Source organism: Marmota monax, unplaced genomic scaffold (genome assembly GCF_021218885.2).
Source record: "Marmota monax isolate L192 unplaced genomic scaffold, Marmota_monax_Labrador192_F-V1.1 WCK01_AAM20220418_F8-fsc00027, whole genome shotgun sequence".
NCBI lineage: Eukaryota > Metazoa > Chordata > Mammalia > Rodentia > Sciuridae > Marmota > Marmota monax.
Window position 1 is genome coordinate 11,807,936 of NW_026694617.1, and position 288,358 is coordinate 12,096,293.

The 288,358-nt window shown below is 36.7% G+C and overlaps 1 protein-coding gene and 1 long non-coding RNA gene across 2 annotated transcripts; both read right to left on the reverse strand.

Moving 5' to 3' along the window:
* Nucleotides 1-13,538: 13,538 nt before the first annotated feature.
* Slc13a1 (solute carrier family 13 member 1) lies at nucleotides 13,539-107,342 on the reverse strand. The gene is made up of 15 exons (XM_046422547.2): nucleotides 107,211-107,342; nucleotides 88,018-88,146; nucleotides 64,587-64,723; nucleotides 62,284-62,471; nucleotides 61,616-61,667; nucleotides 61,486-61,534; nucleotides 43,411-43,562; nucleotides 32,140-32,259; nucleotides 28,418-28,516; nucleotides 27,946-28,047; nucleotides 24,785-24,891; nucleotides 22,653-22,762; nucleotides 17,484-17,645; nucleotides 16,478-16,615; nucleotides 13,539-15,027 (listed from the first exon to the last, which is right to left on the reverse strand). Exons 1-15 carry the CDS (start codon nucleotides 107,307-107,309, stop codon nucleotides 14,890-14,892), a joined length of 1,782 nt encoding a protein of 593 aa, XP_046278503.1. The 5' UTR covers nucleotides 107,310-107,342; the 3' UTR covers nucleotides 13,539-14,889.
* Nucleotides 107,343-126,720: 19,378 nt separating this feature from the next.
* LOC124077938 (uncharacterized) lies at nucleotides 126,721-138,692 on the reverse strand. Its single transcript, XR_006846767.2, has 3 exons — nucleotides 138,540-138,692; nucleotides 135,748-135,832; nucleotides 126,721-127,273 (listed from the first exon to the last, which is right to left on the reverse strand). It is a non-coding gene; the product is annotated as an uncharacterized LOC124077938 (long non-coding RNA).
* Between the last annotated feature and the right edge of the window lie 149,666 nt (nucleotides 138,693-288,358).

Below are 288,358 nucleotides of genomic sequence, written 5' to 3' on the forward strand. Positions count from 1 at the left end.
CTAACATTATCTCACAAGGTAAAAAAGAAACATTTGACAAACTCTCACATCCATTTCTGATGAGAACCCTCAGCAAGCTAACAATTGAATACATTCTTCAATCTGATAAACAGCCTATATGAAAGTTCTGCTGCTAACATTCATAATTAATAGTAAAAATGCTTTGCCACTGAAAGAAAAAAAAAACATAGCTATTGTAATGTTAGAATAAAAAATAAAAGTATCCAGATTGGAAAGAAATAATCACTAACTTATTCATAGCAACCTCATTACTTATATAGAGGATCATATGAAACTTAGATAAAAATCAACTAGATCTAATAAGTAATCTAGATCTAATAAGTAAATTTATTGAGGGTGTAGGACTCAAAGTGAATTAATATAAATGTATTTCTAAATTCTAGAAATAATCAAGCATACATTGAAGCTCAAATAGCATTTATAATAGATTGAACAATAAAATGTAATAGCATCAAAAATGAAATACATAGGGATAAATATGTTTAGATGCAGAAAACTATATAACCGTTCTCAGAGAAATGGAATATCTAAACATATAGCAAGATGTGGTATGGTTTGTGGATCAGGAGACTCAGTTTTTTATATGATGTCAATAATCCCCAACTTGATTTTTATTGATTATGACTAGAGTTCATTAGGTTTCTATTCTGGTCTCAAATATTTTTACATCTGCAATATAGTTTACTTTAGATTTTCTATAATAGTAAAAATCTATAAATTCTCTCAAGAAGTGTGAAGTAAGAAGGAACCCGGGAAATCTGTCTCAAGACCCAACATCTAATATATAAAATTTGTTAGCAGAACTGAAGTCTTTCTTCAGAGTAAAAGCAGATTTCAAGGCAGTCATGTTAAAGTTGATCAAAAAGCCTTTCTTAGGGGCAGCTTTACCTTCTCTCCAAGCTGCTTCCAACAAAATTCTCTCCACCCTCTTTCAGGATGACTTGAAAGAACATTGCATGGACAATAATTTGAAAAGCATTGCATGGATAATAAGACTTGAACTTCATATTCAAACTTTATTTTAAAATGTATTCCTAGGAGAGGTAGAAAAACAGCTATTTGTAATTTCTTTATGTAGGAGGGTTATAAGAAGCCATTATCCTTAGACACAGATTCTGAAACAGACATCTAATTCTTCTGAAGAGTACAACACAAAAGACAATGTGTCAAGAAAGAAGATGAGCTAAATAAAAAAATAGTAGAATAAGGCAATTAGAGTAAATAAGAAAAATAATGGAGCGTAGAGCAAAATGGCAGCCCAGTAAGATCTTCTGGCAACAGTCTCCCCATAGACACTACAAGTCAAACAGTTATTCATGCATCCAGCTGTCAGTTCCAGAGCTAAGGAAATCAGGTGAGAGATGGGAGTATCTGTTTTTAGTAGAGCAAAACCATAAGACACATTACATTATCCCTCTCTGAACTCTAAGTAGCTGGAATGAAAAGAAATGCCTTCTACTCACGGGAAGAGAAAGAATGAAATCCTGGCCTTAGACTTGAAACTCAATATCAGACTTGCTTTGGTTGAAACCTAGTGCTGGGCAAAGCCCAAGACTCCCTATAGCCAGGCTAATACTTGTGGATTGAGCTATTAGAATTGTGTTAGGTAGGCCAGGTGACAAATAGACTGTTTTTATCACCCCTGATCCCACTGGGCAGTAGAACTAGAAGGAGGACTCCACCCACTGAGGAGCAGGGCACAAAAACTAGCAGAGAGCTTTTCTTAGAGCCCTGTGCCGAGTGTGCCATGGCAAAACCAAGTACCTCTAGAAATTAACGGTCCTGTACACAAGTCAGAGCTCAGAGGAAGAGCCTCTAGACCAGATCCAGCATCAGTCAGAGACTTGAATTTTAGATTTATCAGTCCTAGTTTGAAGTGGGCCTGGGAAATATCCACCATTCTCCTGAGGTCCCCAAGGCTGGGACTCAGATACAACCCAGTTTAGTACTGTTATGGTTTGGATGTGAGGTGTCCTGCAAAAGCTCACATGTGAGACAATGCAAGAAGATTCAGAGGAGAAATGATTGTGTTGTGAGAGTCTTAATCCTGTCAGTGAATTAATCCCATGATAGGGGTTACCTGAGTGGTAACTGAAGTGGTAGGGTGTGGCTGGAGGAGGTGGGAATTAGGGGCGTGGCTTTGGAGTGTAGATTTGTATTTGGCAGGTAGAGTCTCTCTCCTTCTCCATTTGATTACCATGCGAGCTGCTTCTCTCTGCCTACTCTTCCACCATGATATTCAGCCTCACCTTGAGCCGTGAGGAATGTACTTGACTGTCTATGGACTAAGACCTCTGAAACCATGAGCCCTCAAATAAACCTTTCCTCCTTCATGGTTGTTCTGGTCAGGTCCTTTAGTCACAGCAGCAGAAAAGCTGACTAAAACAAGTACCAACTTTGTCACCCAAGGGAGTATCTGCACCACCCTAACCCCAACTTTAGGCAGCACAGCTATGAAGGCCAATGCTCACAGCTGGAGCTATAGAACTACCCTGGCAGAGAACTACACCACAGGGGAATAAACTCGTGTGTTTAGCCTACTTCACTGCTAGCTGTGGCATGGACCTTTCTGCATCCCTGAGTCCATACAGGTCCTTGCAGCTATGAGAATCTGACACAGCCCAGCTTAGCATCAGTCCGGGTGGACAACAGGGTGTCTTCACCAATACTACCTTAATTTGGGGAAGCATAGTATGGTGCAAGGCCCCACTCACTGAATGCAAAAAGCAGAAATTTTACCCTTGGTTTTATATTGGGCTAGTAAAACCCAATATTGGGTAGATCCTAACAACTCCAGGTCAGCAAGTGGATGGAAATTCTGGAACAGTTCCAGTGCCAGGGGAAGACATCTAGCTCCAGTCTATCAGATTTCTATTCTAGTTAGCATCACATATGGCTAGATGCAGCTGTTTTAAGTTGTGAGTCCACTTTAGCAATTGTCTGTCCACAGATGTGTGAGCCTTGGTCCCAACACAACCTTATGCTATTTTAGTGTGCTATGAGTTCAGGGTGTAAAAACAGGTTGGTGGCTTGGTAGTCACACATATATCATAGGCATCTGGTGCTAGCCCATCCATGGTGACTGTCCAGAGCTGGGAAAAATCCTGCAGTGTCTGTTCTTAGCCAATAACTGTGGATAGGCATCTGGTCTTGTGTGGCATTCAGGCAGAGGTCTGTAGGGACAGGCTATTTTCCCTAAGTACTCCCTGTTTCTTTCTGCATAGAGCACCAACAAAGTATTTGGGATAAACTTGGTCTTGGATTACTCTCTAGTACTGAAACAGAAGCAATATATTAACAGCAGACTCCTAGAAAATCTGAACCTAGGAAACATCTAGTATTGAAACAGTAGAAATGACTATAGGCTCAGAGAAAATGAGCATCCTGCTTAGAATTTCTGGGAAGACAGGCACAGACAAAAGCAGATTAGGAAGACTAGAATAAATACATTCAATGCTCAGATTACAATGCACAACAAAATCAAGAGCTTTAGGAAATTACGTAATCACCTAGTACTCAAAATAAGGTGCCAGAAACTAAGCAGGCAGTAATCAATATGGGACAATTCTCAGGCAGAGAATTTAAGGTAGTTGTTTTAAGGAAACTCAATGAAGAGAGAGATATTTCAATATTCTAATAGAAAATCTTATCAATGACATATAAACAATTAAAAAAAAACAAGCAGAAATTCTTGAGCTGAAAAACACATTTAGAGAAATTAAACATGAACTTGGAGGTATTACTAACAGGCTAGATGGAACAAGAAATAATGAACTCAAAGACAGCTTATTTGAAAATGCATAGTTGGAGGGGAAAATAGTGAAGAATGAAGAAAGCTTATAGAAACTTTGGGACAGGATTAAAAGAGCAAATATTTGGTTTATTCATTTGAAGAGAAACTGGAAAATGCCAGAGGGGCAAAATACCTTATTTTGTCAGTTTTTCCATCACTGTAATCAAAATACCAGAAAAGAACATGTTAGAGGATAATTTATTTGGTGCTCATGGTTCCAGAGGTCTCTGTCTGTAGATTGCTGGTTCCATTGCCCAAGGTGAGTTGGCTCATCATCTGGGAAGTGTCCAGCAGAGGAAAGCTGCCTAGTTTGTGGAGAGGTCAGAAGAGAGAGAGAGAGAGAGCTTGCAAAAGAGCAAGGGAGCTCCTGGGTAGGGAGAGGAGGACTGCTGGGTGTGCCTCCAGTGACCCACCTCCCCAGCCTGCTCTGCCTGCCTTACAACCCACGCAGTCCATTTAAACTAGGATTAACTGATTACAGCTCTCACAATCCAATTATTTCACTAGTGAATATCTCTGTATTAACAGGAGATTTGGGGGGACACCTCATATCCAAACCATAGCACAAAGATATGATAGAAAACTTCCTAAACCTAGAGAAAAATGAATAAATCCAGCTGCAGGAAAGGCAAAGTTACCAGTCACATGAAAAACAGAAAGAAGACTCTCAAGGGTCTGAGAGAAAAGAATCAACACATAGGGGTGTCCCAATTTGACTGACAGCTGACTTCTCAATGAAAACCTTACAGGTCAGTATAGAGTGGCATGAGATTTTCATAGCACTGAGGAAAACAAAATAATAAAAAAACTATTGTCAACCAAGGATTCTGTACTTGTAAAGTTATCCTTTAGAAATGAAAGAGGGATAAATTTTCCTAAACAAAGGCTGAGATAATACATCTCCATCAAACCTGTTCTACAATAAATGCTAAAAAAAAAAAAAAAACTTCCTCAAACTGAAAAAAAGAGATGTTAGTGAATAAGAAGAAGACATATGAAGGTATAAAACTTACTCAGAGTATTTATATAACAAATTTAGAATGTTCTAAATGCATGGATGATTCAACATATGCAAATTAATAAATACAATACACCATCTCAACAGAATGAAGGATAAAAACCATATGATCATCCCAATTGATGCAGAATAGTCTTTCAGTAAAATTTAACATCTTTTTAAGATAAAAATACTGAACAACTTAGGCTTACAAGAAATGTACCTCATCTTAATAAAAGGATTTATAATAAGCCGACAGCTAACATTATATTGAATAAGAAAAAGCAGAAAACTTTCTTTCTAAGATCTGGAATATAACAGAGATGTTCACTTTCATCACTTTTATTCAGTACAATGCTGGGAGTCCTAATCAGAACAATTTGGAAAGATAGAGAAATAAAGGGTATCCAAGTTAGAAAGGAAGAAGTCAAATTGTCACTATTTGTAGCTGACACGATATTATACAAAGGAAACTCCCAAAACTTCACCAAAAGTTATTAGAACTAATAAACAGATTCAGCAAAGGCACAAAAATGCAAAATTAGGATGTTGTTATATGTTGATAGTGAATTATACAAGTACAAAATGAAAGCAATTCCATTTACAATAGCTGCAAAAAAATCTAGGACTTTAACCAAAGATGTGGAAAAATCTGTACAATGAAAATTATAAAATGTTGGTAAAAGATATTGAAAAGGCCACAACAAATGATAAGACATTCCCCATTTGTGGGTAGGAAGAATCAATATTCTTAAAATGTTCATTCTACCCAGGGTGATTTACAGATTCAATGCAATTTCTATCAAAATGTCAATGGTATTCTTCACAGAACTAGAAAAAAACAATCCTAAAATTTATAACGAAGTACTAATTGCCCTGAATAGGCAAAATCATTTTGAGCAAAAAAGAACAAAGCAAGAGGCATTATGCGATCTGGCTTCAAAACATGCTATAAACTATAGTAAGAAGAGTAGAACAGTATTGGCATAAACACAGACCTAAAGACCAAAGGAATAGAACAGGGAGCCTAGAAGTTAACCCATGCATCTATAGCCAACTCAGTTTCCACAGAGGTGCTGAAAACATTATTAGAGAAAGGAGTCTGTTTGATAAATGAGGTTGAGAAAATTGGATGTCTACATGCAAAAGAATGAAGCTAGTTACAAAAATCAGCTTGAAATGGATTAAAGATTTAAATGAAAAACCTGACACTATGAAACTACTAGAAGAAAACATAGGGGAAATGCTTCAGGACATTGGAATAGTAGAAAAATGTTTTGGAAAAGATCCCCAAGGTCCAGCAAATTAAAGCAAATAGACAAATGGTATTACATAAAACTAAAAAGTTTCTGCATAGAAAAGGAAATACTCAACAGAGTGCAGAGACAAACTACAGAACAGTAGAATATATTTGCAATGTATACATCTGACAAGGAGTTGCAATCAGAATACATAAGACACTCCAAAAACTCAATAGCAAAAACCAAGTACCCTGGTTAAAAAAATGGGTACTAGATCTAAATAGACATTTCTCAAAAGAAGACATACAAATGGCCAACAGCTACATTAAAAAATGTTCAACATCACTAATCATCAGGGAAATGCAAATCAAGAACACAATGATATATTATTTCATCCCAGAGGGAAAGGGAGACAAAAGGGAAATTGCATGGAAATGGAAGGAGGCCCTCATTGTTATACAAAATTACATATAAGAGGTTGTGAGGGGAATGGGAAAAAAACAAGGAGAGAAATGAATTACAGTAGATGGGGTAGAGAGAGAAGATGGGAGGGGAGGGGAGGGGGGATAGTAGAGGATAGGAAAGGTAGCAGAATACAACAGTTACTAGTATGGCATTATGTAAAAATGTGGATGTGTAACCAATGTGATTCTGCAATCTGTATTTGGGGTAAAAATGGGAGTTCATAACCCACTTGAATCTAATGTATGAAATATGATATGTCAAGAGCTTTGTAATGTTTTGAACAACCAATAAAAACAAAGAAATACAGGCTGTAGTGTTTTAAGGGTAGAGCCATATTACATGTAACCTACCTCAAATGGTTCAGAGGAAAATTGTGTACATGTGTGTAAAAGTGGGGGGGTGGGGTGGGAAAGAGAATAAATTATAAATGAAATGAAAAAAAAATGGCTAACATCAGAAAGACTAAAGAGAAAAGAATAATGTTTACAAGGATGTGGCAGAAACCCTTGCACACTATTGTGGGGAGTGTAAATTAGTAGAGCTATTGTGGAAAGCAGGTTCCTGAAAAAATTAAAAATTGAACTGCCACATGTTCCAGCAATATTATTATTGGGTATATATCCAAAGGAAATGAGATGGGTATGTTGAAGAGAAATCAGAAATCCCATGTTCATTGTAACAATATCCACAATACCCAAGAAGTGGAGACAATTTAAATGTCTATTATCTAATCAATAAATCAAGAAAATGTGGTATACACAATGAAATACTATTCTGTGATAAAAATGAAATGAAATTCTAAATTTGTGACAACACAGTTAGAACAGAGATCATTATTTTAAATGAAGGAAGTCAGGCAAAGAAAGACACATACCACATAATCTCATATATGGAATATGAAAAAGTTGATCTCATAAAAGTTGAGAAAAGAATGGTTTTACCAGATGCTGGGCATAGCATGTGGGGGCATAGGGACATATTGATAAATGGGTACTAAATTTCAGTTAGGTAGTAGCAAGCAGCTCTGAGGTAGTGTTGCACAATATGGTAATTACATATTATGGTTTGAATCTGGAATGTCCCCCAAGAGTTCATGTAGTAGGAAATGCACCTGTGTTCAGGAATACAATGATTGGATTGTGAGGAATCCAACCTCATCAATGGATTAATCCACTTGGTAAAGTAATAATTTGAATGGACTACTAGGTGGTAACCATAGGCAAACAGGTGGTATATGGCTGGAAGAAGTAGGTCACTGGAGACATGGCCTTGGGTTCTCTATCTGTCCTTACCCACTTGCTCACCTGCTTTCTTTCTGTTTCCTGACTGCCATGAGCTGAGGTGCTTTTCTCTACCATGCCTATGGTGTTTCTGCAGTGGAGTTGGCCAACCATAGATTAAATCCTCTGAAACTGTAGTCCAGAATAAATCCTTGGTCCTTAAGTTGTTTTTGTCAGGTATTTTGGTCACAGTGACAAAAGCACTACAGATAACGATTTTATACTGCACTCTTCAAAAAGCTAGAAGAAAGGATTTTGAGTTTTTAAATGGTAAACATTGGAGAAGTTATGTTTAATATGCTTAACCTGATTTAAGTCTTATTCAATGTATACATGTATCAAACATTCCATGGTATTCCATCAGTATTTATAATGTTTATTTTTGTGTTTTAGTTAAACATAAAAAAATGAAAAAATAGAAATATTGGCTAGCACATCAATTTTCTTTGAATAAAGGAAAGGATGTGAAACATTTCTGATATTTTGATAATCTTCGAGACATATTTGTTATACAACAATAACTACAAAGGCACAGAATTGACTCAGTGGCCCTGTCAGGCTTGCTGCTGAGGAGAGGTGAGGTCCAAGGGCTAGTTCAGCACAGTGGGTGTAAGGAACTACAGCTGCCTAGATTCATCTATGACCCTACAGGTAACACTCCAGGGACCTCTAACAACATGGGGGATTTTGAACTATCTAAAAATCCCTGAAGTGAAAACTAATGATGAAGATCATTTAATGGAGAGGCTCATTCTAAATCAACATGTTGCGTTGTTTCAATAAGACAGTGAGCTTTTTCTTCAGCATTATACCCAGAGTCTAAATTTTCCTCCATTTTTTGTATGTTGAATCCTGTAAATGGAAATTTACTTTGTAAATACACACTGTTTGCTCTTTTACTTCCAATGTTCTCTCAACCAAGGATTGGTTGTGTAAAAATTGAATAATCCTCTGAAAATTTCTGCTTGGGGGTTATAAACTATGAATAACCTTTCTGACTTAACAAGATTTTCTTTTTGTGCTTTCAGTTAGATTCTGGCTAACAGTCTTCTGAAGAAGGAGTTTAACCAAGCCCTATTGATTATGTGTGAACATTTACTTCTGCGTGTTGTGCTGAGGAATAATACTAGTTTCTAGTATTTAGTTTTACTATGATTAGTCACTGCTCAAAGTGCTGTATGTTTATAAATTCATTTAATCCTCATGATAGTAGGGAAATAGTCTTATACTATTAGTAGCTCATTTAAGAAAATTTCAGTGGAAATGTGTGTCTCAGAGGAGGCTACATTGAGTGAGTGCTAATCGCAAAGACTAGACCCAGTGAGAGCTATGTTGGACCCACAGAACCTAGATTAAAACTGCAAGAAAAAGGAAATTAAAGAGAAGCAAAAAACTAAGTTGACTAAGTTAAACTCTGAAATCATGATTAAAACACTGAAATGACTAAATTGACTTTGATTTGGTTAGATTAATTGTTCTACAATAAGAAAACTTAAAGCTTGAGAATTAAATTATACCAAGCACATGCAAGCAGAAGGCTGTAAAATTATACCATATGCACTTAAATTTTAATACACAGTAACGATGACTGTGTATGGTATTTACTTTTTGTGGTGGGCAAGATAGGGTGGAATACTGGGTAGGGAAGATATTATTATAGTCTTCAATATAACCAATGTGATAAATGAGGCTGGGAAAAGTTATTAACTCAATGTTTTACTGCTAATAAATGATGGAGTTTGAACTTGAGTCCATGTCTTCCAGATCCAATTCTGCATACTTTCATTTGGACCACATTTATTTCTATTATGTGATGGTGAGCCCTACCGAAAAAAATTAAAGGAGGGCAGCTTCTACTCTAAGTAAGAAAGAGGAACTATTAATTTGTTAACATTTTAACATTCATTTCATGGTTATTACTTTGGATTTTATCTCCTTTGTATATTTTCTTAAAAAGTATTTCTCAGTGATGATGCATAGATTCTCAAAAGCTTCTTCTTCTTTTTTTTTTTTTTGTCACTAGGGATTGAACCCCAGGGCACTTAAGCACTGAGCCACATCCCCAGACCTTTTTATGTTTTATTTTGAGACAGGGTCTTGCTAAGTTGTTTAGGGCCTCACTAAATTGCTGAGGCTGGCTTTGAACTCATGATTCTTCTGTCTCAGCGTCCTGAGTTGCTGGGATTATAGGTGCATACCACCATATCTGTCTAAAAGCTTTTTAAAAAAAATTTGGAGACATAAAAGACAAATTGGGAAACAACTATATATATATATGTATGTATGTATATATATATATATATATATATATATATAAAATTCTATTTTTATTTCCACCTTCTAGCAAAATGTGGAGGAAGGACTTGAGCTAAAAGTCTAGAGACAGAAGCAGAGAATATGTTATCTGAAAGGATATTAGATTACTTATTGTCTACTGGAAGGGTTATCATGACAAAAATTTTACCAGAACTTCTGGTGTTATGCCTTCAGATCAGGGAAAAGGGGGAAAATATTTGAAGTTGTTCTTTAGTACTGTTTGGGCTATTCTGGGTCCTTTCTTTTTAAAAATATTTCAAACAACTTGTCACATTCAAATCTACCTTCCAAATCAGGAGGGGTTTTGATTGCAATTACTTTGAATTGACAGATAATTGGAGGGAATTAATACTTGTACAATTAGAGTCTCCTTATCTCTAAATATATCAATTTTTGCTGACATTGTTAGATTTAATCCTAGGCATGACAGTACCTTTTCCTTTTAAATTCTTAATTTTCTACTAATTTGTTACTATGGTATGGGAATATAATTAATTTTTGTATAGTGATTTTGTATACAGATACTTCATCAAAACAGTAATTTTGGCTTTCTCTGTAGAAAACCATATCACATGTAAGAAATAATTGTTTCCTAATTTACACTCTAATTATTTTGCCTCTTCTTTTGCTTTACTTCATTTCTGAGAGTTTCTGGTTCAGTGGAAGAGGTGTTAGCAGGCACTTTTTAAAATTCTTCATGATAAAGGAAAAGCTTTAATCCTAACCCCAATTTTAAATGTTAATCTGACTTTATTCTGGATTTGAAAATTAACTTTGAACTGGTGGATACACTATTAAGTTTGATGTTTATTACAGGTTATGTGTTATACTCTTTCTGTTATTGTTGTTAGTCTTTGGTAGTTTCCTTTCAAATGATTTTTAAATTGTAAATTGATTTTTAGATCCACTGAACATTTTTTTCTTCCTGTATTGAAATAATTGTCAGATTTTCTTAACACTATGTTAATGTGAAGAATCCCATTAAATTACTTTTCAATATAAAACTTGCAATTGACTGATAATATGCATAACATTTATGGAATTTCAACATTAAACTCAAATTGAATTAGCACACACATAAGATATTATGTTTTCACATTCAGTTTCCTAATTCCTATTTTTAAAGATTCTTCAAAAATATATTTTGGGGCTGGGATATAACTCAGTGGTAGAACACTTGCATAGCATGCACAAGGTTGCATCCCTAGCACCGCTATCATCACCATCACCACCACCAACAACAAAATCAAACAGGAGAAAAAATTAGTCCATAATTTCCCCATCTTTTACCATTATTGTCTGGCTTTGATAGCAAGGTTATACTAGTCTCATCAAATTAATTGGGGAGTTTTTTATCTTTTCTGGTCTCTGAAACAGTTTACACAGAATTAAAATTCTGTTCTAAAAGATTCACAAAATTGGCTGATAAATTTGTCTAGTTTGATTATTTTATGAGTCTTACTTAAAATATCACATGAAACTTAAACTTAGCAATTTTTGAGTGCCCAGTTGATAGCATATTCCTTTTGCTAGATATTTGAGAATAGTTTTAGAATAAAGTTTCAGGTTATGTTTTTCTCACTTATGGGTATTTACACTTATGACTTTAGACCTATGAATCTCCAAGAGAGATTTTGCCCACATTGGCCAAAACATAGAAATCCCCTCCAGAAGGTGAGTTTTTTTTCCCGCCCCTATCTCATACTTTGACTGAGAATACAGTCCTTGGGATCTTAACTCTCCCCTCTACTCCTATGTTTGTGAATCTTTGGATTCTTGCTTATGCTTTCTTTGATGATGTCCATTGTTTTCTTACAGACACAGAGATATATATTATACAATGATTTCTATTATTTGGCCTCAAGATTTCCCAGACAGACAAAGACTCTCGTCTTTGGAAAAAAAACCTTTGAATTTCTGTCTTGGTTACAAGCTATTTTTATTGTTTACTCCAGATTACTCAGGTTTGTCTCTGCAGTGGGGGCCTATGTTTGATATTTGCATTTCCAGAACTTACTAGGAAATTTTTACTGAATTAAAGTACTTCACTTGGGAATGACATGGCTAATGCTGCCCTAGAGTAACAATTTTAACTATTTCCCTTTTTAGATTATGTTTGAATAATAAAACTGAAACCATGTGTTCACTTTTACTCTTTCATTCCTTGGAACAACACACTCCCTACTAAAAATAAGAGAAAAAAAATCTAATTTGGTAAAATCTACATACTCGAGTAAAAGCAACTCATTAAAGAAACCAATATAATTTTGGAACAAAGCTGTTACACAAAGCTTCTTATGGAATATTTGCCTGTGGCTGACATATAAAAATGTATTTAATAATAATCTTTTCCACATAATAAGACACGGTGCCCATATCAGGACTGAAAAGGTGCCATGATATGGTTTTGTCAATTGTTGCCAATAGTGCTATTTGGTAGTATTGGTTAAAAGTGTGCTTCACTACCTCCCAGACTAAAAAGGAGAGAACAAAGACAGGGATACTAAGGAAGGTGAAAGTACTGCACACATTTGAGTGAGAGGAGCTGTGAACCTAGAGAAGTCAACAGGAATGGCAGCTGCTGGGGTAAGTGAAAGGTACACATGCCAGAGGAGGCTTCCAGGAGTCTGCACAAATAGACAGAGAATAGGCAGTTAGTGAAATTGCTACTATTATCTAGACAAGATCCAATCCTAAGTAAGACACTGGAATTTAAAGTGACAAAGATTTCTAGTTAACCTTTAAGTGATGTTCAAGATAATAACAAAAACACTATCTACTGTGGAGTGGGAGGACAGAGATGTGTTTGATCATCTGTTTTGGACTGCCTTTTAGAAACTTTCAGAGACAGTATGTAACCCTCAAACTAAAAGAGCTTGAGAACTTTGATGTAAATGAGACAAATGTGGAATGCAGAAGTCATTTTCGAAATATCAGCCAAACACGAAGATGTGACAGGAGAATGTAGTCCTCAATTAGACAATTTTGACTTAAGTATTACCTTTCTTGTATTTAGCTGACAGCTGTTGGAAATAATTCATTAAAATTATTCAAGCTGAAATGTTTGTATTATTTTCTTGAGACCCAAACTTACTATAATTTGAAAAGTCATTTTATTTTTTGCACAGTGAAAATGTATCCATCAAAGAATATAATTCAGCTATAATAAATTGAATGACTAGAAAAGACCAGAAAAATGATCAGTACTATGGAATATAAATATATGTGTAGCATATAATAGGAAAGAAACAAGCAAACAGAAAGAACAAATAATTTTCACAAAATACCAATATTATATTTTAAGATTTAGAAGCACAAATTTTTTTTGAAAAAAAAATTTATTTTGTATTGACTAATAAAGAGAAATAATTAAACATGGAAAATGTATCATATGTTATTTAAAAAGAAATATTTTAAAAACTATGTTGAATTTCAAAAATAATTTTATTTCAAACAGTCCACACTAGTTCTTTAACATCTATAAAGATGCCTATGAATATGAAAAATAGAAAAGGTGTGCTTTTGACCTTGTCTTCTATTTTATTTTTAGCATGAGAATTGTGTGATCTAACATCTCCATATTTTCCTAATTGTGCACATTGTTTTGTTTTGATTGCTATATCATTTGCTGTAGTCCAATTTTTTAATGCCAATAGACCTTACGTTTTTTATGTCTTCTTTATTTTTTTGTCTGAGTATTCAGGGTTTTTCCCTTTATTTTCCTTTTGGTGTATTCATAAATATTTTATTTTTCTCTTTTAAATATTTCATTTTAATTTTCCATTTTCCCTCTGATATCTCCTTTCAATTTTGATATAATGAATTACATGACATTTTTCTCATTTCATATACACAGTGATAATTCATTTAGATTTCTATATTTCCTATTTTAACACAACATTTCTAAAATAAGATAAAAACTTATGCATGTTGTATACATGCATAAATGTATTAATAGTTTTATAATGTTTAGGTTTCCTTTCTTACTATGCTGTGCTAGTTAGTGAAAATCTTAAAAGTTTTATACATAGCTATCCAAAATGCTTTCTAAGTGCAAAGATCATAATAAAGTATGAAATATTAATTTATAAAGAGGGTCAAATAGAAATTAATCTTTATGAGTTTTCTGTTATTTAGTGGATTCAGCTTATAATTTTGGAATTATGTACTACTTCAAATTTCTATTTTCATATGATATATATATATATATATATATATATATATATATATTAAAATTTATCCAATTGGATTTTTTTAAGTGAGGAATTTCATTTTGATTAAACTTTTCTCTACACACCAGATGGCCCTGGCTTTTTGTTTTTCAGCAAATTTCCTTGAAAAATGGTACAGAAATGATTTATCTAAGTACCTAATTAACTGTTATGCTTTATTTGCTGTTTTTAGTTTGATGGGAAATTTCTGAAATAATACATTGATGTTTGAAATGTTATACTGAACTTTAACTGTAAGATGAAGCAAATGACCTACGCTCTTAAAGGTCAAGCTATAAATTATTCTTATGATGAAGCAAGATCAGATAGCCTACGAGCAAAATCTCAACCCCAGGGTTCTTGATGAAGCACGCAGACACTCTGGTTGCATCTCAAAAGCAACATGAACTTCAAGTTATGACAGCAGGCTTTGAGTATTCATTGAAATAGTAGTGGCTACACTATGAATGATTTAAATGAGTCCTTAGTTATACAACCACATCTTATAGTGGATTCTTAATGGTTCTTCAAAGTTGCCAAGAAATGGTAAGAAATTTTGTGCTTGTCATGGCATGGTGTCATTAACAATTGCAGGAGCCCAAGAAGGGTAAGTGTTGAGGTCAAACATGGGTTCAATCCAGGTGAACATGCCGAGCATCACCACTGCAACACCCAAAATATTAACGCCAAGTCCAGCTTTAACCTTGAACAGAAAAGAGCACAAGTCATTCGGAATAGAGAAACAAAACAAAACAAAAAAACCCTTGAAAAAATCTGACCGGGCATATTAAATCAGAATTCAAGTTTTGTGGTTTTATATTTCAGTGGATGAGTTTCAGGACACCACATGATAACTATCTTTCATGTTCACTTAATTATTTTTATTAATTTACTCAGAAACATTCCGTAATTGGAATTTTAGAATGTATCTGTATCTGTACTCATTTTTCTTAGTGTTCCCATTTTTCTCTCTTACATCATAATTATTGTGTCCATTAAACAATTTCACTTATCTTCATTAAAATAGAGATTGCCCAACTCCTGCTCTTGATCTGTCTTTGTTAGTACAGTGTTACCAGACCATAACTATGCACATTTGCTTGCATATTGTCTCTGGCTGCTTTCATGATCTAATGGCAGAATTGAATATTTGTAAGAACAGACAGTATGGCCCACAAAGCCTCACATATTACAGAGAATGTTTGTTCACTCCTGAATTTTCTGCATAAAACATGGATCCCCAAAGTAAAAGAGGGACACTTATCAATGACTATTATTGAGGTCTCCTTCTCTCTCCATCTAAGCCACTAATTTATTTCAGAATCTTATTTTTATTAATCTTGGCACACAAACACACACACACAGCATCACATATATTGTATGAAGCACCTTTTTTTACTAGAAAGATATTATGTGACTTCTGCATAGAAATATTTCCAGAAGTTTTACATTGCAGGGATTTAGAGACAGCAATCTGGGTCGAAGGAAGGGATCAGGGACTTACCTTGGAAATGGATTTGAATAACAAGCTCACCAACGGACATTGGTTATACTCTTGTTTATATAGATTTGGAAGTTGGTGATGAAAATTGGATATTCTAGAATATTCTCAAATAAGTTCTTAACTGACACTAGTTTTGCATTTGGCAGAAATGTGCATATTTTATCACTTAAATTTACGATTTTACTTGCTCATGAATAGAACAAGAAAGATGCCTTTTTATCTGTCAGTCACTAAACCCAATGTCTTATTTAGGAAAAATGTTGTTGCATCAATATTCGTGATAGAAACCCAGTTAGTGGATGGTGTTAACCCTATTTTTTCCTTTTGCCTTGGTCGAGGTGGATTCTGATTTTGACACGTGAAGTTTAAGTTGTGTTAAGCAATTCTGTTTTTCTCCTTTCCCCCCAACCACTCCTGATGTGTTCCTTATATCTTTATTTGCAAGTACCAATTCTAATGCCATGTTCACTATTGATGATCACTATTAAAAACAAGTTCCTAATCAGTCTTGTGTACACCTTCGGAAGCAGAACTTAGACCACGCTTTTCCTGATGGTTGATTAGTGTTTAAAAGTAGAGCTTATTCAAGATATTACATGCACATAATAATGTGTATTGGATATGGTAGCATTTTTTTTAGCTAACTCACCATGTCTATGACTTTCAGATGGCCATATGAGAAAACAATGGCATTGGGTGGATTTGCTACTGGTAGAAGGAATGCAAATGAAGTACACAGAGTAGAAGGCAGCAAAATATGAAGAGGGTTCACATGAATGGCTTCAGACTATTTTGAAAGATAAAAAGGTAAAAAGAGTTAAAGGAAAATTTTGAGAGTGGGAACCATGCATCAAAACAAGCACATTTATTATAATCAGCTTTCCCAGAAGGAAGTTGAAACCTGAAGGCATAAAATTATACACATAAATGATTATTTAAATATTATAGTCCAGTTAATTTAGAAAATAAGATATCATTTATTCCAGACACTAAATAAAAATATCAACCTTATATTATTATATAGTGCTAGCTACTGTGTTAATTGTTTTCATATACAATATACTTATACATAATATATAATATAATAAATGAATGCACTTGCATATATATTTAAAATTTTTATGAGATGGCAACTATATCCCCAAATAACACATGAATACACTGAAGTCCAGAGAGGCTACAGCAACTTCTCTAAACATGCATCTAGTGAGCAGAAGAGGTTTGGTAAGGTCTCAGGTTCCTCTGACTCCAAAGCTTCTAATTATACCACAAACTTTATTGCTTCTGTGAACAATATTCTGGAAGGAGAACTGTCAACATGAGATGTTTAAATCCTAAAGTTGCCAGGAAACACTGAGTCCCCCTTATAGCTGGAAAGGATTGAGAATGGCTCTCTCATTTATGTGTAAATGAAAACAAATCCTGGTCAGAAAGAAGATAAATGGTTCACTTAAAATTATGCTATTTGAACATGGAAAATAGTTCTCTTGAGTCAAGGTCACCGAAGGAAGCATTAATACAAAGTCCCTATAAATTACTTCTAGGAGGCCTACTTAGGTCAACAAAGATTCCACACCACAATATTCAAATAAGCAGTCCAATGAACACTACTTTTTGAAAGAAGAGAACATAAATGGGATAAATAAGATACTCACCAGTGGAGCTAATATTGGGAAGAGGATGGTGATGGTAGCTGGGTTACTGGCTACCTCGGTTAAAGATGTGACCATCAAAGAAGATATAAGAATTATTAGCCATACTGGTAATGAACCTAGAGGAGATAATTTATTTCCTATCCACTTAGATAGTCCTGATACCTATAAGACAAATTTGCAATATTTATTCATTAATAATTCATTTTAATTGGACAGAATTTACACACATGTAAAGCATTATTGGCTGAGAACTTAGTTTCCAAAATATAATTTTTAATTCTGTAACATTTTTTATGGTATGGCACCTCTGGATGGCTTTGATGTGGAGGACTGATAAGTCTTATTTCAACATTATCAACATGCTTGAGAAAGTTTAAATTATCTTCCCACTTTGTTTTAATTACATTTTAATTTTATATACTAATATATGTGGGTATTTTCATAACTCACTTAGTACTATGTGATTTTAAGAAAAGAACAGTCCCTCTAGCTCATCTCTCCCTATTCCTAAATTGTGTTAGAGGCAGCAACATTCAATTCTTATTGGCTATTTATAGCTACACTTAGAGACTAGTATAGTTATCCTTCAAAGTAATATTCTAATTATGCATTTTTTCCTAATTTTCAAAAGTAGACATTATTTACTGACTTTCTAATATATTACATGAGGATTTAATTTTCTTACACCATCCACCGTACATATATTGTCTCTTCATTCCTCCACAATCATACATCAATAATTCTTGTTAAATCATGATTTAATGCTTACCAGTATGATTGTACAAATACTTTTCCTAGCTGAGCCACTTGGCATTCTAGGATAATATTTACTTTTCTTTGATTGTTTTCCCAGGAAATAATGCTTCATTCTTTTGTTTGCTTAGTTTTCCAAGTATCTGTCACCAATGCATTATATTCTCCAATAAAACTGGAAAATTCTCCCCCAAATAGTTACTTTTATGAGATAAATTTTTGTTGTTGTTGTTTTTTCTCTTCCCATGTCCTCTCATGGAGATATCATTCTGTAATATTCCCTCCTCCTACTCCATCTGGACTAGATGGTCTTTAAATCTACACAAATAATATTCTAGGACTCCCATTTGTTCCTATGAGTTCCCTTCTCTCCCCAGCTATGGGAATCTTTCCTTATTTATGTGTTATGCTGGGGGGCAAACAGCCTTCTATTACTTCTTGAGAACTGGTGCATAGAAGGTAAATTTTGGGGAGTCTTTATACACCTGAAAACCTTTTTAATTTTATTTTTATATCATTTTGATAGTTCAGCATTTGTAAAATTTGAGATTTGAAATAACTGACATGCTGTGTATTTAAATTATTGGACCTTTTCTTGCAGATTTCAGTTGGGCTCTTCAGCCTAATCACATATGTCCAAAAGACTGGCTGCACCCAGATTAGCAGATATATTATCCTGTTTGTCTTTTCTAAATGGCATGGAAAACGCACTTTGTGAGACAATTTCAATGGGCTACTACATAATATGCTTATGACAAACTAGGATTGGCATCAGAAATGCATGAAATATGAGCAGCATACTCTCAGTTCAAAAACTGGCACAATATCACAGATGTGGGTACCAGATATCCCTTGTTATTTGTGGTTTTTATTTATATTTTTGTTTGTTTTTGTCTATGACTTTTAGATGAAAAAATACTACTCTTCATGTGACAAAAATTCATCCTAGAGCACACAGACTTTAAAAATGGGTTTTATCTATGTGCAATTAGACATGGAAAAGATGACACCATCTTTATCTCCAGGGTTTCTGAAATTCTAAATGAAGCACTTTGATATTGGGCTCTTAATAGCTCTCTCAGTATAGAATCTCTATATCTTTATCTCTGAGAAATTTCTTATATTATTTTTTTTTGGGGGGGGATGTTCTTCCTCTTAATTTTTCTCTCTTTCTGACATTTCTATTGATTTACTACATTTTTTATTGGTTTACATTGGTTTATATATTTTTTAATTGATGCTCTGCTATTCGTTTTTTGTTTGTTTTTTGTGGTGCTGGGGATTGAACCCAGGGTCTTGTGCGTGTGAAGCAAGCACTCTGCCAATGGAGCTATATCCCCAGCCTGAATGATGTTCCAATATTCTTATCTCTCATTTTGAACATTTCCTTTCTTTTACTTTTTTTATTGTATTTCTGGTGTATGTTCAAATTTCATTTTTTAACACTGCTACCATTTTTTACCATTTTTTTTTTAATTTTTGCTGTTATATTTCTCATCTTTAAGGAGCTCTTTTTCGTTTTATGCCAATTCCTTAAAAAAAATAACGTTCTTTTTCAGTTTCACATCTTTAATGTTTCCAGCATCTCTTAGAGGCATCAGGAGCAAATGTGTGTGTGTGTGTGTGTGTATAGCTTCACACATTTATTTTTCTTGATTTTTTCTGTTTCTTTTTTTCTTTGTTTTTGCATTTTATCTTTTGTTTCTGGTTAATGTGTCAGTGCACATTAGTGTAGTGATTCTTGACTACCATTCATTTTAAGAGAGAGAATAAATTGGTGATTGGAAGCTCTTTGTGCCAGGCAAGAACAGCTGAAAGAAAAACTTTATCATAGGCAACTGAGCCTGAGTCATTATCTCATTGGTAGAAGAATAATTTTCAGTAAGCAGGGAGACAGAACAGCAGCCTGGCTATTCAGGACTAGGGAAAGATCCGAGAGGCTCAGAGCCCCTTTTAGACTTTAAAGTCATCCTCAGTATAATAAATAAACAAATGAACAAATAACAAATAAATCAGTAATTATTAATTAATTAATAAATAATAAAAATTTGAAAATAAAATAAAACCATCCTCAGTATTGAGCTCTGGCTTTTACCTCAGTTTTCACCTCCGCTTTCAGTGTTATCTGCAGCCAGCTCTTTCTGGCTCTTCCAGGATCTCATGGATAAAGCCCCTTGTTTCCCTTTACTCTTGTCTTTGTCGGCCTGCAAATTTCATCTTTCATTTCCTTCTACTTGGACAGTGTCAAATGTCCTCAAATGTCCTCTTTCCATCTTCTAAACTTTTCATCATCTCTTGTCTGTTACTGACCCAGTCATATAGATGGTTTTTGTCTTTTTGATTAATGCCTTTTTGTTCTGTTCTTTCCAGTTTGGAGGAGATGTGAGAAAACAGTGTTTTAATCTTCCATGTTTATTTTGGGGAAAACTTTTGAGGAACATGTGAAAAGGGAAGAGTATGAGTTATTCCTGCATAAGAATTTGAAAGTGTCTACTAGTTTGTAAGAAGTCATGTTAAAACAAATCAAGGGAGCCAGGCTTGGTGGTGCCCACCTGTAATCCCAGAGACTAGAGAATGAGGCAGGAGGATTGGAAGTTTGAGGTCAGCCTGGGCTATGTAGTGAGAACTTGTCTCAAAATAAAAACAATAAAAAATAAGACTGGGTATGTAGCTCAGACAATCCCCAGTACTAAAGAAAAAAAAATCAAGGGGCATTTAAGAGAGATATATAGCAGCAAAACCAATGTTGTAGTCATTCTGTCTCCCTGTTTTCAACTAGAAGGGTTTTTTGGCTCTGGATGATTGCCAAACTACTTAGAATTTTGAAGAAAAATTTTTAAAAATTAACTGTTCCCAAATTGTTTGTAAAACCAGTGTCTACAGGCATATGCCTATGGCCATATTTTTGGCTTAAATCTGGCCACTTAAGGATAGGGTTATTCTGGGTATTCTTGTAGGAATTTGATTCTGGATATTAGGATTTTTATAGCAAATTAGACCTCCCTCCATGCTTCCCTAAGTCTCCTGTTGAGAGAGCCTAGTGCATCAGACTAAATCCACACCTTTCTACTTCAGATTTTTTTGCTTAAGGGTCTAGTTTATACTTTCAAGGCTATTTTAATATAGGATCCAGTCTGGACATATTCTGGGGAGGAGAGGTGAGCAAAAGATGTATCAATGTCAGATTTTCCCATTCTGATTTCCTCCCAGTTCAAATGGGCAGACATAGGAATGGAAATTATTTATTCTGAGAATTCAGAGCTCATTATTGTTGAAATAGTAGAAAAGTACAATCGTCTCATATTTCTACCATTTCTTTTTGAGTCATCTATGAGAGAAGCCATGTCTAGACCTAAAACAATTTTGTGAAATGCACTCAGAATTGAGACAATTTCCAAGAATTTTATCTTTGACTAAATCCTTTCTAAAAATTCAGTATCTAAATACTATGCAGAAAATTGACAAAAAACCAAACCAAAACAAACAAACAAACAACAACAAAAAAAAACTTAGAAGCAATGAACAGACTCCCAATAGGTTACCAAGGAGAGAAGAGAGAACTATTTGTTTTGAGAAATATAAAAAGTTAACCTCTTAGAAATCCAAAGGCTTGACCTTCCTGTCACCCCATTTCCTTCAATTTGATGATTGAGAAAGGAAATGGAGCCACCATAAGCTTTGAGTATTGCACAAAAGTCTATGAAATCCAGACATAAGTAGTTTTTAAGTCGTAAAACATTTCTAAGAAATTTTTAGAGAAGAGATTTTTCTTCCAGCCACCTTACAATGACCAGGGCAATTAAAAGGGACCAGCACTGCTTTATAATGTCTGGATAGGTGAAAGCAACAGCTGAGTGTCTTCCCCATGGTGTTTTGATTTCTTTCTAAGGCTTGACATAATAGAATATTAGATACCTGCATGAAATTCTCTCTGGGCTTCAGTCAATAAACACTTATTACATAATTTGATACTAATTTTATTTCTAATTCTACTTTTTTGACAATAGGACCATGACATATTGAAATCCAAGAACTACTCAAATTTATCATGAAATAAGGTAAAAGTATAAACAAACAAAAGTATGTTTCACAAGGTATCATTTTAAATATCATTTTATGTATTTTTTCTTACCAAGCTAGTCTTCTAATATTATTGTATGGATTAAGAATTTTAGTCTCCTTTGAATGATCTTTTCTGACATAGTAGAACACCATAAAAACTGTTTTATGCTTGTAGCCTATAAAAAATATTGAACTCTGAACTCACTTCATCAGTGTGGTACACTCACTGCATGGTTACTGAAATCTGCATCATTAAAATGATATAGTAATGCTGAATATGTCAAAAGTTTGAATGTTTCTGTGTTCTTCTTTTGAACAGTCTAGTTAATTGTTAAATATCTTACAGAGTATTACCTCACAGCCATCTGCCAGGGCAAACCCTCCACCAACAAGAATGGCTATATCCCAAGGCATGAATGACTGGAATTCTTTCCAAGTAATCAGTGGAGAGTAACCAAAAGCAACTGAAAAAAAAAAAAGCTACAGTTAAATAGTGCTTAGAATGTACCACTATTCCCTGTTTTTTTCAGTATTCTACATAGTCATCTAACAGGAAGTTTGTAAAATTTCTATATTGTTTTGAAAAAGAAGATAGAACTTGTACTCGATTTTTGTTATTACTAAAATTTCTATAACTTGGAAAAAATCCTTTGGCAATATTTTGAAATACATTTAAGTAGATTATAACACTGTCACTTATAATGCTATTCATTCATTCATTCATTCATTCATTCATTCAACCATTCCACTACTCCTACTAATAACACAGTGAATTAGACTAGACATTTCTTTGTTATGTAGAATATTAACTTTTCATTGGCTCTAGTAGAATCACTGTACAATTTTAATTATTCTTCACTAAAATTTATTTGGGTACTTTATTATTTTTTAAGTCAGGAGAATCATGACGAATTCGTCAGGATTCCATTTTATAGGTAATCCAAAGCTCAGATTAAAAAATTAAAATTGTATTTGTGAAAATGAAAGCAATTATCACAAAGATATCTCCTGATATTTGGGTTCTGAGCTTTCCATTTATTTGTTGATAAGTAAGTTCATTTAGGAGCAAATTATCATTTAACATCTGTGTGTAAGAGGCAGCCTTCCGTATGATGAGATTATAAGATTGCTTTTCAACCTCCTTTTTATCTCCTTCCCCTAAATTGGAACCAAACCAACCTTCACTGATGACTGAAATTTTGCTACAGAATTTCTTAATTGGATTAAGGCCATATACTCTTTCAAAATGAAACATCTCTGAAATGACCTCTTACTTAAATTTAACAGAATATATCTTATCTGCCATTTTAAAACAAAGTGTAAAAAAATTTATCAGTGAGAAAAATGTGTTAAATGATGAGGGTGCCATGAAGGGTGGATAGGGACAGCTTTTTGAGAGAAGGATTCAGATCTAGGAACCAGGGAAGCTAGAGCTTACCACATTGGTCCCTCAGTGCTTGTCCTTGTTGGTATTTAGGGCTTTGATTGCCGTGCTTAGAGTCTTCAGGATCTCACAAGAATCAATGCTAAATATTCCACTATTCCTTAATACACATCAAGAATAATCCTAATCTCAAGTGAATAGCAAAATGCATTATTTATTTCTACATAATGCTTTTCACACATATCATGTCCTGAATATCTGATACATTAATTGTTTATGGAAAGTGATGGAAAGAGTCAGATGGGTCAATCCCATGGCACAAAACACAGTTTCTTTCCAGTAAAAACAAACAAACAATAAAAACTGTACATATCTATGACTCTATTTCCAAACTTACAAATTATGTGTTATGTGTCAACTCATTGACAATATAGGACCCTGACTACTTAAAACATGCTGTATTACTATAAAGTACAGACACGAATGAATCCTAGGTCTAAGGAGTGCACCTGTGAGAGAGTGTGTGCCCATGTAAATGCACATGCCTGTTTTTCCATGGGTTGTAAATACAGTAAATGCTCCCACTGAATACCATTCCTTTTGAATGAATACCATCCCTAGGTTATGGCTATGTGGGATTGAGTTTCTTTTCTTCCATAAGTACTGTGAGGATATAAATGCTCTTTCTCTTGAAATTCACATCACATTTTCATATCCTCAGCATTTACTATCAAGTTCTCATTAGAAAGCAATGACTTCCAAGTTTTTGTCTCTGTTTGCTGATATTAAGATTAATTCTGATTATGACAGAGAAGTTGGTTTATTATAGGTCATGTAGTATTGTTCATACATAGAAAAACCCTAACTATGGTTCATAAGAAAGCCTATTGTTAACTTCTGCATGTTAGGTGATCTCTCTTGTTGGTGTAGGACAAGTGCTGGCTAGATAGACGATACAGTGTGTAAATAGGGCATGCTAAGCCAGGAGTTGAGTCAGCACGGACATTCCTTCTGTTCTAAGTGCTAACTGAAACTGATGGAATTTGTAATTTTTTGCTCTTTTGTCAAATTCAATTAAAGTTAGTTATAAATGGTACTTAACCAGTTTCTCCTGTAGGTGTAGTTTTCGTCAGTGTTTTAGCTGGAATTACAAAAAAAAGGAGTCCTACAATTAAGGCAACAGTTGAATCTGTAACAAAACCAGGATTCCTGAAAAAAAAAATTGTTCATTAAAAAATGGCATTAAGAACTAGTGAGTTAAAACATCAATTGATTATGCCAATAGTACTTATTTAACAGGTGGCATAGCTTATTTACTCCATATAATCTGCTCTAAAGTCTATGGATTTCCAACCAGATGACACAACTCCGTAGAACCCATCATCAGAACACATTCCCATTGCTTTCATACAGTTCTTCTTATTTTCAATATCACATTTACAGATGCTGACATAATAGGTCAACTGGCCAAATTTCCCTTCTAGGTAAGCTTGCAGATTTGGGAATCAATTTCTTGTTTGATTTGTTTCTTTTAATTATATTTGCAGAAAATTGAGGTTGAAACAATTGATGTAATGGGCAAAAGCCCATAACATCCTTCTCTTGAACTGTGACAAAACATAATAATGATAGAGTCTTCTCAAATTCTTCTATAAACCATGAAAAGGAACTGATCTGTTTTCTTAGATATAACACCTGCTTCTGCAGTTTTATGTCCTAGTCATGTCAGACAAATAAAACCAACACATTTAATTCTTTGCACTCCATGAAACTCAGTCAAGAATATTAATTCCTGGGATGGTTTATGAGATGCTCATAAATTATCACTGTACAAATTAAGAGTGACTCAGGAACAGATGGGGGTCTTAGAATCACCAGGCCATTCCAGCAAATAACACAGGTTCCCCAAAGCCTCAACAGTTAAAAAGCACCTGGAAACCAGAAATAAATGAAACAGGGCATAGATAATTAGAATATAGTTTCAAAAGTCAGTAATATTAACTGAGTGCATTTTCATAGCCTGAGAAGAAATGCATATACCATAAGGATTAATTTTCTATACTGTAACTCAGTAATTTTTATATTTTAAAAGCTTTTCAACTCTCGTAATTTGCTTGAAAGATCTGAATAATTAAAGAAATGCAGCATCTTTCCCAATCTAACAACAAAAAAATTTAACAGGGTCTGTTTTCCTTAGACTTATTTTCTTTCATTTTGAATCAAAGCATATCACAGCATAATTTGTTCTATAAACTTGATCAACACTAATAATTTACTTTCTTATTTTTTATTTTAGTTATAATTTTTAGTTGAATTTTTGCCAACTTGGGCAAGGCATCATGTAACTGCAGTTTGCTTTATATGAAAAGACACATTGAATTCTGTCCAGGTTCAAACAGATGGAATGAAAACATTAGGTGGTAGCTATAAATCTTAATATATCATGCTAGGTTAGAAATTCTAAATGTCTAAAACCTCTAAGTAACAAATGTATTCAACAGAAAATATATTTCAAATAAAATCAAATCATAAATATTGAATAATTTATTTTTGAAAGATTTTTAGAACTATTATTATTTGATTATGACTTTTATTTTTAGCTCATTATGAATTAGGTTGTCTCAATATTATAAAATATTAAGCTTATACACATTTCATTTGCTTTGTGTCTGACAATTAGATTTATATTTTTCATCCTCTCTCAAACCTTTGTTCTCTTTCCTATTGTTTTTTTTTTCCTCCAAATTCTAGGTGACAGGAGCACCTGCCCATAACAAATGCACTGTTTTCCTGCTACAAACAAAGCATCTCCTGAATTACATTATCATTCCCTAAGGAGTAACACTTAGAAACTGATTAAACTGAATTTCCTATTGGGATTTTTGCCTGGTTTTTATTAGCTATTGTCTGGTTTCATTTAGTTCTTACATACTAGTATTAAGAGAAAGATTTCCCCTACCTTGGATGATAGGAGTTAGATTTTTGAAAGTTTATGTTGGTCTATATTCTATTACAAAACCACAAAGTGCTAATCAACTATTTAATAATAACTTTCTTTGAATAATTAGATGTTACTTTTTGTTGAAACCTCTCAAACTGAAAAGCATTACTCCTAAGGGAAGCCCATCTTTTATAAAATGCTATCATGTCATATTGCTTGACTTGTGGGGTCAGTAGAAATTTGGATTCAGACTTTGCACCTTTTAGATAATGGTGGCAATAGCTCTAAACCAGAAGGCTCTGAGTCAGAGATAGAAGAGTTTCTTTATTCCATGTGGCCAGCATACATCTGACTCAAAACAATTTTGGTTTCTGTCTCCAAACTATATGGATTATTGCTGGGGATTGTAAAACAAGAAGTCCAAGTCAGAAATCTCCTGAATTTAGGAATGAGAGTACTCCATTGAAAGGTACATTGGAAACACAAATCTCAAAACCAAATTATTCATATTGACATGTAGGATGGAAAAATCTTGTTATAATTTCCCCCTTCACTTCACATGACTCAGCAATGACTCTGGTATACAAGACTCCGAGAGATAAAATTAACTCTGCCAGGCTTTTAGTATTAGCTTTTAAAATCAGTCTTATTACTAATTCAGGAAATTCTTATCTTTGAAATGGAGGTTGAGCTGAATTTGTAGTGAACTAGTCCCACAATATATGTACATGGAAAGAATGACAAGCTCAATCAATAGACTTCCATAGAGGGAAGGAATATCATAATAATAGTAAGTTGGATAAATTTATGTCAGATTATTCACAGGCATTGAGTGGCATTTCTTTCATGTAATAAGCATTTGTATAGCATTTTCTACAGGAAAAGGAGCAGCACTCTTCTGAGTGATATTACTGTCTGCATTTTAAAGATGAAGATGAAGAGGCAGTTCAGTGACTTGCCTAGAGTAAGTGGAAGAGCCCAGGAGTGGAACCCAGGCAGTGTGTCTCTGACGTCCCTACTCCTGACCTCTACAGACTGCAGCTTTTCTGCAGATGATATTTCCAATTTTGTAAGGAGGATATAGCCTTGCTTAATGTTCCCTGGTGTTCTATTATAGGATAGTACGGTTATCCTTTCTTAACCTTAGGTTTTATTTCTTAAAATTATTTTTTCCTGAAAAGATTAGAAATAAAAAAAAATATCTTTTCAAAAGAAAGAAAGAAAAGAATCTCATACTATCTTTTCAAGATACAGGAATTACGTAGGAGAGAAGTTCAGTATAAGACAGGGAAGTTCTGACAAGCCTAGCATGTAATACTTACTCTGAAAAAAGTTCAGACCAACCAGAGATAAAGCCAGGATCTCGGCTAAACCATAAAAGGGCCATTATAATGAAGAGAATCAAGGTCACGATTTCTTGATACCTGTGGAAAGACTCCAGTCATTTCTTTGTTTCTCTGTCAGGATATTTGTGAAAACTCTCTGAGCTATTGTCAAGAATAATTTTAGCAGAGCACTAAACTCTGTAAGAACTGGATATGTCGATGATTTGAGAGCATCATACAGTTGGATAAAGCTCTCCCCCCTTGGTGGGCTCTCTCAGCTTCTTGTCCTTCTATACTGGAAAATTCTAGTTCAACAGTGGCATGTATTTTATCATGTTTATCATAAAATTTAGCAAATTTCATGTGTGAATCGAATATTACACCTTGTGGACAATGATGTGCTTATTTTATTTGCTTTTAAACAACTATTTGCAATCCGTGTGTGTGTGTGTGTGTGTGTGTAGCTTACCTCATTGGGCCAAGTTTTTTGTATTCTTGCTTGATCACCTCAGCGCAAGCTTTTTCTTTCACAGTTTTGGTTTTGCCACATTTGAACAACTCCTTAAAACTGAAAAAGAAGTAAAGACTCTTAAGCAAAGGGTTCTTTCACCACTGCCCTCCTTTACAGACGACATTTTTGTGATAACCTTTTATGATATGAAACTCACTGCTAAGAACAGAAATCTCTGCTTTCCAAATATTCCTCCCCTCTCTTTTTGATTGTCTTCTCTGTTTTTACTTGGTTGACTCACTTCTCAATGCTTAATTATTGTTGCATATTTTCCATGATGTCTTCCACCAATCTCATAATTTTCCAAGTCCTTTGGTGTCACTGGAATTTTTCCATGTGCCACTCATCCCTGTCTAAAACTTTTTTCTATGCTCCATCATTATATTACGTTTAAAAACATATTTATTATAAATCTTGTTTGATATACACATGTAAGTTTTATCCCAGTAGTTAGATAAATAAATAATTTGAGGACAGGGACAGTGACAGTGTCATACATGTTTTCTTTGGCCCCATATCTCTTACCACTGACATACACAGTAAATACCTGACTCATCAACTCAACAGTACCTTTGGCAAATTTATGAGACAGTGGGTGTCAGGTCCATCAATTTTCACAAAATGCTCAATTTGAGTTTTTACACTAGAACAGGAAAGGCACATAGATAGATCCTGGTCAGAATTTAAACTAGATCTATTCTCAAAAGTAAAACCAACAATATTGATTTTTCTCTAAGTTTCTGCACACTTCTGTCCTAACAGCACCTAGTAGATCTTCCAATTTATTTCCAGGAGTAACTGCTACTCTTTATTGCTTTTAGTTACTTATTTTCTTGACCATGGTTCCCTGTGACATAATTTTTCTGTCCTAAATTCCAGGGTTTTCAAAACTTTAAAGAGTTTTTGTGGAACACTGCTCTATATGGATTTCTTTTTTCTTTTGGTTAGTTTGTTTTTATAAATCCCCCCAGAGGCAGAAGAAAAATGGGGAGATGGCTAAATTCTTAGAGATTATCTCTTAGAATATTCTTGGGTAGCTTAGTTTAAGTTATGTGTAGATAGAGAAAGTGGACACATTTTCTTCTGTAGACTTTTGGGTTACACATATGTACTTATGAGAGACCAAGTAGAAAGACTAGGATTATGAGATGGTAGTTTTCTCACCAATGTACATGATGATTTAATCTATTTCCCCCCCACACACATTTGCACTATTCAGCCTTGTTTGGGGTGTGATTCCCTTTGAAGGAGCAGAATTTCCTCAATTCTTAAGCTATCCGTTCTGTACATTTATAATTATCCTCATGGGTAAACCCTAACCCATGAAAATAATTAGATGGATATTGTTGTTGTCCTATCAATGAGGGAATAATCATATTTTACAGTTTCAATTATGTTATTGAACAGTGCTAATCTCCGGACAATATTCCTTTTTCACAACGTAAGTAGCACTATTATGAGAAACGAATCCATGAGCCACCTTGAGAATACTCACTGGAAAAGTATAGCTAATGAAAAAGATAACCTCTCTTAGAAGCTGCTCTCCACCCAGTGCACTACATATATACTCGGTCCCCTTGGTTGCAGATAGTAAATAGTTAAGTCAAAGCCAATTGGCTTTGCTACAAATGAAGGTTAGTTCCTTCATGAAGGAAATGATGAAGCATGTGCCAATGCATCAACCCCAACCTCTCCATTTAAATCAGTTCCAAGGCCCTGATAGATGAGCTACACTTCCCAAGTATAATGGAACATTTATAATGGGTGAATTAACTATGTTAACAGTCAACACACTAATCAGAATGTATGGTAGCCTGCCAGGGGAGGGGCTCATAATTTCTGTTGATTTAAAACCTCTGGAGGTAAACATCCTGGCAGACCGAAAAGGACACTGAAAAATTAGCCAGAACATGAAGCTGTGCTGTGTGTAACCAGTAGTGGACAGAAAGGGGACTGTTCAAACCTGCCACTCATCATGATTTATGGGTTTTGCCTAATGTATGCACTACACAGGATTTTTTTTCTTCCTTTATCTTACTTATTTCTCTTTTCTGAGTTGTATTAAAATAATGACAGTGGTTGCACATATATTTTGTAAAGTCTTTATATGTAGCAACAGAGCAAAACAGCTGGGGGCCTGTGACCAGATCTTTTATCCGTTGGCGCTGGACTCCTGTCCCCTTGTCTGACATTGCTACCTATACAATTGGGGAGCCCCAAAGGCTTGGGTTTCCTGGGAGGGGCACAGAGTATCAGCTGGCCTCTCCCCACTGATGCCCACCTGCTGAAGTCAGTGACATCCCACACATTTGCTTCAGCGGGAGGACTGCCACATGCTGCTCCCACAATCTGGACAGAATTATTTTTGTTAAATCATTAGTAACATCTTTCCACTACTAAAACCACTGGGCAGTTCTGGAGAAAAATCAGGAAGAATTGAGAGAGGAGCATGTCAGTCCTTATGTTACTAGGCTTGGAAAACGTGGGCACAGGCAGGAAACCACACCCACCATACTATTTTGCTTTTCAAAAGAAGTACAAATAGCTGACTTCAGCCTCATTGTCTATGTGAATAATATGCTGTTTTATTTATAGGTCCTGGAAATTATTTAAATAAAACTCCACAAAAATGAATTTGAATTATTTTCTTTTTCTCTTTCTTTTCTCTTTTTGGAGTATTACTAAATGAATTGAAAACATAGGCTGCATTTTAGGTTTTCCTGAGAAGCCCTTCTTAATTTTTAGTGTCAGCTGTCATCTAAATCGTATAACTCATTGCTGCTTATGAGATTTAATCCTAGCCAAAATAATATATATATATATACATTTTATTGGCATCAGCAATTCTTTATTGATCAGTGTATCTTATCTCGGGTACTATGTATTCGACTTGTACCCTTGTGTGTTAGAATCACAGTGTTGGAATCCATCTTTGTGAAGTCTAACTTTTTACAGTTGAAGAACTGAGACTTGGGACTGGGTCAGGACTTGCAAAGATCACTCATCTGGCCTCTGAGAGGCCACAGTGTTATCCCTGTTTGCCCAATCCCTGAGATAATAGAGAATATTCTTAGATATTCAATTTACTTTATATGTTAGAGCCTGTTTCAATTTTGGTTCTAGCAAAAAGCAGGAAGCCCTGTGTGCTTTGTTTGAAAGTAACTTATAACCCAAAGCCTCTCCCAACTGATGCCTACCTGCTGAAGTCAATGACATTGAGTCAAGTAGAAGGCCAAAACTTCTAAAAACTCCACTTTGACATGTTGGATTGAGTCCTCTTCATAATGGGTTCCTTATACCCTTCTGGCTTATGCATATTGTAGTGAATTAGGACTCAAAGAACACCTGGATGGATTTGCCTTATAGACTCTTTTCCACAGCCAACATTGCTTAAATGAGATTCTAGCTTACCTTTAAAATTTATTCATGCATATCAGTTTTGTGGGTAATAAAAAGATGGAAAAGCACCAGACAACTCGGAACCTGGACACCTTTATTTATTTTATTAACATAAAAAATTGACTTATGGGGCTGGGGTTGTAGCTTAGTGGTTGAGTGTTTGTCTCGCATGTGTGAGTCACTGAGTTCAATCTTCAGCACAACATAAAATAAATAAATAAAGCAAAGATATTGTGTCCACCTACAAGTAAAAAAAAAGTTAAAAAAAAAAGTTGACTTACTTGAATCCCAGGAAAAGCCACTGAAGCCAGATCCAGGACAAGAGTAGAAGAATAATAGCAATTGGGAAGGAAAACAAAAACCATGATCCAAAGTTGAGGCAATCACAATCAGGATAGCGTCTGTATGGAAATACAGAGAAGCATTCAGAAGAGGCATGAGTGAAATCCCTTCCGATAGTCACTGGGAAGCAGTGGTCCACATTTCTTGTGCTGCTGGACAAGAAGGCAGTTCCGCCATGTATTTACCATTAAGCACAGTAGTTAGTTGTACTCCTTGTCTCCTTTCTTAATTTCGCAAATTTGTATTTATTGCTGCATCCCAGAAAAGCAAGAGTGGGTATGTTTTGATCTCTTTTCCCTTCGTTCAATCTGTAGCACTGTACTGACATTCATTAAATGCATAAGAAATGTGTGTGCACCGGGAGGGTGTGTTTTTGTTGTTGTTGTTGTTGTTGTTACTACTCAAATCAGAATAGAAGTAAAGAAAGACACATTATCAGACTTGGGAACTGGTGAAAATTAACAGAAGTATCTGTTACCATTTCACTTTGGAAGAGGGTTTCCTTTATTCTTAGGCGGGGGCTCTGATCTATCCTGTACTGCCTCTCATGGCTGTTTGCTTTTCCCTGATTCTTCTGCCCCCAACCACAGTCATCCTAGAGCCTCAGTAGCCCTTTCTTCCTAGATCCAGATGATGCTTTGGGGCTCAGTCAAATGAAATAAATCTGGGCCAGATGAGAACAGTAAAAATGTTCTTGGGAAAGCATCAACATCTTCTTTATTTCTTCTAGTTGCTATCAACTTTTTAACTCACGTAATAGCAAAACAACAGTTTCTTTGCTGACCTCACACTCATTATTTAAAAATGTGGTCTAAATACCAATAAATTCTCATCTAGTTATCTATTTTACAAATACAGAAAAACAACAGGAAATTTAAGAAATTGTCTCTTTAACATTTTTTTAAAGCAACAACACAGAGTTGGAAATCTGAACAATATGGAAAATATACATAAGTAATAAAAATATCACTAACATGCTTTAATATTTTTTAAATCACTAAGTACAGAAAACTTTATATAAATATATATTTTCAGTTTAGTTCTATTTAAGTTACACCTTTCATTTTATTACTTACAAAGACCATATAAATAAATGTAGTGTTTCATATTACATTTATGTATCAAATCTATGTACTTTAGAAAGTTCCTTATACTTTATGAGGGTTTCTAAGTGATGAACAACTTAAAAACTCATAGTAGGTATTCAAAATTAAAGATTTCTAAAGTTTTCTGCAATTTTTGTTGAGCTTATAAAAAATTACTAATCTTTCTGAGGCCCTTGAGTTATCTTTATCAACTTGAGGATAATTTTTTATCTATGTTGTAGTGATCGGATCCAAGGATTAGTTTATTTTTTGAAACTATAAAATGATAAATGATAAAAAGAAATGTTAGAAAATACATAGAATTAGATGAATGCTTTATTATGTTCAGAAGGCTCTTGAAAATTGCTCATTTTTGAAAAAACTTTTTCTTTAGTTGGAAAACAAAATATGGGGAAAAGGCTTAAACTGATTTTCCATCAATTTTATTAGACTTGGATTACAAGATGACCTTTGTGATTCTGTTCAGCCTAGAGATACTTGGAAATACTACATCGTTTCAGTTCAGAACAAGGCCTCATTTTTCACTTTCTATACATCATACCTGTATTGCTCTCCCACCTGCTGGACAGAACCGTGCAAATATGTTTAGCAAATATGGGTTCTTCAGAATTTTTGCCTGAATGAATAGTTTAAGAATAAGAAAGCTTGAAAGAGATAAACTTTTTTTTTCCTTGAGAAGTAAGGAAATATATAAACAGCCACACAGAATTGTGACCTTTTGATCATAGTCTTAACACATACTTGGAATGAATATTCTGAATTGCATTCTCTTTGCTCTGATGGCCTTTTCTCATGTTTTCTTATATTCTACAAGCGAATTGACTGCAAATACGTGCCTAAAGCAACATTGATCTTTTCTATCATAAGTTATGTTAAGAAAGTCAATTCTGATAAAGTTCTTTTCATTTACCCAACACTGTGTTGGGTGTCTACTCATGTTTGATCCAGGAGTATTTATGATAGGTACTCTTCTAACTATTGAGGATCCAATAGTAAATGAGATGGATGTGGTCCAGATTCTCAAGAACCTTATACTAAAATAATGTGTGCAGAAAATAAACAGAGAAGAAAATTCTGAAAAAGAAAATTAAACCGAATAATGTAATAAAAAGCTATTAGAAGAAAGAAGAGAATTTACATAGTACGATCAGAGAAGGTGAAACTCAAGATGAGATATAAATTGTAAGAAGGAGAAAGGAAAAACAAGGATTGGTAAGAATGTGGATAAAATGAAACCATTGCACATTGTTACCTTGTAAATTATATGTACAGCATTATGGAAAGCACTGGATGCTCCTAAAAATTAAGAAAAAAAAATACTTCCATATGATCCAGAAAACCCACTCCTCTGTGTGTGTGTGTGTGTGTGTGTATTTCCAAATGAAATGAAATGAAATGATTATGTTGAGGAGATATCTGCTCTCCTATTCTTATTCCAACAGTATTCACAATAGCCAAGAAACAGATACAACCTAATGGTCCACCAACTGATGAATGGGTCAAGAAATGTAGTGCACATACACAAAATGGAATGTTATTCAATTGTATAAAAGATGAAGTCATGTAATTTTTGTTAACATGAATGGAACTGGAAGATGTGCATTGTGTAAATTAAGCTAGGGATAGACAAATGCCACATGATGTCATTCAGGTGGAATCTAAGTAAAGTTCATGTCATTGATGTTGAGAGCAAAATGATCATAATCAGAGGCTGGGGACAACTGTCTGGGAGGCAGGATGGAAAAGGTTAATCACTGAGTACCAAGCTACAGTTGGGTAGGAGAAATAAAATCTCGTGTTCCATTGTACAGTAGGATCACTATAGATGATAATGCACTAAATGTTTCAAAAAAGCTAAAAGATAGGATTTTGAATGTTCACTATGAAGAAATGATGGTTGTTTGAAGAGATATAGATGCTTCAAGCCCTTATTTGAATATTATCCAGTGTATTTTGAAATAGCACCTGTTACCACATAAAGATGTACAAGTTTTATGTGTTAGCTTAAGAAGTTTGGTGGTGAAGATGAAGAGAAGGCAATAGTTTTTAGATACATTTGGAATAAAATTTGAGAAATGGAGGAAAAAGGTCACATATTGAAATGGTGAAATCTGGGTAAAGACAGGTGGGCAGGGGACTAGGAAAAGGAGTGACGGCTGCTCAAATTTCCTCTGGGAATGTTAACTTGAGATGGCTTTAGTTTACTAAGTGATCATTTTGGATATTCAGCTAGATAAGTGACTCTAGAATTCAGAGGAAAAAGTAGGGATAGAGATATGAAATTGGCAATCATCAGTGTATAGGTGGTATTATAAAGATATGGAAATGGGTGTGATACAGTGAGCTTTGGTGTATGTCGAGTTGTCAAGGAAAGGCAGAGGTTTAGGAATGAGCAGATGAGCTAAGCACATTTAATTCTGATGAAAATCCTGTGATCAGGGCATTATGTTTCCATTTTACACAGGAAGAAATCAAATCCCAAGGGGTTAAGTGAAGCGCTCAAGGTCACAGATCGTGCAGTTAACGTGGATTTTTCAACCTGTGAGGGAGTTTTATTTTAAAACACAACCGCCTCTTTTCATTAAAGCACTGAAAAGATTGAAATTTCCATATATATTATGGAGTACCCATAGCCAGAATGCAACTTTAAGTTTCTAAGGAAATTTAAAAACAAACTGTAGAAATGACTGCACCATAACCCAGAGGCATGCTTTGACCTAAAGCATATGTGTGCTTAAATTTTGATACCTAGGAAGATAACATTGTCATTGCAGTTCTTATGATCAATGAAATACCCAGAAATACCAATGAAACACAAAGAAATGGCTATGAAAGTATGGATGTAGTCATGGAAATTTACAACCTTGTAACAGATTTTGGCCATTAAGCCCCATAATAAGCTAGTGTCTACACTGATTATAGTTCCATTGATTAATGACTGTTTTGATTATTTCTGAGACAAAGCCACTTTTTTGTTTTGGATTTGTCTGCTTCCAGAGGGTTTTTTTTAATATTAATTGCTCATTATTCAGAAGCCAGGCTTAGATTTTTAACAGCGATAACAGAAGTAAGAGCAGCAGCAATAACAGTAGCTACCATTGCTGACAAGTTGTCCTGTGTGCCAGGCTCTCTATTACAGTTGCATGTGCACTATGTCTTTAAATCCTTACAATAAGAAGTTTTAGTTTGCCCTCATTTTACACAGGAGGAAACTGACCTTCACAAGGTACAGCTAATATACAGCAGGCTTGAAATCTGAGCCAAAGTTTAAATACAAACTCTATAATGTCCAAATGTCTTCTACAGTATTTTCCAGAGAAATTATTTCTGAAAAATTTAAGTTTATGAAGGGAAAATCCTGGTAACCTTTGAATATGGCTATTGTTAAGTAATTGGATTACCTCCTCCCTTTATTTAGCAAAGAGTAGAGAGTGGGCAGATGGGCTTTGAATTAGGGCAAGCATAATGGGTTTCCTTTAGCACTCCTACATTATGAACCTATGGTATAATCCTCAACATACCTGTGGCTCTGCTTTCCACAATTTCAATTATCCATGGTCAATAATGAACCAAAAATATTAATATTTTTTTTACTCTTTCAGGACAGAAATTACATTCATCCAATTTTTATTATAGTAGTGATAGTACTGTTACAATGGCCCTATTTTGTTATTTGTTCATGTTGTCAATCTCCTATTGTGCTAAATTTATAATTTAAATTTATCATAAGCATTTTTGAATAGAAAAAAAAAAAACATTATCTGTATGGTTTGGTACTATCTGGAGTTTGGGGCATCCACTGAGAGTTTTGGAACATACCCCTTGTGGATAAAGGGGGATTATTATTATTTAACACATAGTAATCATGACTGTGCTAATAGTTGGTAACACAACTTTCTTCTAAGCTGCATTCTATACCCATGATTTCACAAATGGCAACTATAAACTGAATAACATACTTTGATAACCTGTAAGCTATGAAATATTACTTGCTATAGTCTTCCATTCTTTATCCAATAGATCTCTTCTTGTGTGTATTAAATTATAGAAGTTGTACTTGTTGGATAATACTGGTGCATTGGAACTTCTGTACCATGAAAGTAGTTATTGTCCATAATAATATATTGTTCTTCCTAAGTTTATTCTGATAGAAAAGTGTTATTCAATTGCTTAGATAATTTCCAAGTACAATCAGTACTTTGTGTATTCCCTGTATGTCTTGATAGAGTTCATTTCAACCAGTATTTATTGATCACCTGCTGTACCCTTTGTGTGCTAACAGGAGAAGACAATGATGCATTCAGCCTTTATAAGGTTGTCATTATCAAGGAAGATGGTGGTGTTCATGAGACAAGTTTATAGAGACGTAAATATAGATTATGATAAGAGGAGAGAGGACTAGTGGCTAAAGAGTAATTGCACAAAGTTTCAAATGGTATGATAACCATACAATGAAAGAGATATGTTAACACAATTGACTGGTCTTTCAAGCATCAGAGCAGGAAGAAATGGGCTAATTACAGCATAGCACTTATTAATAACAGTGTTAGGAAAGGAGCAGATTAGGGTAGATAATTGACCAAGTAGGATTTTCCTAATGAAAGAGCCAGTAAAGGGGCTGGGGATGTGGTTCAAGTGGTAGCGTGCTCGCCTGGCATTCGTGCGGCCTGGGTTCGATCGATCCTCAGCACCACATACAAATAAGGATGTTCTGTCCTCCGAAAACTAAAAAATAAATACTAAAATTCTCTCTCTCTTAAAAAAAAAAAAGAAAGAGCCAATAAAAACCTATAATATTACAACAGGAGTGAGTAGGATAAAGAATATTTCTAAGGATTTGTCAAGGTGAATAGTGAACTAATTACAGGGGAGCTTAGGACTTTCAGAATTTAGGTGCCACAGATATTAGATTATAAGATTAAGAATGACTTTAAATAATGAAAATGTTCTGTATACTTCAAAAAAGCCAGGAAAATGAATTTTAAGGTTTTCCCCACAAATAAATGATAGACATTTGAGGACATATAGTTGCTTATCCTAATTTGAATGTTACATAAGTGTATATGGGTATCAAACATTACATGGTACTCCATAAATATGCAAATTTTGTGTCAACTTTTAAAAAAGGAATAAAAGAGGCATTTCATGTGTCTCTACCTCCCAGGCCCTTGGATGACTTGTAACCATCACTTAAAATATAAGCCTCAGCATCCTCATGTGTAGAGTGAGGGTGTCTATATAGGATTTAAAATTTCTGCTTTCTCTTGTTCTCCTCATTCTTCCTGTTATCACCAAGGAGAAAATATCCTTCTTTCCCAAGACTAATATTTCCATCTTTGTTTTTAAGTCTACTCAGTTCCCACCTGTTCCCATCTGATTCTGTATTCTGACAAATATGCTTTGTTCTGTTTTTTTGCTTTTTCCTTCAAAACTTTATGTATCTATTTTTAGTTTTCTTCCCCTAATGTAAGCCCAAACTGACCTCCCACCCTTGTTCTAAAAGAACACTTTGCCTTTGGTCATACTCTTCATGTTCTGTTCTTTGTCACACTTGAAAGAGTCACTTAACTTGTTGGCTTCTCCTCTCCACTACATACTCACTCCTTCTTCAGCTCATCTGAATTGTACACCCACTGCCTACTATTCCACTGAACCTGCTCACACTGTGGAGGACAACCGAGAGAACTGAAAGTTTTTTCAGTTCTCCTCTATCACCATAATGGCCCCAATTCTTTCTCCATTTTGAAAATGATCTCCCCTTTCTGCTTTCAAATCACTGCATGCTCCTAAGTCTCCTCCTACATGATTAACTTTTCTCACCTTCTTTCTTATCAATGTTTTTTCCTAAGAGTCTGACTGGAGTCTTTTAACTCACCCACCCCCATGTGACCATTCTAAGAATTTCATGTTTGTTTTTATAGATAAGATTTCAAGGGAAGGCCTGGGAAGCCAAGCAAAATGTAGCAGGGTTGAAATCCCCACAGGTGATTCATGAAGCTGTAAGAAGGAAGCCAAAGCTGCAGTGGAGACACCCTGGATTAAGAAATGCTAGTAACATGGTATGTCTGCTGAGGAAAGCAGTTGGCTGCAGACAGAACCAGTCTAAGAGAGAGGCTATGTTGGCTATAAGCGACAAGGCCATAAGGTCAAGGCTGTCCAATTCCTTTGGAAATTGTATCTCAAGGCCACGTGCCACACACACATACTAGACATGGAGCTATAAGACTTGTTTGACCATCTGGGTTCTAGTTTTGATTTCTATGCCCCTATTTCTCCCTTTTGGAATGGGTATGTTTATTCTGTGCCATTTTGGTTTTGGATGTATGTAACTTGTTTTATTTTTATGTAACTTTTTATTTTGACAGAGGCTTACAATGAAGAGTTTACCCAGAGTCTCAGATGAAATTTTGGAGACGGAATAAGTGCATGTTTCATCATGAGATGGACATGAGTTTTTGGGATCAGGGGTGGAATGTTATGTTTTGAATATGATATGCCCCCCCTCCCAAATTTGTGTGTGAGACAAGCAGTGAGGGTGTCTATATAGGATTTAAAATTTCTGCTTTCTCTTGTTCAGAGGTGAGATGATTAGATTATGAAAGCTGTTACCTAACTGATGGATTAATCCATTTGCTGGATTAATAATTGAGAGGAACACTGTACTCTGTGTCAACTATAAACAGTTAAGTTGTGGCTAAAGGAAGTAGGTCACTGGGGGCATGCCTTTGAGGTTTCTGTTTTGTCCCTGGTGCCTAACTTGCTCTCTCTGCTTGCTAGCTGCCTTGAGCTGAGAAGCTTTCCTTCACCACATCCTTCTGCCATGATGTTCTGCCTCATCTCAGGCCCAGAATAGGTTGGCTGACCATGAACTGAACTTTTGAAACCATGACCATAAAATAAACTTTTCTTCCTCTAAGTTGTTCTCGTCAGATACTTAAATCACAGTGGTGAAAAACTGACTACCATACCCCCAATTTATAACTAACTCAAGTAATGTGTTTACAAATGTCTGCTAAAAATCTCCTTGTGGATATGCCATGTCAGTGTGTCCAGATTAAATTTATCAATTTCTCCAGCGAGACTGACTCTCCCCATTTTTCTCTAGAAGTTTATGTGATTTCTCTAGAAGTTCTCTATCTGGCAGTCATATAAACAAACATCTAGCCCTCCCTCCCTCTAAAGGACTCACTCTTAATGACTAATGACCTTGTGATTATGCAGTGTCTTGAATCTAAATCTTCCTGTCACTTCACAACTAGCCTTTCATCATTTGTCAGTACTTTGGTAATAGACTCCTAATTGGTTTCCTATCTCCAGACTCCTGGAATACCAATCAATCTGAATACTGCTACACCAAACTGTGTAAAACATACACAGACTATTCACCCTTTACAAAAAAAACAAACAAACAAACAAAAAAAAACCAACTGTTTCAGGTGTTTGGTACTTTGATTTTATGAATTATTTGCTCTCATTTTCTTTATGAACATTCACCACTTAAAATTGTTACAAACCGTCTTAAGATTGTTACAAACTGTGTGGACAGATTTTTTTTCTAGTAATCAAAGATATTGTACATAACTGAAGTCTTCTTTTATGACACATTTTAGGTATCTTAGGGGAAAAATAACATTTTAAGGAGGCAGTTTTGGAAGTCTGACTGACCTTGGTTTGGTCCTCAAACGCTAAACTGAATTTCAATGTTCTCAACACTAGTAATAATAATAACCAGCATTTGTTGAGCACATGTACACACTCTGTGCCAGCACTGCTTGAAGTGCTATTGATTTTGAATAAAACTCAAAGCAGGGGGAGTGGTGGTGGGGCGGGGGGTGGGGGGAGATCAAACTGTTTTCCTGCTATTTCTGAAAAGATAGTGAATTCAGAAAGCTTACATAATTTGTCCAAAGTTACCTAGCTGGTGAGTGGAAGAGCTGGGATTTGAACCCAGTCATTTTAAACCCAGAGCCTAAGATTTTAATCACCCTTATACACCTCTTTCATTAAAAAAATGTGTATTTTGCACATGTGTACAAAATGATAATTGGTTTTGCTCCAAAAGATGGCAAGCAGTGTCAAAAGGAAAAGGTGACATTATCAGAGTGCATTTGTAAATAAAGGCAATTTTTCTCCAGCTCCAAACACCTGAACAAATAATATAATTTGGGGGATAGTTTTAAGCTTCTATAGCATTTCCAACAAAATTGAGTACACACTGTTCCATTGTTACTTTGGGATTCTGTTGTATTGTGTAAGGTCAGCATTTAAGAAAATGTTCATTAAATACCAAGTTTGTTTAATCATATCAATTGCATTTTTCAATATGGTTATTCTCACTTCCCATCTATACTGGTATTTTCTACCAAAAGGAGATACTTTGATTTTTCTCCTAATTCTTTGAGCTTTCTCCTAGTTATTACTGTCACATAATTCCTAAGGTAAAGATAACATTTTGAAGAAAAAACACCAAATTTCACAATATATTTTAAATATTTTCTAAATTTAAAGGATTTTTTGTCAATTTTCTATGATTAGGCGAATTGCAACAGTTAGGAAAAATAGTTAGCAAAACATTTTGTTCAAAATACTGCAATGCTCTTAATCTTTTACTGCAAATGGATTAATGCATTCAAAGAGTTAAGAGGAAAAATAAGATGAGAGAAAAAGTTGGTTGATTCATTGTGCAGAAATAGTCTAAATCCTCAGTTCTCTAACTCCAACAAGGATAAAACAATTAGAATTTGGTCTAAATGTTAGAAAATAGACTTTGCCGAGAGGGTCAAGATGTGAAATCTCTTTACTTGGGGAATTCATGATCAAGGATATCAGTTTAGATCTCAGGAAGGGATCAGGTCCACCTCCTGTCTAGGGTATATATTGAATATATCTTCTCTGATACTGTGAATTTCATGTTTTCCACTTATAAACCAAATGCTTTTGAAAGACTCCTTCCTAATGTGGTTGAATGGTCATAAAACAATTAGTATACATGGAGATATGGACAATACTGAATCTAAACTTCTTTACCTCTGTTCTTTGTACATAATCTTTCATAGAATGCAGATTGGCATTCTTTGAGTCTTGCCATTTTGGAGAAAATATGTATGCACAACATATTGCAAATAATTTCAGAGAGTTTGTAGAGTCTGTTGGCTCTGTTTCCTAGAGTACAGCTTTCTTGGTTCTGAATCTTATTTTTTCCATGAAAAGACTAAATCCTGTTTCTGGACTTCCTCAGTGCTGTTAACTTTCTTAGAACTTCGACAATTGTATGCCCTCTTGTGGTGAGCCGCTTCTGCCGTTTCTGCAGACTATGGTCGCCATTACAAGATGGTGCTGGCTCCGCTGTGGTCTGTGACAAACAACTCCTTATTTGGGAGAGTTGGCACATGGTTTTTCACCACCCTATGAGAAAGCTCCACGTGGAAGCTTCGCATTGGGGCTTGAGATGCTTTATTAAGGCTGGGAGGGGCATCCGAGAGGAGAAGAAGAAATATCAAGGGCCTGAATAAACTGCTGAAAGAAGATTCCTGAGTTGCATCTTCCTTGCGGGCAAGGGGTCGCGACACCCTCTTAGTACTTAAAATAAACCTTGGCTGTAGAATCAATCTGGGCTCCTTTATAAAAGCATGGGCTTCCAAACTATTGTTTCATTGGTTCTTACTGCCCAATCTTCTAAATATTTTATTTCAAAAGCCAGCCCTTTTGTAATCATTACCTCTGTTCACCATTCATCACTTAAGTTCAGTCCCCAGAGCCTACATATATTGTCCCATGCAAATGATTTTTTTAAACTTTTGCTAATTACCATTTGCAGAATTATTTGCCATGAAAAAATGTACCCACCAGAGCGGTCAGCCAAGAGTTATTTCTTCTCAGCTGACCTGAGGAATCTGCAGGCATAATTTAATTCCCCAGATCCTGCATATTTAACTGCCAATCCAGAGGGAGATCTCTAGACCTATGACTGTCCTGATAGGAAAAAAAGGCAAGTTAATTCAGCTTAGCATCTCTGTCCATGGATTCTCTGAACCAGGTGAGAATAGGTTTTATAGTTTGTGTGTTGTCTATTTGTTAAATTACCAATTTAACAATTTTACTCACGTGTTGAAATGCTCAGTGAAGATCAAGTTTGTGGAGGTACCAGTAGTTGTTGTCAATCCACCAATGGTAGAAGAGTAAGCAATAGACAAACACATAAGTTTACACATCATGTGATCCTTCTTTGACCGATATTTTGCTCCTGTGATTGAGTTCTGTTCAAATAGAAAATGTACTATGAGAACAGCTCCCTTTGAGGTCATAACAAGAAGTAATAACATTTTTTTAATGAAATGACTGTGTCTTGATCCTGTTTAATTAATATCTTTGATATCATTTGGACATGGGACCTGTTGAGAATAATTATAGTTAGATGAGATCAAGAGGATCGGCCCTGGCCTGGTCCTTTTAAGAGGCAGCAGAGATTTCTCTCTCTCTCTCTCTCTTTCTCCCCCCCCCCCATGTAAAGATAAAGTGAGAAGTTGTCTATCTGCAACTCCAGGAGAGAGAGCTCACCAGACACTAACCCTGCCAGATCTTTATTTTGTATTCCCAATTTCTACCAATTTCTAGTACTGTGAGAAATAATTTTTTGCTCATTAAGCCATCCAGTCTTTGATATTTTGTTATGTCAGCTTGAGCTAATAATGTATATATCTTTACATACATAGAAATGTAAAAATAAAAAGTATTTAAAGTGACACCTGAAAATATTTGACAGACATAACTGTATTCCCTAATCCTTCATTTTTATGTCTCATTCAAATGATCCTTCATCTCTTTCCTTTTAACCATGAATTTTCACCACTTTTATGCTATTGTGGGTCAGTAAATTTCTCATGGTTATCAAAATTCTCAAACTCTTTTTTGGGAGTTTCCCCACCTTGGTGCTTTAATGGCTGATCTCCAAAAGATATCACTATCACTCCAGAAACTGAATACTTTTGATGTCATGTCTTCTTTGCTTCCCATTATTTCTTTCTTTCCTATATCACACAAAAATAAAATTCCTTTTCTTTAAGGATCGTGTAATTTGGATACCTCTTTCCTCATTTATTTGACTACAATATTCTGATCTTTTAGGCACTGGGAGCTATCTTACATTACATTTTCACCTAACACATAATTATCTTCCCTACTTTATATCCCATCAGCATCTGGATGACTATCACATTCATGAATAACCCTTAAAATATCCTAGCTTCACATATTTTTCATCTCATTTTTCAAAGACCTGCAATTCTGCTTTGTCTCAGTTACCCTTTCCTATAGTTACACCTTGGATAGTGCATGTCTTCAACTGGTTCCACCAGGAGATCCCTATTCCACATTTAAGTGTGTTGTTTAGGACTCCCTCGGGTGCAAGCCATACCAACTTCATTCATGTTCTCACCCATGGCCCACTGTGTTGCTTTGATTCTTGTGGCCCTATGTTGAAATGTAGGGCAAAATCAATAACTTTTCTGGTTATTTCATGCAACAATTTTTCAGTCAATTTAGTCAAAAAAGTAGCATCATTTCAGTAGTTTAGATGAACAAAGCCCCATTTAAAAACAAAGTCCCCCCAAACTAATCTAAGATTTCATCTCATGCCAGTCAGAATGGCAGTTATCAAAAATACAAACAACAATAAGTGTTGGCAAGGATGTGGGGGGAAAGGCACACTCATACATTGCTGGTGGGACTGCAAATTGGTGCAACCAATCTGGAAAGCAGTATGGATACTCCTTAGAAAAATTGGAATGTAACCACCTTTGACCCAGCTATCCCGCTTCAGGGTCTATACCAAAGGACTTAAAATCAGCATATAATAAGTAACACAGCCACATCAATGCTTACAGCAGCTTAATTCCATTGACCCCTTTTGAGTCTAGGGGGCAGACATCAACCTGGAAGCAACCTAGATGCTTTTTAATAGATGAATGGATAGAGAAACTGTGGTACATATACACAATGAAATACTACTCAGCATTAAAAGAGAATAAAATTATGTCATTTGCACATAAGTGGATGGAGTTGGAGAATACCTTGCTAAGCAAAGTAACCCAATCCCAGAAAACCACAGGCCGAATGTTCACTCTGATAAGTGGATGCCAATCCATAATGGGGATGTCATGGGAAAAATGGAGAAACTGTGATTAGGCAAAGGGAGAGGAGGAGAGGGAGCATGGGGGCCAGAAAGATGGTGAAGTGTGATGGACATTATTACCCTATGTACCTGTATGACTGCCCATAGTGTACACATAGTGTATGATGCTACATCATATACAACCAGAGAAATGAAACATTGTGCTGCAATGTGTACAGTGAATCAAAAAGTATTATGCTGTCATGTATGCCCAATTAGAATAAACAAATTTTTAAAACATTAAAAATAAATAAATAAAAAACAAAAGCCCCAATTTAGGTAAACCTTCTCTCCTCCCCTGGGTCAACCCTAAATGAAAGCTCACAGATAAAAGAAAACTGGGGAGCTGGGTTTTTGGTGTCTTTCTTCTGACTTCCACCACTTGCTGGATTCAGTTCTAAATCTTCTGCATTTAGAGTGGCAGTGATAGGCAGGATGAGGAGAGGGCGGTACTTTAAGGTCTTATTTGAGTGGTATATGAGTTAAGATATAGCTTTAGTCTTTAGTGCTCTCCAGGCTTGGGGGATGTTCAAAATGACTCCATCTCATGAGCACTGTTACAAGTTTTTAAGAGGCTCTTATCACCAGATATAACTGGTGCCGGGGATGTGACTTGTGGGAGAGTGCTTGCCTTGCCTGCATGAAGTCCTGGGTTTTAACCCCAACACTGCCACCCCTCAACACACACCAGGAAAAAAAAAGAAAAAGAAAGAATATCAAATTGTTCCTTTTTCTTTGTGGCTAATGGATCTCTTTTTATCCTGTAACCAAACCCTTTTGGAAGACTTTGCCTTTTCAAATGACACCAAATACCATTTTTCCTCCAAGTTCCTTATAATTGGTCCAGGAGAAACTGACATATCTGTTCTGTCATCAGTGAAAATACAGCTAAAACTCTACTAGGTAAGGAGAGTCAACCATGACCTTTATTTTCAAATTTTCCAAGAGTGTATTAAACACAAATCCATTGACCCCTTCTGAGTGTAGGGGCAGACATCAAGTTCTCAAGGAGGTGTTTTCTCTGAATCTATATCACCAGGCTAAGTGTGAGATTCTTCCCTTTCCTGTTTCTTGATGATATGGAGGTCAGAGATAGGGAAGTACTCCAAAATTCTCCATCAATAGCCTTCTTCATTTTTAACTCTCAGGTTAAGAGTATAAAACTCTTTTTTTATTTTTCTTTTTGTTTTCTTGTTCTCAAGTCTTATGTATTTGGACTGTGGGAACATAATGTGCATGCTTGATATTGTAATGACTCATTTAACTACTCCATTCACTAAGAAATCAGCTGATTTACCACAGTTTCTTCTTTTTTCTTCATGTTGAATTATTACCATGCTTACAGTTCTCCAATACCACTGGCAAATTTAGTCACAGAAGCTTCTAGTTATTCCCACCCAATGGATTGGTTCGCTCCTTTTTAAACTTCCCTCCATATTCAGCTTAGATTCCATGGTAAGCCAGTTAAGTAACCTTCTTTTAAAAATTCTAAACTTTGCTTTAACTTCCTTTGAACAGAAGTTATTTATTAAAACTCCAACTTTTGTTCTCTCTACATCTTGTCTGCCACTGAAGAGCTAACCATTGTTGGTGAACATTGTTCATACAGTATAGCAGACTGCATTTCATATATTCATGATCATACATGTCTACTGCTATATCACACTGACCCTCATCTACTGTGTTTCTCTAAGTTACTTGTCTCCACCGGGAAATTTAAAAACTCCTCTGTTCTCTTATCAATTCTCTTAATGCTCTTTCTTAATCTTCCCAAGTAGCTTTGCCACCTACTTTCACGGAGTAAACAGAAACCAGCAGACAATGGTATTGCCTAGAAATGTAGAGAACTACCTGCTTCTGCCTCACCTCTCTTCCTTCTCTACAAACATACTGGTGTCAATGTCTCTCCTCCAAACCATCTCTTGGGTCATCTTAGAAACCTTCCTCTATATACTATTGGAATTTTTATCAACATTTAATAATTTTCAAGACATCTTTACAAAAGAGCATAAAAGAAGTCCTTCTTAACTTATTCTCAATTAAATACTGCCCTACCTCATCTCCATTTTCACAGCCAAATCACTAAGGTCCACATTCATTGACTTCATTTCTTTAACCTTTTCAATCTGTCTCTCTATTCCACCCAAAATATGCTTCCTATGATCATCAGTAAGCTCAACATTGCTAAACTCTGTAGATACTTTTCAGGATCATCTTTGCATATCTCTCAATAGCTTCTTCCTACTGAAATCTTTGGGTTTCTGTGAAATCTCACTCAACTGGTTTTTGTTCTGTATCTCTGATTATTACTTTGTCTCCTTTGACAATTCCTTTTTCTTTATCCTTCCTTAAAACTGTTTTCAGAAACCTGTTATAGTAATTTGTCTCTTCTCACTTTAGTATTTTTACTTTAAAAATCATATTTTCATTGATTTAGTGATATACTAGACCATCAAATCTGTCTTTAGCCCAGACTCCTTCTAGACCCGTATATCCAGTTGACTGTTCAACATAATTTGAATGTCTTTATTGAAACTCCAATTCAAAAGTGTTCAAAACCATACTCATGAATTGCTTCCTCAAACCCAGTTCTTCGAATTTAGCCAATGGTATCACCACCACCATAGTAACAAGCATTTACACTGTTCTTAGCATGCTATAAACACTGGTCTATATTAAAATCAGATAAACATTTCAATTCTTACAACACACTGAAGTGGGTAATATCAGTACACCTCGTTACAAATGACAAGAGGCACAGAGAAGTTGAATTAATTGCCCAGGGTCGCAGTGCCTAAAATGGCAGGCTTGGACCCGGAAACCATGTAGTCTTGCTTTGGAGTCCACACTTTCAGCCACTGTGACGCATTTCTTGTTCTCCTTAAAAACATTCACTTCCTCATCACACTGGTTTCTGTCAATTTTATCTGCATAAATATGCAGGGACTCTGTCTAGTTTTCTCTATTTCTACTGCTGCCAGACCTAGGTTACTCAAGTAAGGTCTTTATGAGACTTCTTGCATGAATCTTTACCTATTTCAGACCTGCTCCACATACTGCAACCTTACAAAAATCCGTAATGTCTTTAAGAAATTTATGAACACTTGTTGTTTTGTGCATGTGTGTATGTGGGTGTTAATATGTAATTTAATATGCACTTTAAATACATGTTAAGGCTGTAATGTGAAGAAAAGGTCTGAAGTGGGCAAGAATTGGGACAAGGAAACCCATAAGGAGGAGGTTATCACACTAACCCAGACCACATTCTCTCTCTTCAGCCATTTATCAGTTAAGAAGTTGTTTCTGTATCTTGGCTATGGAGAATAATACTGTAAAGAATGTGAAGTGCAGATATTTCTTTGCAATACTGCTTTAATTTCTCTTGGATATCCAGAAGTGGTATTGCTGGACCATATGGTAATACTATTTTTAATATTTTGAGGAAGATTTATAGCATTTTTCATAATGACTACACCAATTTACATGCCTGCCAAAGGAGTGAAGGGTTCTCTTTTCTGGAGGATGAACAGAATCACTGCTCTGCTCCATACAGATAAGCATGTGTCTGCAACATTTCCACAGTAAAATCTTTTGGCAAAATCATGATAAGGAAAAAATTACTACTCCCTAAAAGTCATCATGGGTGTGGGAATGGCATTTAGCATTACAGGGTATGGTACTTTGGATTGTAATTTACTTTTTAATTAACTTAAAGGTCAACCCCCAAAGGTATCTACTCTTCATCCAAAAGGAATAAATTTACTAATGTCTACATTTGCCTTATATTTTCTACATGGGAATGATTTATATTTGCCATGTGATACAAATTTCCATTAAAAACTTGCAAAGCTGATATGTAAATAGAATGGCAAAATAAGTTTAAAAATTTTTTATGAGTGATACAATACGACAAATGAAATTTAGCACTTACACATTAAATATTTAGCTATAGGAAAGACATCAATCACAAATCAGAAAGTGATACATAATTTGAACATTATTGAATTGATAAGAAAGGACATTTAAAAGGTAATGTGTATATAATTTCTCATTGACATATTATAACTTACAAAAATACAGTAAAGAAAAATTGAATTTAATATAAAAGCATAGCTGCAAATATTTGCATGCATACACACAAAAAAACATGATTAAAATGACAGATACAAAACAAATCAAAACATAAAATAATTAATTCCTTTTGAATTTACCATACTTTTTTCTATACAAACATCTTTAATACATGATTAATGCACATTAATGCTACTGCACATGAATTGATGTTTATGCAAATATGTATGATTAAGGCAGGCATTAAAATGTAGAGTAAATTCAAATTCCATAGTAAATGGAAACATTAAAAGATAATAATGCAAATTTAGGGTTAAGAGGAGGTTTTTTGAGGTGGAATCGGAGATGAACAGTTTAATATGTTGGCAATAAACACAAGCCTCTTACATTTGAATTTATTACTATATTTGCCAAGGACATGTGATTGCTGAGCTGAACTAGTTGAAGAGATGACAATGAAGCAAGGGGTAAAGATTGAGAAGAGCAGTAAAGAGCAACGAGCCAAAAAATACAGCTTTCAGGAAAGCCTGAGATGAGCCACTATTTGAGTAACTAGTGATGCAGAAATTATGAAAAAAAAAAAAAGAGAGATAAGATTTTACAGCAAATTAGTCTTTAGTCTTCTGCTAGGACAGGGGTTTTGACCTAAGACAAAGGGTTTTGCCCTATCCCAAGAACAGGTTGGAATAAATTATTTGGAGTAGAAACTTAGACCCTGACCCCTAGGACACATGTAGGCAGATACCAGGAAATAAAATAGTCACTACATCTCTTGGGAAGTAGAGAAGGAATCTGTTGTGCACCTGTGTATGTGTGTGTGTGTGTTGGTGTGTGTGTGTGTATGTATGCATTTTATCCTAGAAGGACATTGTCATAGGTATATTATGAAAGGAAAAGTGTTCATGCAATCTGTAAGGAGACTTTTGAGAAATTAAATATACAGAATATAATTTTTTAAAGATAAAAAATATATCCACATACTAGAAATAAGGCTAAAACGAAACATATATGTCAAAATATTTCCAATAGTTATTTCTTTTCTTTTCTTCTTCTTCTTCTTCTTTTTTTTTTTTTTTGGTACTGGGGATTGAACCCAGGGATTCTTACCCACTGAGCAACATCCTCAGCCCTTTTTAAATATTTTATTTAGAGACAGGGTCTCACTGAGTTGCTAAATACCTCATTAAATTGCTGAGACTGGCTTTGAACTTGCAATCTACTTGTCTCAGCTTCCTGAGCCCCTGGGATTATAGACCTACCAATAGTAGGCTCCAATAGTTATGTCTTAATAACTATTAAGTTATTAAGGCTCCAATAGTTATTTCTTAATCATGCAGTGGGTATTTGATCTTGATCTATTTTTTATCTTGTACAACCATAAAAAAGCATTTATCAACATGTAAAAGAATCATAGACTTTACAGTAGATAGGTATTTAGAGAAGACCTGGTACAAAAAACTAAGTTTTCAGGAGAATAATATGAGACTAGTTATAGCACATTTGAAGCCAAAGTTCCTGTTTATGAGTTCCCTCTCAGTGATTTTTCTCTGCTACTATTTGCCTTCTAGAAGACTCTTTACTTATGTAAGTTTTAAACTCTACTTGTAAGACTTTGCATGTAACCACATTTTATACTTATTTACCACAATTGTAACCTACTATGTTTTAATTCAATTCCAATACCGCCACTCTTTAATTTTTCCGTGTAAATATGCGACATCCAAGACTTTTCAAGTATGCTTTCCACATTTTCCAAGTAACTGAAAATATTTCGACTAGGACATGACCAAATGCAGATCCTATGACATCATCACACAGATATGTCAGAACAGAAATCCCGCAGGCCCAATTATAACTCACTTTTGCCACCTGGTGGCCATAATTACAGATTTTAGTGGCAAGTTACACATTTCCAACCTTGGTGCTAAAAATGCACATGTGAATCAGCATGGGCAAAATAAGTGGTCTCCATGGGGCTATAAAATATAATTCTCTGGGGGTGAGTGTAATATGAAAACATTAAGGCTTCTAGTTATAGTTTAAATAATTATGAAGGAATAATTGGAAAAGACATAAGTTCCTGCTAACTATTTTCTCCTTGCCAAAATTAGCTTCTTGATATTTTTGGATATTTATTTGCATTTACTTTAAAAGTATTCACATGTGACATATCTTCATTTCTCAGTTGCAGCATAACAATTAATTTTCCACTATCTTAGATGGTGAGAATTTACATTCTTTCAGAGCTTCTTTCACTGAATGAATTTTTGTAAGTCCATCTTCTGAACATTATAGCAGTATCATGATTTTTGCTTACAGCAGAGTACAGTGCTTCAGTGTGTTGTCTAGAGTGCTATTAAAATCCACAAGTAATATTGTTTGTGCTTGTTTGTGTAAATTTTCCTGTTCTCTCCCTCACTTCCTTAGTTTTTTAAGTGCATACCACTAGATCAGTCCCAGACATTCCCTTGCTGTTTAGATTTCTCTGAAAGCAATCAGGTGATAGGATACTTTAACCACCTCAAATAGTCTATTATAAATTTCATTGACTGGGCAACATTCCTTCCACAGTTTCCATGCATTGCCTAAAGTTTGTCATTTCTCCCTCTTGCCACCCCCAAGAATAACAAAAACCTACATAGATGGTAGCTACTTTAGCTGCATATTGATTATAGGCTGGAAATAAATGTAACTCAGGATTTTAAAGGCTTTTTTTTTCCTATTGTCTCTGATTTTCCAGTGTTGGGCAGACAAGTATTCAGCCATTTGTATTTTTAATCTTTTTAAAGGAATCAGTTTTTTTCCCCTCTTTAAAGTTTTTAGGATCCTCTCTCTACCCATAGTATTCTGAAAGTTCAAAGTTCAATTACACCTTCCCCTGTGTGAGTCCATTTCAGGCATGCTGCAGACACCCAGTAGGCCTTTAATGATAAAATTTGTATTCTTTATAGTGGAAAATTTCATGCATTTTCAATCTATCTTCTATTTTCTCTGTTCTTTACCTAAAACTCCTATTATTCTCTTAATCTTATTTCTCCCTATTTTGTCTACTGAATTTTCCATTTATGATTTTTACATCTTGACTTTTTTATATTTCTATATTTTGTTATTTATTTTATATTTTTGTCTTCTTGTTTCTTTTGTAGAATGCTATTTGTATTTTATGATAGCAATTTCTTTGTTTACTTCTCTGCATAGAATAATGATATTTTCTTTTCTCAAGTGTTCATCTTCTTGCATAGATTTCCTGCAAGTAGTTGTTTCCTTTTTGTTTGTTTGGGACTCTATCTTTCATGCCTGAGGCTTTTTTCAGGTATCCAAGAATTTTCACCCATATTTAAGGCAGTGAAAAGTTGCTTTGAGACACTGCACATGTGTTTTGGGATTTGTTGGCTATAAACTTCACTGTGGTATTGTCTGACTGGACTGTTTTTTGAAAAATTCTAATGTCAGTATATTGTTTTTATTATTTCTCTGGTGCTGAGTGCATTCCTCAGGGAAGACTCTTTTGGTCTGCTGCCTGCCGACACCTTGAGGGCATTGACCTGCTACCAGGAGTAGTGGAGTAGAAGATAGGGTTCATGACATTCAGCAAATGAGCCCTCACTCAGAGCCCCATGTGTTATTGTGACATCCTTCCTGGACCTAGAACGCTGTCTGGTTCTCCTTACCCTTTTTTGTCATGTCTAAAGATTAGACTTCTGTTTGGTGGAGGAGAAGTGGTATCCATGTGGAATTTAGGAAGACATGTAGGAATTTAACTACTTCATAAGCAAATTTTGAAAACTTTGAAAGAAGCTTCTATGTAAACTGGATTATTTATTGGGTTTCTTTACTACTGATCTAGTATTTATGTTCCTGGATAACTGAATATTTTTTCCACCCATATTTTTACTTTTTAATTTCCAAAATGATTTCGTTGCCATTCTCTTCTCTTGATATTTATATAATTGTGACTGTGACTTAAAACAGTCTATTGGTTCTTATATTAATGGAGACTCAGAATAAAGTGGAGGTAAATGGGCCTGTTTAATTAACCATCTTAATGGAAAATGCAACATGTATATTTTTATTTTAAAAACAAGAAGTTGACTAAATCTTTACTAATAATTAATGCACAGATTGACCTTGGTGTCTTTATGGTAGGTTCATATGTTGGTGGATGATGTAAAGAATAAAGGGAGGAATACATAGAGCTCCATAGTGCACAGATATTGAGACATTGGGGTCCTGTCTCCCTTGTTTGCAATATTGAATTTCCATGTGCTCAGTTAAGTGGATATCAGATTATGTTAATTACTTCTAATTAAATCAGTCTTCCCATAAAATGCATAAGGCTTGCAAATAATTTCTATAAGGATATACTTTCTCTGACAAAACCACAGAATGAAATTACTACATAACTGAAGTGTGAGAAAACCTAAGAGATGATTCTTCCCTTACTCTTGTGTGAGCTCTTTGTGAAGATCCAGTGGAGATATGTTCAGTAATAACCTGAACAACACAGAGGAGCTGTAATAAAATTTAAATGATCAAGGACACTCTTTGGGATAGGATTTACATCTATTTTATCTTGACTTTTGTATATTTGTATATCATGTTATTTATTTTATATTTTATATTTTTAGTTATTTTAGTTATTAAAGAACTATGTGTCATATGGTGAATTGGGATATCAGCTTATATAGTAAGAGTAGGATAAACTAAGATATTTAAAATTTAGCATTCAAGGCATAAAAACTCTTCATAAAAAGTGTTATTTCTTTCAGCAGTGATGAAAAATCATTAAATCAAGGATTGATTTACAAAATGGTATTACCCTAAATGTTAACTATTTAGAAGCTTCCTTTGCAGTTTCTTGACTAACCTCGAGTGTGTGCGCACACACACACACACACACAAACACATTCCAAAAAAACCTTTTTATTTCTATAGTGGTAAAACTGACTGAAACGGTTTAATATAGACAATATAGCAGATTTGTTGATTCGTCATATGACAAATCAAATTCCTTGTTAAACAAAATGCTATTTAAAACATTAAAATAATTTCCTAAAATGCATCACCAAACTAATACAAAAGTAAGGAATCTGTATTGACTACAAATAAAGTACAACTAGGCAATTTAAAATAAAGGAATGATAAGTCAGGTTTACATGTGAGGGCTTAAGTTTATATTGTTGCAAAAAAAAAAATTCAATGGAAGATAATGCCCAAGGTCAACTGAGTGGGGAGGAATCATATGGGAAAACATTCACAAAGCTGCCATCCCTTGTAGAAATAGAGAGCAAGAAAATGCCAGACTGAGTTAAGGGAAAATATGAAGTCCTCTGAAAATTCCTAAATATGGGCATGGCTTTTATCATAAAGTGGCATCACTTGTGTCTTCAAAGCAAAAAATAATAATATAATTCAAACTTTTATAAGCAGTTGCAATCCCAAACTTCAATAATTTCCATAGAAATTAAAAAAAAACCCTAGCATTTCAACTAGCACAAAACATTCAAGAAAATAAGACAACAAAATGAAAACGATAAGAAAATAAAAATGGCCAAAGAGAGAAACCAATGAGGACACTGGTTGCTAAAGTTACTAGATGCAGAATATAAGTAAATAAATCTATTACTAATTAATTTGGAGAAGGGATTGAAAATATTAGCATAGAGAAAGAGATTGTGAAATAATCAAGCACATCTTAAAAAGAGGCAAATGGAATTTAAACAGTTAGTGAATACTCAAAATAGAAATAGCTTCAGAGAGAATTACTGAACTGGAAGATAAATCTAAGTTATTAACCATAATTCAGTCCAGCAAGACAAGGAGAAGGAAAATAAAAAGAGATGTCAGTAATCTTAGAAGATAAAGTGAGAAAGCTTAATATGGATTTAATTGGAAACTAGAGGGAAGGAATAAGGAAAACAAGGAAATTGAATATTGAAAAATGACACTTGAGACTTCTTAAGAATTATTGGAAGAGATCAATAAACAGAGTCAGAAGGAATGTATTTTTAGGTATGTCAAAATGAAATTCTAGAGCACACACATAACTCTTTAATCAATGAGAAAAGATTGCTTACAAAGGAGTAATTCTTTAACTGATAGCTTGCTGATTTTTCACAGGAGAAAAAAAGCCAATGGAAATATATCTCAATGTAGAAAGAAAATATTAGGCAACCTAGCACTTTATAACCACACAAAAATTTTTTTGAAAATCATAAAGACCTTTCTATTAGACAAAAACTTAAGAGTTTAACACCAAAAGACACTCTCTGAAGTACATTCTGACTCTTGGACAAGACTTGTAAGATTAATAAAATAAAAATATTTTTGGAAAGATTACTTGAGTAAAATGTTTAGAAGCACAAGTAAAAATAATATACAAGTACTAAATATATAAATAAATAAGTATATATAAGAAATAACCAGGTATTTTGCATGAATTCCTAGAAAATTGCAACTAATTCAAACAGAAGTAGAAAATCTGAATATTCCTAAAACCAGATGAATAATAAAATAAATGATAACTATATATGCTCTGTACTTTCATCTTTGCTGGTTCCGTTAGCTGTAATACTAAATAGTTGGAGAGAGAGAGCACACACATCTTGGACCAAATGGTTCAATAATAAGGATTGTAGAGTACAAACAGAAAGAGCCATGGTATTCCAGATTATGGAGCCACCATAACAGCCTATTTCTAGCTATTTGACACTCTTGATCTTTTGGGTATTTGTTGTCATGGTAAAATCTACACCCTTAATAACAAACCAAAAAAAAAATCAAGCAAGAGAATAATTAATGCAAAATTTTGGACGGTGGCTATCTTTGCAAGGATGTGGAGGTGATTGTGTGTGGAAGGAAATGGAATCAGATAAAGGCTCATGGAGATTTCTAGAAATTGTTATGTTCTATTTCTTAAACTGAATTGTGGTACATAACCATTTAATTCACTATGCTTTTTAAAAATACTGTTATATTTTACAATGTGCATAGTTATGAAATATTTCATAATAAAAATACATAAAAATTTGGGAACTAAATAAATATATTCCTTTAAAAAAACACCTCTGGAAGATGCATAGGAACACACTGGTGAGGTTTTCAAGAAATGACATAAAGTATTCAAACTATGTAAGGTGGGATGTTTATAGTATAGATAAATTAAAGTATGAATGCTTCCAACATGCTCATGCTACTGGCTAGATAATATTTCAACAACATAGAATGTGAAGAACTACATTTTTGTAATTCATAAAACTAAAGATACATGAGAGAAAAAATATTATCAACAGTCAATAATTTCTTTAATAAAAATTGTTGTGGTAACACAATGAAGTATTGCCATCAATGGAATTAGGACTTTGGCTTCAGTCAAAATAGGAATTTGAAGAGAGGTCTCATCTGTGAACTGCTGCTGTGCTTCCTAAAAGTGTTGGGGAGTCTTCTTTCCTTTCTGGATTATCTCTTCTATAAATACTGTCTCTGAACAAGGAGGATTTAGATGAGTAAAAGAGGACATCTAAAGAGTGTCAAGTGAAGACTGAGTGGCACTAACACTGACTTTGTCACTGAATTTTACCCAATCTAGGAAAAAGGAAGAGTAATCAGGAACAAAAATTGCCTATAGTACCTCTGTAATCCAAGCTAAAATATTTTTTTCATATTTGTTCTAAGGGTCGGATGTTCTAGAATTGCTGTCTCCTTATTTGGTGAAACTAGTGTCTCTCATTCTTAATATTAAGAAACATGCTAACTGCTGTACTTACCAGACCCTTTGAATTCTTGCAATAAGCATTTTCACTCCCAAATAAACAACACTTAATTTAAAACAAGCTGAAATTTGTTGTAAGAATTTTTTTTCTTTGAACTTTTCCCTTTGAGGAACAGCAAATTATATTAAATGAATGAAAAATAATTATCTCAGATTTTTCATTAAAAGCATACTGATTTTCCAGGTTGTTTCATTTGAAGATGCCTGGAGGTTTAGACATTGAGCTAGAGTAAAATTCTGAGGTGTCTTTTTGAATAATACTAAGACTTATTTGTGAGGGAAAGTACTAGTAACTCGATTCCTTTTTTTGTAAATGCTAATTGATTTTTGATACCTAGAGCTCATTTCTCATGGAAACAATATGAATGATGGTTGATCTAGCTGCCTATTGGAACCTAACAAATAGATTCCCCCAGGTACAGTTAGTGTCCTTTTGAGGTCATCCTTTCCTTTCCCAGTTCCTTTTCCTCTCTAAGAACATTTCAGCTATGTTTAGAGAGTAATATAGGATTGATGGACAATGCATCTATATCTACCCACCACTTTTATTTTAGATACCAGTAGGGAGTCCTGTTAATGTTCATGCATGTCCTGCAGTGAGAGAAGTTGGTGGATCCTGGAAAATATCTCTTTTTATGTGCAGCATAGGAATGTAATTCTTAGATAAGAATGCTTCTAAATCACTTCCAGGAATCTGAGGGACTACTGAATATCTATAATCTTCAACAGTAACACATGATCATTACCACCTTTAGCAGTAAAAGTGGCAGCAAATTATCACCTCTATCATCTACATGAGAACTCTGTAGTTCTATTGACAAGAATTTTCAGGGAGACAAATTTTAGCTCCAAACCATTTTTTATCTTTCTACCTACAATGAAATTAATTGTGGCTCATGCCATAATTTTATCTTTAAACCTTTATCTATTTACTTCTTTTCTTATTATATATATATATATATGTATATGTATGTATGTATATACATATATATGTATATATACACATATATCTTGCATGGTTAATTGCAATTAGAGAAAATATCAAAAATTATTGACTTACTAAGCAATTATTTACTAAAAGTTTATTTATGTCATGTACTTTTCCAGATATTTGAGATACATAATAAATAAACAAATTCTCTATCACTATAAATCTTGAGTTTTGGTGAAGAAAACAGTAAATTAAAAAATAAATAAAAATTAAGCAAATTATACATTTTATAAGAAGGGGATAGATACATGCTTTAGAAAAAGAAGGGAGTCAGAGGATTAGGAGGAGGGGTGTCAAATATAGCAACTACAGTGAGACAGGGAAGCACTTGAGCAAATGTTAAATGTATATACTTTTCACCAATATTATTGTTATTATAGACTTAAAATTTATTTCGGAGCAATTCTTAATTTTTTTGAAATTATTAGGAACTTCCTATTTACTACATACCAAATTTCATATGGATCAGTGTGTATACTATTGTCCTTGGAAGGAAATATAGCTTTAAAAAATGAAGTAAGATTACTGGTCATCTTGGGTTTCTTTAATTGGATTTGTTCAAGGATTTGGATTAAAGAAATATTCTTAATTTTGTACTAAACAAATAGGGATTCAATGAATAATTATAGTTTTCATTAGAAATCAAATTCATCTTTTTTGGAAGGAACATGGCAAAATGGTGCAAATTATTTAAAAAAAAATAAACCTAAGCTTTACATATTGTCTAATTGTTGAAATATACTTTAAATCACTCACCCCCAACAGGAAGTAATATTTAGATCTTCTTTGGCCTATAGGTCAAGTTCAAAGTGAAACTACAGAGGTTTTATTTTGCTAACCTACCTACTCCAAGATGACAGAAGACCAAACATATAAATGTAAATGTCCCTTATATTTTATAGTTAGATAAATTGCAGTTTCTTCCATATAATCTCATAGTGTTCAATTACCTAGTAAACCTGGCAGAGAACAGGTGCAGTTCATTATCATCACAACATGACCATATATGTTTATTTCTAAAAGAGAGTTATAATTGCTAAGAAATCAAGACATATCTTAAAGTACTATATATAAAATAGTCCTTTTGTGCAAGTTCTTAAAACCAGTTTTCTAAGAGCTAAAAAAAAAGTCCTTTAATTTTCCTTTTATATAAAGCTTAATTTTTAAATACTGGGTACTAGAAAAACTGTAGGATCAGCATTTAGTTTTGGTTTCCACTCCTTAACTTGGATATCAAATCTTCATTACCTAAAATGCACCCAAATTATCTTACCATTCTCCATGGAAAAGTTAGTCTCCATTAGAACAATGGAGGCATCTCCAACACCTTTCTCTTTCTCATCCCCAGTGCCCGATTAATCAAAAAGCTCAGGAGCTCATATCCCCTTGCCATGAACAGTGTTAGCAGAGTGAGATTCCCAAAGGCAGATGTTGTATGCTGCCCACCATCTCTCAGGCTCTCTATTTCCCATCAAATGAACTGTAAAACTTCTTTGCATTGCATGAAGAGCGATCCTTAATCTAGCCAATCTAATTAACCACTGGACTCAACACAGCAGCTAATCACCTCTAGTACTCCTGTAGAAGAGGTGTCTGGAAAGCCAACTGTCTACAGAGTTGGGTCTTTGAATGAGGTATACCCTCTGATTAGAATGCCAATTCCTTTCCTCATGTTTTGCATTCACTTAATCATTCATTGGTAAATATCTATTGAGTACCTTCTCTGTGTCAGGCAATAGAATATGCTAGGGTTTACCACAGTGCAAAGGAGCCATGTGCCTGTTCTCATGAGGTTTTCATTCCTCCGCTTGCACACACTATCATCTTCTCAGACCCCGGGTCTTCACAGTGTGCTCAGATTGAACTGATTCTCCTGCTTCTGACAAGCTTGGCCTCTGTGCAAGCCTCTGTTTTGGTATTTATGTCAGACTTGTTTTGGAAGCCCATATTTGCCACTAGATCCTTAGCTGCTTACAATAGAGTGGGCCTTTTCATCAGCAAACCATCCTACAATTCTCTGGACAGAATTGAGTATGAAATCACATTTAAAGGACTTTGACTCAAAGTTTAAGTGTCCTGCCAGAAAACTAGCTTTCTAAAGGTGACCACAAGAAAGTTACAGAGTGCATAAATATTCTTTCTTGTCAGGCTTGCCAATTTTCAGGATAGTTTTTGAAGTGCACTTCCAATGCGTTATTTTGAGACATACCTGGATGACTATTGATTTTTTAATTATTTAAAAGAATTACTTCTATCCCTAATTATAACAATGTTTTAATAAGTATATTTGCAATTTGCCTCTTTAAAAATCCTTAATCTACATGTAACTAATGGCTTAAAACTAATCTGTGTGTGTATTTTCTCTTTATATAGAAATTGCTCTTTCCTTGAAGATTTCTGTAAACTAGGAGAGTGTTTGTTTGTTTTTGTTTTTGTTTTTTCCCTATTGAGCTGCATGATAATGCATGATAACCTGAGGATGAAACATATACCCCACTCTTCTATTGCTAATGCCATGGTTACCGTAGGACTATTTCTATGCAGGATTATTTTACAGTGTGGTCTCAAGATATATTGCTCCCAGTGCAACCTAGTATCCTACTTTCATATTGATTTATTCTGGGAAAGAAATTCTATGGGATAGTTTACAAAGATTGCCTTCCTTCCTTTAATATCTAGAATGAGTATAACTCTTTCACCTTTATTTGACAGAAAAAACTCATGAGTTCTGTGTTGAATTTTTTATTGGCAATGGAGACACTAAAACTATGTGATCATTTATAATTATATGAACAGAAGTGCTCAAAGTTCATAACCTGGAACAATGAGAATGCTCCTTATGAAAATCAGGTTATTGGGTCAACAATATTTTCATAAGAAAATGAAACAAATTCTGAGACTAGAATTTTATTTCTTAACTACATTGCTAACTGCCATCATTTTGATTCTAGTAGAAAGAGAAAATAATGATGCTAATTTTCAGAGCCTAAAGTGTATGATGATTTCAGTCTATCCTTGAAGCCTTACCAAACCATCAGATCACACTTAGATTTAGTCAGGCAAAGTATTTTTGGGGCAAAGAAGCAAGTACCATGTTTTAAAATACATATTTTATACAACAACAGCTCTAATGTAATTTCATATATAATTATTTAGAAAGAACCAAAATTCATATACCTTTTCCATATCCATCTTGCTTGAAACTTTCTCTGCATCATTACTGTATCTGAAAAATAAATTGGCCCTGTTTATAATCTTATTAAAATATAATTTGGAAAATCCTAATCAAAATGTCAATGTTCTTTACTTTGGTTTTGTTTTCTCTTTCTTCTTATTTGTTTCTTGTCCAATAACAGTTTCTGCAAAACATTAAGTAAAAGGAAAACAATTTAAATGAGGGTTTATCATTGGGTTTTCAAGTGCGTGTGTGCGCGCGTGTGTATGAGAAAATGGAATTATTACTAGAAATTACAAATGAAAAAATTCACTTTATATTGATATAGCATTCATCTTAAAAAAGTATTTTAGAAACACAAACATTCCCTACATTTTTCATTGCATAAAAGCAGTTCATCAGAGCCAGAAATAGCCACAGTAATATTTGCTGTTGTATACAAATAGAATGTAGGAATTAAAGACTGCCAATATTGAGCAGTAAAGTAATTTTAGGAAAGGAAAAAAATTAACCTGGAAGTCTCCTGAGAGAGACATAACAATGTTTCATTGGATTGACTGGAGAGTAGAAAAGGCATTCTTCCTCTTTTTGCCAGAAAATAGTAATTCAACAAATAGTTTAAGGTAAAATATTTGCATAATGTAATTTCTTTGTAGAGATATTAGGGACTATAGAAGGAGGAAGATTAAATTCACACTGTGCATATATGGATAGTTAATTCAAAATATAACCCATGATTCTTGAAAGTATGCCTGTTGCCCAAATGACTAGACCCCACTGAAGCCGTATCAACATGATACCATCAACTTCCAGGACACGGTTGGCAGATTCATTGTAATAAGTCATCTGAGTGGCCTCGGCCTCTGCTTCAGCCCTGATGATCTGCTGTGCCACAGCTTCCACAATGGGCATCACCATGGCAGTAGTAGAGGTGTTGCTAAGCCACATGGATAGGAGGGCAGTGCTGCTCATGAATCCCAGGGTCAGCCTGCAAGGAGAGAGTGTCACATGGATCTCAGCTCTGTCTCCAGAGGCTCTTAGTTAATTGTAAAAGAGAGTAGTTGCTTGTGAGTTAGGAGTTAAATTTTTCAAAACATGGAAAGTTAAGGTTCCTCCCAGAGGGTGAATGCTGAGTACAGTCATACATAGGTAGAAATCAAAGTAACACATGTAAGAGTGGAGTTTTCAAGGGATCTATCTCCTAGGGAACTATAAAAATTCTTTCTCTGAAAAACAGAAAAAAAATCACTAAACTTACACCAAATTGCAAGTTGGTATGTGCCTAACAGCTTGTAATTTTACACTAATACATGAATACTCTTTTCAGATGACATCTTCAGATACAAGTAAGATGGAATTGCAATCAACTTTTGAATTTAGGGCCCCTTACTTTTTATCTTTTGGGCATATATCTTTTTATTAGTATGTGTGCCAAGGGGATACAAGAACAAGGAGAGAGATATTTATACAACGTCTCTTTCCTTGTTACTCTTCTGGTTCAATAATATATGATAGAGAAAATAGTTAAGTCACTTGCTAAAATGAGGTTGCAGAATTTTCTGTAGATTCTGTTACTTAGCTTTCCTGAATTGGCATTCCTTCCTGTTGTCAGGAACAGACTTTATTATATTCTCTTTTAGAGTAGTTGATTTTTAAATATAACATACCTAAGACTTTAGGATTTTAAACCATCACACTTGGGAAAAAACATGATCTCCTTTGAGTAGGAAGCCTTAAAAATTCATTCAGAACCCGTTTATAATGTTCTCTGACTTTCTTTTAAAATAGATTTACAAGAACAATTAGGTGCTATGCCTCTGACTCAGGTATAATGAATGTTTTCTGTGTTTCTATTTATTTTACTTTATCAAAGAAAAAGTGAAAAAAACTTTTAGAAATATACTTAAATAAGAAATGATTAAAAAACAATAGAAGTACTTTTAATTCATGTATCTATTAGATGTGCAATCTTCCTATTTAAAAAAACAAAAAAGGTTGATGTGAGGAATAGCTTCTGGTGAAAACACCTTAAATTGAAAAGCCACTTAGTGACATAATGGACAGGACTTTTGTCCTATTGTGCAGTACATTTTACCCAGCTCTAGGGCAATGACCAGAAAAGATGCACTTCTATAGTACCTAAGAGGTATGGACCACCATTTCATATATATGTATATGTTATACAATTTTAAGTAACTTTTTCCAAATTGTTTGATATGAGTCATATATATATATATATATATATATACATATACATTACATATACATATACATATGTATATCCATTGTATTTAGCAAAACAATTTGTTTCATAAATAATAAACACACATGCAGCTATGCCCTTGAAGGAATTATATAACTGAAGTCAATAAAACTTTCTTATTTTCCAAAGAAAGATGAAAAGGAAAAATATCACCTAAGGCTTTCAAGCAAAATATCACTATGCAAATGATTCTGACACTGGAAATTTTCTTTAATTTATGTTCATGTGCTTAACAGGAGATGGAATAAAATCAAAATAGCTAATTCATTTAATAAAAAAAACAGTCATTTCAGTGAGGCTAAAATCAGTCAAAGGAGTGATTTTGCATTCTATAGATGGATGTTCTTAATTGATTGTTTCACTTTACAATAGTTGATTTAAAAGAAAAAATGTTCACCTTGGAATTTTTCAGCACACATTTGTATTTTGTCAGTAATGTCTTTGTCTTTGGTTTATAACATCCTCCCTGTTGATAAAAGATGCTCTTGAACAAGTTCTGAATGTGTAATCACAAATAAACAAGATAGGAATAAAATCTCCTCTGAAGTCTATCAATCTTGCCTGTTGAAGTTCAAGGCTTCTCTCATCTTTGAGTCCAATGGTGCATTAAGGTGAGAGAGTCGTGTGCATTTATCCCAAGCTCACTGTAATTAGACCTGCAGTGACAGGAGAGTTGTTGTTTTCTTCCCCTCCTACAACTCAAGCACACTTTATATCACTTTTATATTTGCAGAGGAAAAAAACCCATAAGCGAGACTGGATGTGCATTACTTATTTGGTCATCTGCATGAAATGGTCTGTTCAGAATGTTGAACTGGAAGGAGTAAACATGGTACTTACCGTGCTGGGTTCACACCCACCATCATCACCATCCTCAGAGCAATCCTCTTGTGCAAATTCCATTTTTCGATTGACGTTGCTAAACAGATGACTCCAATTAGCAGCAGGTGAAAGTCTTTGAAATAAGCAGATGCCACCTGAAATTACAATTAAATTCATGATTATTAATATTGGTGGGGGGAAAAATAACATTGCACAAGAAAGCCATTGTTGGGCTGCTCCTTTGACCTTCAAATAATAGTTTTCTATTTTGTTGAGACATGTCCATGTGTTTGAATACAAATGTAAATATCTTCTACATTCTTACCCATTAATAATTCTGTCAAGAAAAATATACAGAGACCCCCCACGATCGGCAGGAATCGGATCTCCCTCCGCTGCCTTCGCGGGTCAGTCCTGCACCCCCAGGAGAGAACCGCTCCAGGATAGGAGCTTACACCGAGCACGGAGCGGCCGAGTTCCAGCTCCCAGAACCGTCCCGGAACCGCCCTGGCTCAGGGCTGCTGAGCCTGCGGAGGCTGCTTCTTGGACCCTGCTACTATCAGAGCAAACACCAAGCACTAAGCAGCCGAATTCTGGCTCCCGGAACTGAGCCCGCGGGGGCTGCTTCTTGGAGCTTACACTTATAGGAGCTTACACCGAGCACGGAGTGGCCGAGTTCCGGCTCCCGGAACTTCCCTGGACCGGGGCTAGGAGCCCGCGGAAACTGCGTCTCGGTCCGGGTCCTGCTGAGGGCCGGTCAGGACTCACCCGTTGCCTGGGTTGCCCGGCAAGGGGAACAAAATGCTGCCATTCGCATAGGATACCAACATGGCAGAGATCTGATGTCAGCAGAAAGCGGTGGAGGACAGATCTTCATCAATACCAGCGGTGACATAAGCAGTTGGTCTCCTGGTAAGGGGGGTGAGGCTCAGTCACCCGAGTCTCCTCAATTTGTCCTCGAGCCAGAGGGGAGGAGCCGGGCCGCCGCCAGCCCCCGGAGCAGGCCCAACGGCTTGCCAGCGTGGTGACCGCGTGACCCCAATTGGAGAGGGGGCGGAGCGGAGCCGCCACCCACACCCGCCAGGTGGGCAGACCCACAACCCAGTAGTACATGGGCGTGGTAGGAGGGGGCAGGGCAGAGCCGCCCTTTGCGCTTGCAAGGTAAACAGACCTGTGACAGCCTGGCGGGTCACGCCCAGTGGCCTGCCAGTGTGGTACACACGTCACCCCAACTGGAGTAGGGGCAGAGCAGATCCTTCTCCCACGCCCGGATCAGGCCCTGCCGGTGTGGTGGTCACGTGACCCCAATTGGAGTGGGGGCGGAGCGGAACCGCCACCCGTGCCCGCAGGGTGAGCAGACCAGTGATCAACCTGCAGATCAGGCCCAGGGGTCCGCAGGCGTGGTAGGAGGGGCAGGGCAGATCCGCCGCCCGCGCCTTCAAGGTAGGCAGACCTACAACAGACCAGTGGATCAGGCCCAGGAGCCTGCCGGCGTGGTAAAAACACCACCCTAATTGGAGTAGTGACAGAGCAGAGTCGCCTCCCTTGCCAGGAACAGGCCCAGCGTCCTGCAGGCGGGGTAGTCACGACACCCCAATTGGAGTAGGGGCAGAGCAGAGCCTCCACCCGTGCCCGAAAGGTGGGCAGATCTGCGACCGACCAGCGGGACAGGCCCAGTGGCCTGCCGGTACGACAGACACGTCACCCCATTTGGAGTAGGGGCAGAGTAGAGCTGCCGCCCGCGCCTGCAGGGTAGGCAAACCTGCAACCGACCGGCGGATCAGGCCCGGTGGCCTGCCGGCGTGGTACACTCGTCACCCCAATTGGAGTAGGGGCAGAACAGAGCCGCTGCCAGCTCCCAGAACAGGCCCAGTGACCTGCTGGCGTGGTAGCCACGACACCCCAATTGGAATAAGGAGAGAGCAGAGCCGCCGCCCGCACCTGCAGGAAAGATACGCAAGCAGTATGAAAAGACAAGGAAAGAAAGGACCACAAGCAATGAAGGTCAACGCAACTTTAGAAGAGGTAACAGCTGCAGCAGATGGAATGTCAGATAAAGAATTCAGGATATACATGCTTCAGATGATCTGGAGTATCAAGGAAGACATTAAACAGCAAAATCAGACAATGAAAGATCACTTCGACAACGAATTACGCAAACAAATCCAGGAAGCAAAGGATCAACTATACAGGGAGATAGAGGTTATAAAAAACAAACAAACAGAAATCCTAGAAATGCAGGAAGCAATAAACCAACTTAAAAACTCAATGGAGAATACTACCAGCAGAGTAGAACACTTAGAAGATAGAACATCAGACAATGAAGACAAAGTATTTCAACTGGAAAAGAACATAGACAGCTCAGCAAGACTGTTAAGAAACCATGAGCAGAACATCCAAGAAATAAGGGATAACATTAAGAGACCAAACTTAAGAGTCATTGGGATACAGGAAGGTACAGAGCTCCAAACCAAAGGAATGAGCAGTCTATTCAATGAAATAATACAAGAAAACTTCCCAGACTTGAAGAATGAGACAGAATCCCAAATCCTAGAAGCCTACAGGACGCCGAATGTGCAAAATCATAAGAGATCCACACCTAGACACATTATAATGAAGATGCCCAACATACAGAATAAGGAGAGAATTTTAAAAGCTACAAGAGAAAGGAAGCAGATTACATTTAGGGGTAAGCCAATTAGGATAACAGCTGATCTTTCAACACAGACTCTGAAAGCTAGAAGATCCTGGAATAACATATTTCAAACACTGAAAGAAAATGGGTTCCAACCAAGAATTGTGTATCCAGTGAAATTAAGCTTCAGGATGGAGGATGAAATTAAAACCTTCCACGATAAACAAAAGTTTAAAGAATCCGCAGCTAGAAAACCATCTCTTCAAAACATCCTCGCCAAAGCATTACAGGAAGAGGAAATGGAAAATAACAATGAAAACCAACAGTGGGAAGTAGGACAGTAAAGGGGGGGGGATAATCAAAGAGGAAAACAAACCATGTTTAGTAACATAAATAAACAAATATGGCTGGAAGAACAACCCATATCTCAATAATAACCCTAAATGTTAATGGCTTAAACTCACCAATTAAGAGACACAGGCTAGTAGAATGGATCACAAAACAAGACCCAACAATATGCTGCCTACAGGAGACGCATTTGATAGGAAAAGACATACATAGGCTGAAGGTGAAAGGTTGAGAAAAATCATATCACTCATATGGACTTCGGAAACAAGCAGGCGTGTCCATACTCATATCAAATAAAATAGATTTCAAGCCAAAGTTAATCAAAAGAGATAAAGAGGGACACTACATACTGCTTAAGGGAACCATACACCAACAAGACATAAGAATCATAAATATTTATGCCCCAAACAATGGTGCAGCTATGTTCGTCAAACAAACTCTTCTCAAGTTCAAGAGTCTAATAGACCACCATACAATAATCATGGGAGACTTCAACACACCTCTCTCACCACTGGACAGATCTTCCAAACAAAAGTTGAATAAGGAAACTATAGAACTCAATAACACTATTAATAACCTAGACCTAATTGACATATATAGAGTATACCACCGAACATCAAGCAGTTACACTTTTTTCTCAGCAGCACATGGATCCTTCTCAAAAATAGATCATATATTATGTCACAGGGCAACTCTTAGACAATATAAAGGAGTAGAGATAATACCATGCATCTTATCTGATCATAATGGAATGAAACTGAAAATCAACGATAAAAGAAGGAAGGAAAAAGCATACATCACTTGGAGAATGAACAATAGGTTACTGAATGATCAATGGGTTATAGAAGACATCAAGGAGGAAATTAAAAAATTCTTAGAGATAAATGAAAACACAGACACAACATATCGGAATCTATGGGACACATTGAAAGCAGTTCTAAGAGGAAAATTCATTGCTTGGAGTTCATTCCTTAAAAAAAGAAAAAACAACAAATAAATGATCTCATACTTCATCTCAAAATCCTTGAAAAAGAAGAGCAAAACAACAGCAAAAGAAGTAGAAGGCAAGAAATAATTAAAATCAGAGCTGAAATTAATGAAATCGAAACAAAAGAAAGAATTGAAAAAATTGACAAAACTAAAAGTTGGTTCTTTGAAAAAATAAACAAAATCGACAGACCCTTAGCCATGCTAGCGAAGAGAAGAAGAGAGAGAACTCAAATTACTAGCATACGGGATGAAAAAGGCAATATCACAACAGACACTTCAGAAATACAGAAGATAATCAAAAACTATTTTGAATCCTTATACTCCGATAAATTAGAAGATAGTGAAGGCATAGATAAATTTCTTAAGTCATATGATCTGCCCAGATTGAGTCAGGAGGATATAGAAAACCTAAACAGACCAATATCAATTGAGGAAATAGAAGAAACCATAAAAAGACTACCAACTAAGAAAAGCCCAGGACCGGATGGGTATACAGCAGAGTTTTACAAAACCTTTAAAGAAGAACTAATACCAATACTTTTCAAGCTACTTCAGGAAATAGAAAAGGAGGGAGAACTTCCAAATTCATTCTATGAGGCCAACATCACCCTGATACCTAAACCAGACAAAGACACTTCAAAGAAAGAAAACTACAGACCAATATCTCTAATGAACCTAGATGCAAAAATCCTCAATAAAATTCTGGTGAATTGGATACAAAAACATATCAAAAAAATTGTACACCATGATCAAGTAGGATTCATCCCTGGGATGCAAGGCTGGTTCAATATACGGAAATCAATAAATGTTATTCACCACATCAATAGACTTAAAAATAAGAACCATATGATCATCTCGATAGATGCGGAAAAAGCATTCGACAAAGTACAGCATCCCTTTATGCTCAAAACTCTAGAAAAACTAGGGATAACAGGAACATACCTCAATATTGTAAAAGCAATCTATGCTAAGCCTCAGGCTAGCATCATTCTGAATGGAGAAAAACTGAAGGCATTCCCTCTAAAATCTGGAACAAGACAGGGATGCCCTCTCTCTCCACTTCTCTTCAACATAGTTCTCGAAACACTGGCCAGAGCAATTAGACAGACGAAAGAAATTAAAGGCATCAAAATAGGAAAAGAAGAACTTAAATTATCACTATTTGCAGATGGTATGATTCTATACCTAGCAGACCCAAAAGGCTCTACAAAGAAACTATTAGAGCTAATAAATGAATTCAGCAAAGTGGGCAGGATTTAAAATCAACACGCATAAATCAAAGGCATTCCTGTATATCAGCGACAAATCCTCTGAAATGGAAATGAGGACAACCACTCCATTCAATATATCTTCAAAAAAAATAAAATACTTGGGAATCAACCTAACAAAAGAGGTGAAAGACTTATACAATGAAAACTACAGAACCCTAAAGAGAGAAATAGAAGAAGATCTTAGAAGATGGAAAAATATACCCGGTTCATGGATAGGCAGAAGTAACATCATCAAAATGGCGATATTACCAAAAGTTCTCTATAGGTTTAATGCAATGCCAATCAAAATCCCAACGGCATTTCTTGTAGAAATAGAGAAAGCAATCATGAAATTCATATGGAAAAATAAAAGACCCAGAATAGCAAAAACAATGCTAAGCAAGAAGTGTGAATCAGGCGATATAGCGATACCAGACTTCAAGGTATACTACAGAGCAAAAGTAACAAAAACAGCATGGTACTGGTACCAAAACAGGTGGGTGGACCAATGGTAAAGAATAGAGGACACAGAAACCAATCCACAAAACTACAACTATCTTATATTTGATAAAGGGGCTAAAAGCATGCAATGGAGGAAGGATAGCATCTTCAACAAATGGTGCTGGGAAAACTGGAAATCCATATGCAACAAAATGAAACTGAATCCCTTTCTCTCGCCATGCACAAAAGTGAATTCAAAATGGATCAAGGAGCTTGATATCAAATCAGAGACACGCCGTCTGATAGAAGAAAGAGTTGGCTACGATCTACATACTGTGGGGTCGGGCTCCAAATTCCTAAATAGGACACCCATAGCACAAAAGTTAATAACTAGAATCAACAAATGGGACTTACTCAAACTAAAAAGTTTTTTCTCAGCAAAAGAAACAATAAGAGAGGTAAATAGGGAGCCTACACCCTGGGAACAAATCTTTACTCCTCACACTTCAGATAGAGCCCTAATATCCAGAGTATACAAAGAACTCAAAAAATTAGACAATAAGAGAACAAACAACCCAATCAACAAATGGGCCAAGGACCTGAACAGACACTTCTCAGAAGAGGACATACAGTCAATCAACAAGTACATGAAAAAATGCTCAACATCTCTAGCTGTCAGAGAAATGCAAATCAAAACCACCCTAAGATACCATCTCACTCCAGTAAGATTGGCAGCCATTAGGAAGTCAAACAACAACAAGTGCTGGCGAGGATGTGGGGAAAAGGGTACACTTGTACATTGCTGGTGGGACTGCAGATTGGTGCAGCCAATTTGGAAAGCAGTATGGAGATTTCTTGGAAAGCTGGGAATGGAGCCACCATTTGACCCAGCTATTCCCCTTCTTGGTCTATTCCCTAAAGACCTAAAAAGAGCATGCTACAGGGACACTGCTACATCGATGTTCATAGCAGCACAGTTCACAATAGCAAGACTGTGGAACCAACCTAGATGCCCTTCAATAGATGAATGGATAAAAAAAATGTGGCATTTATACACAATGGAGTATTACTCTGCATTAAAAAATGACAAAATCATAGAATTTACAGGGAAATGGATGGCATTAGAGCAGATTATGCTAAGTGAAGCTAGCCAATCCCTAAAAAACAAATGCCAAATGTCTTCTTTGACATAAGGAAAGTAACTAAGAACAGAGTAGGGAGGAAGAGCAGGAGAAGAAGATTAACATTAAATAGGGATGAGAGGTGGGAGGGAAAGGGAGAGAGAAGGGAAATTGCACAGTAATGGAAGGAGACCCTCAGGGTTATACAGTGGAGGGGGTAGAGAGAGAGGAGGGGAGGGGAGGGGAGAGGTGGGGAGGGGGGAGGGTGGAGGATGGGAAAGGCAGAGGAGCACAACAGACACTAGTATGGCAATTTGTAAATCAATGGAGGTGTAACTGATGTGATTCTGCAATCTGTGTATGGGGTGAAGGTGGGAGTTCATAACCCACTTGAATCAAAGTGTGGAATATGATATGTCAAGAAATTTGTAATGTTTTGAACAACCCACAATAAAAAATTTAAAAAAAAAAAAAAAAAGAAAAGAAAAATATACAGAAAAAAAAGCATATGCAAGTGCTTCTGTTTATTTCTCCATCTACAATCTGGAGTTACTTTTTTTATGTTTATAGTATAGTGACAATGACTAAGACTTGGGAAAGTCCTGAATCAAGCTCCCACCTACATATCCGTGAATCAGCACCAAACTGCAAATATCTTCTTATGTTTGCTTGGTACTGGGGATGCTTTACCACATCCCTAGTCAGGTTTTATTTATTTATTTATTTTTGGGAGATAGTTCCTAAGTTGCTGAGACTGGCCTCTAATTTGGGATCCTCTTGCCTCAGCCTCCCTAGGTGCTGGGATTACAGTCATGTATCCCCATGCCCAGTTCCAAATGTCCTCACCATCACCCACTAAGTCATAACTACAGAGTCCTTCCTTCATATTATGAACGATTTGAACTTCAAAATTATTCATTACAAAACAAACACCCTGAAATGAAGGCCAATATTTTAAGATACTCTCAGGTAACATCATTCAGAGTTTAGCAATATCTGCAGACTCTTTGAGAAACCATTTGTGGCAATGCCCCCAAACACGTTAGGTATATGATTTTTTTTTCAAGAATTGTGTTTTAAAAAAATATAGAATTTTAACAAACCACAGTTTTCTTTTCTGTAGACCTTTCAATGAATGGGCTATTGTATGACACATAGTTTTTTGAACTTATTTAATTATAATAAATTTATTTTAAAACTTTTAGTTGAAGAAACTCAAGGGGCTGGTGTTCAAAAGAACTGATTTCAAGAGATGCTTGGCAGCACTGAAGCACAAAGCTATGCTGAAAGAAGAGGATTGCTAGAGAAAAGAACCCTTAAAAATTTAATGATGTCTAGTAGAGGAAATGAGAGAGTTCTAATGATAGAAACCACAAAGGAAAATCAATTCTGATGTTAATTTTGCTATTTTTAATTGTATCTGTATAGCTGACTTGGTTTCAACCAAGAGCAAAAATTGCTGATTACTCTTTAGAATTTAAAATAGACAAGTGGACATATTCTTTACATTTTATGGAATGTCAATTTTGATGTTTTTCAAACTATATATATATATATATACTTTGAAAATATATGTATATATATACACACATATACATACATATACATTTACATTTTATAGTAACTGGGTAATAGAAAACACATAATTATATTTAACTTTCATATTATTTATTTATTACTTTAACATTAAAAATGTATTTGCCAGGCAACAAAAAATGTAAAAGCATAGGATACAGAAATAAATGCTAGAAAACAGGGATGGAACTGGAGGAAATTAAGTGAAATAAGTCAGGCACAGCTCAGTGCCTGTAATCCCAGTGAGTAGGGAGGCTGAGGCAGGTGGATCTTGAATTCAAAGCCAGGCTCAGCAACTTGGTGAGGCCCTGTCTCAGAATAAAGATAAAAAAATGTTGGAGATGAAGCTCAGTGTTTAAGCACTTCTGGGCTCAATCCCTGGTACAAATAAAATAAAATAAAATAAAAAATAAAATAAAAATTGTCAGGCACAGAAAGACAAAATTCACAAGTGCTCACTCAAGTGGAAATTAAGAATATTGATTTCATAGATGTAGAGAAGAACAGTGGTCACTAGAGTTAGGAAGGCAGTGGAGAGGCAAGTTAATTAACAGGTACTAAGTACAATTAGAGATGGAGAAATATGTTCTATAAGTTTTAATGCTCTATAGCACCACAGGCTACCTATAGTTCACAAGGATTTATTCCATATTTTATGAATAACTAGAAGAAAGGAATTAGAAATTTCCAAACACAAAGAAATGATAACTATTTAAGCAGATAAAAATGTGAATTATCCTGATTTGGTCATTACACATACATGTGTTGAAATATCAGGCAATTCTATAAATACATACAATATTATGTCTATTAAAAACAAGGAAATTTTCCTAAAGGGCTTTTCTCAACTTGCACTTCTTCAAGCTCAAATATGCCTTTTTAAATATAATCCATTTTCTTTCCAAGCCCTGTTTCTTTTCTCCTTAACATATTGCATTATGGAAATCTTATTTGCTGACTTGCCCACTACCTGTCTTCCCTATTTTACTATATGTTCCTTGGGAAACAAAACTCTGTTTTGCTAACCATCACATATTGGTCACCTAGCACAGTTCTAGCACAGAATAGGAATTCAGTAAATAATGCTAACAAATTAGGGAGAGAGGGCAGGAGAGAGACGAGGACTAATCTATGGTCTCAGAGAGCCTAGATCCTGATTGTCCATGTCTGTCCCAGGCTTCTATCCTCCCAGCCCTCTCTAACCTTTTCTTTCCATAAGTATTTCCATTTATTAATTTACTCTGGTTTCTAGACTTGCTGACCCTATTCTATTCCTTGCTAACCTGGTTCATTCTGTCCCTTTGAGCTTTTCTTCTTGGTCTACTTTGAATTAGCTTTCATCTGCCCTTCTCATAAATGCTGCTATTCTACAAGATTCTTTATAGTCTTCTAGTTTTATGCATTTTATTACCAAGCCTTAGATTCAATTCTGTCTCTGACTAAAATAATATCTTGCACATGTACAGTAGGCATTCAATTAATATCTTTTAAATGGATTTGAGGATACCACAATCTTTATATCCTGGCAGGTAAGTCTTCTGAGTTCCAAAATGATAAGTCCATCTAGATACTTCCAGTTGAATTTCCCCAAAATATCTAAATACTGAACATATTCAAAGTGATACTTTTTATTCCCCCCCCCATTGTTCAGACATGTTCTTTCTCTCCTGCCCCTTTTGTAGTGATAACACTTCCATTTGCTCAGTTGCCTAAATCAGAAACTTCAGGGTCACTCGTGATTCCCTTTTTACGTCCAATATGTATGTATTCATCACCAGGTTCAATTATTTCTAGGTCCTTCATATCTTTAAAAATTTGTTCAACTTTCTCTAAAAACATATTACTTCATTATTAATATCCTCATCATTTCTCACCTTGCTGTTACATGATCTGTCCTTTTCTAATCCACCCCAGACCACTGTCACCATCACTTTTCTAAAGGAAAAATCTAAACACATGATTGACCTTCCTATACTTTTTAGTAAATTCCTTGGCTTCTAAAACCAAATCCAGTATTTTTAACATGTCCTACAAAAACCACCCAAATGTGGTCCCACTTGCTCCTTCCAGCGTGTTCTCTATTTCACCTGATTTAGTTTATATAGTTCCCCAAACAGCAATGGCTTAATATTAGCTTGTAATTTAACCTGAATGAGCCTTCCCCCTGTCTTGGCTACGCCTAATCTTCCTTTATGGATGAAATCAGATGTCAGTTCTTCCAAGACTCAGCTTCTTTGAGACTCTACATTTGTCTGGATAGTATTCCCTTGGTCATAACACATTTTAATCTATATGGTGATGATTTATTAATTTAACCATTCTTTCATTGGACTACATTAGTCTGAAGGAAGAATGTATGTTTTCTTGATTATTGTATTTATGGACATAGCACATGTCTGGCACATGCTGTCATTAAATAGATGCTTAATTAATACACTTCACAACTTAAGACATATGTTATTAGACAGGAAAAGCAAGTTAATAAACAGAGCAAGGAAATATCATAGGTGCATGAGAGATATCTCTCCAGGGCATGGTTGAGCGTCAGAATAAGTGGAGTAAATAAACACTTTTTCCTAGGGAACTGAAAAGTCTTTTACCAAGGCCTGATACTCAAGATTACTTTTGAAAGACGAAGAGATATTCCTCTGCCTTTATCTCTTTTGAAATTTGTTCATGTAAATAAGCCCCACTGACTGGTTTGGTCTGAATATTGGTTAGTATCCCCCACTACCAATTCACATATTGTAACCCAATGTGAACCTAACCTTGGCTCCACTCTTATAAAAGAGGGTTGTGGGTGCTCCTTGCACCATTCACCACAAGATGATGCAGCAATAAGGCAATGCCTTTGAAGCAGAAAGTGAATTCTTACCGCACACCAAATCTACTGGGACCTTGATCTTGGACTTCCCAGCTTCAACAAATTTTTGTTGTTTAAAATACCTAGTTTAATGTAGTTCGTTTTACCAGTCTGAATGGACCAATGACACTGACTTTATTTTAGCAATAGTCAGAATTTAATGAAAGAATAAATGAAGAATCACTTTTTTATTTTTAATTTTTTTAGTTGTAGGTGGACACAATACCTTTATTTTATTTATTTTTATGAGGTGCTGAAGATCGAACTCAGCACCTCACATGTGCTAGGCAAGTGCTCCACTTGTTGAGCCTCAACCTTGTTGAAACACAAGCCAGCCCCTGAAGAATCACTTTTAAAAATACAAAGGAACACTGAGAAGCAAACCACTACCGTAGTCCCTCCTTCTCTATAGTTTCACTTACTGTAATTTCAGAAAGTATTGTCAACTGTAATATTAAATGAAAAATTTCAGATATAAATAATTCATAATTTTAAAATTGCACACTATTCTGAGTTGTTTGATGAAATCTCATACTGTCTAACTCTATTTTGCCCAGAATTTAAACCATTAATTTATCCAGTGTATCCATGCCTTATACATTACCTGAATGTTAGTCACTAGGTAGCTTTCTCAGTTACTAGATCAACTGTTATGATGTTACTGTGATTCTGTTCCAGTAATCCTTCTGTTACTTAATTATTGCCCCAAAGCATGAGTGTACTGCATGCTCCAGGGCATAAAACATGGAAGAACAGTTTAACTTTGGAACTATGTGGCAACAATATAGAGCACATAAGGAAAAAACATATATATATGTTTTATATATATATATATATATAGCATATATATATATGCTATATATATAAGGACATAAGGAAAAAATATATATATGTTATATATATATATATATATATATTTATATTTATATATATAATATAAAATTACATATTGGTTTCACTACTATCTGCAATTTCAGGCATTTATTGCAAATCTTGGATATATTCCCAGCAGATAAGGGGTAACTACTGCATCAGTAAGTGATTAAACATAGGACTAACTACTTAAGGGCCATGTGATATTCCTCTGGTGTTTTGGTCATATTGTTTTGCTGCTGTAACTAAAAGACCTGATAAGCACAATTGTAGAAAAGGAAAAGTTCATTTGAGGGCTCACAGTTTCAGAGATTTTAGTCCATAGAAGACCTGATCCACTCCTTAGGGCTAGTTGTGAGGCAGAACATCATGGCGGAAGAGTGTGGCAGAGGGAAGCCCCTCATATAATGATCAGAAAGCAGAGAGAGCAGTCTCCACTTGCCAGATACAAATATATATTCTAAAGCCCAATTCCCACTTCCTCCAGCCACACCCTACCACTTCCATTACCACTCAGTTAATCCCTATCAGGGGATTAATTCACTGATTGTGTTAAGACTCGTACAACCCAATCATTTCTCCTCTAATCTTGCATTGCCTCACAACTTGAGCTTTTGGGAGACACTTCCCATCTAAACCATAACATCTGGTAATCTATTTAGCCTATATGAGAATGATCAGACATTATAAAATGTCCAGAATTTAATGAAAGAATAAATGCAGAATCACTTTTTTATTTTTATTTTTAGTTTTAGTTGGACACAATACCTTTGTTTTATTTATTTATTTTTATGAGGTGCTGAGGATTGAACCCAGTGCATCATGTGTGCTAGGTGAGTGCTCCACCATTGAGCCACAAGCCAGACCCCAAAGATAGTAAATATTTTAGATTTTATGGTTTCTATTGCAATTAATCCATTTTGTCATATAATAGAAAAGAGCCAAAGACAATAAATAAGTGGTCTTGAATGTGTTTAATAAACTATTTTTTCTTAAATTAAAATTAGGCATCAGGCTTGATTTGGTCCTCAGGCCTATATTTTTCCAATCCCTTGATAGACCATGCAAACAAATATAACCTATAAACCAAATGAAATCAGTAGTTAAGCCTAAGGAAGAATATTCTCTTTTCCATTGTATTAACCATTCTTTTTAGTTTTCAACAGAGTCAGAATATTTGAGGAAGAACATAAACTACAGACAGATGTGTGTGTTTGTATTTTCCAAGAGTTAATAAGAAGATGCTGTTGATTCATAAATGACACTGATAAATAAAACTATTTTGGGGGCAAAATTGACATGTCAAGTAAAATACATGATATTTGAAATCTATTTGCAAGATTGACATAGTTATATTTCTATCCCCAAATGGTATTTTATAAAACAAACATGGACTTTTGCAATCATAGCACCTGGGTTCTCTTAGTCACATAATTTATCAGTTGAGCAACCTTTGTACAAATCAATAAGTTGTAAACATTAAATAGCATCTTATATCAAGTTAGTGAATTAAAAGAAATGATATTTTCTTAAAAGTGTTTTGTTATAATGCATGTGATTATAAAGTCTATTTTAAGTATTTACTTATGTTGTTTTTCTAAATCCAGTGATCAGATTTCTATTTTTCATATAAACTGACTTATCAGCACATTTTTTTTGTTTTTGTTTTTGTTTTTTCATTTAGTTGCTTTATTTCTTTTTTTTTTATTTTTTATTGTTGGTTGTTCAAAACATTACATATTTCTGATCAGCACATTTAACAAGCAGGATAATTACTTCCTCCTTAAGAATGTACTTCACTTGGATTCCAGGGCCTCACACTTCCTGGTTTTTTTCTCCTACCTCAATAACCTCTCTTCTCATTTCCTTGGCTAGTACTTTCTCTTCTTACTACTTATTAAAGTTGTATTCACCCAGAACTGTTTTTTCTCCTCTTCAGTTTTCTACCTCCACTCTATAAAAGGCCTTAAGTCTTAGGGCTTTAAATGCCATCTATATACTGATGATTGTCAGATCTAATATGTACAGATTAGTTCTCCCTCATGAACTCTGTACTATAGATGAGATATATCCACAAGTTTACTCAATAGCTTCACTTAGACATCCAACAAATATTTCAAATTTATGTGTATAGCACTTTTCCAGGAGTCAGTTCTTCTATAATAAGTCTGCTGCACTCTTTCCCATTTCAATTAAAGGTAACTTTATTTTTCCAGGTGGCAGGTCAAAAACACTAGGAGGCATTCTTGAATCTCTTCTTTCAATCTTATGCCATGTCCAATCAATCAGGAAAGTCTATTGGTTTTGCCTTCAAAATTTATCAGTAATAGAGACAATATTTCTATTACTACCCTTAGTCTGAATTACCATGGTCTCTTACATAGATCACAATAACCTACTATTGGTCTCCTTCCTTCTACCTTGTTTCTTAATACAGAAGCTTAAGGTATTTTTTTTAAATCAAAGTCAGGAGAGATTTAACCCAGTGAATTAGAGGAAGGCTGCATTTCCAGTTGTTCCAGGGCTCGGGATTCAAGAAGCAGGAGCACTGCTTCTTAGTGAAGTACTGGCAATCTACTGGGACACTATAAGTTCACAGGGCAGAGATTCTGCTGCTGAATCAAACTCAGTCAAGTGATAGTGCCCTTTGTTCCACACGAAAACTAACCATGCTCAAACTTCAATGATACTTGAATGCAAAGAATAAAACAGACAAAATTCCCCACATAATGACCAAGCCCCAGGTAGAAACAGCTATTTAGGGGTAGGTCGTCAGGACCCACTTATGGGATCTACTCCTACAGGAAAAAACAAAGAGAATTAACACCAAAAATGTTGACACCCCAAGTTGTGGTTTGGATATGACGTATCCCCCTTAAAAGCTCATGTGTGAGACAATGCAAGAAGATTTAGAGGTGAAATGATTGGGTTATGAGAGCCTTAACCTAATCAGTGCATTAATCCACTGATAGAAATTACTGGGTCTTAACTGTAGGCAGGAAGAATGTGATTGAAGGAGGTAGATCATTGGGGGAATGCCTTTAAGGAATATATTTTGTTGTGGTGAGGAGAGCGTTCTCTCTCTCCCTCTCTCTCTCTACCCACCCCATTTCCGGTGCCATGTCCTCAACTGCTTTCCTCTACCACATTCTTCCACCATGCTGTTCTGCTTCATCTTGGGCCCCAAAGAATGGAGTCAGATGTCCAAGAACTAAGACTTCTGAAATCATGAGCCCCCAAATAAATTTTTCCTTTTCTAATTATTCTTGTCAAGTCTTTTGGTCACAGAAACAAAAAAAAAAAAAAAGCAAAAGAGAAACAAGACCAAACTGACCATTAGAAATAAATTAATTCCAAATGGCAGAAATGAATACACCTCTGTCTATAATAAACAAACATTAATGGTTTCACCTCTCCAACTGAAAGACAGAGGCTGGCAGAATGGATTAAAAAACAAGATCAAACTATGCTCTTTGTAAGAGACTCACCTTATAGGCAAAGACCGCCACAGGCTGAGAGTGAAAAGATAGAAATTTATATATCATGTAAATGGAGGTTAAACACAAGGAGTAGCTATTGTTATATCCAACAAAGCAGAACTCAGGCCAAAATTAATCAGAAGAGATAAAAAAGGTCATGTCATAGTCTAAGGAAAAAATAATCCAACAAGAAGTTGTAACAATCATAATATGCCCCAAACATTGGCATACCTAACCACAAAAAAGGCGCCACTTGAACTAAAGCTTCAGATAGACTAGTACAATAATACTGGATGATTTCCTTTTTAAAATATTTATTTATTTATTTTTAGGTGTAGATGGACACAACACAATGCCTTTATTTTTATGTGGTGCTGAGGATCGAACCCAGGTCCCACCCATGCTAGGGGAGTGCTCTACCACTGAGCCACAATCCCAGCCCAATACTGGATGATTTCAACACAAATTTTTCACCATCAGATAGGTAATTCAGACATAAAATCAGTAAAGACTTTTCAGATATGAAAATATTATAAATAAAATGTATTTAACAGGCATCTATAGAATATTTTATTCACCAGCTGAATATACTTTCTTCTTTGCTAAGAAGAGTTTTACAAAAAATGGAACTTTTACCAAAATAGATTATATTTTAGTCTACAAAACAACTTTTATAAAATACAAAATAATAATATAATTCCTTGTATCTTATCAGATCATAATGAAAAGAAATTAGAGATCAGCATCAAAAAACTCCACAGAAACTATATAACTATATGGAGATTGAACAATATACTTTTAAATGATGACTGGGTAATAGAAGAAATCAGGGGAGAAATTTAAAATTTTTAGAATCAAATGGGAATAGAGATACACCAGTAACTCTTAGGTACTATGAAGGCCATTCTAAGAGGAAATTTTATATATTTGTGAGTGTCTACATAAAAAATCAGAAAGATTCCAAATACACAACCTAATGATGCAACTCAAGATAATTGAAAAAGAAACACAAAACAATTACAAAACCAGTTTGAAGGAAGAAAATAACTAAAATCAGAGTCAAAATCAATGCAATTGAGAACTTAATAACAATAATACAAAGGATCAGTGAAATGAAGGGTTGGCTCTTTGAAAAGATAAACAAGATTGATAAGCCCTTATTCAAAATAACAGGGGTGGCGGGGGTGGCAGAGAGAGAGAGATAAGCCTGAAGTTAGTATAATTAGAGATGAAGAAGAAGAAATCACCACAGACATCACAGAAATGCAGAGGATCATTAGGCACTACTTTGAAAATTTGTACTCCAATAAATTGCAAAACTTAAAAGAAATGGGTACATCGATTTCCATAGATATGACCTGTCCTGCCTAAATTGACACAAGAGGATGTAGAAAATCTAAACAGACCAATAACTAGCATTGAGATGGAAGCAATAATAAAAAGGCTTCCAACAAAGAAAAACCTAGACCAGATTGATTGTCAACTGATTTTTACAATTTCTGATGTCTACAAGAGCTTTAAAGAAGAGCTAATTTCAATGTTCCTCAAATTATTTCATGAAATAGAAAGGGGTAAAACACTTTCAAATTCATTCTATGAAGCCAGCGTCACCTAGATACAAAAACCAGTTAAGGACACATCAAGTAAAGAAAACCACAGACCAATATCCCTGATGAAATTAGATGTCAAAATTCTTAATAAAATATTAGCAAATTATATTCAACAAAATATTAAGATTGTACATCATGATAGAGTTCATATTTTTGTAGGGTTGCCAGGATGGTTTAGCATACACAAATCGATAAATCTAATTCACCACATGAAGACAATTAAAGACAATATGTGATTCTGCAATCTGTATTTGGCGTAAAAATGGGAGTTCATAACCCACTTGAATCTAATGTATGAAATATGATATGTCAAGAGTTTTGTAATGTTTTGAACAACCAATAAAAAAGTAATAATAATAAATAAAAAAATCACATAGTTATCTCAATAGATGCAGAGAATACATCAACAAAATTCAGCATTTATTAATTATAAAAACACTGAAGAAATGAGTAATAAAAGGAGCTTACATCAATGTTCTAAAGGCTATCTATTATAAAACCAAAGCTGACATCATAGTGAATGAGGGAAATCTAAAGACAAGGATGTCCACTCTCACAACTCCTATTCAATATAGTACTATAAATTATAGCCAGAGCAATTAGACACAAAAAGGAAATAAAATGATAAAAATAGGAAAGGAAGAAGTCAACTTATCACTGTTTACAGACGATATGATCCTATACTAAGACAATCCAAAAAGCTCCACCAGAAGACTGCTATAACTAATAAAAAACAGATTTATCAAAATAGAATATTACACAATAAATATCAAAAATTCAAATATCTTTTCTAAACACCAATAAATCTGCTGAGAAAAAAATTAGGAAAACAATCCTATTCATGAAAGCCTCAAAAATATAACTAAGAATAAATCTTACCAAGGAGGTGAAAAGTTTGAAGAATGAAATAGAAAAAGACACAAGAAGATGGAAAAACCTCCAACGTTCATAGATAGGCAGGATTAATATTGTTTAAATGGCTATACTGCCAAAAGCAACATGCAGATTCAATGCAGTCCCTACCAATGTACCAAACATTCCACACGGAACTAGAAAAAAAAAGTCCTAAAATTCATTGGAAAGTATAAAAGTTCCAGAATAACCAAAGCAATTCTAAGCAAAAAAAAAAAAAAAAAAAAAATCAATGCTAGAAATATTACAATACCTGACTTCAAATTTCACTATAGACCTAAAGTAACAAAAACTTCATGGTAGTGTTATAAAACAAACACACTGACCGATAGAACAGAATACAAGACACAAAAAGAAACTCTCCAGATACAGTCATCTGAACCTAGACAATAGGGCCAAAATCATACTCTACAAAAAAAGGCAGCACTTTTAACAAATGGTGCTTGGAAAACTGTTATCCATACGTAGAATGACACTAAATCCTCATCTCTCACCCTGCACAAAAATCGACTCAATATTGATCAAACACCTAGAAATTAGAACAGAAACTGTACAACTCCTGGAAGAAAATGTAAGGTCAACACTCCAATATATAGGTACAGGTAATAACTTTTTCAAGAGGACTCCTAAAGCTCAGGAAATAATATCAAGAATTGAGAAATGGGATGACATCAAATTAAAAAGCTTCTGCATAGCAAAGAAAACAATTGAAAATGTAAAGAAATGTGGGAGAAAATCTTTGCTAGTTACTCTTCTTTTGATATAGGGATTGAACCCAGGGTCACTTAATCAGTAACTCACATCCCCAGCCCTTTTTGTTTGTTTATTTTTATCTTGAGACTGGGTTTTGCTATGATGTTGCTCAGGGCATTATTAACTTGCTTAAATCTGGCTTTAAACTTGTGATCAGGATGATATAACCCTATCATATCTTCAGGACTCAGCCCCCTGAGCCTCCAAGATTACAGGTGTACCTGGCTGCTAGCTACTTTTCTAATAGAGGATTAATGTCTAGAATACATAAAGAACTCAACAACTGTAACACTAAAAACCAAAGAGCCCAATTAATCAGTGGGCAAATGAACTAACAAAAGAAAAAAATACACGTGGCCAACAAATATATGAAAAAAAAAAAGTTCAACATGGTTAGCAATTAAGGAAATGCAAATCAAAGCTACAATGAAATTAGCTCCAGTCAGAATGGCAGTCATCAAGAATACAAACAATAATAAATGCTAAAGAAGATGTAGGAAAAAAAAGGAACACTTACACATTTTGGAGGGAATATATATTAGTACAACCACTATGGAACTCAGTATTCAATTTCCTCAGAAGACTGGGAATAGGGCTATGGCTGTAGCTCAGTGGTAGAGCACCTGCCTCACATGTATGAGGCACTGGGTCGATACTCAGAACCACATAAAAATAAATAAAGATATTTTAAAAAAAGACTGGGAATAGAAACACCAATACGACCCAGATATATCACTCCTCATTATTAACTCTAAAGAATTAAGGTCGTTATACCCTAGCCATACATGCATACCCAAGTTTATAGAGGCACAACTCACACAATTGCCAAACTATGAAACCAGCCTAGGTGTCTGTCAATGGATGAATTAATTAAGAAAATGTGATGCATATACACAATGGAGTTTTATTCAACCATAAAGAAGAATGAAATTTTGCCATTTGCAGGAAACCGAATGGAACTTAAGAACATTATGTTAAGTGAAACAAACTAAACTCAGAAAGTCAAGGGTCGTATGTTTTCACTCAGAGGTGAAAGCTACTGAAGAAAAAGGAAAAAGGAAGATGGGGGATCTCATGAACACTGAAGGGAGATAAGTAGAAGAGAGAAAAGGGACCAGAGGGAAGGGTGAGAGGAGGGAAAGGGAAATACTGAGAAATGACAATGGCCAAATTATTGTGTGCATGTATGAATATTTAACAATAAATCCCACACTATGTGTAATTATTATGCAACAATAATAAATATGAGGAAAAAAATCAAAGTCTGAGTAATCATGTCATTTTTCTCTCAAACTCCCCTGAAGGTTTCACTTCATTAAGAGGTAAAACCTAACAGTGACTTCCTTTGGCCCTATTTGGTCCAGTCCCTCCTCACATTACCTCCTTGACATCTTCTCTCATTCCTACCTTTACTCATTCTGCTTCAGTCATACTGCAGACTTGGACCTGCCTGAAGGCCTTTAAAAGCCCTGGATGTTCCCCCTTCTGCAGTGGTCATTCTCCAGATACTCAAATGGCTAACCTCCTCATCTCCAGCAAATCTTTGTCCTGTATCACCATCTCCATGAGATCCACCCCAGCCAATATAAAATGGCTATTCTCTCTGTTCTTCAGTAACATTTTGCATTTTTACTTAGCATTAATTACCTTTGTAACTCAATATTTAATTCATCTATTAATCAGATATTTTGTTTTCTCTTTTTGTTCCCCTAAAAAGTTAGGGATCTTTTGTCTGTTTCTACATGTTGATGTTTTTTCCAAGTGCCTGGAAATTTCTACCACATAAATATTTACTAAGTAAACATGTAACATAACATTTATATGTATATCATTATTTATATTTACATATACAAATGTGTACATATTTCACATTTATATATACAATTTATCTATAAACATATTTTCAATAATAATAATAATAATAATATTGATACTTCTTATGGAATATCAAATTGGGCACACCACAAACGCTTTGAATTTCAGGTTTAATTCAACAGATATGAGAAGAGTTCAGTATTGGTCAATATTCTTCAACTAAAGTGATGTGCTCAATGAGATATAAGTGTTTAACATTGGCTTGCTAAATCGGTAAACTAGGGTTAGAAATATGGTGGCCAAAGAGAGAGGTATTTAGGGCTCTGAACTTAGAGGAGGACAGTAATGACACATTGTCCTACTCAATGACAGGTTTGATATTCAAAGATGCTGAAATAGGATGCAATGATAGTTCAATACTCTCAAAACTGAATATTAAAACTGTTAATAATGCTTGTGATATTGTTTGTATCATTGTTTCCCATCAATTTAAAACAACAGTTGAGAATGATACAACCATGGGGTATCATTGTTTCACCTCTGTTACAAAAATGGTGAAGTTGTGTTGTTTTATCATGTCCCACTTTTAGAATATTAAAATGGCATGTTAAGGATTGTACAAGTAATTAGAACAAATATTGAGTTTTAAGCTAAGGCCTTTAAACTGAATCTCTAGCTCTTCCCAGAATATCCTGAAGCTTTGGTCAACTATTAATGAATTAACGTCATTTACCCTGTCTTGAAAAAGGATCACAAGACTGAAGAACTGCCTTCTCCACTAAAATTCCTAACTGTTTTGACCACTGTTAAGCTTTCTAGGTACAGAAAGTCACATAAAGTTTGAAACAAACTTAGGCTGAAATATCAGAGTGGAGATGATAATTTTCTTTTGCAGCAATCTGAATGTTTCTGGAGTGATCTATTCATTTTTTTTCTCCAGTATCTAAATATTTGCTAATATATATTGAACACTTATTTTGTAAAAAAAAAAAAAAAAAAAAAACCTTCACATTTATTAACTAATTTAAGTCTGAAGTATGGTTGACAAACTAGAGTTAGTTCTGGGAAGTAAAAAAGATGGTGGTGATTTAGTTGGGGGTGTTCGATTTGAGGATGGAAGTTGTGGTCTAGAAATCTTAAAGACTAGAGGTGGAATGTATAGAGGAAATCATATTAATTTTAAAAATCTAAGCAATACTGTCATGCAAACAAAAGATAAGGTTTATTTGTAAAATCTTAGATGGCACATAATTTAACAAATGAAAATGACTAAATTTCAGACTTGAGATCAATAAAGCTACATTGCTTCAAAGTTAAAATTATTTTAAAATGATATGATTATTAAAAGTGATATGGGTTAGTTGAGGCCCATGACTCAGAAAACTTTTAAAAACTGAAGGATCTATAAGAGATATTGTGGAAGAGATCCCCGCCACAGGTTCTAGTGGATCCAGAATTCTCTCCCAAATTTAAAATTCTGGGACTGTTAAGTTAGTATGAGGCTGGCTGGCATCTTGGGCAGGTTTCCTCAGCTATAGAGATATAATTAATATTGGTACCTGTAAGTTTGAAGTCTGTGTCCTCTGCATACCACAAAGAGGCAGCACATTGGAACATTTAAGACACTTGATTTTTTTTTTTTATCTGATTCTATGGTAGCAGAATGTCAATGCGGGGATAAGAGAAACTGAAGTACAGTCCTAGCCATGCTGTCCTCCTAACCACTGTTAATTAGAAAGAAAAGAGCCATGGTTAGAAGGAGGGATAAACACAGTAAGAAAAGAAGAGCAGGAAGGATAAGAAATGCAAAATGATTTGGAGTCAAAAATGGAGAAAAATGACAAGACAATCAAGAAGGGAACAGATTGTCTCTCCAGAAAAACTGTAATCAGGGTTAGTTAAAAAGAAAATCTTCACCCACATTAAACACAAGCGAGCCTCAAGAGAGCAGTGTTGAACCCAGGAAGAAGACAGAAGTCCAAAGGTGATAAATTGCACTGACTGGCAACTTGAACTTGACCTTTTTCCTGAGAACGTTTCAGCTGTGGTTTATTTTTATTTTTTGTGGTTCTGAGATTGAACCCAGGGCCTTGTGCATGCGAGGCAAGCTCTCAACCAACTGAGCTGTATCCTCAGCCCTCATCTGTGGTTTACACAGTTGTTTGCTTGGTGTCAGAAGACTGCATGGAGATAGATATTCTGGTTTCAGTGCATTTCATGCTTTTAATGCAAAACTGAATCCATTTTCTTCAGATGGGTACCCTTAGATTGTATAAAGGTAAGAAACAGCTCTCAGCATGAGTAAACTCTTCTCAGCAAGAACAAAATACAAATAAATACACATGAAAGTTGATTTGCCTTTATCTTTTGAAATGGCAGTTTTCAGAGAAAGAAAATTAAGAAGCTTTTTCTTCATTAAAAACAAAAATTATTCTCCAACACGCTGAGACCAAATTCTGGTGAATAGAACAACTAACTTCTGCAGGATGTGAATGAATTGCCCCTTTTGTTGGGAGGGAGGCACCAACGATAGATGTCCTAAAGAGAAGATGAGACTTACAATTTTCCTACAGATACATGTGATTCCAGAATTTGAAACTTATGTTTGTTCCCTAGGGAGGGACACATAGGCAGAATTCCAGAGGAAAGGAACAACTGGAAGTTTGAAGGGACTTACAGGGAAACTTTATCAACAGAATTACTGCTCCCTTTAAAAGCAGCTTTTCTAAAAAATAAGCACAAAATAAGGAATCTAATCATGACAACATTTGCAGAAGAACTTACGTGTGTAGAACGCATGATCCCAAACATGGGGAACATTAAACCAGGCAGCAAAGCTGTGACTGACAGAGGTAGAGCTTCTGTGATCCAAAATATGGCTACAACGAAGAGTACGTAGGCACATTCTGCTTCCTGGAAAGAACAGAGGCAAAACCCAAGGTGAAATCACCAGCCTAGAGAAATCATCATTCAAATCAAAACCACATTTTCTGGATGGAGCCAAATCACAGAAAAAGTAAGACTCTCGGAAGATCTCTGCATCTTAGAGTTGTCAGAAAATAATTTTTAGGGGTTCCAAGGGACAACATTTAATATACATGAAAAACCAAAGACAGAAAAAATAACCCTCATTTCTTTCATTTTTCCATAAGAACAGAACACCATCTAGTTAATTTTCTGGGTTCATGTTTGTGCATTTGGATGTTTGTACTCACCTTCCTTTGGCCTCTAAAATGCATTCCCAATGCTGCTGAGCAATAGCCAGGTAATAGCCTTTCCCTTGGGACAGGACACTTGCCTCTTAATTGCTTGCCTGGTTCCTGCTCAGATAGGACTGATGTACCCCTACCCCTCGCCCTTTCTAACTAAAATAGGGAAAACATCCTAGGGGAATTTTTTGCTGTACTTGATCTCAAAGGAAGAACGATGATAATGAATGGTGATATGGATAAGCCTGAAACCATCTTCTAAGTGACATGAACCTGGAGGTAAAGAACTTTCTATTCTGCTTTTTGAGAAAGACACCCAAGATCCTAGAGAGACTCAACAGGAATGTGACTTAATAGAATCGGTTGCTTTGGTTGGTATATAACTGTAAGTTTCTGTTTTAGGGCACTGATAAGAAGTGGTTAAAATTCATCGTCATGTTTGACTTAAATAATTTTGATAAACAATCACTTGGAATGTACTAAGGGATCCATAAAAGCTGATATCTACTATATGGCTTTGTTTTGCTCTCACACTGCTTGCTCTCTGAAAATTCTGAGTTGCATTTGAAAAATTTACAAAAAAATGTTACATGGGTTTAATGAGGTCTTTTATTTAAAGCTTATACAATTTCTAGCTCTGATGCCCTCTGTTTCACCTACCTCAGTCTGAGTCCTTTGGGCTTGGTGTTAATTCCCCTAGCATTCCTACACTTCCAGTGGGTTTCTAAGAGATTCTTAATAAGCCAGGATTGTGTCATATCTTTATTGTGTTATCTTTTTAAAGGAAGAATAAAAGTGTTTTGATGTTGACAGTTTCTTACAGAGTCAGCGTCTATTGTCTTGACAAACAATAAAACAGCAAAGCAACACTGAGCCTTGACTGTGTCTTCCTAAGATGCTCTCAAAAGAATTTGTGAATGCTAGTTTGATTTTAAATGCCTGTGTAGAAGAAAGGCTGTGCATTTTCTTGTAATGAGAACTCATAGATAACCCAAAATTTGTTCTTACAACTTTGTTTTCTATCATACTTGCAAAGAACTTGGATTTCAAAGATAAAATGGACCCTTTTATTGTCTTGCTCCCTCATTACAATGAACCAGCCTCCTGGTACTACTTATTCCCCTGTTATTTTATTTATTAAATCTGTACCTCCACCTCCATCCAATTCCTGCACCCTGAGCAAGGCTGTTCTGAAATGGGATCATTCTGCAAGGATCCATTTTGACTTTGTCATTCCCTTACATACAGCCAGATTAAGGACTAACCACACCACTCACTCTCTGGAACACCAATCTCTACAGGGTTGCCATAATATCAGAGAAATAAACAGAATACATAAGACTAGCTAATTCTGATCCCACGTATAACCGCTACAATAGGGGTTGAAACTTCGTGTCAACCTGAGTTTCCTTCAGCAAGGCAGTCCTCAAATGCTCCCATGGGACAGCTTAATGACAGAATAAAAGCAAAATTAAAATCATTAAATTATTAGCTATCCTGGACTACTTTAGATTTTAGCTAGCACAGAGCTGACATAAAAACATAGTCTGTGACTTTCAGTTGTTTTTGAAAACAATTCAAAATCCTCATCTTGCATTCAGTCTCCTCTACTCTAACAAGACTTATATCAATACTTACCAACACCAACCCTCTATTTCTAAGGAGTCTTCTTTGTTTTCCCTATGCTTATATTTTTTTTTATTAATTTTCTTACTTATATATGATAGCAGAATGCATTATAATTCTTACTACAAATACAGAGCACAAATTTTTCATATCTCTGGTTGTATACAAAGTATATTCACACCAATTCATGTCTTCATACATGTACTTTGAATAATAATGTCCATCACATTCCACCATCATTTCTAACCCCCTGCCGTTTCTCTTCTCCTCCCACCCCTCTGCCCTATCTAGAGTTCCTCTATGCCTCCCATGGTCCCCGCTCCTACCCCACTATGAATCAGCCTCCTTATATCACAGAAGACATTCAGCATTTGGGTTCTTGGGTTTGGCTAACTTCACTTAGCATTGTCTTCTCTAACTCCATCAATTTACTGGCAAATGCCATGATTTTATTCTCTTTTATTGCTGAGTAATATTCAATTGTGTATATATGCCATATTTTTGATCCATTCATCTATTGAAGGGTATCTAAGTTAGTTCCAGAGTTTAGCTATTGTGAATTGTGCTGCTATAAACATGGATGTGGCTGTGTCCCTGTAGTATGCTGTTTTTAAGTCCTTTGGGAATATACTGAGGAGAGGGATAGTTGGGTCAAATGGTGGTTCCATTCCCAATTTTCCAAGGAATCTCCATACTGCTTTCCATATTGGCTGCACCAATTTGCAGTCCCACCAGCAGTGTGTTAATGTACCTTTCCCCCTCATCCTCGTCAACACTTATTGTTTTTTTTAAAATATAGCTTTATTTTGTTTATTTATTTTTATGTGGTGCTGAGGATGGAAACCAGGATCTCACATGTGCAATGCGAGTGCTCTACCTCTGGGCCACAACTCCAGCCCCCACTTATTGTTGTTTGTATTCCTAATAGCTGCCATTCTGACTGGAGTGAGATGAAATATTAGAGTAGTTTTGATTTGCTTTGCATTTCTCTAATTGCTAGTGATGATGAACATTTTTTTTCATATATTTGTTGATTGATTGTATATCATCTTCTGAGAAGTGTCTGTTCAGGTCCTTGGCCCATTTATTGATTGGGTTAATTTTTATTTATTTATTTTTGTGTGTGTGTGTGTTTAGCTTTTTGAGTTCTTTACACACCTTTTTTATACTTGGGTTCTGATCCCTGTTGTTTGTCATGCGCACTTTGAACTCTAATTTAAATGTTCAACTATATAGTAAGCCTCCAGATTCCCTTTTGTGCTAGTTTCTGCCAGTTTCTGCCCATATTCTAAACCCTTTCACCTTGTCTTACTATTTGGATAAAGTAGTTGTAAATATAGCAAGAAAATTATATTTGTTTGGCTCAGAATGTTTTATTTGTATATGTGTGTATGTATTTACAAACCAGTACATTTTATATTAAGAATAAAGTGAATTTATGGCTTCTTTTTAGAAATGGAGAGATTCAGTTAACACCGAGATCATCTTCTTCCATGGTGACAATTCTCCAGATCCAAGGAGAGCAGCAGTGTTCTCCAGTTTTACAGAGCAGCACCAAGCCACTTCATACATTCTCTTCCCTTCTAGGCTTTTGTCAGCACGGGAGTGAAATCTCTGCTCTTCCTGTCAAACCTTACCTCACCATCCCAGAATCAACACTTATTGCTCACTAGGTACCTTGTGTAACGCTTATGTGTTTCATGAATCAGCAACATCAGCCTGATCCAGGAGCTTGACAAATACAGGGTATCAGGCCCTTTCCTACAAGTATGGAACCAAGATCAGCATGTCAACTCCCCATGTGATTTTTATCTATGTTAAAGTTTGAGAAGCACAGGGCTACATGCTTATCTAGTCTTCCCTCTCATCTTTAATTCTGGGTCCAGAATCTTGCTTCCAGGTAGTACCCTTCTTCCCAGGCTGAATATCTAGATTTATATAACCCATTTGGAAAATGTGTCCATCTTTCAACATGCAGCTCAGATTTATGCCTGTCTGTAGAGCTTCCCCTAGGCATAGGTGCACATTTTATATCTTTACATATAAGTTCTAGGAGACTATAATGGCATCTGGCTAAAGCACTGTATTTACATCATCCTAGAATTGTGGGAATTACTCCATTTTTCCATATCTGAAGGAAACTGAATGTCTAAGAAAGGAGGAAAGCAGAGTTACCTGGGAGTACTCTATTTTTTAAAAAATTAACACATAAATTCTATGCATTCATTATGTCCATGATGTTTTGAAGTATATTTCTTTATGTAGATGTGTGTGTGTGTGTGTGTGTGTGTGTAGTGGAATGGCTAAATATAGCTAAATAACATATGCATTACCTCACATTATTATCATTTCTGTGGTGAGATCACTTTACTTATGCTGTCATAACATTTTTCAAAAATACAGCATATTATTAACAGTAGCCAATATATTGCACAATAGATCTACTGACCTTATTCCTCCTATCTTTTGAGCAACATTGTCTCAACCCCCTACAACAACCACCCCAGTCTCCGGTAGCCATTATATTCTCTACTTCTATGAGAGATCAACTTTTTTTAGATTCCATATATGAGTGAGATCATGCAGTGTTGGTCTTTTTTCATTGTTAAATCAAATACATTTAACATAATTTCCTCCAGATCCATCCAGATTTTCATAAATAAGAGGATTTAATTCCCTTTTGTAAATGGATGTATTCTATTGCATATATAAACCATATTTTCTTTTTTAAGTATATTTTTAGTTATAGTTGGGCACAATACCTTTATTTTATTCATTTATTTTTATGCGGTGCTGAGGATCTAACCCAGCTCCTCGAATGTGCTAGGCAAGCGCTCTACCACTGAGCCACAATCCCAGCCCAAGAATCATATTTTCTTTATCTTTTTATTCATTGAATATTAGGTTGATTACTAATCTTGCATATTGTGCTGTAATAAATAAGAGAATGCAAATAGCTTTTCTATAAACTAGTTCCATTTCCTTTGGATATATACCCAATGCTAAGATTACTGCATCATTTTGTAGTCCTGTTTTTAATTTGTTGAGTAACCTTCATAGTGTTTTCTCTGGTGGCTGCACTAAGTCATATTTCCACCAATAGTGTGCAAGAGTTCCCTAATCTCTACATCCTCACCAGAGCTTGTTATCTTTTGTCTTTTTGATAATAGTCTAAAAGAAGTGAAATGATGTCTCACTGTGGTTTTAACTTGCATTTCCCTAATGATTACTAGTACTGAGCATTTTTAGTATATCTTTTGGCCATATGTATGTCTTCTTTTGAGAATTGTCCATTCAGGCTCTTTGCCCTGATTTCTTTATTTTCTTACTATTGGATCTTTTGAACTCTTTAAATACTTTGGATATCAACTCCTTACAAATAATAATAAGCCCTAATTAATAATGAGCTTAGGATAATAAACCCTGGTTATTGGTTCATTTTTTTTCTTACTAATAAGTTGTTTGAGCTCATATGTATTTTGAATATTAAAGCTTTATAAGATGCGTAGTTTGCAAATATTTTTTCCCATTAATTAGGCTGTCTTTTCACTCTATGGATTGTTTCCTTTGTTGTGCAGAATCTTTTTAATTTGATACAATCCCATTTGCCTATTTTTGCTATTGTTTCCTATGCTTTTTGTCCAAAAAAAATCATTGACAATTCCAATGTCTTGAAGCATTTGTCTTATGTTTTCTTCTAGTATTTAAATAGTTTCAAGTATTTTTAAGTCTTTAATCCATTTTTAATTGACTTTTGTGCATGATGTGAGATAAAGGTCTAATTTTACTCTTCTGCATGTGGATATCCAGTTTTTCCAATACTATTTATTGAAGAGACTATCATTTCCCATGTGGGTTCGGCACCTTGGTTGAAAATAAATTTTGTTGTAAATGCAGGGATTAATTTCTGGGTCTCTTTTTCATTCCATTGCTCTATGTGTATGTTTTTATGCCAGTATCATGCTGTTTGGGTTGCTAAAGCTTTATAGTATATTTTGAAGTCAGATAGTATGATGTCTCTAGCTTTGTTCTTTTTGCTGAAGATTACATTGGCTATTCAGGGTCTTTTAGGGATACATATAAGTTTTAGAATTGTTTGAGTGCTCTTTAATAAGCAGGATGATCATCTGCCCCAGTTTTCTCAGGACAGTGCTAGTTTATACCTGTTGTACAGGTGACTCTTATTAGCATCCCCTTTCATTCTCAAAAGTTTCCCTCTTTAGCTGATAAATTATGCACACATTCTATTGATGGGTCTATCCCGGGAATTCCTCCTTTTTCCAGTTCCCTTTCTTTCTTCTTTAAAAAAAAAAATTCTTGTTATTGTTGTCATGGACCTTTATTTTATTATTTATTTATATGGGGGTGCTGAGAATCAAACCCAGTGCCTCACACATGCTAGGAAAGCACTCTACCACTGAGCTACAACCCCAGTACCCAGTTCCCTTTCTTTATTCTGTGATTTTCCTTGGAGTTGGGGGCAAGAAAGCATCTTTTCTCTTCAATAGTCCTTAAGCATTCAATAACATAAGACTAATCCAAGAATAATCCCAAACATTTTCTTAAGATAATATAAAAATAAAATTTATGGGGTTATTGGTATGCTTTGAAATAAAAAAAAGATCTCTGAATGTTTTTTCCAGGAATAAGAAAAGTACAAAATACAGAGGAGAGCAAACATTTTATCTTTTTCTGTTATGAGGGTAAACAGATTCTTCTGATGAAGAAGAAAACTCAGAAGTTATCTATGTTACAACTCAGAAAGGGTCCTGGCAATTCAATTCATAGAATCATCTTTGAGGTAGAAAATACAATGGCTCCATTTTGTCATTAGAAATTCATAGGTTTATCCATTATCTCAAGCTACATCATCCTTTTTTTCCTGTTGATCTCTTCTAGAGTTTGGAGGGTTTTTGTTTCTTTGTTTTTACTTCTCTCTCTTTCTTTACCTTTTTAAGAGGCCCCTTACTCCCAGATCAGAAACACCACACACTAATGCCAATGCCCATTACCAGCACCCCTACTACCACAAAAGAGCAATGAGAAATTACTGAAATGTGTACACTTAGAAATGGTTAAAATGCTAAATTTTATGTCACATGTATTTTCCCACAATAAAAATTAAGGGGGGGAAAAGAACAATGAGAAAATACTGAAGCAGCAATACAAGAACCAATTGTCAAATAAAAGAGAAAGTGAATCTTTTATCCCCCTGCTCAACTCAAGTCTAGTGGAAGTCACTGATACAGCTGATGTCATTATTATAATTAACTCTGCAACCTGAACGAGTACACATTTTAATCAAATTCTGTCCCAGAGATACCAAAGTACTTTAGTATTATGAATTCTTGAACTGAGTGGCAGAAACAAAAGTAATGTCTGCTTTCATCTTGTGAAGAAATACACATAAATGAAAATGATTTGGAATTCTTACCAAAAAAAAAAAACTTTTAAAATCATAATTCCTTTTCAAAATCCTATATATGAAACAAACAAGAGCAGGAATAGAAGGAAGAGGAGGAGAAAGAGGACAAAGGAAAATCTTTAGGAAACTTGTTCAAAAATAAAAATGACCATTGTCTGCTCAAAACCCTCTATAAACCTTAGCCGTTCCAAAATTTTACATCAAGAAGTTCAGCAGACAAACCACGTTCAGCCAGGCACAGGCAGCTGTGTGGAATACAGATGTCACAGATTCCATTAACTCACAGACAGGGCAATGCCACTTAACCCCTGTTGCCTGCTCTGGGTATGCTCTGGCCCTCCCTGGCCTTTTCACAGCCGTCTCCATCCTTCCTACTGCAAGGAGCTTCTGCCACAGTAAGAGTGATAATCAGTCACAGAAAGGTCCTGTTACTTTACATTAAAATATCAAAGAAGTAAAAGGTTTCTAGCTGTAAGTTTCAACAGAGTTTTAAAACTTACAAAACATTAAAAACAGATAGAAAGTGATATGTATTTGTATACCTTATCATAGTTAACAAACATTGACATTTCTCCACATTAGCTTGAATTTTTCAAAATAAACAAAACATTTCAGTGAAAGAAGACTGATGAGTGCCACCTCCTCATGACCTTCTCCTCTGGGCATGCCAATGTCAATCACTGTGTGGAAGGTAGATTTTGTATCCTTTCTGTCCATGCTTGTGTTATTTTGGTACATGTAGAGATTAATATCTTAATAAGCAACATATGGCTTTAGAATTAATGATAATATGATATACTTATTTTGATATAATCTTAAGATACATTTTATATATTTATTTTGATTTAATATTTAGATAGCATTTTGTAACTTTGTTTCTTTTTATTCATTTATTTGGCTCAAATGCATTCATGTTGATAAATGTGTAACTATTGTCAATTCATTTTAAGTGGATATAGCATACCTTTTTATGACTATATTAGGCATTTATTTGCTTGTGTTTCTGCTGGTGACTGTTTGCCACCCCTCCCCAATTTTTCAAAAAAGTTGTTCTGAGCATCTTAGTGCTTAGCTCCACATGGATATAGGAAAGAGATATTCTATGCTGGCATAGAAAGCAAATAGCAAAATTTAGTGGTGGAAGCATCCATTTGAACTTTCCTAGTCATTGCCCATTTTCTGTCCAAGAGAGTTGTACTAATTTATATCAGCACTAATGATATGAAAAGGTCCTCCCTCCTCTCCTGTTTCTACTCTTTAAAAATCATTTATTGTAATATTATCACATTTAAATTTCTGTAGCTCTTCAATAAGATTTGTAATCTGTATGACAAGTTGCTTATCTTACATTTCTATGAAACTTGCCCTGTTAGTTTTAAGCTTTTATTCTTTTTTTTTTTTTTTTAACAATTAAGATCAAACTTTTATGCTGGAAATGCCTTCTTGACCTTCAGTCCTTGGCCTACTTTTACAGTCATGCCCCAGTATATTAGTCTGTTTTACATTGCTATAACAAAATATTGAAGATGGGTAATATGCAAAGAGGTATATGTTGCCCAGAGTTTTGGAGGCTGAAAGTCCAAGATGAATTGGGCCCTTTTCTTTGGCTCCTAATGTCGGCCTCATGGTGAATGGCATCCGAATAGGGAGTACATGCGAGAGGGGTCACATGGTGAAACAGGAAGCCAGAGACCAGGAAGGGATCACTCTTGCTCTTTTTATAATAATCCACTCTCATGGGAACTAATTGGATTCTCAGAAGAATACTTTAGTCCCCTTTCGAAAGCAGCACCTGCAATGACCTAATTACATCCTACTAAGCCCCATGTCTTAAAGGTTCCATAACCTTTAAATATCATTACACTGGGGACCAAGCTTCCACCACATGAACCCTTCAGGTTATACCCAAACCATATCCAAATCATAGCACACGCTAGCCTAACTTCCTTCATCATTGGCAAGTCTGTTGCGAATCCACAGCTGAGCCTCCCTCTCATTATCTCCCCTAATTACTCAACAGGACACTTGACCCACTGTATCTTTTTCTGTGAACTACAGAGTTAAATTCCCATCATATTGTTCTGAGGACGGTATCAATTCCCATCTTACTCTCAACAGACTATTCTCTTCTACTGGTTAACTTAATGCTGATTGAAGCCTCTAGACTGGCTTGATGGGCACCTCTCACCCAACCATCCCAGAGGGATCATGGTGGTCCTTTTCCAGTAATTCCCCTTTACCCCTGTCTATGGTCTACTTATCTCCCCCCTGGATTCCCTTATATTCACCTTAGTATGGCTGGAGATCCCACTAGTATTCCAGGTTCACACCTCCTCCACCTCCCTCAACAAGTGTGGGGAAGGACAATTGAGGCAGCTATTTTGGTGCAGTAGATGTTTCTTATGTGGGAAAAAGTCAACATCAGCTACAGGAGGCCCAATTAGTCATGGCCAAGGAACTATATTACCAGCTACAATTGAGAACCAATGGTCTTGAGACTCTTGCTGCCTCCCTTGACTGTTGGGGGCCATGGTCTTAGACAATACCATTGCTCTCAACTATCTTTTGGCTTCCCAGGAAAGAGTTTGTTCCCTGGTCAATAAATTCTGTAGATGATGGGTAGATGATGTTCATTAGATAGCTCAGGTGCTCTGTGACTTTAAACATACCCAGACCAATATTACTCAGAGCATTACCCACATCCAAGAAATTCCTCTGTCCTTTGATTATTCTTCTGGTTGACTTCCACGCCTTCAGGACACTTAACTCTCCTTATTTAACTCTCCATTGTTCTTCTTTGCATTCCTTTGGATTTGACTCCTCCTCATCCTCCTTCAGAAGATCTACTTGTTAACATCTGACTGACCATGGGGTTCACTTTCAAGCCTGGCACTTTTTAAATTATTGACCACTACAGTGTCAGGGTACTGAGTGTAGTATAACACAAGAGACTCTAAAATTAATGGTAGACATAAGGCCAATTTAGGCATCTTTCAAGCTGATATTTTGTGCGACTTGCCAGTGTAGTGGAACCTAGACCAGAGCTTTTCAATCCTGACTCTGTAGTTTTCAAGAGACAAGGCCACCTCAGCACAGGTTAGAACAAACTTTTCTCTTACAAGAATAACTTAAACTTCCTTTATGAAACTGGAAACTGATCCAGGCTGAACTGATGTATGAAGAAGGGTAAAAATTGCCCAGATTAAAAATGATCCTCTTGGTCAGTGGTCATCTGTGTCTGGCCCATGCTATGGCCTGCTGCTGCCGTTCAACCCATTCATACATGAATGCTATCAGAAGAAACTGCTGGACATTCATTGATATCTCAGATTCATCTTTGTTGAGTATTGAACCAAAATAGAGAAGTTGCCCCAGGGTAAACTGGTTAACTAGAACCACATGGAACCCCAAACACAGCACATCTGTTTTTTTTTTTTTTTAATTAACTCTCACAGCTACTATTTTAATTTCTAACTCTTTTTATAGTCATCTATTCTTGCTTTATTCTTCCATTTTTAAAACATTATTTTTGTGGGTTTTTTTTTCCTTTCCTCATTTACTGATTTCCCTATTATTTACTTGGAATTTCTTAATTGTCCTATTATATCTTAAAATTTTATTTTTGGATTTATCCTGGGTGGAAGTTGTTTTATTTGGGGGCTTTCACTTTCTGTACTCATCCTTCTTTATCCAGAAGTTTTACAGTTGCCTCCAATCAGTCCTTAGTTCTCAGTCCAGACTGGGTTTCCTTTCCAGCTGGGGTTCCCTTCCTGCCAAGCAACCTAGACACAGGTCTCTGTCTGGGACAGGCTGGGGTGAGGCCCCTTCTGGCTGGGTGGCCAGTTTGTCTGCTTCTCATGAACTGCAGTAGGCTGTGCTTATCCAACTCTTTTTTTTTCTTTTACAGCTTCAAGAAAACCATTCTCTAGTTTGGCACTGAATTGATTCTGACCCCAGAATGATTTGGAGCAACTTTATACCACAGGTTCTCACTTTCTCATCTGTGTTCTACTATTTTGTTTCATCACATGTCTTGATCCCAATAGAAAACACTGTATCATCCTAGGTGCAAGATTCTGTAATATACGAACCTCTTTCTCTTTGCTTTGTTCCTCTTCTTTTTCTGTCCCCTCCTCGCCTGGCACCAGATACCTTGACCCTCACTCTAGTGGGCAGGTTGGCTTTCCATTTTTCCCAGAGCTGACATCTTTCTTTCCAATAAACAGAACTGCAGCTAAAACATTTACTCACAGATATGAATTCCCATAGCTGTCATGCTCCCACTTCCCAGGGCCCCATTTAACTAGGTCTTAGTTATGTCTTGTCTTAACTACCTCAACTAACTGGAGCCAGGGGACTTCCTGAAGACATAGGAAAGGCAAATAAAGTCCTGACTAGGAAATTGGGGTAATAACTTTATTTTTTTTTCCTCTCACAAATTTCAGACTGTAAAATTATCTTGGGAAATGAGGCTGATTGTATTTAAATATCACTTTGATTTTCTTTTAAATTATAGCCTCAGATGGAATTAAAATATAAATTCTGCTTTAAAAAATATTTTTTTTCTTCCTTTTCCCTATTTCTTAATGATGCACTTACTAATATCTGGGAGAAATTTGGCTGATGAATTAGTACTTATGTGGGTACAATCTCCTCTCAGCACAGCTTGAGAAAAGCAGGACCAATCACAAGTCTCAATCACTGCAATTGATTTTCTAAAGGGAACACAAAGCAATTAAGAAACCAGGAAAACCATGCATTCTAAGTCTCTGTGTTACAAGAAAAACACTATTATTATCTAACAGAGCCTGTGAAAGGCTTTACACAGTTCATGATATACTTACCCCTACGGTGGTAGTGATTTCTCAAGATTCAATCCATACTAATTATAAAGCTTAAAATGTTGAAATGTCCTCATCTTGGGACATGGAGAGTGTGAAGGAGCTCAACTACAAAGTCGAAGAAAAATAGCTAGTATTTTTTTGTTGTTGTTGTTTATTTTTATACAAATGGGGTAGCAGAAAAGAAGGTGGCCCCACTATGCCAATCACCTGTTTTGCACTCAACTTCTGCACCTACCCAACACCAGCTGTGGTTTTTAAACCCACACACAGTGGAGCTAGAAATAACCATAGAGATCATCTAGTTCTCCAAACTGATCGTGTGTTTGGTGGAACCAAAATGAAGTCTATTAATTAATTTTCAAATCATCTAGGAACTTTTCTAAACATGCAGTTTCCTGTGCTTCCAATCCAGAGTTTGAAATTTTATACAAATACCTCAGGTAAGTCTGGGACAGTTGATATACAGATATTTGAGATTTAAATGACAGCCTTGTTCATTAAAAGGATGAGGAAATGGGCACCAGGGGTATGTCAGAATTACCTGGAAAACTCAAGAATATGCTAATATTCTGAATATTCATAATAAGGTAAGTCAAGACAAGTGGGGCTATGGTGTGGTGAGACTCCCTCAGTCTCTTGGCCATCATGGTCAAATTTACTCTGTACTCCAGTCTGAGAGAGGCTTCATCTCAATGTGTGTTTTGTGATTGCAAATGCAGGAACAAGGTAGTAGGGCAAACTGAGCATGACTCTTAAAAATCTGAAATGAACAGATCAGATCACTGCGAAAGAGCAATGTCATTGATGGGCTTGGGAGTCAGACAGACTTGTGTTCAGATGAGACCAGGTGTTTTCAGGGTAGTATGGCCACAGACCAGACTTATGTTCAAATGTTCTTGCTGCCTTTATGGACTGTGGGGCTTTGGGTAAATTTCTCAACATAATTGTTGAACTGTAAAATAGATATAATAGTGACTATTTCTAATAGTTTTTATGAGGATAATTGTGACCATTCACATTTATTATTGTTGCCAAACAAGGTAAAAAAAAAATAAGCCCATAATGGGAGAAAAATTAAGCTTTGTGAAAGGGACACCTCCTCATTACATCTACATTCTTGTTCTGCCTCTGGGTCACTCTTCAATCTGTTAGAAGCTTTTTCCTTTCATCACCTTCTTTCTCCTACATCCTATCCTTCCCACAAGTTCGGGAGATAGTTTGGTGCTTGAAGAGACAGAAATTGTAAAATATGCTCCATGCCCTTTAGTTATTTGCCATTTGGAGGGGGAGGCAAACGTAACAGCCAAATGGAATGCATACCATATCGAAAGGTGATGTAGCCACCATGCGGTGAGACCTGGAGGAATCATTCTCAGTTCACATCACAGCCTGAAACTTCCCAAGAAGGACAGGGCAAATGGAGAGAGCATTCTAGCAGGAAGACACACATGAGCAAAAGCAGAAGGTAGAAATAGTTGTGGGCATGCTAGGAACTGCAAATGCTAACATGGAAACTTGAGCATGGGGGTTTGAGGGAAGTTGTTAGAATGAATAACAAAACCTCAAATATCCATTAGTGTATACATGCTTCTTGTAGATATTTTTTCCTCTGATGGTGAAAGAAAGTCATCAAATAAGTTTAACCAGAGATACAATAGGACCAGGTTGGCATTTTGAAAGTAATACTCTGGCAGGAGACTTTGAAGGGGAGAGTGTGCAATGTGATGCATGAAAAAAAGAGATGCAGAAATCCTCCAGGAGGGCAGGGCCAATAGGAAGGAAGAGTAGGGAGCAGATGGGGCAGAGAGGAGATTTAGGAGGATTCAGAAGCAGGAGATAAAGCATGATCTGAGTGATGGGACTAATGGATGATGGGAGTGACACATAGGTTTCAGGCCTGAGAACAGGGTGAAGGGAAGCAGCTCTCTCTGGAACACAGAAAGGAGGAGCAACTGCAGGTTAAGGGCCAGTGGGATTGTGAATGGTTGGGGGAATGGAGGAGCTGGTGAGAGATGAGTCTATTCACCTGTCAATTACACATTCACAGCACAAATTATTTTTTTAATCATTTGGCAAGTGTTTATATATCGCCTTATTTTCTCATTAATGTTTGTGATTGTATATGTCGACTTTTCAGCAATTCTACAAGGTACTTAAAGGCAGAAATATTAATTTAAATTTTTGCTTATATCACACCGCTAACTGACCCAACAGTTGGAGATCAAAGTTTATGTAAAATATTCATGATATTAAAAAATATCAAATTTGGATATCCTGGTTTTGTTCATCTGTCACATCATTATTAGCATGATGTTTTTCCTGGGTTTTTCCCCACATCATTTCCATGTTCTTTAGTGTCTAAAATGTCCACTTCCTTTAAGTTTATAGCATAATGTCCTTTGTCTTAAATCCATACATTTTAAATGAACATTTAAAACAATCTTAGTTGTTCTAGTAACATATGTAATTGTTCAATTTGGCACTTTAAAAGCTCTTTATGATTTCCTGTAATTTCCCCCCTTCCTCCCCTTTCACTTAGTCTTTTTTATAGTTCTCTCCCACTCATTTTCATTTTCTTTAACAGCCCTCCTAACCTCCCTCCTTCCCCTGCTAGTAGATCCTTTGTCCCTTTAAGGTTTATATTTCCTTATAATCATTATATTTCGCTCATCTATCAATTTTTTTTTTAATTTAGCACTAAGACTCATTATATGCCAATCGAAAGTCACAATGCCTCAAGTGACCACATCATGAAGGAGATTCAGGCAGCACAGATTCGGGGCAGAAATGGAGCTGGCCCTCTCAGCCAAGTCCACACTCCTGGCTCCTGCTGTCTCAGGCACTGATGCCCTTCCATGTCCCCTCTCTCATTCTTGAATTCTTCTCTCTTTAAGTCTTTCTAGGTTATAAAATATTTTCTACAGAAAGCCAGAAGAAGTACCTGAGAAAAAAACAGAAATCTTTCCTGAATTTCACAACCCATCAACTAGAGAATACTGCTTGTCTTTTCCTTGTAGCAAGGAGTCCTAATTAGTAGATAAACTGAATGGAGTGAGGCATAACTAGAAGACAGGCACTCTACAAATACAATATGTCATTCAATTTTCTCCTTACTTCTCATCTTTTTGTTTCAGGAATAGAAATATAGAGAAAAACCAAGCTCTGGAAAAATAAGTAATAAAATAGTACTAAAATTTACAAAATGATAGAAATAGTCATAGAAGATCACAGTTGTGTAGGGAACCTCATTATAACTATGGCATGTAACTGAGACTGGTTTTTACAACTTATTGTGAAATACTTAAGGACTTTCCTTTCCAAAATGAGAAAGTTCAGTGGAAATATTTCATTTAAATAAGCAAATAGGAGTTATATTATAAGCTTGTTTACTGATCATTAACTACTAATAGGGGAAGAACTGGGTACTTTTATCTTTAGGTGACAATTATAAAATATTTGTGGTGCATCAGTATAAATAAATAAGGGAACAAAAGTTCTTTAGGAAAGGTAAATCCATGCCGGTGCAATAGGAATGCCCTTGTTACTACCATGGAAGCTGAAAAGACACACATATTCAGTTGTAATTAAGATTGCTGGCTCTGGTCAGACAGATGTTGATTGAAAACTTCTGCATAGCCAACTTACATGATTTTGTCTCTTTTTCTAATTAGCACATTTTGGATCATAATAATAATACAGAATTCATAAAGATTAAATTTGTGCTTCTATTTGACTTATGTCCACAAGCTCCTGGGGTGAAACATGTTCTCCTTTGCCAGAAAATATCATTCCCATGAAAACACTGAAAAACACAGTCCCAAGCTCCCTGCCAGCTAGAGAAATTAGTATACTAGCCCAATAGCACAGGTATGAAGTTAAGTGGTATCATATCTTGATGCACCGACATGCCCGGCTTGTATAGCTGGGACTCTGGGACAATGAGCAGTTGTCACATTTCTGAGTAGTCCTTTGCTTTAGTTTTCAAAGATCTCTCTCCAGTGATTAGAGTCACTACAATGCTCTAGCTTAAAGACTTTGATTGGCATCATGTCAATTGAGGAAGTGGCTAAGATAGATCTCCTGCTGTTCTGCCTGTCAGGAACTCTATGATAAAGAGAACTACCTGAGTTGCTGATAAATGATTAAAAAACCACTGAGAGTAAATCTTCAAAAACAAAATATATAGAAAAGTCTAAAACAAAATCACTGTTAATCCATGACTTCTGAGTTCTGACAAAACCCAAGTTTAAAACCATTTTCTATAGCATCTTGATGGCCTTTACTGAGGCCTTCCAATGTGAAATAAGAATGATAGCACATAGGTAATCACTTGTTGGTTTTCAGTGAAGGGTAAATAAGACAATTTGGGCAACTTGGTTGTCAGAATGTCTGAACAGAAGTGTGCTCTTTTGCAAAGCCAGTCCTTTCTCCTTCCTTTTCAACATTACCTTGAAAATCTTCCCAGGGTCTCTACTAATGACACACTTTTGACAGGAGGTGGAATTAAGGTAGGAGAACCATCTATAAAAATTACTCAATGGCCAGTAAGTAGGAAAATAAAAATATCAGTCAATAATTCATTGTTCATTGGTTCTGTATTATGTAGATTTGTCATGGGTTTGAAAGACAATCTTGGCTTTTGCTTTGTTCAAATTCTTCATGTTACAATGTCTCTACAAACAGATTTCTCTAGTTAGTAACCTAAAAGTTAATAGTAAATTGATTTGCATCCAAGTCAAAGTAAACCTCTACTTAAATTTCATACGTTTAAAAGGTCCAAATACCCTGGAAAAGATGTACTGCTTTCATTGTAGGAAAGAGTTAAAATGATATTCTTTAAGTTTAAATAGCAGCTGATGGAATGATTAAATATGTATTTAAAGTGGCCAAAAAATGAAATCATATTATCATACTGGGAAAAACTCCTATTAACATCCACTGAGTTTTAACAAATGAGTTGATTAGAAGGAAAGAAAAGAGGAGCATGTTCACAAATGCATCTTAATGCTCCTGGGTTTGCACAGACCTAATGTATTTTTGCCATAGCATCTTGGAACAAAGAAATCACTGGCTGCATTTCTTAGCAATGGTGTACTTTCCAGCTAACAAATCATACACTCAAACCATTGCTTTTTATTTATTTACTTGTTCTCTGTTTCAATGAATTTACATTTATTTTTTTTTTAAAATTATGGGTGATAGAGTGTCATGTGTTCATATGTCAAAGGAGAAGCACAGTTAATGTGCCATCATGATCTAAATTTGCCTTGATTATTTAATTTCCTGTGTTCTCTGCCGAGCAAAGACCTTATGCCTGGACTAATGCAGAAATATTCAACCATAGCAGGGGGCCAGGTATGAACCAAGATGTAATCATGATAGGATTCATGATTCATTCATTTCCCCAGGTCTGGGGAAAACCATGGGACCCTGGTGGGGTGGAATAGAAAGGGAAGGCATCATGCCTATTAGATGGAATATCAAGTTCTCTGTGGAGTGAAGGGGGAATTCAGACTATAGCCCTGGGTTGGTGCCTCTGTTTTGCCATATGCTGTGGCTGCCAGTATACACTGGGACCTATTCTCAGGAAAAGGGATCTCCCCTTGGGGTGCTGCAGCTGGTAGGTTGTCTCCTTTCAGGCAACCTCCCACTGTGAAGCAGGGGCTAGTCCCTTTGCTAGCATTGCAGGTGGAATAGACCTTAGCAGAGTCTAAAAGATCTTTCTATAACTTCACAAGGATTTCCCTTAGAGATTCCCAGATAGGTGCCAAAGACTTCTGACAGAGGTAGGAGGGCCCATGGTGTTACAATTAATATGATTGTATTTTGTTAACCTTGAATAAGGCTTGCTAGAGAAGAACATCAGCAATGTTCTCTTCCACTGAGAGAAGTGGATGTGCATCGTGGCATGGTGGGAATTGCCCCAGCTGTGGAGTCAACCACTTGGAGGCCCAGGATGCTGCACTTACTGGGAGCCAGAAGCTGCTTCAAGTAAGTGCTTGATGGACATTTACCATATGATCCTCACAGTAAGCCTGCCATCATCCAACTTACATATGATAAAACAAAACAGAAGAACAGAGAAACCATGGAACTTATTCCTGTCACACAGCATGCAAGTGCTAAATCTGGGACCTGAAGCAAAGATGCTGGCTCCAAAGCCTGTTTTATTGCCACCAGGTGACACTTGTGGCTGGCATAGAGAAAGTGCTCACTCACTAAGTTTTTTTTTTTTATTCAAATCACTTCACCATGAGATTAAAATGCATTGAGTTTATTATTCTGGACTTAGTACACTGATTATTTTCTAAAGCAAACAGAAAAATGCTTCCAAGAGCAGTAATAATGAAATAAAATCCAAAATTACCATACACGATACAATGATTTATTAAAGTTTCTGATTAGACAAGGAAAATTACTTCATGCTTTCACTATCTCCTTATGCCACAAGGAAACTGAATTTCCAGGATGTTCTATGACCTGCACCAAGCTACAGAACTGAACTCTGAGATTCCCCATTATTCCTCTCGCTCTCTACTCCAGTGTCACATTGCTGGGATATTTCCTGGGGGTGGGTAACTTGAACCAGGAGATCTCAAGGGTTGAACTTCATCTGTTTTTCTTGTCATCTAGTTGACAGAGAAAAATTCCAATTGACTGGGATATTCAATGACTCTGGTTAATCATACTGAGAATCAACTAACATTAACCATTAAAAAGGAGGAAAATGACCAAACACAATGAAAAACCATCCTGACTTCAAGCATAAAGTATCACCACTCATTCCGCTCTGTGCCAAGCAAATAAGCAACAGGAATAAAGGACAATTAATATAAATCAGGAAACCCACCAGTAGTCTCCAGGTTTACCTACCTTAGCGTGGAGGACGAGAGGAAGCGGGAGTAAAACCAGCACACTGAACACCACAAGGAGAAATTGTCGATAAGCCAAAATATAACTGAGGAGTTTCATTGTCTGGAGCAGGTGGGTTGGAAAGCATCTTCCTCAAATTAAGGCAGGTGTTAAATAACCAACCTGGATTAATATTTTTCCAGCACACCACCTTCATTCACTGCCCTAGTCAGACTAACATTAGTTAAAATTAAATCTCCTTTTTTATTGTTTTACTATCACAATTAAAATAGAGAGATAAGCCCAATAGCGTTTGCAAGAAATCAAAAGGAATACTGTGTTTTCCTTTCTTTCTTCGTACAAGTTAACTCTAGAATGAGAAGCCCAGGGAAGGCAGAATGGTGAAGTTGGCTGCCTTTGCCCACACTGCATCCCGTTCCCTCTGCCCTTTTGATGTCTCAATGTCTCCTAACAGGAGTTATCACCGCACTGTGGTGGTGTATGAGCCCGTCTCCACAGGAGTCTCCAGTGTCCTTTCTAAGAAAGTCTATTATCTATTTCTGAATTGAAATGGCAACTCCAGTAGTAAGTATCTCAGTGTATGGCAGTGGAAAAAGGAGAGTTTTGGGTGTTGAGGAATTTTCCAGGTGCTTTGCAGATTGTGTACTGAGGCAGCCTTCTGCAAAAATAATGGCAGAATCATACACTACTGTGTATCTACGTGAAGATGAAGGGGACAGCCTCGGGAGGAGAGAGAAAGGAGGGTGGGTAGGATTGGGGTGCAAATGATGAAAGCCTGTTATATGCATTTACAAATATGACACAATGAAGCCTCCTCATCTATATAATTAATACAAACTAATAAACAAATTGATGGCAAATTTCCTCTCTAGGTTGAACACAAAGTTCTGTGTATCTCTTAGAGCCTATTGTCATTCTGATAGGAAACCAAAAGTAACCATAAAATCTTATACAAGCTTTCTGCTTTTAGACCTTCATAGGCTTGAATTGTTACACACTGCTGATGTTGACCTTGTAATTATCAGGAAATCTGCACAGAGAAGAGGCGCTAGGATTATCCAAGGTGTATATTGTGTGTGTGTGCAAATATACACACACTAACATTAGTTAAAATGTGAGCATGTGTGAAGATGGGAGCTGTTCCAAACTATATTTTGAAACTCCTTAGAGATAGGGACTCTAGTTAGTTTCTCACTGTGATGTGAATTAATTATGCATTAAACCTCTACTAAGTAACTACTATGCACTCAGCCTTGGGTATAAAGAAAACACACTCCAAGCCCTCCTCTAATTTATCATTAGTTTTTCTTGACACAAATAACCTTAGTCCTATGTAATCTATGACTAGCATTTAGACCTTATTTCTAATTCTACACTAATGTAACTCTGATTTCTTTTCCTGTCAAGGAAATCATTTCCTTTACCAGCACTCACCATATTAATATAAACGAAACAGCATTTTTCTTTCTTAAAAAAATATAAATTTCTAGACAAATTACATGCAATGGTTCAGGAAAATCAGACTAGTAAACAGAAAAATAACTTTCCAAATCAGAAAGGTGTATTATATCACAGATTTCTCAGATGAAAGAAAAGACATTTACTAGTAATAAATAGTGAGCAATAATAAATAAATAGTAACAATATAATGTTTAAAAAACACATTAGAAGAACTGAATTGCTAAAATGAGTCGTGATACTTATTTTTTTTTCCATTATCACCCTGTCTTGTTCATTGCATGCGTTTTTTTTGGTCTATATTTTGAAGAAACCACTTCTGTTCTCAGATTTCTTTAGGCCACCTGGTGAAACCATTTGAACCTCACTTTCTTATCTTAGATGATTTTACCTAGTGAGATGACACCAAAAAATAAAAAGGCATCTGTGTGACATTTAAGGGAAATGAAGGCCCATACATACATGCAGGGAACTGTGGCACTTAAACCAGGCAGAGGCTACAGGAAAAGCACTTGACATTTATTAGCGCCTCTGTTCTGTGCCTCTCTTCTGGTGCCCATTTCTTCAGAAGACTGAAGCTAAATTACCAGCTTGATCTTCCATGGCTATCCATGATTACAGAATGGTTCTACCTTCTGTTTAATGTCCAGCCATTCTCTTTTTCCTCAGTGATTTTCTTCTCTCTGCTGTCACAGAGAGAAAAGCACTAACACAATAATTCCATTAAATATGAGTGATCAATATGAGTTGGATGTCTGCAACACTAACCAGGGAATAAAACTCCAGGAGATCTTGGGGCTTCTTGGGCACATGTCTTCAGGCTTCCTTTAAATTGCGTCATGTGATTGGTCAGTTCCAGGCCAAATCCAGATCAATACAATTGTCGATCTTTACCTGTTCTTTCTACAGAAAACATGAATCTCTTAATATATCAAATTGTGCTATGTTTAATCCAAATTAAACCACACCATTGCACGATCACGGATTACACCATTTAAAACATGTTCTTTACAAATATATATATAAAAAAATACAAACAGGGTGTTGGCACATGTCTGTAATCCCATCTACTCAGGAGGCTGAGGCAGGAGGATTGCAAGTTCAAGGCCAGCCTCAGCAACTTAACAAGACCCTGCCTACAAAATAAAATTATATATATATATATATATATATATATATATATATACACACACACACACATATATATATATATATATATATATATATATATATATATATATATATATATGTTGCTGGGAATGTAGCTCAGTGGTGAAGCACTTGCCTAGCTTGCACAACACCTTAGGCTCAATCACCAATACTGCAAAAAGAAAATAAAGAATTATAAATACTGTTGATGTATTTATTATTATTTGCTCTGTGCCAGAAAGTTTACATTTGCCACCTCATTTAATATTCAAAACCCAATATAAGTTCTATATATCTGTATTATTACTATATATTTTGTCCATTTGGAAAAAAAATTCAAAGAGGTTGAGTAAAATATTTCAACTACTAATTAGCATATTGATTTGAATACACTTCTTTCTGGTTCCTAAAGTAATAGTTTTTGTACTATGTTATGTGTCTACAATAATGCCTACTCATTTGACATTAAACTCTAATCATCAAATCTGGAATTTGTATGTAGGCACCTCGCTGATAAATTTAGGGATGCAGATCTGAGGTTTTCCACTGAGCATTATGAATGGACATAAATTGTATGAAACTCTGGTTAAGGCACAAAGGAAAGAAGAGTTCCTTATCTTTATTAAAGAAGCTGGATCATCTTCTGTGCTTGCACAGACAACCAGCATATGGGGAATGGAATTCCCCATTCCACATTCTTTTCTCAGAACCATTTCTGGTTGTTTCTTTCTTATGTCATATTTATTCTCAAATTTGTGATTTTCTTCAAGCGTCTCCCTCTTCCAAGAATACAATTCCCTTCTCTCTCTCATCCTTGAAGTTTGATTTTCCAGGCTCATCTCAAATCTGCTGCTCTCTATAAACCATCCTGACAATTCCATTCTTTGCCCAAGTTCCTAGTCCCTGACTTTGCATGTACCCACCCAGGGTGTCCTTGGTCCAGCTGCATCTGAATATCCTAGAATGCTGGACAAAAATGTAGATACTTGCCGAATAGGATCAAAATGAGGCTTGGGAATCTTCATGTTTAGTTGGCTCCTACCTAATATCTATGTACACTTAAACTTGAGAATCATTGATTTTGTGTCTATAAGATACATTTTTGCCTGGAAGTAGAATGACTTACATTATTTACTATTTTAATAATTCATGTAAACCTTAAATCCTTAATAAGACTGGTAATTCTTTGAGTGCAGAGGCTATTCATTTACTTCTTTTGCATCCTAGTATCCTTAGAAAAGTTCTGGGTGACAGTAAATACTTAGTGGATAGTTTCTCTAAACTTACCCATGAGTATAAATACATGGAAACCAATTAGCTTCATTGCTTAAATGGTATGGTTTACAAGAAAAAAATCTATCAATAGAATGCTTAGTTTTGCAAAAAGATATAGCTTCACAGCAGGGAACATTTGCAGCATTGCAAATATCCCCATACATCCTGAGATTTAAAAAAAATTGTGTATACTCAGTATACACTTTTTTTTTGGAGTGGGGTATCAGGGATTGAACTCAGGGGCATTCAACCACTGAGCCACATTCCAGCCCTATTTTGTACTTTATTTACAAACAGGGTTTCACTGAGTTGCTTAGTGCCTCGCTTTTGCTAAGGCTATCTGTGAACTCATAATCCTCCTGTCTCAGCCTCCCCAGCCCCTGGAATTACAGGTATGAGCCACCATGCCAGGCTTACACTTTTATTAGGAGGAAAAAAAAAACAACAAAAGTCAACATGATTATCTTGTTGGTAGAAACAACTGGGTGTATTCAAGTATAAAAGGACAATGCATTTGCTTCTATCATGTATTCCCATGTTCTTTCTTAGAGCATTTGGAGTTTGAAGTACATGCCAGTTATAGTTAATTGTCATTGTTGAGACTATTGGTCAAGGAATGCAAACTAAGATTTCTCCTGACATTCACTGGTTGTTAAGTCTTAACTAACTCCTAATTCTGAAACTCACTATTGGTGAATTTCTATTTATATACTCTAGATTAATAAATTTCAAAGACTTTAGGCAATATATAGCAGAGTACCATTTCTGAGCTGAGCCCTCAGTGTTTTTCAGATACCATTCAAATCAATAAGATTTATTTTCGCCTGACTAGCATCTAGTAACCATTTGCTTGGGCTCTTTTTAATGTTCTCAATTTCTTCATGTTCATTCATCTCTCTATTCTTGAAAGAGCTGATTAACCCTCTCAAAGAAAAGAAAACATAGAGATAAATTGTATGTTGTGAAATTTTCCAGGCCCAGATCAATTAGCTATTAGTTTTTCTTTTCATTTCCTAAAATAAAACCTAGTTACCTAAGGTAGCATAATCTACCCTGGAGTCTCTAAATTCAGACACAAGTCCTCAAATACTTAAATGGGCATCATTTATTAACCATGGCTTCAATAATCATTCTTCCAGTGTCATAAAGTCAATGACTGACTGAATAGATAAAGATTGAACTGTGTCCTCAGAGGCCAGGGCTTGTTCTTCTGTGAACCGAGAAGCCAGAAGCAAAGCAAATTCCAAAAGAGGAGGAGAAGGGCCCAGCTCTTGAAAAGACAGTACTGCCAGAGTCTCTGCACTTGAACCAAAGCACGGCAGGTCACCAGGGCAGGGAGGAATGGTTTCTCTGGCCCACGTCTGGGTTCATTTTTAACTTGGGTCCTCTAGGAGATGAAAGGCAGATATTCAGGGATGGAAAAGAGTGAGGTGAAGATGTGTAGAGAAAAGGAAGAAGAGAAGGAACATTCCAGAACATTAGCACACTGTTAGAAGAGGGAATAAACAATATGCTAGTTTATAAACCCATTGCATTAGAGAGTAAGTAAAAATAAGTGTATACATAATTTATAGAGGGTCATATTTTCTCCCTGGGGTCTCCGGTTTTATGACTTGCAGATGAACACAATTAATTATTACTTACCTAAGTCTGTAGTGTTGCTATTTAATAATGCCAATGGGTCATACCTAAATCTTTGAAGAATTAAGATCATCTATAGAGCTAACTTGACATGAAACAGGAGATGTCAACCTTGCTAACGGTTTAGTATTACAAAAGGCTATTTTCTCCCGAAGAGTATGCATGGTAAAGCAAAATGACCTCTGACCTCTATTATAATAAATATCAAATTCTTTAATAAATTAGATGAGAGAGAATGGTTACTGTCTGTGGTCTGATGATGTGCTTATTTCTACTTATTATGGTCAGATTTATTTCCTGGTATAGGAAAAAAAATTGCCTATTTTGTGTTCAACCAACTTTTATTTTTTTTTTTTTTTGGTACCAAAGATTGAATCCAGGAGCACTTAACACCAAGTCACATTCCCAGTCATTTTTCAATATATATATTTTATTTTATTTTGAGACAGAGTCTTGCTAAGTTGCTTAGGGCCTGGTTAAGTTGTTGAGGCTGGTTTTGAACTTGCAGTCCTTCTGCCTCAGCCTTCTGAGCCACTGGGATTGAAGGTGTGCACCACCAGTGTGCCCGCCTTCAATTGACTTTTTAATATTGAACTTTTACAATTACCCAGTTTGCTTTTCTTTTTGTGAGGAATAACATACTGTAAACATTTTGGGGTAGGTACTTTTTCATATAGTAGGAGTTTAATAACATCTTACATATAAGTAAATGAATGAAGAGGTAAATAAATGATAAAAGAAATAAGTCTAAAGTACTGAAAGAAAAGAAATTAGAGAGAAAGAGGAAGTTAAGTAAACCCAAGCACTGGCTACTCTCTCCTTTCCTGCTAGCCACCTCTCCTGATAGTTGTGTTCCCCCATTCCTAATACATGCATGGGTATTGTAATCCTCGTGAGAGCTTTTAGGTCATTCCTAGATGTAGCCAGGATTCCTGAGTGCAGCATATATTAAATTAGCACCTGGGTGGGAATTCAGACAGAGGTCAAGGCGCTCTGAGAACATAGCTGTGATTCCAGGACTCTCAGAAATGCAGAGTCACTACCATATAATCCCACCTGATCTGATTAAACATATAGAGAAGCCTTTTGACTTTGCATTTACTCCTCCTGCAAAGTCAAAAGTCTTCTCTATAGAGTTTGGTCCCATCCCCTTTATTGATTCTTGATTTTAATTCTTGCGACAAAGGAGTCTGGGGCCTAATCCCACATGATGGAGATTAGGGCCTACTTTTTCTTCTATTAGATGCAGGGTCTCTGGTTTTATTCTAGGTCCTTGATCCATTTTGAGTTGAGTTTTGTGCATGGTGAGAGATAGGGGTTTAATTTCATTTTGTTGCATATAGATTTCCAGTTTTTCCAGCACCATTTGTTGAAGAGGTTCTTTTCTATATAGTTAAATTCAGTCAGTCAGACACGGCCTTTGAGTATATGTTATGGTTAGATACGAGGTGCCCCCCCCCAAAACTCTTGTGTTAATGCAGGAGGTAAAATGAATAGACTATGAGAGTCCAAACCTCACCAGTGGGTTAATTCACTTACTGGGTTAATCCAGATAGTGACTGTAGGAAAGTGGGTCATGTGGCTGGAGAAAGTAAGTCCCTGGGAGTGTGCCTTATAGTCTTTATATTTTGTTCCTGGCTCCTCACCCTCTCTGCTTCCTAGCCACTATAAGCTGAATATCTTTTCTCTTCCATATCCTTCTGCCATATGTTCTGCCTCTCCTGGGGAGCAGGGCAATGGAGTCGGCTGTCAGTGGACTAGACTCTGAAACTGTGAGCTAATATAAACTTTTATTCCTCTACTTGTTTTAGTTGGGTATTTTGATCACAGCAATGAATGGCAAACTAGCACAGTAGAGCTGGAGAGACTTATCTAAAGAAGTGGGTTAGGTCAACCTTTCCCTTAGTGGTCTCAGTTCTGCTATAAAGATATTGTTGCTCCAAGCTGAATGTGTCCATTTTTCTCTCTTGGGGAAAAAAATATAAAACCCTGGTATTTTTTCCACCACTATATTTTCACCAAAAATATTGTCCCTTTGAGATATCTCCTGCTCTAATGACAATAAAAAGATAAAATATTAACATAGTTCCTAACGGTGATTTTAAGTGTAGTAAATGGCAATGACCTGATCCAGTTTACTGTCAAGTTGACCTGTCTTCTTTTAGCAAATTTTACCTAAGTGTAGAATATTTCACAGTATGTTATTAACATGAATGTGGGAAGTTAGCCAGGCTGCCCTCTTTTCAATAATTTTCTGTTGGCATAGCTACAGCATTCTCTGCTCTCCACCACTTGGCTTCTTTTATTATTTGGAGTTGTTGACAAATTTCGTTTTAATGGATTCACAGAGGTACATTTTCAGAATAATACTTTCTTCTCAACTTCTATCATAGTGCAGTTAAACCACATTAATGGACAGACCATAAGTTATGCAGCTCAACATATACTTTTGGCCTGGATGAACAAATGATTGTGGTAAGGTGTAGTTTGAATTCTGGTAGGTTTTAAAAGAAATTAGGCTGCTATATGTTGGATTCAGTTTGTCCCTCTAAAGTTAAAGTGCTGAAAGCTAATTCCCCAATGTAGCAGTATTGAGGAGCAGTGGTGCTCAAAGGGAGGAGATTAAGTCATTGCGGCTCCACCTTTGTGAATGATTAATGTCTCATGAGGCTAGGTTAGTGCTCTCAAGACTGGATTAGTTCTCCTGGGATTTAGGTACTTCAGGACTGGATTAGTTACTGTGAGAATGGCTTTCTATTAAGTAGGTCAGCCTCCTATGTCTCTCTCTTGCCATGTGACCTCTCTTCTGCATGAATTCAGTATCCATCCACCAAAAGTCCCTCATCAGAATCCAAGCAGAACTTCAAAACTATGCATCAAAATAAACTTGTTCTCTTCATATAGTACCAGACCTCAGGTATTTTGTCATAACAACAGATAGCGGAGGATATAAAATGAACACAACTAAGTCTTCCTAGTAAGTGAATTGATGTGCATAAGATCTTGTGCCTACAAGAGGGAAGACAGCCTTACTTGGCAAAGCTCTCTGAGTAGTTTGGTGGAGCATAAAACGAGTATGTTGAAGAGGAATTAGTTCTACCTGGTCTGTTATTTTGCATCATAATCTCCATCTTCATAGTCTCTAAAACAATTAATTACAAATTCTCGTGACAAAAGCCTTCATCTTATACAGTTTTATGGATTTTTTTATTTTTGAGAGTCTAATACCTTTAGTTTGGAAAATTGTTCTAGGCCCCTGTAAAACATCCATGCAAAAAAAAAAAAAAAAAAAAAAAAAAGATTCTTTCCCAGGGCACCCTTGAATTCTCTAATGATGGTTGACTCATTTCTTCTTCCAGATGTAACATCACCTCTCCTCTCTATTAGACTTATTTTTCCCTGACATTGAGTCAGAATTTGTCTTCCTGTCCCTTTAGCTACTGTTTTAATTCTACTTGAGATCACTGGGGAAAGACTTGAGCTCATCTTCCATGAGACATCTTTTATATATATATGAAGTGTTACCTTCTATATTTGCTTCAACTAATCCTTATGTCTCAAATTTTAAGTCTCTTCACTATCCTGGTACTTATCTTTGAGGAAGAACATGCAAAATTTCCCCCCCACAACCCCATGTTTATAGTCGGGTTCCTGAACGGAATGTCTTATTTCAGATTGTTTGGTAGTGAGGACCAGGACTAGAATCTCACCTTCCTGGTTCATAGTTTTTATAGCCATGCAAGCTAAATTGAATCAATTTTTTGACATTGCCCCCTTACATTGAGGAAATATTTTAATATTACTATCCAATGCACATTCAAAATATTTTTCTATGTGCGATAGCTAGGTGATCTCTATTTTGTCATAGAAATAAATATAGCATTTTTTTCCTCTGTCTTGTTATATTTGTACACATGCTTTAACTTTCCATGATTTTTGTCATCCATCAGAATACTAAAGGGACATAGTCTTTGTTTTTCCCTCCTTAAGGCATAAGTTATACTCAACTTCACCAACTAATTCTTTCTTAGTACTTTTAAATATTTGGGTAAGAAGAGTTAGTGATTATTCTGATTTTATCACTGATATCTCAAAAGAAAGAAGGATTATGATCTAATAAATATTTTTAAAATATATATATTTAAAAATATTCTCTAGAAAGGAAATATTATCAGTACTAAATATACCTGAATATGTAGCTGCCATGGAAATACTGGAAATGCTAATGTATTCCTCCTGGCCAATCTTCTGTCTCTTTTCTCTTGTGGAAATGTGATATCCTGGGTGGAATCAGCAATAGCCACTCAGGGGACTCAGTAGAGGCCACTGGAGGCAGAGAGAGCAAGAACTGGGAAAGGCAAAGTCAGAGAGAGAGAGAGTAAACTGAGCTCTGATTGCTCCTCTGAGGAGAAGGAGGTATCATCTAAAATTATAGACACCCAAGGAGAGAAAATTCAAATTACTGCTATCAAGATTTTTGCATCTGTCATATCAGTGATCTCCAACAATCTCATGATTATAGATGAGGCTTGGGGTAGTTAAGCACCTTGCTTGAGTTCTTTTAAGTTCTGATTCAGATCTGCTGGACTCTAAAGCTACTAATTGTGACCTCATGTGAACTCTATCAATAGTTAGGTGCCAACAGTGAGCAGGATACAGACAGACTCCCATGCTAAGGATATTTAAAGTCAGAAGGGGCTAGAGTTACTTCTAAATCCTGTCTTATTTGGTGTTTCTAGCCAGGATGTGGAGGATAAGATGCAGCCCCTTTCGGGTGATGCATGTTACATGGCACCCTGAACATAGCACTTGTTCCTAATAAGGTGGGTAGTCTGTTCTCGGATCAGTAACAGGCTGGTATAGTAATTAAGAAAATCTAGCAGAGATGAGGCAGGTGGCAGTTAGTGACCATGGAAGTATTTGGTGGTCACCTCATGGACCAGGATATCAATGTCATGGCCAGGGTGACAGAATGAACTAGTATAATAAGCATGGAGAGATTTCTGGGACATAGAACTTTGAATTTAAAATTAGGATATTATCAGGCAAACCAGAATGTATGGTCAGCCTGGCAGAGCGTTGAAGAGGTTTCCAGCCTCTGTTAACCAAAGAGGTGGAGATAATGTTGACTCTTTCCTTTCATTCATACAGCTCACTCTATCATCCTGAAGGACTCTAGATTTTACCTTCTACAGTGCTCTCAAGTTTTCTTGCCTCCTCAACTCCTTGACCACTGTTCTCGTTCAGACTCTCACCATTGCTCATGCTTATCGGAACTATGAACTAGTCTCTGTATCCATTCCTGACACCTTGCACAAAGCCACATGTTCCCCAGTGCCACCATAAGCATCTTCCCAAATAAAACTAAACATGTTGTTTCCCTGTGCATACCTAGCAATGAATTTCCACTCGGGAAAGAATAGAGTCCAATCTCCACACATAGTTTCAAAAGTTCTATGGAATTCCAAGCCAGCTCATGTCTTCAGCCTCTTCTTCCCAAATTAGCCTGCCTCACAGGCTAATATAGATTCTTTTCTATAAAACAGCTTCCATCCCTCCAAAACACCAGATCAAGCCAAACCAATCCAAAACTTGTGCTCTTTACCTACAAGCTTCTCCATCTGATTTTCATTCTGCTTTGGACATTCTTCTAAGCCTTGCCCCTGTATAAATTTTGTTTTCATCTTTCAAAACCTTTTGTAATGAGATGATGAAATACCTACAGGAATTATCTCTACATAGTCCCTATTGTGATTGGAAAGAAATTATTGATGGGGATCAGTAGTGACTTCCAGAAGGCCACAGTGCTTTATCAATTAAATGAAATATTATGTCAGTACAATCTTATACCTGAAAAACATTAGCTACATCTGCAAGCTGCCTGCTGTGCCTCAGGACTGCCTTTCTTTTTAGCATTTGCCCTAATAATGTAAGCTAGAACTGCAGCAAATTCAAAGAACAAAAGGAAGCTCAATGTTTGTCAATCAATATTTAATCCCTTTAAGGAGGATGATTAATGATGATTTTGTAGGATCACTTGTTTTCTAGGTATGGCCCTAGGACCAGTGGAATCAGTGTCACCTGGGAACTTGTCCAAAAGGTAAATCAGAAGACCCATGAATCATATTAAATCAGAGATGGAGGAGAGAGCAGGAGAATAGGAAATTCTGATTTAACAAGGGTTTAAAAGGATTCTAATACATTTAAACCATTGCTCTAGTAAGTGGATTTTAATAGCTATCTGAATTAAAATCATGTGTGGTCCCCAATATGGCAATGTGGGAAGTGGTAGAACCTTTTAGAAGCAGGGCCTCATGGGATGTCCTTAGGCCATAGTGGATGTGCCCCCGGAAGGAATGAAGGTAACTCTACTAGGCCTCCTGAACTCTCAAAAGAGCAAGTTGTTGCCCAACCCCTGAATTGTTGTCTGGTTCCCTATTTTGCTATATGATTTCTTTCTCACACACCTTCCCACCATGATGAGCTCATCAGAGACAAAACCAATGGGGGCCTTTCCATTCTCAGATCTTTGAACCTCTGAACCTATGCATTGAATAGAACTCTCTTATTTATTAAAAATAGCCTGCCTCAGGTATTTTAATATAGTAACAAAGGGACAAATACATAAATAGAAGTGGGATTGCTGGATCACACAGTAGTTTGATATTTAATTTGCTGAGGAAACTTTGACTGTTTTCCATTTGGCTGCATCAGTTTACAGTCTTCCTCATAATTTTTAAAGTAGTATTTTGTTTTATTATATCATTTAGTTTTTAATCTCATCTATAAATCTATCATTTATCCAGCCATTTGTTCATCCCCAGAGCAGCAAAAGCCTCAGCATATTGTTTACTGATCCTACAGAAAAACTTGGAGGACTCAACAGAGGGTGTTTGGACATTTTATTACTCACATGTCCCTTGGCAGAGATAGGCGAGGCTGCAATGAGAGCCACATGGTGCCTACAAACAGGATAGAAATTCTGTATAGATGAATTTCTTGCTTTCTTTTTTTTTTCCTTTTCTTTTCTTTTTTGAAAACCAGGGATTGAACTCAGAAGCGCTTAACCACTGAGCCACATCCCCAACCCCTTTTTATATTTTATTAGAGACAGGGTATTTCTGAGTTGCTCAAGGCCTCACCAAATAGCTGAGGCTGAGTTTAAACTTGCAATCCTCCTGCATCAGCCTCCCGAGTCACCGGGATTACAGACAGGAACCATGTGCCTGGCCAGATGGATTTCTTATGAGCACATTCCTTTATTTTAAAGCCAAAATCACTCTGCTTTGATCTCCACCTAAAGATTAGAGACAGGGAAGTGGCCTGTTTCCCTTCTCCTTATCCTGTGTTTCACATTCCTTAGAGTACCTCTTATCTCACACCAGGAACAAGAAGTCTTCCTAGGCTCCAACTTGTGTTTATCCCAATAACATCCACCTCATTCCCTTTAAAAACCTGAATTTTAAATCTCATTTCCTTTGAAAATATTCCCTTTTTGGGCTGGGGATGTGGCTCAAGCGGTAGCGCGCTCGCCTGGCATGCGTGCGGCCCAGGTTTGATCCTCAGCACCACATACAAAGATGTTGTGTCCGCTGAAAACTAAAAAATAAATATTAAAAATTCTCTCCCTCTCTCTCTCTTTAAAAAAAAATATTCCCTTTTAGTAAAAGAATAGTTAGGGGAAGGGACAAGAGGAGAGGAAGGGATGGAAGACCAGGAAAAAAGCCCAAGTTACTGCTTTCACCAGAAATACATGTGATAGTTACATTCAAATAATTTATAATATTTTAAATTTAATTTATTATGTGTTGGTCTAGTGCTGAAAATATAAGAAGGATTTTAAGACATGGTCACCACCTTCAAAAAGTTTGTGGTATAGTAAAGAAAAACAATATGTGAACAAGAAAAAAGAAACTGAGAGATTGATCTAAAATCTAAACCTCTTTAGGGGAGTTTGGACACAAAAAAGGGGTGGTTAAATATACTGGTATGTGAGAAATAGAAAGGCTGTAGGGCCATTTTCAGAATATAGTATTCAGCTTTAATTGAATCTAATTGTAGCCATTTTAATGACAGCCCTTACCTTTGCTAACCCCAATTTTAAAATTAGCCAATCGCATAGATTGTACCCATGAAACCTCCAATCAGGGCAAAAGGCAGTGCTGCATTAGAGATACAAACAGGCTTATAGCCAGTCCAGGCACTCTGGCTAACCATGTTCTGTATCACTGCCCTTCTGTCAGAAGTAAAAGTTTGCTTTGCTCACCCACTTGTGAACATGTGTCTGATTTCTTGCGGCACCTTGGTATTTACAACAGGTGTAAGACCATGGAGGGCAAATGCTCAAAGCAAAGGAGATAACTGAAACAAGCTCATTATCCAAGTAGATATTTCCAGGTGAACACTGGAAGGAAGGCGTTTACAGTCAAGGGTAGACCCAGGTCAGGGGAATCATAGGGTGATTAAAGAAGCACTTGCTGAAGTAGGTGGGGGTTAGAGTGATAAACTGAAAGAAGTGAGGCTGGATGAAGTTTTAAAAAGGTAAAGGCATTTGTTCATGAGCTATACAGTTTATACCTAGCACCAGGGACTATACTAGGGACTACTAAGATGAAGAATACATAGTGCTTACCTTTGAGAAACTCATAGCTGGGTGGGGCCAGTATAAACAAATCTTATTCCCACAATGTGATAGGTATCAAAATAGTGACTTGCAGGACACATTGCGAGAATCTAGAGGAAAAATTGCATAATTCTGCCACAGGGCACGTAGAGAATAAAGGTCAGGCTTAATCTGAGACATGAAGAAGTGGGCATCTACTGGGTGGATGGGAGTAGAGTTACAGGTAATCCAAGCAAAAGATTTAAAAAAAAAAAAACCAAATACAGGGTTTCATGTGTTGTTCATCGTGCTTGGATTATAGTCTCTCTAATGATGAATGCTCTAGGGAGAGGTTGGTGAAGTCCATGGAACCTAAAGGAGGATGGCTTATAAATACCAGATTACGAAACCTTCTACAACACTCGCCAACAAGGTAGGTCCACAAGGAGTCTGCTTCCTCTATCACCTTACTTCTGAATCTAAATGCTGCATGAGTAGCATCATCGATTGAGTCCAGGTCTCATGATTGGGCCCTTACTAGGAGGGCAAATGGGCCCAAGCCAGAGCCCATAGATATCTGGTTTCTACCCTAGAAAGACAGAGTGGTTCATGTGTCAAAATCTTTCCAAGAGATAGTATGTATAGCCCAAAAGTGCTGCACTATTATGGAAGACGGCAACTCACCTGGCAAATGAGCTAATGACAGGCTAACCTGAGAAGAGTTCAAAACATTCTGCAATAATTCAGGTGAAGTGTGAACTCAGAAGCCAACAGTGGGACTGGAAAAGAGACGTCACACGGAAACATCTGAACGTTCAGGAGGTGGAGTCTATAGAACAGAAGACATATTTGATAAGAGTTCTTGAGAGAAAATGGGATTATGGGCCTATCTTGAGGGACAGGGAGAATGTTAATCTTACTGGAAGTGGGAAGAAATGAAAGTGATTATGTTAAAGGATGGAGACTTTTAAAAAAAAAATGGGAATGGAGGCTTTTAAAAGATTTGCTTTTCATGATGAAGAAATTTGCTTTTTGACTCTTTTGTCTTCCAACAACACTGACCGAGTGAAATGATCTTGAATTTATAAAGCACTTGGTTGTATTCAAGGAATTGAAATGTTCATGCAAAAAATATTAGAGTTGAGCTTTTCAGTAAGTCATGAGATGTTACTTTTCCTGACAGGTAGTTCTGTCTAGTTAATGGCTGACTCAACAGTTCAGTGGCTTACTTTTTTAAATACATAGTTTGTGTCCCCATGTAGTATCTATAGAGAACACTTCTCCCTATATTGTTGAATGGTGATAGACAGCTATTACAATCAAACCAGTGGAACTATGATCTAAAATACAGAAAGGATGAATTGCTTTTCATCCCATCCTACCATGAATCTTTTCCCCTCAATTAGGGCCTATTTAAATTTGTTGGGGATGTCAAAGGGAGGCAGTAATGGGCCTGATATATCCCCACCATAAATTTGGCAGCTGGTAAACTTGGTCCTGGGCCATGTGGAGGCATGTAGCTTTAATTGGTAGGCATAGCCTCCCCCCCGGTCAAATACACAGAAGCAGGCCCTGGAGCAGAGCGAGTCCTTTCTATATAATACCTACTTTCTCATAGCTCTCATAGGTTCCTTAAGACCTTTGTTTGACAGGACCTAACTCTTTTTCATCAGTGGATTTGGGGCAGTGACAAATCTTTCTTTATATTTAGGTCTAGGAAATGTAAGTGCTCATATTCTCTCCAAAGCAGTTATCAAATAAATAAGGTTCCTCCAGATCTGTCTTAATAGATTCTTTTTAGCTAAGCATCTCTGCCTAGTTACTGTTATATAGCCTAAAAAATCTGCTCTTCATCTTTTGATTCTGTCATTCTTATAAAAACAAACAACAAATCACAAAGTGCTTCAGACACCTTTGTACTGTCATAAAACATAGACAAGTGATTCTGGATTTTTCAGAGCAATCTTTATTTAGGTGCATATGACATAAATAATCTAATAAACAGACATATTAGCTCTGATGCAATGGAAAGAGGCTCCGGCGTGGTGTTGTCAATTATTATGGTTTGGATGTGAGGTGTCCCCCAAAAGATCATGTGTGGGAAAATGCAAGAAGCTTTGGAGGAGAAATGATTGGGTTATGACAGTCTTAACAAAATCAGTGGATTAATCTGCCGACAGGATTAACTGAGCCTCTAACTGAAGGCAGGTAGGATGTGGCTGGAGGTGAATCATTGGGGGGATGCCTTTGGGGTATATATTTTGTACCTAATGAAGTCTCTCTCTGCTTCCTGATCATCATGTGAGCCACTTCCCTCCACTGCACTCTTTTGCCATAATGTTCTGCTGCACCTGGAGCTCTGAGCAATGAAAACTGCTATCTGTGAACCAAGACCTCTGAAACCATGAGACTCACATAAACTTTTCTTCCCCTAAAATTGTTCTAGTCAGGTCTTTTAGTCACAGCAGTGAAAAAACTGACTAAAACATCAGTCTTGAGCTCTAATCTTCACTCTGCTGATTGATTTTAGACTCTAAATTAGGAGAGCCAATTAGCAATTGTGCATTATCTGAAACACAGGACTGTATTGAGGACATTGAGATGTTTGTGGAAATACTATTAACTTCTAGAGATGCACCAACAGATGCATCATAGATGCAGCATAGGAATGGAAAGAAAGTGATATACTCAGGCCCGGCTTGCCTATCAGGTCTTGGGTTTCTCTACCCTGAGGAAACACTGTTCCTTCTCCCTCCTTCACCCTCCCCTAAGTTACTGTGATTTGGCTTCCACTGGACATGCACTCCACATCAAGACTTTGCAAATCGGTTCTCTCTGGCAGCAACTCTCTATATTCTACTCCCATTCCTGCTGACCATCTCTTGTCCCTCCTTCAAATCTCAGCATGAATATTCACTCTTTGGATAAGCCTTCTAATCCATGAGTGATATAGATCCAAGTAGACCCTCATAGTTTTGGTATTTTTGCTGTATATTTTGCTGTATAGTATTTCTCAGAATTGTAATTAAGCAATCATTTCTATAATTAGTGTTATAATATCAGTATTTACCAATATAATTTCTATAAGATCAGGTGTGATTTTTGTCTGATGACTACAGTCTAGCTCACAGGTCTTTGTACAGAGCCTGGATTATGGAAGACATTCAATAAGTATTTGTGGAGTAAAGTAATTTTGTTTGCTGTATACTTTCATACTTTTGCATATGCCAATAGATTTCGTTGGAAGAGGCTTCTCGCTGCTTCAACTAGGTATTTCTTCTTTCCTGAATGAATTAATTCAGATCTCCTTTCCACCAGATATTCATTCAGGTCCTAGGTAACTCTTAAATGCCCTTATAGTGCCTTGAATTTTCCTCCATTACAGAGGCTACACAGATTTCACCTGTGTTTTGTTAATAAGTATCAGAACAACACCAGAGCAGGCAAACTAGAAATTCTTGGTTGGAGTTCTGCGTATAATCTTTTAAAAGAATCTTTCTGGTGGTGCTGCTAAAAATCCAGGGTTAAGAACCACTGAGTACATTGTACTATATCTTCAACAAATTTACATTCTATCTCTGCCAGGAGACCAACTCTTTGATTGCAAAGACTTGTTCATTGGCCTATCCTCTGGATATGGCACAGAACTTAGCATTTTGGTGAGTATTCATGAAATGTTTTGAATGAGTGGGTAGATGGGTGTTTGTTATAGGGAGAGAACATGTCAATATCAGGTGACTTTTCCCTCAGATATTGGTGATAAAGGAATGCCTTAATGAAGGCCATGATCCAACTATGACATGAAGGCATTCTCTATTGAGTGAGAAAAATATATAGTGATTGATTATTGACAAAATTCAAGATTACTTGTTGCCTCTTGGATAATAACATAGTAATTCAATCATATACAGAGTTCTCCAACAGTATTTGGTTGGAAGAGAGTAATTGGATTCAGGCCTATTATGAATGGAAACTGACATGTACAAGAGTTTCACAAAAAAGACAAACATATGTTAGTAGAATAATCATTGTGTCTTCTTTTAAATCCCCAATATAGATCTACAAAATAAGACAGGAGATAGAGGGAAAAAAGTGCAGTTCACCCAAAAATCATTTGCCAGGAACCACCCTGGTTTAATCAGTATGGACTTTGGGACAAAGTACAAATTAATTGTTTAATGCATGGGGTGTTCTGCTGGCTTGCAAAAGATTGGAACCTTCCATGTTTTAGAGTATGGTTATATAAACCTGTTGAACTCATATTTATGTGAATATATACCTTTTCCTACGGAGGACAACGTATAAATTTCATCAATCTTTCACGAATCCATTTTCCAAAAAAGAGTCACTACTACAGGGAGTTTGTGGCCCCTATTAAGCTTTGTGGTAACCTCAGCCTGGTGTGAACCAGGTACATGCTTGGTCTTCTGATCCAGACTAAGTAGACCTAGCACTCTCAGCACAGTCTCACTTCAGTCACACAGTGATCCTGAGTCATCCTGCCTCCCTCTGTCTTAATGTTACAACTTTATCCCTCATGGCCATTCAGTTTAAACCTACCTCATTTGATTTAGAATTCTCCAAATTTGTACCATCTCAACTCTCTTCTTTGACATTTATTTCCTGATCACATATTTAGAATCTTCAAACTCAGTTCTTTTGGATTATGTTTCTAATATATACAGAATGTTTCAGGTCATGATTTGTAAGAGAACCCCAGGGAACAGTAGATTTTACCAGGCAGATGGAATAAGAGCTTGTGAGTGAGAATGATATGAGTCCATCAGAGAAATGAGAGAAGATTCATCTAGAAATAACAGGCTCAAGGAAGGGGTGAATTACAAAAGTACTAGTCCTTGGATGGAGGTCATGAGTGACCTCATGTGAGAGAACTTTCCTGGGGAAGTACAGGTAGAAATTGGACTTCAGTGAGTTAAAAGGTGAATGGGAAAGAGCAATGAAGTCAGTAAAATGCCCAACTCTAAAGGGAAAAAGAGAGGGAGATGCTAGGTATTAGGCTGCTCAATTAATTTAGAGAAAAGCCTATATATGCTTTTAAAAGGATGGAATAAGGAAGAATATTTTAAAGGCAAAAGTATATAAATGGCACAGTATCCCAGTGTGAGAAAAATAAATATATTTTAAAAATCTTTATTCATTATTATTTTTTTTTTTTTTTTTTAAAGAGAGAGTGAGAGAGGAGAGAGAGAGAGAGAATTTTAATATTTTTTTTTTTTTTTTTTTTTTTTAGTTATCGGCGGATACAACATCTTTGTTTTGTATGTGGTGCTGAGGATCGAACCCGGGCCGCACGCATGCCAGGCGAGCGCGCTACCACTTGAGCCACATCCCCAGCCCTATTCATTATTATTTTAATGATACATATTTGTGGGGTACAGAATAATAATTCAATGCATGTATACAGAGTCTATAATGATCAAATCAGGGTAGTTAAATCAACTCTCCATTCAGTAAACTTTCACATTGACATTATATTGCTCTCAAACTTCTCAGAACAGTATTTTTACTCTCTTCTTTCTCAGCTTCTACTTCTTCCTTATCCCCTGACAATCTTGTCTTTTCACTATTGCTTTTTCATATCCCCCCACCTGAAAAACGCGGAAGAGAATCCCCATCTTTTGCCACTTCTGTCTCACTCTCTCTTAACTTTCGAGATGTTGAAGCCACACTTGATTTCCTGCTTGATTTACCCCATCAGTTCCTTCTTTGTTTTCCATTGTCACTCTTTTCAAGTTGTTTGGCTTCTGTACCTAGTAGGCATTCACAACTGTGTGACTCCTGGTGCACAGGTCAGAGGTACCACAAGTGTATGGTATATTGCAGCGGTGAGTGAAGGTCAGATCCTTACTTTGAATTTCTTGGGTTCACTTTCTAGTCCATCCACTTATGCTCATGTGACCTCAGACAAGTCATTCACCTTTACAGTCAAAAATAAATATAATTTGTAGTTAATTTGTAGTTCATTGCAAGAACTCGGTGACTTAATGTGCTTAGAATACTACCTGACCTATATTGTTTAATGTTATGTGACCATAAAGAACTGTATTATTTTTCATTGTGCTAATTTAAATAAATAACTGCTTTCTATATCACCTGCATGTTCATAGATGCCTTTGTTTGAAGGTTCTCTATCTGCTTTATCCTTTAATCCAGATTCAGAAACTATAAGTATCTAGTGTAGAATATAATGAAATGAAAGGACAATCACCTCATAGTGTTGAACACTCCTTTATCCACAGCCCAATTGTGCTACAGCAGTGGGATGGGTTGCTAAGAGACCAAAAGAAGACACCCCGAAATGGGCTGAGACATAGATTTATTGAAAAAAATGCTTGTGAGGAATGTCCAATGGCAGTGGACTCAACAAGCAGCACTTCCATTTCTCCTGGTGCCTTTGGTGCTTTGCCAGAATGATGAGTGGTGACCAGCTGGACGAGCAGCACCTCCATACCTCGGGATGCTTCGTCCAGTGGCAGGTGGCTGGACGGGTGCTTATCTTCCTCACAGTGCTCTGCTACACACCCGTCACTGTGCTTTAACATTTGGGACAAGGGAGAGCCAGTCAAGAGGGAGAGAGGGCAGAGATGGATCAGATTTGCAATAATGTAAAGAAAGGATGGGAAGCTAGCAAAAGTGAATCCAGAAAGCCCAAAGAGCAGGGAAAGCATAGTGCTGGTTTAAGATAGAATGGTGCTGACAGTGTTACTAGTTTAGAGATCTAAACAGATCAACAAATATTCACTAGTAAATAAAACCAGAAAGACTTGGTAGCACATTGGATATAGGAGTTAGGAAGAGGAAGATGTCAAGGAAAAAACACCTACATTTTACCTGACTGGTCTTCAGTTTTTTATAGGTACCAGCCTTTACCCCAAACACAACTTTCAGGAATTCCTTCTATTTTGCTTGCTGGGATAATTATATTCCTTTTCTTTTGCATCTGGTTAATTCCTATTTCTTCCACAATCTCAATTCATTTCCATATTAGTGTCTTTAGCCCACAACTAAGTTTTCTGAGGAATCTCCATTTTTCCTCAGCTCCTAGCAAAAACTGTGTGCAAAAGTTATTGAATCAATTCATGAAGAAATTATGACCTAAGGCTTTTAGTGCACTTGGAGCCTTAAGTCCACGTAGAAGTTCTTTCTTCAAAGAACTTCCCACTCTCCACCTTCTCCTGCTTCTCATACATTCTCACCCCAGCTCAAGTCACCTCTGACCAGGCTGCACACTGCTTGAGAGAAGGAATGCTGGGTTTTTTCTATAGTCCTCACAACTCCTAGTGTGATGTTTTGAATGTAGTAGATGCTCAAACACCATTCCGAATGAATGAAAGAGGATATGAATAAATGCATGACCTGCTGTGCTTAAACTCATTCCATTGCTCTGACTCCTGTGATCCTCATGCTCTGGGCCACCTGATTGGATGTAAGGTTTTATATATGTTATGTTCACAGTTATTTGGAGCCAGACAAACCTATGTTAAAATATGAATTCTGGTTTTGCTGACTTTGTAACTGTTGTTGAATTATATAACCACTTTAAGACTCAGTATCCTCATTTATAAAATGGGGATAATAGGAGTATGTTGTTTTCTCTTTATAAGTAGGAATAATAGGAGTGTTATTATGAGGATTAAATCAGAGGAGGCACACAAAGCGCTTTGCACAGTACCTTGGCATATGGAGAGCACTTAATACTCAATAAATGCTGGCCATTGTTGTTATAATGATAGTAATTGATAATAACAATTTATAAATGTTGGCTATTTAGCCCACACTGATTTTTCCTTTCTCTGAATTTCTATTGTCCTAGAGTCAGTTCTGCCCAGTTTGGCCCTCATTATTCTCTTACCTTTGCATATGTACAGGTTTTGCCTCCTCAATTCAAGAGCAGGCTCCTAGAGGGCTTCTAACACAAAGCCAACCTCATAGTAGGGATGCCTTATGAACTTGCTGATTGGTTGATGGGTTTTGTCTCCAAGCTGCTGAAATGAAACTTAATAATATCACCAAGGGAAACAATTCAGATCAGGAGTGGACCCTTTTCTGAATCCTTGGAAAGCTAATTAAGGGAGTGAGGTTTGTGCTGTAGCACTAGATACAATGCAAGAATAGAACAATTAATGTTCTTGTTGGAATAAGAATGGAAGCCATCCCTTGTATCAAATGTGCTGAACCTAGACTCCAGAGCTTAGACAAGCTATTCTGTCTATAAATGCAATATCTACTCTGTTTTTGCAAACATTTGTTTGCTTTCAGACTAGGACTTCCTTCTCCGAAGCTGCAGATTTGTTTGCTGCCAACACCTGTGATATGAAACTCCTTCTTCATTCTGATGATAATTAAGGATGTGGCAAAGAGAACAGAGAATGAGCATAAGCATTCAGAAAGCGATGAAGAATATGTATGAATGAAAATCACCTCCTTCTTAGACTGAATTATAAATTCTCCCACAATTTGCTTTTTAGTATATATAATTCAACACATAGAAAACTTGGCTTTAAATGAACGAATGTGAGAATAAATTGCAAGAATAGCAGAAAAGAAGGAAGGAAACTACGTAAAAGATCCCATGAGAGCTTGGGAGGGGTTTGCTCTCTTTTTCAAGCAACTACTTGTTTTAATTCTTCCTTCCTAATTGCTACTATCACACCATTTCCTCTTTCCTTCCAGCTCTGCTACTCTGTGCTGCTAGACCTACTTTTGTCTTCTATGATACTTCAAAAACATGGCCGGGAACGGTGGTTGGTGCATGTCTGTAATCCTAGCAGCTCCAGAGGCAGAGGCAGGAAAAGTTCAAAGCCATTCCCAACAAAAGCAAGGCACTAAGCAACTCAGTGAGACCCTGTCTCTAAACAAAATACAAAATAGGGCTGGGGATGTGGCTCAGTGGTTGAGTGCCCCTGAGTTCAATCCCCAGTACAAAAAAAAAACCCCTCATGTATGTTTTTCCTCTTTACCTTCCCAATTCACTATCACACCTCTAAGTTCCATGCATATTTTTTCTTTTTTTGTTGTTGTTTGTTTTGTTGTGGTTTGGAGATTGACCTCCATAGCACTAGATACAATGTAGCACTAGATACAATGCAAGAATAGAAAAATTAATGTTCTTGTTGGAATAAGAATGGAACTCTTTGGATTCTGGACAAAGTTTTAACTCTACCACTTGTGGTAAGCCATTCTTATAGACCGTGGCCGCCATTAGAAGATGGCGCCGGCTTCCACTGTGGCCTGTGATAAACAACTCCTTTTTTGGAGAGTTGGCGCGCAATCCCTTACCACCCTATGAGAGAGATCCACGTGGCAGCTTGGGATTGGTATGCAGGAGGCTTTATTAGGCTGTGCTTGGGTGCTCGGCAGGGGGGTCGCTAGAAGATGATACATGAAACAAGGCCTGAATAAACTGCTGAAAGAAGAATCCTGTGTCGTGTTTTCCCTTGCCGGCGAGGGGTCGCGACAACCACTGACCTACACTTCCAGAACCATCCCTACTTTTTTTTTAATTTTTAATTTTTGACAGGGTCTCATTAAGTTGCCCAAGTTGACCTTGAACTTGCCATCCCCCTACCCTTATACTCCCAAGTCACTGGAATTACATGCCTAGCTTCATGCTGCCTTAGTCAAGGTTATTCAGAGAAACAGAACCAGAAGATATATCTATAGATAGAGAGATAGATATTTAGATAGAGATGTTTAAGAAGCAATCTATTATGGAAATTGGCTTACTTGATTACAGAAGCCAAGAATCTCCCAGAATGTCACCTGCAAGCTGAAGAACTGTAAATGAGAAAAAGTCCAATTTTGCTGCCACTTAATAAAGCCAGAGACAAAGTAATAGGAGGGGGGAAAATGCTCTATTCAGTGGCTAAAGAATGGGAAAATGGGAGCTCTGCTCACAAATATCTTCCCAACTCTCAGGCAGCTGAGAAGTTATAGATAGAGTATAGGAATATTGAGGGAGAAAGAGACTAACAACAGGAGGTAATGTTCATGTCTTCTCTGGAGACAGCTGGAGATCTTCCAGGAACTCACGTGTGACTTCTTTTTGTTTCTATCAGGGTCTGGTATTTCTGGTCATGATTCTGATAGACTTGAAGGTGGGGAAAGTGATGAGGCAAGTCTAGGTTAAGTTAATCCCTTGTTACGATTCTGGACAAAGTTTAAATGATCAACATGTTTACATCCAAAGCTCAGTAAAGCCCGACCCAAAGGCTAAAGGCACCAAGGGAACAGACAAAATATCAAGGAGAGATGCCAAACCTTTCCATTCCATTCCAACCACCCATTAGCCATCTGCAGACCTGAGAGAAGAGTGAGTGTGTTCAACCTTCAAGTCACTTAAATGTAACCTAGCAACTGTTATCCCTAAACCCAGAGGGCAGAATGTTACCTACAGCAAAGCTAGTGGGAGACTAATAATGTATATCACTCAGCTGTGTGATCCCCCAAATTAGTGATTTTTAACTCAACAAAAAGTAAGTGAAGCTACATGGCTTATTTAGGTTTTCCCGAAGTAAGGGAACCAGAAAACCCATTGGTGCAATTTAGCCTGAGTCCGAAGGTCTGTGAGCCAGGGGTGCCAATGATGTCACTCCTTTCTGATGCCAAAGACCTGAGAACCACTGGGCTGGGAAGGAGATGCTGGTGTAAGTTTTGTAGTCCAAAGTCTCAAGAACCAGGATCTCAGACGTCCGGGGAGTAGAGAAGCTGGATGTCCCAGCTCCACAAGGAGAAGGGAGAATTTGCTCTTCCTCAGTCTTTTTGTCTCATTTGGGCCTTTAACAGAAGGAGTGATGCCTGTCCATGTTGGCCAGGGTGGATCTTCTTTACTCAGTTCACTGATTCAAAAGATAAAGTCTTCCAGAAACACCCACACAGACAGACCCAGAAATAGTTTTACCAGCTCTCCAAGAAACAACTAGCCTAGTCAATTTTACATGTAAGATTAATCATCTAATCTAACACCCTAATATTAACGAGTATAACAATCTGCAGGAACATTTGTTGAACAATCACATATTAAGCATTTACTAAGTTTCTAAGACTGTATTAAATACTTACACGTTATTAAACATTTACTATGTGTCTGATCCCATGCTAACTACTTCCAGGTATTTGATTCCCCAGTACCACTATGAAGCAATACCACTTACTGCTTCTGGATAGCATGGAATTGCTACATCCGCCATTTGCCACTCCAGCTAAGTGTTAGATCCTACCAGTTTCATTCCTGAATTTGACAGTTTCCCCACTTGGGCTGCCATTAAATCCTTATCTAGTTTTTTTTTTTTTCTTAACATATTTGTGAGTCTGCATTTTCAATCTCCTCATCTTTCATTCACTCATATTTTAACTTTACCTACTCCCTATGGATGCATTCCTCCACTGTTGGCTTCTCCGATGCTGTTCTCAGCATCATCCCACACTCACCACGCTTGGTAATTCTGGTATTCCATCGTTTAATCATGCACTGCCAGCCCTGTCTGCTTCTATCTTCTAGCCCAGAGTGCTATTGAGAAATCATCCATCAGCTGGGAAGACCTAAAGCCCTATGCAGATTATATATACATTTGCTCATCTCTTGCCAACCTCAACTGGGATCTTGCTGCTGCTTTGCAATTCATTTTCCTAGCTTTTATTGATTTCCTGGTATTTTCCTTGCCTGTGGCCACAAAATGAAACTTGAAAGTCACGGGGTTTCAAGAAAAATATCTTTGGATTGGGAAAAGAAACTGCTTTCAATTCTCTACTCCTTTGATTTAAGGTATAATTTGTTAATTACAAAACTATAGCAGAAGAAGGGATAAATATCATATCATTCAACATATAGACAATGTTTTATATTTTACATAACTATTTTTTATATTTTTTAGTTGTAGGTGGACACAATACCTTTATTATATATATTTTTTTATGTTGTGCTGAGGATGGAACCCAGTGCCTCATGTTCTACCACTGAGCCACACCCCAGACCCTTTACATAAGTTTTTGAACTCTTTATTATAACTATGTACAACAGATGGGGGGGAACACCAAGAATAAGTAATGTAATTTATTTTTTTCTTAATAATTATACTATGTTATCAACTAATGTGCTTATGTTCTACTTCATCATCTATAATGTAGGATTTTTGATCATAGAACAAAATAAGCTGGCATAAAAATGTTTCTGTTTGAACACTGATTTCAGCACATACTGTGTGTCCTTTGTCAAGTTACTTAACAACTCTGTATTCCCATTTTTTTCCTTCTTTTTAAATAAGGTTACATAATGGCAATAATGAAGGTATTTACCCTGTAAGGATGTGAAAATTAAATAAACTAATTCACGTAAAATGCTCAATATACTACATAATAGATTTGATTACTAGAACCCTAGTAATCACAAAATAAAAATTACTGGTTAAAATGACTCATTGTTATTATTATTAACAAGTTGATAGTGGTTATACAGTAAACACAACTCAGTTGGAATGCAAATAATCCACTTTTTGCAAATCAATACTGCTTCAGTATGGATGGATTTTTAATCCAAATTAGGACATTTTTGAGAGTTAAAGAAGATGCTGTAATATTTGTGCTAGGACCACCATAGTTCTGTGTTATCTCACTTAAAACCAGAGAGTAATTTCACTCTAGCATGTCATTTCCCAAAAGTCCAATTTAATAGTTCTGTTCCCTTCCTTTCCCAAATTGATTTTAAATATATAAATGCTAAACATCTGGTGAGAACATAATATTTCTTATAATTTTATTATCCAGCATCAATTATAATGCCAAATTATTAATTAATTCTACAATCAGCAATTGCTAATTGCTATTTACTCACTGGTATTCCTGTAATGGGTAGCTGTCTGTGCATGCCTATATATATATATATAAGTAAATTCTTTGCCCAAATTATTTTGGGAATGGTATGGTGAGTTCCCCAGACAGTACAGGAAGGTCCAGATATCTGTCATCATTCACATGTGCTATTGTCTAGAAGCATCCATACATGTATATCATATGTTTGTATTCCTCCTGTATTTGTTGTTGTTGTTGTTGTTTTTATTGTGAGATTAGCCCTCTCTTTGATGGTCAATGCCGGATTCTAGAAAAAAAGGTGCTGCCATGTACTCTCCAGTTAGGTAGAAACACAGATTAATCTCAGATAACAAACAGGTCTTACTAGTTCTACCCCCCCCCTACCCCCGCCATCCTTTCTTTAAGCACAAAACACAATGAGGGCTAAATAAATATTTGCTAATAAATACCACCAGGCTGGCATTGAAAAAAAATTGATATAAACATTTAAAAATAAAGTCAATTCATTCTACTTTATTTTCTGTAGATTCATTTTCATTCCTGTCACGTTGAATAAATAGAGCAATGAATTTTGTGAGACTCCATATACAATTTTCCTAAAGGGGTATTCATTTACAATGCCAAAAGCAAAAGGAAAACAAATGATTTTTTTCCTCTCTTACATTGACCTACTTCACAGTGTCAAAAGGCCACTTTATTTTAATTAGTAATTTATTAATTTTGGAATAAAAAATGCCTTCCTTCTTCCCACACCTTCATTCTTCCTTAACACCAACCCCACCACCATCAAAACAACAAAAACAAGAGAAAATGAAGAGCAGCCTTTGTCTCAGCCCCAATTCTATTTCTTGTCATCACCGCAAAACCAAGGGGAGAAATTTTCCTCCCCACAATCTGTGCTGCCCTAAGGGCTAGTAAAAGCTTTCTATGAAGCAAAAGGGTTTGCAGATCCATCATAAGGAAATAAGAGATGGCAATCTTATGTTTTCCCACTAGCTTTTTGCAGAAATATGTCCAGCTTTCTTTATTTGTCATTAAAAGCAAAATAGACCTTTTGAGGTATTTTTATTTGTAATGAAATATTTATTCTGTGTCCGTATAAATAAATCTACCGATCTGACTGATGCAAAGTCACTGCTGTGATTTAAATGTGTCCCCCAAACTCATGAAACTCAGCACTTGAACACTTTGAGTTCATAATGGTTTGTAAAGAACAGAGCATCCAGGCAGATGATATGGATACCAACTCACAAATCCAGGAGAATCAACAACCCAGAGAGCCACCCCAACTTTCTCTATTAAACAAAATACAAGAGCATCCACTGTTACACTGTTGCCCATTGAGATTTAGAAGTCCATTCTAAACCAGTTGTAATTCTCCAGCATGGAACTAACTCTTTCAGACCCCAGACTTCATCTTGTCAAGGCCCTTTTGAATTTCTCACCCATCTGATATATTTATTGTTTCTACCCCAAAGAAAATCACCAGTGAGATTCATCAGTACTCTGGCCTCCTGTCTGAACTTCTCTCCCAAGACTAAGCCAGATCCCCTGTGAACCAAGCAGTCAAAGAAGATGGCTCACCTAAGGTCTTGTTTGGTTTGATACCATTGTTCCTTTTGCATCAGTTACTGTGAGATTTTTCCTTCATGTTTCTTTTTTTCAAATCCTACAAGAAAAAATACATTTCAAATTAAAAAAAAAAAGACATCATACCTATTCTAGTGTGTGTTTTTATAGGATATATTTTGGTTTGAAGTTTCTCAAGGAAAAAAAGACTTCTGAGTTTCCCAGACAAGTTCTACTTATTATGAAGTGGCAAAGTTCACTAGATTAAACTTGGTTTGTTACACTTTCCCTCCTCCTTATCTCTACAGCCCTCCCTCATGTCCCTTCACCTCCTCAAATCCTGATTGTAATTCATGGTTCCTTTCTACAATGTCCCATAAAGGTTCACAGTTCCCCACTCACCAGCCTGTTCTTTATATCTCTGTCCTACTCACTCATTTGTCCATTCTGCAAATATTTGTTGAGCACCTACTATGTGCCTATCATTCTGCTAGATGCTTGGGGTACAACAATAAAAACATGAGCGTGTTTCTACCCTACAGTTGCATTTGGTGATGTGGAAGACAAGACAGCAAGCAAGCAAACAAATCAATTCCAAAGTATGGGAATGCGCTGAAGAAATCAATGAGGAGGTAAGAGGGAAAATAATGGAGAGAAGGCCACTTAAGGTAGTCAGGTAAACCTTTCTGAAATTCAAAGGCTAGGAAAGAGCCAGTCATGAAAACCAAAGGTAGGCAGTTCTCAACTATTAATTTTATGAGTGATTTTATTCCATAAATATTTAAGAGCTTTGACTCTGTAGTCTTAAAAAGGTTTTAGTTTGGGGGTTCACATCTTGACTCTACAACCATATATTCTTGCAAAATGAATGATAATATCTAGTTCCGAGGTGGTATAAGAATTAAAGAGATAAAACCAGGTGTGGTGGTGCATGCCTGTAATCCCAGCAGCTCAGGAGGCAGAGGCAAAATTGCAAGTTCAAAGCCAGCCTCAGTGATTTAGTAAGGCCCTAAGTGACTTTAGCAAGACCTGGTCTCAAAAAAAAAAAAAAAAAAATCAGTCTGGGGAAGTAGCTCAGTGCCCCTGGGTTCAATCCCTGGTACAAAAATAAAGCATTCATGAGATCATGAGATCATGAATAAATAACATACTTAACCAGTGAGTATCCATTGCATTACTTAGCTATTACTACATAACAAACCATCCAAAACTCCTTGGCTTAAAACCACATGTACCCACGTGTATATGGTCAGTTGGAGGTTGCTCTAGATTAGACTTTGTTCCACTTGAGGTCTAATCTTCTCCAACTTTGTCATTCTGGGACCCAGCAGGAAGGGACAACAGCTTTCTCAAGGAAGTATGGTGTGTTTCATCAGCTCTTTTTGGTTACTATTGCATATACCTGAGGTAGTCGGCTTATAAAGAGAAAAGGTTTATTTCAGCTAACATTTCCAGAGGTGCCAGTTCATGATAAGTTGGCTTTATTTATTTTAGGCCTGTAGCAAGGCAGCTGATATCCTGGTGGGAGCATGCAGCAGAGCAAAATTCCCTTCTTGGCCAGGAAGCCAAAGAAACAAAGGGACCAGGGTCTCAAAATCCCTTTCTTGGGTGTACCCTCAATGCTCTAAAGACCTCCTCCTGGGCTCACTTCCTGAAGTTTCCATCATCTCCCATTAGCATCACCATTTTAGATACCAACCTATCAACACACAGACCTTTGGGTGACTTTTTAGATCTAAACTACAGTATATGGCAATGACAGAAATATGAGATCAGAGTAAAACATGCAATTATATTTTCTTTTCTTTCCCTTCCTTCCTTCCTTCCTTCCTTCCTTCCTTCCTTCCTTCCTTTTTTATTTTCTTCTTTTGATGCCAGGGATTGAACCCAAGGGTGCTTTATCATTGAGTCAATCTCCAGTCCTTTTGATCTTTTATTTTGAAACAGGTCTCACTAAGTTGCTGAGGGTCTTGCTAAGTTTCTGAGGCTGGCCTTGAATTTGTGATCCTCTTGCCTCAGCCTCCTGATGAAATTATATTTCCAGTCTCCTAACGTTCCTCTGACCAAAGCAAGGCATATAGCTAAGCCCAAAGTCAAAAGGCAGGGAATTATATTCAGTCCACCATTTATCCCAAACAACTCACATCCTAAGCCCAGCTATAAAGATTTTTTTAAATAACAATTGAATCTACCACAATTACTGTAGTTGATAATAACCAAACATGTTAGCTTACTCAGAAGTGTTTACATTTTCTTGAAACTGTTATTCACACATAGACATGAATAAATGGGATCTACAGCAAATAATTGCTATATAGTAAGAAACAGTTTCTTCTTATTCAGTAACTGGCAGAACACACTCTCCCAATCTATTTTTTATATATTTAGAACTTAGTTTTTTTTTTATTGGGTTTCTACCAGAAGGTCACACTTTGTATTTTTCTTTTAAAATTATTATTATAGAACCACTTTGGTTGAAAATCATTACACTGATTGATCCTAATGTAAGACTAGCCGTTCTTCAGAAGAGAATTACATATGCATTGACCCACAAAAGCAGAGTATGGGAGTAACATAATTGATTTAATGTCTTTATGGAACAAACAGAGAGCTGAATGATTAGGTAGGTCATGCAAAAGCCTCATTCTAGGTAACTTCAAGCTACCAGTCAGACTCATTTTACAGAAGAGGAAGAAAAATAATGGAGAGTCAGGAACATAGGTAATAACCATTAGGAGCTGGGAGACTCCTATCTCCATGGTGGGTGAGGACACTAATTCCTGATGAAATCAATCCAGCCAAATTACCTTGTATTGGCACCATGATGGTTCAGGGAGAAAGGCATCCTGCATGCCAAATCCAAGCATGAGAGCTGCCGTCTGTGGCTCACTTCACAGGCTCGCCAGAGCTTCAGAATCACAGAGGAGTTGAAAGGTTGTCTGGAGACTGAATAATTACTCCTCACACGCTGTGTTGCTTTTATAAAAGAGCCAATAGGACCTAAGGTGAAAAAAATTGTCCAAGATCGTATTTGAGTTTTCATTTACTGGCCTTTGCAGACCTGTTTATCCCAGGGATGGAAATTAACTTGATTTTATAAGGTACTAAGCTGGAATCTTTTTATGTTTGATCTCAGTAAAGGTGCTGTTAATTTTCATTATTTCTCAACCATAAGAGTGAGGAGCAAAATCAGTATCATGCTGTTTAAATTCTAATTATGCTCCAGGAAATAACTTGCCTACTTAAAAATCTGAGTCTCCCTATCTCCCTTACATCCTCTTCCCCTCTAGCCCTGTTCCAGAGGTGTCTTAAGAATACAAAGCAACAGTTCTTTTTATGCTGAGGGAAAAAGACAAAACCCAAAAGGACATCTCTGGAATATGTGAGGCTTGTACAACTCTTTTCTGAGAGTACTAATTTATAGTTTTTTTTTTTTTTATTCATTGCCATATTTTGGTTTCTTTATCCTTACAGATCAGAAATACATGTTTGAGTTGTTATGTTAATCTGGAAACGACATCCAGTGAGGATAAGGACATTTAATGAGGACAGTCAATGTGTGTTTGTGTGTGTGTGTGTGTGTTTGGAAAAGTTATGTGGGTGTGTGGAGTTGGAGATCCCAGACATAAAGCTGCGGAAATTACCTCTCATCAAATGAAGAAGAGACTGGTGAGCCATCTCAAGGAGTTTGTCTTCTCTTCTCAGGACACTACAAAGCTCCTGTGTAAGAAGTCCGAGAAATTCCTCAGAGCCTAATGAAATGCTATGTTAAAGGAAGGGCACCGTGAATTAAACTGTTTGTTTTGACTTTAAATTGATGTTATATATGAAAGGTATTTGGAAGGACACCTTGAAGACAGGCCGGTACAGAGGGGCTGAACATAATAACACCCACATTCGAGGACTCATCCTTGCCCTGTTAAGACTTAGGCTTTGTACCCAAATAATGTCTCAAGACCACTTTTCATGCTTGTTGGTCACATTGAATGAAACAACATACTAACACAAACAAGGTTTTGCAATCAGTCACAAATCGGCCATCAGTAAATCCTGTCAGTTCTACCTCCCCAAACCACGTCTGGAATCTGACCACTACTCACTACCTCCACATCCTCAGGTGGGTCCAAGCCACCTGTGACTCTGACTGGATTCCGGCAGTTACCTAAGATCTCCCTGGTTCCCTCTTTGTCTCCACCTCCAAATCCCTTTAGTCTATTTCCTTCAGAGCAACTGGAAGAATTTTTAAACATGTCAGTCAAGTCATGTGACTGCATCAGACACTGTCACTACTTTCCCCTTTTCACTCAGACTAAAAGCTAAAATCTTTAAATTAGTCTGAGGATCCCCTGTGTTCTACCCACCCTTCAACCCCCGCCCCCCAGTTCTCTGACCTCATCTCCTTGCTGTTTACCAAGAGTCCACCTAAGTTCCTGCTTTGGGGGGACTTTGCAATTGCCATTCTCCTCCCCCAGATACCACACTGCTCTCTATCCCCCTGTTCCCTCTTCACTGGACACCTTAACAGTGAGGCTCCAAGAGCTTACTCTCTATGAGATCCAGGAATTCTTATACATAATCAACCAAGGGTCTTTTGTGATGCTAAATTAAAGCTGCCTTTCCATCCTTCTGTCTTTTCATAACTTCATAATGAGGAAGTAATTTTGTTAGGAAGTCCTGGACGACACCATTCGATTGACATTTCTAGTTTGTTTGTTTTTTTTGTTTTTTTTTTTACTTCAGTCCTTTGATACTATCTTGGTTCTCCTCCACATTACATTAGTGTAGGTCTATATCCTCAGGAAGTGCTCATGGTTTCTGTTGTCTGGCCACCTGAGGGACTCAGCCTCATCCTGGCCCCATCCCAGTGGATTACAATAAAATATCTAGTTATCTGCAAGCTAATCTGTTCTTCTTGTGGAGCTAATGATGACCAGTCAGGCAGGAGAACAGCAGTCTTCATAAAATAATAATAAATTCCACACCACTGTGCCCGCCATCCTGATTTATTTTTCTCTATAGCTCTTTCCTCCATCTGATACACTGTATACTTACTGGTTTATTTATTGCTCATCTCCTTCCTCTAAGATGTAAATCAGGAAAGGAACTTGGCTTTATTCACTGTTGTACCCCAATAGTAGTCATTCAACAAATATTTGTTCAAAAATTTAAGTAGATGAATAGATATAATACACAAATGGAAATTTTAAGGAAGTCTGGAATAATAATTATATTTCATAACTATGTATATATATATATATACATAATTCTTAGCAAGTACCTGTCTCTGCTTTTGTTTTATCTTTTCTTTGGAATTCCCTGAAGATAAACCTTGAAGGGAAAATGAAAACACACACACACACACACACACACACACACAGAGACAAAGATCATTCATTCAGATCTACCAGTCATAAGACTCTAAAAATGTGCTAAGCATGTTATATGGATGGTCTCATAGCATACTAAAAGAGTGAATAGTGGTATTAGTCAGTTTTACATTACTATAATGAAATACCTAGGGTAGGCTACTTAATAAAGAGATTTATTTTGGATCGAAATTCTGGAGGTACAAGATTGAGAATTGTCATCTGGGGACGGCCTTTCTGGCAGAGTAGTCTGGAAGCAGAGCAGAACATCACATGGTAAAAGACAGAGAGCACATGGGTTGGGTCTACATGTGTTTTTTCTGTTCTTCTGTCTGTAAAGCCACCAGTATTCAAGACCTTGTCTCTAAAGACCACATGAATTATGTTTCAATCCCCTAATTCCACTAACCTGTGTCTGAATATTGAATTCCTACAGAGTTTCAGGGGAAAGACTGTACTCAATGCACAGCTTCAGCTTTCCCAAGAGCTCCACAGAGAACAGACTGGAATGAGGAAGTCTGACCACACCCATGCTTACTGCTGTCCCACCTACCTTCATCATCCTCATTCTTGCAGCCTCACCTTGGATGCATAGCAACACCCACTGCATTTCTTTCATGCTGGTGACTTACATGTCATAGTGCTGGCTCATATGGAATTAAAGAGTCATTAGTAGCTGGACCTTCCCCATTATGTGGCTCACCCTGCTGGGTTTGGGTGAAACCAGAAGATTTCACTGTACATACTACATTTAACCAGGTAATATAAAACGAGTAAAAAAAAAAAATTGGGAATTCAGCAGGTCTGTTCTTGAAATATAGTTTAAGTCATTTTTGTGCTTGGGTTTTATTTGTTAACCATCCTGTAATGGGGGGAAAGAGAGATGTTTTATATGGACTGAAGACAAGACCAAGAGAGCAATTGTTAGGAAAGGATGAGGGCTCTTCAACAGCACCTGCAAGAGATGGCCAGGACAGGAGAGTGGGAGAAGCACAGAACCCCAAGGCAGGAGAGGCAGATGTGGCACCGTGGCAGGGAGAAGAGCATGGAGAAGAAAGCATGAGAGAGGGTTTGAAGAGATGCAAACAATGAAGTCTCCTGAGTTAATGGATGGGTGAGAAGAAGGAACAGAAAGCGTGTCAGAGGCCCAAGGGGAGCCTCCCTCGATGGTGGGTGGATGGCACCTTTAGATTCTGTATAGTGAGCTTAATTGCAGTGATGTCAGACAGTTATCTAAGGGCTAATCATTCATCTGAACTATCCCTTTCAAGTTCTGGTTTTATTCACATGAACATTATTAAAGCATTTTTCCAATATTAGCTGAAATTTAGATACCCCTAGGCTACTCTTCCTTCTAAACAACCAGTCTTAGAAATAAAGTTACTTCAGGATAATAAGACCATATAATAAAATAATAATGACAATAATCCATATTATTAATAACCAGTATTGAGCACCTACCATGTCCCAGGCACATTGCTACTTCTACCCTCCCACTGATGCATGTTGGGCAGCACTAAAGTAAGGCTCTGAACATTTGAGGAGCTTGCCAAACTCAACCACATATATATGATCTAAAGTCATGTTACCTGAATCTAGATCCTAAGCCTCTAACAATTAACACATCTTGCCTTTTCATTTGCTATCTTTATAAGTCTCCTGTAATCATTTGTTAAATTATTAAAGCCCTTACAACACCTATAACTATTTTTCTCATAATTTCCACTAATGATACTTGCTTTAATATGTGTGCAGATGAGGCATCATTTTCAAACATGTTCTTTTAATTCACTCAAAGGAGTTAGAATGATATAGATTAGCGGCTTGGTACAATAAGAATATTTCTTTTTATCCTTTCTAAATTGTGTTTACTTTTTTCTTATTTCTTCTGATTAAAATTTTCACACTTAAATATTTGCCTTGATACACATAATTAAATTCAGAATAATTCAAGCTTCAATGGCTAAATCTTGGCAATACTAAATTTAATGCATTAACTATAGAGATAGACCAAGATGGCATATAATTTTTGAATATCACTACTGAAATCTATTCTCTCCTGTTTGAGCCCAGTATGCTAATTTGATGGATTTAAAAGAAAAAGCTCTCTGAGTTGGGATGACATAGCAGAAAATTGATGGGCATGAATCTGGCATTTTTGTCACTCAAGTGAATATGATAATGATGGTATCATTAGGCAAAATAATAATGTGACAATTTCATATAATGAAAGAACACTTCATTGCCAGAGCATTTAAATGTTGAGCACCTGGATTCCCAGATGCTTATCAGTTTCAGCCACATAAAACCCTCTCCTAACCTGTAATCTCTAGATAACTTTGAAAGGTATTGGCTAGTTATGCAGCAAAGGAATAAAGACATAATCACTGCTGATAATGTGGGATTAATATTTCCTTGTCCATTCATTAAAATCAATAGGTATTTAATCAATTCGTATGTTGTAACTTGAATTACCTCAGGAGGGCAAAGAGTGGAATTCAATTGTGACCTTTATCCTCAAACACTTTTTAAGTATTCCTTTGGAAAGGAGAACTTCATCTCTTAGCCATATCATTTAGTTCAGATGAAAATAATTGAGAGAGAGAGAGAGAGAGAGAGAGAGAGAGAGAGAGAGAGAGAGAGAGAGAGAGAGAGATATGTGTGCATGTATGTGTGTTAGGGTGGGCGTGTATTTCTGTTGGAATAGATAGGTTTTTTTCCTCCATTTAGAAACAATCTCAGCTTCCTCCTATCAACCCATGATTACTGGTTTATTGAAGCCCTAGGTTTTGTATGGAAGCCAAGTTCCTGAGTGGCTAGTGTTTATTTACTCACATACTGGGATTCATAGATAACTTGGCAGTAACAGGTAAGTAATTACTATGCTTCCTCCTTCATTATATTTCTAAGGACAATGTCCTACCTTTTTTTTAAGTTAAGAAGTACAAGATAATAACTGAGAAAGCTTGTCTTATTGAGAAAATATCTTTGTTCAGTTGGTAGTGAGTAGTTTTGGTTCTGTTCTTCAAAGCAATCACATGGTAACACACCTGCTTACTGACAGGAAATAGCCAAAAGTGCCAATTTCCACATGCCCTTTAAGAATGACCTTCTTACACAGAGAGTTCCAAATTCTGGTTCTCTAAGTTGAGTGTAAGGAAAAATTCCAAGGACATCCTTGCTCATGCAGCAGTGGTTCAATTTTGTTTGCACTTTGGGATCACTTGAAGAGCCTCAAAAACAATGATTCTTGGTTCCCTCCTCCAAAGATTCTGAATTGATCTTCCATAGAGCCCAGGACTGAGCATGTTTCAGAGCTCCCTGGGTGATTCTGATGTAGAGCCAAGGTTGAACTCTTCTGGTCAAAAGGCTTATAATCCACTCAGTCAACAAGTATTCAGTGTTTGGATCATCTTCTGGCCATTGGGTTGTTATTTTCAATATGTGTACTGACTTCACTGACATAAATACTCATTTTTAATTCCAAGTGCACAGCAAAGAACTATCTGTGAATTTTGATTTGTTGGAGAGTACTGCTGTAGGACAAAATATTTGATTTTTGTTTACATTTAAAAAATCAATCTAAACTTATCTGAAAGAGATTTAGAAAGAATACCCAAGCTTTCTTTCTTGTGACTAAAGCTCTGGGCAGGGATTACCAGCCTTGAGCCATCTTCCTGGAACTTTCTGGATACCTGGATTTATGCTGAAAAATGCCTAGTATGTATGATGGAGTAAAAGGTTATTTTTAGAGGTAATAGAAAAAATATATATGTGTGTGTGTGTGTGTATATGTGTATATATATATATATATATATATATATATATATATATATTTGTCTTCAGGTAAAATACTTTTAATGTATTAAAACTGATGAATTGTGCAAAGTGGTTTATTGGTGTTTGTTTTTCTTATATAGTTATATAAGAAGTGAAAATAAGTAAGTTTTCTGCTTCAGACTCCTTATCATTCTAGAGGTGGTATTTGACTGTAATATTAAAAGGAATATAAAGACATACAGGACATGTGACTTCTAATAAGACTCAGGGAATTTCTTCCTAAATGCAAAGAGTTTCTGACATTTTTTTAAAAAGCAGGCTTCATCTGTAGGTATTGCTATAAAAAATAAAAGTTATATCTGAATAATAATTGTTAACATTTGCTAGAACATTCAGAAACCTTGGCATCTGATGTTCATAGTTGTGTAGGTCAAAGAAAATCATATCATTATCTCAATACCTAGCTCCTTTTCTGATTCAAACAAAAACTCATAGATAGAAACTGGAATCCCTATTGGCTTTCTGAGATTTTCTGGAAAAGTTTAGCAAGGAGGCACTTCAACGTGACCTGCCTCAGTGGTCAGAGTCAGAGGCCACCAATGAGAATGGCAGAAGGAAGGACATTCTGGGACACTGGGAAGCAAGGGGATTGGGCTTCTCCTTACTTTGCTGGAGCCCAGTTTTAAGCATCTAACACTAAAGTCAGGCAATCAATCAGTCTTGATTCAAATGTTGCTGAGATTAGAAAGGTCCATGTCTTTATCCGATAAAGACATGATAAATTCAACTCTGCTATAATATTTAGGACACTTAGCTCCATGTTATTGTGACTTATAGCAGTTTATAGCTCTCCTGCTACCAACATAATATCATACCATTTCCATTAATAATTGAGTGAAATGTTCTTCCTCCAGGATCTATCCTGCCCCTGTCCCCTACTCTTCAATTCCAATGCTGAAGCCTTAGTAGAAGCGTCCACCTTGCTTCCCAGTCTGCTGACAGAGCTGCCCTACTGATGTCCTGTTCCTGCTGGTTGCCTGCCCCGCCCCAGCCTATTTTCTGCACAATAGTCAAGTGCCTTTGCTCTCTGATTATACAGCTTGTATCCTTAATTGCCCTCAATCTCTTTTCTTAGAATAATACCCCAACTCTTCATTACAGTCCTACCTTCCTCACCAGTCTGACTTTTACTCTCCTTTCTCCCTTCTCATCATATAAGTCTTCTTTCAGTGACTCATTCCTGACAACCTTGCCACCATCTACAAGTCTTGGAGCTTGCCTTCCCTTACGCTTGGCATTGATTGATTGATTGATTGATTGTTCATGTATTCTTCTACCATGGTTTTAGTTATATATCACTGTGCAACTAGTCATCCCCAAACCTAGTAGCTTAAAAACAAATTTTAATAGTTCACATTTGAGCAGGGATGTGGGGTCAGAAATTTGAGAATGACCCTATTGAGTGGTTCTGGCTTGAAGCCTCCCATGAAGTTGCAGGCAAGATGTCAGCCAGGCAGCTGAAGGCTTGACTGAAACTGAAAGACCTGCTTCCAAGATAGAGCTCTCACACAGCTGCTAGCTGGAGGCTTCAGTTTCTTGCTGATTTTTGGCAGGAGGCCTATTTCTTCACTACAAGAATGTCTCAGAACTGCTTGAATGTCCACACAACATAGCAGCTAAGTTTCCCACCACCACCACCCCCGAGTGAAATCAAGGAACTGCTTTCTGCCAGAAACCTGAATGGGCTTGAAAGCTGGTTCATTTCCAGAGCTTCAGAGATGACTGTAGTTCCTGCCCACACCTTGATTTGGGTCTTGCAGGACTCAGAGCCACAGAATCAATGGAGCCATGCTGTAGCCAGACATATGACCTATGAAAACTGTGAGGTAATACATTTGTGTTGTTTTAAGATGCTGTCTATAGTTATTTGTTACAGTAGTAAAAAACGAAAATAAAAAAAAAAACAAAACAAAACAAAAAAAAACTCATACAGGACTTTGCATGAATTCACTCATTCAATATCTCAAACACAATGAGTTGTGTGTTATTTTTAGTTCTGTTTCATAGATTAGAACACTGAAGCATGAATAAATTAATTTAACCAGGCTTATCAAATTAACTAACCTAGTAAAACTACTTACAAATGATGGAACTTTGAACCTATCAGTTGGGTTCCAATATCTTGCTCTTATTATTTACCTCTTAACATATGTATGGCATGCCTCTTATGAAAGAGGTCACCTGGTCAAACGAGAAGTCTTGTCTTCTTCTCTCCTTTCCTCCTCTATCTCTTCCTCATTCCATTCTGTACTTCTAACATTAGAGCTTAAAATAAATCCAGAGAATGAAATAGTGTTCTATGCTTAGGCCTCCTCAGTTAGGGAAGGCAGACTACTCAATGTATCCTCTGTTTTTTTTTTTTTTCTTCTTGCATATGTTTTTAGATAATTCTGAAGCAGAAAGGTGTTTCTATAAACCACAACATTATCAGGTTTATCAAGATAAAAAACTAGAAGTTAGTCCAATATCCGTATTTTTGAAAGTTGGAGACTGTAAAAACTTTTGATTTTTTTTCATGCCTTAAGAAATTAACCACTAAATAGATAGAGTCATTGAAGGGGCAGTGGAGTACTGTTTCATCTAAGCCAATTCTGCATTTAATTTAGATATGACTTTTAATCCAGAGTTCTTGGAATGCAGTTTGACAATTATTTGTCTGAGCAAGGGGCCTTACTGAAAGTCTAGGTTTTATTCTCATTGCAACCTCCAAGTTATGTCGGGTAATGTTTTCAGGTTACGTTCTTCAATTTTAAAAAGACAGACCCCCCATATATGTATAAGAAGCAAAGATTAGTTGTTAGAATATTACATTCATGGTAGACAAAGTTTAAAACAGATGCAAAGGAGGATGATTCCATGACTTTTTGGGAGGACCTGTGTTTGGCAAGCCATCAACATCTGAAGTCCTCTGCCCATGCTTCCTTGACTAACTTCCCAACTCCCCAGCAACCAGCCCTCAAAGATCTGCATCTGCCACATGACAAGTCAAGGGTCAAGATGTACTTGTCTTGCCTTCAAAAGAAAGGAGCATGGCATCCTTAAACATGAATGCCAAGTGCAAGTGAGCTATGCAGATTCCTGGGATGCACAACTTCGTAAGGAAAAATTGAATTAGAATACAAAACATTTATTCTGACATGGTTTTAGTAATTTCTACCTTATAAACCTATGGAAAAAATTCTTAACATTAAACAGTTATTGAGAAGGTAGAATAATTCTAGGCACTGAAGGCCTAAAGGAGGTTACCACCTGCCAACTTGCACCTTGAAATTATTGGGCACATGCCTGTAATTCCAGAGACTCTGGAGGCTGAAGAAGGAGGATCGGATCGGATCGTCATAAGTTCAAGGCCAGTCTCAGCAACTTAGTGAGACCCTGTCTCACCCCCCCCACAAAAAAAAAGGATTTGGGATTTAACTTGGTGCTAAATTACCCCTGGTTCATTCATTCTTTCTTTCTAATTTTTTTTAAAGGTAAGTTTTAAAAAAAACTTTATTTAATTTATTTTTACATGGTGCTGAGGATCAAACCCAGAGCCTCACATATGCTAGGTGCAGGTAGGCTCTACCACTGAACCACTACCCAGCCCCTATATATTTACCTAAATATAGAACAAATAAAATAAAATATAGTATTTTCTCCATTAGGTTGGATCCAGATGAACCTACAAATATTTACCAGATATTAAATATGTGCTTAAAAATGTTGCATTTCACAATAGATTCTGTCCTCTGAAAAGTCAAGAATAATTTTTTTAAATATAGGAGATACTCAGAATGTATTTTCTGAATTCAATAAATGGAGTTTTATATCTACTTTTTTAGTATTTAATTATAAATAGTTTATAAGTAGCATAGGGAGCTGTCCTGGGGCAGACCGCTCAGAAAATGTAACAAGTCCATTTTGTCGGAATTGGAGAGTCTTTATTTAGCCAGCTGGAAACTGCTCCTTACAGGACCCATAACTATTTCTGCAAGGAACATCCCCAAGCCTGAGCATTTCCCTGTCTTTAAAGGCAAAAACCACATCCAGGTTGACTTAGCTGCAAGCAAGCAGCGGTACAGAAGCTGAACTGAGCAGTTAGCCAAACAATACAATGGGTATGTTGGTATTTCCCAAGGGACTTTCCAGGTTGGCATAGCAGCAAGCAAGCAGAAAGAAAGTGGGTCAAAATGACCCTTGTTCAGTATGAGTTAGACAATGGTTAACGTCTAGACAATCAATCTCTAACAGGGTACACTGTCTAAGAAAAAGGGAACCAAAGAGAGAACAATTTTGTGTTGTATAAGAATTGCCGCCAAGATCATTGTAATGTCATGTGTAGCTAAAAAAAAAAAAAAAGAATTGTCATTTTGTGTTGCCAAACATGCTATGCTAAGCAACTATTGATGGTACAGAGGTGAGATGTTCCCGTGGGAGAAGCATGGAGTCTCAGGGTATAATATCATCTGTTTGGTCATTGCCCATATAGCCTGGCCCATAACAGGAGTGACTAGTAGAAACTTATAAACAGCTAGCAACAAGAAGTAAAAAGGAGGAAAAGACTCAAGAACTTGAAAAACAAAATAGACAGAGCTCACTTGCTGTGTAGCCAACAGACCTTCCTACAATCAAGAGCTCATGAGTATTAGAGAAGTGCCAAACCTTGTATCCATAGCTGTGTTTTAGAATTGTCAGGAGAGTCACATTGTGATCAACATATCCTGTTTAGTGTGATAGAGAAATGCAAAACACTTTTAAAAGAGTTTCCCATCTAGGCTGGGAATGGTGGCTTATGCCTTTAATCCCACTGATTTAGGAAGCTGAGGCAGGAGAATCACAAGTTTGAGGACAGCCTCAGCAAATTAGTAACACCCTGTCTCAAAACAGAAAATAAAAAGAGCTGGGAATGTATCTCAGTGGCAGAGCACCCAAGTTTCAACTCTCAGGAAGGAGGGTTAGTTTTCATATGAAATATTAAAACTGCCAATCAAAATATCACAGTTTAATTAGGTAGCCATTTATTTGTGAAAAAAAATCTAACTCCTACTTTTCTATGGCATAGTGACTTAATTCAAGTTAATGTAGAAGTCCAACATGTGACTCAATGATCCAATATTGAGGTGGCTGCAGAACCCAGTTCCTTTCTGAAAATTAGTTGTCTATATGAGGGGCTTTGCTGCATCCTTGACATATAGGTTTTATTATCATTGCAACCTCTGAGTTAGCAGTGATTTAGAGTAATATTTTCCAAACCTGTTTCTTTGCCTTTTCTAGCTTCTGTAAGCCATCCATATTCTTTGGATTTGGTCCCATTTCTTCATCTGGAAGCTCACAGCAATCTAGTCTTTCTTATACAGCATCTCTGGGACCTTTTCTGTCTCATACTTCCACTATTAAGACCCCTTGCATTTACAGAAGACAACCTTCCTAGATAATCCAGAATAAACTGTCTAAAGGAGTAATATCTGATTAGCAATCTTAATTCCACCTACAACATTAATTTCCCTTTGCCTTGCAACTTTTATATGTTTACAGTTTACAGGGATTTAGAACAGTGACATCTTTGGGGCAGGGAAGGTAGTGCATTACTATGCTAATCACGGGTGCTATATTTTAAATTTGTGTTTTTAACCAAAGTAATCCACAAATATACAGTTGAGATATAATCAAAAAATAACAAAATAATTATCAAAGTAATAATATCTGCCTCAGGATTGTTGTGAAAACTGAATGAGAAAACATTCATAAAAAATTCTTTCAAGTAAAGTGCTTATAATACATTTAAATTTAAGGGCATGTAATAAGTGCACAAAATGGAAACAAAGCTCTGGAGTCCACATTGGAGTCTTGGCCAAGATTTTAGACTTGTGAGGATTCTTGCTCTTGTGGTTGGGCTCCAGGGTAAAACCCTGCTTCAAATATAACAATTGCTTCATTACCAATTCAAGCTGTTTTCATGCTATTATCACTCCTTTGGAAGAAGATGACAGATGCAGTTACCAGGGTAGGATCACCAGAGAAGATCTTCAGTTACCTGAATCTACACCCAGTGACTCAGCAACAAGGTGTCCTATACATTATATAAGAGCCACACCTTAAAGGTCAAGTATCACCAGTCCAAGGTTAAACTTCTAGTGGAGGGCGGAGGTTCCCATCCAGTACGTAGCAAGCAGCACACATGCAAGAAGAATGCTAAAAATATCGTTCAACCTTCAACCCTAGTATGCTCTCCATACAGGATTGATTTCTATATGGAGTAATACCTATGACAAAAAAACTAGATATATTGCAAGATAGCCATATTAGTGTTCCACCCTGAACCCCATTTCAGCAACCATAGTGATTATCCAGGGGGCCCCCTGGGACATTCCAGTTCTTTCAACTGGAAGCTCTGCTCTTACCCTGTGCCACCTCTTTTCTTTTCTAAGCTGCTATTCTCTTACAGCAGGTGTTCTAGGAAACAAAAATTGTTTTATCCCAAGACTCTCACTTTAATGCTTCATTGGATTCCATCATTCCCGAAGAAGCATTGCAACCCTTGTCTTTGGGACCCTGGAGCATAAATGATGCTGGTTATTTCATTTCTAAATGCAAACTAGGGAGGAGCTGTGCTGACATATCTGTGCTGGTCTCCTGTCATCATTTCAGGTCTACAGTGCATTTTCCGGTCCATTTTTATACCTTCAATTACATAAAGAATAGAACATAAGGGGAGGATGTTATAAATTACTTATTCAGTAGTCAGTGAGGAAAATTTTTATTACTGTTTTTGAGGTCTAGTCGTTTTGAAAATCTTGCCTTTAAGTCCATATTCTACAATCTCCATATAAAAGAATAACTCCAAATGAATCAAGCATATAGTGAGGATAGGAGATTTCTATGAGTGCTTCTGCCTCCAACACTCTGCTTCATGATTTTGTATTAAGGAAGCAGGTGTGCCTTCACCTTGCACCTTGTCTTAAGATGTAAAATGGCTAGCATCTTTACTCTAAAAGCTTCTTTCTGTATAAAGGCAACAAATTACAAACCTACCATATGATTACCTAGGGCAGATATATGTATGAACTTATGTTCATACATATGTATTATACATCTAGTGAATGTTAGGGAAATAAGAAAACACTTTTAACAGACACTTCCTACTCAGCTCCACCTCCTTTAAGGTGGCTAAATGAATGCATTGTAGTTTATATCATGAGTCCCAGGTGCACCTTAATATCCTCAGACACATTTTGGGGGCACATCCAAAAAGGTAAGGTCACATTCAGACTCATACCCTGTTTACCTCTAGCAGCAGGTAACCTACCAAACTTAAAATTGACTTTCTCCCCTAGACCCTAACTTCTTTCTACATTTTGGTTCCCGATGTAACTGTTACATAGAATTGGTTGTGAGACTCATTTTTTTTTCTTCAGCATCCTCCTGTAAAATATTGTGCTATAGCTTCTGAAGAAGCGGCCCAAATCCCTCATCACTGCTCAAATGCCAGAAATGAAATTCTATACCTAAGGGAAATTACTGTGGAGGAGCCAGCACACTTCTGTTCTACAGCTACTCTGGAGAAGTCTTGAGGTTTCAGGAGGAGAGATAGAGAAAGGAAGGAAGGCAACTTTCACATCTCAGAGATCACGGGGAATAAGTAAGGCATGGGAAGAGGTGAAAAGCCAAAGGACCCTTTATGTGTCGGTTACTCTAAGCCCCAAGGGTGGAACATAAGGGAATTATAGTGAATATTCTCCTTACAAGATTGGGGCACTCAGAGAGCTTAATTTGGTCTTTAGAGAGTAGGAAAAAGAAACTTCTATAATTATTATAAAAGGAGCAAATAGACATGCTTTCAAATTTCTGTTATAAATGACAGGACTTAAAAAATAAACATTTTTAAAAAATGATAAGGATTCACTTTGAAGATATAACTAGTTAATTTCTGTCATACAGATTTTCCACTCTTTAAGCCCATGTATTTATAAGACTAAGAACACCAAAAGTTGCAAAGGGGGAGAGGTCAGTTTCTTTCAAAGTCCTCCTTCCTTTCCCAACAGACTATTAAATCATGCAACTTAAATATTTTGGGAATTGTTTTTAAGGACCTAATATCTGTGTATGTCTCTTTTCTCTGACCTGCAAAATGCTTTAGTGCACAGAACATCAGTAAACAATTTGGAATGTAATCTTCTTCTATTTCCTTTACACTCCAGTGAATAGAATCATACCTGTCATACACTAGGCTGGATAGTGCTTTCCAGGCCACTTTTTTTCAGAGACTAAAACGAAAACCAACCAAACAAACAACCTAGAATTTTACATAAGTTAAGCCCACTTGATTTTAAGAGATCTGCTATGGGAGCCCTGGGCAAGCTGGTACCAATTCCTCATCCAGTCCTCCTTACACTCTATGGGATTCTGGGCTTCATCTTACTCTTTAGCAAAATGAAGGGCTGAGATTTAATGATCTCTAAATTCTCTTTTGGCCTAAGCACTTGAAGACTCCATGGTATTCAAGACTTGTTTACCTATAAGCCCACTCCTTCGCACAAGGGACTTAAGGAATCTTGCTTCTGTATGGTGGGTGTCACTGATCAGGGTGTTTTGTGATTCTATACAAATAAACAGTACCTGCAGCACCACACAGTCTGAAATAATCAGATTAGGTATTTTACCAGCAGATAAGAGAGTAATTTGGAAAAATCTTCTGAAAAGAGATACATTCACTTATCAACCCACTATTCATAAGCAGTGGGCAGCAGAGGAAAAAAGAAAACCTCCATATTTATGAGCAGAAAAAGGAGTGCCAAGGAAATACAGGATTTGGAATGAAATCTAGATAGTAAAAGAGAAGGGACAAGCTGAGGAATTTTGGAGACAAAGAGCAAGATTTAGATGCACAGGAAAAAGCAAGTCAAAACTGCTCATGATCTTATGCAATAAAAAGAGTTGGATTCATGTTTACATTTCTCAGTGAGATGATATTCCTCAAGAAGAAAGGCATAACTATATCACACTGATTTTGATGATAGAAGATAAGATCTCTAAAGATCTTTTAATTATGAGGCAAGGAAATCCAGAAAGAAAGTAATATCTAAAAAGTCTTGAAAGGATTAATTTAAGTTTGCTATGAAGTCTGGGGAGGGAAATTTATCATCATAAACAATAATTTCACAACTCAATCATATTTCTATATATTCCAAGCTATTCACCTTTTCAATTAAAATATTTGTTTGCAATATATAGGACAAGATATTTTGAAATAGTGAAACATAATTTTATTAGATAAATGTCATATTAGATAAATGTCATAATTTTATTACATAAATGTCATAATTTTATTACATAAATGTCATAATTTTATTAAAATGTCAAATTAATTTACTAGATAAATGTATAAAAAAGAAATCATTCACAAATCTAATAGATATTTGCAACCACAAAAGGTGTTGTAAGTGTGCTTCCTATTGAGAAATCAGAAACCACCTCTAATGAAAACAAAGTCACTTATTTCAGAGATGTGATCAGATTTTCTGCAAGGCAACTTTGTTTTTCTGTTTCCTTTTTCTGTAGTGATATTTCAAAATCTTATCATCTTCCTAAGGTTGAAATTCCCTTCTCAACCCAGACTTCTTGGAAAAGTGTAATTTATCCTTCAAGACTATTCAGACACTACTTCCCCTGTGACATTTCTTCTCTGAGCACTCCTCAAGAACCTGAGAAAGAGATTAATCCTTCCCGACTTCTCACCTGAGCTAAACCCACCCAGGCACCTTGTCATAGAACTACCAGAATTGTGAGCTAAACAAACCTCTTTTCTTTAGAAAGTTAGTCAACTGCTGATATTTTCATAAGAGAAAATGGACTATTACAGCCTATTTGCCTTTTAAGGAATTCTAAGACTTGGGACAGCAAAAGAAATAAGGAAAGAATTTATCTTTCCAGGAAAACCGGTTAGGACAGGACAAACATCATCCATGACGCATTTTCAACTACACCCACCCACACTATTCACCTTATGGACTTTGATAAAATATTTTACAGAAACATCTATGCATTTGTGTGAGTAAAGTTCATAGATTCAATTTAATCACTTATTTTCAAATCAAACAGTCTAGGAAGTAAACTCTGGGCCTCCCACTATTATGAACTTACTTAAAATTTCTGAAACCTAGATGAAAAAAATAAAAAAAATGATTGGGCAATTCCATAAGTCCATATTTTGTTCAAAATCATTTTGCCTCAGTTTCTTTATCTGCAAAATGAAAATGACATCTAAAGAGTTGGTTACTAGTAGAATTAAATGAGAGAATCAAATATGTACCATATTGCCTGTCATACAGAAGGTGCTTTTTAAATGACACCTGTAGATTCTGTTGCAAAGCACAGTAGAAGAATTTGGTCTGAGCCAAAATATACTGCATCTCCCTTCTTTATGCATACTCCAGAAAAATATTTCTCATTTGTGTTCCCCGTGGATGCTTAAGTATTAAAGTTTCATCATAGGTGGTAGAAATACTACAGTATTGCATATCATACTACAGTATTGCTTATCATAATTCTTAAATGGTGATCTTCTAGATATGATGTCAAATACATTGGCATTGGCTAAAGAAACAAATAATATACTTTACAGTACCCGTGTGTAATTTAGTGAATTACTTAACTTCTCTGTGCCTTAGTCTCCTCACAAGTAAATTGGGAATAATAATAGTACCTACTTCATGAAATTCTGTGATGATAAAATGAATGAAAAACATATACATAAAATGTTTATCATTATTAATTGCTATTGTTATTATTATTATTTTTTAACTTTAAATCGATGATCCCTGAAGATATTAAAATAGAAAAAGAATTTAACATGATATGGTTAGCAGTTCAGTTCTCTAGCCTTGGGAGCCAAAATAAGTATTGATATCCATTCCTGTCTTAAAACCACAGTTGGTCTCTAATAATGCTATCTAGTAAACAGACCACAATCCCCCTTAAGTGTGACAGGAATTACAAGCTTACAAGGTTTTATTTTCCTAAAAATGCTTCATTATGCAACACTCAATTTTTTAATTAAAAAATAGTAAAAAAAATAACTTTCAAAGAGAAATGTTACATTAAGAATACAGTGGAAGAGACTATATGAATATGGAGGCATTTTTCTTATTTTCCTAGGAACTTTCTGAATTCCCGTTACCACAACTCTGAGCTATTTGTTTTTTCTGCATCAAGTTCCTCAGCTTGTTACATCAGTTTGTTGCTATGGAAATGACAGAGATGCTGCAGATTCACCAATGTGAACCATTATCCAAACAACTGAACATCTTTTCCTCCTATAAAAGACACATGTCTGTCCAAGTTGTTCTTAGTATTAGTATTCTCCATTTACTAATCAAGTCAGGTAATAAGTTGTGGTGGATTTCTTAATAAAATATTAGTTATGTTTGGAAAAGATGAATTCATCAATAAATATTTTATACATTCAGCATAAATATTAGTCACTATATTTAGTGGCATTTTTACAATTTGAAAAATTATTATCATATGTGCCATATCACTAGATCCACATAATGTCCTGTGACATAGAAAAAGCTGGATTTATATTCCTTCTGACACATGAACATGTGTAGAAACCCAGAGAAACCAATTTTCTCAAGGGAAAATGGCAAATAGTGGCACTTGTACCCAGGCCTCTTGATCATTCCACTTCAACTTACTTTATCTTCTCTTATCTCTGGATGCACTGTCATTTTCAAGTCTAGTAATTGATTACAGCTTTCTTATACTACCAGCTTCCTCTTCATACTCATGGGTAACATTTTTCAGTAGTTTCTACATTCAGACACTGTCCCAAGTGCTGATGATCTATCTATGAAGGAAACTGAGGAAGGAATAGCTGCTACTAAAGGTAGTGCATTAAATTCAAACATATTTGTGTCATATTTTCTTTATCTATTTGCCAGAAATGTTTTAAGAAAAAATGGAAATGCTTAAAATAAACAAAAATCATGATAACAAGTATAAAGAAACTATACTACATTTTTTTTTGCCAATTTATCCCTAACACCCAAGAGTGTGCTTGGGGATGTTAGGTCTGTCAGAATTAATAAGTGCTTCTCTCACCCAGAGATGTGCACACACATGTACACACAACCTATTTGCATAACTTTCCCAGTACATGTTGTATGTGCATTTATAAGGTCTAGATCTTAGAGAAAGCAATAATTCTGCATACTTGAAAGTGAAGTTCCAAGCATGAACATAGGACCTGGTATGCCTCTTCAGCAGACTTTGACTAAGGTGCCTGTTTGGAAAATCAGTAGAGAAACGTCGATTTTTGGAAGAATTTTGGAGAGAGGAATATTTGGTTGTCATCATCTTTCATTTTTCTTTCTATGTCTCCTTCTTTTTTTGTGTCCCTTTCCTCCCTAGTCTGGGATTTTCTCCTTCATGTGAGCTGTCTTTCTTCACTTTGTTGTCTCTCTCCTGAATGGCCCTTGCTCCCTCTTTCCAGCTGTTTCCCAAGGCAGCATAGCCACTTAATCTCCCATGTACTTAGCTAATTTACTCACTCTCATTCTGTCCAACTGCTGAACTAATATGAGCTGAGATTTTAAATGCTGAAAATGATTGTAAGGATTACTCTTAAAACATACAAAACACACACACACGCACACACACTACTATTTGAGCATCATGGTTTTCTTTATTAGTTCACTAGTTTGTTTTCCATATACTTCACTGATACAGTAAAATCCATGTGGGCGAGAAACATGACTGCCTTGTTCATTACTTTATTCTCAGCCCCCAAGAGTCCCTGGTTCATAGACAGTTCTCAATAAATATATGTTGAATTAATTCTCTAAATAAAACTATTAGTAGTGGAACACTCTATGAGCAAGATAACAAATATTGGGCAACCTTGCAATACCATGATTTAGATATTCAGAGGCAAGAGTTGTTGCTTTTAACTTTGTGTGAACAGAAGAAAACTTTATTCAATATATGGATTTGATCTGAATTTCAAAGGACACATGTCTCACCTGTAGAGAAAGGGGAACCTCATCAACAAGACTCCCTAAACATTAGTATAAACAACGGCCTGGTGGTGGGAAATGATAAAACTTAGTCTTGATGTGGGCCTAACTGGTGCCTGCTTCAGAAACTACAAAGATTCCACTGAGAGGGTGAAATGGTGGAAATAGGCACAGGCCTCTACGTTGGATGATCCAGGCTCTTCTCACAGCTCTGGAGTTGACCAGCTGTGAGCTTAACCACACTGAACTTCAAAATAATGGAGGAGTTGCATGGATGGTCTTTAAAATGATCAAATTGAGCAGTGTGAGACCGCTCTGTATTGTCGGAGCTGAGTAGAAACAAGGATAAAAAGTAAAACTAAGGAGAGTAAAGAAGAGCAGGACAAATAAGGCTTAATTATAAGGGGGTGCAGAACTGCTGTTCCCCTAATCCTTGACTTATTGAGAAGCTCCTGGAAAAAAAAGCTGCTGTGGTTAAAATCAGACAAGGAGAAACAGAGGTCAGATATTAACTTGGTTTTGAGGAGAGAATCTAAAACCAGTTAAGGTTGTCCGGGCCCAGTTAGATGATAGACAGGAAGAGATTTAAGTCTACAACAAAAAGTCACAGAAGGAGCATTTAAGAAGAGCAGAAAATATGAGCAATGAAGGGGAAAGAATTTAGAGAGCACCACTGTGAAACCAGCAAAGGCCTCCTGATGCATTTTTTTAAATGACTGTTGAATGTGGACAATATACATTTTTAAAAGTCTACACTAAAATCAATTCAGTGTCCAATCTGGTGTTCAACCTTTTATTTTCCCTTTGTTTTTGCCCATGTGCTCCTTATGTTTTCTTTTCTGACCGGGAGGGTGATTGTGTTGGTAGGTATTGCAAGGTGACTCCAAGCTGCATAAGAAGCAGAGGAAGAGTCTAGAGAGAGGAGACCACCTGGAAGGCACCCTCTTCTCCAAAGCTTTCAGAGCCAAGTCCCATGCTCACAAGTCCCGTGATCACACTCTATCTGTCCACTGGCTGGCAGATTTTGAGCTTTTTCAAAATCATTTCTTATTAGATCCTTTTGGAAACCTGTGAAGTGAATACAGCTGGAATCATTATCTTCCTTTTACAGATGAATAAACAAAAGACCTCAAAAATGGCATAATATACTCTAATTGCCATTGACTATCAGAGTCAAATAAAATGAAAGCATCATTTCCTGCATTGTCCTGAAGAAAGAGAGGTAAGCAGAATAACCAGACCAATTAAAAACAAGATGAGAGAAAAGCCTTAGAAGATGAACAGGGCTATTTGGAACACATCGAGATAAGAAATATAAAGGAATTAATGTGTTGCCATAGGTTATGCCACCTTTCCTTCCTTCATTCAACATGGTCATTTATTACTTGAACTATACAGAACAATGTTATATATATATATATATATATAACATATATAGATATATATAGATATATATATATCTCAGGATGCAGTAATGTGTAGCAAATGATCCTAACTTCAAGGAGGTCATGTTTGTTTCAGACAGAAGTAGATTGGAATGTAGGTGGGTCAGGCTGTATGTTTTTGGAGGCTCTTGATAATTGTTTGAGAGGTTCAAGGGTACAAATTACTGGCAAAGAATCAGAGTGACTGAGATAGGGGAACCTATAAGAGTTCAAAGAGATATCCTGCTTCCTTCAATAGACTTCTTTCAATTCTCGAGTCCCTTCTCTTTCATTTGACCCTGAAGACTATCTATTGGTAACTCATGTTATCTTTACCTCCAGAGGCTAAAGACCCCCAGATAAAAGGAATGAGTTATATTATAAGGCCTTGAGATTCAAGACCTTAAAAATAATTTATTTATCTACTAGAGAATGATTTTGACAAAAATCTTTAGAATTTGATGAAAAGCCAATAGAGTTGTTGAAAAGTGCATTTAAAAAGGTAAAGCATGATTTTTATGGTCGTTGTCTTGTTTCTCTTTGTTTTTCAGCTACTAGAAATATTCACTTACAGCCACTTAAGATATTCTGCTGGACTTAAAGGAGATTGATCAAATCTTTGCAAATCTATATCTACTGCAAGGAAAAAAGGGGAAAACAGCTTAGCATACATATCTAATGATGTACAAGTTATACAAATTTTGAATATGATGGGTACTACATTTCATTGACATTTAGAATTTTCCACAGTCATTTCTGCAAAATGCAAAATTATATTTAAAACTAAAGGTTCCCAGCACTCTTAACATTAAATTGTTGAAAGTGGGTAGACATCTGAAAAAGGAAAAACCAATCAACCACACAAGCAAATAGAGCACAATCCTAGAAAAAGAATTGGTTACTATTGTGAAAATCTTTTGAAAGCCATTTATCACATGGTACTATGGTTTGAATGTATCCCTCAAAAATCAGTGTATTAGGATATTAATCCCCAGTGCAACTCTGTTAAGAGGTGGGAACTGTGGGAGGTGATTAGATGTATGGGTTAGATTCACACCATCTGTGAAAGGGCTTGAGGCTATAATTTTGATCTCTTGCTTCCAATGTTACAATGCAGCAATAAGTCCATTGATTTTGGACTTCCCAGTCTCCAGAACTGTGAGGAGCAAATTTCTTGTTTTTATAAATTGGCTGGTCTGTGGTTTTCTATTTTAGTAGCATAAAATGGACTTACATTGGAACAACCAGGAAGATGTAAATGCCATCCCTATATAATTACTATGACTTCAATTTTCTTTGATAGACATTTGATGTCAATTTTTATTTCCCTTAACCTCTATTGCAATTTTCATATAGACATAAATATGGCTGGGAAAAAGACTTTTATAAAACCAATATGGTAACCATTTTCACACTCAATTTAATTTAAACAGTAAAAAAACCATGAGCAGTTTTTTGTAGGTAATTCTGTTCCTTGTACTGTATTTTCTGTAAGTGACACAAATACTTTAATAGATGTTATATCATAATCTTTAACATAATTTCCAAAGTTCTGATTCATAGGTAGAAGTATACTAACTAGCAGGTATAGATTCTAATGTCACTCAATATTAAAAGTTATCAAATAAGTATGTTACACATATTTTAAGTTCTCCCAATAACGAACTTTCTTTTTTTTATTTTTTTGGGGGTACTGGGCATTGAAGTAAGGGGCACTCAACCACTGAGCCACATCTCTAGCCCTATTTTGTATTTTATTTAGAGACAGGGTCTCACTGAGTTGCTTAGTGCCTCATCCTTGTGGAGGCTGACTTTGAACTCAAATCTCCTGCCTCAGCCTCCCCACCCCTAGGATTACAGGTGTGCACCAACGCACCCGGTGAACTTTGATTTTTTTATGCTGGAATTTATCCTTGTTCTTGAGGAAAATCCCCATTTTAACATTTTCATTATTATACAGATTTAAATGTTGAATTTTTTGCTTTCTCTGGCTATTAGGAACCTCATCTGGTTCTGACGGAACATACAATACAAATAAGCTTTTTTCATATTTAAATGTGGTGACAGTTACATTTTTAACCATATGCTTTTCATAAATCAAGCCAGATTCATAAAATATCAGTAATGGAAAATATGTTAGGAAGTATTTAGTCTAATTCTATTTCGTGGGGAAGAACTGCAGAAACACGAAGAATATTTAGAGAAAGAAACCGAAACCAAGAAGAACATAAGAACAAAGATAACACAAGGTATAAAAAGAAAGAAGCTAGAATTTCCATTTTTTGTATATATTGATTGTATTTGTATCAAAGCATAGAGGGATATAATGGATATATAAGCACTTAGAAATATAAGGCTTGGAACAAAAACATGGAAGTCCCTGGACATGCTTCTCTTACCATTGAGTCTCATTCTCCAAAGGAAAACCTTTTAACTCTTTATGGTTTTTAATACTATTTCTCTTTGCATTTCTAAATAATATATTTCCATGACTATTTTTTAGTTTTTAAATTGTTGAGATTATCAATTTGCCTGGGTCATGCACTGCTAGTTTCTGCACAATCTCCAGTCTATTTTTCTATAATAGCAGAACTCTCATTTAATCTGGACATATTGTCAGCAAGGTGAAAGATTATATTTCCCAGACTCCCTTGTGTAGAGTGGTAGCCATGTGACAAATTGTGCATCCAACTAAAGAATATTTTTGTGAACTTTTTGGACAGCTTTGTTTAAAATGAGGCATAGGAGAATTCCATTCTCAGGCTAGGTAATTCACAAAAATCCTTCACTAAATGTAATTATGAAAGATGAGCAACCTATATTCTAAAAATAAAAAAAAGTTGAGATGTTAGATATTTACTGAGGCAGTTAAAAAATAATAAAGCCAAGATCTAGGAGAAGGGTCCCTGCGAAACGAACACCATACTGGTGGTTACATTTTCCCCATGGTACATTTCTATCAGTGTGTGACAGGAAGCAGATGGCACATTCAAAGGTGTAAGGAAGAGTGCTTGATGAGAGTATTTACAAAATTGTGGGGTTGGCTAAGGAAAAATAATAAGAAAGGAATAACCAAATCTCTGGGGTTAGAAGGAATAGGAAGCCACCAGTGCTACTAGGTATGAAGGAACAAGAAGGGGAACAATTATTTAAATGTGGGAAATACCTCTCTCTATAGAAACACAGATTGGTAGGGTTAAAAGAAAAAAAGCAAAAAATAAAAAAGGCTTCTCTATTGAATTTCATAACATGATTAGAGCAAATGTCACCCTCGTTGTGTGCCTGGACTGTAAAAGACATCATGCAGCCTCTCAAACTATAAAAACAATGTTAATTCAAGTTAATTTGCATAGTACATGTGGTAAACATCAGCTCACTGACCACTGGAATGAAGAAACCCAGACTTGGGAGCTGGAACCAGTGGGTTTAAGAAATAGCTCTCTCTCAAAGTTACTGCTTGGATATTAATTATGACTCCTGGGAGGCATACTAGGAGGTCTTAGCCTTTGTATTCCGTATTTAAAAGCCCAATAATCCCCTTAGCAGTTAGAATTGCAGCCTCTGAGACATGAATCTGCTGACTTCTCATTTACTAGCATATCAATGAAACTTTTGTTTTCCTGTGTCTCAAAACTTTGACCTCCTTACTGGATCTGCACCAGGGACAAGGACTTAGCTTGTGGTATCAAAAGAACCTTCAAAATTGCAACAATAACTTATCGGTAAATTCTCAGTAGGGACAATGGAATCTAGAAGAACATAAGATAACCTTTTGGGAGTTATTTTGCTATGGTTAGCCTCTAGAATGTCCCAGGGTCATGTGCTAGGCAGTGAAGCAATGTTCAGAGACGAAACAATGGGACTGTGAGATCTGTAACCTCATCAGTGGATACATTTGATGAATCAATTCATTGATAGGTGAATGGACTAATGAGAGGTGGCACCTAGTTGGAGGAAGTAGATCATGGGGGCGTGCTCTGGAAGGGTCGGTCTGTCTTCTCAACAGCCTTTTCTCACTCTTTCTGCTTCCTAACAGCCTTTCTCTTCTTGGATATTAATTAGGACTCCTGGGAGGCATACTTATCCGTGCCCTTCCACCATGATATTTCTGCATTGGGGTCAGCTTAACCGAACTTCTAAAACCACAAGACACGATGAAACATCCTTCCTCTAAGTTTTTGTTGTTAGGTATTTTGGTGACAGCAACAAAGAGATGACTAACATAACTTGAATGGGGTGTAATTACTTAAAAGAACTTGGATTAGTCTGTAAGAATAATATGGCATGAAAGAACCCAAACACAAAAGAGCACATACTATATGTTTTCATTTATAGAAAATTCACAAATAGGAAAAGTTGGTCTCTAATGGTAGAAGTGGAAATAGTGGTTGTCTCTGTGAAGGAAGAAGAGAGTCTGGATGTTGTAGGAGGAAAAAGAAGCGTTTCTATGATGCTGGTATAGCTTATTCCTTGACTTTGAGAGTAGTTCCCTTTGTGATAATTATTTGATCTATTACTCCCGATTTGGCACTTTTTCGTATGGGTATTATATTCATTTATGAAATTCAAATGGAAAAGTGGTCTCTCTCTCCTTCTGCCCATCTGCTTCTGGGAATATAGATATTATAGATAGATCCTCACCAAACACTTTGTACTTGAGGAGGAAAGCAACATTCTAGAATGAAAGAACAATGATTTGGAAGGTGTCTGGGACTCTGACCACACAGTGGTACCTCCACATTGGCTCTGGGACTTTTCAAAAATTCATTCACTTGAAAAGATTAAGCCTAAGGTTTATTTAAGCCCCTCTTCTTTTGTATTTTTATTTTCTACACAGTCAAAACCAATCATAATAAATAAAATTGCCATAGTCCTCTTGTACCATAATTCCTACTTGCCTTTCCCCATCCTCACAATTTAATTACTCTAATTTTTATATTAACTCAATATGGAACTATAGAAATATTTGGGGGGACTTCTTTCTCCACAGCACACTACGGCTGGGGACTTGCCTCACTTTCTCTCTGCCCACGATAATACTTCTATACCAAGTTGTGTTTGACCATCCCTAATTATGGTGTTCTGTTAAAGGATCACAATTCCCGTGCCTAAAATTTGTGGGGCAGATTGTAGACTCACCACTGGGAATGGCCGAGTGATCTTGGAAATCAACTTCCGAAATTTAAACTTCATGAAAGATCATGCAACAACCACCTTTCCTTTGTATACTTATATGCTTACACATTGAAAGATAATTTATCATAAAGTATGTTTGAAGGTAATTCACAAGTATTTATAAAGATACTAACTTTAAAATCAATCTTTCATTTCCATAAGTAGAAGATTTATATTAAATTAAACAATGATAAATCAAAATATCAGAATAATAGCAAATATTGACAAAGATATTTCAAAAGAATATTTGACTTGAAAAAACTTTCCCATGATTTTAAGTAAAAAATTGTGAAACAGAATTTCATTAAAAATAAAAATGGGATTATTTTATTAAAAAGTCTTATTAAAATGTTTTATTCAAATATATATTCCTAAAACATTAATGATGATAATCCCTGGACTATAGATAATAGTTAATTTTTATTCCATCATTTGGTTTTTTTGTTGTTGTTGTTGTTGCTGTTTTCCTTTTTATTTTTATTTTTAGAGTGAAATTGTTTTACTTTTGAAATCAGGAGAATGTGTTATCGAAGAAAATAAGGAGAAAATTATGAAGAGAGACCTCAAGGCTAACACAGTCACTTTGGGCTCCCTGGCAAAATAAGATAGAAGGCTGAAGCATTGCTCCTGTACATCTGCTTGTGTTATTTTGTATAATAATTGGAAAATGCCAAGGGAAAGCATTTAAATATCTAAAAACAAAAGCAATCAGAATCTTAAACATTGGGATAGAAATGTCCAATTAGCTTAAAATAAAAAAAGCTTCCCTGTTGAATTTCATATTATGATTAGAACAAACGTGACACTCATTGTGTGCCTGGACTGTAAAAGATATCATGCAGCCTCTCAAACCATAAAAACAATGTTAATTCAAATTAATTTGCATAGTACATGGGGTAAGCTTCTGCTAAGAGACTTCGAGAAGAAAACACACTGGCTATGTGTTAGGTTGAATGGCAGTGTTTCTAGTTTTAAGGAGGAATTTTGCACAGTCTACCACAAATACATACGATAATATGACTCCACATGTTTACTAACTCCATGCTGTGTACAAGGCATTGCTAGTACCTGTGGGGGACAGAAAGCTCCAAATTCTGTGTATTCTCTGCCCTAAGGACACTTTCAAATGTGAACATGGCTAATCATATGCAAGGCTGTCTGGGAGGAGGTAAGAGCAAGTGCCGCGTCCGGCCAAGGGAGCCGAGTCCGGCGAGGGACGGCGAGGTTAAAAGACACACAGGACACCAAGGTTCTTCATCCAGGAGTCAATAATCTTTATTGCTAACACACCTTTTTTTATACCCCAAGCAGCAGAAGTGGAAAACTACCCAAAAGCAGGAGGGAGGGGGGAGAAATTTAGTTTCAACATCTATTATTGTCAGGTACCGAAACCTCCCTTAACAATAAGTCCATCAGACCAGAAAAGGTCAAGGCATTCCCGTGGGATACATATGTCTCAGACGGATAAGCAGGAACAGAAAAACCGCAAGTTCGCCATGGCCTTGTGAGCTGGCCACACTGGCATGCAGAACAAACTAGTGGAGGTAGGGCTCCAGGGGCCAAGGTGGACCTGTTGCCAACAAGCAAGGTGTAAACACTGTTTCTCAGGGTTAAGAGGAGAAGACTGTGAAGGTATTACTAGTCTGAAAGAGGAAATGAACTTCACAGATGCTGTCAGCTAATGATTTCAAATTGAATGTTGTTAGGCCTAGTGTGGAAAGAAAGATGACATATATTTCCCCAAATTGTTTGTAATAGTAAGAGAAATGAACAAAATGAGATTTAATTTGTAAGAAAACTAAAATGGGAGAAGGCCTGTAGTCACCTGAAAAGCAATCACTCAAAAGGAAAAGTAACCAGGGGCAAAAGCTTGGAAAGCAGCACTTTTCAACCTCATGACTATAGCCCAAAGGTCTAGGTTCAGTAAAGGAGACGAGTGCCTCCAGGGACAAGGGGTGAAAGTGAGATTTATTCTGGTGAAACTCAACTCTATAGAAAAGAACATTCTGTTACCTCAGGGAAAGACAACATCCACCTGGAAGACATAAGAAAAGCATTATAGGTCTCTACAGAATTGAAAACAAGGAAAAGGGAGAAAAAACAAAACCCTATTTAGATAAAGATATCACTTAAGTAAAAACAAAGTGTGAATTTAATAAAAAGAAAAGTTGAAAGACCCAGAATTGCATGAAGAACATACCACTAATCAGTGACATTACCCCTTGCAGCTAAGAAAACGGCAAAATGTGCCCTGAATTGGTTGATTCAGAAACTAGTTTTAAATAATTATTTGCTAAATTGGATTGCTCTTCAGTCAATCAAAGACAGGACAAACCAAATCCACTGTTTTCTGGCTGATTGAACTTTTTTTTAAAAAGACATGCATTTAATAGAATCAAGTTAAGAAAAACTTTGGTTCAAAATCAAGAAGCTAAATAAAACAAAGCATGGTATTCTAAAGTACCTGAAAAAATTCTTGGCCAATAGTACTGCAACTATTTTTAGGAAACATCTCAACATGCATTTATCTATGAGGCATGTAAAGTCACTGTTGCCTGAACACAGACCTCAAACCATGGTGACCCCTCATGCATGTTGGTTGAGAGGGACCTGATCTTCTTGGCCATGTAAGTGAGGGGGACTCAAGCAATCCATCCTGTTTTCAGGGATGGTGCAGGGAGAGTTTAACATGCTTATTCTGATAATGACAGATCAGGACTAGATGTGAAGCAATGCTTTTCTTCTTTCCTTCCCCTGCCATCTACTCCTCTATACTACACTTCTTTATTGCAAATTAATATTAGCTGAATTTTTACTTAGGGGGAAGAAGTTAAACTTATACTTGAAATTTAAACATTTTTATAGTCATACATAATTTCCACAAAAGTATTTTTGTTTTACTCACTCAAATAATATATTCTAAACCTAAACCGTTAACATAGCTTTTACAACTTCTATGGGTAAGTTAATTATAAAAATGCTCAATAAAATATTTTTTTCTACATGGAAAACTCAACTCACTCTATCTGCAAAGGAGATTGACAAAGCCAACTACAGAGAGTGTCCAGGACTGAAGGAAATAAATGCACCTGAAATCCCTCCACATGTCAGAGTGACCCTCTGAGCACAGGATTGGGATCGAACCCCCAAATGAAAATTGCATTTCTTATAATGAAAGCAGAATTTTGCAGCAGTTTGAAGCCTGAGGTCCCAAATATTATCCAAAGTTACCACAAGCTAGTATATTAAAGCTTCATGTTAGAAGAGTCCTGAAACACCATCGTTCCTTGTTCTTTGTTGGTTTCTACTGTATAATTGTTTCTGTATACTTGCTTAGCTCTGGAGCGACCATTTGGCCTCTCCTCTGGGGCACGTAAGCATCAGAGCTTACAACTATGGCTTCCAAAGAGAGTCTTCCCTAGTCACCAGATGGCCCACTGAGACTAGCAACACTGTCAATTTATAGCAGAGTCCTTAATACAGGTTTCAACTACTTAGCAGATGACTAACAGTCAACATAGATGAAAATAAGGTCACTTTTACCATTTTAGCTAACAATTTAATTTCTACTAAAAGTCAGAAGGTACTGCTTAGTTTTTTGTTATTCTTTTTTAAATTAGTGCATTATAATTATGCATGATAATGAAATTGGTAATTACATATTTTACATGCACACAAAATAACGATATAATTTGGTCAATTTCTTTCCCCAGTACTTACCCTTTCCCTCCCTTCATTCTTCCCTGTCTCCCCAGCTTCTTCTATTGGCCTCTCTTCTGTCATTAAGAGATCTCCCCCAACTTTTTCTTTCCTTTTATCTTATGATTTAATTTTTTTTAAAAAACAACGTAAAGTTCTGTCACATGTTTCTTAAGCAGAAATACAACTGGAATTAATTTTGATGCTTCCAGCTTTTAACTTAAAAACTTCCAGCTTTTAATCTTTATATATACCCATAATTATCACCTTGAGGCTTTTTCTTAGATTTGTCAGTTTAAACATGTTTCAGCATATCATTTATTAATAAATAACTGATTTTTATGAATTGGGACCCTTCACTGCACATTACCTCTGTTACTAGAAATACACCTGCAGGATGACTCCATTGGTCATTTTAACAAATGACTAGATTAAAATAAGCCATTGACTTCATTGGAAGGGTTCATCTCATACTGCAAGTGATTAACTCTTAGGTTATAACTGGCCAGAGTGTTATTGCTATGACCATGAGGTTTTTGTTTAGGATCTATCAGGGCCTAGACCATCTTGTTGCTATCTCACTTTTGGTATATTAAGCTCATAGGCAATTAGAAAATATGCATTTGCTCTTGGAATAAACCAAAGCAATATACTTTCACTTAAAACACAGTACTAAGAAACTGCTCAAGGATTAGTCAGAGGAGACAATTCTTTGAAGTGCTGACCAAAGTGGGTCTCCTGGGTCATCCATTATATTGTTCAGTGTAGATGGAAGATTGTATGGATTATATGTAATGGTCTCCAAAGTGAATACATTAAGATTCTCCAGCTATCCAAATGTCAAGAGAAAAGAACAAGAGTCATTGCATATGAATGCAAGGTGTTTTTTGACACCAAAGACTAGAATCTACAAACAGAAGAGGTTGTGGAGGCACATGAGATTTCCTGAGAGATTTGCTCTACTAATATTAGTTTTAAGATAAACACCACAGAAATTCTTTTTCACTTCAATCAATTCCTTTTCCTCTGAGGAGTCACAAATCTTTACTAATATGATCTTTATTTACCATATGCTCTATCCATTTTGCAAAAGCTATCCTGTTTAAGTACAACAGCAGGAAGAAAATATTGAAAAAACTTCTGCAATCATTTAATAGTTAGTGTTTTCTTATAACCAAATGAAATTTACCATCTGTAGAACGTTAGAGGAAGATGCAAAAATAATATTATCAGTATATCAACAGAAACGACTGGAAAGCTTGGTGATTGTGAGATTAGAGCTGACAAGACTAAGTAATAGCAGAATAGCAAGCTACTCTAAAAACAGGAGTATGAGTTTGTCTTCTTGGCTCTAAGGTTTTTTAGCACTAAGTGTTTGCCAGTTTTGCCTTCTTTTCTATTTATAGAAGCAAGTGGTACCGGTGCCTATAACAACTTGCCAGTGAGATTTTTAGTGTATGTAATCTCCCAACTATAATTTAAGGGGAAAATTTAAATATGAGTGAAGAGTTCACCTTTTATTGTTGAGGTCCTACTTTTTTAGTTCCTACTTAGATAATAAAGTAAGAACCCCATGTACTTCACTACTAGGGTGAACTAGGGAATTGTCAACATTCAATCATTTTTCAAGTATAAAAATGAAAACTTACCAGGTGCAGTGGGCCACACCTGTGATCCTGGTGACACGTGAGGCTAAGGCAGGAGAATCGTGAGTTCAAAGCCAGCCTCAGCAATGGCAAAGCCCTAAGCAACTCAGTGAGACGCTGTCTCTAATAAAATATAAAAAAGGGTTGGGGATGTGGCTCAGTGGTTTAGCTGCCCTGAGTTCAATCCCCGGTACCAAAAAAAAAAAAAAAGAGAAAACTTCCTGTAGTAAGTTCCTATAAGATCTAAGGAAAGCTTTCCAAAACAAACAAACAAAACCCTCTGGTTTGAAAGGATGCTGTTTGGATTCTGATATGAAAAATTTTCTCACTCTGGGAATCCCTGAATGGTTTTCCAAATCTTTCTGCCTTTCCCCAGATCTTCTTACTATTTTCCTATATGTTGGTGGAAACATCCATGGGAGTACAGTTTGTGAAGGCACATCTTTCTTTCCTGGTATGTTATGAGATCCCTTGGTATAAGTAGCCCACAACTCCCCAAACAAAGCCTAAAGGACTTATGTCAGGTGTGCATTGAACTTAGTGTAACAATAATCAGAGACTCCCATGTCAAACCTGATTTGCCAACTCTATATGAATACAGAGGAAAGAAGGAATGAATTAAAGGAAAAAAGAGTGAAATATGTGCATAATTCATATATATTTCATACCATAATTTTTATATATTGAATATGTACATAATTTTGTAACCAAGGAGTAGTCCTGAACTCTCTGAGGTCTCATTGAACGATTATAGATGACGCAGTACTCTTATGAAGCAGAATCAGAGGCAGTGAACCCAACCTCTGAATACATAATATGTGTTTAATGGTAGCAGCATAAACAAGGTCCATCATGGGTAAGAAAGGTGCATGTGTTTTAATATATAGGTTTTAATTATTATTCAAGAATTGCAAGACCAATATACCAACAGAAGACTGACATTGAAAAAATAGTTTGTTATGCTCATAAATGCCAAAAGAAGGGGGCACTCCATGCCACAGGCAGGGGGGGTGGTGAGGGCAGGGGGATGAGGAGATGGGATGTCACACTCGGACTTAACCAGCATCAGTCAGGAGGCAGAGGAGAGGGGGAAATTTGGGGAACAGCCTTTATTTTGGTTTTCACAGGAAGGAATGGGCAAGATAGCATCAGCATGTGCAGAAGGGCCAGTTTGAACAATTTCAGTAAACACAGAGGCTGTCCCTAGTTATCTGTAGTAGCCACAATTAGTGCAGGAAGCTGTGGCCCAGGAGTGTGATAGACTGATAAAGGAGGTTATTAGTCAACAGCTCTGCATTGCTTGATTTGCATTTGAAAAGCTTGCTAATGGGCAAGTCATTTGCCTTCTCTAAGAACTGGACAATGTCTCCCTCTGAGGTCAGCACGGACTCTAAAGTCAAAACCTAAGAATACAAAAAATAAAAGCATACCTAATACACTGTGTTGTCTAGTGGACTGGTATAGAGAGCTATGGGTATCCATCACAGCTGCCTTAACTATCTACAGAATTTTAGAAGGTCACTTCTCCCGCTTTTAATTCATCCACTGGCAAAATAAACACTTTGAGTTGGTAAATCTTCAGTATATTTTAGGCACATATTTACCATCCTTTGTGTTAGAGTCACATGACAAAAGGAGATGCCTTATTATATGTGACAAGATAACCGAACAAGATTTGGGTCATAAATCTCTAGCAAATGTAGTGTAAGATAAGACAATTAGGTTGCAGTACACCAGTCTTTTAGCCAATCTCCAAAACAGCCAAGCTGCTGCTGTGACATGAAGTCTAACAAATTTAAAACTTTGAGCTGCTAATGCCTGTAGTTTCCTCCAGCCACATGGAACTTGTACACATCGCCAAGGCCAAACTTCCTTGAGCAGTACTATCTCATTTTTACTGATGCCCAACATTAACAACAATAACAAAAAGCATCTTCACTCATCTTCTCATTCAGCTTTTATATAGTCATGAGGACAAGGAGAATTCAGCATAAAATTGGCAACCAAAAAATTCATGCATAACTAACAGTAGCCAAGCAGGCAATAAAGTATTTTTATGCAAAATATGAATGTGGATTGGAAATTATAAGACAAATTCAGGAATGTTGTTTCTAACCATTTATGAAAAATACTTCTAATCTGGCTTTGAACTTGGGATCTTACTGCCTCAGCCTCCCAAGCTGTTGGGATTACAGGTGTGCACTACCATGCCTGGCTCTAATACTTTTGTAATAATCCTTCTGTATCATATTTGTTTCTAAACAGAAAAACTTCTTACTAGACATTATTCAACATCCTGACATTTGCTTTGTGTATTTTTTTTTAAACTGGAAAGTTTTATTTGTGTATGTGTCATTGTGGGGAGAAATCAAGTCACAAAACAATATGTATTTAGTATGATCATATTTCTGTAAAAATAAATACATATATTTAAAATTCTGGAAAGACATGTTACGTAACAACTGTGACCAGAAATTATCTTTCTGTGATGAGATCATAGTGATTTTAATTTTCTTCTTTATATATATTTGTATCTTTTAAGTTGTTTGCAATGAGTGCACCTTTATTTTGTAATGGAGAAAAATCAAATATTTTCTATTTTGCAAAACAAATATTCCCACATTTATTATAATACATATAAGTGTAAAAATGTTCAATTTCTTGTATATATCTCAATCACCAGACAGGTTGTTTTCTTCCCTTTGCTTAGGACCTTCAGAGACTAATGATTATTAAAATCTCTGGCATGTGTCAATAACGTTTAGGGCAATGAAACCAGCTACTCTGATGAAGACCATAAGAAAACATTACTCTTGGTCATAGTTCAGTCAACCAGCCCTTATTCTAAGGTTATAAGAAGTATTACTGAAAGGAGAATTTTTTAATATTAATAAGAATTATAAAGCTTATTAGCTACTCTGAAGGTCTAGTTCAAACAATTTCATGAGCCTCAGCTCCTCAGGGTCCATTCCAAATGAGTTTGATGGTTGCAGTTAAAAGATTTCTTTGTTTAATTGAGTACCTTGATGATGAGGTCATGATGCCCAGCACTCTCCCACTCAGATGGTGCACACAGAACAAATGCTTTGCAGACCTGGACTAATCCAGTATCTCCAACCAAGCTTTCTGCAAACCTGAAATTCTCCAAGAAAGGAGCCTGGAAACAAGCATGTGACTAGCGTAGCAGGAATCTGTAAACACTGCTTCCAAAGTGCCTTAAAATTTATTCCTGTGCTAGCAGGTCAATAATAGCTTCAGACTCAAATAATAGGATTTGTAAGATGGGACCTGAGTATAGACAAGTCCTTCTAAAAAATTTCTCTCTTACATGGACCCTCTAAAACTCTCTTCCCAAAGCAGTGAGGAAGCTCCTATGGCCTAGTAGCTTATATAATCTGTATCAAAGAGGAAAAGCAAAATAACTGTGAATTTGCAGCTTTAAATATCTATTCCCACTTCAAAGTTAAGTGACTTTTTGAGGTGGTATGAAAAATTTGAAAAAGGGAACAAAAGCTCAGAATGAGGTATGGTGTAAGGAATTGAAGTAGCAGCCCATCATTCTCATGTCTTTGTGTGCATTCCTCTTTGTTATTTATAGAAGACATGCGTAAGCCTAATGTCAATGTTCTCACTTACATCCACAAGTTGTTAGAAGAGAAAAGATGGAAGAGGACTGGAGATGGAACCCAGTAGCATAGCACTTGCCTAGCATGCATAAGGCCCTGGGTTCAATCCTTGGTATTGCAAAAAATAAATATTTTTTTTAAAAGATGGGAAAACAAATTTAAATTGTAAACATTTGCAAGAAGCTGAATCAAAGAACTGGTATTGTTTTTAATAAAAGTACTTATAAAATTTTTCTTTTGTTGCTTACAACATAGAAAATTCTCAAACTCTTATCATTTCTCGTATTTTCCTTTAAATGAGTATCAATAGCCCTGTTCCAAAAATAAATCATCTGCATGGTCATGAAAGAATGGGGTTTGATAAGTGAAGCCAAGCCCACAGTGCAAGAATAATGAATCATTGCCTGTGTACTTACCCAGCCAGGATTTTTATGAGTTCTAAGGTTAAAAGGCACCAATCTTCCCTTAGATATGCCAACTATAGCATAATTTTACCAGATAGAATGAGAGGCAATTGACACAGTATGTTTATAATTAAACTCAAAAGCTCATCAGTGAACTTTCTGCTGACATCCTCAAAAATGATAACTATTTTAAAAGTAAAAAGGTAAATGTTTAATGATGATTGCTTTGATGATAAACTGACTTTCTAGATTAAATAAGATACCTCAAAAAGTTACACTAAATGTAAAAACAAAATCATAAGAATAGGGATTCCATTAATTATTAAACAGGCAAAACGGTGACATGTTATCTTTAACAACTTTTTTGTTTGATTCTCAGTATTGCAGTCAATCAATAATAATAAATAAATACAAATTTTAACTTTTTACTATGGAAAATTTCAGATAAAAGAACAGGATGATTCCCATACTTTGATTTAATAACCAGTTCTATTTCATATCTCTCCTTTTGATTTAATAACCAGTTCTATTTAATATCTCTCCTTTTGCACTGGAAGCAAATCGCAGGCATCATGTAATTTCATCTGTTAATATTTCATATGTTTGCCTAAAAGTTTTTAGTCAAATAAATGCAACAGCGTTACATTAAAATGTTTAGATTATAACATTTTGGTGTTAAAATAGCACTAAAAGAATGAAGAAACAATCATTTAATATTAAATATCAAATACTTGGCAGTTTTCACATTGTCAACTGCTAATACAGATGAAATATGTATTTTCCCATATTTCTTTGAATATGATTTCTTTGACTCAAATTTCAATGGGATACACCTTGAAATTCATTGCTTTATTTGTAAATACCCTTTAATTTATCAGTCTCCTCTCCACCTCTTTTGTCCCTTTTTAACTTAGTTGCCAAAGAAACTGATTTGTTTGTATTATAGTCTGGACTTTGTCATTGTATTCACTATTATCATTTAACATGTCCCAATTGTGGATTAAAAATAATCCATACTTATTAAATTGGTAGTTGATCTGAAAACTTCAGCCAAATCAGAATTTTCTTTTTCCCCAGAGCATCTGATAGGTTTTGCTGTTATCAAAGAGCTCATACTGTCTAATATTACATCTTTTTGTGTTGTTATAGTATCAAGTGATTATTGCCTAGCTCTAAGAATTCATTAAGAGTTGCATAATGATAATTCTTTCCCCATTTCTTTTTTCTTTATTAGCTGGAATTCTTGTATAAAAAGAAACATCTGCTCTACTAATTCTTGGTTATTCAGTGGTACAAATCTAATAGGAAAGGGAAGATAAATGATTCATTCCTTTATTTACAAGTAACAAATTAGGAGTTTTAAAACTAATTTATGCTGGGGAATATTTGTATTAAAAGTCAGAATGTTTTAAAAACCTATGTATTGTATGAAGCTGTTATGTTGTATGTTGCCAGTTTGTTCCAAATTAATAAGAGATAAGCAAAGAAAAAATATTGACATGGGCCAGATGGTACAGATAGTGTTATTCACAATAAAGGTTTGATTAGATATGAAGGGCTGAACCTGTAATAAAATTAAAGGCATACTTCTGGGGGTTTAAAAAAAAGCAGGGAACTGCATTTTTACCTAAAACATAATGTGTAGCAATTTAAAAAAAGTATTCATCTTGAAGATGAAATTGAAGAGAAGCCATGACCAAAATAAGGAGTGTCCATAGCTGATTCAATGGGGAATCTTCCTGCTAAGATTCTTAATGTGCCCGTGGTTTTCCCAGAAGAGCATGCTGCTCAGCCCACCCCTGCTTGGCATTCAGTCAGGATTGTGATTGAACGTGGTTCTAGTGGGGCACAGAGGAGATCATTTCCCCTCCTATGATTGACAGGAGACAAGACTGAGGTCAAACCTGATCTTGCTGCTGCTTACTGACTTATTCATGCTGTTGCTAATGAAATAAATCCCAATCTGTACCTTTCCTTCCAGGCTACTTGAAGCTAGCTGCTCTATCATAATTAGTAGCCACTCTATTTCTTTTATCACCTCCTCTCTAGGGTGACAACAGTCTGGAAGAAAAATAACCCATCTCCTTAGTTCTTTCTGATCATTTTTGAGCTCCTCTTTCCAGATCTTATGCTGTTTCACTAAGTTCTCAAACTCCTTCTCAACAAATGCTGCCCCTGATTCCTTCACCTTTGTGCCACAATTAGTAACCTCTCATCTGGTAAGAAGAATGATGGTCCTCAAAGCTGTCCATGTTCTAATACATGCAACCAGTGACTCTGTTACCACACATGGCAAAGGGGAGTTCAGATGGCAGATGAAATTAACATTGCCAACCCACTGACCTTAAAATGGAAAGATGATTTTGGATTATTAAGGTGGGATTGATACTAGCCCATGAGTTCTTTAAAATGGAAGAGGGAAGCAGAAGAGTAGGATTGATGGCATGTAAAAAAGACTGAACCCACCAGAGCTGGATTTGAAGAGGAAGGTGGAAAGCAAAGAGTTAAGGAATACAGAGAGTCTATAGTAGATGGAAAAGGAAAGCAGATTCTCTCCTACAGATTCCAGAAGAAACACAAACGTGCTTACTGCTTGGTTTTAACCCAGTGAATCTGTGTTGGGCTTCTGTATAACTGTAGGAAAATGCATTCGTGCTGGTTTAAGCCACTGAGATTATAGTAATTTGTTACAGGAGCCATAGAAAACACTTGTGCCACTATTGTGTTTGTGTATTTGAAGGCAGTAAATGAGAGGTGTATCAGAGTAAGTCTACACCTGGATTCAAATTTCTGCTTTGTTGCTTCGAAGTTTCTTGATCTTAGGCAGATAAAGGAATTTCTCAGAACCTTACGTCTGGGCAGGTCATCTGTTTGCAACCTTCCATTGCACAGAGATCCTCTCCTTCGGGGTATTTATCACAATTATAATTATATAACCAACTGAGTGCTTAATTAAATGTCTGTCTTTTGTTTGAGATAATGGTCTCCCTGAGGAAAGGAGCTATATTTGTCTTGTCAACTATTTGTATCCCTAGGTCAAAACCACTTAAAAACATTTGCTGATAAAATGGATTTGAGTAAATTTACCTCTTCAGTGTGATATAGACAGTAAAATATTAAAATATTCAGAATATAAAAAAAGCATTTACTTAACCAGTGTAATATGGGGACTTAGAGAACCATCACTCAAGACACTTTATAACCAAACTCTTGTCTCTTTGTTACTTTGTTTGTGGTGCTTTCCCCTTTGCTTTCTTGACGAGTAGGCATTTTCCTATCGGCATATTGAGATCTGCATGTGTGGATCCCAGAGTACCTCTGCCTAGGTAGGCTCCCAATGAGTCCAGAGTCTCTTAATCATGGTAACAGGTAAAAAACATAAATAAAACGTGATAAGCTCTAGGGTCTGACCCAATTCCCCCAAATACAAGCAGTTTTTAAAATACTGTAACGATGTCAATTTCAATTCCACACCTTGCTTCTAAATCTCAAAGACCTTTTTTATTTTTAATCAATAAATGGATGCCTTCAGAGCTCTTGATATAAGTCCTAAGATCAGGAATACTTGAAAGGGAGTTGATATAGGACATTCCAGGTTTGTTGGTTGCTTTAGGTTTTTTAAAATATTTTAGTTGTAGAAGGACACAATACCTTTATTTTGTTTATTTTATTATTATTATTTTTTTTATGTGGTGCTGAGGATCGAACCCAGTGCTTCACATGTGCTAGGCAAGTACTCTAATACTGAGCCACAACCCCAGCCCTGCTTTAAGTTTTTTAAGTTTTAGCTTTAAACTGAGCCCATCCTCCAAGAAGCCATATATTTGTCCCAGGGAACTCTAAATCCCATAGAAACATTTTCCTTTCACAATTTTGAGCCCTCGGCTGCTGTAGGTTGACTATAAGGAATAGCTGTGTGAAGAGAGGAGTGTTTATATACTCTTTAAAAGAAAATGGGAGGTCCTGTTGCTTGTAGTAGCCATTATTTCTGCCCAAACTCATAGGCCTGGATTATTAATCTGATTTATGTGAAATAAGACTTTTTCTCAGCCCCAAGCTTTGTTAATAATTATCAAAGAATTCAAAGCAATAATGCTAGCAGCATCAATATTAAGAAGTCTCCAAACATCAGATATTTTGTTCTGTATCTATTCTTTCAAAATACTTTGTTCTGTACCTGGGTTCATTTGGATTCAGAGTTACATCATGTAATCAGTTGCCAGTCAAGTTAGCACAGAGAAATCACTGAGTTTGGAGTCTCTTAAAATTACATACCTCATTAATCACAGTTTTATTCTGGCCATATTTCTAAATCCCACTCTTTATCATAGTGGCAGCATAAAAATCCATAAATTTCATATTCTTATATTAGTCAAACTATATAAACCATATAAAACTTTCTGTAAGAATTACTGTAAGGCCCTCATTTATCTTCTTTGCTTGCATACTCTGTTAGTCAGTGTTTGCAAGTGTTTGGGTCAATCTAAGGTATCCCTGAGAAGGGAGAAAACTAGTAACATACTGCTAAATGTTCCCTTCCCATTTTCTATGTAAACATCCTTAAAGTAAATAAATGACAAAAAAAAAATTAACAATAAGGAAAAGTCTCCTGTAAAAGCCAATGTTCTTACTTTCAAATGACAATGAGAATTATGTGAGGCAATGTGTTTCTCTCTTTTTGTGTGTGTGTGAGTCTCTATAAAATCATGCCTATTATGAGAACATAATCTTTAAATGATATATGTCTGCATTAGTCAGTTTTCCAATACAATAATGAAATACCTGAGGCTGGGTAACTTTATAAAGAAGTTTATTTCACTCCCAGCTTGGCTTTCATCAGGACCTCATGGTAGATGACATCACAATGGTGGGAATAGGTAGAGGAGAGATTGCACTGAAAACCAGGAAGCCAAAGAGCAACTGGAGACCAAAAGGTCTCAGGAGAGCTATGTTAATCTCCTCTGAGGGCATAACCGCCAATGATCTAAACTCCAACAGTGTTCCACCTCTTAAAATTTTCTACCATCTTCCAAAGATCAAACCTTTAAGACAAGGGTCTTTGATGGACATTCAAGATACAAATTATAGGACAAAACATACTTTCACTTACTCAAATGTACTAGAATTTTTAAATATTGATATTAAGGAACTTTATAAATAATGTTATTCAAAATCTTAATTAAAAACCACTTAAACTCAAATTAGGAAGAGAAAGAATAGTGGCAAAGCAAATATTTTCCTTTCCTAATTTTATTTTTCTTTTAAATTTAGTTATGTTTGTTTCTTTTCCTTCAAAATCTTTGGGAGTCAAATTTATCAGGGTTTTTATTTAAAATCTTTGAGTTTTAGTTGTAAATGGGAAAGTTGTTTTGGGTTTCCAGTTTATAGAGTTGTTCATGTACATGTATAATTTCTTCTTTGTTTTCATTTTTTAAAAACATTCAGATTTCTGATCAATGTGAGGAGTTATTCTTGTGTATAATCTGAAATATCCAGGTGTAAATTTTTCAATATACATCCAGTTAATTCATTTAAAAGTGCATCTTTTCCCCAGTGATTTAAGATACATAAATTATTTTATATACTCAGCTTCAATTTTGGACTTTCTATTGTGCTTTCTTGGTCCATCAGTCTATTTGTGTACCAATCCACATTGTTTGAACTTAGAAATTATACTTGTATTTACTGGAGTCTTACATTAATTTGTGTATAATTAATGTCTTTATGATGTTTATTGATCCTTTGTAAAAATATACTTTTAGTTTGTTCAAATACATGTTATATTTCACTAGTGTTGTAGTTTTCCTTTATCTTTTGCATATTCGTTAACTTTATGTTTTCCTCTCTCATCTTTGTGTTATTTGTATTTATTCATTGTTTAACATTTGTGTTGTTCTAATCTTCCATCTTTATTCTCACCTTTGTTTTAGTCTGTCAATTTAGATGTGCAATTGAATATATATAAAACATATCTTAGATAAGAGGATATACATAAAACATATAAATATGTGCAACAATACTTAATAGCAAGCAGTACTTTTATTAAAACCACCTCTTGATTAGATCAAGACTGTCCTCTAGCAGACTCTTAGAATCATTTGTGAGTGCAATGTCCCCTGAGGCCTTAAATAGCTAAAGTAGGTTTTCTATAATGGCAGAAATTGAGAGACAACATATAAAACATGATCTTTCTTGAATTTCTCAGAAATGTTACCCAACTTTTACCTATCCCTGTCTGCTGGTGGTGACAATTTCTGGTCTGAATTTTTCAATTTCTTACCCGTGGTTGTCTTTTATATCTGCAATAACTTGTTTAATTATATTCAATTCATGCTTCAATATAATGTTACAATTTTCCTTTGCTTTATGTCTTTTTCTCAGGGTAAACCAATTATCATTATCCTACAGAACTCTTTCGTTTGCTTTTCCTTTCATTAACAACTGAACAAGAAAATAGTGCTCACAATCTCATCTAGTGCAGGACAAGAGATGCTTCAATATCAAAGTAAAAAGTGGCAGTTTCCCATCACTACCGCCTGGAAGCACTTTGCCTCCCTTAAAACTTGATTTTCTCTCCCTGGGACTCAGATGTCTCTTTGCTATCAAATAAACCCTCTGGCTGATTGTCCATTACTTATTTTCAATTATTCTTTCTAATGCTGTCTTCAGTATCAGAAATGATGAGAAATCGAGCATTTTCCCTTGGAGAACATAAGTTTGTCCCGTCTTGCTAACTGAGCCCTACATATCCAAAATCAATAACCTCAGTTTCTTCCCACACTCCCTAAGATTTAAAGAAAAATTAGAATGCTGTAAATAAATGTGGTACCAGATGTACTCCAGCAAATGATAGCTCTTGGAATAGCATCTGAAATGACAATGTGTACTCACTTGGAATTCAGAAATGAAAATGTCCCAGTGCCTTGCTTCATTACTGAAGGGAATCAGCCTTCCACTTGCAGCAATTGCTTGTTCCCACCAGCTGACAATGAAATGAATACTCTGTGGGAGCTGAGATGATTGTGGCATTAAACTTAGCAGTCTCTCCATGATCCTGCAAGACAGCTACTGAATCTAAACTAAATCAGTTCTGAGAGGAGTCTGTGTAGAACTTGTACATCATTTAAAATCTGGAGAGGGAAAATGAGTGAAATCAAATGAGTTAGGAAAGACATTATCAACGAAGAGGCAGCTCAGGGATCCGTTTTAGATCAGACTGAGAAAACAGGGCAGCAACAGCAAACGGCTGGAGGAGAGGCGACATCATCTGTGAACACCTGAGATTGTTTCATTATCATCATCAGTCACGATAATAACAGTTAGCCAGAGACCAGTCAACAGACCATGCACCAGCAAGGGCAGCAGGCATGGAGAGAAAAGAGCCACACAGATTCCCTGGCTGGTGAGCTTGGCATCTAGGATAACCCAGCTTGTGGCCAGGGCAAGGACACTGAAGGCAATAAGAGTTGGTGCCCTAGATAGAGGAGGCACCTTCACCCATCATGTCTTTACATGCAGACTGTGATTCTCAGCCCTCTTATCTAATCTCTTGCTTAGAGGGATAATGAGGACATTAGCCCTAGGGGTATTAGGGATAGAGGAATTCAGGTACAGAGAATATTGATAACTGTGGGTAAAGCATTCTGGATAAGATTCTCCAGGCAACCAGTGAGATACTCTGATTTTTATTCTATTGTGAAGTAATTGAGGTCTGGGAAGTAAAGGAGATGGTCCAAATGCCAGGGAACAGTCAGAAGAGGAGATAGGTAGAGGCCCACTGAGGCAGGGCCACAAGGTTTCAGCCTTGCACCAAAGCCAGCTGAGGAGATGAAAGGAAGATGTGCAGGATGTGATTTCCTCTTGACAGACCCCTCATGTACATGCCCCCGTAGCATCCCTGCTTTTATTTTAAGGACCCTGTGTGGTGCAGGAGGATTAGGAATCACACGTGAACACGTAATATAAAGAGCCTGGTTACAAGGTCTACTCCCATGTGCCCAGAAAGATGTGAGAGATTTATTGACTGAACAAACATAAAAAAATTTGACTTGTTAAGAGCAAATTTGGCTCTAGTAACTGACCTTCGTAGCGCAAATACAAAAACGATTTAGGAAGTATGAAAAAAAAAAGCATTGTGCTCATAGTGTACTCTTATGCCTATGATATTTAGCCTCTTTAATGTTAATCGAATTGTAAATGGCGCCAAACTCCACATAATTAATAGGGAATTGTGTCTGAAATGCTCCCGTGTTCTCATTTTACCTTTGTGCTTCTATCCAGCAGGTGTTCGTGGAGTCCCTTACAATGAGGTATGTTTGGGGAAAGCACACAGTCACAATGACACATCAGCACAGAAGCATTGATCTACATTTTTAATAAATGTAAAAAATAATGAAAACAGAAAGAAACTAAATATTTTGATTGTGTTATCAGCAGTGATTTTTGCATGACTGATTCATCAATTGCTGCAAAGTATAATTATGTCCCATTATGTGTGAATTTCTCTTTCTTTTGCAGATCTATTAATTATTGCTTGATATATTTTGAAGTGTTCTCACTTGATGCATCTAAATTTAAAATATGATAAATTAATACTTCTAAAAATAATATTTTTGCTTGTCTTTAAGAATATTTTTTAGCTCAAAGTTTCCCTTGTATGTTTCTAATGTAAATTTACCAATTTTCATTTGGTTAAGAGCATCTTCTTCCATCATTTGACTGTTAATACTAATTTATCAGATACTAATATAACCGATTTTGCTTGGTGAAGAATATCTAAGATATTCTCCAAAGGCCCACATGTTAAAGGCTGGGTCCCCAGATTGTACTTTGGGGAGGTGGTAGAAACTTTAGAGGTGGAACCTAGTGGGAGGTCTTTAAGTCATTGGAGTTATCCCTTCAAAGGGGCTATTGGGACCCCAGCCTCTTCTCACTCCTTCCTTTTGTTTCCTGTCTCTCCATGAAGTGAATGTTTTTGTTCTGCCATGCACTCCTTGTATGACATGATACTACAGGTCCAAAGTGACAGGGCCAACATATCATGGACTGAAACTTCTAAAACTCTGAGCCAAAACAAATCTTTTCTCTCTCTTTTTTTAATATTCATTTTTAGTTTTAGATGGACACAATATCTTTATTTTTTTTTATTTTTACGTGGTGCTGAGAATCGAACCCAGTGTCTCACGCATGCTAGGCAAGCACAGTACCACTTGAGCCACATCCCCAGCCCACCTTTTCTCTTTATAAGTTGATTATCTCAGGTAATTGTTATAGTAACTGAACATTCATTAACATTGGATCTTTTCATTTTAAAAATGTCTCATTAACAAGATATGGATGAATTTTTTTTGTTTGTGTTAATTTTACTTTTATAAAGAGGTTACTTTCACTAGCACAGAATTCTAGGTTTTTCTTAATTTTTATTTTTTTAATTTGTTCTAATTAGTTATACATGGCAGTAGAATGCATCTGACACATAGACCACAATTTCTCATTCTTCTGGCTGTATATGGTGCTGAGTCACACTGGTTCTGTAATGAGGATATGAATGAATTTTTAAATTCTTTTTTTTTTTATTATTGGTTGTTCAAAACATTACATAGTTCTTGATATATCAACTTTCACACTTTGCTTCAAGTGGGTTATGAACTCCCATTTTTAGCCCATATACAGATTGCAGAATCACATCAATTACACATCCATTGATTTACATATTGCCATACTAGTGACTGTCATGTTCTGCTACCTTTCCTATCCTCTACTATCCCCCCTCCCCTCCCCTCCCCAACCCTCTTCTCTCTCTACCCCCTCTACTGACCTTCATTTCTCCCCCTTGTATTATTTTTCCCTTTCCCCTCATTTCCTCTTGTATGTTCTTTTGTATAACCCTGAGGGTCTCCTTCCATTTCCATGCAATTTCCCTTTTCTCTCCCTTTCCCTCCCACCTCTCATCTCTGTTTAATGTTAATCTTCTTCTCATGCTCTTCGTCCCTACTCTGTTCTTAGTTACTCTCCTTATATCAAAGAAGACATTTGGCATTTGTTTTTTAGGGATTGGCTAGCTTCACTTAGCATAATCTGCTCTAGTGCCATCCATTTCCCTGCAAATTCTATGATTTTGTCATTTTTTAACGCAGAGTAATACTCCATTGTGTATAAATGCCACATTTTTTTAATCCATTCGTCTATTGAAGGGCATCTGGGTTGGTTCCACAGTCTTGCTATTGTGAATTGAGCTGCTATGAACATCGATGTAGCAGTGTCCCTGTAGCATGCTCTTTTTAGGTCTTTAGGGAATAGACCAAGAAGGGGAATAGCTGGGTCAAATGGTGGCTCCATTCCCAGCTTTCCAAGAAATCTCCATACTGCTTTCCAAATTGGCTGCACCAATCTGCAGTCCCACCAGCAATGTACAAGTGTACCCTTTTCCCCACATCCTCGCCAGCACTTGTTGTTGATTGACTTCCTAATGGCTGCCAATCTTACTGGAGTGAGATGGTATCTTAGGGTGGTTTTGATTTGCATTTCTCTGACTGCTAGAGATGGTGAGCATTTTTTCATGTACTTGTTGATTGATTGTATGTCCTCCTCTGAGAAGTGTCTGTTCAGGTCCTTGGCCCATTTGTTGATTGGGTTGTTTGTTCTCTTATTGTCTAATTTTTGGAGTTCTTTGTATACTCTGGATATTAGGGCTCTATCTGAAGTGTGAGGAGTAAAGATTTGTTCCCAGGATGTAGGCTCTCTATTTACCTCTCTTATTGTTTCTTTAGCTGAGAAAAAACTTTTTAGTGTGAGTAGTCCCATTTGTTGATTCTAGTTATTAACTTTTGTGCTATGGGTGTCCTATTGAGGAATTTGGAGCCCGACCCCACAGTATGTAGATTGTAGCCAACTTTTTCTTCTATCAGACGGCGTGTCTCTGATTTGATATCAAGCTCCTTGATCCATTTTGAATTAACTTTTGTGCATGGCCAGAGAAAGGGATTCAGTTTCATTTTGTTGCATATGGATTTCCAATTTTCCCAGCACCATTTGTTGAAGATGCTATCCTTCCTCCATTGCATGCTTTTAGCCCCTTTATCAAATATAAGATAGTTGTAGTTTTGTGGATTGGTTTCTGTGTCCTCTATTCTGTACCATTGGTCCACCCGCCTGTTTTGGTACCAGTACCATGCTGTTTTTGTTACTATTGCTCTGTAGTATAGTTTGAAGTCTGGTATCGCTATACTGCCTGATTCACACTTCCTGCTTAGCATTGTTTTTGCTATTCTAGGTCTTTTATTTTTCCATATGAATTTCATGATTGCTTTCTCTATTTCTACAAGAAATGCCATTGGGATTTTGATTGGCATTGCATTAAACCTATAGAGAACTTTTGGTAATATCGCCATTTTGATGATGTTAGTTCTGCCTATCCATGAACAGGGTATATTTTTCCATCTTCTAAGATCTTCTTCTATTTCTCTCTTTAGGGTTCTGTAGTTTTCATTGTATAAGTCTTTCACCTCTTTTGTTAGGTTGATTCCCAAGTATTTTATTTTTTTTTGAGGATATTGTGAATGGAGTGGTTGTCCTCATTTCCATTTCAGAGGATTTGTCACTGATATACAGGAATGCCTTTGATTTATGCGTGTTGATTTTATATCCTGCCACTTTGCTGAATTCATTTATTAGCTCTAATAGTTTCTTTGTAGACCCTTTTGGGTCTGCTAGGTATAGAATCATATCATCTGCAAATAGTGATAATTTAAGTTCTTCTTTTCCTATTTTGATGCCTTTAATTTCTTTCGTCTGTCTAATTGCTCTGGCCAGTGTTTCGAGAACTATGTTGAACAGAAGTGGTGAGAGAGGGCATCCCTGTCTTGTTCCAGATTTTAGAGGGAATGCCTTCAATTTTTCTCCATTCAGAATGATGCTAGCGTGAGGCTTAGCATAGATTGCTTTTACAATATTGAGGTATGTTCCTGTTATCCCTAGTTTTTCTAGAGTTTTGAACATAAAGGGATGCTGTACTTTGTCGAATGCTTTTTCCGCATCTATCGAGATGATCATATGGTTCTTATTTTTAAGTCTATTGATGTGGTGAATAACATTTATTGATTTCCGTATATTGAACCAGCCTTGCATCCCAGGGATGAATCCTAATTGATCATGGTGCACAATTTTTTTGATATGTTTTTGTATCCGATTCGCCAGAATTTTATTGAGGATTTTTGCATCTAGGTTCATTAGAGATATTGGTCTGAAGTTTTCTTTCTTTGAAGTGTCTTTGTCTGGTTTAGGTATCAGGGTGATGTTGGCCTCGTAGAATGAATTTGGAAGTTCTCCCTCTTTTTCTATTTCCTGAAGTAGCTTGAAAAGTATTGGTATTAGTTCCGCTTTAAAGGTTTTGTAAAACTCTGCTGTATACCCATCCGGTCCTGGGCTTTTCTTAGTTGGTAGTCTTTTGATGGTTTCTTCCATTTCCTCAATTGATATTGGTCTGTTTAGGTTGTCTATATCCTCCTGACTCAATCTGGGCAGATCATATGACTTCAGAAATTTATCGATGCCTTCACTATCTTCTAATTTATTGGAGTATAAGGATTCAAAATAATTTTTGATTATCTTCTGTATTTCTGAAGTGTCTGTTGTGATATTGCCTTTTTCATCCCGTATGCTAGTAATTTGAGTTCTCTCTCTTCTTCTCTTCGCTGGCATGGCTAAGGGTCTGTCGATTTTGTTTATTTTTTCAAAGAACCAACTTTTAGTTTTGTCAATTTTTTCAATTGTTTCTTTTGTTTCGATTTCATTAATTTCAGCTCTGATTTTAATTATTTCTTGCCTTCTACTTCTTTTGCTCTTGTTTTGCTCTTCTTTTTCTAGGATTTTGAGATGAAGTATGAGATCGTTTATTTGTTGGTTTTTTCTTTTTTTAAGGAATGAACTCCAAGCAATGAATTTTCCTCTTAGAACTGCTTTCAATGTGTCCCATAGATTCCGATATGTTGTGTCTGTGTTTTCATTAATCTCTAAGAATTTTTTAATTTCCTCCTTGATGTCTTCTATAACCCATTGATCATTCAGTAACCTATTGTTCATTCTCCAAGTGATGTATGCTTTTTCCTTCCTTCTTTTATCGTTGATTTTCAGTTTCATTCCATTATGATCAGATAGGATGCATGGTATTATCTCCACTCCTTTATATTGTCTAAGAGTTGCCCTGTGACATAATATATGATCTATTTTTGAGAAGGATCCATGTGCTGCTGAGAAAAAAGTGTAACTGCTTGATGTTGGGTGGTATATTCTATATATGTCAATTAAGTCTAGGTTATTAATTTTGTTATTGAGTTCTATAGTTTCCTTATTCATCTTTTGTTTGGAAGATCTGTCCAGTGGTGAGAGAGGTGTGTTGAAGTCTCCCATGATTATTGTATGGTGGTCTATTAGACTCTTGAACTTGAGAAGAGTTTGTTTGATGAACATAGCTGCACCATTGTTTGGGGCATATATATTTATGATTGTTATGTCTTGTTGGTGTATGGTTCCCTTAAGCAGTATGTAGTGTCCCTCTTTATCCCTTTTGATTAACTTTGGCTTGAAATCTATTTTATTTGATATGAGTATGGACACTCCTGCTTGTTTCCGAAGTCCATATAAGTGATATGATTTTTCCCAACCTTTCACCTTCAGCCTATGTATGACTTTTCCTATCAAATGCGTCTCCTGTAGGCAGCATATTGTTGGGTCTTGTTTTGAGATCCATTCTACTAGCCTGTGTTTCTTAATTGGTGAGTTTAAGCCATTAACATTTAGGGTTATTATTGAGATATGGGTTGTTCTTCCAGCCATATTTGTTTATTTATGTTACTAAACATGGTTTGTTTTCCTCTTTGATTATCCCCCCCCTTTACTGTCCTACCTCCCACTGTTGGTTTTCATTGTTATTTTCCATTTCCTCTGCCTGTAATGTTTTGCCGAGGATGTTTTGAAGAGATGGTTTTCTAGCTGCATATTCTTTTAACTTTTGTTTGTCGTGGAAGGTTTTAATTTCATCTTCCATCCTGAAGCTTAATTTTGCTGGATACACAATTCTTGGTTGGAACCCATTTTCTTTCAGTGTTTGAAATATGTTATTCCAGGATCTTCTAGCTTTCAGAGTCTGTGTTGAAAGATCAGCTGTTATCCTGATTGGCTTACCCCTAAATGTAATCTGCTTCCTTTCTCTTATAGCTTTTAAAATTCTCTCCTTATTCTGTATGTTGGGCATCTTCATTAAAATGTGTCTAGGTGTGGATCTCTTATAATTTTGCACATTCGGCATCCTGTAGGCTTCTAGAATTTGGGATTCTGTCTCATTCTTCAAGTCTGGGAAGTTTTCTCCTATTATTTCATTGAATAAATTGCTCATTCCTTTGGTATGGAGTTCTATACCTTCCTGTATCCCAATGACTCTTAAGTTTGGTCTCTTAATGTTATCCCATATTTCTTGGATGTTCTGCTCATGGTTTCTTAACAGTCTTGCTGAGCTGTCTATGTTCTTTTCCAGTTGAAATACTTTGTCTTCATTGTCTGATGTTCTATCTTCTAAGTGTTCTACTCTGCTGGTAGTACTCTCAATTGAGTTTTTAAGTTGGTTTATTGCTTCCTGCATTTCTAGGATTTCTGTTTGTTTGTTTTTTATAACCTCTATCTCCCTGTATAGTTGATCCTCTGCTTCCTGGATTTGTTTGTGTAATTCCTTGTCGAAGTGATCTTTCATTATCTGTTTTTGCTGTCTAATTTCTTCCTTGATACTCCAGATCATCTGAAGCATATATATCCTGAATTCTTTATCTGACATTCCATCTGCCGCAGCTGTTACCTCTTCTAAAGTTGAGTTGACCTGCATTGCTTGTAGTCCTTTCTTTCCTTGTCTTTTCATACTGCTTGTGTTTCTTTCTTCTTGGTGAAACTGTTGTGTTTTTGAAATTTCCCCCCCCCCTATATATTTATATTGCTCTTGTATAATTGAAAAGTCTCCCTTGCAGGTGCGGGCGGGGGCTCTGCTCTGCCCCTCCTCCAATTGGTATGAGGTGTCTACCACGCCCGCGGACCCCTGGGCCTTATCCGCCATTCTGTCGCAGGTCTGCCTACCTTGCGGGTGGGGGCGAAGGCTCTGCCCTGCCCCTCCTACCATGCCTGGGGACCGCTAGGCCTGATCTGCAGGTTGGTCGCAGGTCTGCCCACCTTGCGGGCACGGGTGTCAGTTCCGCTCCACCCCCACTCCAATTGGGGTCACTTGACCACCACACAGGCGGGCCGCTGGGCCTGATCTGGGCGCGGGCAAAGGCTCTGCTCTGCCCCTACTCCAGTTGGGGTGAAGTGTGTACCACGCTGGCAGGCCGCTGGGCCTGATCCGCCGGTCTGTCGCAGGTCTGCTTACCTTGCCTGCGCGGGCGGTGGCTCTGCCCTGCCCCTCCTACCACGCCTGTAGACCGCTGGGCCTGATCTGCAGGTTGGTCGCAGGTCTGCCTACCTTGCGGGCTTGGGCGGCGGCCCCGCTCCTCCCCTCTGGCTCGACGACAAAGCGAGAGAGACTCGGGTATCTGTGACTCACCCTCCCTACCAGGGGACCAACTGTTTCCGTCACCGCTGGCACCGATGAAGTTTTCTCCTTGGCCGCGCTCCGATGACATCAGATCTCTGCCAAGCTGGCATCCCCTTTCAATGGCTGAATCCCATTTTCTTCTCTTCCAATAGGTGGAGCTCCTGGGAGTCTCTCAATCCTGTTAGTCCAGAGCCCTTTCACTTATCCAGCCCCTCCCCCTGTTCCTCCTCCCAGCCAGCCAGCCAGGTCCTGTTCACCAGAGGCGGTTCCCCAAGGATCTGATTACACTTGCAGCCCCACCGCGTGTCCTATATCCCGAACGATGAACACCCTCTCTGTCATTCATCTAAGCCCCAGTGCTGTGGTGGGGTGATCTGGGAACCAACAGTTTAATTTTTCCGGACCCCTTTGGTGGGCACACCCCCAGAAACTAGCGGCTAAGATCTTGGGTGTCGCCGCTGGTGTTAAGGGGAGGTGGGGATCTGGAATCCCCTCTGCTTCCCTACAGACACGCCCCCGGTGGTTTCCTGGCTGCTTGTATCTGGAGGGGGTGGGAGTCACACACCTGCTAATGTGGATTCCGCTGGGAAGGAATTCTGTCGGCGGAACTCTGGTGATGTCACCACTCTGCTATGGCGGGCCCCAGGCTCCTTGCCGGAGTATCCGAAGGGAGGGGTGGGACTGGTCTGTCTCTGGTTGGTTTCAGCTCCCGGTTTGCTATTTCATGAAGGCTTGTCGAGAGACCTCTTCCTAGAGTCCCTGCACAGCTCCTGCTGCGCTACACCTCGGAGGCTATCCGCCCTGACGCGGGGGCCGGTGCAGGCAGCCGACAGTCGCCGAGTCGTGCGGGCAGCGGCTGGCGGGTCTGGACCTCTGCGCTGCGTGGCGGAGATTCACTCGTCTAGCGCAGACTGTCACCTCCAAAAATCCTACCGATTCCCGGCCGATCTCTCTTTAGTGGAATTTTGCTAGGAGTTTCTCAGCAGGTCGAATCTAAGCGTATCCATGCGTCTCTCTGACCCCGTTGTTGAGGAGGTACTGAAAGCGCTGCCTCCCCTCTCACCGCCATGTTGGATCCTGAATTTTTAAATTCAATGTAAGAAAAAAAATGAACTGGCAAAATTGGCTCAATTCATTGATGAGCATCATGAAAAAGTACCTTTCTTACTGCATATTGCTAGCCTAGGAAAAGATTTGTGATAGTCAGAAGTTAATTATTGTGGCAAAATCCCTGAGAAAATCAACTTAAAGGAGAAGATGAATTTTGGCTCATACTTCATAGGAAAATATATTTTTTTCTACAAAATTATACTTGAGACACAATTTTATTTTATTTTCATCATAATTTTTGTCCAAATTTTTCTTTTCAGGTGATTAAAACTATTTCTCAAAAATTATAAGATTTAAAGGTGAATGCTTGCTTATGTTCTATATTTTTAATCACAGTAACCATATTATAAAAACCTAAATTCACTTTGATTACTGCTTTGGCTTTTTTATGCCATAGAGTTTCAATTTAAACATGGGTTAAACTTTTATCATTCAAGAAAAATTTTACTACTGTTCTCTTCAATTGGTCTTATTTTAGTCTTTCTTGAGTTCTTAATCTAATTATCACTTTAAATAGTAATTTTTGTTAAAAATATCAGCTTTCTTTATTTAAATTCACTTTTTATACCTTTATTGAAGAGTGCACCAAAAATATATTCTTCAATTATTTTGCTTTTTCAATGTATATAGATTTTATTTAATTTCTGTTATACAGGCAATTTTGGTATGTAAACTGTACATTAAAAACTGGATAATTCTTTTTATAGTCTATGAATTTTAGTAAAAATCATTTATTCCCAATCATTAATTGTCAATCTTCTCTACATTTTTGTTTTGTGTTGATTGGATTTTGACAAATAACAATGAGCTAGAAACTGCACAATCCATAGAGAATAATTTGGATTCAAATATTGGGCTCAAATATCTCCATGAAGGCCTACTGTTTATATGTGAACTTAGTCAAATTACCTAGCCATTCTGTGTCTCAGACTCATCTGAAAAATGAGAACAGTAACAGCATTTGTCTCATACAATTTATGTGAGAATTAAATATATAAGAGATGCACTAGAACATGTACATAAACTCATCACTAAACAAATGTTAAGTATTATTACTTTATTTGCTTTAAACTCCATTTGAAGTTACATTTTTTTGGTTTTCCTTATTCAACCTTTTTTAGTTTTATTTTATGTGCTTTGATGTCATCATAGTAACAAACTTATATTTTATTCTTTATTTAAATACAATATACTTTTTGGCATGTGATTGAGACATCATCATTTATATAAATAATCCTTTATTTTGTCAGTGTGTATTTGCTTCATTTTAAAGTTATACTTTCAGGGAGTTGGTTATCTGTGATTGCATTTATTGCATAGGTTTTTGTTTTTGTTTTTGCTTGAATTGAGACTAACAAGAACACTCTACAAGTAATAGAGCAATTTCGTTTGTGAGCTGGTTGACATCTTCATATTTTGATTTCAAATTAAAGAAAGCAGGAGTTTGGGAGTGGGGAAGGGATATGAGAGAGGTGATATGAAAGAGGGAAAAGGATTACAGGGACTCCCCAAACTTTGAGGTTGGAAATCCTTATACAAGAGCTGGGAGGATAGCACTTAGGATTCATGGTTTCTGATACCAATTGAAAGTTTCTTTTTCTTTCTTAAAATTCCTTGGAAGTTTCTGTCTTAACCTCTAGCTTAGCAGGAGGCTGTGACCTAGAGGAAGATGGAGGCTACATTGGTGTGAAGCTGACCTGCAGCTCCATGGGGTGATATAGAGGTGGTCAGAGATGGCAAGAAATTTTTACACAGGATCTGGAGAAAAGGAAAAAAGAAATACGCTCTGGATGTGAGCTCCCCTGCCCTCACTAATACTATGGGTAATAAGAATGGATTTTCTACAATCCCTCATAACTGGGACTGGATAGTAAAAGAAATTGCAAACATAGAGAATACAAAATTTGGAAAACCATAGCTACATTCAAGATGGGTAGTTTTTTCCCTGGGTCACACTTAAGACCTCCACAGCTTCCAACTTGAAAACTTTCTTTTAGAAAGCAACCCTAAAAAATGTTGAACACATCCTCTAGTGCAATAGAGATCTTTTTGAGAAAAATAAGAAAAGACTGATTTTTTTTCCACCAGAAAAATAACAGAATATTCACATGCACAAGATTTTGTCTAAAATTTAGCACTTGTTAAAAATCCAGAAACTTAGATGATTCTTTCTCCTAGAAACTTAATTGTATGTGGTAATTTTTTTTCTACTTTTTCATGTCAAAATAAGTACCTTCAATTTCTGTTCCATTTTTAGTTTTAAATTTTACTCTTCCCGCATTACACCATGAGGATTGATTTTGTTTTATTTATTTTCCTAAGATTCTGTTGTTTCTATTATTTGTTTTCTTGTGTGTCATCTTTCCCACATTCTCATATTATACTTTGATTATATGAATCAAACCCATCTGAGCTTTACTAGAAACGCCATGAGCACAAAGAAGTACTATCCTTCTCTCATTACTTCATCCATAGCATCTTGCACAACAGCTGCACATAATTGGCCCTAAATATTTAGTGAGAATAATCAAGTTTTAGTATTCTGATTTATTGAATCATTCATATTTGCTGCCTCTAATAATTATTAACATTTCTTAATAGTGAAATATAATCTGTTTTGATGTGCTAAAGAATGGTTGATTGTGACACATATACACAATGGAATATTACTCAGCATTAAAAGAGAATAAAATTATGGCATTTGCAAGTAAATGGATGAAGTTGGAGAATATAATGCTAAAGGGAGTAAGCCAATTCCAAACAACCAAAGGCTGATTGTTCTCTCTGGTAACTGGATGCTGATCCACAATGCAGTGGGGAGGAGGTTATGGGAAGAATGGAGGAACTCTGGATTGGGCAAAGGGGAGCGGTTGGGGGGTGGGCATGCGGGTAGGAAAGATGGTGGAATGAGAAAGACATCATTACCCTAGGTACATGTATGACTGCACATGTGGTGCGAGTCTACATCGTGTACAACCAGAGAAATGAGAAGTTGTGCTCTATTTGTGTACAATGAAATGAAGTGCATTCTGCTGTCATATATAACTAATTAGAACTAATTTTTGAATTTTTTAAAAAAAATATTTATTTCTTAGTTTTCGGCAGACACAACATCTTTTGTTTGTATGTGGTATTGAGGATCGAACCTGGGCCGCACGCAGCATGCCAGGCGAGCGCGCTACCGCTTGAGCCACATCCCCAGCCCCATAATTTTTGAATTTTTAAAAAATATGTCTTTTATAAATATTCAAGGATTTCTTGAAATATACACTGAATTCCATTAATATATACAATTTACATGTGGTAATCAGAATAAAATATCAACAAATAATGACACAATCAAAAAAATATTAATTTGTTCTGTGTAAAGTGACCATAAATATGACATACATACAAACAAAGACACTTTGAAGAGTAGGGAATAGGTGTATTAATATTTCAGGCATAAAAAATACTGTCTTGGGAAAGTTAGGTCATATATTCATCTTGTCTATGAAGGAAAACTATTTCAGGCTAAAGATGATTTTATAGGCTGCCCATATTTATGTGTTGAAGTACTCTTCCTCAGTACCTCAGAATGTGATGTACCTTAAAAAAAAACAGTTTTTTTTTTTTTAAAGGAGATTAAGGTAACATGAGGTCTGATGGGCTGGGCCATAATCCAATATCACTGATATCCTTGTATAAGAAGAGGAGATTAGGGGACAGAATCATCTGAAGTTCATCTGAAGACAGAAGAATTCAGACATCTACAAAGAGAGAGGAAATAGAATGAAATGAACCCTGTCAACACCTTTACCTCGTACTTCTATCCTCCAGAATCATGATGAAATAAATTTCTGCAATTTTATTTTATTATTTAACTGATACATAAAAACAATAAAAGTTATACATATTAAGGGATTATCATGTGATGTTTAATATGTATGTTCATATATATATATATATATATGTATAGAGAGTATAATGTTTAAATCAAGTTAAACACATTTATCTTCTCTAACATGATTTATTATGGTGAAGACTATAATAAATATATATAAGACTATTTATATGGTTTATTTATGGTGATGACTTTCAAAATTCTTCTAGCTTTTTGAAGTGTGCAACACATTATTTTTACTTATATTCCCTATACTGTGCAATAGTACAAAATTTCTATTTTTAAAGCCACCCAGTCTGTAGTATTTTGTAAGGGAAGCCCTAGCAAACAAATACAGTTGATTTCTTTGGAATTAAATTTTTTTCAAAAATTTAAAAAATATTTTATTTCATTAAGGACATCACAAAATGGTGGATCACTAGTCAATTGGTTCTTTATGTATTTGACCTGCATGGTGCTTTCAAAACATAATTAAATTAGCTGTTAACTATTAACCTCAGAATAGATTTCTGGCTTCCCTTGAAGTCTCAGAAAACACAACAACATTTGGGCTTCTATTCACCATATGCTTGTTTTATTTATTGATGATAGTTGAGTGAACTCAGCATTTGAATTTTGCTCTGACAGCATTTATGGAAAAGTCTCATTGGTTAACATTACAACATTTTTACTGCCTTTTAGACCATGTTTCCTAGCAAATTAATCTTTGAAAAGCTTGTTAGAGAAAAAGTGGATTTGACGTCCACTCTCCAATACAGGAGTATGGATTTGGGGCTTGTGCAGAACCCCCCACCCACCATACATACCCAGTGCTATAATCTAATCCAGTTCCGAGCAAGTTCTGTAGCTTAGGCAGAGGATGGAAACTATGCCATTTAGGTCAAGGGATTTTCTTTCCTCTTGATTCAGTTTTAGCAGTACCATAGATGTCCCCCCGTCCAACCCAGAGGGTCTCTTTCACCATCTGTACCTGTGGCCAAAGGGTGGGGTTATCTCTGAAATGTGGGGAAGCTCCTTTTCTCTTTCCTGCACTCAAGGCTGCTGAAAGTCCACCTCTTTCTTACATCTTAGCTACGCTGAGGATTTTAGGTAGATAACCCTCATCCTGCTGAACGTTATTCTGTTGCTTAACCCTGCCCTTCAGTTGAAGAGCTCTAAAGGAAACACTTCACTGGCTGTAAAAATGGGGCTGTGGCCATGTCCCCACAATTTCTGTCACTTAGTTGATGTTGGGGGAATCCCTTCATATGGACCCAGCACCCTTCTCTGCTGGATGCTTAAGAAGAAACCACAAAGGTGTACGCTTGCCTTCAGAAAGCTTCTGGTCTAGATGTGTAATGTCTTTAGTATGTAATGAGTATTTTTAAAAGGCAGAATATTGAGATAACTATAAATAATGATCTCTTTCTCTCTTATCCAAGTAGATGTCCATTTCCATACTCTTCTCTTATTATTCTCATCCCATCCCAAATTGTACCAGAGCCAAAGTTATGTAGAAAACTCCCCACTCTTTCTTTTTCCCCTCACACACTTTATATACGTCCCAGCCAGAATTGCATAATGTTCAAGTAGACTCTGGTTTTAGAACACCTGGTATTTGCTCTAGATAAATCATTCTATCTCTGTATGTCTCTTTATTCCATTATCTGTGTAGTCATCTTTGTCTCTAAGCACATAAGGTAGTTTTTAGTATTAAATAGTTCATAATTCAATTTATTTTGGCCAGCACCTGTCACCAAGTACTTCACAAATAATAACCATAATTCATAGGTAAAGTTATAAAAAAATAGGAATGAAGATAGAAGGGAGAGTGCCTGCAACATATTCTCTAGGAGAGAAGCTATTATAGTACTTTAAAAATCTATCATCACACTCACAGCACCATATTCTTTTTTTTTATTGGTTGTTCAAAACATTACAAAGCTCTTGACATATCATATTTCATACATTTGATTCAGGTGGGTTTTGAACTCCCAATTTTACCCCAAATACAGATTGCAGAATCACGTCGGTTACACATCTACATTTTTACATAATGCCCTATTAGTAACTGTTGTATTCTGCTACCTTTCCTATCCTCTACTATCTCCCCTCCCCTCCCCTCCCATCTTCTCTCTCTACCCCATCTACTGCAATTCATTTCTCTCCTTATTTATTTTCCCATTCCCCTCACAACCTCTTATATGTAATTTTGTATAACAATGAGGGTCTCCCTCCATTACCATGCAATTTCCCTTTTCTCTCCTTTTCCCTCCCACCTCATGTATCTGTTTAATGTTAATCTTTTCTTCCTGCTCTTCCTCCCTGCTCTGTTCTTAGTTGCTCTCATTATATCAAAGAAGACATTTGGTATTTGTTTTTTAGGGATTGGCTAGCTTCACTAAGCATAATCTGCTCTAGTGCCATCCATTTCCCTGCAAATTCCATGATTTTGTCATTTTTTAGTGCTGTATAATACTCCATTGTGTATAAATGCCACATTTTTTTATCCATTCATCTATTGAAGGGCATCTGGGTTGGTTCCACAGTCTAGCGATTGTGAATTGTGCTGCTATGAACATCGATGTAGCAGTATCCCTGTAGTACGCTCTTTTAAGGTCTTCAGGGAATAGTCCGAGAAGGGCGATAGCTGGGTCAAATGGTGGTTCCATTCCCAGCTTTCCCAGGAATCTCCATACTGCTTTCCAAATTGGCCGCACCAGTTTGCAGTCCCACCAGCAATGTACAAGAGTACCCTTTTCCCCACATCCTCTCCAGCACTTGTCGTTGTTTGACTTCATAATGGCTGCCAATCTTACTGGAGTGAGATGATATCTTAGGGTGGTTTTGATTTGCATTTCTCTGACTGCTAGAGATGGTGAGCATTTTTCCATGTACTTGTTGATTGATTGTATGTCCTCCTCTGAGAAGTGTCTGTTCAGGTCCTTGGCCCATTTGTTGATTGGGTTATTTGTTTTCTTATTGTTTAATTTTTTGAGTTCTTTGTATACTCTGGATATTAGGGCTCTATCTGAAGTGTGAGGAGTAAAAATTTGTTCCCATGATGTAGGCTCCCTATTTACCTCTCTTATTGTTTCTCTTGCTGAGAAAAAACTTTTCAGTTTAAGTAGGTCCCATTTGTTGATTCTTGTTATTATCTTTTGTGCTATGGGTGTCCTATTGAGGAATTTGGAGCCCGACCCCACAATATGTAGATCGGAGCCAACTTTTTCTTCTATCAGATGTAGAGTCTCTGATTTGATATCTAGCTCCTTGATTCACTTTGAGTTAACTTTTGTGCATGGCGAGAGGAGGGGATTCAGTTTCATTTTGTTGCATATGGATTTCCAGTTTTCCCAACACCATTTGTTGAAGATGCTGTCCTTCCTCCATTGCATGCTTTTAGCCCCTTTATCAAATATAAGATAGTTTTAGCTTTGTGGATTAGTCTCTGTGTCCTCTATTCTGTACCATTGGTCCACCCGCCTGTTTTGGTACCAGTACCATGCTGTTTTTGTTACTATTGCTCTGTAATATAGTTTTAAATCCGGTATCGCTATACCACCTGATTCACACTTCCTGCTTAGAATTGCTTTTGCTATTCTTGGTCTTTTATTTTTAAATATGAATTTCATGATTGCTTTATCTATTCTTACAAGAAATGCCGTTGGGATTTTGATTGGCATTGCATTAAACCTATAGAGAACTTTTGGTAATATCGCCATTTTGATGATGTTAGTTCTGCCTATCCATGAACAGGGTATATTTTTCCATCTTCTAAGATCTTCTTCTACTTCTCTTTTTAGGGTTTTGTAGTTTTCATTGTATAAGTCCTTCACCTCTTTTGTTAGGTTGATTCCCAAGTATTTTATTTTTTTTGAGGATATTGTGAATGGAGTGTTTTTCCTCATTTCCGTTTCAGAAGTTTTGTCACTGATATACAGAAATGCCTTTGATTTATGCGTGTTGATTTTATATCCTGCCACTTTGCTGAATTCATTTATTAGCTCTAATAGTTTCTTTGTAGACCCTTTTGGGTCTTCTAGGTATAGAATCATGTCATCTGCAAATAGTGATAATTTAAGTTCTTCCTTTCCTATTTTTATGCCTTTAATTTCTTTCGTCTGTCTAATTGCTCTGGCCAGTGTTTCGAGAACTATATTGAATAGAAGTGGTGAGAGAGGGCATCCCTGTCTTGTTCCAGATTTTAGGGGGAATGCCTTCAATTTTTCTCCATTCAGAATGATGCTAGCCTGAGGCTTAGCATATATATAGCTTTTACTATGTCGAGGTAAGTTCCTGTTATTCCTAGTTTTTCTAATGTTTTGAACATAAAGGGATGCTGTACTTTGTCGAATGCTTTTTCTGCGTCTATTGAGATGATCATATGGTTCTTATTTTTAAGTCTATTGATGTGGTGAATAACATTTATTGATTTCCGTATATTGAACCATCCTTGCATCCCAGGGATGAATCCTACTTGATCATGGTGCACAATTTTTTTGATGTGCCTTTGTATCCGATTCGCCAGAATTTTATTGAGGATTTTTGCATCGAGGTTCATCAGAGATATTGGTCTGTAGTTTTCTTTCTTTGAGGTGTCTTTGTCTGGTTTTGGAATCAGGGTGATGTTGGCCTCATAGAATGAATTTGGCAGAGCTCCCTCTTTTTCTATTTCCTGAAATAGCTTGAAAAGTATTGGTATTAATTCTTCCTTAAAGGTTTTGTAAAACTCTGCTGTATCCCCATCCGGTCCTGGGCTTTTCTTGGTTGGAAGTCTTTTGATTGCTTCTTCTATTTCATCTATTGTTATTGGTCTGTTTAAGTTGTGAGTATCCTCCTGATTCAGTCTGGGCAAATCATATGACTTAAGGAATTTATTGATGTCTTCACTATCTTCTATTTTATTGGAATATAGGTTTTCAAAATAATTTCTAATTGTCTTCTGTATTTCTGTAGCGTCTGTTGTGATATTGCCTTTTTCATCCCGTATGTTAGTAATTTGAGTTCTCTGTCTTCTTCTCTTCGTTAGCATGGCTAAGGGTCTGTCGATCTTATTTATTTTTTCAAAGAACCAACTTTTAGTTTTGTTAATTTTTTCAATAGTTTCTTTTGTTTCAATTTCGTTGATTTCCGCTCTGATTTTAATTATTTCTTGCCTTCTGCTACATTTGCTGTTGTTTTGCTCTTCCTTTTCTAGGGCTTTGAGATGAAGTGTGAGCTCTTTTATTTGTTGGTTTTTCCTTTTTTTGAGGAATGACCTCCAGGTGATGAATTTCCCTCTTAAAACTGCTTTCATTGTGTCCCATAGATTCCGATATGTTGTGTCTGTATTTTCATTTATCTCTAAGAATTTTTTGATTTCCTCCTTTATGTCTTCTGTAACCCATTGATCATTCAGTAACATATTGTTCATTTTCCATGTGATGTAGGATTTTTCCTTCCTTCTTTTATCATTGACTTCCAGTTTCATTCCATTATGATCAGATAAAATGCATGGGATTATCTCCACCCCTGTATATTTACTGAGGGTTGCCCTATGGCTTAATATATGGTCTATTTTTGAGAAGGATCCATGTGCTGCTGAGAAAAAAGTATATCCACTTGATGATGGTTGATATATTCTATATATGTCAGTTAAGTCTAGGTTGTTGATTGTGATATTGAGTTCTATAGTTTCTTTACTCAACTTTTGTTTGGAGGATCTGTCAAATGGTGAGAGAGGTGTGTTGAAGTCACCCATAATTATTGTGTTTTGGTCTATTTGATTCTTGAACTTGAGGAGAATTTGTTTTATGAACGTCGCAGCACCATTATTTGGTGCATAAATATTGATAATTGTTATGTCTTGTTGGTGAATGGTTCCTTTTAACAGTATATAATGTCCTTCCTTATTCCTTTTGATTAACTTAGCCTTGAAGTCGATTTTATTCGATATGAGGATGGCCACCCCTGCTTGCTTACGAGGACGTGTGCGTGGTATATTTTTTCCCAACCTTTCACCTTCAGCCTGTGTATGTCTTTTGCATTCAGATGTGTCTCCTGGAGGCAGCATATTGTTGGATTTGTTTTTTTAATCCATGTTACCAGCCTATGTCGCTTTATTGGAGAGTTTAAGCCATTAACGTTTAGAGTTACTATTGATATATGGTTTGTACTTCCAGCCATGTTTGATTATTTACCTTCTTTTTTTTTTTAATTTAATTTAGTTTGTTTCTCCATGGTTAGGTTTCCCCCCGCCCTCTGTTTTTATAGAGGCACTTCCCACTGATGGTTTTGGTTATTGTTTTTCATTTCTTCCTTGTGTAGTGTTTTGCTCAATATGCTTTGCAATGCTGGTTTTCTGGCTGCAAATTCTTTCAGCTTTTTTTTGTCATGAAAGGTTTTTATTTCGTTGTCATACCTGAAGCTTAATTTTGCTGGATACAGAATTCTTGGTTGGCATCCATTGTCTTTCAGTGTTTGAAATACTTTGTTCCAGGATCTTCTGGCTTTCAGCGTCTGTGATGAAAAATCCGTTGTTAACCTTATTGGTTTACCCCTGAATGTAATCTGCCTCCTTTCTCTTGTAGCTTTTAATATTTTCTCTTTGTTCTGTATATTGGATATCTTCATAACAATGTGTCTTGGCGTTGGTCTACTGTGATTTTGTGTGCTTGGTGTCCTGTATGCATCTACAATTTGTATATCAGTTTCTTTTTTTATTTCTGGAAAGTTTTCTGTAATTATTTCATTCAGCAGGCTACTCATTCCCTTGGTTTGAATCTCTGTACCTTCTTCTATCCCGATGACTCGTAGGTTTGGTTTTTTTATGTTGTCCCATATCTCTTGGATGTTTCTCTCATGATTTTTAACCAGCCTTTCTGAGTTGGCTAGGCTCTTTTCAAGATGATATATTTTGTCTTCATTATCTGACGTTCTGGCTTCTACTTGCTCCACTCTGTTAGTGATACTCTCAGTTGAGTTTTTAATTTGGTTTATTGTTTCCTTCATTTCTAGAATTATTGTTTGATTTTTTTTTATAATCTCTATCTCCTGATAAAGATGCTTAACTTCTTCTTTTATCTGTTTATGTAATTGATTTTCAAAGTCTTCTTTCACTGTTTGGATTTGCTGTCTCGTATCCTCTTTAAGGTTCCATTCCATCTGTCTAAGGTGTTCCTTGAGTTCTTTATATGACCATTTTTCTGCTGACTCTAGGTCCTCCTGAATATTTAGGCTGTCCTTCATTGTTTGTACCCCTTTTCTTCCTTGCTTTTTTATGCTGCTCATGTTACTTCTTGTTCTGCTTGACTGCTGAGTTACTGTTTACTCTTATAAATTTATTTGATGCTTGGGAGGAAAGATTAGAAGGGAAGGGAAGAAGTCACTAAAGAGAATGAGAGTAGGCAGGTAGAATTCAAGGAAGGGGGAATAAGAAAATTGAAAAGACAAAAGAAACAGAAACAAAACACACACAAAAAAGTTAGAAAATAAAGAAAGAAAGAAAAGAAAAAAAATTTTTTTACAAAAATAATAATGATAATAAAAATAATGAAAATTAAAATTGAAAAAATTATAATAATAATAAAAAAATTAAAAAAAATTAGAAACATTAAAAAAAGTTAAAGAACAACAACAATAAAAAATTGAAAATGAAAGAAAAAAAGAAAAAGAAAAAAATGATAATAATAATAATAATAAATGCAGTCATAGAGTTCGATTAATTTCTCTTCCAGTAGGTGGAGCTGTGCCCACTGGGTCAAGCTTCTCCTCTCACTAAGTGGGAACCAATCACTGTGTAGCAGCTCTTCCTCATAGACTGGGCGGGTCTCCAATCCTGAGTGCCTAGGGCCTTCTCTTGTGTTTCCTCAAGCCAGGCCGCGCTCACCTGTGACGCTCACCACAATGCTGGCTACACACCAGGTCTGCTGCTCCTGGGAGCCCTGTTGCGCTGGTTTCAATGCAGTTATCTCCTCCACCCGTGACCTCAGTTCTCTGCCAAGGTGGTTTCACATGTAAATGGTGACCGTTCATTCCCTTTGCCAGGTGACCAGTGCAACGGGTGGGTCCTGACTGTCTCTCCCAATCCCCGTTTCAATCCTGTGGCCACTGCCTATGAAGGCTCGGTTGGTTTTTACCTCTGAAAGTTCCTAAGGGCCAACCAGTTATTTCATCGGGATCGTTAGTGCTGAGTCATGAGAAGCAGGCGAACCGGAGCTTGGATGCAGCCGATCCGGGCTCGGTGTGTGTGTTCTGAGGGGCCCAGACTGTACACCCCAGATCCACGTCAGCTCAGCATTGCCTAGTGATCCTGGACAAACAGCATTTATACAGTTTACAGCTCCCTATGCCCGCACAGATGAAGAGGTCAGAGACTTGATCTCTCCCCACCCGCTGCCATGTTAGATCTCCTCAATGATATTCATGTTGCCCTTACAGCTTCCTGGCATAAGCAAGTTCTTGGGATTATACAAACTGCTGCTTCTGTTTCCAGTCCAGATTTCTAAAACTAAACCCTGCCACCGTCGCCTCTTCCCCAGGGCCACGCTCAGGGGCGCTGCTCTCATCCGCGACCGTAGCTGCGCCAAAGAACCGGTGCCCAGCCCCCAGGGCCCAAGCAGCTGCCGCCGCGTCTCTCCGGCTCCTTCCTCTGAAGCACGGGTCCCCTCGCAGGGGCATGCAGAACGACCCCAGAGCAGACTCTGCCCGAGGGTGCAGTGGCGAACAGGCGACCCAGGCGCTCAAGGCTGCGGTCCAGCCTTTGGAGAACAGGGCTCGGCACGCAGCCCAGCTCTAACCTCTAGGTGGGGCTGCCGGACAGTGTAGCCATAGCCATCAAGACAGCCGGCAGAAAGCAAATGGCGGCTCCCGCGGAGTGGAATTTCAGCACAGAAACCTCAGCCCAGCCAACGATCCCAATCCACAAACTCTCCCTGTATAAAAAATATTCAAAAAAAAAAGGGCAGGGCGCACTGAGCTTTCTTTGCCTAGGGTACTTACAATCCACTGCTGATTACACATTCACCTTTTCTGCCCAGAGCGAAGCGAAAGAGGAAGCAGATGGGAGCAAAGCGCCAGCGGCTTTGGGCGGCAAAGCGTCCGGGAGCCAAGCGTCTCTTTTTCAATCTCTTTGTTCTTCCTGCTGCTTGGCAAAGTGGTCCGCTACAGATTAACGGTGGAAGGGGTTCTTACACGCTGTGCGAAATCTCGATTAAAGCCGCTGCTCTGAGCACCCTGCTCAGCACTTCAGCAACCCCCGTGCGCAGCGGCCATCTTCCCCCGTCAGCACCATATTCTTAATAGCCAAGATACAGAATCAAAGAGTTCACAAACGGATGAATGGATAGAGAATTTGTGGGATATATATACACTATGGATACTATTCATCCTTTAAAAAAAAAAAGAAGGAAATCCTGTCATTTTCAACAGCTGGAGTAGATTGGGAAGACATTATGCTGAATTAAGTAATCCAGACTCAGAAAGACAAGTGTTGTGTGATTTCACACATAGAATTTAAATATGACAATTTAATAGAAGGAGATAGCAGAACTGTAGTTACTAGAGGTTTGGGTAGAGGGTTGTGGAGATATTGATCAAAACATGGAAAGAATAAGTTCAAGTGATCTATTGTAAAAGATGGAAACTAAGTCAGTAACAATGTACTGTATTCTAGAATATTGCTGAGAGCACATTTTAAGCATTCTTGCCACTACACCAAAAAAAAAATAGGTGAGGTAATACATATGTTAATTAACTTGACTTAACCCTTCCATAATCTCTCTACATATAGCAAAATAATTGGGGCTGGGGTTGTAGCTCAGTGTTGGAGTACTCGCCCAGCTGGTGTGAGGCACTGTGTGGGTCCTATCCTCAGCACTACATAAAAATAAATAAATAAAATAAAGGTATTGTGCCCATCTATAACCAAAAATATTATTTTTTTAAAAAAACAAAATACTATATAGTGCACAAAAATATATTTACTCTTTTTCAATTAAAAATAATTAATTAAAATTGAATATTAGTCTCCAAATGAAACTTCCAAAATCACCCATTGTGAAATGAAAGATAATAAACCTCTTCTTCTCTATGATGCAGGGGATATGGTTGGTATTTACACTAAGGAAAATAAAAGTTAGCTTGCAAGCTAGTTTCACCTGTTTCTCTTCTGCTCAATTGGCCGTTGCCTGTTTCTAATAGAGACAAACTATACAACAATCTGAGTAACAGATTCTGAGCAAGTGGAAACACTACAAATTTGTATTAGTTAAAATGCATGTTGGATGCCAATGCAATACATATTATATATTTATGAAAAATTTTATATTTTTATATTTATATATACAATGCAATGTAGGGAAATTGCATCTCCAACCCTTCATTATAACTTCATGGATTTATGTTCTCTTGACACCTTTTTCAATGCCAAAAAACTTTTTAGTTATGAAAGGGGTGTCTGAGTGATGGAATTTTCTAGAGAGAAATTTTAACCCATTAGGTTCATTTCTGATAATCTTGTTTAATTTTTGATTAGCTTTTAATATGTTCTTTAAGGCAGTGGAGAGCAATATCCTGTCCCATAGGAATCTGAGGGACATGCTTCTTGTGTGATTCTGTGTCCCCCATAATCATTAAGTTCATTCCTACCACATTGCCTTCAATGCTCATTTTTCATATGAACTCAAAAGACCCCTTCCAAACACCTACTTGAATTCTAGGATATTATCAAACACTAAGGATACAGATATAAAATGCAAATATTGTATATTTCAAAGAGTTTCACAGCTTTATTCATCTATAAACCAAGGCAACCTTATTGAGCTCTCATTCAAGCTGGAAAATACTAGTATCTCCCTTCTAGAAATCTGTAATCTGATTAGGTAGACAGACATAGCAAGTAGTCTGATGATTCAAGGTTTTGACAGTTGAAATACCAAATGAGTTGCATGTGTACAAATGCCGAAGAAATTCAGGAGAAAGAGAAAGTACATGTTGAACATTTAGGACACCAGGAGAATCTTCTGAAATCATTCATCCATGAAGTTAAAGGATTAGATCATCCTGAAGTAAATTAGTTTTGTCATTTTTTTCCAGCAGTGTCCCAGTAACATGTTGGTCCCTATTATTAAAGTAATTTTATCTATCTGCATAAAATATTGAAGGTATAAATATACAATAACAAATTTTTTATCTGTTTATATGGGAAGAAATACCCAGAGGGATTTAGGTTTGAAGCAACCTAAATTCTTTGCTTGTGAATAACATACACTTTCTTAAAGTGAGAGTTATCATTCATTATTGCAAGGCAACATTTGGATTTATTGCAATCTTTCCCATAAGGTCAATCTATTTCTCTCTCTCTCTCTTTCTTCTTTTGTAGTACTAAGGATTGAACCCAGGAGTACTCTACCACTGGAGCTACATCCCCAGCCCATTTTTTATTTTGAGACAGGGCATCACTAAGTTGCCCAGTTGCCCAGGTTGGCCTCAAATTTCTGATCCTCCTGCTTCAGCCACCTGAGTCTCTGGGTTACACATGTGGCCACCGCCGCCAGCCAAGCTTTCCCATTAGGTGATCTGATCTCTGCTTTTGGTCAAATTAGGGCTATAAGCCCTAGTGTCTGTTTCATTTGACAGAAAATAGGAGATTTCTTTTATTCCCCCCAACAAATTCAAGAACACCCTATTTGGTGTTGATTCTCAGACACGCACGAGTTTCCCAGTCATCTGAAGACTTTGTTAAAATTGCAGATTCCTAAGCCCTAGTCCCAGAGATCCAGGAACCATCACTTCAAGTGTCCAGATGAATCAGATACAGGTGGTCTCCAAAAACATCCTGACTGATTTTTCAAAGGGGAAAACATAAAGAACAGGTGAAAAGTAAGGAATTATTCAGCTTGGGAAAGGACCACTGGGAGCAATGTGGTAAATTTAAGCCTTTAAAAGGCTTTTCCAGAGGAATTTTCCAAGTCGAGCAAATCAGAACCCAAACATGTCTCTCCTACCTCTCAGTTCTTGGTTTCTGCTGGGGCCTCTGTAGCAGGATAAAAAAAGGAAGTTCTGCCCACTTTGGAGTGAGTCTTGGCAGTTTGAATGCTCCTTGCTTTTGGTTTGATCAACAGTCTTCCCAAGATGTTTTACTCTCCATGCTCCTGAAACTAAACAGGTGATGATTTTTTCCTTTTACCTACTAATTCTCCAACTCTCTAGACACCAACTAGATGCCTACAACTCAATTCAATTCTGACTCTAAATTTCTGGGGTCATCTCAGACTGAAAAAGTTAAGGGCTTAGTCCCATAAGACTTCAGATAGTCATGAGTCCCAGATTGTCATCTGTGCTCCTCACCAACCAGCTATATATTTAAGGATTTTCACAATTCCCTACCCCCAGGTTCATTAATTTGCTAGAATCACTCACAGAACTCAGAAAAGTGTTTTACTTAGCACTAGTTTATTATAAAGGATACAGCTCAGGAACACCCAAGAAGAAGATGCATAGAGCAGGGTATGAGAGAAGGGGTGCAGAGCTCCCATGCCCTCTCTTGAGTATCAATCCCCTAGGACCTTATGTTTTCACCAACCTGGAATCTCTCTGAAGAGTTTGGGGTTTTTAAATTTAAGGGTTTTATTCTTTTACATTCCATTCATAATCACTGACCACTAGTGATTGAAGGAATTTCTTACCACTCCTCCTCTAAGGTCTGAGAGAACCCAACCAAATTATAAGGTTTGGTTCTCTGGCAACTCCATTCTGAAGGCATCATAAACTCAGATACAATTGAAAGCAAGTTGTTATGAATATCATATCCTATCACCCCTATCACACAGGAAATTCTAAGTATTTTAGAAATTCTGTGCCTGGAACAACACCAAGTATATATTTCTATGGTACCATATTACCCCACACAGATTCTTTCTCTTGAGGACCCCATGCCCGCTGCCCATTACTTGCCTGATCCCTTCACAGCAGGCTAGACCTAGAAGAGCCTAAAAGAAAATCATGGAGAAGTACCAAAGGAAGTAACATTGACTCATGAATAATAAAATTTATACTAACTTTTTTAGAATCTTGTGAGAAACAACCATCTTCTGGTCTATATCATCCCTGAAGAATGAAAAGAAAATGACAACTCTTATTGTCAATTACATTTTTTGAGATCTATAGATTCTTTATGACCTGAGAAGATGTTATCAATTTTACCAAACAGTAAACTACATGGGCAGATTTTTGTTTTCAAATATTTCTTTGTGGTAAAATATATATAACACAAAATTTACCACTAAACCATTTTATTTATCTATTTATTTTAATTAGGTATATACGACAACAAAAAATTAATTTTGATTTATTGTACACAATTGCAGCACAGATTTAATTTCTCTAGTTGTACACAATGCAACATCACACCCTATATGTGGTCTTACATGTACCTAGGGTAATGATGTCTCTTTCATTCCACTATCTTTCCTGTCCCCTGCACCCTCCCCAGCCCCTACTTTGTCCAATCAAAGTTCCTCCATTTTTTCCATGCCTTGCCCCTCCCCATTTTCATCACTATCCTCTTATCAGAGAGAACTTTCAGCCTTTGGTTTTATTGGGACTGGTTTACTTCACTTAGCATGATATTCTCCAACTCCACCCATTTACCTGCAAATGCCATGATTTTATTCTCTTTTAATGCTGAGTCATATTCCATTGTGTATACATACCACAGTTTCTTTATCCATTCATCTATTGAAGGGCATCTAGATAGCTTCCACAGTTTAGCTATTGTGAATTGAACTGCATTGATGTGACTGCATCACCATAGTATGCTGATTTAAAATTCTTTGGGTATAGACTGAGGAGTGGAATAGCTGGGTCAAATGATGGTTCCATTTCAAGTTTTCTAAGGAATCTTTATACTATGTTCCAGATTTGTTGCACCAATTTGTAGTCCCACCAGCAATATATGAGTGTACCTTACCCCCCCATTCTTGACAACAATTATCGTTGTTTGTATTCTTGATAACTGCCATTCTGACTGGCATGAGATGAAAATCTTAGAGTGGTTTTGAGTTGCATTTCTCTAATTATTAGAAATGTTGACATTTTTTCATATATTTGTTGGTTGCTTGTGTATTTTCTTCTGAGAAGTGTCTGTTCAGCTCCTAAGCCCATTTATTGATCAGGTTGTTTGTTTGGTTGGTTTTGGTGTTAAGTTTTTTGAGTTCTTTATACATCCTGGAGATTAGTGCTCTATCTGATGTGTATGTGGCAAAAATCTTCTCCCCAAATGTAAGCTCTCTGTTCACTTCATTGGTTGTTTCTTCTGCTAAGAAACTTTTTAGTTTGAGTCCATCCCATTTCATACAAACCATCTTAAAGAGTATAGCTCAATGATATTAAAGTACATTAATATTGTTATGAATCATCACCATCATCCATTTCCAGAATCTTCTTCATCTTGCTAAACTGAACTGCTATTCCCCTTAACAGTCACCCTGTAGTCTCCTTCCCCCAGTAGTAAGCTACCATCCTACCATCTGTTTGTATTCCTGTAAGTGAAATCATGTATCATTTTATCACTGGCTTATTTCACTTAACACAATATTTTCAAGGTTTATCCATGTTGTAGCATGTGTCAGAATTTTCTTCCTTTTTAAGGCTACATAACATTCCATTTTGTGTATATAGCCCTTATACCTGTTTATGCTTCATCAATGGACACAGGAGTTCACAAACAGGGATTTTTATCGGTTTGCTTCACTGCCATATCTCCAGCACTTAGGAAAGTTCCCACCACAAATGAGGTGCTCAGTAGTTTTTTTTACTAAGTACGTGATTGATTAACAGTTAACCGTGTGGTCTTGATTATCATACTCATGACAACATAGTGTCAATGGAAAAAGTTGTTGATCTAGATGTGGGTCTGCTTCTGATTTGCCTGTGTTTTCTCTTCTCTTCCCCTACTTTATCTTTCTAGTTCTTTCTTCTACTGTCCCTTCAATAATATCCCTTCAAAATGTCCCTTCAAAAATATCCATTCTATGGATTTTCCCCACTTGTTCTATTCTCTGTCTCTCAGACAAAAAAAATCAATGAAACACTGCCACATTTGTGTAGCAATGCCAGATAAAGAGAGGGTTGATTGATTGAGTAAACAGTGCTTGGCAACTCTGTTGTGCTGGCCTCTGGGCCAGCACTGGGACAATTTTACTTAGTTAATATCATCTATTGAATCTTACTTTAGGGCCTTAATTTCAGTCAGGCCTTTAAAATGCTGAGCATTATTCAAATGAAATTCAGAGCTTATAAAGTATTTACTAGAACTGCTTAATTCAAGCCATACACAGTAGTAAATCTATTCTAAAGATAATGCCCTCTGAAAACAGTGATGAAGCTTAATTTCTACATTTATCCAAGTTAAAGAACCTTTGAAGAGCATTTTACCACACTGATATAAACCAAAACGGTCTGAAAGAAATCAACTTCAATTTCAGGTCAAATGAGGTTGGGCACAGTCAGGGTGGTTTGATGGTAGAGCAATTCGCAAAGCCTAGAGTTAAAAGTGATTGAGGTACATTATTCAATTTTTTTTTTCAAAATTGCTTGCTGGCTAGATTGTAGTGTATTTTCTAGGTCTGACTGGATTTTATAAGCACCCAAAGATGGCGATTTGTAATGTCAACACTGACAGAACAATAGCTCTATTGGGCCCAACTATTCAAACTTCAAACTGAATTTCTTATATTCGCTCTTACTTTTTCTTTTACATCTTTTGACACTGTAACTTACAAAAAAAAGGTGGGGGGGAAGCTCTCTGTGTTCCTTTACTGAACCTAGAAATACTATTTTACTGAACCTGGATATATTATTTCATGTCATGTCTCCTTTCTCTACAAAACAAAACCAAGCTCCCTGTGATTTTCGTATTTTTCAGATCACCAGATTCCTTGAGCAGGGCTGTCTCCATCTAAGGACAGGCAGCAGAAAGAAATCTGCATTCCTTAGGGTCAGCAATTATACCCTGGTGGAGTTGAGATTGGCCAGGGCAGATCTAACAGATTTACAGCTGCTTTGTTAAAAGCACATCTGTTCCTCATCACTGTTTTAAAACAATAGAACAGTGCACAGAAGAAATTCTCAAAGTAGGGAACAGTAATAGCATGCAAATAAAATCCTACAGAACAAGAACGAATTGGGCATGCTAAAAATTTACCATCCATTTTGTCAGGCTGGGTAACTGCCTACATAAAACTATCAGAAGGTCCCCAAAGTGCCTTTCCTACCTCCAAAATATTGTCCTTACATATTGCCATTGTACCAAAATTCTCTCCTACCTAGTCAGAAGTTTTCATCATCTCTTTTGGATTCTACAAATAGTTATATGCTTAGAAGCACTGTTAAGCTTTATCAACAGACTGAAGGAGTTGGGGAAAAAAGTTCTCTTTACAAATGAGTAATAATTATTATGTAAATTGGCTTACATCACTCTCAACACATCAGTGAGCCTCAAGAGACTAAGGGATCTAGGGTACACACAAGTTAACACCAGATGGGGGTTTGATAATTACAGTCTCTGGAACTGCTCAAGACATTTTTAATATGTATATTTTCTTTTTTATTAGTCATTTCTCCTTGCTTCCTACAGTCTAGTAAATTTGTATTTTTTAAATTAATTTATTAACTTATTTTATCTGTGGTTTATAGATATACATGACAGTAGGATGTATTTTGACATATTATACATACATGGGGTGCAACCCATTACAATTTCGATCCCATTCTTGTGGTTGAACATGATGCGGAGTTAAACTAGTTGTGTATTCATATATCAGCAAAGGAAAGCTATGTCCGATTCATTCGACTATCTTTCCTATTTCAACCCACCCCCCTTCCCTTCATTCCCTTTTGTTTAATCCAGTTAACTTCTATTCTCATCCTCCCTACCCTCCCTTGTTAGGGGTTGGCAACCATATATCAGAAAGAATATTCAACCTTTGGCTTAATTCACTTAACATGATATACTCCAGTTCCATCCATTTACCAGCAAATTTTATTCTTCTTTATAGCTGAGTAATATTCCATTGTGTATATATATACCACATTTTTTTATCCATTCATCTTTGAAGGACACCTAAGTTGGTTCCATAGCTTAGCTATTGTTAATTGGGCTGCTATAAATATTGGTGTGGCTGTGGCTCTGTAATATGCTGATTTTAAGTCCTTTAGTTGCTGAGGAATGGGTCAAATGGTGATTCCATTGCATACTGCTTTCCAGAGTGGACACACCAATTTGCAGTCCCACAAGCAAATTTTTTTCCACTTTTTCCCACATATCCTCACCAACATTTATTGTTACTTGTATTCTTGATAATTGCCATTCTGACTGGAGTGAGATGAAATCTCAGTGTAGTTTTAAGTTGCATTTCTCTAATTGTTCGTGATGTTGAACATTTTTTCACCATCCAAATTTCTTCTTTTGTGAAGTATCTATTCAGTTCCTTTGCCCATTTATTGATTGCCCATTATTGTTTTTTTAGTGTGTTTAGTTTTTTGAGTGCTTTGTATATCCTGGAGATCAATGCTCTATCTGAGGTGCAGGCGGTAAGATTTTATCCCATTCTGTTGGCTCTCTGTTCTTGTTCTTGATTGTTTGCTTTTCTGTGAAGAAGCTTTTAGTTTGATGCTATCCCATTTATTGATTCTTGATTTTACTTCTTGTGCTGTAGGAGTCTTATTGAGGAAGACTATTCCCAAACTCATACAATAGAGATTTGGGCCCTTTTTCTTCTAGTATGCACAGGATCTTCTTGATCAACTTTGAGTTGAGTTTTGTGCAGGGTGAGATATAAGGGTTCAACTGCAATCTACTACATATGATTTCCAGTTTTCTCATCACCATTTCTTGAAGAGCCTGTCCAATGTATGTTTATGACACCTTTGTTTAGTATGAGATAACTGTATTTATGGAGCATGTCTCGGTGTCTTCTATTTGTCTTCTATTCTGTTTCATTGGTCTTCAATTATATTTCTACCATGCCATTTTTGTTACTATAGTTCTGTGTTGAGAGCCACAGCCGAAGGGGCGCCAGCAAACTTCAGACTGCCAGCTGATGATTGGCTCACAGCGGCCCCAGCAACTTCTAGCTGATTGGCTCCTCTGCGGTGATGCTCATTGGGCTCTTTCCCCACCCTTTCAGACTACGGAGCTGCTCATTGGGGGACTTTTTTGGGCCACGCCCACACGACCCAGCCAATCGGCCTCAAGAGCAGGAGGAGTGGGGGAGGTTGAGAGGCTTGTGAGAAGCCGGTGGTGGCAGTTGGGCTCTGAGGGTTTTTCCTGAGGAGCTGTGTGGTGCCGTGTGTGTGTGTGTGTGTGTGTGTGTGTGTGTGTGTTCTAAAAATAAAGTTTGTTTCTTTTGACAAGTGGCTCCTGAATTATGCCCAGCCAGACTGCGGCAGTTCTGTAGTATAATTTAAGGTCTAGTATTGTGATGCCTCCTGCATTACTTTTCTCACTAAGGATTGCTTTGACTATTCTCAGTCCATATAAATTTGTAATCAAATGCTGGATACAGGAAAAATTCTAGAGAAACAAAAAAGAAATTTGGTAGGCAGATAGGGTGAGGGAAATTCTCCTTAGTCCAATTTGTAATTGAAATTGAGCTGGTTTTAAGCTGAATTTCATCATTGTGTAGGTTGATCTATTTCTGGTTTACTATTAAGGAGTAAATCTTTAGAAGTCTCAACTGAAATACTTACTTGTTAACTAGGTCTCTCTTTCAGAGTGATTTCTGAATTTCATTTTTTGCCTCCCAAGCCCCATTAAACAGACAAAGTTTGGGTCAGATGTTTTAGCCTCTCAACCTTCAGTTAAAAATTAACAAATACCTTAAGAAAAAAAAGTAACACCAAATATTTCACTTGTTCTCCCCAGCAATCTAGCTCTCAAGTCCTTGATAACTTGGAATTTCTGTGATGGTTTCAAACACAGACACATACACACACACACACACAAACATATATATATATATATATATATATATATATATATATATATAGAGAGAGAGAGAGAGAGAGAGAGAGAGTTTTAATCTACGTTTAACTTTTTTTATTTTTTCTTGGAGAAAGAACTGGTCTGCTGCAAGCTATTCTGCTATAGCTGGAAGCAGAAATGGCAGGTATTTGGAACTGACACAGCATATCAAGAAAAGAATCCATGGAATATGCTTTCATCTTTTTGTGTTATATTTTTGTGTTTGTTTTATATTCTTTTACCTGTGGGAGTTACTTTTCTACTGGTTGACAAAACATTTTCTTAGGCTTCTCCTCAGGATGCGACAACACTCTCTTTCCCTCTGGGGGCCAATCCCACACAAACAATATGGCTGCTTTGATGCCCCCTTGGCCATGATGAATTATTGTCCTTGTTTCACATTGTCATTCTTCTCTGTTGGATGACCTCTGATAGTCTCATTGAATAAATCTATGAAGAAATAAATATTGTTCTAATGATTTTTAACAACTGAGTTTTATAAGTGATAGTTCTCTCACAAGCTTGGGAAAAAAACCCAATGCATGGAATTGGAAGAGATCTCAGAGAACACATAGCCCAGTCTCTCAAGAAGAAGTACCTTCCAAGGTCCCACACTATTTGGTGAAAGGAAGAACAAAGGCCTGCTTCCCATCCACATACTATTTTATGGGAAACTGTCTGCTGACTGATAAGACTTGCATTCTGCAACTATAATATCCTCTCTGAAGAAAAAGACTTGTGTGATATATTTTTGTCTATCAATGTCACACCATCCCATAACCTAAATTTCTCTTTGAGGCATTAGTCTACAGCATCAAAAGATGGTTGTGATGGGCTGGGAGTATAGCTGAGTTGGTAGAGTGCTTGCCTTGCATACACAAGGCCCTGGGTTCAATCCCCAGTATCCCCCCCACACACACACACACACGATAATTGTGATGTTTTATAATTACATTTTAATGTGTGTATAATTGTTATGCTTTAAGTTAGTTTACCAGGAAACAAGCATTAGCACTCAGGAAGTTTATTAGCAAAGTATGTAGGGGAGTGTAGGAAGTAGGATTGGGCAGAGGAAAGATTAAATTAGATGAGTCACAGCAAAGACCCTCCCAATCACACAGGTACTCAGGGCTGTCTCCCTTTAGGCAAAGGGATCACACTTTATGCCCCTACCTGGATAAATCGACCAGTCAGTGAATGCAGGTTTGGGGCAGGGTGGCTCTCTTTGGCTCAGGGCATTTCCCAGACAGGGACTCAATTTTCAGCTGTTGGATGATTATCTCTCATGTCTCATTTCTGGAAGAGGAGCCTGGACAAAAAGCCACAACACTTAATAAATTAGGCTAGAATCTACAACATGTAAAAATTAAATTAAATTTAAGATTAATTAAAAGGGGGTCAGGAAAAAAACCAACCGAATTAAAATTTTTCTATTGATTCTTTCTGTTAGGTTATTTTTTAAAATAAATGGTAAATAGCAAAAATCTGGAGGTAAAGTAATTCAATGGTTTTATTCATGAAGATTGATAACACTTATTATCAAAAATAAGAAATAAAGAAGGCAAGAAAATTTCATACTTATTCTGTCTCTTAGGAAAGATTGAAGGTTATCAGAGTTCAGGTAATTGCTTTTCGAAGAGGACCTTTATTGTTCTCCTGTTTATTGTGCAAGCTTTACTAAGACTTTTAGTAAAATAATGTTCTTGAAGTCAAAGGAACTGAAGAGAAGATATAACCCTCTGGTCATATACTTCACAATATTTGGAGCTGAATAAATAATCGTTCAATAACAACAGTCACTGTGTAGTCAAATGTTTGTGGTTGCTTTGAAAATAATTGCAAGTGTCCATCAATAAGTTTAACAAAAGGAATTAATGTTCATCACCAGAAAAGATATCATGGCAAATAGTTATTGAGTTAGTTTAAGGACCATGATCAAGCATATGATCTCTGAAATTGTCCAATTTCAAATTTTTGAAGGCATAATTTAAGTCATCAATAATACAAATTTCTAAAATATAGTTTATTTAACTTCTTCTTTTGGCCAAATTTAAAATGAAAGTGAGGTTTTTATTACCATCCTAATTCTAAAGTATTTCTCCTATTAGCCTTTAAATTGCATGCAGTTGATTGTGGGTGGTTGTATCATTATTCTTTTAAGTCAAGACGAATGACATAAGCATTTGTTATCTTAATGTTCTTAAACAGAATGGAAGAAAATATTTCTATGTGAGATCATCAAATAAGAATTTAATTATCAATTTGAATGAATAAAAAAAATCTATTCATCAAGAACTCCTTTAACCTGCCAAAGAATCCTTATGTTTTATACACAGTATAATCCAGAAACAAAAGTTGGTGATTGGAGAATTGTAAGGCTCTCTGATTTTTTTATTTTCCAAATTTTAATTCATGAAAGAAACCATAACAAATATCATATATATTTGTATAGTGTGGCTCAAGGAATATCTCAAAGCCATAACTGACCTTAGATATCTTTCCCCAAACAAGCTCCCCAGAATTTTTCCTCTTTACTCTATCCAAAATTCCCTCTACTGGAGAAATTACTGAGAACATTGTGATCATTACACATGATACTTGGATGGAAGCCCAGGCCTTGAGATAATTTCTATGCACTTAGTGTTCTGCATGTATTTGATACTTTGGCATTTATTGCTATTAAGTTAACACAGAGAAATTTAACAGATTATCTGTTGGAGAGCTCTGAGAAGTTGAAAGAGCCTAGGAATGAAGGACTATAAAAATATTAACATGGAGGAGCTCTGAACATTCATTGGAGAAAGCTTGGATATGCATGGCTGGGGGGTATGGGCATGCTTCATGCATTTCTCTCTCATGGCAACCATGTTAGCTCACTCCCCATTTCTAATATCCTCTTAAGTAATCACTTCTCTGGTTTACATTGTGAAATCCTATTTTCATACTTGAGAATGTTAATATGCTTCCCATTTATTCATCTATTCTTTTGGTTCAAACCATACTAAGAAAGTGAAAAGTGAAAATGTTGCTATTTATAAGCAAACTATTGGTTATTTGTGTTTCACTATCAGTAAAACAAGAAACAATATAAAGAGTAAAAAAGCAGGCCATTGTTTCTTATCCCAAGCTAAGTGTATATGTGTCCTTCATTCACTCTTAATATAGATCACTAGGAACAAACTAACAAGCTTTCTTATTATTGCCATTGTTATAGTATAATATTCTATTGAGAAATTTTCTGATAATTCCAATAATGGATCTTTTAACATTAAGATCCTTCTAAATATTTGATAAACACTGTATGAAAGCTATCACGACTTTTAGTGGAGAAAAAACCTTATGATTGCCCAATGTGAAAGCTTAGAGATAGATTTTAAAGTTTGAAATGGCTGTCAAAAGAGTATTTTTGCAATAAAATACACACACACATATTATTCTAGATATAGATGACTTTCTGCTGTAGTTGTGTCCTACTATTATGAAAAGGTTGCTGGTTTGTTAGCTGATTATAGAAAAAACTAATTTGAGCCCTGATTCTGGCATATTTTATTTAAGATATTTTATATGCATCATCTATAGCAATGGAAATGAAATTCTGGAGAAAATGTTACAAACACACAAAATATATATAGTTATAAAGGTATACGTGTGGGATATCCATTCATGTAAATATTATAAAATAAGAATTTAAATCTTCATCTGTAGATACAGATAACATGTAAAAATGAATTTCCAGTAGGAGTCTTCAAAGTGCACCAGTGTTTAAATCCTAGAAATAGAAACATCTGTGTTTATATAATGTTGCTTCTTTAGATGGACATTGGAGTAGAAAAGCCTACTAGCTAAAGTTTTAAGAGCTAACTTTCAGAGGCACACTAGAACTTGGAATATTCTTGAGATTTAATATGAGCAATTTCCTTGTTCTTTTATCTTCCTGGAAAATCACTTACTCCAGCAGGCAAAAATTTTCCTTTAAAAAAGTCTCTTTTGGAAAAAAAAATCTCAAAATAGAGTTAAAATAGGAGTACTATATACTTGCTCTGGATACAAACCTACTGAAATAGAAAAGTGATTGGCTTTTCTCTTAAAACCCAGTAAGGTTTTAAGAGAATGAGTTTATATATGCTATACTTCTATATATTCTTCTTTCTTGGTTTTGATTTTGCCTCTGGAAGTGAGTTTTTCTCTTCATGCTGTGTAAGAAATACAAAAGGTATTGTTGAAATGCTTGTAACTTAGACTCAAGACTCTTAGACCCCAATAGGACTGTCCTGTTTTAAGTGAATGAGTTTTAAGTGAGCATGAGGTACCTGAAAATGCTTTCTACTAAATTGAAGGAAAAGTTACAAATTATTGAATGGAGAGCATTTGAACTTTGGTAGTAATGGAACTATTCAAGTATGTTTTGAGCCCAGAAAATCTAGAGAGCAAAATATGTTTTTCTGGATATTAATATCTATACCTACCTACTGCCTGCCCTAAAGATCTAGCAAATGACAGTCCTATTGGGGTCTGAGAGTCCTGAGTCTAAGTTATAAGCATTTCAACACTATCTTTTGTATTTCTTATACAGCATGAAGAGGAAAACTCACTCCCAGAAGCAAAATCAAAACCAGGAAAGAGGTATATATAAAAGTATAATATATAAAGCCAAAACTATACCCTTGCTACATTTTCCCCCATGTCTCAAAAGAAGTATCTATTTCCTCTCTCACTTTATAATCCATAGACTTACCATAATTCTGAATATCTGTGTCATATGTTTACTTACAAATATAACTATATATCACGATATTCCAGAGTCCTCTACCTACTCTTATTTTTATATATGCAACTTTCCCATAAGAGCAGTCTTGGCATCTCTGACATGAAGGTACTAGAATAGGTCAAAATACTATAGCACCCATGCATAGACATATATGCACACTTTATACACATTTGTATAGACGGTTGATCTTAGAATAAATTAATAAAAGAACATGAGCCAAAAGCTTGTCAAAACCAGCACAAGACAACATAAATTCTGAGACAGATTGCAATATTGAAGACTGATTAGCCAGATGTGGATTGGTAGCTGATAAAAAATGCAAAAACCAGGTGAGAGAAACGAAGCTGACCTGGAGACTAGAGATTCTGTCCAAAGTGCTGTGACTGCTGTCAAACTTTACTGGGCTTCTGCTTCTAGGGCTTAAAGACAGATTGTATAATCCCTGGTAAAAAAAACATAGGTATTCAAAAATCTTTGGAAACCCTAACAGAATGAACTAAACAAATAATACATGACAATCAAGTAAGCTTTGTAACCCCAAAGATGGCTCATTATAAACCACATTACAAGTTTAATAAGGAAGATAGGATAATTGCAGTAGAAATGTATGCCCCAAAGGCATTTGGTACTATTCACTATGTGTTTTGATTCAATTGCTAAAATTGACTTCTCATTGAGTACATACTATAAATTAAGATATGACATTATATGCATAATGACAAATTTACAGATATTTCTGCTAAAGTAAAGAGCAATGTGTGTGCTTTTAATTAATGTATGGCGAGAAATGTCAAGAGAACACAGAATTTTCACCATGGGTAAGCTGTAGTCATGAGAAAATAGAGAGAGTACAGATAAATCAGTGCTATCAGACAGTGCAGCAAGAGGAAGGCAAATTACAGGGCAGTAGAGGAGCCTAGATGGGCATTCTCCAAAGGCTGGGGACAGGCACTTTCATGATGACTTTTCTTGTCTCCTCCCTGGGATCTGACTGCACCTGGGAAGATCATGGGATTTTTGTCAGTCATCCTTTCAGTAAATTCATCTTTTCTTGGAGGAAGTGGGAACTCCCCTTTTTCCTGATTATAAAATAATAGTTACCTTTAAAATTAGAACAAAAATCTTGAAGGGTATAAATGATTAACCATTATTTCTGCATTTTTGGTGCTTACTTTCCACTATGTGTGTATACATTATGTGCATGTGTGTACACTCCTACATGTATATGAAAAAAGTATTTGATGCTACACTTGTGTGAACTTATATGGCCACTTTGGAGAGAAGATTGGAAATGTGCTTTGGGAGCCTCAGTAATAATAATACTATTTTTTTTGCCCCACACACATCTTTTTATTTTTTTCCACAAATCTTTATTGAGGCAATCTTCTGAGCTTGTGGTTTATACTTTAGTGAATAAAATGGTCAAAAACCCCTAAGCATAAGGAACTTATAGGGGGAGAGAGAGAAAATAAACTACTATAATAAATAATACACATAGTATATGATTGAAAAAAGATGAATACTGTTGGAAAGGAAAATAGCAGAGTCAAGTAAGGACTGAGATTCCAAATGTGGCAGGATAGAGACATGTTAAAATATGAAACTGTGATTGAAATCTGCATACAGACTAAAAGATAGGGGAAGTTACCATGAAGCTATCTGGAATAAAATCATGCCAGACAAACTACAATTGGTGGCAGAAGTTTCAATTTTAAGAATATATTCTTAGGGACAGGGGTTAGTTAGTTCAGTGGTACAGCCCTTGCCTAGCATGACCTGGATTCCTGCCCCAGAACTTTTAACAAAACAAAACAAGAATATATTCCAAATAACTATATGTAAATATGTAGTTTTATATTGTTTTACAGTAATGGAACATACTTCATATGCTATTATGCAATTCACCCTTAACGATGTATTAGGCTGCATTGTGTTTTGGTTTGTTTTGGTTGCAGATGGTTACAATACCTTTGTTTTATTTATTGATTTTTATGTGGTGCTGAGGATTGTACACAGTGCCTCACACATGCCAGGTAAGCGCTCTACCACTGAGCCACAACACCAGCCTTAGGCTGCATTTTTATGACAATAAGCATAGAAGTACATCAAATCCTTTTATGGTTACATGGTATTCCAATGGAAGGATGCACTGGAAGTTATTTAACCGACCCTGCAATTTTTAGAGTATAATAAGTGATTATTTTTGCATCAATATTTTTGTATTTTGTTTGTTTTGCTTTAGAGCAGGAAAGTGGTGTCTCCGTGTTAAGGATATGCAGAGTCTTAAGTCTTAAAAATGTATTAACATGTGTTTTATAAGCTCACACACACACCCACCTTCTTTGTGAAAACAAATTTTGGATCTTGTAAGTGTCCATGGCCCTGGTCATGATGGCTGCTAAAGTGAGGTCCTTGAGTGGGACTCCCTGAAGTCCCAGCATGCCCTTCTGATGTCTACTCACCTGCTGTTGTTGGGGGAGGCAGGAAAAGAGCATATTTTAAGTCTCTTCACTTCCATTCTTACATCTAAGGGTCACTTGGTGATCATTGGCATCTGTGAGCTTTATGTTTTACTACTTTGCTTTCCCTAAAACCCAATCAATCCTATGAACCACACATGCTGGTTTTGTAAAGGAAGAAAAATAATCTAATCCCAATTCTCCAGGTTATTTTTTCTCCTATTTTTTTCCACATTATGTTTCTTCAACCATTCAACAGAACATCCACCTTCCCTGTGGTAACTCTCACCATGCTTTGATGTGAGTTTGCTGCTTACATTCCTGCTGGTTTATAAACAAACACAAAAACTATTTCTTTCCAATGTTAGCAAAGGTCTGAGGAAATAGATATTTCTATCTATACTGATTTCAGGATAAGTTATCACAGTCCTTTTGGAAAGTAGTTTGGCAAAATGGAACATGAGTTATAAATATTCATATGTACGACCTTAGTAATCATAAACATAAGAATACATTCTAAAGGGACAATCCAAAATATAAATATGGAAAGACATATTTATAAGCATGTTCATTGCAATATATTTATATAGTTTCACACCAAAATCTGCCTTTCCTACAGTTACCATAACAAAGATGACTTTTTGTTATGGACTACAAGACTGAGTGGCTTAAAATTGCACTAATTTATTCTCTCAGAGTGCTGGAGGCTGAAATCTAGGGTTTGTTCTTCTGATGGCCCAGTGAGAATCTGTTCCTTGCTGTTCTCCTAACTTCCAGCAACAGCCAGCAACCCATGGCATTCCTTGGCTGGTGGATGAAGCACTCTAATCTTTGTCTCCATCTTCACATGATATTTTCCATTTCTCTTGGCATTGCATGGTGATGAGAGAGACTGACCTTTAGGCTGGATCCTGTTTCTACAGATGACCTGGCTTATAGTAGCATCATTAGAAATCATGAATATGCCAACCGTTACCATCATGAAAACCACTTCCTAAGAGGGGTCTCCCCATCAGTATCTGTGTTGGAGTGGATCACTGTGCCTCTATTTAGGCTGTCAGTCAGCCTTGTTATGTTTGGTGTTCTTTATCCAAACATTCCAACCTTGTCAAGGAAGAAGAGCTGCCTAATCAGCAGTTTCAACTGGGACACTAACCCAATAAGGGCCACTCAAGGAAATGAAAAGATGTCCTTGTCAGGTTGTAGCTTTTAACCTTGGAAATGTGATAAACTTTTACTGACAATATAAAACAATTCTTAGGATTTACTTTCTTATGAAAATACCCCATTTTGTGCAATATCTTAATCTCTTATGAAGTAGGGAGTATTTCAGTAGGTAGCATAACATTTGGGACTACCCATGCCACTGATAAAAAGAAAAGAGAAGAATAGCTTCCAGCACTCCAGACTGAGTCCTTCAGGTTGAAAAGGAAACACAGAAAAAGAAAATACAATTCAAAAAGTCTTCATTTTAGTTATTAGAACAAAATTTATTCTGATTTTTGAGTTATCAATCACAGTGAAAGATGTAAATGGCAGTAGAAAACATTCTTTACACAGGGACATCAGTCATAAATGAGGTCACAACATTTATATGCTTGTCCAAAGTAGAAATTTGCAACTATTGCTATCAGCTCTGACTGTATCCAGAATGACAATCATTAAGTAAGTCATAAGTAGATGCTTGGAAATACAAGTTCGCTCTGCGCTTGCAGGAGTCAAAAAACAAAGCTAATAGCCCCTATAAACCATTACCTTGAAAACAGAATACAACCATTGTCTACCAGTTTGCTAAGCATCAATGGACATTAGCCATGACATGTAAATATGGATTATTTTAAGAAAATTAACTATCTCTGATATTTCATCCTTTTCGCTTTCCTTCCTCTGGAGCTGTGCCTAGTCTGAATATCTTAAAGCAGCAATTCAATATTAATTCACAAGAAAAGGAGAAACAGGCTACTAAAAATCATATTATAAGCTCACAGCAAGAAATATGTACTTAAAATGGGATTTATTCTTTCTTATTGCTATTGGAATGGACACTAAATTTTCTCCCTAAAATGAAATGAAACTTTTAGAAAATTTATGGCTGCTGAGAGTGCAGTTTCTCACATGCCAGGCTCTGTTAGCAAAGTTGGGAATAAATCAGGAAAGAAATCTGACTAGTACTACACCACAATTCATGCAAGATAATATTTAACTTTCTGCCCACACAAGGCAATTTTAGGACAGCTACAGTTTACGGGTTCACTGGACCCTCTGAAATAATATCCTCGAATTATAGACAATTAGCATTTCTCCTCTTATCTCTGTGCTCTCCTTGGTCTTTTGTACTTTCCCTTCTCATCCTCTTTCCATTGCTACTTCCCTAAAATGATCTCCTTTGTTCTGACATAGTAAGATCTGTGCAACTATCCTTGTGCCTGGTGTAATACTGCTTCCTTGGAAGCCCTGACAGCTGACAAAAGTCACAGACTTGTCCTCCATCTTTCCAGACTGTTAATACAGCATCATTAAGTGGCATTATTCATTTAGAATGAGAAAAATGATTGATCATATCTCTACAATTAGATTTCTAACCATTTTGTTTGAATGTATTTCGAGATTTTTGAACCAAATGAATTGAAAAATATTTGACTAACAATTGCAAAATCTAAGAGTTCTTAAGTGAAGAATTGCCTGTCATTTTGTGGCTTCTAATAAATATTTCACCATTGGTTGGGAAGAGATTGCTGGCCAGCATATACACACACTCATATATGCATGTGTGTGGGAGATATAAGAAAATATGCATCTGATGTATGAAAAAAGGTAATAATAAATACAATTTTAGAGTGCCTACTATGCATCAGAGAATTCATGTTCATTATTTAAGGACATGGCTCTATGACAGTTTTTGCTATCTGTTATAGCAATGAGTACTCAGTCTTTCTTGGAGAAACAATGTCCCTTGTTCAAGTTCTTCTGTCCTGTTCAGCCTTTCTGCCTCAAGCATAAAATCCCTTTTGTTCCCCATGGTTTCATAATATATTAGGCTAATTTGAAAGACACGATTTTATTTTGATAGAACATAACCTATAAATAGGGAAATATTTTATAACAGAGTTGTATTATTGTTTTTATTTTACTCCTATAAGTCTTGCTAGCAAATGATTCCGGGTTTGATACTCTTTCATCATAAGATTGAAATCCACATTTCTTTTTTCCTTTGTGATGCTTAAATCTGTCTTTTCAGAGTTCATGTTTTCCAGGGAGGGCTGAACTCATCTCAACAGCAGGTGCTGACAAATGCCCTTGGTTAATGCATGTTTAGTGTAATGAAAGGGACATGAAAATAGAGACTTTCCTCAACCATCAAGGTGTGGACATTGACTTCGAGGGGAATGCTGTTGAGGAAAACAGCTGAGAGCCTAACAGTTTGCCCCTTGGAAGGAAAATGACAACTGCTTTTACTCCAGGAATGTGACTTGTCACAGGACAGTCATGTGAAAACGAAATCAAGTTAATTATCTCTTTCTATGGAAATGTACTTCTGGACATACTAGTTAAACATTAGGACTTAGTAAAATCAATTTCCTAAACTGCCTACCTCACAGAATTATTGCGAAGGAGGGAAAGTGGATTGCAAGCACTCAAGAGTGAAGTTGTATAAGCACAAAAAGGGCCCATGTGCTCACAGGGCCTGGACAGATCACTTCAAAAAAGACCTGTTGTTTGGTTTGATTCTATTATACTCACTGTCCACTAAGTTCAGAAAGATTCCAAAGATTTAATTCAATCAAGGGAGGCATGAACATGTTTCCTTCCTCAAAACCCAGAGCCCCACAGACCTGGCCTTCCTGAACTTAGCATTGCCCACGTCCAGCTCAGAATCAAACCATAGAAAATGCTGTAACCATGACATTTTATAAATATATGGGTAATATATCATGTTGAATACATGATGATTGTTACAGGTTTACATATATTTAGTAATTTACATTTTGCAACTCTGCAATGGGCACTATAATCATCTGCCATTTTATTGAGGGAAAAGTTGAGGCATTTGTGAGTTTAAGTAATGGGCATATCTGAGATTTGAACCCAGGATTCTTTTGTCCCAGAGTCTGGGTTCCTAATCACTGTACTATCCGTGCCCCATGAAATTCCATGAGATAATTTTCTAAGGCACCATGCAGTGCTCCATCATGCATGAAGCTGTAATTTTCCTTATATTATCCTATGATCTCTTGAACTCCCAAGAAGGATCTGAAGGCTACTTACCTTTGAGTCTAACTCAGCAAATACTTGAACATTCTGGGTTGTTTTTAGTTGAATAAATACATCCAAAGTTCTTACCTCAGGGGCAAGGATATCATAGTGGGAATCTTCACAGGAGCTCAGAGAAATGGGTAATAATTACACCTGAGTTCTGGATTCTCAGAGACAAGACACTCATTCATTTCAACATTTCATGACTAAAGTCCTCCAAGGAGGAAAAAAACAAATGGGCAGTACCCAAGCAAGGGCCTAGACCAAGAGCAAGAATCCCCAATGTCTTTAGGGAAAAGCGGTTGGGTCAGAAGAAGGCACAGCATTATCAGGGTCAGCCTAATGTGGCCCCACACTCAACAGTACGTTTGCAGGACAGATCAAGAGCAGCCAACTCAGAAATTACTGCCAGTGGTAATACATGGGGGGACTTTTTTCTGTTTGAGTCTTCATTTTCTCACATTAGCAGATTGATTATTGGTTTATCAGATTAGTCAGTTGGAATCTGTGGAATAACATACAGGATGGAATGGTTTTCTGGGTGAGCAAAGGAGGTAACATAAATGAGATCAAGAATAATGGCTTTCAGATGTCATGAACCTGAGGGTGGAACGTGTCTCACAGTGGCAGCCAGTCTCTGGTTAAGGGACACTGGAAAGACACTTACCTATTATTTGTACTTGTAAATGTGTATTATGAATATATTTTTAGTAATACACATGATAGATAAAATATTTTTATTTTAAGTATAAAACCCAATCTTTATACAAATTCTTCAACACTGAACAAGTGAGTATGCTTATTTGGGTCTCAGTTTTATCATCTGTGAAACAGGAGGGGGCTAGACAAGATGATTCCTAAGGCTCCTTCCAGCTCTGACATGTTGGAGAATCAACAGCAAAATCGGCTTTAATCATTCAGCAGGCCAAAAAAGAAAAGAAAAGAAATGCTTAGAGCTCATAGTATCTAAGAGTCTGAAAAAGCAGATACCTAATCCAGCCCTCAATCTATCACTCACTGTGCCCTTCCTGTTCCCTCCAGTAATCAAGAAGCACCTGTCCTAGCATCTTCAAAAGCTACTGAAGGCCAAGGTATCCGAACTAATCAAACATAAATAAATAAATAAATTGAAAATCACTGAAAAATCTTTTCAAAGGAGGAACTAAAAGAATCATGAATGGTTAGCACTTGCTCTTTAGCATGTCCTCAACTATTAAAAACAAAATATTGCAAAGCCAAAAAAAAAAAAAAAGAAAAGAAAAGAAAAGAAAAAAGAAACCTCTCAAGTGTTCAATATTCTGTCACACTGAGGTTTGGCACCACATCAGACAGGCAAACACAGTCGAAAATTATCTTATAGATCCTGAAAGGGTCCAGAGTTTCAAAACTCAAGCCCACATTCTCTCCCAAAGAGTGATGAATCTGAGATGAAAACAAGTCACAGGCACAGAAGGAATCTAGACTCATAGTCTATTTATTTACAAATATGTACTGCTCCTACACCATATGGTTTGAACAAAGACCTCAAAAAGTGCAAACAACAGCAGGACTCAGGCGTAGCTGCCGCAGCGATAACTTGGTTTCCAGGTCTGAACTGTTCTCAGGGAAACATCCACTCACAGTCTGTTCAGCCACAGGAACTTCTGTTTCACCAGTGTATCTGCAGAGCTCCACTTTCCCTTTTCCCTTCTGGAGGAATTCAATTAGCGCTTTGCATATTAGTTTTTTAAAATGACCATTTCCCATGCAAGTGGTCTTTCGATTCAAGAATAATATTTTGTCTGGCTCTTGGAATGACCTGTGATCAAGGCCAATGAGGTCTGAAGGGACACAAGAGCTGTTTGTCTCCAGCCACATGGTGCCCTCTATTTCTGATGCCTCTATACTTCCCCAGCTGTTTTCTTACCTGGCTTCTGGCTGTTCCGGGATCTCTTAGTATGTCTCCTCTTGTTCCATCCATTCTGCACTGCTGGATTGGTTGCTCTCTAGGCCTGGGGTATGGCTGTTCATCTGGGACTTCCCTTTGCCTACTTTCCCTTACCTGGACACACTAATTTACTGGAATACCCTGACTTTGTTCACTAACACCCTAAAGCATGGCATATAAGAATAAAATTTTAATCCTTCACATGTCTGAAGATGTTTTTGTTGCTAGTCTTTCTCCTGACAAACCACTGGGGGTGGGTATAGAATTTAAAGTTAAAAATAATTTTCCCTCTGAATTTTGAAGGTGCTTTTTCCTGCTATTTTCTGTTTTCTTCATTGTTGTTGAGAAGTATAATGCCACTTAGTCCTTAATTCTTTGAATGTCACTCATTTCATCTCTGAAACTTCTCTCAGTCTGTTCAGGCTACTATAGCAAAAATATAGTAAACAAGGTGACCTATAGCAACAGAAATTCATTTTTTAAAAAATTCTAACTAGTTATACATGAGAGCAGAATACATTTCAATTCTTTGTACACAAATGGAGCACAACTTTCCGTTTCTCTGATTGTACACGATGTAGAGTCACACCACATGCGCAGTCATACGTGTACCTAGGGTAATGATTATCATCTGAAAATTCATTTATTATAGTAATAAGGCTGTTAGCCCAGAACCAGCAAATTTGGAGTCTGGTGAGGGCCTATTTCCTGGTTCATGGATGGCTGTCTTCTGACTACCACCTCACATTATGGAAGGGACAAAGGTCTCTCTTGGGTCTCTTTTACAAGCACATTAATCTCACTCATTTGGACTCCACACTGGTGACCTAATTACTTCCTCAAGGCCCACTCCTTAATACTATCACACTGGGAGTTAGGATTTCAACATATGAATTTTTGAGGGCATTCAAAACTTTTGGGATAGTCCTATTATGTCTGGTGGTTTGAAATTGTATTCTTTGCACTGGACTCAGTGACCCTTATCATTCTAAAATCACACTTCCACAAATGCAGATGTTATTGGAATAATAAAATTATTGGACTAATGAAGAGGAAAAATTTCACCCCACTTCATTTCACTGTTCTCTCTTTTCGGAACTCTTGTGAATCAGATGCTGGGTCTCGCGAATTCATCATTTTTTCCCCCTACTTTAAATTTCTTTGCTTTTCTGTTCTATTTTCTAAATATTTCCTTGATTTTATAATCCTATTTATATTTCTATATTTTACTTCATTATTTCTTTTAAAATATTCTGCTTTTTATGAATAAAGTATCTTCTTTCATTTCTCTAAGGATATACATTTAAATAGTGTTTAAAATCCCTATTTTCCCCCGTTTGTTCTCTGCAGGTCTCTTTTCTTGATTACTTGCTTGTCTTGTCTTTCAATTGTCTTTTAAGTTGGAAAATTTCTGAACTATTCCTCAATCCTTGGCTGTCCATCCACACTTAAGAACACAGCATGGAAGAGCTATTTGGAAGTACGGTCTAGTAGACTTTTAAGCTGGAGCACAGTGGTTTTGTGTGATCTCAAAATTTTAGTGTCTTTGTGAGATGCTCTGTGTACTTACTGCCCCCATCATCTCATTTTGCAATTCTCTGCTCTCCTCTGCCCCACCAAGCTGACCATGAGAATTGCACGCTTGGGATCTACACATTTGGACTGAGAGGAGAGGAGAGTAGGCACTTTAAGGATATTGGTGATTGGAAAGAAAGAGATCAGATGGCAGGGCCTTTTATTTATTTATTTTTTCTGATTTCCTCTCTGTTTCGGTACAGAATCTTTAGCAGCATTTGTCACTCTCCACACTTGCATTTTTGCATCGAGGGTCCTGTTCTACTGTTCCACTTCACATTGGCTTCCATTTTCTCCCATCATCTCTTCCTTCAACCCTGGGCTGGCAATGGCTTCCTGCTGTTGCTAATTACTAGATAACTCACCATCTCTCATTTGTTCATAGTTCTCTCATTAGCATTTTTCATCTGGATCATCTGGGGTGAATGTGTTTTCCTGCCAGAACAGTAGCCACAAGTCTTTCCTTTGGAATGCCTCAGCTTCCATAAAGAATTCGCTAATGTTTTTCTCGGGAATAGAGAAAGCATATGCCTGACTATAAATGTTCACAAGAAAAGGATCTCTGGGGTGTGGGTTCAAGTGACAAAGTAGCCTTTATCATGAGTTATCAACATTTTGTTATAGAAGCTCTACCCTGTCTGTTTGCTGTTCTTGTTTTTTGAGATTTCCCCTCCACAAAACAAATTTCCAATTGCTTGGTTGTTGGGCCATCAGGGATGGAGAAAAGGTCCAAGGGCAATTAGACCATCCAGGCTTTTAACCAGTTCTTTCTGCTTCAGTTACATGTTTTACCCAACCTCCTGAAATATGGGTACCTCTAGATGCTGAATCTTTCCCAAGCAACATGGCTGGACTCAGCCTGCTGTTTACTGACATGCTTCTGTTATGATTCTTGTTTTCTCAGGTATGCTCATTCCCCAATTCATTTTCCATTTTCTAAACACTTTTGGCTTCTCTAATCTGCTGTTGTTGATCTGCCAATTCTCTTTGTCCTTTGGCCAAAACCATTTTCTTCTAACTTTACAATTATTTTAGTAGGATTCAGAGTGGAATAGAAAATAAACATGTTTCTATTTCACCACAAAACTGAAAATTGCCCCCATTATCTTTTAACTAGTGTAGATCCTGGCACTGAAGGCATCTGTTGTTGCTAAAAGGAAAGGTCAGTGGAGTGAAATCCTGGAGGGATCCTGGAAGAGCAAAATCATTCTGCATAGGACAAAAGGAAGGTCAAAATAGGAAATTTAATAAAGTTTACAAGTGTTTTGTATGATGCAAAATGTATTTCATGTTTTCCCCCAAATCAACCCAAATAACAACAGTAAAACTTTTGTCTCACTTGCTTTTGCTTTTGGTATGGATAGGCTTCAAGGGAAAAGTGCTGAATTCCACTTAAGTTAATGCCACACATGAAGACAAGCAGCATTTGGATTCTGTTACTTTTTTGCTTCTTTCTTTCTTTCTTTCTTTCTTTCTTTCTTTCTTTCTTTCTTTCTTTCTTTCTCTCTTTCTCTCTTTCTCTCTTTCTTTCTTTCTTTCTTTCTTTCTTTCTCTTTCCTTCCATTCTTCCATTCAAAAATATTAAATACTGTCTACCTGGGTATTATTCCAGATACTAAGAATTATGATCTCTTATTTCAATGAGTTTACTGTACAGCTGGGGACACCAAGAGGTACATCCCCCATGTTGGAAAGTGAGGACAGTGTGGGAAGAACTGAAGCTGAGAACTGATCAGAACACTTGGTGTAGAAATGAGCAAGTCCATAAAGACCCTACATGCCAGGTTACAATGTAAGAATCACTTTGAGTTAATGATAATGCATAGTTTACTTGAAAATTGCTAAGGGATTAGATCTTAAATGTTCTTAAGACACACACACACACACACACACACAGGTTATGGGTATGTTAATTAGCTTGATTATAGAAATCATTTCACAATTATAGCTGAATCAATCATGACATTGTATTTTATTTGGGAAGGGGAGGGCTACCGGGGATTGAATTCAGGTGAACTCAACCACTGAGCCACATCCCTAGCCCTATTTTTGTATTTTTATTAGAGACAGGGTCTCAATGAGTTGCTTAGTATCTCACTACATTGCTGAGGCTGGCTTTGAACTTGCAATCTTCCTGCTTTCACCTTCTGAGCTGCTGGGATTACAGGCGTGTGCCACCAGCCACATTGTATTTTAAACATATTGAATTTTTGTTTGTCAATTAAACCTCAGTAAGGCTGGAGGAAGAGTCTCACCTAAGAGAATGACTATTTTATACATAAATATGTTTTCAACATTTTTAACAGACTGACATGTATTAATATAATATATCCAATAAATATGCATGTATCACCTAAAAGAGAATTAATACAAAATAAGATAAAAAAAAAAGAATATTATGGACAGTGCCATGGGATGGGGACGTGAATTCAGGAAGAGCTGTCCAAGTGGGGAACTGTTCAAGGTAAGCCTAGGGCAATTAATGGAGAAATGAATGTGTTGTGAATTTCATTGTGAAAACTGGAAAAAATTTCCAGCATTTTAAGATGAGGGGTGAGATATTAGAAGTTTACACGATTAGAAGACCCTTTGGAGCATTGTAGAGGACAATGTAATGTAGTAGGGCAAGACAGGAGGCAGAGAGACCAGAAAAGATGGTGATTGCTGTCTAGTAGTGGTAAGTGCCATGTCAGTGACAGGTGAGCCACCTACAAAGGAGAGAGTGGGAGGAGACACCAAGAGGTGGTTAATATCCACACAATCTGTTACTTGATTGTTAGCGTGGGAAAGGGGCAGAATTTAAAACATATAGAAAGAATATCCAAGATGTTTTTTGAATGTCTGGCTTATTCAACTGATTTCAAGGGACTTAAACTTATTCAGAGACCTTAAATTGGACACAATGACATTTGTTGAGGGGGTTTCCAAGAACAAGGAGAAACAACAGGCTGAAATAATGAGGCTGATGAATAATATTTGCTTATAGAGAGATATTAGAGGCTAGACATTTTTAATTAAAACTCAAATCTAATGTCCACAACTCCAGGGGACCGGAGGATCCTTACAAACTCCAGGGGAATGGCAATCCTTGTGACAGAAATGAGATGGCCTCTACTGCTGCTGGGCACATTTGAAGGGGGAGCAAGGAAATTACATTGGGTGGCTCTCCGAACACCTAGGAAACACAACATCCTGCACCGTTCTGTGCCCCATACAGGAACACACCTATAGTAATTAAAAATATCATTAAATGTGTGACCTCACAGTTGCATATAAAACATAGATGAACAGGCAAATCCATAGACACAACGCAGAATTAAGGTTGCTAAGGACTAGGGGATGGGAGAGGGATGAGGACTGATGGTCAATGAGTATTAGAGAGGTTTCTTTTGAAAATGTTCTGAAATTCAATATTGATGATGATTTTACAACTTTGTGAACATATTGAAAAGCACTGAGCTATATACTTCACAAGGGTGAATGTGTTGGGTGCAGTGTGGCACGCACATGTAATCTCAGCTACTCAGGAGGCTGAGGCAGGAGGATCTCAAATTTGAAGTCAATCTAGACAACTTAGATCTCCCATGTTACAATAAAAACATTTTAAAAGGGCACAGGATGTAGTTCAGTGGTAGAGAACTTACCCAGCATTTGTGAGGTCTTGGATTCAATGCCCAGGACTACAAAATAAAAATTTAAAAGGTGAATGTCATGGTATGTGAGTTATTTTTCTCAATTAAAAGAAAATAAAAAATATAGCAAAATCCCAGGGCCCAGATACTGCCAACCACATCATGTGGGGCATCAACTCCTCCTAGGAACTTCCAGACAACAGCACTATCCTCTGAGCTGTGCTCTGCTCTTCTCATCAGGGACTTTCAATCTTGGCCAACAGAAGCTTTGTTTAAGATAGTGGCATTTATCAAACACCTGGTCATCTACAGCTTCTCTTATTTTGAGAGAGACCCCATTACCCAAGGAACAAACCAGAAGAACTAGAAAGAGAAGATGATTATTTCAGCCAGCCCAAATGAAAATTTCCTTCAGCTTCTAGCTGACACTTAGCTTGAGACTTGGTTCATCAAAGAAATAAACACACACACACACACACACACACACACACACATTGTCTTATCCATTTTCTTTTATCTCAATATGTTTGAAATCTAATCAACTTTTTAAACTGAATTAGAGAGAAATAATTATATACCTGGTTACTTTAATAAGACTGAAATAGGTTTTCCTTACCAAAAATCAGATATAACATGCTGTTGGCTAGAAAAAAAATGAGATTAAAAGTCAGTATGACACAGGTGTCACCCCTAGTAGCTTATGATTTTGGAAAAGCTGTTTGAAAGATGAACTTTTGTTTCTTCAGTTCTAAGTTGAGGATAATATGGATTAAATGGCATAAAACATACAGGGTCTAGCAGCATTTGACAAGATGTTTTTCAATAGCTATGTTTACTCCATTCTTTGTTATGACAGAGAAAGGTGTATGTTTATGGTATTTTTTTCTATTTTCTTACTTTCCCTCTCTCTTTAATATTTCTTTAAAAGAAAAAGTCTGAATTCTACTAAAAAGAAAGTACCAAAGTCTAAGATGCTTTATTATTTTTCAGTATATTAAAAAAAAGAATCAGCCATTGTTTAATTTTTACTTGTACTTATGAATCATTTGAGCATAAAATAGAGGAAGTTCTGGAAGCTCAGTGATTTTCCATTGCTTGGGCATAATCATGTAGCTGATAGGTCTGCCTGGGCCTTTCCTCACCACTTTCCTCCCCCCATGTACAGTTAACATATCATTTGCATGTTGGCAAGACACTGACTTTAATATGCTGTAATAAAAAACGGGAAAACAGACAGAACCCAAACAGGAAATGGAACACCTTTTTTAATAACTGATGCATTAAATGAGGAACAGTTTTCTTTCATGAGAATATATTACTTGACCTTCTGCAGAGACAAGTTCATTGGGTTTAATTTTGAGGAACTGATTACAATTTTTTAGCCCAGAGATGGTTTGATTTGACTGAAGTCTGGTTAGGATGCAAAGAGGCTATTAAAATGATTTTTTAGCATTTTTTTTTCTAATGAGCGGTCCATTAATTGCTTGTGAATATTCGTCCCTCAAACCTCCTACTCTATTAGGTTCAAACCAGAGTTGTAAGATTACGATGTTTTTATTGATATAATTAATAACAAATGTTACTCGTTAACTTGGTTATCGTCAAATTGGACATTTGACAAATGTACTCAGGGCCTTGCTCCAGTGAATTTAATATAGATATGAGGCAAAGTATCGACCTTAAAAGATGAAATCAAGAACATTACTGTAGAAATAAATTTAAAAAGTGGAGAAAGCACTGTACTGAGTTTTGGGGAAGCACAAAAATAATGATTTTTAAAATTAATTCTTTTTAGGTTTCTCTGAACAACATGTTCAAATAATTTAATATATATGTTCAATATATAACACCAATCGAAATGTTAAAAGATACTTTAAAATATCAGAAGCAAGAAGAATACCACAAAAAAAGCAATACTATGCAGCACAGAGAGATTAGATCATGAATTTAAAAAAATAACTCTACTTTTTCTCCATTTTTTATCCTGTGGCCATGAAAAATCTAGCTCTATTATAATCAGAAGACCTAAGGAGTAGCAGCATCAAAAACCTTCCACCCTATTGTAACTCTAAATATTGTAACCTTAAAAATCATACTAGGGTATGAGCCAACTGATCTCAGTCATGTAAAGTCATAGGGAACTATGTGCACAAAGGTAGTCTTAGGATCCAGAATTGAATTTTAAAGCAGATTACATTAATTTGGAATTTATTTATGGATTAAATTGATGTTTACCTTTATGGTGTTTGAAAGAAAAATCAAAATGTAACAGGATTTTTTTTTCTTTTAAAGAAATAGACTATTTTTCAACCTAAGCAGTGACCTTTGCTGTGCTAGTCTCTGACCCACATGAAAGGGGCGGTGGGGAGGATAGGAATGTGAGGAGCCTGTGAAACAAGTGCACACTAGTGTCAACTTGACCAGACATAATTAATAGGTAGATGGAAAGGAAATTGGGTTCTAGGAGGCCAAGGTAGGTTACTGTTTTATCCAGTTTACAGGTCAGGAACTGAAGCTGAGAGGTTGTTACCTGTGCAAAATCCCACAGCTGCTTAATTATAGTGCTGTGAATCAATTCTAAATCTTTTGTCTATAAAACCCCCACTTTTCCTACCAGACCTTCTCCAGAAAGACAATGAAAGATTCTCATATGATACCTGATCAACAAAACACCTTCATGGTTAACCCTCCATGAATAAGAAAATTTAGAGCAGGTCGGGGTGGGTCAGGGTCCCCCGACCCTTGCTCTTTTTGGTTCTCCTACAAGTAGGCTTTGCATTTGTCACCTCAGGGTCCCTCTGTGAGCTGAGGCCTCTGTAGCTAGACATAAAGTCGCCATCTTCCCTCATATTTAAATTTACCTGGTATGTATACACTTCATTGTGCTGACATGGTATGGAAATTCAAAAAGAAACAGAATATAGTTAACAGGATGTCGGTAAAATGATGAGAAGACAAGGGCAGGATTGTCTTTGCTTTTATCCTCCCAAAATAAATGAGAATTTCAGGCAACTAAAGAAGAAAGTTGGAAGAGATATTTTTGGTCAAGAAGAAATTTAGAAGTCCTGCATAGGAAATCCCATAAGTGAAGGCAACTTCACAAATGTATAAAGATATATATATATATATATATATATATATATATATATATATGTAGGTAGGTGTGCACTCATGCATACATTCCTTGTTCTGTATCCTCTTCCTCCTTTTTGGTACTTTCACACTCCATGTCCCTTTACCCACCTAAGGTCTCCAGCTGCCTAAGCGCCCCCTGGGCTGGGCAGCATAATTTATACACAACATCTTTTGTTTTCTTTTCTTTTCCTTCAAAATTTATTAGTTCTATGGCTGGGCACAGCAATGCACACCTGTAATCCCAGCTGCTTACAAGCTGATGCAGAAGTATCTCAAATTCATAGCCATTCTCAGCAACTTAGCAAGGACCTAAATAACTTAGCAAGACCCTGTCTCAAATCAAAAGGGCTGGGGATGTGGTTCAGTGGTAAAGTACCCCTGGGTTCAATCCCTGATACTAAAACCAAACGACAACAACAGCAAAAAATTTACTAGTCCTAGTCCTTATACTTAGTACTCTGATTTCTCCTAGGAAAACTCAAACTAAAGTGTCCGCTCTTCCATTTAAAAGTAATGTTTTGGCTAGGGTTGTAGCTTACTGTTAGAGCACTTGCCTTGCATGTGTGAGGCACTGGGTTTGATCCTCAGCACCACATAAAAATAAATAAATAAATAAAAATAAAAGTGATGTTTTAATGGTTGCACGGAAATGTTGTAATAACAGTATTAGAAATCCAGGGACATTATGTAGATACTTTTTTCAAAAATCACAGAATCAATTCCCAAAAAGAACTTATTGTTTATTTTTACTCAGAACATATCACAGGGCATTGGTTCCTAAACCTATCTCAGGAAGTTTTTTATTAATGTTATTTTATGTTAAGATTTTGATTAAAACAGTTTTAACCAGTCAACTAATTTGACTTTTGCTCAATTTTTTTTATGTTTTTTTTTTTTTTTTAAAAAAAGATCCCACCAACCTTGCTTAATTCTAATATACAATTCACTTTTGGCACTTGAAGTATTTCAGAATATTGCCTGTGACTCAATCTGCCTTTGGATTTCTTTTGGATTTACTTTGGATTTCTTTTCAAATGTTTACAGCATTTTATAATTACTGCCCTTCAGTAAATATAGAAAACTGAGAGTTCAATGTCTTAAAAGTCCAAGTTTACCTGCACACATATAAAACACACATGATATCATGTAGGTAAATTCCAATTTGGTGAAAAAAAACTATAAGAAAAAATTTCATATATGAAGTTTTGCCATTTAATTTGCATATATGAAGTTTTTAAGAAATACTTGAGACCCAATATATAGTTTTTATTTGCTTGTGTAACCAATCTCAGTTCACTTCTACAATCTGGCATAAGGGTTTCAGATCCAAAATAAGGCATACATATTCACATTGGAAAGAAACAATAGTCAGCTATGACCAGCATAAACATTTTGGATTTAACACTCCCTCAAAAATTAACCTTCAAATGATTTGCTCAGACAACTATTTCCTAGATATAAACAAGCAACTTCTGATGCTTTGTAAAATAAATGGTCTCTTGAGATACAATTAATTGAGAGAACCAGAATTTTAGAAAATACAACATTTTTATGAGGAAGTATGAAATCACAGGAAAGTTTATGGTGATTGATAAATCATTCTGAATATGAAGACTCAATAAAAAGAATTCAGCAGTGAGTCTCCATCACTGTCTAAGGGACTGGTTAATGCTCATTTAGAAACAAAGTCCTATGGCAGAGATGGGTGATAATGTTTTATTATTTTAACTCTTAATTGTCCAGAGGTTTGTGCAACTCCACCATTTCATTACCATCATGACTACCAAGTGACTTTCTAACATTGATTTGATTTTGTAAAGAAACTTTCCTATGGGAAACTCTATTATTAACTGGCTGTCTCAAGTGTTATTCTGGTTGACTTCTTAGTTATTTTTTGTTATGAATTAATGAACTGACATTCTTGATTACAAAAAAAAAAATCCTCAGGATGACTCAGTCTCTGAGAACTTACTTCTGACTAAAATAAGAAAACTGCTGTCCAAACCTGCAAATGAGAGGGTATGTGATCATCCAGGGTCAGGTAGGCACTCTTTTAAGACTTATACTGAAGAAACAGCTCTCTTTTTCTCTCTCTCTCACTTTTCACTTTTCACATCACTTCAGCAAGTGTTAATTTTCAAGATTATGCATCATGACCTCCATCTTTTTTGCATGCATATTTAGAATTAATCTCTATCATCTTGGTCTCCCTTTAGAAAAGATAAATAACTCACATATTGACACTGATATGTTAAGAAAGCAGATTGTAACTCATTGTTATAGTTTGGATCTAGAGTGTTCCCACAGTCTCATGTGGACAGAGGAGGGACTTTTGAAAAAGTGATTTATTTGATCATGAGGTCTCTGACCTCATTAGTGGATTAATCCATCGATGAATAAATGGAATACCAGGAGCTTGGACCTAATTGGAGGAAGAAGGTCACTGGGAGTGTGTCCTGGAAGAATTTCTCTTCTCTCTAGCTCCTTGCTCTACCTTTCTATCCCCTCCCTCTCTCTGCTTCCCAGTTACCATGAGCTAAAAGCTTACATCTACCACTGCCTTCTGCCACAATATCCCACTGCATCCCAAACCCAGGACAACCAAATTAGTTGACCATGGATTAAGTGATCTGAAATCATGAACCAAAATAAATCTTTCCTTCTCCAAGTTGTTTGTATCAGGTATAAGATCACAGTAACAAAAATATGACTAATGCATCCACTTAACTTCTATCATATATGTATCAAACAACATTTTAGGAGAGTAGTCAGAAATTAATCAGTAAATGGAAGAATAACTTCAAGAACATCATGAGGACCCCTGATCAGAAGAATAAGGGCTCTACAAGAAAAAGAAATATCAGCTTTCACAATGCAATCATTTAGGATATTTGAGGCAACAAAGCCAGATTCTACCTGTGGAGGTAGAGTGTACTCAGCTTGTAAGCTGCTTCCATATACAACTACAAAAACTTATGGTCAGTTGCCTTTTAAAAAACTTTAGGATTTTAAAACCACAGAACACTTTAATGGTAGCTAAGCCAGATGCTTATAATATTCCAGATAAGAAACAGGAGTGCCAGAAGTTTTGGGATTTGCCTTGTCAAAAGACAAAATTCCATCAGATTTAAAAATCTTACTTAGCTTTTATGCATGATTCTAGATTCAGGCAGCCCTCCAAACCAGAACAGGATCAAAAGACTCCACCCAGGACGTGGTCAGGCGATAGAAAATGAACCATCTACTGTTTTAGTCAGGCTTTTTCCTGCCGTGACTGAAGGACCTGACCAGCACAATTGTAGAGGATAAAAGGTTTATTTGAGGGCTCACAGTTTCAGAGGTCTTAGTCCATAGAAGCCAGCTCCATTTCTAGGTGAGGTTGAACATCATGGCGGGAGAATGTGAAGGAAGGAAGCAGCTCATATCATCAGGAAAAACTCCACTCTCCAGATAGAAATCTACAGGCCAAAGCCACACCCCAATTCCCACCTCCTCCAGCCCCACGCTACCACTTCAATTACCAATGAGTTAATCCCTATCAGAGGATTAAATCACTGATTGGGTTAAGACTCTTACAACCTCATCATTTTTCCTTGGAACCTTCTTGAATTGTCTCACACATAAGCTTTTGGGGGACACCTCACATCCAAACCAATAACAACTACTGTCATGTATATCTAAAAAGAATAAATTAAAAAATAAAATAAAATAAATAAAAGTAAATACACATTTAAAAAAAAGAAAGAAAGAAAAAGGTAAAGGAAAATGAGGTATAGAGACAGAAATGAAGTATAACACTTAATTGGTTACGGATCCGTGTTTGTGACTAACTTAAGCTCAGCTGCTGTAAGCAGCTGTTTGCTGCAAAGATATCCTCTTAAATAAGGTTTGCAGTTAGTTTATATACTAATCCAGGATTCAGTCAGTTAGGCAAGGACTCAGTGCAGAAGAATCCTCAGGACAAATTTAGGTCAGCACATTCCATCACACTGACTCAGAGGAATAATGTGGGGCCTTTTGGCTGTCTGTCTAGGGCTTTCTATGGTCCTGCTCTTTCCCGTTTTAACTTTCATTGAGGGATGAGACTCATGATCATTGTGACTTCATCTTTTAAAAGCAACATGCTGACCAGAGGTAAATGATTGTTTTAAGTTGTTCTAGTTAACCTCAAATTAATTAGTATTGGCCTTGAACTGTCTATATTCCCCCAAATCCATCTAATATGACTCTGTTCATTTTGATAGGTGTTTGGGGATACAAGCAGCTAGCTGCTTGGGATATGAGATAAGGAGTCATCCCTCTGTTGAGCAGAAAATTCCAACTACTAGAAAAGAGAAAGTAAAAATGAGCTAAGTCATCCTCACTAAAAAACTGGCCCACAGGAAAGATAATTGTAAACCAGGTTGACATGTACTGTGTCTTCACTTTTAGGTTAAAAAAATAAGTTTCTGAAGAATTGTTATCTTGAGGCAAATTTGAACATGTGATTTTTTTTAAAGATCCTAAGTTATATCTAAAGAAACTTCCCCCCCACACACAATAAACATTTAATGAAGAATGATTCATCTAGCCTGTCTCTCACTATATGTGAAAATAAGATGAATAAAAGTCTTTGAGCTTTCCCTTTTAGTATCTTGGAAATAAGTTAAATGCAGGTTATCTTTTCAATTGAGTCAGATTTTTAGTTTTATTTGGGAAATAAGTTCATTTACTACAAACTCTGCTTTCCCAAACCCAATTTAATTAACCCATTCCATTCATCAAAACTACAGATGGAAAGTGTGAGAACCATCATATGATTCAGGCATTTTAATTTCAGGGACAGCTCCGTGAGCTGATCCTGTGAAGGCTGTAAAATCTTCTAAGGTGAAGAACCACACATTTGTCCCAGGGTTAACTCATGTTCAAGGTTAAATGATGCCAGGAATTCCTGAAGTCACCACTGATTTCAGGACCTGGCCAGGAATTGATGGGTACCTTTTCTTGATAGCTCATTCAATCATTCATAAGACACTTATCTATCAACTATATGCCAGATACTAGGTGCCAAGAACACAGCGTTGAATGGGACAGGAGCTCTTTCCTAGAGAACTTGGCTGGTTGGAATGTCTCTTATTAAGTCCCCACACAGCAGTGTTCTTGAAAGATGCTTCCATTCTGATGGGAATAATACCTATGTTCTATTGGTTTTTAGTACTTTTTATCTCCTCAGTAGTTGCAACTGTAAATTTTAGGAACATGAAAACATTTGTAAAATAGACTGAGTTTTGGTAGAGAGAAAATACAAGGTGGAAGAGCTCAGCAGGGAATAGTGAACCTCAGATGATGGTTTTGAGAAGGCTTACCAGAGAGGGTGACATTGAAATCTTCCTCAAGAATGAGGTTTGGGGATCAAGGTAGGGATAGAAGAAGGGACTTGCAGGGGTAGGAAAACTCTGAATACTACTGGATACTACCAGAGTGTACTCTTTCTTATTGACTAGTATTTGGAAGTAGCTCAAGATATTATTAAATATAGCTTAACAATTTCATTCAGACATTAAGAAGTTAAGATTACCTTTCATATTTTCCACAAATATTCAAAACTATCTGGAAGCATTGTTTAAAAATATTTTTAAAGGTGGGAAAGCAGAAAATAACCAGATAATAGAAAATAAGTTGCCCCCCAAAATGTGTAAAAGAGCATTTTAGATAAGGCCCACACTGCCTCCCCTTTCGTGAGTGAATGCTGACCTTCACTAGGCATTTGAATCCTGGACTGCCAGTGTTCTGGAGGAACTGTAGGGAGAACATCTTTTGGCTGCCTGCCATCCTCTGAACTGGCGCTGATAAACCACTAACGCACAATAATAATGGTAAATTATTCTGCCTTGTTCCAAATGATTTCAATATTATTTGGAGAGCTTTTGAATGCTTTCGAATTAAGAGAATGATTTCAACTCTAAATTTTAGGAACGTGAGAAAACTTAAAATGATTCTATTATTTTGAAATCGAGGTGTCCTCATTCTTAAGATATATTATTTCACATGTCTTTCCATATTTCAAAATGTAAATAGATTTTCGAACTGTTCCTTCTGCCCTACCTTCTTTGTTTTAAAAGAAATTAATATAGATTCTTACTTAAACATATAAACTAAATATAAATTCAAATGTCCAACAGTAAAGAATGTTTGTTGCATATTAGTTTGTTGGTTAAATTACATCTAAGAATTAAAAAAAACCTTAAAGCTTATAAATATTACCAGAGGCAGGACTAAACGAATCCATGCTAGTGGTGTTTAAGTGGTCAGCAGGTGGGTGTGGGAGCTTCACCATGCGCCATGCCTCAACTCTGACCTCTAGAGGTTCTTCTAAGAACGACAAGAAGTTTTCTAATATTTTCAATAGTTCACTGAATTTTATTCAAGCTATCAGTTTTGTCCATGCGCTTTAGTTAGTTAACCTGTCCCTGATCACAGCACACAGATGAGTAAATTATCCCATTCTAATCCAGAGAGAATGATTCCAAATCTCCCTCATGTCTAATACCATCTTTACTCCTTTCAAACTTGCTGGAATTTCTAATCTATTCAAGTGCTACTGTTAACACTATATTTATCCTCTCTAATTGTTATGAGGCATGATAATTCACCAAAATTCTCTTTATTTTATTCTTGAGGATGATGGACACAATGGTTCTCAATTTTCCTGAATGATTCTTAATTTTTTAAAAATTTTTATTGTTGGTTGTTCAAAACATTACTTAGTTCTTGATATATCATATTTCACACTTTGATTCAAGTGGGTTATGAACTCCCATTTTTACCCCGTATACAGATTGCAGAATCACATCAGTTACACATCCATAGATTTACATATTGCCATACTAGTGTCTGTTGTATTCTGCTGCCTTTCCTATCCTGTACTATCCCCCCTCCTCTCCCCTCCCATCCCCTCTTCTCTCTCTACCCCCTCTACTGTCATTCATTTCTCCCCTTTGTATTATTTTTCCCTTTCCCCTCACTTCCTCTTGTATGTACTTTTGTATAACCCTGAGGGTCTCCTTCCATTTCCATGCAATTTCCCTTCTCTCTCCCTTTCCCTCCCACCTCTCATCCCTGTTTAATGTTAATCTTCTTCTCCTGCTCTTCGTCCCTACTCTGTTATTAGTTACTCTCCTTATATCAAAGAAGACAATTGGCATTTGTTTTTTAGGGATTGGCTAGCTTCACTTAGCATAATCTGCTCTAATGCCATCCATTTCCCTGCAAATTCTATGATTTTGTCATTTTTTTAATGCACAGTAATACTCCAATGTGTATAAATGCCACATTTTTTTTATCCATTCGTCTATTGAAGGGCATCTAGGTTGGTTCCACAGTCTTGCTATTGTGAATTGTGCTGCTATGAACATCGATGTAGCAGTGTCCCTGTAGCATACTCTTTTTAGGTCTTTAGGGAACAGACCGAGAAGGGGAATAGCTGGGTCAAATGGTGGTTCCATTCCCAGCTTTCCAAGAAATCTCCATACTGCTTTCCAAATTGGCTGCACCAATTTGCAGTCCAACCAGCAATGTACAAGTGTGCCCTTTTCCCCACATTCTCGCCAGCACTTGTTGTTGTTTGACTTCATAATGGCTGCCAATCTTACTGGAGTGAGATGATATCTTAGGGTGGTTTTGATTTGCATTTCTCTGACTGCTAGAGATGGTGAGCATTTTTTCATGTACTTGTTGATTGACTGTATGTCCTCCTCTGAGAAGTGTCTGTTCAGGTCCTTGGCCCATTTGTTGATTGGGTTGTTTGTTATCTTATTGTCTAATTTTTTGAGTTCTTTGTATACTCTGGATATTAGGTCTCTATCTGAAGTATGAGGAGTAAAGATTTGTTCCCAGGGTGTAGGCTCCCTATTTACCTCTCTTATTGTTTCTTTTGCTGAGAAAAAACTTTTTAGTTTGAGTAAGTCCCATTTGTTGATTCTAGTTATTAACTCTTGTGCTATGGGTGTCCTATTGAGGAACTTGGAGCCCGACCCCACCGACTGTAGATTGTAGCCAACTTTTTCTTGTATCAGACGGCGCATCTCTGATTTGATATCAAGCTCCTTGATCCATTTTGAGTTCACTTTTGTGCATGGCGAGAGAAAGGGATTCAGTTTCATTTTGTTGCATATGGATTTCCAGTTTTCCCAGCACCATTTGTTGAAGATGCTGTCCTTCCTCCATTGCATGCTTTTAGCCCCTTTATCAAATATAAGATAGTTGTAATATTGTGGATTGGTTTCTGTGTCCTCTATTCTGTACCATTGGTCCACCCACCTGTTTTGGTACCAGTACCATGCTGTTTTTGTTACTATTGCTCTGTAGTATAGTTTGAAGTCTGGTATCGCTATACCGCCTGATTCACACTTCCTGCTTAGCATTGTTTTTGCTATTCTGGGTCTTTTATTTTTCCATATGAATTTCATGATTGCTTTCTCTATTTCTACAAGAAATGATGTTGGGATTTTGATTGGCATTGCATTAAACCTATAGAGAACTTTTGGTAATATCGCCATTTTGATGATGTTAGTTCTGCCTATCCATGAACAGGGTATATTTTTCCATCTTCTAAGATCTTCTTCTATTTCTCTCTTTAGGGTTCTGTAGTTTTCATTGTATAAGTCTTTCACCTCTTTTGTTAGGTTGATTCTCAAGTATTTTATTTTTTTTTGAGGATATTGTGAATGGAGTGGTTGTCCTCATTTCCATTTCAGAGGATTTGTCGCTGATATACAGGAATGCCTTTGATTTATGCGTGTTGATTTTATATCCTGCCACTTTGCTGAATTCATTTATTAACTCTAGCAGTTTCATTGTAGACTCTTTTGGATCTGTTAGATATATTATCATATCATCCACAAATAGTGATAATTTAAGTTCTTCTTTTCCTATTTTGATGCCTTTAATTTCTTTCCTCTGTCTAATTGCTCTGGCCAGTGTTTCGAGAACTATGTTGAACAGAAGTGGTGAGAGAGGGCATCCCTGTCTTGTTCCAGATTTTAGAGGGAATGCGTTCAATTTTTTTCCATTCAGAATGATGCTAGCCTGAGGCTTAGCATAGATTGCTTTTACAATATTGAGGTATGGTCCTGTTATCCCTAGTTTTTCTAGAGTTTTTAACATAAAGGGATGCTGTACTTTGTCAAATGCTTTTTCCGCATCTATCGAGATGATCATATGGTTCTTATTTTTAAGTCTATTGATGTGGTGAATAACATTTATTGATTTCCGTATATTGAACCAGCCTTGCATCCCAGGGATGAATCCTACTTGGTCATGGTGCACAATTTTTTGATATGTTTTTGTATCCGATTCGCCAGAATTTTATGGAGGATTTTTGCATCTAGGTTCATTAGAGATATTGGTCTGTAGTTTTCTTTCTTTGAAGTGTCTTTGTCTGGTTTAGGAATCAGGGTGATGTTGGACTCGTAGAATGAATTTGGAAGTTCTCCCTCTTTTTCTATTTCCTGAAATAGCTTGAAAAGTGTTGGTATTAGTTCCTCTTTAAAGGTTTTGTAAAACTCTGCTGTATACCCATCCGGTCCTGGCTTTTCTTAGTTGGTAGTCTTTTGATGGTTTCTTCTATTTCCTCAATTGATATTGGTCTGTTTAGGTTGTCTATGTCCTCCTGACTCAATCTGGGCAGATCATATGACTTAAGAAATTTATTGATGCCTTCACTATCTTCTATTTTATTGGAATATAAGGATTCAAAATAGTTTTTGATTATCTTCTGTATTTCTGAAGTGTCTGTTGTGATATTGACTTTTTCATCCCGTATGCTAGTAATTTGAGTTCTCTCTCTTCTTCTTTTCGTTAGCATGGCTAAGGGTTTGTCGATTTTATTTATTTTTTCAAAGAACCAACTTTTAGTTTTGTCAATTTTTTCAATTGTTTCTTTTGTTTCGATTTCATTAATTTCAGCTCTGATTTTAATTATTTCTTGCCTTCTACTTCTTTTGCTGTTGTTTTGCTCTTCTTTTTCTAGGATTTTGAGATGAAGTATGAGATCATTTATTTGTTGGTTTTTTCTTTTTTTAAGGAATGAACTCCAAGCAATGAATTTTCCTCTTAGAACTGCTTTCAATGTGTCCCATAGATTCTGATATGCTGTGTCTGTGTTTTCATTTATCTCCAAGAATTTTTTAATTTCCTCCTTGATATCTTCTATAACCCGTTGATTATTCAGTAACCTATTTATTGTTCATTCTCCAAGTGATGTATGATTTTTCCTTCCTTCTTTTATCGTTGATTTTCACTTTCATTCCATTATGATCAGATAAGATGCATAGTATCATCTCTACTCCTTTATATTGTCTAAGAGTTGCCCTGTGACATAATATATGATCTATTTTTGAGAAGGATCCATGTGCTGCTGAGAAAAAAGTGTAACTGCTTGATGTTGGGTGGTATATTCTATATATGTCAATTAAGTCTAGGTTATTAATTGTGTTATTGAGTTCTATAGTTTCCTTATTCAACTTTTGTTTGGAAGATCTGTCCAGTGGTGAGAGAGGTGTGTTGAAGTCTCCCATGATTATTGTATGGTGGTCTATTAGACTCTTGAACTTGAGGAGAGTTTGTTTGATGAACATAGCTGCACCACTGTTTGGGGCATATATATTTATGATTGTTATGTCTTGTTGGTGTATGGTTCCCTTGAGCAGTATGTAGTGTCCCTCTTTATCCCTTTTGATTAACTTTGGCTTGAAATCTATTTTATTTGATATGAGTATGGACACTCCTGCTTGTTTCTGAAGCCCATATGAGTGATATGATTTTTCCCAACCTTTCGGCTTCAGTCTATGCATGTCTTTTCCCATCAAATGCGTCTACTGTAGGCAGCATATTGTTGGGTCTTGTTTTGTGATCCATTCTACTAGCCTGTGTCTCTTAATTGGTGAGTTTAAGCCATTAACATTTAGGGTTATTATTGAGATATGGGTTGTTCTTCCAGCCATATTTGTTTATTTCTGTTACTAAATATGGTTTGTTTTCCTCTTTGATTATTTTCCCCCCCTTTACTGTCCTACCTCCCACTGTTGGTTTTCATTGTTATTTTTCATTTCCTCTTCCTGTAATGTTTTGCCGAGGATGTTTTGAAGAGATGGTTTTCTAGCTGCAAATTCTTTTAACTTTTGTTTATCGTGGAAGGTTTTAATTTCATCCTCCATCCTGAAGATTAATTTCACTGGATACACAATTCTTGGTTGGAACCCATTTTCTTTCAGTGTTTGAAATATGTTATTCCAGGATCTTCTAGCTTTCAGAGTCTGTGTTGAAAGATCAGCTGTTATCCTGATTGGTTTACCCCTAAATGTAATCTGCTTCCTTTCTCTTGTAGCTTTTAAAATTCTCTCCTTATTCTGTATGTTGGGCATCTTCATTATAATGTGTCTAGGTGTGGATCTCTTATGATTTTGCACATTCTTTGTCCTGTAGGCTTTTAGGATTTGGGATTCTGTCTCATTCTTCAAGTCTGGGAAGTTTTCTCATATTATTTCATTGAATAGATTGCTAATTCCTTTGGTTTGGACCTTTATACCTTCCTGTATCCCAATGACTCTTAAGTTTGGTCTCTTTATGTTATCCCATATTTCTTGGATGTTCTGCTCATGGTTTCTTAACAGTCTTGCTGAGCTGTCTATGTTCTTTTCAAGTTGAAATACTTTGTCTTCATTGTCTGATGTTCTATCTTCTAAGTGTTATACTCTGCTGGTAGTATTCTCAATTGAGTTTTTAAGTTGGTTTATTGCTTCCTGCATTTCTAGGATTTCTGTTTGTTTGTTTTTTATAACCTCTATCTCCCTGTATAGTTGATCTTTTGCTTCCTGGATTTGTTTATGTAATTCATTGTCGAAGTGATCTTTCATTGTCTGATTTTGCTGTCTAATGTCTTCCTTGAGACTCCAGATCATCTGAAGCATGTATATCCTGAATTCTTTATCTGACATTCCATCTGCTGTAGCTATTACCTCTTCTAAAGTTGAGTTGACCTGCATTGATTGTAGTCCTTTCTTTCCTTTTCTTTTCATACTGCTCGCGTTTCTTTCTGCTTGGTGAAACTGTTGTGTTTTTGAAATTTTCCCCCTATATATTTATATTGCTCTTGTATAGTTGAAAAGTCTCCCTTGCAGGGGCGGGCAGCGGCTGTGCTCCTCCTCCAATTGGGGTGATCTGTCTTCCACACTGACAGGCCGCTGGGCCTGTTCTGCTGGTCGGTCGCAGGTCTGCCTACCTTGCAGGCGTGGGCGGCGGCTCTGCTCTGCCCCTACTCCAATTGTGGTGATGTGACTACCATGCCAGCGGGTCGCTGGGCCTGTTCCGGGTACAGGCGGCAGCTCTGCTCTGCCCCTACTCCAATTGGGGTGACGTGTGTACCATGCTGGCAGGCCGCTGGGCCTGTTCTGCCGGTCGGTCGCAGGTCTGCCTACCTTGCAGGCGTGGGTGGCGGCTCTGCTCTGCCCCTACTCCAATTGGGGGGTCGTGACTACCACGCCAGCAGGTCGCTGGGCCTGTTCCGGGTGCGGGTGGCGGCTCTGCTCTGCCCCTACTCCAATTGGGGTGACATGACCACTGCACCGGTGGGTCGCTGGGCCTGTCCCGGGCGCCGGCGGCGGCTCTGCTCTGCCCCTCTGGCTTGATGACAAAGTGAGAGAGACTCGGGTGTTTGTGACTCACTTTCTTTACCAGGAGACCAACTGTTTCTGTCGCCGCTGGTATCAATGAAGTTCTCTCCTCCGCCGCTTTCTGATGACATCAGATCTCTGCCATGTTGGTATCCCATGCGAATGGCAGCATTTCGTTCCCTTTGCCAGGTGACCAAAGCAACGTGAGTCCTGACCGGCCCTCACAAGCCCCTTCTCAATCCTGTTGCCATTGCCTATGAAGGCTCGGTTGGTATTTACCTCCACAGTATTCAGCAGGACCCGGACCGAGAAGCAGTTTCCATGGGTTCTTTAGCCCTGGGCCAGAGCAGTTCCGCGAGCCAGAATTCGGCCGCTCTGGGCTCGGTGTATGTTCTGATAGGAGCAGGCTCCAAGAAGCAGTTTCCGCAGGTTCTTTAGTACTGAGCCTGAGTAATTTGTCTGCGAGACGCAGGCAAATGGCAGCCTGAAATTACCTGTTCTATGGCTGAATGAGGTGTGATCAGTCGAAAACAGGGATGGTGACGTCAGCTCTCCAAGATGGTGGCCACTGGCTTCCTCTGAGGTCTGACTGGTGTGGAGAACCGAATTGGACCGCTTCCTTCCCCTGTCTCAAACCCAGAATTCAGCCCTGAGCACGGTGATTGCACAGCTGGCATAAGCCCGCAGAATCTGCAGCCCTGTATCTTTGTGTTGCTATCTCGTCATCGTTTCCCAGTGCGCGCCGCAGACTCTAGCCACGGGGCCTGATTCTTAATTTTTTTCTCACAGATCTAATTTTCTGATCTTTAATTATTTTAATGTGTCCACTGTAAGACCTTTGTTAGATAACCAGCTGACATGAAAGATCATGAGGCCATGGTGAAGGAAATGAATTTTTATGGTACTTACAAAAACTTCCTGGAAAATTAGACCTGTAAGAGACCAAAAACTTCTTGGAAAATTGCAGATAAATTAAATCAATTAGCTCACAAACAAACCACTTAATGAGACTTAATTAACTTTAAGTGTTACTTAAAGCTCATTGATATCCTTTACACACCCAAAGTGTTACTTTGACATATACATATGAATAGGATGGTACCAGATGCTAATTGGGGTCTTGTTTTCCAGGAATTGACTACTAAGGCTCATGCTGGGCACACAAGAACCACGAACCATGGTTAAGATCTGAAAACTTATAATTCCCAGCACTAACATTTCTCTGAAGGACTTGTTGCAGGACACTGTTCTGGCAGAACCCCACATGACCTCCACATACCTCCACCACTACCCACAAAAATGTTCACTCTCCCATTCCCAAAATTTATTGAATATATGTCTCAGAAGTGACCAGATTTGGGAACTGAAACATTGATCAGTTTCAACACACCATTAACTGAAGCAAAGAGGTAGGACTGCAGGAGACTGTGGGAGAGTGTTGCAAGACTCTCCCTACACAGAGAGCTGATGGAATGCCCGCTCCCAGTGGAGATGGAGGTGAGTGATCACAGGAGTCCACAGGGAGCCTGTGTCTAAACTTCGGAGCAGAACTCAAGCCTGTGAAGGAGAAGGCAGGGCCACTGGAGACAACCAAAACATCCTTTTCTTATTCTATCATTAAAAAAAAAACGAGGAAGACACAGGAATGGTGCTTGTAGTGGCTGGATCACTATGGTATGTGCATCTCTTTACTGACAGCTACTGTATGTGTAGCGATTCTACATAAGGGCCCTTCCACAAGTTGACTGTCCCTATCTGAAGTGCTTGGGACCAGAAGTGTTTCAGATTTTTTTTTCATGTTTTGGAATATCTGCACATTCACAATGAGATATTTTTGGGGTTAAGATATAGGTCTAAACATGAATGTCATATATATACTTTTTATACACACAGCCTGAAGGCAAGTTTATACAGTATTATTTAGTGCACCTGTATTTTGACTATAACCCGTCATATGACGTCAGGTGTGGAATTCTCCACTTATAGTATCATGTCAGCACAAAAAAGTTTCAATTTTAGAACATCTTACATTTTAGATTTTCAGATGAGAGATGCTCCACCTGTATTATTTCTGTGTCATATCTTCTAATACATCCCTGACTATGTTTTGAAATAGACATTATTTTTCCCTCTCCCTATTACACTTTTTAGTGTTTTTATTAGTGCACTATAGTTATACATAATATTATGGTTCATTTTGACATAATCATACATGCATGCAATATAATTTACTCTACTTTAGTCCTCAGCTTTTCCTCTTTTCCTCCTCTACTCCCCCCGAATCTATACAAATTTTTTATGTATCAGTTTCCTTCTCTTTTTCATTTATATTTTAGATAAGGCATTTAACTGATCCATTTTCAAAATTATGGCTTTATTTTACTTTCTAAAACTTGCTATTAAAATTACTTAAGAATGGTAAAAGAGATGTTGAAAATATATATATATTTTTTTATATATAAGAGGTATTAGTCCTGGCATTGTTGAGAATCACGGATTCGGTTTTATCTTACAATTCCAATTTATACAGCTTGATTACATCAATTTAAGGAAATAAAATCAAATAAAATAAGAGAGTGAAGCCAAGGACGACAAAGAATATTTTCTACCGAGGAAAAAAAAATTTAAGGAATTATTTCTCAATTGTCTAAAAAGCTATTTTCCCTTAAAGCATTGCTAAACCCACGGAGTTTCTCTAGTGTTCAGAATTAAGGACACATAAATCAAGGGAAGGCTCATAATTCACCAGGAAGTTCATTCTGAAGTTGATGTACAAATGAACAAAATTTTGAAAAATATGCTTAAAAAGTCAAAACGTACACTCAAATTATTTCATGTGTCCTTGGAATGGCTCTTAGAAGAGAATGTTAATGTCTTACAACTTGGAGAATAAATCTCTTAATTAAAAAGTATTCCCTTGGAAAATGTTTTCTTTCTCTTCATTAAAATGAAATAACTAATTTATTTAATTTATGATTATTTCAAAAGCCATTTTCAGATAATGATGATATTAAGTTTTAATCAGGTAATCTATACAAACTTGGCACACAGTGAAATAAAATTGATTTTGAAAAATGTTCTCAAAAATTGAAATAATCCTCTAACTTGGAGAGCAAATGGTAACAAGAAGAGATGGGAAACTAATCCAGTGGCTTGATAAGGTCAATCCCCTCCTCACTACGCTGCTTTTTGTGGAAGGGTGCTTCCAATGTTGCCAAAGGAAAGGCCGTGAATGGAACTTTTCTATCTCCCTGGCTCTTGTTTGTGAGAAAGAGCATGGGAGGAGGTTAAAATTTTTACTACTTTAGTATTACATGGAGGCATATCTTTAGCAATGTAAAAACACTTTAAAATTGGTGTGTTAATCTTTGTCATTTTGTCTCAGGTATGGCATTTTCTCCCCAAGAAATAAGCCGGGCACAGCAATGCATGCCTGTAATCCCAGAGGCTCAGGAGGCTGAGGCAGGAGGATCATGAGTTCAAAGCCAGCCTCAGCAAAATCAAGGCACTAAGCAACTCAGGGAGACCCTGTCTCTAAGTAAAATACAAAATGGGGATGGGGATGTGGCTTGGTGGTTGAGTGCCCCTGAGTTCAATCCCCAGTAACCCCCAATCAAAAATTAGTTATTTCATTTTAATGAAGAGAAAGAAAACATTTTCCAAGGGAATACTTTTTAATTAATAGATTTGTTCTCCAAGTTGTATGACATTAGCATTTGCTTCTTGCCTCTACTCTGTAGCTATGCATCACTTTTATCATTAAGGAAAGAAAATTATGACTGGCACTCAACAATAAGAGTGTTGCCTAGAAAAATAAGTGTTTATCTCATTAAGGCTTTCAAAATGACTTCTGAGATGATGATATCTTATTTCACATTCCAGGAAAAGAAGAGACAACTGTAACTATAGTTACCAAGTATACCAGGACCTCTACTTTCTAGAATAGCATTCAGACTAAGTATTTATTCAAGGAAGTAGTCATGTGAACACAGTTAGGGGCAGGAGGTTAGGGGAAAAATTTAAATGCACCTGTCACAAACATTTTAATATGCAATATTTATCATCAACATTTTTCCATAAAACAAATTTTACTTCCAAAAAGATATATTCAGAGATGTCCTCCTGTGAGTTGTCCAAAATACAGTAGATAGTCTTTGTCATGATACAAAAAAAAGCATTTATTTTCTAGACCTCAAATGCCCAGGATGATATTCTCATAGATGGCCTTGACATGCTAAATATTTTTAACAGGAAGACAGGAACTCTTATGGCTTAATAGAAAGTAGAATGGCTTGTTCACCATACCTCTGGAAACCTCTCCTTTCACTTATTTCCTGGGGACACACAATTACAGTGTAGTAGGTCACTTCTGGAAATAGCCATGTATATCCCTGGCACTGTGCTGCAGATTCTGTTATTTATTCTACATATTGATTCTCAATATATTTGACTTATTCACAGTGTACAAGAACATAGTATCTGAAAATCATATGCCTGTATTTCAGTACTGGATCCTTTATTTAGTAGATTTGTGATCACAACCAAGATACATATCTCTACCAAACTCTATTTCCCTATCTTTACAATGGAGAAAAGAGCAGCATCTTCTCATAGTTCTGTTTGGAAAATTAAATGAGGCAATTCAAGTGGAGCACAAAGTATAGAAATAGCAAGCATTCAACAGATGCCATCTGTTATTATTTTTATTGGTGTTGTTGCACATGTATATGATAGCATTCAGAACTGAAAATTACATTAAGGAAGAAAATATTCATGCACTTTTTAAAAAGGTAGATGTTAGCCTTCCCTGCCTTGGGAGCTGCGTTTCACTAGTGTATTTGGCAAATGTGAAGTTGGCTGCCCTGTTCTCCTAAGCCATTTCCTGCACCCTTGGTTCCTTTGGACTTCCTTTGCTTCACAGAGGCTGCTGTCCTGCATTTCAGCACAAGACAACTGCAGCCAGATGGCACAGTCCTTAACTCCTGCTACTTAATGACCACAGTGCAAACTTATAAGGCACACAAATATACCAGGGAGAAGGAAACAAAATTAAAGAAATTTAATTAATTAAAAGAACATTGGAGAAAAAAATTTAAAATCATATGTAAACACACACACACAAAAAAAATGCCTACAGTTTATGGAAGAAGTCTTTCTTCTCCTGACAGATCACCCCATTATAGTGACAATCCAGTTAATCTTCTGGTTTCTCTAACTTGATGGCTGCCTTTCCTCTCCCCAAAGAGGGTCTCTTTCACTCTCACAGGGCCAGTGTTCACTACTCTTTGGAGAAACTAGACCCCTCCCTGCACCCAGGGCTGATCTCTCATCTCCATTCTCTTTCTGCTGTGATCTATAGGATATAAGAAACTCTGGCACTTTTCTGAGAGTCTGTTATTTGATTTAGAATTATACCTGGAGGGGTAACTCTAATTCATAGCTGGTAATTATGCCCACAGAGAGCAGAGCAATCTTTATCACTCCAAGGCTTGGCATCAGATTTCTTTACCAGTGTTTGGAGAAGATAATCTTTCTTATTCTTCCAAGATAGGTAGGAATAAACAATTCTTTAAACACATGTGGAAGCACATACAGATCTCCAGAGAGCAAAATAAAAACAAAAATCAGAGGCAGTGTAATAATAAAGAAAGAAGTTTCTTAAAAAATAAAAAATACAAAGTCCATAACCACAAAGATGATAATAGCCAGCTACATGAATACGCACAGCAACATCAGTTCCTTTGTTCTTTTAGGGACACTTGGATTACAATCCTAACATCATGCTACTCTTCCTCCCTTTGGAGAACTTCAGGTGGCACCCCTGCTTCAGACAAAGAGGTTTGGGGGAGCTGAGGATCTGTTCCTAGAGCTGCTATGGATCCTCCACCAGAAGCCCGTAGAAGTGTCAGTATACATAAAGGCTCCTGCTTTTGTGGCCAAATTATTAAATTACCTTGTTAGATGAAGTGAATTTCAGTTAATTCATTTTGACTTTCTAGGTATAAATGATAACACTGTAAGTTACAATAATACAGGTGTTCTGTAATTATTGATATTGCTGGAGAAATACAGGTTTAAACATCTGCAAAATGTATTTACTTTTTTAAAATGATCCTCACTCTGATAGAAACAGAATTCATATTATTTAAAATCACCAGAAAAGAATAATTAAACAAATTAAATCAAAAGTCAGGACAGGAGAAGAATATGATGAAGAAAGTGTAACAAAAGTAAATGGAATGTCTGCTTCTGGACTTGACAGAGCAACAGGCACAGGTATAATTGCTGCTCTTACTGCAAACAGCTATAAAATAGGAGAAAGTAAAAAGTTAACTGTTTTTAGGCATTAAACAACAGGCAGTGAAAGGCTATGGTTCCTCAGAGAAGAATAATAAGAATTACCCTAGCCCTAAGTCTTGCCCTGGGTTTCAACCTGGAGGCACTTCTCCATTGTGGCTCAGGGAGTTGGACTTCAAGAGGAGTGACGAGTTAAGGAAGCCAACAATGGAGTTTCATGCTCCTGACGGTTTAGAATTTACACAGAAACTCCAAGAGATGTTGGTAGAGGACAGGCAGAAATCAGCTCTGGCACTGAGCCTGGGTTATTTGGCTTGGCTACATCTACATAAGATGAGACTTTGGAAAGCTTGGCAGAGATTGTCTATTATAGGGCCAAGAGCTGGATAATGAGGCCAGAGGTGAAATAGGGTTAGAACATGTTAGGATTCCAACCAGCCAGGTTGGAAATAACTCACTGAGAATCTCAGGCATTCAAATGAGAACCCTAAAATGTCCATCTGATGTTCCAGGGCCACATTTTAGAATAATGATCATGTCTCATGGCTACCTAATAGTGAATAAAACTTTTGCCATACTTGCAAATAAACATTGAGATATAACCTGAACCCAAACCTTTTTTACCCAAAATCTGTTGCTCTCAAACAATATATTCCCCTTGTACAGTGAGTCCAGGCTTTAAATGGGTCTGAGGACACCAGAACTATGGACTGGTTAGATCCCACAGAGGATACTCACTGTTAACACTATAAAATAATTTACAAATCAGCATTGTCCAATCTGGGAGATGATTACGGACATAAATCAAAGTTAGGATGAAAGAGGAGGAGGAAGAGGAGGAGGAGGAGGAAGAGGAGGAGGAGGAGTGAAGAGGAAGAAGGGGAAGAAGAAAGTAAATGAGCAGTTTCAAATACTAGTCACCACTAAGGAAGGAAATCCTATATGGCATAGAGACCACTGAATCTGTAAAGTAAAAGACAGTTCATATAGTGATCACCACATCTCAGTAGCGGAATTGTAATCTCAGTAGAAAATTGTAACATGAATTTCTTTTTCCTATGTGTGTGTGTGTGGATTGGATAGAATATAATTTGCAGGGCTCTAGTGTGGGTTCAGCTAGGTATAGTTCTACTATGAACTATGTTTCCAGGTCTCTTCACATGTTTCTTTTTTTTTTCTTTAAGTTTTTTTATTTGTTCTTTTTAGTTATGCATGACAGTAGAATGTATTTGGACATATTATATATACATGGAATATAACTTCCCATTCTTGTGGTTGTACATGATGTGGAGTTTCACTGGTAGTGTATTCATATATGAACATAGGAAAGAAATGGCCAATCCATTCTACTTTTTCATTCCTCCTCCCCCACTTCCCTTCATTCTCCTTTGTCTAATCCAAAGTACTTCTATTCTTCCCACTACCCTGCCCCCACATGTAAGTTAGCATTTGCATATCAGAGAGAACATTCTACTTTTGTTTTTTGAGAATTGGCTTATTTCACTTAGTATGGTAGTCTCTAGTTCCATCCAGTTACCAGAAAATGCCATGATTTCATTCTTCTTTATGACTGAGTGATATTCCTATGTGTATATATACCACATTTTAAAAATCCATTTATCTGTTAAAGGACACCTAGGTTGGTTCCATAACTTAGTTATTGTGATTGAGCTGTTATAAATATTGATGTGGCCACATAAGTACAGTATACTAATTTTAAATCCTTCACTATATACTGAGGAGTGAGAAAACTGGGTCAAATGGTAGTTCCATTTTAAGTTCTCCAAGGAATCTCCATATTGCTTTCCAGAGTGATTGCACCAACTTGCAGTCCCACCAGCAATGTATGAGTGTACCTTTTTCCCCAAATTCTCACCAACATTTATTGTTACCTGTGTTCTTGATAATTGCCATTCTGATAGGAGTGAGATGAAATCTGTGTGTAGTTTTAATTTGCATTGTTCTAATTGCTTGAGATGTTGAACATTTTTTCATATATTCGTTCATCAATCATATTTCTTCTTCTGTGAAGTGTCTGTTCAGTTCCTTTGCCCATTTATTAGTCAGGTCATTTGATTTGGGGGGTCAAGTTTTTTACATATCCTAGAGATTAATGCTCTATCTGAGGTGCAGTGGCAAAGATTTTCTCCCACTCTGCAGGCTCTCTATTCTTATTCTTGATCATTTCCTTTACTGTTAAGAAGCTTTTTAGTTTGATACCATCCCATTTATTGATTCTTGATTTTACTTATTATGCTTTAGGAGTCTTGTAGAAGAATTCAGTTCCTAAACCCACATGATGGAGATTTGGATTTAACACCTAGGACCTTGATCCACTTTGAGTTCAGGTTCTCTGGTCTAACTCCTAGGACCTTGATCCACTTTGAGTTCAGTTTCATGCAGGGTGAGAGAATGAGGTTTAATTTCATTTTGCTACTTATGGATTTTCAGTTTCCCAGCACCATTTGCTGAAAAGCTATCTTTTCTCCAATGTATGTTTATGGAACATTTGCCTAGTATGAAATAACTGTATTTATGTGGGTTTGTCTCTGTCTTATATTCTGTGCTATTGGTCTTCATCTCTGTTTTGTGCCAATACCATGCTGTTTTGTTACTATGGCTGTGTAGTATAATTTAATTTCCTCCTGCTTCACTTTTCTCACTAAAGATTGCATTGGCTATTCTGGGCCTCTTATTTTTCCAAATGAATTTCACGACTGCTTTTTTATTTCTATGAAGAACTTTATTGGAATTTTAACAGGAATTTTATGAAATATGCATCTCACTTTTGGTAGCATGGCCATTTTGACAATATTAATTCTTCCTATTCAAGAACATGGGAGATCTTTCCCTCTTCTAAGATCTTTTAAAATTTCTTTCTTTAGTGCACTGTAGTGTTCATTCTATAGATCTATCACCTCTTTTATTAGATTGATTCCAAAATATTTTATCTTTTTCAAGGCTACTATGAATGGGATAGTTTTCCTAATTTCCCTTTCAGTTGATTCATCACTTATGTAGAAGAATGCAATTGATTTATGGGTCTTAATTTTATATCCTGCTACTTTGCTGAAGTCATTTATGAGTTCTAGAAGTTTTCTGTTGGAGTTTATTTTTTTTGGGGGGGGGAGGTTCTAAATATAGAATCATGTCCTTGGCAAATAGGGATAGTTTGAATTCCTTTTGTCCTGTTCATATACCTTTAATTTCTTTCTCTGTCTAATTGTTCTGGCTAGAGTTTCAAGGACTATGTTGAAAAGAAATGTTGAAAGAGAGCATCCTTTTCTTATTCCAGTGTTTAGAGGGAATACTTTCAATTTTTTCTCCATTTAGAATGATATTGACCTTGGGTTTAATTTATATAGCTTTTACAATGTTGAGGAAGTTCCTAATATCTCTAGTTTTTCTAGTGTTTTGAATACGAATGCTGAATGTTGTCAAATGCTTTTTCTGCTTCTGTTGAGATAATCATGTGATTCTTGTCTTTAAGTCTACTGATATGATGAGTTACCTTTATTGATTTTCATATATTGATCCAAACTTGCATCCCTGGGATGAACTCTACTTGATGATGGTGCACTATCTATTTATTATGCTTTTGTGTGTGACTTTCCAGTATTTTATGAAGAATTTTGCTTCTATGTTCATGAAGAATATTGGTCTGAAACTTCTTTCCTTAATGTATCGTTGTCTGGTTTTAGTATCAGGATAATACTAGCTTCATAGAATGAGTTTGGATGTGTTCCTACTATATTTAATGGAATATTTTGAGGAGAATTGGTGTTAATTCTACTTTGAAGGTCTTCTAGAATTCAGTGGAGAATACATCTGGTCCCGGGTTTTCTTTCTAGGTAGACTTTTGATGGCATCTACAATTTCTTTACTTGAAATAGGTCTGTTTAAATTTTCTATGTCCTTCTGATTCACTTTGGGTAGGTCATATATCTCTAAAAATTTATTGGTTCTTCAAGATTTTCTATTTTATTAGATTATAAATTTTTAAAGTAGTTTCTAATTATATCTGTATTTCATAGTGTACAAGGTGATATTTCCTTTTTTATCACAATTTTAGTAATTTGAGTACTCTCTCTCTTTCTTTGTTAACTTGGCTAAGTGTTTACCAATTTTATTTTTCTATTCAAAGAACCCAATTTTTGTTTTGTCAATTTTTTAGATTTTTGTTGTTTGTGCATTTCAATTTCATTGATACCAGCTCACATTTTAATTATTTTCTGTCTTCTGCTGTTTTGGTGTTGGTTTTTACTTCTTTTTCTAGGGCTTTGAGATGTAATGTTAGTTTATTTATTTGTTAACTTTCTATCCTTTTAGTAAATGAGCACCATACAATGAACTTTCCTTCATAGTGCAATGAACTGCCTTCATGGTGTTCCAGAGATTTTTATATTTTGTATCATTATTCTCATTTATCTCTAAGTATTATTTTATTTCACCCCTGATTTCTTCTGCTATATGTTGGTCATTCAGTAGTGTTTTATTTAGTCTCTAGTTCTTAAAGTGGCTTCTATTTTTATTTTATCATTGATTTCTAATTTCATTCCATTATGGTCTGATAGAATGCAAAGTATTATCTCTGTTTTTTGTATTTGCTTAGAGTTGTTTTGTGGCCTAATATATGGACTATTTTAGAGAAGGATCTGTGTGTTTCTGAGATGAAAGTGTATTCAGTCATTGATGGATTAAATATTCTATGTATGTCTATTAATTCTAAATTATTAATTGAATTTTTTAGTTCTATAGCCTCTTTATTTAGTTTTTGTTTGGAGGATCCACTCAGTAGTCACAGAGTCATCCAGTATTATTATGTTGTGGTTTATGTGATTCTTAAAATGAAGAAGAGTTTGTTTGACATATGTAGATGCTCCATTTTTTGGACCATAAATTATGATTTTTATGTCTTGTTGCTGCATGATTCCCTTAAGCAGTATAAAATGTTCTTCATTGTTCCTTCTGATTAACTTTGGCTTGAAGTCCACTTTATCTGAGGGTTGACACCCTTGCTTGTTGAAGATCCATGTTAATGATATATTTTTCCCCATCTTTTTATCTTCAGTCTGTGGATGGCTTTGCCTATTAGGTGAGTCTCTAAGAAATAGCATATTGTTGGGCATTATTTTTTAATCCACTCTGCCAGTCTATGTCTCTTGATTGATTAGTTTAGAGGTTGGTATATATTATTTTGTTTTAGAGGTTGGTATATATTATTCTAAGACCTAGCTTTGAGGGTCTGGGTTGGAATATCAGCTGAGATCTGGATTGGTATGTGACCTGTCATTTTTCTCTGGTAGCCTTTAAAATTATATATATACTCTGTCTTAGGCATTTTCATCATAATGTTCTTTGGTGTGGGTATGTTGTAATTTTGTATATTTGAGGTCCTGTAAGCTGTTTATGTCTGATTTTCCATTTTATTCTTTAGGCTTGGGAAATATTCTGATATTATTTCTTTGTAAAGTTTATGCATTCCTTTGGTTTATGTCTCCAACCTTCTTCTATCCCAATAAATCTTAAATTCAGTCTTTTCAGGTTATTCCATATTTCTTGGAAATTCTATTCATGGTCTCTTAACATGTTTTAATCTGTGGCCAACTTTATTTTCAAGATTATATATTTTGTCTTCATTGCCTGAAACTCTTGTCTTCCAAATGGTCTAGTCTGCTAGTGATATTTTCCATTGAATTTTTAACTTGGTTTATCAATTCCTTCATTTCGAGGATTTCTGCTTGATTTTTTTTTTTTCAGAATCTCTACCTCTTTGTTTAAGTTACCTTTCACTTCCTGTATTTTCTTTCAGATTTCACTCACTATAACCTTCTTTACTTTGCAGATCAGTCTAACTATATACATCCTTCTCTGGTGTTTCTTCCATGGTGGTGTTGATGGATTCTTTAATTAAAGTATCTTGGTTTGTTTGGGGTAATTTTATCCCTTGCTTTTTCATGTTGTTTGTGTGTTTACCCATCTAACAGTATGGACCTAAGCCATCTACCATATAGATTTTTTAAAATTTTAATACTTTTGTTTATTTATTTATTTTTATATGGTGCTGAGGATTGAGCACAGTGCCTCACACATGCTAGGCAAGCACTTTACCACTGAACTACAACCACAGCCCCTACCTGAATGTTACATAGTGTTCCTGAAGGTTTTAAGTACCTCACTATTTAGAGGGAGACAAATAATAACAACAACCAATGCAAACAATATTATCATTAAACCAATGATTTGCATTTCTCTAATTACTAGAGATGTTGAACATTTTTTCACATATTAGTTTATCCATTGTATATCTTCTGAGAAGTATCTGTGCAGCTCCTTAGCCCATTTATTGATTGGGTTGTTTATTTTTATGGTGTTAAGTTTTTTTTTTTTTTAGTTCTTTATATATCCTGGAGATTTGTGTTCTATCTGATGTGCATGGGGCAAAAATTTGCTCCCAAAATGTAGGCTCTCTGTTCACCTCATTGATTGTTTCTTTTTCTGAGAAGAAGCTTTTTAATCCATCCCATTTATTGATTCTTGATTTTATTTCTTGTGCTTTAGGAGTCTTGTTAAGGAAGTAACGTATATAATATATGATTGAAAAATTGTCCACACTGGAAATTTATTCTAAAGAAATAATTTAATTCACACAGAGAGTAAAACAATGGTTACTAGAGGGCACAGAGTGAGGAACTGTTGGTAAAAGTACACAAAATTTTAGATAAGAGGAATAATTTCAAGAGACTCCTTGTATCTTATGGAGAGTTAATAATACATGTGCTGAGTTAATAAAACATGTGCTTTTAAAAATTGATAAGAGTAAATTGAAATGGTTCTCACAAAAAAATATACATACATATCAGTATGTGGTATAATTTGAATGTGGTTTGTCCCCTAGTGGTACATCTATTAGAGGCTTACTTGTCAGTGTGAATGAGTTGAGGTCATAAAACCTTAAGAGGTGGGTCCTAGTGGGAGATAAGTCATTAGGGGCATTGCCCTTGGAAGAATCTGGTAGTTCTCCTGAGACACCAGTTAGTTCCTGCCAGAGTGAGTTGTTACGAAAGATTGAGCCCAGTCCCACTCCATTCTCTGGCTTCCTGTCTCACCATGAGCTCTCTTCGTTTCACATAAGTCCCTTTCCTTTCACATATGTCCTTGCCAGCATGCTATCTACCATGTGATGCCAATAAAGGGGACTTCACCAGAGCTGAGCTGATGTTGGCACCATGATTCTGAACCTCCAAAACTGCAAGCTAAATAAACCTCTCCTTTTACATTACCCAGTCTCTGGCATTTTGTGGTAGCAACAGAATATATATTATGATAGTATGTGAGGTAATACATATGTTAAATAGCTTAATTTATCCATACCACAATGAATAAATACATCAAAACACCAGATACACAATTTTCTCTTATCAATTAAAAATAATGTAAATAAAGAATTCAAATGTATAACAGTATTTCACCAAAATATTGTTCATCAGAATTTGATTAGAGCATGCTTTAATTTGGGGGTTTTATTTATCTGCACATTTAATATTTTATTGTTATTCTACAGTGCTTTTGTCAAGAAGAATATTATTTTTAATTTTTAAATGTAGCTTCTTGTATTGTCTGTAGAAAATTAGGTCATGAATAAATAAATATAAAACTTTCTTCTAAAATACTTTATTGAACCCAGAAGTCTACAGGTATGGCTATAATGTAAGCAAATTGTGCAATTAGTTGAGGCCTCATTTGACTGAAAAATTAGAACATTTTTTAAAGCAATGAACTGGAAAAAAAACCTTTTTGTGAAATACTCCTTGGGTAATCAAGCTTTAACTTAATCCTTTCTGATGAATTTACAATGTATTTTACGTGAGAGGACAATAATCTATAGAAAGCAAGATTTCTTTTGCTTAAATTGAAATGCCATTCCATCAGTGACTACTGTCCTGGGTTTAAGAATTGGATGAACATTCAAATCCTTCACTCTCCTGACAAGAACTGCTAAAGAGGAAGAAGGAAAAACCTGAAGTCAGATAAAAACAAAGATATAGATTCACATAACCTATCTGACTGTGGAAATGTGAAGGTATTCAAAGTCAATAGTTAAAAGTACTGAATGCCAGTAGATGTAGATCCCTCTTCCAAATCAAAAGAGAAAGAAAAAACAAAAGACACAAAAGTCTTCACCCTTGAAATCTGTCAATGAATCAGATTGGTATGAAGTCAGATGATTCCCTCATCTCCTCTTTGTGAGCGATGGGAGTCAGTATGCATTAGGTTTGAGTTTATTGAAACATAAAGTTTATTGAAACATAAATAAACATATGTTTATTGAAATATAAACACAGAGTACACTGTGTTTCCATGTGACTTGAAATGTGGACATTCACATCAAGAAATATCCTAGATTATTAAACGTTTTGCAAGTTATATTAAATTGAAGGAAATTTTCCTTTCAGCTTAGGGCTTGCTTCACTGGTTGCTAATATCTGAGTTTTTAAAAAAGGTAACTTTAGGCAACTCTACTTCTTTTGCAAAGGTAAATTAATCTCTAATTATGATTACAGTCACTGACTTCATCAACACAAACAATTGCTAATGTAGCTGAAAAAATGAATATCAAGAAATGTCTTTTAGAATTATGGTTCTGTAATCTAGCATATATTAGAGTGTGTTTCTCCATGTATTTTGCACTCAGAAATATTTCCTGAACACCTACAATGTGGACGCTGTGGTAGGCACTTGGAATTTGTAAGGAAATAATATTATATTGGAAGACATGATCTCTGTGCGTTGGTAGATAGATTAAAAATAAACAAATTATGTGCACATTTTGGTAAGTGTTTTGAAGGAAGTAGGAGTTGAGGAGAATCACAAAGAAGAGACTCTAGTTTAGATGAAAAAGTCAGAGATGAAATTCAAGATTTGAAGTCTAAGGAGAAGCCCATGCAAAGGAGAATTAGTAAAGGAGGCCCAGGAAAGTAGAAATTCCATGTACAACAAAAGTTCAGAGTCAAATAAATTTCATTGTTTTCACTTAAAGAAGATTAGAAAGAGTCAAAGTCAGAAAAATAGAAAGTAGGGATCAGGTTATTGCATTTCTATAAATTATATGCTCTTAACCTTTCTATCATGGAGTCCTTTGAATTTCAGTTGAAAGTCATGAAGCACATATAAGAATTTTATGTGAAGTTTATGTATAATTTTAGTGGTTTTAAAGAATAACATTCATACCTGACTTGTCCTCGTTATTACAGATCCAACCCACTTCACTTGAGTGAAATTCTTTGCTTGGCTCAACTCTTTCCCCCAGACACCTGAGGAAAAACCTCTCCAATGAAGAATCCAGCAAGCTATCCCAATTCTCTGTTACACAGGCACATAACCTGACCCCTAGCAGAAGAAAGTTTTGGTGGTGTAGAAAAATCTATAGGTGTATTCCTATTGTCAAGTTATGGTTTCTCAGTAGCTTCATAAATGTCTATGTCTCCCATGACATATAGAGTCCGGTTGGGGAATTGTTCCTCATTTTTCAGTGAGTTGTTTGCAAACCATCTGCTAATTTGCTGTTTTATTGGCATGGCCCTTACGCCAATGAAATCTTACCAACCTATTTCACTTTCTCTCTTCCCCAGAGATAGACCGTAAGATGCAGGTACCTATTCACATATGAACCTCTGCACAGCTCTGGCACCCCTGGGCTGAGGATGTATAGAAGTCCTCATCCAAGCATTTCAAAACATCACTAGCTGGATAACACTCCAGGGTAGGTCTGACCCTGCCCAAGTAAGAAGTTACCCAGTACTCTCCGCACACAGCCCCCGCCTCTGTAAACTATTTCCTCTACTTACCTCCAGTTCTAGCCTCAATTTCCTCCAGAAAACTTGGGGAATAGGAATTTCTGAGTTCAGAATCCTTCTTTTGGCCACATGTACATTCTCATTTTCTTAATCCTACAAACTACTTAGACCACAAAAAACACCAGCTTTTAATCTTATTATAACAAGTGCCAATAATATGAAGTCACCATATGAGGCATGAATTTTCATGTGCCAATCTACTGCTGAACCATTTCAAGTCAATATTCCAGAGAAATAAAATATTTTAAGTCCTCTAAGATTTTCAATAATGAAACTAATGCATAAATGGCAGTTTATTGACAGTCCATTCAACCACAGACTCAATCCTAGCACAGGATGTCACTTCTAATGTGCCATATTAGGTGCTAGAGTAGACTGATTTGTATCACCCAAAAACACACGTTGATGTCCTAACCCCAGTACCTATGAATATGTCCTTATTTGGAAATGGAGTCTTTTCAGATGTAATTATCTTAAAGTGGAGTCATTTTGGATTGGGGTGAGCCCAAATCCAATCATTAGTGTCCTTATAAGAGGGAAGTTTGAACCAAGGTACTTCAGGTAGAGAAATGCATCTAAATATGGAGGCAGAGGTTGAAATGATGCTTGTATAAGCCAAGAAACACCAAGAATTATAGAAACCAGCAGAGGCAAGGAGATAAGTATAGAATAAACATTCAATCAGATTTCAAAGAAAATCAACACAGCAAGCACCCTGGCCTCCTGAACTGTGGGGGAATAAATTTCTGTGTTTTGAATCCATCCTGTTTGTGTTCTTTTATTTTGATAGCCCAAGGAAACTCAAATAGGTGCCAATGCAACACATCTACAAGGAACTATCACACAAGCTATTTCTTGTTTTATAAATGCAGAATGTTGTTTTCTTAGAAAGAGCCAACAACAGGCTGGGATTGTGGCTCAGAGGTAGAGCACTCTCCTGGCATGCATGAGGCACTTAGTTCGATTCTCAGCACCACATAAAAATTAAATGTTCACCTACAACTAAAAAATAAATGTTTTAAAATTTTTTAAAGCCAACAAAAATATAATAAAAAAGGTTTGCTTTATTTTACAGAAAGACCAAAACCAGCTAATAGTCCCTTCAATTATTGAAATTCTATAATTCTTTGACTCTTAAACCATGAAATTATGCAGTCAGGCAACCATACACACAACTGGGTCCTTGTGACTACTAGTGCAGGAGCCATTAGAATATAGAATGCCAGCCTTGGAGTGTGACCCAGGAAGTTTTCATCTGTGCTCCTGCATTAAATATCATTTGCTATTTCTTGTACCAAAGGAGAGCTTTGACCTGAATTATCCATCGTGCCTCTGAAAATAAGATTCAAGGAAATTGCATGAATTGCACAAACATAAACATAGTCCCAGTGTTCATAAAAATCCTACTTTTTCTCAGGAACTAAATACTTAAAATCTTTTAAAATAGGGAAACTTTTATATCTCTTCTGGGATGCATATTATTTCAAACATTTTTTAAACAAAAAGAATTGCAGACATCATTTCAAGACTATATTTTAACCTTGAACCAAATAAAAATGATTTAGTGTTTTCTTAGGAAGACATGCTTCCTATAAAATGGAAAGAAAAGAAATACAAGTATTTTAAAACAAAGGGCTTGATTTGCTTAAGACAAACAAAAACAAAGCAAAACAGAAAAGGTTCCAAACACCACAGAAAATGTCAACATAGCAGAAAATGTCAAAGGAGAAAAATTTTAACCTTTTTAAAAAATCCTATTAATTTCCCACTGACTTTAAGAATATTTCCTCTTTAAATAATGTTTTCTTCCATTCTTTTCTTTGTAGGAAAGAACATGAATCAATCTGGCATTACCCCATAAAAACCAGACTTGTGATAAATTGTCTCTACTAAACTGCAGCAGCAGAGGTATGAAATCATTTCCCTTCCCCAGTGCTGCTTTTCCTTCAAGGGCCTTCGAGCATGAAAAAGAGATGACTTGCAGTCCAAGGTCTTTCACTATAGACCAAAATGAGCCATAAGATCAAGTGTATCCTTCCCTTTACCCCGAGCAATGGAGAAGAATGGAAGGGCTACCATTTGCACAGCCCCATGGGCATCCTCCCTATCACTGAATCTAAGTTTGCAGCATCTCTACAGAATCCCTCAGGGCCAACGGATGAGGAGCCAATTTGGCTTCAATACTTACTAGCCCTTCACCTTGGTTCCTAAGCCTTAGCTTCTTATCTATTGAATGGGATAATAATGCTACCTCCTTAATGTATGTGAATGAGTCATAAAAGAATGGAAGTAACTGACATATAATAAAAGAAGCTCAGCAAACCACATGTGTGTGTGTGTATATATATATATATATATACAGACACACACACATACACATTGTTAGTAATACAAGTTTAGGATATAGAAAGTTAAAGAACATTTAAACTTTCCCTTCCGGATCTCTCTCTTCTCTAAGGATATTCATGTGTTTATTTCCTACCCCATTTCTTGAAATCCTCATCTATTTTATTCTCTTAGCACTTACATTAAACACTCAAGCTCCAATTATGAAGTGATTTGCCCTTCACAGATGAGAACTGATGTCTCAACTGAGACTGACAGAGATTTTGCCTCTTATTTCTAACAAGTGGTGAGAGGCATTCAGATCTCTGCATTAAGCCATGGCAGTGTCCTGGAGGAATCAATAACATGAATGAGGAGGGGAGCACTGGGTCAGAGACATGACCTCATGTCTGCTCACCAGTTGACAGGCACCTGGGCAATTAGTGGACCAATGGACAGACACCTTGGCAGGAGTGTCCTCCCTGCCAAGACACTGGTGCTTGTTGGTCCAAGAGCCAAGAGTCTTGAGGAGTCTGCTAGTCCTCCAGTGAACCTAAGGAAGGCACCAAATACTCTAGTTTAACCACAAACTAACCAAAGGAAGAAAGGTGACTTCTGAGGGCCTCCTTTAACTACCAATTAGTGTGTCAGTGAGCTTGCATCAAAGCGTTCGGGTCTATATCAGTTTTCTTAATTCCTCTGAGTATGTGATCCATTAGCTCCATGTGAAGGCCTCAACTGTGTAATATTTTCTTATATTAAGTCACAGTCTGTTTTTCAACTTTAAGAGTTAATGTTTTTGCCTTCAATTATGTTCATTTACCCAAAAACAAGATTGGCCTTCTTTTGGTGAGCCTTAAGATTATACCCAAGCTTTTGCAATGTAAAACACACAAAAATTGAAGTGAATTCATGCATATTTGAAATAATGTATTCTTTAGGAAGATTCAGTATATTATTTTTATAGTTAGTATTGTGTTCTAATAAATATCCCAGAATATGAATTTGGATTGAAAATTGTGAAGAAAAAGTATCTCAGAATGAAATTCTAAAACTTGTCATTCCCCCTCAACCACAAGCTAGTTAAGTAATATTTCATTGGTTAAATAGAATTTTCAGAATTCAGTTATAAAATTATTTTTTAAAAGCCACTAAATATTAGTGCTCTGAAGAGAAATAATTGATTAAAATGTTGCAAGCTGCCTTATGACATTTTATGACTTTACTGTGTGAGCTGAAATATCATTTAAGGAAGAAAACACATCATAGTTTCAGAAGGATATTTCTGGTCATTAAGGAGTATGGTCTTTGTAACCTACAAAACAGGGAAAAAAAACAACTATCATGTGAATGAAGTAAGACTGTGTTGGAATTCTGCATTAAAGCTGGTTATAGAGACATGATCCAATTGTGCTTGGTCTTACGTCCTTTGTGAAATGAAGACTAATGCTTCCATAATAAGCTGCAAATAAACTAAGAATTTTCTCATTTAGTTTCTTCTAGAGTTGAGGATTTAGTGTGATGGTTAATGCTATGCCATGATTTTCATAAAAGAAGTCATCTATATAAACATTATAATTAGCCAAAACCACTTTTATAAAAATGTCCAGTTTAAAAAAAAAAAAGCACTACATCGAAGTGTTTATTGCCTCAGGATACATTACAATTTATTCCATATGCCTCCTTTTTATGCAATATCCTTTGAACATTGAGAGAAAACTTTTAGAAAAACCATTGATTTAAATGTTTTTCAAAGAATAATTTTTAAATATCATTAAACAAAATGAAAAGAAGACTTCTCACACTACGTTGGTCACCCTTTTCAAAATGATGGTGACTAGATGTAAAACTTAGCTTATGGAAATTCTATTTTAAAAAGTGGAATGAATCAAAGGCGTATTCTAAAAACTGTAAATGTTTCTCTGTAATAAGAATAATGCATCATGACCGACACTGAATGCTTTCAAGGTACCAGGTACAATGTCAAGTGTTTTACACATCATTTTGACATATCCATTTTGAAGTTGGAAAAAAAATAAGATGCAAAATACTTCAGTAACTTTTCTTGGAAACTGGTTAGATAAGTAGAAAAACTGGGGTTTGAGATCCAAGGTCTGACTTAAGTCTAGGCCGTTATAGGCTCTTTAACTGCAAGCTCTTCAGTGTAGATGTGGAAACAATTTAGGTCAAAAATAATCTTTTCAAATATCCAGCATCATGTGGAAAATTAATTTTCTCCTTAATGGTAATGGAAATTCAGAGCTGTCATTAGAAAAAACAGGACCATTCGACCTTATTGCTCTACGCGTGAAAGGATCAAGATAGGAGTTAGATTTCAAATTTCTTCTTTAGTTTGAATTCTGTCCTGCCTTCCAGCTACTATTATATTTCTTAGGATCTGCATTTACCTGCCTCTTTTCTTAGCTGTAGCCTGTGTTTCCTTCTCTTTGTCTATTGTTGATGATTCTAAAACCTATAACTCAAGCTGCACCCACCCATCTCCTGGGCTCCACTTGCTGACTCCTAGCTTCTTTCTGTACATCTCCCTCGCATGCGTCACAGGCAGCACATGTTAAACAAGTCCACACCCAGTCTACCATAAAATAAATCCCACTTCCTTCCTCCAGCATGCTCTTCTTCTTGATCAATGCTATTTTTACCTACCAGGTCTCCCAAATCTAAAGCATCAGGTTTCTTTTTTCTCTACCCAAAATGTTTAGATAAACAGTTGATCATCAGATCTCATGCATTCTGCTTCCTGGGAGTTTATTACATTCATCATTCTTTCATAGCTATGCCAGTTGAAGTGCTTAACATCTCTTTCTAGGCTTACTGGAATAATTGATTTCTAAACTCTTACTTTCTAATTCTCCAGGTAATAGGAATAATAACTTTTCAAAAGAGCAGAACTATTCATGTCACTCTGTTCCATAAAACCATCCATAATTTCCCATTAACTGTGGCATGAGATCTAAACTCCTATGCAAGGATTCCAAGACTCTTCACAACTTGGTTCCAACTTATCGTTTCCCTACAACCTCATGTCTCTTCGCCACTATTTTAATCACATATCCAACTGTTGTCCCCAAAACTAGATGCTGCCACTCCTAAAAGTTTTCATTCGTATTTTCTTGGTTTGTAATATATTTTATTGCTCTCCTCTATCTCTATCTGAAATTTTTTATTATCTTAAATGATGCAGCTTTCCTGTATCTTCTCATACACTACAAGGAATAAACTGTGAACTTTCAATACATGACAGTAGAATTTATTTATGCACTTTGATATATCATGCATAGATGGGATATAATTTCTCATTTTTCTGAGTGTATATGGTGCTGAATCATATTGGTCATGCAGTCACATATATACATATAGTAATAATGTCTGTTTCATTCTACTGTCTCTCCTATCCCCACAAACCTTCCCCTTTCCTCCCATTAATTCCCTCTAGCTAATCTAAGGTAATGCTGTTCTTCTCCTAGCTCCTGCCTTATGGTGAATTAGCATTCACATATTAGAGAAAACATTCAGCCTTTGGTTTTGTGGTATTGGCTTATTCTGTTTAGAATGATATTCTCCAACTCCAACCATTTATTGGCAAATGCCATAATTTTACTCTTCTTTAAAGCTGAGTAATATTCCTTTGAATATATATACTATGTTTTCTTTATCCATTCATCTATTGAGGAACACATAGGTGGGTTCCATAGTCTAGATATTGTGAATTGAGCTTCTATAAACATCGATGTAGCTGCATACTATAGTATTCTGACTTTAAGTCCTTTGGGTATAAACCAAGGAAATGGGATAGCTGGTTCAAATGGTGGTTCCATTCCCAATTTGCTGAGGAATATCCATACTGCTTTCCATAGTAGTTGCACCAATTTGCAATCCCACCAGCAATATATGAGTGTACCTTTTTCCTTATATCCTCACCAACATTTATTGTTGCCTGTATTCTTGATGATTGCCATTCTGACTGAAGTGAAATGAAATCTTAGAGTAGTTTTGATTTGTATTTCTGTAATTGCTAGAGATGCTGAACACTTTTTCATATATTTGTTGATAAATTGTATTTCTTCTTTTGTGAAGTGTCTATTCAGCTTCTTAGTCCATTTATTGATTGGGTAATTTATTTTTTGGGTGTTCAGTTTTTTTTAGTTCTTTATATATCCTAGAGATTAATGCTTTATTGGAGGTTCATGTGGTAAAGATTTTCTCCAAATCTGTAGGCTCTCTCCTCACTTTACTAATTGTTACATTTGCTGAGAAGAAGCTTTTTAATTTCAATCTATCCTATTTATCAATTCTTGATCTTACTTCTTCACTTTAGGAGTCTCCTTAAGGAAGTCATCCTAGGCCAACATGGTAAAGATTTGGGCCTATTTTTTTCTTCTATTAGGTGCAGGGTCTGGTTCTAGTGATCCACTTTAAGTTGATTTTTGTATAGGGTGAGAGATAGAGGTTTAATTTCATTTTGCTACATATGGATTTCAAGTTTTGCCAGCACCATGTGTTGAATAGGCTATCTTTTATCCAGTGAATATTTTTGGCACCTTTGTCTAGTATGAGATAAACATATCTATGTGGGTTTGTCTCTGTATCATTTATTCTGTACCATTGGTCTACAAGTCTATATTGGTGCCAATACCATGCCGTTTTTATTACAATAGTTCTATAGTATCGTTTAAGGTCTGGTATTGTGATAACTCCTGCTTTTCTTGCTAATAATTGCTTTAGCTATTCTGGGTTTCTTATTTTTCCAATATCTTTTTGAAACGGCTTTCCTATAGCTTCAATTATACTGTGTCACAATTGTTATCTTCCAGGGCCTGCTTCATTTTCTCTGTTAATTTCTAAAAGTAGGCAGCTATGTCTGAATTACACTTAACAATAAATATTTGTCAAATGAATAGCATTCATTAAGGGCCTAAGTAGCAAACTTTCATGATGTCAGATGTTTTAACAAAGTAAAACTTTTTCAAGCTAATTACATTTTTTAAAGGTTTTCTTCTTCAATTTCATCTTATTTCTACAAAGTAAATAAATAATTGCATTTGACATTTATCTTTACCTTAAATGTGTTTTTAAAAAGTTGGTAGTTATAAATAAACAAGTGTTTAAGATGTTTCTGCTAACCAAACACTACTAAAATCAAAATAAGTTTGGGTAAAAATACTCCTCTTCATATTTAACTTATTGGTAAATTTAGTTTGTATTGAGTGTTGTTGGAAATTATCAATGTGTCATTAGATTTATTAAGACTATATATATTTATAATCTTAATTCATTTTTTTTTCAAAATGATGTTAGGATAGAAACAAGATGATAAGATTTAGCATTGAGACCAAATTATCCACATCTAGTTAAAATCTCCATAAAAATCTTGAACTAAGATGTCAAATTTTCTGGTAACAAAAACATTGCCCTTAGCAGAAAGAGTAGTTTTTTAAAAAAAGGCATAATTAGTATAAATGGCAACTGAACCAGAATTTTAAGAAATTAGTGAAGACTTTTATTATAGTCCATTGCCATGGTTATCTAAATTTTAGATAAACAGGTAAATTTCAAGTGGCAATCCCATAGTGGTCTGATGGAAAATATCTTTGAATTAAGAAATTACAATATCTGTCAATAATTTCCCCACAAAACCATGAAGGATACAAAATTGCTTCATGTTGTTTTGATTATACCTCTGTGCCTGAAAGTCAAAGTTGAGTGAATACTTACCTTTATACTTCTTAGGCAGTTTGGGAAATGCCATGATTATAATCTTTGACTTGGCTAAACCTCCTCAGAATCATCATTCTAGAATGTCCACTTTCATTCATAACTTAGGCTTATAATGGGGTAGTTTTTAAGTGGTGCTGGGAAAACTGGATATCCACATGCAGAAGATTGAAGTCTGACCCTATCTCTCACCCTGTATAAAAATCAACTCAAACTGGATCAAAGGTCTTAATGTAAGACCTGAAACTATAGAGGAAAATATAGAAGAAGCTTTTCAAGATTGCTACAAACAATGAAATTTCTGTATAGGACTCCAAATGCAAAGAAACAAAAGCAAATTCAAGAATGATTACCTCCATCTAAAAAGTTTCTTCATAGCAAAGTAAACAATTGACAGAGGGAAGGGACAACCTACACAATGGGGGAAATATTTTGACAGATATACTCTGTACAGAGGGTTAATATCCAGAATATACAAAGAACTCAAAAATCTTAATAAAACATTCCATATAAAATATGGGCAAATGATCCGAATTAACACTTCTTAGAAGAAGGACAAATGGACAATAAATACATGAAAAAATATTCAAAATTATTAGCCATCATAGAAATGCAAATCAAAATTACAAAGAGACACAATCTTACCCCAGTTTGAAAGGCTCTTATCAAATAATAATAATAACAACAAATAAGGCTGAGAATGTAGAGAAAATGAAACTATTAGAAACTATTGGCGAGATGTAAACAAGTACAGCCACTATGGAAAACAACTTGGGGCGGTTCCTCAAAAATCTAAAAAATGAAAGAACATATGGTCTATCAATCCTACTTCTTGGTATCTATCCAAAGGATATGAAATCAGCATACAAAAGTGATATCTGCATACCAATGTTTATTGAGGCAGAATTCACAATGGCTAAGATATGACACCAATTTGTCCATCAACAGATGAATGGATAAATAAAAAATTGCATATATGCTCAATGGAGTATTATTCAACCTTAAAGAAAACTGAAATTCTGTCATTTGTAGGAAAATGAGTGGATTTAGAGAACATAATGTTAAGCAAAATAATCCAAACACAGAAAAACAAGTATTGCGTGTTTTCTCTCATATGTGGAAAAAAAATGTTTACCTTAGTGTAGAAAAGGGATTACCAAGAACTGGGAAGGATGTCAAGTGAGGGTGGGAGTGGGCAAAGGTAGAAGAAGGGTGATTAGATATGATTAATAAAGAACATGTGTTGAATGCATGTATGGAAATACCACAATGAATCCCTTTTATTTGCAATGATATGTGCTAATAAAAATGAATATTTTTAAACAAGTAGTAAGCACTTATGCTGGATCTTTATTTTAAAAGCCCTGAACAATTGAAAATGTTATTTTTTTTTTCTTTTTCACTTCAGGGCAGATGATAAGGAGTAAAACTTCCAATAAAAAATATGGAGATTAGGGTGCACTTTTGGATTCCACTCTATTCAGCCCAAACAGATGCATTTCTTTCAGTAAAAGAATCCATGTTTTCATTTATCAATTGATTTATTTATTCCAAAGACATGCACAGTCTAATCCCCAAGCCTTTTACTAGGTTTTGATATGGAATGTCCCCAAAATCTCATGTACAGAGGAATAGGACTTTAGGTGATGATTAAATGGTAAGTGTTCTGACTTCATTATTGGGATTAACCCACTTGGTGGATTAATACATTTAGAGCTGAATGGACTATTGGGAGATGGGACCTACTTGGAGGAAGTAGGTCATGATGGTGTGCCCTGAAAGGGTTTATCTTCTCTCCAGCATTCATTCATATTCATATGCATTCTCCCCCCCCCCTCTCTCTCTCTCTCTCTCTCCCCAATTGCTATGAGTTGAGAAGCTTTCTACCACAACACTCTTCTGCTATGAAGTTTTGCCTCATCTCAGACCCAGAGCAAAGCAGCCAGTCAACAATGGACTGAAAGCTCTGGAATTGAGCTAAAATAAACTTTCCTTTTATGAATTGTTTGTGTTAGGTATTTTGTTCACAACAATGAAAAGCTGACACACTAGGCATATCAAATACTGAAAACAAATTTAGAAATAAGTAAAATGCAGCCCCTGCACTTAAAAATGTTGTAAAAACAGTTTAGATCATTACTTTATGTGTGAGAACAAGTCTAATGGAGGTAAAATGGAAGCCTTGGGAGCCCTGTGAAATGGTGCACAACCCAAGAAGTATATGAGAGGAGGGGCAGGTCCAGGAAACATTTGCATACCAGATAATTTCTAAACTAAGTCCAAAAACATGAATAGACATGATAAGTTCAAAAGAACCATTCAAGGCAAAAAGATACACCTGGCAAGTGAGGCCATTCTTGGAAGTGAATTTGGATCTGAGTGCCTGGACAATAAGGAGAAAGGCCAAGAAAGTAAGAATAACTAGAAAGAGACCAATGGAAAGCTGGAGCTAAAGCAAAACCATTTCCTAAATTATTTGTCTTACTCTACTTTATATTGCTATAACAAAATACCTGAACCTGGAGAATTTGTAATGAACAGAAATTTATTGGCTAACTTATTGGCTAAATTTATTGGCTAGAAACTGGGAAGTTCAATATCAAGGTGCCAGCATTGGGCAAGAGCCTTCTTCCTATAACATGATAGAAGGCACTACAGAAAGGCAGCAGCAGGAAGCGGGGAAGAACAAGAGGGGTGGGTCTTACTTATCAAGACAAAAACCACTTGTAACCCAGCTGCTCAGGAGGCTGAGGCAGGAGGATCTCAAGTTCAAAGCCAGCCTCAGTAACTTAGCAAGACCCTAAGCAGCTTAGTGATACCCTGTCTCAAAATAAAAATAAAAATAAAAAGGGATATGACTCAGTGGTTAAGTGTCCCTGGGTTCAATCCCTGTTACCAAAAAAAAAAAAAAAAAACAACACACACAAAAAAACAAAAAAACCCACTCCCCTGATAATAGTATGAGTCCCTTCTTAAAGAAAGAGACTTCATGACCTAAAAACCCCTTGAAGTTCTCAGTACCAGTATCATCACAATAGCAATTAAGGAAAGGACAACATTAAAACCTGAACATTTCACCTCTGGGCCCACCAAAATTCAGGTCCTTCTCACATAGAAAATGTTTATTTATTTCATCCCAATAGCACTAAATATATTAATTTCTTTCAGCATCAACTCAAAATTTCAATGTACAAAGTTTCATCTAAGTCAGATGTAGGAAAGGCTCAAAGCGTGATTATTCTGAGGCAATGTCTCCTCCACCTGTGAGCCTTTGAAATTGGAATCACCTAATACTTCCCAAATATAATCATGGGATAAGCGCAGGATAGACATTAAAAATCCAAAAGGAAGACCAGGCAAGACAATTTTGAATTTATAAATTCAAAATCAAACAAAGTGAGCAACATTCAATCTGCAGTCTCAAGAATGACTCCATGTTCTTCCTCCTGTACATGGTATGGGCTTGGTTCATACAGTAGCTCTCATACATTGGAATCTCATGCCTGTAGCTCTCCCAGGCTGGAGTTGCACAGTGGTAGCTCTACAGCTCTCGAGTCTTTATGGTCACTCAGTCCTTATGACTTGGCCCAGGCATGGCCCTAGTGGGGACTTTACAATGGTTCCACTCTGCGACAATTCTGGACCTGGACCCTGAGGTTCTCTGAAGTATCAATCAAAATGTGGGTAGAGGCTGTCCTGACATGTTTAGTTTGCAAAATCTGGACAGCACCTAGGTTTACTCCTTGTCTCCTCCAGAATGGTGGTCGGAGAAACACTTGGGCCCATAACTGGGATATCCAAGTGCTGAGAGCCATAGCTAAGTAAGAATGACACATGGCAATTTCTTTGTCAGCCTACCCCATGTTGCTTAGAAGGAGGACTCTCCATTGTGGAAATGGGTTTGCCTTGGACCCAGGTCATTTGCAGTGACTTTGCATGAAAGGTGACCTTGCTCAAGGACCAGGGCAGATGGGGACGGGGTTTAGGGCAATCTGGGTTTAGGGCGGTTCCAGGTTTAAGGTGATTCCTGCTGGGAATAGGGCTTATCCTGCTGCCTCAGGCGCCCGCCCGCTCCTTGAGTTCCCATTGAGTTCTCGCGGGATTGAGAGAGTATTTGGGATGTAGAGTGCCGGTGGATTTTCCCCAGAACGTGCTTGTAGAGTGCCGGTGTGAGTTCGGGAATAAAGAATTGCTGTTTGATTCTACAAGGCTGTGAGTGGCTCGTGATTTTGTGCCCAGCCAGACTGCGGCATCCAAGGAGTGCTTCCCTGGAATGTAGGGAAAAGAGTTCTGAGGTAGCTATTGATAGGGCCCCAGGCCCATCCACTGAAACCACTCTGGCTTCCTAGAACTTTGGGTCTGCGATGTGCGTGCCTAGAAGATCTCCAAAATATCTGAATCATTCTCTATTGTCTTGATGATACCATCTGCTTCTTTCTCTCTACACTAAGCCCTTTGTCAAGAGGTCACTTGCCTGCACCCCTGAGCACTTGTTTGTTCTTTACATACTCAGGCTTCAAATTTTTCCAAATCTTTATTTCTCTGCTTTCATCTTTAAATCTTCTTTCTCTTCTCTTCTTTCACTATGTGCAACCCGAGGAAGCCACACAACACCCTGAATGCTTTCTTGTTAGATATTTCTTCCACCAAATATCCTAGTTTATTGCTATTAAATTCTGCCTTCCTTAAAATACTTGGGCACGGACATAATTTAGTCTCTTTGCCACTTTATAGAAAGCATGACCTTTATTCCAGTTTCTAATACTTTGTTCCTCATATTAAATAATGTCTAAGAAATCTTGAACTTCCCGTAAATCGCTCCTCTTCTGAGCCCTCATTAGAATTATCCTTAATGCTCTGTTCATGGAAATAGAGGCTTTTACCAGCATTCACTTGAAAAACTGTTCCAGCCTCTACCCACTATCCAATGCTAAAGGCACTTTCCCATTCAGGACTTTGTTATGGTAACACTCCCCTCTGGTACCAATTTGCAATCCTAGTCCATATTGTGTTGCCATAACACAGCCCATATAAACAGAAACCTTCTGTCCCTTGGTTCTGGAGGCTGGGAAGTCAAATAAATCTAATACCAAGGTGACAAGATCTAGTGAGTGCTATCCTGCTGCATTATTTCATGGTTGAAATGAACTCCATAGTGAATGAGTAGAAAGGCAGAGAGAGAGAGAGAACACAAACTCATTCCCCCAATAACAAACCCACTACCATGATTATAGTATTAGTCGATTCATGAGGGCAGAACTAAATACCTCTTAAAGGTCTTACCTCCCAAAAGCATTACAATGGCAAATAAATTTCGATATATGTTTTGGAGGGATCATTCAAACCATAGCACCACTCTAAAGTGTTCTTGCATTATTCTGAAATAGACGGACCCAATGATATGTAGGTGGTAGAAATGATATAGATTCATCCACCAGGTGGCTTTTGCTCAAATTTTGTGAGGTATTGATCATATGTATCCTTATAAGTATTTGCATACACATATTACTTATCTGTTTTACTTACTTTCCTGCCAAGATAACATGGAAACACTTTTGTGGCATTTTCTTCTTATAGAGGATTAGCACCATAAAGTGAGAAAGACGCAAAGGTTTTGAGAGTATATCTGAAGAAATAATGCTATGATTTGCCTTTGGAATTTAAAAAGGCGTAGAGAAGAAAGCAATAAGGAATAGTGAAAAAGTCATAGGATCTTGGATTCTTGATCATGCTGGGATCCAAGGATTGTTGATAAATCAGGACACTCAAGGAGTGAGTGGTCAAATAGGAGGTGATAATCTCAAAAAGAGATATCTGAAACTGAAATTTTAAATAGTTACATTGCTGTTCTCATATATGCACTGTAATCAGAAGCACCTCCCTCTCTCATGATGTATAAAGGAAGCTCAACTGCTGGCCCCTCTCTGGGCCTTAACTCACTCTACCCCTATGCAAGTTAAGTGACATATAGGAACTATCTCAATTCCTCCCTCTCTTCTTTTTTCTGGGTGCACAGAGCCCTCTTCTGTCTTCTATGCTGTAAGGTATGTAGTCCCCTAGACCTGTGGTGGGAGGGAGGGGGAAAAGACAAGTTTGCTCCTTCAGCGCTGCTAGGGAAAGGATCAGCCTAATATTTGAGTTCAAAATTGGGTGGTTGCATGATTTACAAATCTAATATTCCCTGTGAGATTTGGGTGAAGGATCACTGCCAAGAATTTGAAACTCAAAGTCGACTCTGTTCTGCAATATCTGCTTCTGAGAGGTGGTAGAATCACCAGCTAAAATTTTTCAATTAAGGTGAGCAAGCATTAGAGCCAAGTATGTAAACCCAGGAGTCATACAGGAAAAAACCTTTTCCCACATACCAAACTAAAGGGATGCATAGGGCTATTCTGAAGTTGAAAAGTGAATGTAGGATGCGCTATCAAAACTATAATAAACCCATCATTAGAATCAGTACCCAGCACAGAAAAGAACATGGTTTCAGATAAAAACAGAGATTCCGGTTCTACCTTTTCCCTTCACTTATAAACTTTCTTAAACTCTTTTTCTTTTTTTCATCTGCAAGATGGGTACTAACACAAAACTTACCAGGATATTAAGAAGAATTTATTTCTAATTAATGTGCATATAAATGTATTGCAGCACCTTATGTTTACAAAATAACTACTAACAAGTAGATAACCAAGGAAGCTGGAAGAAGATGTTTTCTTATAAAATGAGATTACTAATAGGAAGGAATTAGAAATGATTATGCTGCTATTTAACCCTATAGCAGCAAAAGAGAAATACAGCAAAATGGCCTTGATTGTGTACAGCTTGCTTCCTCCAATTGTTCATGACATGGGGAAGCTTAGTTGGGTCCTATAGTTAAAAGTGGACTGATCACATGGGGAAAGTGGAGCCTCCTAAGAGAGGAGAAAACTAGAGTTTGTGGAAATGGATGGGTTGACCTCAAGGAGTTGACGCAAATGTGTTCAGGTGTTAGTAGATTTTAAACTATGATTTAGAATTTTGACTAATTAATAATTTAGAATTAGATTTTAGACTATGAACTAGACTTTAATTTAAAACCTAAATATGACAAAATATTAACTCTGTCTAAAAATTTAGTTTTTATTTTCTCAATCCTTATTGACTCCTTTGTCTTTACTGAAAAAAATTATGATCTTAAAGATCTTTTCAAATGGGCTCAGCTCAAATGTACCCAAAATATTTTGAAGCAAGTCTATTCCATGTTTGATAATTCCCATGTCCTAATACTTATCTATTTAAAATAATTTAAACTAGAAATTCAAATAATATAGTAAGACAAAATGTTTATCAATATGATAACTTTGTATAAAATTAATATTGTCATAAAAGCAAGAGCATTGTTACTTTTCCATTTATAACTGACTGACTTCTCCACTGTTTCGGGCACAGGAGATACTGCATCCAGTCCTCTTTTGGATTCTCCTTGCTGCTGAAGAGAAAGACTCATTTCCAAACCAACTTGCTCAGGACTCAAAGACTGACAGGAGAACTCTAGCACATTACATAGTCCCATCAAGGAGACAGGACAGCCTGCTGTAGCAGATTCTCTTCCTGAGTCTGGGACCCCATGGAAGTTTCATGCTTCTGGTGTTCTGGTAAGTTACCTGCTAACTCTTTGTACCCATGTCTTGATCTCAAAGGTGAACAGATTGAGCACTAGAGCTAGAAAATACATATGAAGAATAATTTTAAGCTAGACTGATAAAGGAACCAACTATGAAAACAAGAACTATTGAACGCGTTTGCCTCCCATGTTCAAGATTTATATAACAAAGAGAATTGATTTAACTCATCTGTTGCCCTATTTGTCTTTTGACAACTGAGGAGGCTTCTTGCCAGTTTTGATGCTTTTCTTACCAAAGCATGTTTTCACTTGTTTATGTTCCACTCTAAGGCTATTATTTGGTAGCAGATGTTTCTTTTCTACCAACCTAGAAAAATTCACTAGGTACATTTGGTTTCTCCCTAGATTTCTCTAAAGCTCACCTAAGTAAACTTTATCTCTGTGTTTATTGTAATTAATCTCTCTTCAAGCATTTCCATTGGAACATGACCACATTATTATCACAGTATCTCAGGTACAAAGCACACCCTTTCAAGTTTGCTGACATCGTACATATTATCTACCATTTTATCCCAGGGACCTTTGCTGACAGACAGCCACTGTGAAAACACAACATGTGGAGATTCAGATTTATCTAAAAGATTTGAAAATTGTTTTTCTGTACAAAGGTAAAAAGTATTTGCTATAGGATTTGTCCTGCCAATTCTGCTGCATATCATCAAACACACATTATTTAAAATAGTAAAACTATGTATCTCCCTCTGCAAAGTCCTAGAGATAATGGCTAACTGTTCCCAAAGAATTTTAAATCAGGATGGGATAGAGCAATATAACAACCAACTGAAACTTCAAAACCTTAAATCAATTTTGGGGTACAAGAAATTTCTTATAAACCTGGAGAGAAGAGAATAATATATTCTAATTAAAATATTAGTAACCATTCAGGAATTGTCATTTCAACTGATTACTAACATACCAGCAGAAACATCTGATGAATGATACAAGAGGCTGTTTTGGAGGCCTGCTCTGAGCCTCTGCCATCCCTGTTACTGGTTTGGTTGATATGACCACACCTAGTAGCTTTGGGGCACTTCAGCCATCAGTCCTCCCAACCATCATTCTCTGGAGGAACATCCATGTGTGATTGATGCTGTCTTCCTTCACTTGCCTCACTGATTATGGTCAGTCATTGATGGGATGGGGGTATAAGAGTCTGCCTCCTTTATCTCAAGTGGGGCCATGTCTGTGGTGCCATTGGCATTCCCCATTGGGTCATGCTCACTCTAGATTGTTCCAAGACCACATTCTGCCAGAGGTCCTCCTTTCTCTTCTCTTTCTCACTCAGATTTTACTCTAAAAGAGATGCAGGACCCATGTATGCCAACTGGAACCAAGTTCCTAGTTCTAGTACCTGAACACTGGGGCAGGAGGACAAATGTAGAGCTGGATAAAGCAGTTTATCAACACAAGAGCACTCTACTGTGAGAGAATTGCATGTTCTGGCAAGAATCTTGATCCCTTATTCCAAACCATTGTAGAATCATGAAAAAGTATTAGTTCTATTACAAAAATAGCAATAAAGAACTGTACTGGCAAGGTAGAAAGGAGTTAAAGGCTCACCAGTCTTACTAGAACTGGATCTGCTATATAAATCCCCCAGACTCACAATTGATTGTGTTTATCAGAAGACCCAGATGACTCTCTTTTTTTCAGTGGGTCTGGTTCCTGATTTGCTGGCAGGACAGAAGGTGGAAACAGATCCTGAAGGCAGCAAGCTTTGCTTGGAAAGTAGATCTCTCTAAGGTACATTTCAAAGAGAGATAATGGTGAATGAGGCCAGATGAATGGAGCCCAAAACCCAGTGTAGATCAGATTTCATGAAAAATAAAATGTGTGGAGTTGGGCATGGTGGTGCATGCCTGTAATACCAGCAGCTCAGGAGGTTGAGGTAGGAGGATCACAAGTTGGAAGCAGGCCTCAACAACTTAGTGAAGCCCTGAACAACTTAGTAAGACCCTATCTTACAATAAAAATTAAAAAGGGTTGGGGATGTGGCTCAGTGGTAAAGGACCAATGGATTCAATCCCCAGCACCAATAACTAAATAATATATGGAAAATGAGCAGGAAAAATTAAGAAACAATTAAAATACATCCAAGAAGATCAATGAGAGCAGAAAAAAAAATAATTCAGAACTAATCATCAACACCTTTTCCTCCTTAGAGAAAAGTAGCAAAAATGGACATTGATTCAATCCAGAGTTATTTGTCAGGACATGCCAGTATGCCATCTCACAGTCTTGTTCCTTGTTCAGCCCAGTCATGCTGGAGTGGGAAATTAGGGACTTGGCAGGTAAACATTAGACTCTGGTAGCAGCACAGAGCAGAACCTCTACATGACCGTAAAAAAGCTCTTCCCCGCCAGGAAGGAAAACACTGTAGATGGAACTGAGTGTACCATAACAAGAGCAATTACAGCCAGAGCGATTGCAGCCTCAAGGATCAGTGCTTCTGTTATTCTGTCACAGAAGGAGAATTTTGGAGTCATTGACACATGGTGTGTTGGGAAGGAACATAATGTTGGCCCCAGAGAAAGGTGCTCTGCAGCCATGAAAAATATCATCCTCCTCCTAGCAACATCTGTCACCTTTGCTTATGCCCAAAGTGTGGATACTGTTGCTTTTCTCAGAATATATTTTAGACTTTCATTTTCAGCAAGATATCTCACACACATCGCCCATCAACCCTCTAAAAGCATTTGCTGAGACATATGGGAAGAGGAGTGAGGAGCAGCATATCATTGGAAAAAGGGAAAAAGAGCAGAGCCAAGATCAGTTCTCATCCATGAACCCAGAGCTCGCCCAGGATGGAGCAAGAATGTTGGCAAAATACGTGAAATGTTAGTTGTTTCTTATAACATAAAATGCTTGACGTAGGCTCTGTCCAACTGTTGTCATATCTGTGTTTTAAAATAATATAAATCAGCACAACACATACCAAATAAAGCTCTCATCATTCTGCACACACTAGCAGCTCTCCTCCAAGTGTTACGTGTTATTTGTATAACCGTTCATGTTAATAATTTCTGTTCCAAATCCACTGGGCTTACTGTCTTTTAAAAGGGGGTGGGGGTGGGGGTGCTGACAAAAGAGAACTGGTGAGATTTGTCTTCTTCCTGGTTTTTCCTGTTAGAGTAAGTACCAAGGTAGTACCACCCTTTCTGATCATGTGCTGACCATCATTCCTCCCTGAGATGGATTTGTTGTCTTAAAGAATGATTTCTTTCTATTCATCAGCTGTCTTCCAATCTGGTATTTATCTTACTTCACTCACCAATGTTAGGGTAATGATGACACAAATGGTAGTGTAGGAACTCCTGCAGGGGCACTGCAGCTCTGTGTTGTGAGTGATTCTTCTTTTCAAATTCTCTCTAAGAAAATTCTGGGTGTTTTTTTTTTTCTCTCAGAACTTCATTTGCATAACTATCCTCTTGGATCAAGTCCAAAGCTGTTGTCCTTGAATGTCCTTTGGCATGGCTTCTCAGCCAGATTCTCTAATAAAGGAGATGGTATTAGTATCAATATAATTTCAAATATCTACCAGCATCTCTTGGAATATATTTCCTTTAATGGTCCCTTTTCAAAGCTAATGACACAGTCCAAATTAGGTGAAAATTAAGACATTTAGTTCCATTCCCCATGATGAAAAGAAAACTGGATAGCCAAGGGGAAAAAGAACAAAATGTCCTCATTCAAATCAACTAAAAATGTTAGGAAATATAACAAATATTCTTTTAATGCAAAACCTAGACAATAAGAAAATTTAAAGTTCCCAAACCTTCACGCACAAAAAACACAAATCTTGAAAGTTAAGCCTATCTTGAACCTAGCGTGAACATTCAAAAAAAAAAAAAGAATGGTGAGGTGAGGAGAAGGACAAAAACCTGTCTTTGTTCTTCCTTGAGGATCACCACATGTATAGGATGCTTTTCCAAAAACTGGTCAGAAATCAATACAAACATGATGTAGTAAACTAACAGTTCACCTAAGAGAACGAACTCAACATATTAGGTACTATGACTTACAAACAAACATACTCCTAGAATTCTTTAGTCTCAGTAATGATGGTAATAAACTCAGACTGCAAATCATTGCTGAATACTAATTTTTTATATTCCCAAGGGAACACTCTTAAATATTTAAACACTGAGAAAATACAACTACATTTCTTAAAATATATTCTACAATTAGAATTCAATTATTATTTTTTTTTAGAATGAACTTCCCCTTTTATTTTCCTTCTTCCCATATTGATATCTTACAGATTCTACTACTGGTCAAATGAATCATAAGTTTTAATCACAATTTTCTTATGGCTCCAAAGTCACTTTCATGACATAAACATATTAAAATAGAATCCTGACACGATCTCAACCAAATAAGACCACTGAAACAACTGCAACTAAAAAGGTGAAAGAAGTAAGCCACATTTTTCTAAGGATTATGCAACAATTGGATCTAGATAAACTGAAGATCTGCATCCTTATTAGTACACAGAAAGTTACAGCAAGCAACTACTAGTTTTATTGTTTGGACTTTGAATAGTTTTCTGTACCATCCTCAAAAAGATTTGTGTTTCAATGTTTCAAAGATCATCTCATCATTATTAGTACTACCTCATCTTGAAACTGAATTTTCGATTAGCTTGGGGAAGATGGCGGTGAGGGGAGTGCATTGCCCCCGTGTGCTGCGTCACTGTGTGGGAGTATGACAAGTCAGGACGGCTAAAGGCTATCTTGTTAGGAATTTCCAGCAATAGTGGGGTGCTCCGGAACCTGGAGGAAGGATTTCCATAGCACGAGGATCAGCTAGGGGGACTCAGACGCGAGAGATTTGTCGCACGGAGGGTAACACTGCTTATTCAGCAAATCGCCCCGCGGCTAGAGTCTGCAGCGCGCGCTGGGAAACGAAGAAATAGCGACGCAGGGATACAGCGCTGCAGTTTCTGCCAGCCGTGCAAGCATTGTACTCAGGGCTGAATTCTGGGTTCGAGATGGGGGAAGGAAGCGGTCCATCTCGGTTCTCCACACCAGTCAGACCACAGAGGAGGCCAGCGGCCACCATGTTGGAGAGCTGATGTCACCATCCCTGTTTTCGACTGACCGCAGCTCATTCAGCCATAGAACAGGTAATTTCAGGCTGCCATTCGCCTGTGGCTTGCGGACAGATTGCTCGGGCTCAGTGCCTGGGTGCTTCTTAGAGCCTGCTCTTATCGAAGCGAGCACCCAGCGCGGGGTGGCCGAGTTCCGGCTCCCGGAACTGCCCTGGCCCAGGGCTGGGGAGCCTACGGAGGCTGCTTCTTGGAGCCTGCTCTTATCAGAGCATACACCGAGCATGGAGCGGCCGAGTTCCAGCCCTCGGAACTGCCCTGGCCCTGGGCTAAGGAGCCAGCGGAAACTGCTTCTTGGAGCCTGCTCTTATCAGAGCATACACCGAGCACGGAGCGGCCGAGTTCCGGCTCCCAAAACTGCCCTGGCCCAGGGCTAGGAGCCCGTGGAAACTGCTTCTCGGTCCGGGTCCAGCTGAGGGCCGGTCAGGACTCACCCGTTGCTTTGGTTGCCAGCAAGGGGAACGAAATGCTGCCATTCGCGTGGGATACCAACATGGCAGAGATCTGATGTCATCAGAAAGCGGCAGAGTAGAGAACTTCATCAATACCAGCGGCGACAGAAACAGTTGGTCTCCTGGTAGGGAGGGTGAGGCACAGACACCCGAGTCTCTCTCGATTTGTCGTTGAGCCAGAGGGGAGGAGCCGGGCCGCCGCCAGCGCCCGGAGCAGGCCCAGCAGCTCGCCAGTGTAGTGATCGCGTGACCCCAATTGGAGGGGGGGCGGAGCGGAGCCGCCACCCGCGCCCGCAAGGTGGGCAGACCCACGACCCAGTGGTACACGGGCGTGGTAGGAGGGACAGGGCAGAGCCGCCGCCCGCGCCGGCAAGGTAAGCAGACCTGTGACAGACTGGCGGGTCAGGCCCAGCGACCTGCCAGCGTGGTACACACGTCACCCCAACTGGAGTAGGGGCAGAGCAGATCCTTCGCCCACGCCCGGATCAGGCCCTGCCGGTGTGGTGGTCACCTGACCCCAATTGGAGTGGGGGCGGAGCGGAACCGCCATCCGTGCCCGCAGGGTGAGCAGACCTGTGACCAACCTGCAGATCAGGCCCAGCGGTCCGCAAGCGTGGTAGGAGGGGCAGGGCAGAGCCGCCGCCCGCGCCTGCAAGGTAGGCAGACCTGCGACAGACCGGCGGATCAGGCCCAGGAGCCTGCCGGCATGGTACACACATCACCCTAATTGGAGCGGGGGCAGAGCAGAGTCGCCACGCGTGACAGGAACAGGCCCAGTGACCTGCCAGCGGGGTAGTCACGACACCCCAATTGGAGTAGGGGCAGAGCAGAGCCACCACCCGTGCCCGAAAGGTGGGCAGACCTGCGACCGACCAGAGGGACAGGCCCAGTGGCCTGCCGGTACGACAGACACGTCACCCCATTTGGAGTAGGGGCAGAGCAGAGTGGCCGCCTGCAGGGTAGGCAAACCTACAACCGACCGTCGGATCAGGCCCGGTGACCTGCCGGCGTGGTACACTCGTCACCCCAATTGGAGTAGGGGCAGAACAGAGCTGCCGCCAGCGCCCAGAACAGGCCCAGTTACCTGCCGGCGTGGTAGTCACAACACCCCAATTTGAATCAGGAGAGAGCAGAGCCGCCGCCCGCGCCTGCAGGAAAGAAACGCAAGCAGTATGAAAAGACAAGGAAAGAAAGGACCACAAGCAATGCAGGTCAACGCAACGTTAGAAGAGGTAACAGCTGCAGCAGATGGAATGTCGGATAAAGAATTCAGGATATACATGTTTCAGATGATCTGGAGTATCAAGGAAGACATTAGACAGCAAAAACAGACAATGAAAGATCACTTCGACAATGAATTACACAAACAAATCCAGGAAGCAAAGGATCAACTATACAGGGAGATAGAGGTTATAAAAAACAAACAAACAGAAATCCTAGAAATGCAGGAAGCAATAAACCAACTTAAAAACTCAATGGAGAATACTACCAGCAGAGTAGAACACTTAGAAGATAGAACATCAGACAATGAAGACAAAGTATTTCAACTTGAAAAGAACATAGACAGCTCAGCAAGACTGTTAAGAAACCATGAGCAGAACATCCAAGAAATATGGGATAACATTAAGAGACCAAACTTAAGAGTCATTGGGATACAGGAAGGTACAGAGCTCCAAACCAAAGGAATGAGCAGTCTATTCAATGAAATAATACAAGAAAACTTCCCAGACTTGAAGAATGAGACAGAATCCCAAATCCTAGAAGCCTACAGGACGCCGAATGTGCAAAATCATAAGAGATCCACACCTAGACACATTATAATGAAGATGCCCAACATACAGAATAAGGAGAGAATTTTAAAAGCTACAAGAGAAAGGAAGCAGATTACATTTAGGGGTAAGCCAATCAGGATAACAGCTGATCTTTCAACACAGACTCTGAAAGCTAGAAGATCCTGGAATAACATATTTCAAACACTGAAAGAAAATGGGTTCCAACCAAGAATTGTGTATCCAGCAAAATTAAGCTTCAGGATGGAAGATGAAATTAAAACCTTCCATGATAAACAAAAGTTAAAAGAATTTGCAGCTAGAAAACCATCTCTTCAAAACATCCTCGGCAAAACATTACAGGAAGAGGAAATGGAAAATAACAATGAAAACCAACAGTGGGAGGTAGGACAGTAAAGGGGGGGAAAATAATCAGAGAGGAAAACAAACCATGTTTAGTAACAGAAATAAACAAATATGGCTGGAAGAACAACCCATATCTCAATAATAACCCTAAATGTTAATGGCTTAAACTCACCAATTAAGAGACACAGGCTAGTAGAATGGATCACAAAACAAGACCCAACAATATGCTGCCTACAGGAGACGCATTTGATAGGAAAAGACATACATAGGCTGAAGGTGAAAGGTTGGGAAAAATCATATCACTCATATGGACTTCGGAAACAAGCAGGAGTGTCCATACTCATATCAAATAAAATAGATTTCAAGCCAAAGTTAATCAAAAGGGATAAAGAGGGACACTACATACTGCTTAAAGGAACCATACACCAACAAGACATAACAATCATAAATATTTATGCCCCAAACAATGGTGCAGCTATGTTTGTCAAACAAACTCTTCTCAAGTTCAAGAGTCTAATAGACCACCATACAATAATCATGGGAGACTTCAACACACCTCTCTCACCACTGGACAGATCTTCCAAACAAAAGTTGAATAAGGAAACTATAGAACTCAATAACACAATTAATAACCTAGACTTAATTGACATATATAGAATATACCACCCAACATCAAGCAGTTACACTTTTTTCTCAGCAGCACATGGATCCTTCTTAAAAATAGATCATATATTATGTCACAGGGCAACTCTTAGACAATATAAAGAGTAGAGATAATCCCATGCATCTTATCTGATCATAATGGAATGAAACTGAAAATCAAGGATAAAAGAAGGAAGGAAAAAGCATACATCACTTGGAGAATGAACAGGGTTACTGAATGATCAATGGGTTGTAGAAGACATCAAGGAGGAAATTAAAAAATTCTTAGAG

What these genes read in the sequence shown, in the direction of transcription:
- Slc13a1 (XM_046422547.2), bottom strand. Translation starts at nt 107,309, where the DNA reads ATGAAACTCCTCAGTTATATTTTGGCTTATCGACAATTTCTCCTTGTG. An exon ending in CCGTGTCCTGGAAGTTGATG is followed by an intron (nt 61,668 to 62,283) that starts GTATCATGTTGA and finishes AATGTTTTGCAG; the next exon opens with AAACTGTTATTGGACAAGAA. An exon ending in ATCTGAAAGTCATAGACATG is followed by an intron (nt 15,028 to 16,477) that starts GTGAGTTAGCTA and finishes TTTCTGTTCAAG; the next exon opens with GTTAAAGCTGGACTTGGCGT.